At 40.9% G+C, this 244,014-nt stretch overlaps 3 protein-coding genes and 1 long non-coding RNA gene across 23 annotated transcripts; 2 read left to right on the top strand and 2 right to left on the bottom strand.

The window, feature by feature from the left end:
* Nucleotides 1–647: 647 nt before the first annotated feature.
* Nucleotides 648–31,196, bottom strand: ILDR1 (immunoglobulin like domain containing receptor 1). Of its 3 annotated transcripts, XM_077884023.1 has the most exons (8): nucleotides 31,023–31,196; nucleotides 18,851–19,021; nucleotides 17,192–17,341; nucleotides 13,758–13,877; nucleotides 13,342–13,488; nucleotides 6,453–6,584; nucleotides 5,502–6,232; nucleotides 648–1,478 (listed from the first exon to the last, which is right to left on the bottom strand). In XM_077884023.1, exons 1-8 carry the CDS (start codon nucleotides 31,075–31,077, stop codon nucleotides 1,437–1,439), a joined length of 1,548 nt encoding a protein of 515 aa, XP_077740149.1. In that variant the 5' UTR covers nucleotides 31,078–31,196; the 3' UTR covers nucleotides 648–1,436. The 3 variants fall into 3 exon arrangements, with proteins under 3 accessions (XP_077740149.1, XP_077740151.1, XP_077740150.1); XM_077884025.1 differs by lacking the exon at nucleotides 6,453–6,584; XM_077884024.1 differs by lacking the exon at nucleotides 13,758–13,877.
* On the top strand, nucleotides 21,619–112,419 carry CD86 (CD86 molecule). Of its 8 annotated transcripts, XM_077884027.1 has the most exons (11): nucleotides 21,622–21,888; nucleotides 31,909–32,005; nucleotides 36,802–36,915; nucleotides 38,357–38,414; nucleotides 82,190–82,239; nucleotides 94,488–94,823; nucleotides 97,138–97,440; nucleotides 100,115–100,261; nucleotides 108,148–108,193; nucleotides 110,696–110,796; nucleotides 112,094–112,419. In XM_077884027.1, the coding sequence occupies exons 3-10, from the start codon at nucleotides 36,855–36,857 to the stop codon at nucleotides 110,787–110,789; spliced, it is 1,095 nt and encodes a 364-aa protein (XP_077740153.1). In that variant the 5' UTR covers nucleotides 21,622–21,888; nucleotides 31,909–32,005; nucleotides 36,802–36,854; the 3' UTR covers nucleotides 110,790–110,796; nucleotides 112,094–112,419. The 8 variants fall into 8 exon arrangements, with proteins under 8 accessions (XP_077740159.1, XP_077740153.1, XP_077740152.1 ...); XM_077884026.1 differs by having other exon boundaries at nucleotides 21,623–21,888; nucleotides 110,696–112,419; XM_077884033.1 differs by lacking the exon at nucleotides 100,115–100,261 and having other exon boundaries at nucleotides 21,619–21,888; nucleotides 110,696–112,419.
* LOC144305291 (uncharacterized) lies at nucleotides 78,057–134,569 on the bottom strand. Of its 4 annotated transcripts, XR_013372342.1 has the most exons (9): nucleotides 133,991–134,569; nucleotides 132,128–132,226; nucleotides 123,209–123,275; nucleotides 110,367–110,471; nucleotides 108,471–108,662; nucleotides 106,487–106,824; nucleotides 84,347–84,608; nucleotides 81,746–81,877; nucleotides 78,987–79,168 (listed from the first exon to the last, which is right to left on the bottom strand). It is a non-coding gene; the product is annotated as an uncharacterized LOC144305291 (long non-coding RNA). The 4 variants fall into 4 exon arrangements; XR_013372343.1 differs by lacking the exons at nucleotides 106,487–106,824; nucleotides 108,471–108,662; nucleotides 110,367–110,471; ... (1 more) ...; nucleotides 132,128–132,226; nucleotides 133,991–134,569 and adding exons at nucleotides 78,057–78,769; nucleotides 96,655–96,791 and having other exon boundaries at nucleotides 79,021–79,168; XR_013372344.1 differs by lacking the exons at nucleotides 106,487–106,824; nucleotides 108,471–108,662; nucleotides 110,367–110,471; ... (1 more) ...; nucleotides 132,128–132,226; nucleotides 133,991–134,569 and adding exons at nucleotides 87,079–87,259; nucleotides 96,655–96,791.
* On the top strand, nucleotides 133,992–225,847 carry CASR (calcium sensing receptor). 8 transcript variants are annotated; one of them, XM_077884016.1, is made up of 10 exons: nucleotides 133,992–134,595; nucleotides 134,927–135,013; nucleotides 150,204–150,400; nucleotides 177,520–177,666; nucleotides 198,974–199,401; nucleotides 201,696–202,002; nucleotides 205,430–206,314; nucleotides 219,277–219,507; nucleotides 222,652–222,775; nucleotides 224,083–225,847. In XM_077884016.1, exons 5-10 carry the CDS (start codon nucleotides 199,217–199,219, stop codon nucleotides 225,576–225,578), a joined length of 3,228 nt encoding a protein of 1,075 aa, XP_077740142.1. In that variant the 5' UTR covers nucleotides 133,992–134,595; nucleotides 134,927–135,013; nucleotides 150,204–150,400; nucleotides 177,520–177,666; nucleotides 198,974–199,216; the 3' UTR covers nucleotides 225,579–225,847. The 8 variants fall into 8 exon arrangements, with proteins under 8 accessions (XP_077740142.1, XP_077740144.1, XP_077740140.1 ...); XM_077884018.1 differs by lacking the exon at nucleotides 150,204–150,400; XM_077884014.1 differs by lacking the exon at nucleotides 177,520–177,666.
* The last annotated feature ends 18,167 nt before the right edge of the window (nucleotides 225,848–244,014 follow it).

Below are 244,014 nucleotides of genomic sequence, written 5' to 3'. Positions count from 1 at the left end.
AAGCAGGCTCCATGCACCGGGAGCCCGACGTGGGATTCGATCCGGCGTCTCCAGGATCGCGCCCTGGGCCAAAGGCAGGTGCTAAACCGCTGCGCCACCCAGGGATCCCTTATGTCTTCTTTATCTGTTAAAATTTTTATTTTTGTTTCTGTTTTGTTATTTTACACCCATTTACATTATAAACATCAAGAATCCAAATGGAACCTTTGCCCAAGGCAGGCATTTAACTTATTTTCTCCAGATGTAATTAATGAGGCCAGGGGGGAAAATGTGTTAACACAACAGGATCTACACTGAGCTTAAGGCCATATACATAAAGATACTGTTGAGGAATACACATATGCCCCCCTCTTTTTAGACCATCTCCTTCCAGTCTGCTCAAACAGCATCTCTACATCAAGCACAAATGTTTTCATGAAACCGCCAAAGGGGCTGGGGGAAATGGGAGGCAGTGGTAAAGCTCACTATAGAGAGGGCATAGCGCTCTCCTCCCAGGGCTCTCTGAGTGGCAAAACCTATCTGGATGCTTCTGCTTGGGAAATCTCAACTCTGCAAGGCTGAGTGGTGCCAGGAGAAAAGTGACTCCAAACTATCCAAGTTGGCCTGCCTCTTCTCTGAGCTTTAGTAGGAAAGAAAACTCAGTTCAGTCAAGTGCACCAAAGTAAATTTTTATTTGGGGCAGAACCCTTAGGCCAGTACATTTTCTTTCTAATTTATTTACATACTGAATTGTTCCCAAGAAGCATTTAAAATGATTTGAATGGATACATAATATATATGAATATATAAATTAGATGTAGACCAAAAAAAAAAAAAAAAAAGCGAGAAGAAAACAAGGGATAGGGATAAGTTTGGTGCAAAAGTGCTTCTTAGTGATTTTCTACACTTGCATAAATAACCCATGAGGGAGCACATTGCTGGAGTATTTCCTATGCCATCTCTGACTTGATCCTTAGGAGCACTCAGAACTGGGCATGAATGCAGCAAGGTGTACTCCTAACATGGAGGTATGCTATAGAGATAGAGACAAGTTCCCATGGAAATTTCCATGGAGTATCCAATAAATTTCGGGCACCTGAAACATGTTTGGTTTCTCCTTAAAGATTCCTGAGTTCTCACTTTGAAAATGGACATGGTTGACCTGTGTAACCTACTTGAAGACTTGGGCTCCTGAGTTCCTGAGGGATCACATGCCAGTTAGGGTCCATTAGAAGACAGATACTCTAAATGTGCAGAGTGTGAACCAAGGCTAACACTATAGTCATTCATTCCTCAAACTCTTGTTTTTTTAATATTCTTCTATTTTGTTCTCTGAATCTAAGCCAAAGCTGTTCAATAAGAAGTTGCAGTGTCCCTCCCAAGTCAGCTGGAAATCTAGGTGATGCTGATGATATGCGGGAGCTGAGAAGTAGCCAAAGTAGTGCTGTGCCCGGTGACTAAATGACCACACTCCTTCCACTATGGGAGCTGTCTCTCTCCTGGGGAATAGAACACAAGAGAATCCAGTCAGCTGGGATCTTACTGTCCATGCATACAATATACAAAGTACAGTTGATTCTGGTGCAAATCCTAGGTGAGTGGTAGACGCTGGGACAGCATAACTGAATCTAAAAAAATACTTAATTCCTCATGAAGCCAGTCTCTTCCTGAGGCTTAGGTTTTCTGTTCTTTCACACCTTCCTGGAGCCTCCCTCAAACATCTTTAATTTTTGAGTTTCTTACAGTCTCATTCACTTTGCCTCCTGCTGATTTAACACCTTCAAACTTCCTTTACACTAAAAAAAAGTACCCTGTCCATTCATCAGCTCATCTCCCTACCATTTGTTAATGAAGACATAGCCCAGGTCCTCTTTTCCTATTCATAGTCTCCTGAACCATTCCTTCTCAGCCCTTTTCTAAAAGTTGAGCTTCATACCTTAGTATTTTTCTCAAGTTATTTTTCAAAGATCATTATTTATCTCTTCCTGGCCAAACTCAGTGGCTCTTCTTCAGAAGTTAATCCACTTGATCTTTTAGCTTTTTCAACTTGTTCTATCGGGACAAGGACTATGTCTACATTTCTCATATTTTCTCTAACTATGTATTTTGGAGGATCATTTCTACATAAGTTTTGAATATCTATAACTGCAGTCCATGAATGTGACTTTTTATCCTATTTGAAATGGCAAAATAAGATATATGTCCCAAAACATACTGTTCAAAATGCATCGTATATGCATCGTATATGCATATACATTCATGTTATTATTACACTTAACATGAATGTAGGTAAATATACAAAAGTGTTTCTGTTTTATCAGGAAAGTGAGTTTTAGGGGGCATGGCTTCTAATCAAAATGCTATGGGATGAATATTCTCTGATAAAATGAAAGCAATGAAAGGGCAAAAAGGGAACTTGGAGAGGGCCTGCTGAGGAAAAACCTAGACATGATCAAGGAATAGGCATTGTATTAAAATAGAATAAGTATTCTGAGTAAGAAAAATGCTTTTATTAACTCAAATCAAGAAAAATGGAAAAAAATATCTTGGGTTCTCTACATAAAGTCTGAGTTTAACTTGGAGAGGAAGGAATGCAGTAGTTTTCTCTTGTATTAGAACAGGTATATATAGACCAAGTTCGCAACAAACCAGAAATGCCTTGGGAAGCCCTTTCTCATAGGGCAGGACTGGAAAGAAAGATAATCTGAAGGAGGCCAGGAACACAGGAGCAGCACAGTCTGAAACCACAGGAGTTTAAAACTTGACATTACAGTTTCTTGTATTGCTGAGGTTGTAGCCTTTGATAGAGTGAAAAAATACCCAGGCCTACGGTCGAAGCTGCTGGAATCCTGATTCTGTAGTCAGATGGGAGATTCCTCAACATAACTCTCATTGTCTCAGAATAGTTCTTAACCTATATTGGATGGAAGCCCTTGTTCCTTGGTATCTACTTGTTAAACATTATTCTTCAGAGAGAAGGTTCCATGTTAGCCAAAAGATTTTTTGATTAATGCATACTACTCTGAGTATTTAATGAAGTATTTTAAATAAGTATTTTGTAAAAAATTATGATAAAGCTGTAACTGCTGAAAGCTTGATTGAAGAAAATAGTGATACATGTATTAGCTCCAGGAGCAAACAGGAACTTGGTTATACATAATCAAAGATTGCCATCTAGTGGCCTGATTGTATTAAAAGTTCTGAAGTTAGCTGCAATCTCCGAAGACTTCAGAGGTTAGGAAAGTGTGTGGGAAGCATCCAGCCCAGCCCCACTGGAGAAAGCAGCAAAGAGTGAGCGAGACTTTGGCCCTGGAGACTTTTGTTTCAATGAAGGCATTCAAAATTCAAACTATAAACAAAACACTCTGCCCTTCCAACCAACCAATCTTCTTAAGCCAGCTATGGCCTGGGCTGTAGTCACTCAGAATATGAGTAGACTCATATTAGAATAGTAGAATTAGAATAGTAGAATGTGATAAAGTGATAACTCTTTAGGAGATAAGCTCAGAGAAAGTCAAAACAATGAAGGCTTTCAAAAGATCTTAAGTGAAATCTTTGTATCTCATGAGCAACTTTACAATAGAAAATTTGGTTTGCTTGTGTACATCTTGATGATAAAGGAGGCCGTGATGCTTTCAGAAAATGAGGAAGAAATAAAGTTACCAGGAAGAAATATAGAAGGAAAACGTCACTGCCCCAAACGATTCTTGTTTCTTTCAAGTGAGGCAGCATGAAGGGTACTGAAAGGGTAAGGCTTGAGACTCAGAGACCTATCTATGCTCAAATTCTGGCTTCACTGCCTATTGGCCCTGTGACTTAGGGCATGATACCCATCTCACTTAGCCTCACATGTTGTTGCAAAGATTAAATGAAATAAGGTTTGGAAAAGGCTTACCCCAGTGCATGGAACATAACTGGTGCTCCTTTTACCCCTCTCTCACTTATAAGAAACCACATAACAAATAGAAGAAAATGAAGAAAAACTTCAAAGAAAACAGGGTGTGGATTTCAGGCCAAAAACTGCCTTTCAAATTACATTTTTTTTTCTGTTAAAATGAAGATAAGAGACAGTTTAGTCACTATATGACTAAATTAGCAGCAGTTGTCCAGGCTTTAACTGGTTCCGAGTTTTCTTTCAGGAGGAAATTTTCCCACTGGTAACATGGAAGAAAGAGTTGTATCTATTGTAAACTGAAGATAACAGTACAAACCTCACTGGGTGTTCTAAGGGTTAAATGGGATATGGCATAAATGTCCATAGCTAGGTACCACTTAGTAAGGATGTGACTAAGTTTCATTGTTACTGGTCTTTGCCTCTCTCCTGGGACATCTGTGAGACTATCATATAATTGCCATTATTTTAGAGCTGCCTGCAGGCCTTTGCTACCTTCCTCATGAATTACTGTCTCACCAAGACTCTTTTCTAGAAAGACTAGTACTATAACTCCCACAAGGTGCCTGTTTCTTTGCACACTCCATGCATGTGATTGGTTTTTAGACAAATCATGGAACTTGAATTTCCAAATGAGAGGCGTATCCTTGAAAATGTATGAGACACTAAAATTCTTCCTGTAACATCCTCTACTCTGGGAACTTCCCTCAGAGCCTCCTACATATCCCTTTATGTCAACAGAAGCAAAACAGAAAAGGGTTTTGGTCAAATAGAGAAACAGATTTTCATTTACGTTGGCTCTGAAGGCAGTTCATGAATATTTTTGAGCAACGGCAGCATCACTTTGCAAAGTGATACTGAGGGAATACCATCATTTGGGTGTAGCAATTATAGAATGGTTTTTAAAGTCACATCTTAAAAAAAAATTAAAGCCTAAAAGGCCTATGATCCCTCTTTGTGCCTCTTTAAGGCACAAAGCTATGACAAAGCTATGACTGGCACCCATTGGAGCCTTACCTGTTTCAGAACCCTAAAGTTTTGACCCATATTTGGGATATGAGATGTTTGGCTGTTTGGTTGCTGTGTGTGTGTGTGTGTGTGTGTGTGTGTGTGTGTGTGTTTAAATCACTTTAAGGATTCTTTCCAGGGGGTCTCATAGGACCTCATCCTCGAATACAAGGCCTCGCACACTGACCTGTAGGCCGGAGGAGGCACAAACATCCTCTGTCAGGCTGCATGTTCTACTTTGGGGTATGGAAATGGGGCTGCTAAGTCAAGTCAGGCAGCTATGACAGGAAGTAAAGCCTTAGCCACAAAGCCTGCGTTTTAAGTCTTAGCTCCACTACTCACAGATGCTGCATTATTCTGAGCCTCGCTTCTTCATCTGTGAAGTGGGGGAACCCTGCCTCACGAGACTGTGTGAGCAGGGCTGGTTTGAGCAGGACCAGGGCTGTTTCAAGCCTCAAGCACTGAGCCCTCCGCGGCCCCCTGCAGCCCCTGGGCCCCTCCTAGCTCCCCAGGCAGCCTCCTCAAGCCCAGAAGGCAGGCTCGAGGAGGAGGGGCCCTCAGGGCGGGGGTGGGGGGTGACCCGGGGCAGCTCCCTGCCCCCCGCAGGCTGCCCCAGGCTCACCGAGCGCCTCTCCACGCTCCCTCCTCTCCTGCCCTTCCTGCCCGGCAGGACATCCAGGGAGCGGTAGCTGGGCGGCTTCTCCTCGGCCCAGGTGGTGGCCTGTGAGCTGTAGGGGGTCCTCCGGCCCCGGGGCCGCCTGTCCCCCTCCTCCCCCTCCTCCTCCTCCGAGCTCCAGGAACTGAGGCCCGAAGGCGAGGGCGGGGAGTAGCTGCGGTGCCTGCGCCTCCGGGGCCGCTGAGCATCCCCCCGGGGGCCGCGGCCCAAGCCCAGGGCCTCCCAGGACGAGGGGCCGTCGCCGAGGCTGTCCCTGTCCGACCAGGGCGCGTGTGACCCGTGCGGCCTGGAGCAGGGGTGCCTTCCCCTCCGAAGCCGCTTGGGCTCCCGGCCCTGGAGCTCGCGGTGGACATCAGAGCTCACACCCCAGGGTCCAGGGGCGCCGGGGGCGGGCCACTGCTGGCGGGAGGAGCTGCTGGTCCTCCGGGACGGTGGCAGGTCTCTAATCAGGGGGGGCAGGTGGATGATTCTGCGCTCCACGACCTCAGAGCCCAGGGAGGACAGCATGCTGCAGGCTTGGCCAGAAATGGCTTTGAGGTCAGGGGGCAGAGGCTGCGCTGGGTTGAGGTTCCGCAGCTCTTTCTCCAAATACTCTAAGACACCATTGGTGACCGGAGGGTGAGCGGCGGCGGTCTGGGTCATTGGCATCTGTGGGAGGCTGGATCGCAGGGACAAATCTAAATAGAAACAAGGATAAGAACATTGCAGAACTGCTGGCCCCAAAACATGCTCCTCAGAACCAGGGCACCAAAATGCCACACTACTCTGCTTGCATCTATCCCGTCCCCATCCTCAGTCACAGATTGCCACTGTATTGGTCAAGAAGACCCCGAGGTAGCCCATGCGCCTACCCCTGCCCTCTGCCCTCTTCCGCCCCAAATCTCTGGCAAGGTTTACCTCGCTGCAGCAGCGGGTTCATTGGATAAGATGAAACCTGGGAGCTCCTGTCCGCCCCCCAGTATAGAGGTTTTTCCATCATCTGAGGGCCTAGGGCCTGAGCCTGCTTCATGTAGCGGTGACGGGCCAGGGCTGCAGGGAAAAACGAGAAATGCAGACCCTCAGCCAGGACGAGCCCCACACCTCCCACTTCACTTCTCTCTCCCCAGCAGCCTTGCTAAGAGGCCAGTTTCTAATCTATCTCACGTAGGAGTAAGAGTTTAGGGAGTAGTAGCCAATCGGCCATCTGGCAAGGAGCTGGGAAGGTGCCCCAGGAGAGTATACCTAGACCACCCGACTTCCCAGTCTTGAAAACATCGCATCATGCTGCCTTTCCTGGGTTCCCCTAAGTTGTAGGTGGATACATGGAGATTGGCGGGCACGGAATCTCGGGTCCCAGGCGAACAAGGCCTTTAGCCACAGGCCAAACGTAGAAGATGCAGACACAAATGACTCCCAGGGGGCTGTGGGTCAGGGGCTGCCAGGGAAGCTCAGGGCTTCCTGCTCACAGTGGAAAAAGGAAAAAAAAAAAAAAGCAAAAGAAAGTAGATGCTGAGGTCAATGGGCAGAATTACTGGTAAAGGAAAGCAGACTGACAAACGGTCTAGGTAGTACAGCAGCCCTGGGAGGGAGAAACTCATGGGAGGGAGGCAAGAGATGCAAAAAGGTGAAGTAGAGGGGCAGCCCGGGTGGCTCAGCAGTTTAGCTCCACTTTCAGCCCAGGGCCTGATCCTGGAGACCCGGGATCAAGTCCCAGGTCGGGCTCCCTGCATGGAGCCTGCTTCTCCCTCTGCCTGGGTCTCTGCCTCTCTCTCTGTGTGTCTCCCATGAATAAATAAATAAAATCTTTAAAAAAAAAAAAAGGAAAAAAAGGTGAAGTGGCTCCCAGTGAATCTTTTGTAATCTCTTTATCTCAGTAAGTGTTGGGATTTTCCCTAAGTAGGGGGAGTCTCTAAGGGGTGCACTGAAGGCAGGGAAGGGAGAAAGGAGATGCCATTTCCTTTCAGGGCAAAGAAAATCATATAAAAAAGCAGTACAAGGAGCCCAGAGACACGTTACTCCAGTACCCCAGGCACGGCCTCTAGTCCAAAGCACACAATCCTCTCCCCTCCCCGGCCCTCCCCTCCGCCCCTGTGAGTGCAAACTAAAAACAAAAGCATTTAGTTGGTTTTGTTCATGAATTTCTATTTTAGGATAACTGTCTCCCAAGGCCTCTGTCTATCCATGCGTGTAGGAGATGCACGTATGTGTTTCAGCACAGGAAGTGCCTGCCTCAGGCCCCCAGCTTGGCACTTTCACCTCCTCCTGGGTTCCTCAAGCCCCGCAGGCCCCCCCCCCCACCTCTCAAGCAGCGGGGCTCTGCCTGGGGCTTCCTCCTGGCACAGTAAGAAGGGCAGAAGGACAGGCGTCCCGAACCCTGCTGCAAAGGGCAGGGGGTTTGCTGAGGCCAACAGCTGGGGGCCATCTGGACCCAGGGGCTCCCGTGTGCAACAGACGTCCAGCACAACAAGAAGTGGTTGCTGCTGAGCCCTCAGAAATGTCCAGAGCTCCAGCCCTGACTGCGTACCACAGCCGAGCCTGGAGGGAATCAGATGCAAGCTTAGAGCAGCTCACCCAGCTGCCCCACCTTCCGGCCACTGGACCGCACTCCAGAGCCTCTGCAGAGGCCCCCTCCTCTCCCTCTTGCTAACGATGCCTCCCCCAGCTCCCTCCGTGTGCCACCATCAGCACACACGATGCCCAGCTTAATGTGCGTGTGCCAGTCACTTTACATAAGCTGACTACTCCTCGGGGCAATCTTTTCATGTGGGACTTCATTGAAGAAGCTGGGTGCAGAGAGGCTGACGTCCCAGTTCCAGGTCCCATAGCTGGTGATGGACAGAGGTGCCTCTCTGAAGCCCACACCTGTGCTCTTTCTGCCAAATCGCTGAGTCCCCAGACCCCCCCTTCATTTTTTTGATGAAACAAGCAAAATAAAACAAACAAAAAATCAAAACAAAAAACACCTTCCATAGTGGTACCTCCTTGCTTTATTTCTTTCCGACTCAGCCCCATACTTCAAAGCCCACTCCAGACTAGTCTCTGCCTCTGAGGCCTGGGGCGTCTGATTCTACTGGGAACAACCCTACTTACCCCTCACCCCTCTAACTGAATCCTGGCCACTTCCTCCTCCTACTCCTCCCAATTCCATGGTAGATGAAGGGAAAGTTGGGCTTACACCTTGTTCCCCAAATGACTTTTTTTAACTAATGGGACCCTCAGCACACGTAACTCTCTGGGGAACCTTCTACATTCTCCATGAGCTTTCTTGTCAAATTTTCCATACTCCAGAGATTAACCCACCTGCTCTCTTCTTAGCTGCCACACCCTTTTCCCCAGGGCCCCGCCTTTCCCTGATGTAATGGAACTGCTGAGATGGGAGTGGAAAACATAGCCTCTGAGCTTCTCCCTGGCCCTCTTGTCCCATGGGGATGTCATGGTTTTCTGCTGTTCACCTAGTGGGGAATCAGACAGGCAATAAAATGAGCGACATGGAGCAAGTAGCTAAGCCTCAAAAGACTCCTAGCACGTTATCTCTGAATCTCAGTGGAGTCAAGTCTGCCTCGATCACATTAAGGAGCTATAGTTAAAAATACAGATTCCTGGATTCCACGCCCAGAAACTCTCCTTCAGTCTACTGCAAAGCAAGCCAAAGTCGTGTTTTTAACAAGCTCCTTAACACTCGTGCAGGAAGCCCAACTGGAGTTAACTATTGAGAATTCTCAACAACCTTTTGGGAACTATGGTCCTCAGGGTCAAGTCTCCCTAAATAAGACCTCTGCGGGTCAGATGGACTTCAGCTTGAATCCCAGCCTGTACCAGCTGTGTGATTTTGAGTGGATTTCCAGAGTCTGTGGCCCCAGGCTCCTCCTCTGTGAGCTAAGGTAATACCTATTTCATTAAGTCGGTGAGGTTAAATGAAGCAATACACACGAAATGCCTCATAGAGGACCATCAAGAGACAGTGGCTCTCACTGTCATAATAAATTCTTATAATAAGTCACTTCTTTGCCTTAGATCCCAAAGGAAACAAAAGTACATATTTGGAGACCAAACCATATTTGGCATATTTATCTTCATTTCATTTCTGAGGAAAACCCAGGGCATATTCCTTAAGATGTCTCTTTCGTGACAGAAATGGCACAGCACTTCCCCCTCCTCCGGAGACCCTCACCTCTCCTTCCCTGCAGCCAGCATCATCTGTGGTGCCCAAAACTTTCCAACTGCATTTGCCTGTAACTGCTTCCTATGCCTTACCAGCCTCTTTCTACTTTTAGAGAACTCATTCTTTACCCTCTTTTGGTTGACCCATGGTCACACAGCCCTTTCACTTTTTCTCATACTACCAGTCCCCTCTAACTTGTCTGGCTAGTCATTTCAGCGATATCCTTAGGAGCTTCTTAGAATCCCACACACTTGAACTCTTAACCATTGCAGCTTTAGCTTCTGGCCCCATGCTGTCAGAGCTGACTGTACAGCCAGGCAACCAACCTCACTCAGCACACACATAGCTTCCTTTGACTGATCTACTGAGCCCACTTCCCTCCTCTAGAGCAGTTTAAACATTCCCCGCTTCTCAGGTCTTCCTCTCCCCATGAACTCTCAGCTGATGACATCATCTTAGTCAAGGAAAAGGAACCAGCCCTGGGCATGGAATGGAGGGGCCTGTGTCTAGTCCAGGGTCTGCCACTAACAGGCTGCGTGCGATTGTGCTAAAGCCTCGAGGCCTTACTTCCCTCAGCTGTGAGGGGAATGGGGAGGCAGGTAGCATAGGTCAGAGATTCCCAGTGTGGCCTGTAGTCCACCACAGGGTATACCTAGAGGTTCTGTAGGAGGATGGCCAGTAACCAATCTAGGGTTCAGTTTCAATAACTTTCATCTTTATGTTCTACTGTGGGTCATTTCCCAGGATGAAGTGAATTATCAAGGCTTGCTAAAATTTGGTGTCATTCTCCTTTTTCTCCTCACTGGTCCCCTATTAACTCATTGGAAAGTGGGACCAAGTTAGTGAGGTGGGCTGTGGTCAGAGAAGGCCAAGAAGCCCTGGATGTCATTGTTCAGCTCCCTTAGAGCTCTCTAAATTGCTCTAGAATTTTGATTTGCTGAAATCAAGACATGAGGGTATGAGATCCCTCAGCTTCCTCTCTTATACTTTGACCATCCCCCACATTTTAATGACTTCCTCTCTCTCTCTCCAGAGGTCAGGGCAGGGCGCCTTTCCTTTCTAAAGGTAGTCAGTACGCCTGATGTCCCTCCCACCTGTTCTACCTGCTTAGTGTTCATGCCACTTGATAAGGCTTTGCTTTACTCATTTCCTACTGGCTTTGGTTCTTTGCCTACAAATATGCTTGGGGTTATCCTATTCTAACCAACAGTCACGCACACCCATTTCCTCATCCAGGAGCTCTCCGTAACAACTTCTGCTCCCTCCATGCAATCTCCTCCTGTCATCAAAATTCTCAGGACAGTCTGCCGTAGTGATTCACTCTGAAAGTGACCTCATTCACTCAAGTCCAGAGATGTTTACTTGTAGCCTGCATTTCTTTATATTACTCGTTCTTCTAAAGGAACTCTAACGCTCAGGAGAAACCACTCTCCCTCAGAACCTGTTTAGCAGCATACTGAAACAGTGGACACATTCATCATTTGTGTTGGCTTTGTCCTCGGTCCTGCTTGTTTTTAGTGCTCCACTGACCTTGGGAGTGATTTTCTCATCTCTTTCTGCATATTACTACTCCAGGGATAGTGACTCCTCCATGGCCTCTCTCCCAGAGGCTCTTGAAAGGTGATGAGTTCCACAGCCCAATATCCAGTTCTCTGCTATTTTTCCTCTCTCTCTCTCTCTCTCTTTTTAAAGATTTTATTTATTTATTCATGAGAGACAGAGAGAGGCAGAGACATAGGCAGAGGGAGAAGCAGGCTCCATGCAGGAAGCCCAACGTAGGACTTGATCCCAGGTCTCCAGGATCAGGCCCTGGGCTGAAGGTGGCGCTACACCGCTGAGCCACCAGGGCTGCCCTATTTTTCTTCTCTTTAAGGAGGTCCTTGGTATCTCTGCCAAGCCTACTGTGATCTACACACAGTTTGTAGTAGCCTCTACCAAGTGAAATTCAGGCACTCATAAGTCAGATGAAAACGGATTCAACACCATGCTGCCACTGCTACTTACTAGCTGTGTGACTTCTCTGACCTTTAGTCCCCTCATCTGTTAAGTAGTGATGAAACAGCCTTCTAGGGTTGTGAGGATTCATACAGGGAAATCCATGCAAAGGGCCTATGCATAGCAGACATCCAATAAAAGTTAGTTCTCTTTTCCTGTAAAACGACAACCCAAGAATACAGGCCTGAAACCAGACACAGGCCATTGACCTTCTTAACATTGTAGATTAAGTTTTGTTTCTATCTTATAAGGCAATCCCTTCTCTTCCCTTTTAAAAAATTTCTGTTCAAATGGACCAAACTGCTAAAGAGTGATTATCTCTGAATGCTCAGATTAGTCTTTATATTTTTCTGAATTTCTCAAACTTTCTACAATGTAATACTTTATGTATATCACTGGGGGAAAAATATTATTTTCAGAATATGAAACTCCTTCCGTTTAAAGCAGTTGGTCCCACACCATCTACTTATTAAGAAAAGATTTTTAGGCACCTGGGTGGCTCAGTCCATTAAGCATCTGCCTTCAGCCCAGGCCATGATCCCAGGGTCCTGACGTGGAGCCCCATGTCAGGCTCCCTGCCCGGTGGGGAGCCTGTTTCTCCCTCTCCCCTCCTGGCTGTTCATTCTCTCACTCTCTCTCTAATAAATAAAATCTTAAAAAAAAAAAAAGAAATAAAGAAAAGGATTTTTATAGAATAATTTTCGACAAAAATGTTTAGCATTCCACAGCCAAATTTTTTAGAGCATGTCATAATTCTGTTTTAAAAGGTCAAATTTTAGTCAAAAGAAAGATTACATTAAGAGCAAGATCTTGGGGATCCCTGGATGGCTCAGTGGCTTAGCGCCTGCCTTCGGCCCAGGGCATGGTCCTGGAGTCCTGGGATCGAGTCCCACATCGGGCTCCCTGCATGGAGCCTGTCTGTGTCTCTGCCTCTCTCTCTCTCCCTGTATCTTTCATGAATAAATAAATAAAATCTTAAAAAAAAAAAAAAAAAGAGCAAGATCTTCTGCTTGCTCGCTCTCCTTCATCTAAACCTCTTTCCTTCATCTAAAAAGAGGTTCTCAAAGTGTGACCCACAGATCATCAGCATCACATCACTTGAAAACTTTTCTGGAATACAAATCCTCAGGCCTACCCAAACCAATTGAATCAGAAACTCTGGAGGCGGAGCCAGCAGCCAGCTTTTAACAAACCATAGGTAATTCGTAAGTTTAAGAACCGCTGCTTTAACACCTTTCTCCTCTATCTGTTCTTTTCAAATCACCTCTAAGGGGTGACCTCTCTCACTGCTACGTTTAAACCACTCACTCTAGCCACTCCATGTCCAAGCAAGGTGAGTGCTAGGAGCAAATACTGAAGCACAGGCATATCAGAGCCATTGAGGAAATGCCAGCAGTAGGCAGAACTATTGGAAGGTGGCCTTAGGCAGGCTATGATGTAGATGGGCAGAAATCTTCCCCCTTGGGCCTACAACTTCCTGGAACATCATATTCTGGGCTGAGGTCGAAGACCTCTGAGCCTGTGATGGGAGAAGGGCATGGAGGAGAAACTGGAAGGACCTAAGGTTTTGACCTGGTATGTGAAGTTGATCTATTTGGGACAGCAGTCTCCAGCAGCACCCGGTCGCACTGCTCATCTGTCCCCTCTTACCTTCCTCAGGGCAGCAGCAGCGGGCAGGACAGCAGGGGCAGCGGATGTAGCAGCAGCAATACTGAGGACAGCACTGGCACCAGCACACTCCAATCAGCAGAAGCAGGAGGAGGGCCCCCAGAATGATGAAGATCACTGTCAGCCAGTCTGCAGGGGAGATGCCAAGAGCAGGCTAACTAAATATGCAGGTGAATGCTTCCACGTCTCACATTCTAGAGGCCTAATAAATATAGCTCTTGACCTATAAATTAAGTTCAATTAATATACTGGGGGGAAAAAAGTTTAGCCTTGGGAAGGGATCTTCAGACGTTGGCGATCCAATGATAACCTGGGCTTGCTTGCTTCTTTTTTTTTTTCCGTATATAAAAATGTCACAGTGATGGGGTGGCTAAATAAAAAGCTCCAGCAGCACTTACGCAGGACAATAAGCTTCACCTCCTTATCTGGGTCTCCTGATGTGTCCCCTGGAGCCTCAATGGTGCAATAATACACTCCATGGTCCCACCACATCACTTCATTAATCACCAGATCTGCTCCTGCAGGAAGGGAGGGAGAAAGTGCCGAAGATTAAAGGAGGGGGCCCTGGGTTCTATGGCTTAAAGACCCAGCATTGTCCTTCCACATCCTAAGAGGGCCCCTCGTGGTTCAGAGGAAGGCCTCAATTCCCTTTTTTTGAGACTCTCCTCTTTCTCTGAACAGTATAATGATGGTAGAACTGACCATTCATTGAGCCCTCCCAGGTACCTTGAAAGGATTTTAGATATCACCTCATTTAATTCCCACCACAGCTTTCTAAGTAGGTGAGGTACACATTACGTTGCCTCCCAGGGTCTCTTCTCCCTTTCTCTCACAGTCATAGAATTTTTTGCTCATGTATGTGGCCATGCAGAATAAAGTCACTATTTCCTATCCTCTTTGAACCGTGGACATGGATGTGCAACTTCGTTCTGGTGGACAGGATGCAAGCAGAAGCGATACACGATGGCTCCCAGGAACTTTCCTACAACACTTTGGGAACATCTTGGTCCTTTTCTTCTTCATCTCTCCTTTTACTCTGTTATCTGGAAAGCAAATGTGGTGGCTGCCGTTTTCAACCATGAAGAAGGAAAAGACTTTCTTGGTGAGCTGGAGCTTGGGCCTGGTCCCCGAGGACTTAATGGAACAGAGCCCGCGCACTAGTTTTGGACTATCTACCTCCAAATTCATACATGAGAAGAAATAAATTTCTTCATTGTTAAGTCACTAATATTTTGGGCTTTTGCTTCCTCACAGTCAAACTCAATACCATCCTGATACGGTAAGTATGCTTATTAGTTGCATTTCAGATGAGGAAACCAAGACTCCAAGAGGCTAAGAAACTGGCCTAAGAACAGAGAAATAATGCATAGCAGATGTAGATTCAAATCCATGGTTCTCCACTGCAACACAGGTGCTCTTAACTGCTAAGTTCTAATGTACTTTCCAAAGTGGGTCAAAAACCCCACAGCCTGGATCCCTCACCAGCTGTGAATGGATCCCTCTGGCCCTTGAAGAGACAAGTTATGAGATGAAGTTGAATAAGCAGGGATGAAATGCCAATGTTTCAAGGATAAATGCTACTCAATGTTCGAGAAAGGAATTTCAGTTTTTCATGAGCACCAAGCACTGTGCTACCTCATTAAGATAGAAAAATGGTATGTTCAGCTTTAGTAAATGCAACAAATCTTCACTGAAGACCTCGTGTGGGTCCAACACTGAGGAAGATCTGCAGAGGCACAAGATCCATCTCTGTCTTAAAAGGGCTTCAGTCAGAGGCATCAGGGCACCTCCACATCCCTGCTATTATAGCCACAGTAAGTGCCAGGGGACATCGTCAAATTCTTTAAAAACAAAAACACACACAAAAAACCAAAACCTTAGCATTACAGACTTGTTCCTGCTTAGTTGGCAGTCCTACGTATAATTCTTCATTATCTGTTTGTCAAAAAATATTTATTGAGGAAATGAAACAAAAATGCACGGTCATGCACGACTGGAGCTAATTTCAACTTCTGTTTCCTTCTCTTTCTACGTCAATCTCTACGATTTTTTCCTACCCATGATTTTCCAAACACACTACCTTTCCCAGAAACAAACTTACCCCAGACTTGGAAAAATGGTAAAAGCGCTTTGGAGGAAATTCTCCCTCAATGTTAATGTGCATTAAAAATATGCCTCAATTTTTATTAGACATAAAGATTGTTTTAGGGATGTCACAGCAATGAGGACATTCAGACATGTTAATATTTTAAATGATCCAAGAACTGACCTGACATGGTCATCTCAAATGATGCAAACACAGGCAGAGAAGTGTCAGAAAACAAGGGCTCCAGGGAGTCATGACAAGCATGGGGGGGGAAATAAAACACAAGGGGAAAATACCGCTTTCCCATGGGAGTACGGGAGAAGCAGAGTTTGATCCAAAGGTGACTGGGAGTGGAGACAGTGGATAGTATTGCTCAAAATTAAAAAAAAAAAAAGAAAAGTGGGGATTGTCACCTGTGGGAACTTTCATTCTTCAAAAACTGTAAAGGAGACTTGCCAATTAAAAAGGCTTTAATTGGCAGACTCTGGGAAAAACAGAACCACCCTGAATCTTTGAGAATGTACCTAGAGACCAGAAAAGGACAGATGTTCCCCAAGGCCCAGAGACTAAGGGCTGGCTTGGGGAAATCAGAGATCACATGTAAAAGAGTCAGACTTAAATATTACAGCCAAGGTATTATATACAAATTTGGAAGCAAATGTTAAATTGGCTCCCTATAAATGATCTACCTTTAGTCGGTCATAGAGTATCCACTGATCTCCTCACATTATTGCTGCAGGTACCCTGATGGCCAGCCTGCTTAGTGTATTCGCCCCTCTTTTCATCCTTTTAACCAGTTAATATTTATTTAACACTACACGTGAAGCTCACCGAAACAGGCTCTGAATTCTGCGCCAATAACTTATCAGAGCAATCCTGGATGATGAGATAGGAACGTGGGGCGCTAGCCCATCCACCAGAAAGCACTCTTAGTGATGACTAAAGTTCACTGCACACTTAATATTTGCTAGGTGCTTTATGCATATCATCTCACTTGATCCTGACCACCCTCCAGGAGATGGGTAGTACTACGGCAAGTCCCACTTTGTAGAAATTGAGGCTAAAAAAAAATTGAAGGGACTTGCCCAAGTTCATATACCCTATTAGTGCAGAACGAGGACCCACACCCAAGAGTGACTGCAGCCTGGGAGCTCTAACCACCAGTCCCTGTACCAGGCACAAAGAATAAATATGCTTTACACGTAGCTCTTAGAGACCACGTTTGATATTTACTTCAGTGTACAGAGACAGAGGCCTTATGTCCATCTTTCAGATGAGGTAACAGAGGCCAGAGAAAGCGTCTGCTGCTGGTCCATGAGCTAGCAGCCGGAAGTCTTTGATTCTAACCCTAATGCTCTCTCCTCTACCAACGGGTGATGATGATCTCAAGGGGGCCATTTACCTGGAAGCCCCTTCGACATGTACAACGGGAGGGAAACTCAGGGGCCCTGAGAGCAATTTATGGCAGGGAGCAAACAAGCCTGAGCCTCACTTCAGCCAGGAAAAAGCAAAAGAAACCAACCACTCCCAGACCTTTAGCCAAAGCTGCAGGACATCTCATCCTGAGACAAACTTCCAGGGGAGTGACTTCAGACGGTGGTACAGCAATCTATGTATCTGGCACTTTCCTCAAACAAACAAATTAAATAAAAAAAAAAAGGGAAATCCCCACAATGACTCAGGCCACCAAGCCCAGTGTCTGTACCTCTTGCCACCCCCGTCCCCCGCTGCCTTCCCTGCACTCACGGTTCTGGATGGTGATCTTGCGCTGCCGGTAATCCACCCCCAGCACAGGCTCATTCTGCCCCCGCCTCTGAGCCACGATGCGAACCTCCCGCTGGCTGTCGTTGCAGTCATTGGATGGGTCCTGGCCCAGGGATAAGGCTGCCTGGTATGCTGCGGGAAAAGGACACAGCCAAGTCACACAGCATCGGGGAATCCCCACGAAGAAAGGCGCCCTTGCTATTCCCTGGAGCAGCGAAGCTTCTCATTTTTTCCTGGGCTCATGTGTCTACTGGGAATCTTGCTAAACATGAAGATTCTGATTCTGGGGGTCTGGAGTGAGAATCTGACAGTCTGCATTTCTAACAAACCTTTGAGCCCCAAGATCCAGACCCCTCTATAAGGCCCTCATGTCCAAATCCTGGCTGCATACTCCTGTCTCCGATTACCCATGCCTCATTTTTGGTGACTCCAGGTTCTGCTCCCATGGGGTTCACCCACCTGCCCTTATTTGCAGGTGGCAAATGCCTACTACCCTGGTCTCTCCTCTCTTCCCACTTTATCTGAAGAGTAACCTCCTGGAAATCATGCCTTGATTCAGAGATGTGTCTTTTGGGGACAACACCAGGTTCTGTGGGTGACTCGGACATTTAGGTATCGGGGTTCATACTGTAAGACATCAGTCAGGGCTAAAGTAGGTAAAGCTGACACCTCCCCCCTTTTTCCTCATGTCAGGAAGTTCACTTTCTTCCTGTGCAGATGGTGTCTACTCGTACTCTCAAAATTTCTACAAGGTTAACTGTCAGGGCTGACAGTGAGGATCTGGGTTCCTTTGTTCCTTGAGAGAAGCAGAGGTTGACAGCTAGAAAGAGCTTTGGTTCCAGGGAGGAGAACTGACTGAGATGTAGGGCCTGAGGGCCAGGCCTGAGCCTGGGTAGGGGAGGTTGTGCCACACTGAGAACATGTTCCCTGGGCCAAGCAAGCTCTCACTGTGATTCAGTCAGCCGCTAGGAAGGGAGTGTGGCCATCAAAGGGAGGGTGGCAGTGGGTGGTGACAAACGGCCACCCCTTGGGTCCTGGGGGCTGTCGGAGGCTTCTTGTCCACATTCTAAGGTGGTGAGGGGAAGGGAAGCAGCCTGCACCCTCCACCTCTGTGTGCGGCCCTGCAACCAGGAACACACTGGGAGGCAGGCCTTGCCCTGTGCTTTGGAGAAACTTAATGCCTGAGCTGCCCAAATCGTTTTAGAACAAGGCAGGGCACAGTTTTTTTTGATATTTTATTTATTTATTCATGAAAGACACAGAGAGAGAGAGAGGCAGAGACACAGGCAGAGTGAGAAGCAGGCTCCATGCAGGGAGCCCGACGCGGGACTCGATCCTGGGACCCCAGGATCAGCCCTGGGCCAAAGGCAGGCGCTAAACCGCTGAGCCACCTGGCCATCCCATCCCACCTGGCCATCCCATCCCATCCCTGGGTGGCCAGGGATCCCCAGGGCACAAATTTTAAAATACTATGTGACTTCAAATAAGTTACTTCGCCTGCGTGGGCTGTTTATCTAGAAGATGAGAGGACTGCATTAAGTGATCTTTGTGGCTCCCCCTCCTAAAGATGTGTGATCCTCAATAATCCCTGTGCCCCAAGGCTTCACAGAGGGACTTGGGCAGAAGCGGGAGGGCACTCACATGCGGAGTAGTAGTCAAAGATGGGGTCCTTGCAGAAGGACTTGAAGCGCCAGGTCACCACGACATCCTGGAGCTGGGCAGAGGTGGTGTAGTCACATTTGAGGACGATGGAGGCAAACAGGGTGACGTAGCGCTCCGTGTGCTGGACTGTCACCAGCAAGGACAGGCACCCTGCAGCCGAGAGCAAGAGGCAATGCTGAAGGCCGACCACGTCTCTGGGAAGTGACCTACTTCTGTTCAGGGGGTAATAAAAGCAATACATGCAAATAAGCCAGCACACTGCCCGAGCTGTTTGGGGAGCTGGCAGGCCGACTGGGGGAGATGGGGCAGAGACAGAGCAAGGATGACTTGCAAGGACCTCATGATCCCCTGGCAGCATTAACACATCCAACAAAAATGAAGAAGCTATATTAAAAGAAGGCCATATATGAACTAGAGTGAGCTTGTCAATACCCACATTTTTTTTTATGTCACTTTCTCCTTAAAATATTTCCCCACTTCCCCAAGGAAGTTCAACAGGTCTGCCTTCAGCCTTTCTCTGCTGCCTCATGTCCCTTCATGGCCCACCTCACACTCAGGGTGTCAGCCACCCTGAACTTACTCCCTTCTTTCCCATGCCGGGATCACCATCTTCTCCAGGTCTTCCCACTTGTGGACCTCTTGGCTGGAGCACTCTCCCAGCACCAGCCACCACTCCATTCCCATTTCCACTCCATTCCCATTCCCTTCTCCAGGTTAGTTACTATAGGTATGTCTTGGTGCTTCAGCTGTACCTTCACCTCCTCCAGAAGCCTTCCTTGACTGCAAATCTGGGAGAGGGGCCTCCTGTAATTTCTCAAAGTACCTCTTCCTCCCCAGGCAGCACTTTTCACATGCCTCGGTGATGGCCAGTTAACTGCAGGCTCTGAGAAGGCTGACTGAATCTGTCTCTGACTCACTGTTACAGCACAACCTCACACCGTACCTGTCACCTCCTTGGCACCCAACGCATGTTTGTTGAGTAAATAATTGAATGAGTGACCAAGAATACATTAACAGTAGAAACTGGCAGTACAGGTGGCCAACATAAGCATGAAATAAATAAAAATGATCAGATGGTGACAAATTTTACTAAGAAAGACTTGGAGAAATTGAGAATTTTTCTTTTCTCTTTTTTACAACTCCCTCTCCCTCAGCCTCCAAAGCTACAAACACATAGCTGCGGGTCTGCCTTGAAGAGGATCCAGGTGGCACAAAGTCAGGTGGGACTTTGGCATAGTCAGAGGTTCACACATAACCAACATCTTAGAATGTTCCTGTGCCAATATGGTCTCTAGGCTAAGTTATAGGGGATCTTCTCATGGTGCAGAAAAATAGTGCTCAAACATATACCACCAGGAGGACTTGTAACAGCCCAGATCACTTTCAGTATACGTTTCTGATTCACTAGGACTTGGGTGAGGCCCCAAAACTCACATTTCTAACAAGTTTGCAGTTTGATCCTACTGCTCTGGGTACCATGCTTTGAGAACCACTGGTGTAGACTAAATTAAAAACAAAACAAACAGGCTTTGGACTCAGATACAACTGGGTTCAAAAAAAAACTTCACTATTTATTTGGACATCGTACAAGTTACTTACTCTGAGTTTATTTTTTCCCAGCTATGACTGGGGATTGAAATAGTACTAACCTCATCAGATCTTTGAAAGCATGCAATGAGATAATTCACTTGTGGCAGTTGGCATGGTGCCTGGCACACATGCTGCTGTGTCAGCGTCTAAGTCTGAGTCTATTTCCCTCTTTTCCTTTATTATGAAGACCAAAAAGAAAGGGATTTGAGGTGGGGTTCTCTCCAAGGGAGTTCTCAGGCGGAACAGCCTCATTTTGACCGAGTTACTCCCACAATCACAAAAATTTAGCACCCACCCTCACCCTTTACAAAGCAGCTGGGTGGGCCTGGCTTGAGGGCCACATGATTCTGGATCCTGCCTCACCTCTGGACACAGAGGTATGATAGTAAACTGTGGCCTATGATGGGCACATGCACCTACTTTCCTCACATTCCTCCGAGAAAGACAGAGTGCTGCTCAGGATAGGACCTTGCCCCCAGAAATGACCCAAACCGTCTCCAGGGCTGGGCTGAAATAATGATGTGCCTGTGACAGACCTGCTGGAGAGAGGGTCTGCAGAAATGCGGGGGAGACCTAGGGGTGGAGGAGAAAGAACTATAAACTGGACCCTAAAACTCAGGTGGGATTAAGATTACATATGAGGGGCAGCCCGGGTGGCTCAGCGGTTTAGCACCACCTTCAGTCCAGGGCGTGATCCTGGAGACCCGGGATCGAGTCCCACGTCGGGCTCCCTGCATGGAGCCTGCTTCTCCCTCTGCCTGTGTCTCTGACTCTCTCTCTCTCTCTCTGTCTCTCATGAATAAATAAATAAAATCTTTAAAAAAAAAGATTACATATGAAAAAATAGGGCGAAGGCAGAGAAACTCATAGTTTTGAGACATACAAAAAGGGAGAGCAGAAGCCCTTATCAGGAAGGGGCTTGGAGAACTCGGAAGGAACCAATTCCTGGATTTATGGGAAACAGAAGGATAAATAAGGTGGGGCTGGTGGTAGTAACTGGAGGTGGGGAGACTGGGTGGAGTCTATAAATCTCACTGAAGCATCTACTTCTGGTTAATGGGTAATCACTGAAGACTTTTCTGTAGAATAATAGGGCAAAGTGGTTTTTTTTTTTTTTTTTTTTTTAGAAAGACTGATGACTTCCTCATCCAGCTATAAAGATCATCATTTTGAAAATGAGCCTTGAATAGTTTGGGGGGAAAATAGCTGTTGTCTCTACCAGCTATAAGATTCCTGGAATAAGGCCAATCAGAATGGAAGAGCCGGCGACAAGCACTCTCAAACCCAACATGGATTCTTCTGTAGTCTGCTTTATCATTTTTGCTCCTCCACTCTCACCACCCCCTTTGATTTTTTCCAGAACTGACCTGAAATAGACCTTGGAGCTTTCACTGAACACTGTTTTAACTGAAGAGAAGTCACTACAGGTAAGCTTTTGACAATGACAATAAGCTGTCACCACTAGCTTATTTTGCTTAGGAAATCTATGGATTAGAATAGAGATAAAAATAATTTATGATCTAAACAAAATCCTATGTTCACACAGTACTTTCAAATATTTTCTTTTACACACTAAATAGGACAAGCAGTGCCATTTCGCACACCACAGATCTGAGACTGGAAAAGATGAGAGGCTTGTCTGTGGTCATTCATTTTCTAAGGAGCTCAGAGTCAAGATTCTATCCCCGAGCAAGGCTCTTTCCACTCTATCTGGTTATTTTCTTTCTCTTTTTTTAAAGACTGATTGATTGATTGATTGATCTGAGAGAGAGAGAGAGAGAGAGAACGAATGAACATGAGAGCTGGGAGAGGCAGAGGGAGAAGCAGACTCCCCGCTGAATGAGGAGCCCAACGCGGGGCTCAACCCCGGGACTCCTGGATCCTGACCCTGAGCTGAAGGCAGACCCTCAACCGACTGAGCCACCCAGGCACCTCGACCTGGTTATTCTTTAAATAAGGGAAAATGTTTGGTACTCATGAGCCTGCAAATAATCAGAGTGTAGAGCCAGGCTACAATTGGCAGCAGTCACTCTGATCCTGTGATTAATAACCTACATGTTCTTTATTTTGCTGAATGATAATTTGACATAAATAGCAACTTATTCAAAGGGCTCAAGTTGACATTATTTGCATAGAGGTGGAACATTTGGAGGGAGGGCAAGTTTGCTGGGAGTCAGAGAAAGGAATTTGCCTGGAGCTAGGAGTTGCTCTGCGGCAGCTTGAAAGATTGCTGAACCTGACACTGAGGGAGGACAATGGAGCCAAGGGTGATCACCTTCTTCACTAAATCCTCACTCAGCTCCCCTTCCATGAATGCCTTTATTATGGCCAATACACACCTGAAGTGGCAGGACTCACCTTTACTGACGTCAGCACTGGCTTTGCTGCCAGGGACTATTCTTTCATCCTCTCTTTGATTTCACCCCTTCTGTGAATTTCAAGGCTTGAAATATGTCGGGTTCCCATGATTTTGACCATACTGAGCTTACTCACACCTTCTCCAGGGGTCTGCTAGCTCCACGGCATCCTGCTCAGCTCTCAGACCTTCACCCCTTGCCCTCCCCAAGAAGACTGGAGAAGAGTCTTCTCCAGGACCCAGGACAAAAGGTACTGAGCAACCAGCAAAGCTTTCTCCCTTTTGCTCAGCTGTTGCTCTGGGTCTCGGCATCTACTGTGCCAGGTGATGTACACACATTGTCTCTAATCCTCACAAAACCCCCGGGGTGGGAACAGTCCTACTCATACACATGGGCAAAGGTTCAGAGACTATAATAAGCCAGGCCCTCTCAGCTTCAGGATTTGGCTTTGCTGGCACCCAAACGTGACCTCTCCCAAGCAGGCAGCCTTGACTTTCAAAGTGGAAGTTTGGTGCTAGACTCAAAAAGCAGGACCTCCTCCTCCAAACTGGGAGGAGGACAGCCCATCTCAAAGTCAAAAACCTCCCATCTTTCTTGTCCTTTAGCCTTGGACTTCTCAGAAAAAACTAACTGCATTGGGCATGCGTACTACTAGGAAGGTACAGTTTTCAAGAAGAGACTAAGAATAGCAGAATCTGAGCTGAAAAGAGGAACAGATTCAAAAAAGTAGATGTCCTTTTTGGATCTGTGCTTTTTAAAATGTTTTCAAATTCCTATATATATATATTTTTTTCTATTCTGTTTTGAGGTGGGAGGAGGGGCAGAGGGAGAAAGAGAATCTTAAACAGCCTGCATGTCCAGTGTGGAGCCCGACACAGGGCTCCGTCTCACAACCCTGACACCATGACCTGACCTGAAATCAAGAGTCAGACACTTAACTGGCTGAGCCACCCAGGAGCCCCTTTCTATTCTTAAATTTCCTTCATCCTGTGGCATCTCCTTCCTCTCAGTTACCTTCTATCTGATTTCCTAAATATCTCTATCATTTTCTTTTCAAAACTTTAATTCTGGAGATCAACTTCCTAAATTCAGATTCTGTTTCTCCTTCCCCATCAACTAAAAGACCCGACAAGTTATTTCCAAACTACGATTGCCTCTTTATATGCAAAACCAAAACGATAATAATAGTTCCCTGATAGGGGCGCCTGGGGGGCTCAGTCAGTTAAGCATCTGACTCATGATTTTAACTCAGGTCTTGATCTCAGGGTCCTGGGATCCAGCCCTGCATCAGGCTTCCTGCCTGGCTGCTTGTCTCCCTCGCCCTCTGCCCCTCCTCCCACTCACACGCACTTTCTCTTTCCCTCTCTCTTTCTCAAATAAATAAATCTTTCAATGTTTGTAGCAGCAATGCCCTCAATAGCCAAAATATGGTAAGCATCTAGATGTCCGTCTGTCATTGACTGATGAATGGATAAAGAAGATGTGGGGTATATATGTATACACAATGGAGTATTACTCAGCCATCAAAATGAATGAGATCTTGCCATTTGCAATGATGTGGATAGAACTACAGGGTATTATGCTAAGCGAAATAAGTCAGAGAGATAGATACCATGGTTTCACTCATCTGTGGAATTTAAGAAACAAACAGATTGAACATAGGGGAAGGAAAAATAATATAAGATGAAAGTAGAAAGGGGGGCAAACCATAAGAGACTCTTACTTTAGGAAACAAGCTGAGGGTTGCTGGAGGGGAGTGGGGTGAGGGGAAGGGGTAACTGAGTGATGGGCATTAAGGAGGGTACTTGATGTAATGAGCACTGGGTGTTATATGCAACTGATGAATCACTAAATTTTACCCCTGAAACTAATAATACAGCAAATGTTAACTAACTTGAATTTTAAAATCAATCAGGAGGAGAAAGAGAAAAATAAATAAATAAAAAATCTTAAAAACAAACAAACAAAAACTTCCCTGATAGTGTTGTAGTGAGGATTAAATGAGATAATAAATGTTCAGGATTTAGCAAAGAGTCTGGGATATAACAGCCACAGAATAAACATTAGCTATTATTTGTATCATTTGCACTTCTAATCTTGACTACCTTGGAGATTTAAGTCAATTGAGAACATGTAAAAGCATTCTGAAAGAATTAAAATGATACACATGTAAAGTGGCATTAAAAGCCTTTAAAGTTGCGTTGCTTTGTCCCCTGGCAAACCCATTCAGTTGGTCTCCTCTGAAAGAGGGAGGGAAACCTATCCTTTAAGAGTGTAAAGGTAACTTCAGAGGAAATAGGGGAGTTCATGGGGAAGAAGGGAAAGGGAAAGGGAATCTCTGTGTCCTACCATGAAGTAGTTCCCAAGATACTGCTGCTGTGCAGAGTGGGGACTACATCTTAGAGTAAAGTCAAATGAAAACATACCAAAGATTATCTTTACTATTAAATGCTATGTGTTCCAAACATATGCATCTTATATTTCTTTATTCAGTCTGTCTTTCCTGTGTAATATCAGGTCGGGCAAGATGTTTTACAGTTTCTGGAATATTTTATCCATACAACGGAGGGATATAAGTATAAAACTTTTTTTTTCTTTCTTTTTTGTTTTTGTTTTTGTTTTTGTTTTCGTTTTTTAACAAAGAACTGTTTTCAGGGGACTGAACAGCACTTCCCCTTCTTTACACATGAAGGGCCCTGCCTGGAGCAGAGTGGCAGGCATAGGGGGAACATGGTCTTTCCAGGAAAGGGGCAGTGGCTAGTGTGAACTCCTGTTAGAACAGCTCAATTCCTGAGTGTTTTTCAAGTACCCAGGCACCTATGCTCCAGGAAGCAGGTTAACAAAAAGTACACAGGTTTAATCCTATCAGAGTTTATGTCTGAGCAAGCTATCTCCCCAAGCATATTTGCCATCAGTACTTGTTACATTTCCTTAGATAACAGTTCAAATATGAAAGAAATCAAGGGAAAGAGGGAGTGACCATGAGTGTGAACAAGAAATTAGGGATCAAGAGAATTAGGAGAAAGAGAAGTGGGCTGGGTGGGGGAGGAATTATGTCTATGTATTACATGTTTAACAAAGGTCTGATGCATGCTACTCAACAGTGGGAGGCTCAGGGTGGTGCTAAGCATGTGATTACCCTGGGAAAGAAAATGATATATAGTGAGCACTTGCTATGTTGTCAGCCATGGCATTGGGTGCTTTATTATATAGTATCTCATGCAATCTTTTATCTCAATTATATATATGAGAAAAATCCTCAGGGAGATTAAGTTAACTGGTTTAAGGCCACACAGCTAGTGTTTGCCAGCATGCCTTGTACATGGTATGCGTTAAACATTTGCTGACTAAAAGAACAGATGAATTCATACAAGACAGGCTAAACTGTTTGGAACAAATTTTAAGTGCTTTAAAAATACAGAAAATAAATAGTTAACCATTTGTAGGATGGCCAGACACACACACACACACAGGAGTACGAGAGCACGCCCATATAACTGGGGAGAAGGCTACCCAAAGTAGTGAGGCCAGACTTAGTGAGCCTTGAAATCCAAACAAAGAGCTTTAACTCACTCTTATAAACTACAGAAAACTAGTACAAGTTCTTGGAGAATTAAAGTGAAAGTGAGAAGGATGAACCCAAGTAGGTTAACCAATCATCTGGGTAGAGACTGGTTGGAATGAGACAGAGAGATAGCAGGCCTCGAGGCAAGCAGATGGTTAAGATGGTTAAAATAGGCTAGTGTGAGATTTATTATCTGGAATAGAAAAGAAGGGGCAGATCCTGGGATTAAGAAACAGAATTTGGGGGCAGCCCAGGTGGCTCAGCGGTTTAGCGCCGCCTCCAGTCCAGGGTGTGATCCCAGAGACCCGGGATCGAGTTCCATGTCGGGCTCCCTGCATGGAGCCTGCTTCTCCCTCTGCCTGTGTCTCTGCCTCTCTCGCTCTCTCTCTCTCTGTGTGTCTCTCATAAGTAAATAAATAAAATCTTAAAAAAAAAAAAAAAAGAAACAGAACTTGGTAATTAACAGGGTTTGGGAAATGAAGAAAGTATCAAAACTGCTTTCCTCTGACCCATCTCAGCCTAAGATTTACAGATTGAAAAATAGAAAAATAAAGATGAGAGAAAAATGACACATGATCTCAGTCTTCTCAATTCTTTTTTTTTAAATATTTTATTTATTTATTTATTTATTTATTTATTTATTTATTTATTCATTCATTCATAGAGACACACACACACACACAGAGAGAGAGAGAGAGAGAGAGAGGCAGAGACACAGGCAGAGGGAGAAGCAGGCTCCATGCAGGGAGCCCGATGTGGGACTCGATCCCAGGTCTCCAGGATCACACCCTGGGCCAAAGGCAGGCGCTAAACCACCAAGCCACCCAGGGATCCCCTGCTTGTGACTTTCCTGGACGCACATTTCCTTATCTGCAAAACTGATCCAGAGGGGAAGACAGACAGGAATTGGAAGTGATTTCTACTTGAGTTCAGTGGAGCCCTGGGATCCTGGGGAGCTACTTCATGGGCCCCAAGGAGGTAAAGAAAGAGCCAAGTGGGCAGCTCCCATCTGTCCCCCTCAGCCTGAGAAGCTCCACTTTCCTATCCACATTAGGGATCGAGATGCATTCAGTCTTCAGTGTGATCCCACCCTTTACCCCCACCACCGAGCGAAAATTACTGGTCTATATGCTAAGAACCATGCCCCTTAGGAATCAGCTGGCTGATTTCCCAAAGAATGATAATGCAAGCTGACAGCTGTGTGAATCTGTAAGTTAATACCAGTCTATAATCTTAAAAAAATTCACAGACGTCCAGGTGAGATGCATCCTTTTAGAATGTGGGTAGAAAACTAAAATTTCATTCCAGGGAAAAAATTTTAAGGCTGGATGGTGGTAATCAGAACTATTAACCAATAATGCAAATGGCTGCATGCAGGTACTTACTTTAGATTATCTTAATGTTTTAAGGAGCACATATCACTTGTGTGCTAAAAATTTCTTTTTAAACTTTGAAGAAGTACATAAACAAGGAAACAAAAACTCTGACAACTGATGTCCCCACAGCTCAGAGCACAGGGATTGTGGTAACTTTCCAGGACGCCCTGCCCTGAGAGGCTTCATCGGGGCCTCAGGCTACACTGACTAGCTAGCCAGTACCCAAATCTGAAGGAATTTCACTAATGGCCCACACTTTACAACTGCAGGAACTTGGATGTGAACCAGAAGCTTGGATTAGCTCTTTTTCAGAAACAGAAGAGAACAGGGTAATGAACTGAACATACTCTAGGGTTTTCCAGAGTTCATAATGCAATTTGCAGCAGATCTTGAGAAAATCAACTCACAGGATTTTTCTATTTAATATTAATTTGGAGAGTATTTTCTACTAATTTAAATGTTATCAAAATAATATATGATGTCAATTTGTTATTCTTTCATCTGACATAGCAATGGCATTGTGTGTGTCTCTGTGTGTGTATTTTTGTTTCTGTCTTATAAATCTTTTATACGTGTACACATCACAACATAAACTGTATTCCTTTGCAAAAGCTGTAGAAAAAAAGTTTGAGAAACGCTGCTTTGGTAGATACTGGAAGTGAGAGAAGCAACTTGAGTTTCAGCTTAGCCTTAGAGAATTTTAAGAAGTTTGGTCTAAAAATAAAGAGGTGGGGACAGTAGGAGGAACCCAATATTTCCTGAGTGATGACCGTTTTGTAGACACAGTGCTTAATCTTAACCCACCCAATATGAGCTGGCCTTCTGGGAGTGGGAGGGTGTGAAGGGCTCATCAGGAATTTTTCACCTGTCTTCTAGATGAAGAAAACTGAAGTAATTCCTCCAAAGTCACAGTAAGAGGCAGACTCGGAATTCCAACCTGATAGTCCATCTGACTATTAATTGCAGTTTCTTAGGGGAAGGAGGAGGGGAAATTTGTTTCTTGAAAGTTAGCTCTAAAAAATTCCTACTTGAGTCTAAATCATGACTACCATTATCACCACGGCTACCATTCATTAAGCCCTCTGTTTCAGCCACTATCTTAAGTGCCTTGAAATCTTCATTTCACTTAATCCTCACAAAAACCTTCTGAGATATGTACTTTAAATATTCCTATTTCCTGCAGGCTTTCAGCAGTTCAGTAACTTGACCAAAGTCACACAAATGTGGATACAAAGCCCAGATGCACATTCAATAGCTGAATGCAGTTTTTTTTTTTAATGTTCCCTACACATATTCTGGGGAAAATATCTAAAATAATTACTTCCTCTCAAAGCGTTGGGAGTCTGAACAGTTGAAATCTCAACTTCACACCTATGTAATAAAAGTGAGACTAGATGTTCACTTTGCACTTTTCTTGAATTCAGCATTCTCTGGTTCTAAAATGGGTCATGCGGGTAGGTTTCCAGTTAGAGAAGGCCAGGAAACACGCCAGCCTGTATCATTTTACCGCTTCAGCATCCTGGTACTAACACTGCATGGCTGGTTCCTGAACAGTTGGGACTCTACTTTCCAAAGCCCCTTGTCCGTTTAGCAATCTGCTTACTATAAGAATATACCCTTTGGTCATCATCACTGTATTTGGAAAAAATGTTCAGTGTACAATATTCGTCATACAAATTGAATAGCCTTGAAAACACTATGCTGATGATTTAAGGATTGGCCTTTATACTCTCATAAGATTTTTGTTTGTAAGGCTTCTATTCTTAGTCTATTGACCTGGATGACTGCTGGCTACAAAGTCCTATTCTGGGGATGCGGTGCTAAGGGGCGGAGGTGGTTATAGACCTCTATTTTCTTGAAAAGGCAGGTCCAGCAGCTCCAGCAAGCGCTAGCTACTGTGGAATTTGAGCTAAACACATAAGGTAAAGGAGAGAAGACTCTGAGAAGCTGGGATTTTTTCTGATTTTGCTGTTACCGCCTAAGCTGGTAACTGCTCTGGTGAAATTTCGGGCACTTCAATTTAGATGAGCTTTAGTCCATTTCCTTATGTGCCACGTGTCCACCATCTACCCTTGTCAGCTCCAGACAACCGACAGGACACGTATCCCGCAGAAATGGTGCGAGCCAGAGGACCTTAGGAATATGATTTTCCAGTTTTCTCACCCTTTTGCAATTCTCCCTCCTTTTTATTCTAAGCGTTAAGCTTAAGCTCTTGTAGCATCTTTGTCAGAATGAGATTTAGTTACGTCTGAGTGATTTTCATGTCCTATCAAGCTGGTAAAAATGAAATTCCGCCCATATCTTCCTATTACATCTTTTCCCTCAGAAAAAATACAAGACTCGCGTTGCTTTGTCACCCAACTGAGCAGACTTCCCACTAACAACTTAGAGATCAGAGGGCAGTTACCCCCAAGAGAAGGGATGGGGAATGGTAAAATGAAATAAAACAGGGCGGAACTTCCAGGGGAGCTCATACCTGTCCTGTTGGCAAGGTCACACCTACATCCTAATGGAAAAGGGCTGCCAGTCCTGCAAATTCAGTCACTCAGCTATCCTTTCCCGATTTTACTCATGCAGATGCACATGCCCGTCATATTTCCAAGAGATACAATGAGACACAAAAACCATGCTTTCCAACGCAGGCAGGTGGGAAGGCTAAGAGAAGGGAGGCGCGGCTGGGTGGCCGGGCACCTGGTAGGGGATAACCGAGAGAGGGATAAAGTCAGGGGCGTGAGCGGATACAAAGCAAGGCGAAGAGCGACACCGAACAGGACGAGCAAAGAGCCACACGGTTTGGTCCTGGAAACCAGGTGCGGAATCATTCTGCACAGGCCGTTGTGCCCAGGACGCGTCATAACCTCCCAGGAGCGAACAAACGCGTTGCTGGCACCGTATTTAAAACCTAAAAGCAAGCCTCTGATGCAAGAGCCAGGTAACTGGGAGGCCAGGTAGTGCCTCCACCTGCAGCCGGTCAGTGTCGGAGACCGAGAAGCGCCTCAAGACGGCGGGGGGGGGGGGAGCCCCGAGGCTCGAGTTCCTGCCCTCGCTGCACCTGCTGCACCTGCTGCACCTGCTGTCCGAAGGGCCCGGGCTGACGGGAGAGGAGAACAACAGGTTCCCGCGGGCAGCAGCTCGAGCCCCCCCCCCGGCCCCCCTTCCGCCCCCGGCTGTGCCAAGAGCGCCCGGGGCGCGGCCCAGGCCTCGGCGGCCCGTCTGCGGCCTTGCAGGTCCGGGCCGACCGCGGCGTCCGTGCCCAGGCTCACCTGCTGGGAGCCCGGCGACGAGCAGCAGCCAAGGTGCAGGCAGCTCCGGGCCCATGCCTGTGGCTCCTGGCCCGTCGGCTCCGGGCCCCGGGGCTCGCCCCAGCGCTGCAGCCCCCGGACGCACCACGTCCCCGGGAAGCCGCGCAGGGCGGGGGCAGGTGCGCCGCGGGCCGGCAGGTGCGCCCGGCTCAGCCCCACCCCGCGCTCCCCGCGGCCCCGCCTCCCCGCCCCGCCCCGCCCCCACCGGGGCCCGGGGCCGCCCACCTGGCCCACCTGGCCCACCTGCCGCCTCCCCGTCCTCCGCCTGCCGGGCCCTCGCCTCCCTGGAAGCCCGTCGCAGGCCGCACCCCTCCCGCCTCTTGCCAAACCATTTCTTTCCCCAGAAGTTCTTGGGGAAAGCTTGAGTTTCCCTAGCAAACGCCTCCCCCTCTTTGTAGAATTAGGGGGATACAACTTTCGGGGTTATACGTCTTATGCTATATTTCCATTCCCTCAAACATGCCTGGAAAACTTCTCCCCCCCCCCCCCCCCCCACTGAAAACACACCAATTTGAAGTTTGCACATAAGGTCTGCTCAGGTTTTCTAGAAACTAAAGATGTGCAGTATAAACTAGAGAAAGAGACTTAATTTTCCGCAAATATGAAAGTCATAGATGCTTATTACAGAAAAGTTAGAGAAATATAAAGTGATAAGAACAAATCCTGCTCCCACCACCTGCAGTTAGGCTCCCACCACCTGTTGATACATTTCTTTTTCTTAGTTTCCATCCTGTGGGAAGTGCAGCTTAGCAGCCCCTCACTGAGTCAGCCCTCCCAGGGTCAAAGATTCTGGCTCTCTTTGCACCAGGCCAACTAGGATATAATCCAATCTGTCCTTTCTTGGCAGGATCCCACAGGGAAGAGTAAAACCCAGGAAGAAGACACACCTGCCTTCAGGAACCAACCAACCAACAACATTAAGTTGGAAGATCACCTCTACACTGGTCAGTGTAAATAGCCAGTGTAATATTTTATACACCTCTCCCCGATTAGGGATTGTTCATTGTGCTCTCTCTCCTAGCCACCATCTTTTTCCTCAAGAAAAGAATTAAAAAGATGTATTAAACATCATTTCCGTTCCTGAGGAAGCTCCCGTTCTCATCACTGACCTTGGAAGTCAATATTATTCCTCTTAAGTATATCTCCTGTCCTGTTCTGCTGTGAAGGGTTCTCTTCGTTAGAGCTACTGATGTCCTCCACCTCCCTTCCTCCCAGAGGAACATTCTTGTCCTGAAACTGATTGGAGGTCAACCCAGTCCCTTCTCCCGACTTCCCCTTCTTCCGCCGAGTGTGGCCTCTGGTTCCCCAATTGGGCCACTCTACTTTAAATGTTTTTCCTGTGGCCTCTTCTCTTCAAGAATGTAGGAAGCAAATTGAGCCAGTACATGGCCAAAGGCAGGTGGTACAGTATGTTCAGGGACCTTTAGACCTTCCACAGTGGGATCTCAGCACAGCAGCAGAAGCAAGATCTAATGTGAAGAAACCCTCAACCCCCTGCAGAGACTGTGCTCCTGGGAACATTCTATGTATTTGAGTGTTTGTGACCCTGAGGGATTTGTGTGACTCCTGGATTTGTAAATTGCTCTAGACAATTTTCAGTCCCAGTCCAAAAAAGTATAAGCCCTCTCTTTCCCAAACCTACCTCCCACGCCCCTCAGCCCTTGTTTTGATACAAAGGTCATTTTTAATACTCATTGAAGCCAGCATTTTTCCATGTTTATTCCATGGCATGTTAATAAACAGTATATAGAAAAAAGAATCTGTGATCAAATTCAAGAAATTCTGGATTAAACTAAATGAAACGTTTTTGTAGCATTTCTCAAGCCCTTAGAGTGTACTATACATTTGAAATCCCTAAGGAAATAAGTCATATAGCATTTTTCAGCATTATTCAACCCCAAAGCCCTTTTTCTCACACCTATCTTAGGGCAGATGTTTCATGGAACAGATTTTGGGAAGTCCTGGAGGTCTAAAACCAACATAACTGAGGGCATACCTTGGAGGCTTCCATAGGAACAAAATATGACTTTTACAAAGGTTATCCCATGTGCAATGGAATTTTTTTCCTGGGATTACTCATTTAGTTCAACATCTACCTCCATTGCTTTTCTTGGAGTGAACACAATGATTACATATTTCTCTGCCTACTACATGGATCTGTTTTCTTTACGACTTATATTCTATACCACGCAACGTTCTAAGTGCCTTATATGCATGATCTCATTGTATTTGTACAATAACTATATAGAATAGAGACTGCTTTTCTGTTATTATCAATTCCATTTTACAGATGTGGCAGCTGAGATACAAAGAAGTAACTTGCCCAAGGTCACAAGGCTAGTAGGTGGTAGAGCCAGCTGGCTCCACACTCTCTGGGGTCAGCTATTACACCACACGCTCTCACCTTGCTAAGTCCTAATCTGAATTCACAGCTCGTTGACTCTTCCAGCTAATGCAGTTTGTTTCCACATATATCATTTAGCTCTACGTAAAGTAAAACTACATTCCACTACTGTGAGCTTTCCTGGACCAGTTCTTCTGCCAACATGTGCCATTGGTTCAAAAGAGATGTGATAAGAGTATAGACTTGGCTCAGAACAACAAACAGTTCTTTTATGCTAAACAAAGAAGTAAAAACAAAATCACTTGACCTGCTGATAGTGCCTGGGACAAAAGGGTCTTCATGTACAAAGCAACAATAGGTACCATTTATTGAACACTTATGTTGTGCTGAGCACCATTCTCAGCACTTTTGTATTAACTTCAGTAATCTCTCACCAACACTCTGAGGCAGAGATTACTACTGTCCCCATTTTACAGCTGAGGAACTTGAGGCACAAAGGTCCAGTTACTTACCCAGGCTTACCCAGCTTGTAAGCAGCAAACCTGAGATGCAAACTCAGGCAATCTGCCTTCAGAGAACACACCCTTAATTACTACCCTGGCCATACTGTGTTTCTTTGTGTTCATTCATCCAGAGTCTAACCACAAAATACAGAGCTTATGATTTCATCACTTATAATCACACTTCTAGTTAAACCTGTACATAAGTGTCTCTGAATACTGTGTCTGTATATGCATGTGCATCTCTTCTTGAGAATAGTGTGATATTTGTATGTCTGACTGTGTATTTATCAAAAGTGGAAGAAAGAAAATAAACGTGTAAGTAAAAAAACTGCTCCAAGCAGTTAAACCTACAGGGAGGCAAAAAATGGAAGTAGCTAACCTGTGCTGCAGCATCTGGAGCACACCTTACTCATTTTATATGTCTGGCATCTAGCATAGCACCTGGAATATAGGTAGTGCTCAATAAATATTGTTGAGCTCTTTATCCATAGTTTCTGGAGGAAGTGACATGTGAGCTGTGACATGTGACATGTGACGTGTAACAGAGCAATCCAAACAGAGAGACTGTGTGCAAAATCATAGCACCAGGGAATAGCATAGCTGAACTAGAAGCACCTCAGTTTTGCTAGGGCAAGGTGGGGAGTGGAGGGAAAATATGTTAGAGAGCCAGGGTAAATAAAGGGCCTTGATGACCAGCTGGAGAACTAAGACTTCAGATAGCAGGCAATGGGGGAATAGTGACAGGTTTTAAGCTGGCTGAGGCATGATCAGACTTGCATATTAGGAAAATAAACGTGACAGCAATGAAAAGAATGGTAAGGAAGAACTGAGATAATAGGTAGGGAGATCAGTTAGGAAACTGTTACTATGGTCGAGATGGAAATACTGAGGGCTCAGCTCAGTCATTGGTGTTGCGAATGAAGAGAAGACAGGTGGGCAGATACTTAGACTATAGAACTGACGAGACTGATGGTAAATTAGGTATGGGAATTGAGAGAATATAGGTTTCAAGTTACTAAGTTTGTGTGGATGGTGTTGTCATTAAATAATGCATATACGGAGAAGAGTTTTAAATCATTTCAGACATATTACATACCTGAGAGAACAGTGGAGCATCCAAATGATACTCCTGTGGATGGTTGGACACCTTTATTGAGTACAATTGGTTGAATGACACTGGTAGGAGCTGCAAGCTTGATAAGGGAGCCCTGAGTCAGTAGGGACTGGGAGACATACTCTTTGGTCACCGGCATCTGTATTTACTAGTACCATCCATTTTGAAGGTATGACTTTAAAATATATATTTGTAATAGCAGTAAATCTATAAAGTAACTAGGAATAAATCTAGCAATATATGTGAAACAGCTCTATGGAGAAAACTGCAAAAAGTTAATGAAAATAGTTTTTAAAGATGTAAATAAATGCAAAGTTGTACCATATTCATGGCTAAAAACAGTATCACTAAGGACAGTAATTTTTTCTTTTTTTTTAAAGATTTTTTATTTATTTATTCATGAGAGACACAGAGAGAGGCAGAGACACAGGCAGAGGGAGAAGCAGGCTCCCCACAGGGAGCCCGACGTGGGACTCGATCCCAGGACCCTGGGATCATGACCTGAGCCAAAGATAGACACTCTACCACTGAGCCACCCAGGTGCCCAGGACAATAATGTTTTTCAAATTGATAAATTCTAAATATTTCTAACACAAACCTGAAAAATCTCCCCAGAGCTTCTCAAGATATTCCTAAAATTAAATGAGATACAGTGGTAAATAGCCAAGATAATTTTGAAAAAAGATTAATAAGGACGAGGGGAATTTGTCTCTTTATTATTATTATTATTACTATTATTATTATTATTTAAGATTTTATTTACTTATTCATGAGAGACACAGAGAGAGAGGCAGAGACATAGGCAGAGGGAGAAGCAGGCTCCATACAGGGAGCCCGATGTGGGACTCGATCTCGGGACTCCAGGGTCACCCCCTGAGCCAAAGACAGACACTCAACTGCTGAGTCACCCAGGTGTCCCGGGAATTTGCCTCTTTAAATGTTAAAGCTATAGAACTTAAAACAATGTGGCACTGGCATAGATAGGCAAACAGACAAGTGGAATATAAGAGATTCTGGAAACAGAAACCCATATAGATGAGAACTTGATCCATAACAGGGGTGGCATGATTCAATGGGATAACCATTAACTATTCAGTAAGTGATGCTAGGACAATTAATGTTCGTTATGTTAAAAGGTAAGATATCTTTTCTTCATACTATATAAAAATTCCAAACTGATTAAAATCTAAATGTTAAAAGTAAGAATTTCAGGCTTTTAGAAGAAAATGCGATAGAATACCTACATGACATTTAAAAAAAGATCTCTTAAACAGAAAACAAAAAGAATAAGTCATTGAGGAAAGCTGATACAGAAGACAGTATTAAATTTAAAAATTCTATTAACAAAAGACAATATATACAAAACAAAAAAGCCCCCACAAACTGAGAAAGATATTTCTTGTGCATTTAAAAGGCAAATATATACATATATATCTCCAGCATATTCTTTAGAAACTCCTAAAAAATCAGTAGAGGACAACCCAATGGTAAGGAGATGAATAGTTTATTCATATAAGAGGAAGTTTGATTCACTATTAATTATACTAAAAGATGCTCAACTTTGAGCATCTACTGATGACCAATAATCAGAAATCGTAAATTTAAAACAATGCTATTTCACCTGTGACAAATTGGTTAAAATGTAAAAAGACTGAGCAAACAAGTATTGGTAAAGATGTGAGAAGTGTAAATTGGTTCAACTACCCTGGGGAACAGTTTGACAAAATTACATAGAGTTGAAGGTGCATATATCCCAGGACTTTGTGATTTCCCTTCTAGGTCTCCAATCTATAGAAATTCTCACCCTGGTACACACAGATACATGTGCAAGGATGTTGACTGTGAAACAATTTGCGCAAGACCTGGAAACAACTTTCCATCAGGGGGGAATAAGTAAGTAAAATAGGGCTTATCAGTAGAATAAGATAATATGACACTGTCACTATCAAAATGAATTAACTAAATCTATACCATAGGTGAATATTGAAAATATGATGTTATGTGAATAAAGAAGTTACAAGATACTATTTACAGTATTTTGTCAAATGTTAACACAAAAAGCAGTATTATGTAGTATTATGGAAGATTCATATGTATGTAGAACGAAGTACAAAAACCATTCCAGGGAATAGGATTCACCAATCTCAGAGTGTTGTTACTCGTGAGAGGGAAGGAGAGGTATGGGTTAGGAGGGACTTCAGTTGAATCTGTAATATTTTATTCTTTAAAAAATATCTGAAACTAACATGCTCAAAGTGTAAAATCAGTTAAATTTTATATGGTTTTCTGTATCTTTGACATATTTTGTAATTAAAAATACTTTTAGGACAAAAAAGAATGAGCACGGGGTATAGAATCAGACCACGTGTGTTTGTGCCATGACGTTTCCACTGACATCCAATGTGACTTCGAGTAAGTCACTTTTGGCCAAAAATGTTTCTATCAAATGGGAAACTGGTAAAATAATCTCTTTGGTCCTTCCCACTACTGGCATTCTGCAAAGGCGAGAAGGACCCAGATTAGGAAGATAGCAGGGTCCCTTGCTTGGCTGGACAGAGGAATGCGGAACTAATGCATCTCTAAGGGTAACCTTTCTCAGAGAATGGGCTCGACCCATTCTGAGCAGAAGTGTAGACTCCATGTTCTGCCAAAGCCATGCGTGATACCAAGGTACTTTAATTGCACTCTTCACGTAAGGCCTAAGGATCTGGTTTTTCTGATATTTTATTATAAGGGGAAAAACTAGGGACAAATAGGGGGCTGTATTCCTGAGGTTAGAGCCACAGAGAAGAGGTCCAAGTGCTCATAGCAACAAAGTCAGGCAGCCTGGAGTTTTGCTACCACCAGAGGGATTTTTTTTTTCTCTCTCTCTACTGTTTTTTCATCTTGTGGCAAGGCCCAATTTGTTGTTCAGACTCAGAACTTCTCTGAGATGATGAGCTCAGTCCATACACATCTCAGTAGATCTCAGTAGGAGTCAGAATATCCAGTTCTTTCCAGCCCACTCCAGAGAATCTGATTCAATTCGTCTATGGGGAGACCCAGGAAGCAGTATTTTTTCAAAAGTTCCCAGGTGGTTCTAATGTACAGCTAGAGTTGAGAAGCTAGTTGAAGGGTGAGCTGGATGAGAGAATGCCCCACATCTTTGTTAGTAAATAGGGCATTCCCCAGGGCAGTCCCTAAACAGAACACTTCCCAACACATTGCTTATCTCAGCTTATCTTTGATAATTCTGCTTTGCCACCACCTTGAATGACAGAATTGGAGGGTTTCTACTCCAAAGACCACGGTCCTGAGATAATGTAACTTTTCCCTTTTTCGGTTTCTTCACCAGGGGCAGCACAACATACACATGGTACCTTAACTTGGGAGCGAATCTCAGGACATTACAGGCAAGCAGCTGTTTATTTTATTTTATTTTATTTTATTTTATTTTATTTTATTTTATTTTTTTATTTTTTAAGCAGCTGTTTAAACAAATAACAGTCTCTATAAGCCTCAGTTTCTTTATTTGTAACACAAGGGTATTAGGCTAGGTCAGTGTTTTTTTTTTTTTTTTTTTTTTTTAAGATTCTATTTATTCATTCATGTGAGAGATACAAAGAGGCAGAGACTTAGGCAGAGGGAGAAGCAGGCTCCCTGTAGGGAGCCCAGTGTGGGACTCCATCCCAGGACCCCGGGATCATACCCTGAGTCGAAGGCAGATGCTCAACCACTGAGCCACCCAGGAGTCCCTAAATCAGTGGTGTTTGTACTATGTTCTGAGAAGCTCTTGCATTCAATGAAGTATCTAAGGGATTGCCACTGCCAGAGAGGTTGGTTTGAAAACTCACTGGATTAACTGATCCAGAAGGGTTTTTCCATAACCAACACTTGACAATCCAAAACTTTACAGAAATAGATTTATGCTACCACAAAAGTCTAACATAACCCATAGGCTTCGAGGCCTACTGAAGATGATATTCCAACCTGATCTAAAGCAGATATTACACACGGGCTCCTTGCAGACCAAATTCAGCACATAGACATATTTTGTTTTTGCCTGAAGAATACTTTTTTTTCTTTCTTTGGCATCTTTAAAAACTTTTCCAAATTTGAAGTATAAGACAATTCTGAAATCTTTTTTTTTTTTGACAATTCTGAAATCTACACAAATCAGAGGTATATTGCTCAATGAACTGTAACTGTAATGTAAATATATCTTTGCAACTACCACTCTGGGCAAGTTAGAGATCAGTAATGAAATGGTGATTTCAGAAGCATCTCCTCATAACCCCTCTTAATCACTCCCTCCCTTCTCCTCCCCAAAGGTAACCACCATTTTGACTTTTTATATTATAGATTGGTTTTGCCTCTGTTAACATTTATATAAAGAAAGTAAAGTAGTACACATTTTTGGAGTTTGTCTCTTTCACTCAATATTGTATTAGCAAGATTAATCTATGGTTTTGCATGTATCTGTAAGTTTGTTAATTTCTATTTAAGAATAGTATTATATTGTTAGACCATAGCACAATTTATTTATCTATTGTATTGTTGATAAGCATTTTGTTAATACTATTTGGCTATTGTGAATAATGATGTTATAAACATTGTAAATGTTTAGAGAGCCATACACTCACCCTTTTTTTGCTTCTATGACTCAGGGCAAAATTGGTCATGGGGTATGTGTAGTGATTTTAATATATGTCCCCAAATTCTCTGACCCTCCTCTCTTCATAAGAGGGGAGCTTAAATCCCTGACCCTCAAGTGTAGGCTGGACTTAGTGACTCACTTCTAATGAATAGAGAAGCAGGAGTGACGGTGTGTTCCCTCCAAGATTGGGTCAGAAAAGGCATTCCACCTTCTTCCTTGTCCAGGTTGGTGGAAGCCAGTTACAATATCATGAGGACACTAAGGCAGTCCTATAGAGAAGCCTCATGGTGAGGAACTAAGGCTTCTGGACGATAGTCATCTGAGTGAACCGTCTTGGAAGGAATTTTCTAGCTGCAGTCAAGTCTTCAGAAGTGCTAACATTTTGACTGTAAACTCATGAGAGACCCTGAGCCAAAACCCACATAGCTAAGCTACTGTCAAATTTCTGAGACACAACAAGAGATAAAATATGTTTGTTTTTTTAAACCACTAAAACAATATTGCTGTTATGCAGCAAGAGATTATCAATATAGTAAGCATATGTTCAACCTTAGGTTCTTCCAAATTTACCTACATACCACTAATGAGTGAAAGCTTTGGGGATGCCTGGGTGGCTCAGCAGTTAAGCATCTGCCTTCAGCTCAGAGTGTGATCCTGGAGTCCGGGATCGAGTCCCAGGCCCCAGTCCCATATCAGGCTCCCTCTGCTTATGTCTCTGCTCTCTCGCTCTCTCTCTCTCTCATGAATAAATAAAATCTTAAAAAAAAAAGAGAAAGCTTTAATGTTCCACATCCTTGGCTATATTTGGGATTGACAGTCTTCAATTACGGCTTTACTAGTGGGTGTGTAATGGTATTGCATTGTGGTTTAATTTGCATTTCCCTGATGACTAATGAAGTTGAGCACTTTTTTTTGTGTTTATCAGCCTTCAGTACTTTTGGATATCCTTTTTTTGTCTTTGGTAGAATCTTTTGCTTATTTTTTTCTATTCAGTTTTCTATTGCTTTCTTGATTTATAGGAGTTTCTTATTGTATTCTGGATATGATCCTTTCTGTGGTTACAGGGGTTAAAAATATCTTCTCCCAGTTTGTGACTTGCCTTTTTGCTCTCCAAATGATGTTGCTTGATGAACAGATGTTTTTATTATTTATTTTGGAGAAACATATCAATCTTTTAATATCTTTAAGATTTCAATGAATTATTTAAGAAATAAGGTCATGAAGATATTCTCCTCTGTCATCTTCTAGGAGCATTATATTTTGCTTTTTACATTTAGATCTACAATCCACATATAACTGACATATGAAGTAGGGAGTTCCATTTTTCTCTTTCTTTTTAAGTAGGCTCCTTACTCAACATGGGGCTTGAACTCATGACCCTGAGATCAAGAGTCGCATGCTCTACTGACTAAGCCAGCCAGGAACCCCCTTCTTTTTTTCTCATACAGATATCCAATTGACCAAGCCTAATTATTGAAAGTTAATTCTTGTGTTTGCTTTAGCAGCACATATACTAAAAAAGAAACTAAGAGAGAAAGGGAGGAAGGAAGAAAGGAAGAAGGAAAGAAAGAAAGAAGAAAGAAAGAAAGAAAGAAAGAAAGAAAGAAAGAAAGAAAGAAAGAAAGAGAGAAAGAAAGAAGAAAGAAAGAAAGAAAGAAATCCTTTCCCTTCTGCTCAACAATGTCAGTTTTTCTAAAAGCAAAGTGTCTATACATCTGATTCTGGACTCTCTATTTTCTTTCGTTGGTTGGTCTTTCTATTTGTTTGCCTACCGTTGTGCCAATACCACACTTTTTAAATTATTATAGCCTCATAAGAGACCTTCATATCTACTAGAGCAAGTCCTTTCATTTCATTTTCTTCTTCAAGAATGACTTGACTATTCTCAGCCCTTTGCATTTCCACACACATTTTAGAATCAACTTGTTAATTTACACAGAAATCTACTATGATCTTAACTGGGATTGCCTTATGTCAATAGATCAGTTGGGGAGGAATTGCCATTTATATATTTGTGAGCTTTCTAATTTATGAACTTAGTATATATCACTATTTGTTTTCATATTCTGCAATTTCTCTTAATATTTTTAAAAGTTTTTTAGGGTAAAAATATCATATATCTTCATGAGGCTTATTTGGAGATATTGATTTAATTTGATGGTAAATTATATCAATTTGAAAATCATTTTAAAAATTGTATTTTCTATTGTTTATGGCTGGTGTATAGACATTTGGTTGATTTTGTATATTGACCTTGTATTCAGCAAAATGATGTGTCTGGTCATTTTGGTTGAGTCCCAGAAATTGTATGAAATATATGAAGAAATATATATATTCTCTCTATACTGGTTTCACCAAGTATAGAGAGCTGTGAAGAGAGTTGTTCCCACCCTTACAACAAGAAAATGGGGAACAAAGTCCAAAACTAATAAAGATTCTTGAACTCTTAAGAAAATTGCTACCGCAGGGCAAAAATGTAACACAACATTAGGGAGAGACAAGCTCCTTTAATAGAAAAACAGAATCAGAGCATTTCATTATCTGGGTCAGATGCCTCCTGATGCCATATAAGCCAGTAACAAGAACAGCTGGAAAACTAAAATAAATTTCTAAAGGCTGAGTGTGGGCCAGTATGATATGGTGAAGCCCCGGGGGGTTAGTACTTTGTTGAAGGGTTTCCTGTGGGAACCTCACCAGGAGCTAACAAGGAAAATTGGAGAAAACTCTGAGGACATTTTCCTTACAGGGTTGGCTGGATGAGGGGGACTAGAAATTATCGCCAACACTCTGCTCGAACCCACCTATTCTATCTCGTCTGTAAAACAAAAGGCTTAATCTGCAGGGATAATGGAAACAAAAAATGTATCATTAGGGCACTAGTGGGAGCCAATTGATACTGGGGGAGGAAAACAGAATAAATGTTCCCCTTGGAGAAAGTCAAGAATAGGTTCTGGCCCGGCACGAGGTCCAGCGGAAGGCAAGAACACTAGTGAAGTTTCACAACGTCTGATGAAAACTGAAGCAATTAGAACATCAGAGAACTAGACCTTGCCCAACCCATTCAACCCCATAACCACTCTAATAAACACTGAGTAAAAATAAGAATGGAATACACCTAGGAGAGCTGCAAGGACAGATTATTTTGGGGAAGCAGTTCAAAGGGAAGACTCAAAAAAAAAAAAAAAAGCAGAAAGACAAGTGTAAGTGTAAAGCCAAGTGTAGAGTAGACAATGAGAGAAACACTGACAAACAGACCACACGAGGTATTGCTAGAGAAATTTGAAGCCTGTGAACTTAATCACTGAGTTTAACCATCGCAACACTGAACTTCCAACCCAACTCAACTCCAGACAAACAACACAAATCTCCATCACGAAGTCCTAGCAAAAGGAAAGGCAGGCTTATCTCTAAGCACAGAACATGTATACCTCAGTATCTATTATCTTGTATAACACATCTGACTTTGAACAAAAAATCATGAGGCTATCTTAGTCTGCTCAAGCTGTCATAACAAAATACTATAGACTGGGTGGTTTAAACAGCAGAAATTTATTTCTCACATTTCTGGAGGCTGAGAAGTCCAAGATCAGGGTGCCAGCCTGGCTGGGTTCTGTTAAGAATTCATTGTGGGGAGTCGCCTGAGTGGCTCAGCGGTTGAGTGTCTACCTTCGGCCCAGGGTGTGATCTTGGGGTCCCAGGATTGAGTCCCACATTGGGCTCCATGCATGGAACCTGCATTACTCTTTGCCTGTGTCTCTCATGAATAAATAAATAAAATCTTTAAAAGAAAAAAAGAATTCTTTGTGGGTTTTAGATGATTGCCTTCTCAACGTGTGCTCAGATGGTGGAGACAGAAAGAGAGCAAGCTCCCTGCTATCTCATCTTATATGAGCACTGATCCCATCATGAAATCCCCATCCTCATGACCTCATCTAAACTTAAATACCTGTCAAAGGCCTCATCTCCAAAAACCATCACAATGGGGGTGAAAGCCTCAACATATGAATTTGTGGGAGGATACAATTCAATCTACAGCAGAGGAATTCAAAATGGCAAGAAAAATCAAAATCTGAAGAGACAAAATGATCATTAAAACCAGACACAAATATGATGTATGTTGGAACTATCTTACAGGGAATTTAAAATAATTAATATGTTAAAAGATCTAATGGAAAAGGTAGACAACAGATAGGATCAGACAGATATTTCAGCAGAGAAATGTAAAGTATAAACAAAAGAATCACATGAAAATGCTAGAAATAAAAAAAAAGTAGTAATGGAGATGAAAAATGCCTTAACCAGGCCCTGATACAATAGAAGAAAAAATTATGGAACTTGACAATATAGTCATATAAACTTATCATATAAACTGATAAGCAAGAGGAAAAAACTAGAATGCAGAAAAAATAAACAGAACAGAGCAACCAAGAGCTGAAGGAAAATATCAAATGTTATATACGTGTAACTGGAATCTCAGGAGCTGAGAGAAAGTATGAGATAGAAGAAATATATGAGAATATATGAGAAAATAATGGCCGTGGATTCTCTAAAATTAGTGCCACATCTCAAATCATAGATCTAAGCTCAGAAAACACTATGAAGGGAAAATACTAAAAAAGAAAACAAAATAAAACAAAGCCCACTCCTAGACATATCGTATTTGTATTAGTTTCCTAGGGCTACCATAACAAAATATTATAGACTGGGTGGCTAAAATAACATAAAGTTATTTCTCACAGTTTTGAATGCTGCGAGTTCAAGATCAAGGGCTGGCAGGGTTAGTTTCTTCTGAGGTATCTCCTCTTGCCTTGCATATGGCCACCTGTTTGCTGTATGTTCACATGGTCTTCCCTCTGTCCATGGATATCATCCATGGTGTCTTTTTTGTGTGTCCAAACTTCCTCTTTTCATAAGGATGCCAGTGAGATCAGATTAAGGGCCCCCATAATGGCCTCGTTTTAACTGAATCACCCCTTTACCGCCCATATCTCCAAATATAGTCACATTCTGAGGTAATTGGGATTAGGACTTCAGCATTTGAATTTTGGACACAATTCAGTCTATACCAAAATCAAACTGCTGGAAACCAAAAGCAAAGAAAAAGTCTTGAAAATACTCAGAGAAAAAAAAGATTACCTACTAAAGAAAAGGTACAAGATTATAGTGGACTTTTTCTCCCAGAAGCTATGCAAGAAGCCAGTAATATGCTTTGAAATTGGAAAGTGTGATGTTTCCCTCTTTGTTTTTCTTTCTCAAGATAGCTTTGGCTAAGTTTTTGGTGGTTCCATACAAATTTTAGGATTTCAGTGAGAATTAGCATCTTTATCTTATTCCTGATCATAGGGAAAAAGGTTTCAGCTTTTTACCATTGGGCACGATGTTAGCTATGGGCTTGTCATATATGGCCTTTGTTATGTTGAGGTACATTTCTTCTGCACCAATTTGTCAAGAGTATTTTTTTTTAATCAAGAAAGGAGGTTAAATTTTGTCAAATGCTTTTTCTGCTTTGCTATTAAGATAATTATATGATATTTACTCTTCACTCTGTTAATGTGGTATATCATGTTTATTGATTTGCATATGTTGTATCATCCTCAAAACCCAGCGATAAATCCTACCCAATCATGGCGTATGGTCTTTTTAATGTACTGCTGAAGTCGGTTTGCTAGTATTTTTAAAGAATTTTTGCATCTGGGCACCTGGGTGTCTCAGTTGGTTAAGCATCTGCCTTCAGCTCATGTCATGATCCCAAGGTCCTGGATCAAGTCCCACGTCAGGCTCCCTGCTCCACAGGGAAGAGTCTGCTTCTCCCTCTACCCCTTTTCTCTATTTGTGCTCTCTCTCTTTCCCTCTCTCATACTCTCTCTCCCTCTCTCAAATAAATAAATAATAAAATTGTTTTTAGAAAATAATTTTTGCATTGATGTTCATCAGGAGTATTTGCTTATAATTTTCTTTTTTATGATAGTGCCCTTATCTAGCTTTGTAATGACAGTAAACCTGGTCTTGTAAAATGAGTTTGGAATTGTTTCCTACTCTTCAGGTTTTTGGAAGAGTTTGAGGAGGATTGGCAATATTTCTTTTTAAATGTTTGATAGAATTCACCTGTGAAACTGTCAGGTGCTGGGCATTTTCTTGGTTGTAGTTTTTGATTACTGCTTCAATCTCCTAATTCATTATCGATCTCAGATTTTCTATTCTTTGTAATTCAGTCTTGTCAGGTTATATGTTTCTAGGATTTTATCCATTTCTTCTAAGTTACCCAATTTGTTGGTGTGTAGTATTTTTGCCAATTCTATCTATTTATTCATTTTTAATTGAAGTGTAGTTGACACACAATGTTGCTTTAGTTTCAGGTGTATGACATAGTGATTTGACAAGTTTATATGTCATTCTATGCTCACCAGAAATGTAGCTCTCATCTATCACCATAGAACATTATTATAATACCATTGACTATATTCCCTAACCTGTACCTTTTATTCCTGTGACTTATTTATTCCATAACTAGAAGGCTGTATCTCCCACTCTCCTTTATCTATTTTACCCATCCCTCCACTACCGTCACCTGAGGCAACCATCAATTTGTTCTCTGTATTTATGGATCTGTTTCTGCTTTTTGTTTTTTTTTTTTTTTTTAATTTTTATTTATTTATGATAGTCACAGAGAGAGAAAGAGAGAGAGGCAGAGACATAGGCAGAGGGAGAAGCAGGCTCCATGCACCGGAAGCCCGATGTGGGATTCGATCCCGAGTCTCCAGGATCGCGCCCTGGGCCAAAGGCAGGCGCCAAACCGCTGCGCCACCCAGGGATCCCTGTTTCTGCTTTTTGTTGGTTTATTCATTTGTCTTGTTTTTTAAGATTCCACATATAAATGAAATCATATGGTATTTGTATTTCTCTGTCTGACTTATTTCACTTAGTATAACATCCTCTAGGTCCATTCATGTTGTTACAAATGCAAAGATCTCATCCCTTTTTATGGCTAAGTAATATTCCAGTGTGCATATATACTGTATTTTTTAAAAGATTTTATTTATTTATTCATGAGAGACAGAGAGAGAGAGAGAGAGAGAGAGAGGCAGAGACACAGGCAGAAGGAGAAGCAGGCTCCATGCAGGGAGCCTGATGTGGGACTCAATCCAGGGACTCCAGGATCATGCCCTGGGCCGAAGGCAGGTGCTAAACCACTGGGCCACCCAGTGGTTTAGTAATCCCCATATACTGTATTTTCTTCATCCATTCACCTATGGATTGACCCTTGGGTTGCTTCCATATCTTAGCTATTATAAATAATACTTCAATAAACATAGGAATGCATAGATCTTTTCAAATTAATGTTTTCCTTTTTTTGTGTAACTACCTGGTAGTGGAATTACTGAATTATATGGTATTTCTATTTTTAATTTTTTGAGGAACCACCATACTATTTTCCACGGTGGCTGCACCAATTTATATTCCTACCAACAGTGCACAAGGATTCATTTTTCTACACATCCCACCAACACTTAATATTTTTTGTTGTTTTGATTCTAACCATTCTAACAGGTGTAAAGTGGTATCTCAGTGTGGTTTAGATTTGCATTTCCCTGATGATTAGTAATGTTGAGGTCCTTTTCATGTGCCTGTCTTATTGGCATGTAATTGTCCATCATATTCTCTTTCTATCTTTTGTATTATTGTGGTATCAATTGTAATGTTTCTTCTTTCATTTATAATTTTATTGATTTGAATCTTTTCTTCTTGTTCTTAATCTAGTTAAAGGCTTGTCAATGTCATTTATCATTTTGAAACCAACTATTAGGGTGCCTGGGTGGTTCAGTCAGTTAAGTAGCTGCCTTCACCTCAGGTCATGATCTCAGGGTCCTGGGACTGAGCCCCACCTTGGGCTCCCAGCTCAGCAGGGAGTCTCCTTCTCCCTCTGCCCCTCCCCCTGCTCATGCTCTCTTTCTCTCTCTCTCTCTGAAATAAATAAATAAATAAAATCTTTAAAAAAATAAAACCATCTATTAGTTTTTATGGTCTTTTCATTGTCTTTCTAGTGTCTATTTCATTTACTTCTGCTTCAGTCTTTATTTTTTCCTTTCTTCTGTTGACTTTTGGGTTAGTTTGTTTTTTCTAGGTCCTAGTGGTGCAAAGTTAGATTGTTTATTTGAGATCTTACTTTTTTCTTAATGTAGGCATTTATTTCTATGAACTTCCCTTTTAGAACTGCTTTTGCTACATCCCATAAGTTTTTGTAATTTGTGTTTTCATTTTTGCTGCCTCAAGAATCTATTTTGATTTTCCTTTTGATTTCTTTGAACCATTGATCACTTCTAAGTTAGTAATTTGAGGCTTCTCTCTTATTTTCTTAATTTATTTGCTGCTGAAGTTTTGTTAATATGTTTTATTTTTCTGAAGAACCAACTTTGGAATTCATTGATTTTCTCTACTGCTTTTTTATTCTCTATTTCATTTATCTCTGTTTCAATCTTTACAATTTCCTTCCTTCTGGTATCTTTGGGTTTGGCTTGTTCTTTTTCTAGTTCCTTAAGTTGTAAAGTTAAGTTGTTGATTTAAGATTTTTTTTTATGGAGATCTTTCTTAATTTTTAAAGTAAGTGTTTACATCTATAAACTTCCACCTTAGCACTTGCTTTCACTGTGCCCTTCCTCCCCTTTCATTTTTCTCTTTTCTCCTTTTTTTGGAGCCAGGCAATCAAGACAATAGCTTCTGTATCCTTGTGCTTTCGATATTAATTCATTTCTTACTATTCTGGAACACATATTCAAGTAATTTATTTAGGAAGGTTATCTTTGTAGCAGTATTTTTGTTGTTGTTCTGTCTGCTTGATAATACATTTCTATTGATCTTCATACTTAATTGGTATATTCTCTAGGTAAAGAATGCTACCTCAAAACTCTATAGATATTGTTTTGTGGGTTTTTTTTTACAGGATTTAGTAAGAGGTTGAGCTGTTTTATCTTTCTCTGTAGACATCCTACTTTTTCATTTTGCTTTTAGCTTTCAATATCTTTGTAACTTTAAATGCTCATCATGATTTATCTGGAGGAAAATCCATTTTCTTAAAGGTTTTTTGACAATCTGAATCCTTTGAAATCGTTCAAAATGTCCTTTCAGTTCACATGTGGACATTTATTTTCTTCTGAAAATAGTTTCCACTTGATGAATTTTATGTTTCTCTCTCAAGTACATCTCTTAATTTCAGGATACTGCTTTTTCCCCCCCAGACCTCTATTTCAGGAAACTTCTCTTTGACCAATTTAATTTTTGTCTATAGTAAGAATGAAATAATAAAAGCAGTAGTTTTTGTTTGACCTCCTCGGTTGTGCAGCTCTCACAGGACTTTCCCTTGCCCCCAAAGTTCAGTGAATCCTCTATTATCTCTGTGGTGGAAATCAGTAGGAGGAGGCTACTCACTCCTAATCCACATCCATAATAAATTATACTTTTTATTGTCTTACCAAAACTGTAGGATATTCTTTATTCTATTTATAAATGCAGAGAGGTTTTTTTTTTTTTAATTATTTTATTTTCTAGGTTTTTTGAGGGAATTTCAAGAGGGGAAATTTTAGTCAGCCTCATCTTAATGTCAGGTCTGGAACTCAAGCCACCGAATTATTTTTAAAAATATATTTAGATGCAGATCAGTGAATTCAAGTGCAAGGAAAGGGTTAAATTTCTTCCACAAGTGTTGGCAAAATCTGTAGAAAAAAGAGGAACAGCCTTTATTGAAGAAAGTTACAGGATATACAGTCATTGAGAGGAAGGCTTTCACAGGCGTAGAAGGGGTTGCTCCTCCTTCCACTGTAACACAGACTAGTACAGAGACAAGAGTCATTCCCAGACATTAGCACAACAGCAGATGCAGCCAAGATGTATCTCAGATGGTGAGTGATCATTCTTATTTTTCTTTGAAAGGCAATTAAGAGTTAAGTTACCTCAGCAGCAGACTGACGGTGAGGATGGTGCTCTGTTTTCTGTCCTTTCTGTTCAAGAATGCTAATATGTTAAGGGTATAGTTATGCACAATTCAAGAGCAGGAACACCTGGGATAAAAAACAATCTATGCTGTGAAAAATCAGATGAAGTCCTAGAAGCCATTCTCCCCATCTGAGAGCAACCACTCTAGGTTGATCCTATAGCTCCAAGGCTGGGGATCTTTTAAAACATATTTCTACCAAGACACTTGACTGCCACTCAAAGTTAAGAATTATTTGAGATACCAAAAAGTTTACTGGATATTGGGGGTTTTTGAAGTGATTGATTTTGTTTTTTAAACTTTTTTTTCAAATACTTTAATGTTGCACTTGTTGATTTTAAGAATCAGAAAAAAATTATACACATCTGTATAAGCATTACAAAGGCTAGAGAGTAAATTTTGTATACACAAAAGATTGGTCAGGTTGGCCTGGGGGCAGAGGAATGAGATAGAGAAGGTAGAAGGAGAGAGGCCAAGGGAAAGGAAAAGGAAGATGAGGTGTAAGAAGAAAATGCAGAATGTAGTAAATGAGTCACAAACAGGCCATGAGAGATTCTGAGGAGAGTTAGGTGGAAGAAAGAAGTAAAGTACTAATTCAATTAGCTTCCCAGGATTGAACAAACATGATGTACATAACGTTATTCATATTATGTCACTGGATTTTAATCTTCACAATGACTCTCGGAGAGATAATCCCATTCTGTTTTATAGATAAGATCACGGTGGTTTAAAGAACCTAAATAACTTGGTAGGGTCACACTGCTCATAAGGAGTGAAGCTACAATCTTTCTTGCTGCTTTACTCTGTACCACAAGGTTTCTCGCTGCGTGGCACACCTCCATAGCTATGACTTACTAGAAGCAGTCACATCCACCCTCCTCTTAGATAGGGGCAGGCGGGATCAGTTATTATTTATTACTCTTCTTTGAAAATCTACATAACCCTCATCTATGCAGTGCTTACTGATTAGGGAAACAGCTTTGCTGATTTTATTTCAGAAGATTAGAATTTAATTTCCAAGTAAAGAGTCATTTTCCTTGCAGTAGAGTTTTGAAATATTACACATGTATGAAAAAATTCAGAATTTATCATTTTTGTGGAACTATAGAAGTGACACCATTTAATTATGTTAACATTGCCTAACATCTTTAGAAACTGGCCACTGTCTATATTGTTCTTAAGATTCACTCTTTCACAGTGCCTGAAATTTGATAATGAGCAGAAAATTTTAAAATATAAATGACCAATAAATAATGTTTAATCTCATCAGAAATAAAAGAAATGCTAATTAAAACAGTGAAATATTATTTTTCTTTATCAAAATGGCAGATTTCTTTTTAAAAAGTAGAATGTTTCTAAGGAGGGAAGAACATCTATACCCTTATTACTTGCTAATGGTAATATAATCTTTCTGGACAAAAATTTGGTGTTACAAATCAAAAGCCTTTAAAAGTGTATATGCTCTTTAACCAAGAAGTTCAACTTTTAGAAATTTCTTGTAAAGACATAATCATATATTTGTAAAATTTTAGAGACACAAATATTTTTCTTATTGTTTCTGATAGTGAAAATCTTTGCAACAACTTAAATGTCTTAAAATAGGTAATTGGTTAATTATGGAACATCCATAATGGAATATCATGAAATCATTAAAAATTCTATTGTAGAACAATTTTAATGTCTTTAGCTAAAGAAAAAAAAAAGCAGAATATACAGTGCTACTACTTTTATACATGAAACCTGTACACACACAATGTTAATCAGAAATACAGATGATTTTTATTTTCTACGTTATACTTTTGAACTTGGATTACATCTGCAGGCAGAAAAATAAAACTAGATAATTACAAAAAGGAAATCAATATTTGGCTTCTCTCAGAAAAGCAGATAACTGTCTAGTACTATGTGATAACTCATAATTTGTGGAATTCCACTTTTAGAGTTCTGGCCCTTTGTGTTTAATTTTTTCTTCTCTTGACTCCTCTTCAGAATATACTCACTAGATACTAATAGGCCTGTTTTCATAGAATGTTCTATGTGGAAAGATCAGAGCACTCACTTCCATATTTTACAGCTGTGATGCCATGGCTCTAGAGAGAGCTGCATATTGGGAGGAAGAAGAGAGCAGTGGTTAAGTGGCCATGCTTTGGAACCAGAGTGCTGATGCTGGAATCCTAGCTTCTCCTGCTTTTTGTCTGTGTGACCTTGGGCAAGTTGCTTAAAATTGATCCTCAGTTAAGAAACTGTACAATGAGGTCACAAGTCCTAAGGTGGTTGTGAGAGATAACCCATGTAAAGTGCTTAGAATCTTGCTCTGATAAGTAATCAGTAATTATCATTAGTTGTTTTACTATTAGGATTAATAGAGGGGAAGTGATTCATCCGAGATTACACAATTACTTGATGCCAGTGCTAGGACTAGAATTCAGGAAGTTTTTTTTTTTCCCAACAGAAGTGTGTAATACCCTCTGAATCTGTTAAGACAGGCTGGCCCCCAGTGATGTTGACCAGAAATAGACAGAGTCTGAGGACAAGGCCAACCACTTCCAGGGAGTGACTCTGATCACAATGAGAAGCCAAGTACTGGAAAGGAAGAGAAGCTAAGAAAGCAGAGAGTCAGTTTAGGTGCAGGGGTGAAGCCTGGATAAGAGATGGTGCAGAAGGGATGGCTCAGAGATCTGCTGAGGCTTTTACAGACCACTAGCTATGGATTTCATGAGAGGGTCAACATGGTTTAAAGACCCAAGGTCTGGGTGATTAAATAGACAGATGGGGGAACTGCAAGTATAGCTGTGAGAAGATGCCTGACAGATAGTAATAACAGAAAATGAGGTAGAAACTAGGAGGGGCCAGACCATCCAGAGCCTGGGCATCCAGCTGTGATTATCATAAAGTTGCAGCCTAAGTTTGAAGACTAATAAACAAGCAGAGATCTGATAAAGTTGCTTTAAAAGATTCTTCTGGCAGCAGAGTGCAGGACTGATTCTGGTGACAAGGAATTCGTTTAGGAAATTATTGGAATAATCCAAGGAGAGGTGTTGAGGACATGAAACCAGGGCAGTTATTGGGGATTAAGAAAGGAAAGGATACATTTAGAAGATACTTAAGCACAAGGATTGACAGGATTTGGTTTCTGAAAGATGTGGAGCTTGGAAGGAGAAATCTAAGCACACAGTGCATCCTTCATAAAATGAAGGATATAGGAAGTGGATTGGATTTGAGCCAGGGGACAGAGAGGACTAAAGGTGAGTTCATTTTTGAACATGCAGCATTTGAGATCCTGTGGAGCTGCTGGATGGTGATGCCCAAGTAGTCAAGTGAATGTACAGGTCCAAAGCTCAAAAAAGAGGTATAGACTGGAATAGATATTGGCAGTATTCAGCATCAGTACCGCTAAAAGCTGAAATTCTCATTGTGGGTATGATCACTGGGGAGAGAGGATTATGGAGTGAGAAGAAGCCAAGGATGGAACCTGGAAAACCTTGACGTTTAAGGAAGGAGATGAAGATGAAGAGTCCACAATAGACATCACAGAGGAACTAGAGAGATGGAGCAAAGCAGGAGAAAAGTGATGTCATAGAAACCAAGGGAAGAGATAGGTGCAAGCAAGAAAAGGACTTGGCCAGGGAAAGACAAACTGTTTTACCAAACTTTTACAATGAACACATGAGATACAACAGAAAACAATTAGTCTAAGGACTAAGTGTTAATGGTTGAATTGTGTCCCGCCAAAATCGATATGTTGCAATCTTAACCTCAGTACCTCAGAATGTGGCTGTCTTTGGAGATAGAATCTTTACAGTGACTCTCAAGTCAAAATGAGGTCACTAGTGGGCCCTAATCGAAGATGATAGGTGTGCTGGTGAAGAAAACTTAGAGAAACATGCATAGAGAGAGAAGACACTGTGAAGAGCCTTGGAGAAGACCATTCACAAGCCAAGGAGAGAGGCCTGGAACAGAGCCATCCCTCGCAGCCCTCAGAAGGAACAAGAGCTGCTGACACCTTCATTTAGGACTTCTGGCTTCCAGAACTGTGACACAAAAAACTTCTGTTGTTTAAGCCGCAGTTCATGGTACTTTGTTACTATAACCCTAGCAAACTAATACACTCGGTGAGTGTGCATAATATCTTGGTGAGAAAAGTGCATGCAGCCAGAGAAAAAAACTGGGCCTAAGTGTTTAGGGGAGGGAAGAAAAAGCATTATGTCACTGAAGCTAAGAGAAGGAAAATATTTCACAAAGCAGAGGGTGGTCACAGTGTCAAATTCTGCAGAAAGGTGAAGTAGGAAGATGGAAAATATCAGTCCAGAGGCCTTTGGTGACCTCTGCAGAGATCTCCCGGATGAATAGAGGGAGCAAATCATAGCGAGCTGAGAATACAGAGGCAGTACATGAAGCATTCCTGCAAACATCTGGCGATGACAGATCTCTCTGGACCTAACTCACCTCTGCTGTCCACAACAGCTACACGGAAACAACCTAGAGTCCAGTCAGCCAGACCTGGAGTTTTCCCTCCTCTAATTGCTAAACCCGGTGTGTGTGTGTGTGTGTGTGTGTGTGTGTGTGTGTGTATGTGTGTGTGCAGATAGTGTTTTTTTCCTACCAAACTGGTTTGGGGAGGTTTTCAGGGAGAAAAGAATTTCTGAGGCTATCATTTTACAAATTAGATTTTTAGAACTGACACAGGTTCCATTCTGTTTTGTAAAGCTGTAAAGAAGTTGTTATTTGAGACTTCTCAGAGATGAAGACTGTGGTGAATCTGGTGATGTAATAAAGAAGAAAACAAATGCAAGTGGAATTTTGGGGCTCACTCATAATTTAAACAGAAAAATGTAGTAGAATTAGAATAAATAAGTATTGAAGCATTTTCTTAGAAAGTTTTGAAGTCAAAATAAGTCTAAAATTTGCTTTCTGTAGTCTCAGGGATATTATCTGCCAAACAATCCAAATGTCACAGTTTTATATTATAGGAGATCAAATTAATCCACTTTGACTATACTAAAAGATCTAATAAAAATAAAAAGGAATGAATAGTTAGTTAAGTAAACCAATTAGTCAATATCAACCAGAAACTAACCATGGGATAAAACATGAAAAAATAACTACCCAAAAGATAAACCTAGATCATCATCCTCGTCTTACAACTCTTTTCAGCCAAGAGAACAATAAATTTTTATCCAGAACCTGATCATTTTAAGGAACTGTGTAGAATAGCGTAAATAGGAAGAGTGACCAACAATTATAAAATGACAAAAGCAATGGAATGTAGTTAGTAATTAAGCAATGCTTAAAAATAAATGTAAATGACAAAAAAATGGTCCTTTTCACTAGGTATTAAGGAAATGCCAATTCAAGATCCAATGAAATATTTTCATTTATCAAATTAAATAGTAAACAGACAATTCAAAAATGGGCAAAAGATATACAGAGACATTTTCTCAAAGAAGATATATACAGATGACAAGTAAGCACACGAAAGGATGTTCAACATCATTAGCTATTATGAGAATGAAAATTAAACCCACAGTGAGCTATCACTACACACCTGTTAGAATGGCTAGAAAAAATAATGCTAACATCAAATGCTTGCAGAAAGCAGACAAACTGGATCACTCATATTTTGCTGTTGGGTGTGTAAAATGGTATAGCCACTCTGGAAAACAATTTGACAGTTTCTTACAAAACTAAACATATACTTATCTTATGACCCAGCAGTTACAGTCTTGGACACTTATTTCAGAGAAATGAAAAACCTATGTTCACACGAAAACCAAAACATGAATATTCATACCAGATTTATTCATAATATTCAAAAACAGAGGGAAAAATGTCCTTCATTAAGTGAATGGTTAAACAAACTGTGGTACATATATACTGTGGAATAATATTCAGCAATAAAAGGAAAGAACTATTGATATACACAAGAACTTGGATGAATCTCCAGAGAATTAAGCTAAGTGAAAATGCCAATCCCAAAATGTTACATATCATATGATTCCATTTATATGTCATTCTTGACGTAACATAAAGACAAGAAAGCAGATCGATGGTTTAACCATGGGTCATGGAGAAAGGAGGAGGTATGTAGCTGCCTAGAGTTAGCACAAGGGAACTTTGTGGTGATGGAATATTTCCTCACCGTTACATGAATTCACGCATGTGATAAAATTGCATAGAACTACACACACACACACACACACACACACACACACACAGATGAATGCACATAAAACTGGTCAGATCTAAATAAGCTCTGTGAATTATACCAATGTCCATCTCCTGGTTTTAACTGTTGTACCACAATAATACAAGACGTTACTGTTGGGAGAAAGTGGGTGAAGGGTACACAAGACCTCCTTACACATTTTTTCTACTTTTTTTGCCTCTTAAATTATTTCAAAATAAAGCATTTAAAAATTAATTTAAAGATACAACTCAACACCCAAAAAACAAATAATCCAATTAACAAATGGGCAGATCACATGAACAGACATTTCTCCAAGGACATACAAATAACCAATAGATGCATGAAAAGATGCTCAACATCACTCTTTATCAAGGAAAGGCAAATCAAAACTACAATGAGATATCACCTCATATCTATCAGAATTGCTACAATCAAAAACACAAGAAGCAAGTTGTTAGCAAAAATGCGGAGAAAAAGGAACCTTTGTGCACTGTGTAGTGGGAATGCAAACTGGTACAGCCACTGTGGGAAACAGTATGGAGGTTCCTCAAAAAGTTAAAAATAGAACCTTTCTATGATCCAGTAATTGCACTCCTTAGGGTATTTACCTCCAAAATACAAAAACACTAATTCAAAAGGATACATACAACCTTATATTTATTGCAGCATTATTTGTAACGGAAGCAGCTGAACACAAACACACATACACAGACACAATGTAATATTACTCAACCATAAATAAGAATTAAATCTTGCCATTTGCAAGAACATGGATGGAGCTAGAGAGTAGAATGCTAAGCGAAGTAAATCAGAAAAAGACAAATACCATATAATTTCATTTTACATGAAATTGAAGAAAAACACAAATGAGTAGAGGGAAAAAAGAGAGAGAGACAAACCAAGAAACAGATTCTTTTTTTTTTTTTAAGATTTTATTTATTTATTCATGAGAGACACAGAGAGAGAGAGAGAGAGAGAGAGAGAGGCAGAGACACAGGCAGAGGGAGAAGCAGGCTCCACGCAGGGAGCCCAATGTGGGACTCAATCCTGGGACTCCAGGATCAGGCCCTGGGCCAAAGACAGGCGCTAAACCGCTGAGCCACCCAGGCATCCCACAAGGAACAGATTCTTAATTACAGAGAATAAGCTGATGGTTACAAGAGAGGAGACAGAAGGGGGGATGGGTGAAACAGGGATGGGAATTAAACAGTACACTTACACTTATCATGATGAGCACTAAGTAATGTATAGAATTGTTGAATCACTATATTGTATACTTGAACTAATAGAGCATGTATGTTAACAATACTTGAATTAAAATTAAAAACAATTTAAAAAGGCAATTTAAAGAAACCCAAAATGTTCATCTTCACTAAATATTAAAGAAATGCCAATGTAAACACCAATGAGGTATTTTTAGTTATCAATGAACAATTTATATTTTGTAGGGGTGGATATAATAATGTTAGTGAGGTGGCTCAGTTGGTTAAGTGTTGACTCTTGATTTTGGCTCAGGGCATGATCTCAGGGTCATGAGATCAAGCCCTGCATCGGGCTCCACACCTAGGATTCTCTCTCTCCCTCTGCCCTTTTCCTGTTCACTCTCTCTTTCTCTCTAAAATAATAATAATAATAATAATAATAATAATAATAATAATAAGTACAAGAAGAATGGTATTTTAGATACTATTGATTGTGGGATTATGAATGCCTATAACTTTTCTGGAAAGCAATTTGTCAACTATAAGAAGCTTAAAAATTCTTAAAAACACTCATTCTGGCCAACTGCCTATTTCTCTGTTCTTAGTAATTTTTTCAGTTCATACAGCATCTGTTCTAGGCCTTTGGCTACACATTAGAAATATGCCAGAATGAGTAACATGATTTCTGAAGGTAAATATATCAAATATGATGATTAAAAAAAATAACAGTGAAGTTTGCAAGGTTCCACAGAAGAACGAGGGTAGCTGCTTTCCATTTCTCTGTAGGCAGTATGTCTTGGATCAATGCCAGAGCTTTGAATAAGTCCAGCAGGTGTCAAATAATAAGTAGTTAATAAGTAGTTCTGTGTTTACCAGCAGCGTTACCTTGCAGAAGCTACTGGGCCCCCTGAAATTCGGTGCCTTCATCTGTAAAATGTGGTTATGAGTACTTACCAATGCCATGAGGCTTATGGGAGTTCATAGTGTATTTTGAAGTCTTGTGGAAATAAAATATTTTAGTCTTCACATTCTTTTCTTTAAACCTATTATTTTCTATATTTTAAATTGTGTTAAATTTCCTTAGCTCTGCCTTTTCTGATTCAGTTTTAGTAAATGGATTCTTATTTAAATTCAGAAGTCACGATAGTAAACCTCTAATTATAGATAAGAGAAGAACAGGCTCAATGCAGGTGAATAAGGTGAAAGCCAAGCAACAAAGCCACATAAAACATATTTTATGTAAGGTATGATGCCAAAAACGTTAAAATAAAATCCTGTCCTATAATTGGTAATTATGTATGTCTTCATGAAGCTATGAAAACCCCTGTTTTAGCCTTCTGGACTTCAAATACGTTACGCCTGCTAATGTCTGCTCTTATAAAGACTTGTTTGCTTTATTAGTCATTGTGGGTAACATATTCAAATTTGCACTTCTAAATCTAGAAGATATATAAACTACCACTTTTGTTTATTATAAAAAGGATTATTCCTCTTCTGTAATAATTTCACCTTTAAGAATATAGGTAAATACTAAGAAACATGGAAAAGATTTGTGTACAAAAATGTTTATTATAGCATTATTTAATGTAATGAAAAATAAGAATCAACCTAAATTTTTCATAGTAGGTGAATGGTTAAGTAAATTAAAAATGAAGCTGTTGATGACTTGTGTGTATCTGTGTATGTGTTGATGACTTTTTAATGACCGAAGAAGACATAAGCCTATGGAATTATAAGGAAAAGAATGCATAGAAATAACATAGCAAGCAAGTCTGTCAAAATAGTTACAGTGGTTACCTCTAGATTGATGAGATTACAGAAATAGGGCTTTTTCTTTAAAATTGCTAAATCTACAGTGAACTTATATTACTCTGCTAAGCAGGATGAAATCAAGTTAAAAAAAAGCAATTTAATGGTGAGAGACAGTGTCTAAATCAGGAGTGGCAAAGAATACCTACAGAGGCCCTCAGATAAGAGAAGTGCGATAGAGGCCTATAGTTCATTATACCCACATGGCACATGAATGGTGGAGACTTCATTACATAAGCAGATGAGCACCATGTTGAGCAATGCTGCTGGTCACCACTCTGTTGTTTTGTGTGCAGGAGTGTGGTCCAGTACAACCTAATCTAATTTTTTGAGAGAAGTAAGAAAGATAACCTTAAAAAAAAAAAAAAAAAAAAGATAGCCTTAAAGGTGAAATGTCCTGATTTTTATGTAATGCCTCAATGTCTGGAGGGTCTGGCTTGGCTCAGGCCACCAGTTTTGAACTCTGACCTCTGTTAGTACAACAGAAGTTCAGAGGAGAGTGAGATCACTGTAAATGGAGGGGTTTAAGAAGGGGCTATAGTAAAAAAAAATAAAAAAATAAAAAAAAAAGAAGGGGCTATAGTGAATCAGCGCTAGAAAAGAGGGATCTGGGACTATTTGCTTATTCACTTATTCAATAAAATTTTATTTAGTGTTGAGAAAATGAAGATCAATCAGATAAAGATCCTATTTAGCAGCTACTAAGGGAGAAGGTTTCACCATAGCTAACATTTCTTACCACATGCAGGCATTATGGCATACTATATCACATTATATATTATTTCATTTAACCCTTACAACTCCAGGAGGTAGATAATATTATTATCCCCCATTTTCCACAAGTGAAAACTAAATTTTAGAGATGTTAAATAACTCGACCAGGTCACAGAGCTGATACAGAGCCAGGATTCCAGACCGCAACCTAATTCTAGACCAAACCTCTGAACAAACATTATAAGAGCATATATTATGGGAGATCAAGGGAGAATGAGATTACTCTTAGCAGCAAGACTGATTTGTGGGTGGAAAGATTTGTGCTGAGAGACAGCTATGTTGTGTCATGGTCCAAAACAAGCTCTAGCAACCAAATGATAAAGATAAGAACTAGGAAGCAATAGGTCTGGGATAGAGGTTGAAAATTAAAAGTTGGTAGGCCAAAAATGGTACATACATAGACTGTAATCTTTAAAGATTTAAAAAAAAACCCTTAAATTATAATTAGTTACCAATACTTTAAAAATCTGGAGAATTCACATGAAATAGAATACCCGGTAACACTAGGCCCACATTCCCAACTGGTGAATCTAGAAAAGGTTGCTCAACTTCCAATGGGGTTCTCCTTTTCCTATGTGGCCTATTTTGCTCATTTATTTTCATTACCTGCCAGGACACTGCAGGCACTTGAGTCTAAAACCACTGGCTACACAGTGAGGCATCAGCAGGTGGGAAAGCATAACCAAATGGAATAAGACAGACAAGAGCTGGGAGCTGCAGAAGCTAGGGGTTTTGGAAACATGGATCCAGCAAGACACTTCCCCCAGGGTGCTGGATCCTAAGGCAGAGAGCATTTACCTCTTCCTTTCTTTTTTTTCTTTTTAAAGATTTATTTATTCATTCATGATAGACATAGAGAGAGAGAGAGAGAGGCAGAGACACAGGAGGGGGGAGAAGCAGGCTCCATGCAGGGAGCCTGATGTGGGACTCGATCCCGGGACTCCAGGATCGCTCCCTGGACCAAAGGCAGGTGCTAAATCGCTGAGCCACCCAGGGATCCCCTACCTCTTCCTTTCTGATTGGGCTGGACCTGGTCCCAAGATCTTTGCTTGGGGGCTAGAAGGAAGTGGATTAGTAAAGACAGAGGGAAGCTTGTCTGAGGGCTCAGTGGAGTAGGTGGAAACTTGAAGGACACGAAGAATTTAGACAGCAGGAAGCAGAAAAGTTAATAGGCCCATGCAGTGGCTCACCCAAGTTTCTGTTTTCAAGACAATTCTCTGGCTGGTTAAGTATTAGTTGCCAGGAAAAGAAGTCAGAAAAAAAGGAAAACAAACACAAACTCAGTTTCTTTCACACCTTTAGTTGTGTTTTCACACCTACAGGCAGAGTGATCCCTTCTTAGGTATCGATCTGAGGGTCTCATTTAGTTCTGAGGGATCTTAGGAAAAACATTTCCTTGGATTAAAGGAACTTTGGGCAAGTTATTTACTTCTCTAAGCCTATTTCTTCATCTGTTAGAAGATTTAATAGTTTCCAATTTTCAGAGGGTAAGGATTAAGTGAGTGAATGGAGGAATATGAAATACATGGCTGGAAGGAAGAAGTGATTGCTGGGATGAGCAGGGATGGGGCTGGGAACCTTACATAGGTGTTGTCCCTGAATCTTTACAATAACCATATAAATTAGGTATTATTTTCCCCATTGAAAAAAAATGAGGAAATTGAGGTTTAGAGAGGTTTGGTAACTTACTCAAGGTTGCATAATTAGTAAAAGGTAGAGTGGAGAGATTTACTTAAAAAGAGCCAAACCACACCAAAAAAGTACACTGACATCTGTGTGACATTCTAATGATAGTCATATAGCATTATCAGTGAGAAATTAAAACAGATTCAGTTCTATATCCTGCTAAAACCTTGAGATCACCAGCTGTGTGTCCCTAGGCAAGTGGCCTAACTTCCCTGAAACTCAATTTCCTCATCTGTAAAACTTTCTACATTTATTATATTAAACTAAATGTAGTGATGCACTTAAAGTACTACCTACTTATAAGTGATCGATGAACAGGTATTAAGTTTAATAATGTTTACTGGACCTGCACTAAGTATCAGGAATGCAAAAGGAATTAAACATGTTCCCTGCCCTTGTGGAAGTCAGGACAGGACATCCATATGAGCAGTGAAGTTTTAACACAAGGAGGAAACCCTTAAAATGAAAGAATAAATGATGTGACTTGGGAGGGAGAAAGATACAGATATGGTGAAAAAGGAGAGAAGGATGGCAGGCAAGGTTCAACTGTGAACTGTGGAGTCATCTGGATCTCAAAGGAGCAGAGGAGCTTTGCATATAGAAAAGTCAGGAAAGGCATGCCAGGCGGAAGGAATAGGTTGTGCAAAGGCAAAGTACACAAAAAGTCCTGAAAGGTCAAGGAGGGTCAAGGGACAGTGAAACAGTTCAAGTGGGACCAGAAGGTAGGTTATATGGGTTGACTGATGAAAGCAGAAGAGAAAAGTTGGATTCAGGCTGTGAAGGGCATTGTGTGTTTTCCTAAGAAGTATGGCCACTAGCGCATGAGGGGAAAGGGAGCAAGTCTTCAAAACAAGGAAGTTTCGTAATCAGATTGCTCTCGGTGAACAGTAATGATAGGGTAAAGGATAGTGAAAGGCAAACAGGCAGGATGCTGTTGCTGTCATCCAGACAAGAGGTGATAGAGACCCCAAAACTGGCCACCAATGAATGGGTGGCGGTGAGGAAGAGGAAGTGAAGGATGATATAAGCACAATGTGTGAAATCCAAGGTATGAAAATGGCTTGCTCCCTTATTTACCACAGTCATCCCAAAGGACCAAAACAAAGACACAGAAAACCTCTTGTAAAAATAATCTCCTTTGTTTGTATGCAAATAGGCCATGCACAGTGAAAATGGAACTCAAGTATGATGACAAATACAATATTTTGTCTCCAATACTTGAATCGCGAAGATCGGTTTACCAGTGCAGTCCCTCTTAAGAATTCCAATGTCTTCACATCAAAATTGCAGACAACCAGTGCGAGGCTTTTTTTTGAGATTTCTTTCCCTCTTAAACCAGATGTGAGGAAAGCTATTTAAGGCGGTTTTCAAAAGAGGCCACCCTTTTCTCACGTGGCTAGAGAGTAGGAAGAGTGACATCTGTTTTATTGGAAAATTTCTTCCAAGTAGCCACATGCCTATGGGGTGGTGGACCTTTAGAATCTTCCAGATAAAAGCATGTGAAGGGAACTGCAAAATTACATCTCAATGGTTCTGCACCATCAACTTCAAAATTGCAAATCCAAGTTGATAAATACATGTTGTAAGGGTTCCCAGAAGTCTCAAGTACATTGCTTTTGGTTACAGAGATCCCACGGGGAAGTGAGCCTTTGAGTGTGCTATGCCCACTCCCTTAACCCTGTTGTGAAATGGAAGCTTTAAAAACTCCAGTGGTGTTTTGTTTTGTTTTAACAAGCTTAGTCATACTGGCTGTATTCTATATGCCCCAATCTATTTTATTTTACTTTGTAGAGTACATTTTATTTATGCTCTTATATAAATATTTTGCATAAAAAGGTGCTTTCGCAGATCATGCTTCCCTAAATTTGAAATATGCTGCCATTTGCTAAAATGTGTTAGTTTTGTTATGTATTATATTCTCTCCTCAGCACAAATAGGAAAAAGCATATGGACTTAACTCTTCAAGCCACTTTTACATTTAGCATATTACCTCATTTTATTTCTTCTAACTAAGATTTAAAGGAAATGGCAAATGTCAGATGCTTTGTGAAAGAAATGACAGTTTCTCAGAATGTGTAAGTGCATACCCTTAAGCAAATGGGCCACTTTAAATTCAGAAATCACAATCTTCTGAATTTAGGTTTAATGTTCCCAGTTAACACTAAAGATTGATAAAGTGCTATGTTTGGAATCATATATTTACTTTGTTGAATTCTGAAAAGTACCATCACTGATGTTGGTAGTTTATTGGTATTTTTTTTTTTTTTTTTTTTTTATGATAGTCACAGAGAGAGAGAGAGGCAGAGACACAGGCAGAGGGAGAAGTAGGCTCCATGCACCGGGAGCCCGATGTGGGATTCGATCCCGGGTCTCCAGGATCGCGCCCTGGGCCAAAGGCAGGCGCCAAACCGCTGCGCCACCCAGGGATCCCTGGTATCAATTTTTTAAGCTTTGTATATGTTTCATTCATCTTGGAAAGATTTTACATAGTTTCGTTATTTGTTAACTAGTAATATCTTTTGGGTAAACTCTCAGAAGTCCCAAGATTCTAAGATTATATTGTAAATATTACTAGATAGCTAGGATATAGAATTATTAAAATAGAAATTAAGTATCACTTTAGTCTACCCTTCTCTGACCGAGTTTTCTACTGTGCCACCCATGACTAACGGTCATGCAGACACAACAACCATTTAAAATATGAACTGAAGGAGAACCAATATTTCTTAGAAAAGCCTATTCCCTTTTCTTAATTATGACCGATACAGATACAACCTAGTTAGAATCTATCACATGCTATTAGGAAGTTATTGCATCATTAGGACGTCCTACATAACTAAAGTTGTTGATCTTGAAAATCACTTGGTGGCAGGTCCCTCGACATTACTAATTGGTATAGGTCTCCTGCACTCACCTGCAGAATCTTGCAGAGCAGGGACCCTCTGCTTTTGTTCATCTTATATCCTAGGACCAGCCCAAGACCTACTCAATTAAGGCTGGTGAAGCATTTATTGAATGGCTGAAGGCAAATTAAAAAGTAGAAATTCCAAGTGGCGCTAATCAGTGGCTTATTATTGGAAAATGGGAAATATTGTTAAGATACAAAAGATGGGTAGAAACAAAGGTAAAGGATAAAATATGTGTATTTGTTTGTCACTAGAGCCCATAGTTATTACCAGTTCCCATGGACACCCTAGAGCGACCCCTGAAGCTGTGCCTAGTTCCTTTTATGACATGTTTGTATGCACAGCAGGCAGACACAGGGGCAGGGTTGCTCTGCAGGTGGTCTTGTTGATATACTTGTGATCTCTAGTGTCCTGGGGTTGAGTTGTGAGTCCCTCAATTCCCCAAGCTGTAGTCCTTTCTGGCTTGGCCTTGTTTCCTGATCTGTGGTCCAGTTCCCCATTGCCCCCTCAGGCGTATCTCCCAGTGCTGGGCCTGGTTCCATAGGGAGAAACAGTTGAAGTGCCTCCACCCACCACACTGTAGATACCATAATTCCAGGAGCTCCCAATTCTGCGTGTGCCACAGCACACCCCCACCCCACTCAGCCGTGTCTCCACCAGACAACTGACCATTTTCAGACCCTGGGTTTGGGATGGCTGGCTCCTTACCTGCCAGGGTTGCCATCCTTAGCCTGAGCTCTATGCCATGTTTCATCTTCCACCCTTGCCCATACTGCTAAAGTAGCGGTTCATCTAAAGGCCACATCCAGCCCAGGTACAGCAGTACTTCTTTTTCTAAAACCTGTACATCCTGACACTTGCCGTTTGACAATTTTTCCTTACCCTACCTTTTACTAGATGCTAATGTAATCTTCAGTCCAAATACATGTATACTGTTGCTGAAGTTTGGGTATGTTTTATTAAGCCACCATTCGGTTTTGAGAGATTCTTGACAGCCAAGAATCTTTTGCATTCATTTGATAGAATCTTGTAAATAACTGTTGGTGTCCTTTGCCTCTGTGTCTTCTCCTCAGAAGACGTCTAGGCAAAAGTATGTCACTAGGTCCTAGTTTCTGTGCTCAGAAGTTGATCGAATATAACTTAAGAAACAATACATGTTCCCTCTTTCTTAGCACGCATGAATGATGGGTGTGAATTTGCATCATGAGAAAGTGAATAAAATAAGACACCCCGGGCAGCAGAGACACCACCCCAGGACCAGAGAGGAGCCTGCGCTAGAGGTTGTAAGAATGAGGGTCTCTCCCTACCTTGGTGACCCTCTTATAGGATATAAATATGGAGGCTGCAAAACTTTGGCTCAGACAAAGAAAAAGACTCAACCTTCAATACTTAACCATTTAAGATTGCTTTTAAATGTACGTCAATGCTGTATCTCCCACTCAAAGAAAAAAGAAACTTACTGCGTTTCTAAGAATGTTCCTCCAGAAACATGGAACTGAAAGCTATTTTTTATTGATCTGGGCCTTAGAACACAATGGGACTTTTTAACGTACTTAAGGAACTGACATAAAAACCTATAATTCTGCACAAGAAAGATGCAGAAAATATCAAAATAAAGGGCAGAAATACTAAAGTACAGATGTTTTGCAGCAATATTTTATGCATGGTGTTTGATCACAAGTGGGCAACGTGGAGAAGTGAACCTCTGGACTGTGAAATTGATGCTAATTTTCTTACCCACTAGTGTAGAAGCTCTCTAAAATGTCATGTCATTAACTTAGCTGCTTTACCAGGAATCAGTGCATGTGGTTAGTGTGTGTGTGTGTGTGTGTGTGTGTGTGTGTGTGTGTTTAATCAATTAGGCTTCTTTTTTTTTTTTTTTAACAGTTTTAGACTTACAGAAAAATTGGGCAGATGGTACAGAGAATTCCCATATACCCTCTCCCCGGCACACAGTCGCCCCTATTATGATCGTGAGTAAGTGTGGTATATTTGCTACAATCAGAGAACCAACATTGTTCATTAAAGCTCATGCTTAACATTTAATTCCCCTCTTTGGGTTCTGCAGTTCTATGGGCTTTGACAAATTTATAACATGTATCCACCATTACAGGATCATAAGGAAAGTTTCACTGCCATGAAAATCCTGTGCTCCTCCATTCACCCCTCCTCACATTTCCTTGCAATCACTGATCTTTTTACTCAGTGGTTTTGCCTTTTCCAGAATGTCATCTAATTGGTAGCATACAGTATGTAGCCTTTTGAGGTTGACTTCTTTCATTAAACCATATGCATTTAAAGTTTGTACCTGTCTTTTCGTAGCTTGAGACCTCATCTCTATTTATCATTGAATAATATTCCATTGTATGGGTGCACCACACTTTGTCTATCTATTCATTTACTGAAGGGCACGTTAGTCGCTACCGCTGAGCCACCCAGGCGTCCCACTGAGCACCTTTTAATGTGCTTATCTACCATCTGTGTATCTTCTTTGGTAAGGTGCGTGATCAGATCTTTTGTCCGTTTTTAGACCGAGTCATTCATTTTCTTGGGTTTTTTTTTTAATTTTTTTTATTTTCTTGGGTTTTAAGAGTTCTTTATACATTTTGGATGTCAGTCCTTTATCAGGTATCTGTTTTGCAGATGCTTTTTTCCACTTTGTGGCTGTCTCTTCATTCTCTCAGCGGTCAGGGTGTTTATGCCTTCAGGAGGAAGGCTTTTAGAAATACTTTCTCTAACAGCAGTAAAAGAAAAAATTCATAGCAAATGTTTTACGCTCTCTCAACTGGTGTCAAGGATCCCTCTCTGTGGACCCAGAAGAGTTCAACTAAAAGAGAAGCGTCAGGCCCTGGGAGCGGTGGCTAGCTATCCTGCACTGTGAGAGTTTACGCAGCAGGGCTAGGAACAAGAACAGAACCTCCCTGAGCTGCATGACTTCTAAACTAAACACCGTTTAGGAACTATGCATAGGGTAGGAATTTCTGTCCGGAAATCCAAGTATGTAAAAGATAATCACTTTCCATATTTCCTTTAACTCGACCTAATCTCACCCGTGATACCCATCCTGCCAGTTGGATAGGAGATTCGATCTTGATCATACAGGGGTGCCCTTTCCTTCCTCCAGAATTCAGGAAGCTTACTTAATGCCTAGAAATGGGAGAAAGGGCTTAACGTCCCAAGTCTGTCTTGGTTGCCATTGGCAACCTCACTATCTAAACCACGGGAGTCTGTGAAGCCTGGCAGCTCCCGGCCCCCATGTCAGTGGGGGTTACCAACTGAGGCCCATGAGCCAAGCGCACTGCCTCTGTAGGCAAGAGCCATGACTCCCAAAGCTTTAGCCCCCGGGGAGCACTGAGAAGGGTGCTTGGATCCCACTGCTCCCAGGACCCAAACACCTCTGCCCTTCCTTCCTCTTGCATTTCAAAAGTGCTCTCTTTTCTCTTCTTATCTAGGACACGTGTATCATCTCTTCCATGGGCTTTCACAAAAGCCCAAAGGTGCCTTGACTTTTGTCTCTTCTGCTTTCTCTCTTGCAAACAAAACAAAACTGTGTGTCAAGAAATCTCGAAAACAAACACTAACATTTCAATAAATACAATTGCTGCTACAATTATTTGTGGAAACGATCTTGTCCTGTATTGGAACTACCACAACTTAAAATATTTAAATTTCCTCTTGACCAGTGACCACAGGAAGTCATTTATATATAGCAAACAAATACGTGGCTGGAATTGGAAAATTTGGCTGTTTGGATCTTTCCAAATGCCCACAAGTTCCTAGCTCTGCCCTTCCCTGCCCCCAGAGGAGAGCCTAACTATGTGGTCCCAGGGGAATATCTCTTGGGCAGTTCAGCAAGAACATCACAAAGGTATCTATTTCCCTGACCCAGCTACCATCTCTGGCCACTCGCTTCCTGCTGCTTTTGCTTGTAGCCTTGGCCTCATCAGATATGAGAACATCTGGGAGTGAGGCATGGAGGAAGCAGCCCCACACAGAAAGCAGCCTTCTGAGGTTACTAGTAACTTCCTCCTTACTAAGCACAAGGAACTGATCTTCATTTTGCTTAACCTCATCTTAGCATTTGATATTGTTGACCACCATCACTGCTGAACCCCATCTCTCCTTGGCCCTGATGACCCTTGGGTAAGGCCTTCTTATCAAATTTTTCAGCAGCACATGGCTTGAAAAGATGACCAATACAATGAAAGACATGTATGGGATTTAGAGTAATTTTGATTGGCTGAACACTGACACACAAATAAGATTGGACCAGGAGGTGGTGATCTGACATGACACTTGAAAAAATAAAAATCATGGTCAGCCACTCCAATACAACTGTTTATAAGCTTATTTGATCTCTGACTCATTAACAAAAGTGATCTTATCATCATCCATTCCATTTTGTGAGCCCTCTCTGCAAAGAGGTATGTTAATAAATTCAGGAAGTCAGATGCCAGTGAGAGAATCACCAGGTTGCTTTGGTTCTAGAGACCACATCATATGAGGAACAGTTGAGGACACTGATACTATTTAGCAGAGAGAAGAGATATCTGCTTTCAACTCTTTGGAGGGCTCTATGTAAAGAAGTTAAAAATGCATATACCAGTTAGTTTACTATACAGGACAGAGACAAGTAGATGGTACTTATAGGGCTGAGGAGAGAGAAGTGGGAGATGTGAGATTATTATAAAGAAGACCTTTTTCTCTTAAAACTGTCTTATCAGGTAGTGAGTTTTCCAACATAAGTGAGAAAGCAAAGACTGGATGTCCGTCTACTGAAGATAACATCAAAGGGGTCCAGCTTCACAGTGAGAGGCTGGGATGACTTCTGAGGTCCCTTAGACAACCCTGCAATGCTAATGAAGTCATGGAGTAAGGGAATTCCATGGCACCGTGTTGTCCTTTATTTCTGCTGCCAGCCTCACCCCTTATCTCTCATTAATTCAATGTTGCAGTGTATAGGATACTGCTCTAAGCAGGAGCTGAAACGAGGAGATGAGAGAAAATATGTGAAAGGGAAAACAATAAAACAGCTTTTTTAAAAAAAAACCTGATACATGTCAGGATCTGTGTGAGACACCATATATGTGTCTTCCTATCTAATCCTTACAACAAGCTTATAAGATGTTTAGCATTACTTCTGTGATGAAACTAGGGTTCAGAGAAGTTAGATGACTTCCCCAAGAACACACACGTATCAACTAGTGTTGAGTTTGAACTAGCCAGAGTTTGAACACAGGTGTCTGTGATTCCAAAGCCCTGTGTGATGTGTTATTTTTTACTCACCCTTCACTTATGGCAAGGTATATTGGCTTTTAAAATTTTTTTGTTGATATAAAGACTCCTTTTAAAATAAACTGACTCAAAAGTAAGTCAAGAGAAAAATAAGTGTATAAAAAAATTAATACAGATTTGACATAGATATGAAGTGGGACTAGTAGCTAGAGTGACTGAAATTCAGTAAATACTATTCCAATATTCCAATAGTAAGACTTTCCAATTTAGTCTATCTTAGATTTTGACTGCTGAGTACAAAGAAACAAAGGAAACTTGAAAAACGAGTGGAATGTAAATTGATTCTCCTGTGCCCTGATACAGGGGTAATTTCATGTGTTACAATAAGGAAACTAAATGGACCCTTTGAAATTAAAAAAATATATGATTGTAAAATCCAGAGGAAAACCCCAGGTGGGGCCTATCCGAATAAAGGATGAAGTTTCCAAGGTATACACACAGAATGGCTGAGAGGAAGTGAAGACCCTATGAGTCAGGGCCCGGGACCCATGCAGGAAGGCTATGGGTTCAAGAGGTCCTGGACGGAAGGTGAGGGAGTTGATGTGTTTTTGGGAAGAAAGACCATCATCCTTCCAGTGGTTAAGGATAATCTTTGTGGTCCAATAAAGGTCAAAATGAGAACTGGACGGTCTAAAAGGAAGACAGGAAAGTAATAATGAAGAGTAAGTAGCTGCATAGCATGCTCAGGGCCAGGCGATTTACATGCAAGATCCCATTTGTCTTTCAGAACAAAGCAGCAAGGACGCTGGTCACATTTCCTGAATAAGAAGACTGAGATGGGGAGATAGATGTTCAGAACTTTTTCAGGGCCCAGCAATCAAGCCAGCATTTGACCTTGGGCCACCAGTTTCAAACCCAGGCTGTGCTACTTCCCCTGCACCACAAGTCCTTGCTTGGGTGCTCCTTCTCAACCCAGACAACAAACAGCTTTTCCTTTGTTACTTTAATTTCTCCAGCCCTGCAGGGCACAGTTGGCCTCCAGGGAGTGGAGGAGGCTTGCTCAGAGGGAACTTCTCTCTTGAGTGCAAATACTGCAGGCTCAGAAGCACACAAATCTCTCCCCCTCCCCCCAACATTGAGCAGAGGGCTTTGCAGGGCCAGATTGAGTCAGAAAAGGAAGCCATACATTGGGGGCAGGATTATAGGTGTGAAGCCTGTCCCTGCTGAAGCACTAGGTTTGGAAAAATCCACTTGACATTCACACAGCTGTCACTCCTCTGCTTGTGACTTGTCCCTGGACTTGAGAGTACCACCTAGTTCTATGAACAGGAGCCAAGGTAATAGAAACATTCTAGATTAGGACAGTTAGGATTAGATTGGGAAAATGTGAAAACGGGCTGTGTATGTTAATTGGCTTCTAGCAGGATCCATGGAGGTACACTCAAAGTGAATGGTTGGTGGGGGGGTGGGGTGAGTGAGAAGAGAAATACCCAGTGTCTGGGTTCTCTGATTACAAACTGTCTCCTGCAGCCCTGCCAAGCCAGACACGGTACAGGGTACGTGGCTACCCCATCAAACACTTGTTAAACTGAGCTGAACCTTTACCTATGAGCCTCAGAGCCTGCACTCCCGGATCCCTGTCAGTCTTTGTCATATTTGTGGCTGGGCTGTCTTTGGGGAGTTTCCTCAGGGCTTTACATTCACTCACTCTCCGCCAGTGCATTCGTAGTCATTTTCATCGGTGGAAATGCCCACCTGCCATCAGAAGTTATCTGGAACCAGCCCCTGTCTGTGGTGCTATTTCTTTCTTGTCAGTTCCCCTTTCTACATTTGAGTTCTAGCCTCAGCCCTGACATTATTTCTTTCTCTACGAGGGGTGTTAGGACGTTATGGGGAGCTCACGAAGTCTCCTCTTTGTTTATTCTTAATACCCGGCTTCTGTGTTCCTCGGGAATGCCACTGGGCTTATGCACCTGGTCTCCGGGAGCTGCGGTGGATGGGCATGTGTGACAGGTACGTTCTTCGGGCGCCCGGGTGCCTGGGGGCACGGGGTTAGATGAGGCTGAGTCTGGGGCAGGTGTTCAGAGGTGGGGCTGCTGGCTGGCCAGGGAGCGGGTAAGAAGGGCTGTGGAGGACATGCACCGAACTTCTGGGCAAGCCTGAGCTTGCTTCTGAGACTGGCCGTGTCGGAGGTAGGACAATACAAAGACGTGGCTCTTCCAGCCAGATCCCTTTGTCTGCTTTGGTGACCTAAGGGACGGGACAGGCAGGAAACAGAAGGCGCCACTTACCAAACAACCCGCAGCCGCCCCTGGCCTCTGGCTGCCGGAGGCTCCAAGTAGCTCTGCTGCAGGAGAAACCATCCAAGACGCTGGCCCTGCCTGGGCCCCTCGTGCCAGTGGGAAGTTCAGACAACCCAGGCAAAAGCCACAGCCTCTGCAGCGCTCTCTGCTTTCTTATTTGGCATTTCTCTACCTGTCCCTCTTTTTTTCTCTTTTCTCCATTTCTTCCTCCCATCTAAGTGCCCCATCACACTATTGGCTCCTCTTGGCACCAGAGACCAACAGCCCATTTGAAAAGAAAGTCTTAGGTCAAAAAAGAGCCCAGGCAGTGGTTTCTCGTGTTCTGTATACCATGAACGTATTTGCATTTGCAAATAGGCTTAAAATAGTGTCTCCACTAATAGTTATTTAAGGAGAGACAGGTGAAAATAATTTTTGGCCAAGGGAACTTCCCACTCCCCTCAAATTGTAATAGCTAAGGAGATGGTCTATTCCTCTGACGTGTAACCTCAAACTTGGGACGAAGGCTCCGGACTTACATGAGTCTAATTATGTGCACAAGCTCACAGTTCTGTATTATTTTAGCTGTTTGCTGTTGCAGGTACCATGAATGCTATTTATATGAGCTATACCGTGTATAATAGAAGCTTTTATAAATGTTTGTTCACTGGTGTTTTCTAAATATATTTATTGAGGGCTTAACTATGTCCCATGTAGTGGGGTTTTAACAGGGAGCATAAAAGACATGGTCCTTGTACTCTTGAAGCTTTTAGTCTTATGGGAAAACAGTGCTAATTAAATAGTCACACTAACATGACTGTATGGCGACAGTGCTTTGAAGGCAGGGAAATGGCTCTTTGTGATTTTACTCACTGTTTAATAACTATGTCTTTGAGCTTGATATTTTGGCTACTCTATACCCCTGAATGTCAGGTGTCTCTTCCTGGTGGAGATGAGGATTGGATTTTATGGAGTTGAGGCTAAGGTGAGAGTGGAAAGAGCATAAAAGGTGAAAAGGTAACCCAAGCCAGGTTCTTTAGGAGAGAATTGAGATGTTTGAAATACCATGTTTCAAAAATGGGATAGAGGCCAGGTTTAGGTGTTTCTGGGCTAGGAGCCTAAAGCTGTGAAGAAACAGAACAAGAACAAAACATGTCTGAAGCAAGCAAGGAGGGTGGTTGGAAGGTTCCTGGGCGGTTATCCAGAGTCTAGGCAAGTGTTGACAATTCACCTTTCGTGGTCAGGCAAATAAGAGTATTTAGGGGGCAGGACAGAAGGATAGGGCCTTAGGCTGGGCACATCATTCTTTACTGGACCTTTATCCTCATCTCTAACCTTATGTAGAGCCTTGTTTCTGAACCGTAGATTGGCGTATACTCAGGGTGAGCTTTGGGAAATAGACACCATTTTGAAGAGGTATAGGGGAAAAATATGTCTTCAGCACTTTCCATCTCCCCATCAGAAGAGGAAGGTTCCCATTCACTAGTCTCCCTACTTTTTTTGAGTATGATTCCTTTCTGAGTTCCATTTCCTATTTAGATAAATTAACTTGAACTTAACTCTTAAGGGCTAAAACCAAAAAACATTGCTCCTTTCTAGTTAGCATTTGCATTTTAATAGGGGCTTTCAAAAATGCCTTAACCCAAGGAATGAGTAATTTGGGAATTCCAAGCACCCGGGGTTGAGCTGGTACACGGAATGGGGAGAGGGGACGTCCCTCAAATTGTGCCCTTGAAACACTAGCTTTCTCTCTTTGACCATGATTCTGGTTCTGAGAGAACAGGAAGGGGCCCTCTTACAGGGCCAGGATTGGCATAAATGCCTTTTAGTGAGTTCTGTGGGTCTTATTTGCGGTAGGCGGAGCCTTTGACCAGAGGTGCACAGACTCACCTGTATAACTTGGCATGATGCTTGCTCATAGGCACTTTTTTGGCAAAAAAGGAAAAAAAAAAACGGCTTCAACAACCATTGATAATTTGGAAAAGGGATGCTCCTTGTCTCAGAAAGATCCAATTCTAGATATGACTAGGAGAACTGGGGATGTGTCTCGTACACAAACTTGCTATAAGTAGACTGGAAAAACTAAATGCTCTCACCATGCTGTGCTCCTTCTTTTGGGTGAGTGAGGGGAATGGACTCCTGATTTTAATACTTAGTCACCTACAATATCAGGGAATGAATAAAAGCAGCCTTCTTCTCCTTAAGAGTCTACATAGACATTTCTTCATTGTGCATATGCATCTTTGATGCTGTTACCCTACATCTGTGTGGAAATATTCTGCTCCCAAGTGGGTGAGGGGAAGGACAGCTTATCAACGTAAGGCAGTATTACATAGGAAAAATTCTCCACAAATAGAGACCCAGGAGGATTTGCTCCAAGAAGAGATTGGAAACCAAGTTAGTCAAATGACCCAGCCTGAGCTAGAAAGAGACATAGAGGGCAGGGGAGCTCAGCAAAGCTGAAAATGGGTGACGCACATCCAGAGCCAATCATCTCCTGTGTCCACCAGACACCATGAAGTGCTCACGTTTTCATCAAGGCAGCGCTCATGCTCATGTCTTTCTTGTCATACCCACGGTCCTCATCTTGGGTCTATGAGACTTTAATATTGGCTTTCTTGATCCCCCTCACATCAGCCCTCACCTCCTTCCTCAGGCCACTGACAGGCTTATTTTCTTTAAACTTTGATTAAATATTTTTTCTGCTCCTAAACCATTAATCCCAAACTCTCAATTTTCTACCACATCAAGTACAAACTGGTCTGATATTGCAGACTCCATTAAGCTATCCTACTCCTCTTACAGAAATGAATTCCCATTATTTGGGAAAATAAGTAAGTAAAAAAGTAAAAATGCCCTGTAGCATCCACTGTGTTAATCTCTTAAACAAGAGTGACTTCTAGTACTCAGTTGTTGAATGAATGAATGAATCAATCAATTAATCAATCAATCAATCAATATCTTATTCTCATCGCCACATCCTGTTGATTATAATCCTAAATATTGCTTGAACCTCTCCACTTTCACTTCTACTACTACCACCCCAGACCAAGTGGCCATCTTCTTTCATTTACATGACTACAGTAGCCAACTGATTGGTCTTCTGGCATCTGTTCCAGCTTCCCTACTATCCATTTGCTACACAGTAGCCAAGTCATCTTTTTAAAATATCGCTCCTCTAATTTCTTCAGTGATTCATGTTGCACTCAGAATAAACACCAAAGTCTGTTGCTGACCCCTAAGATAAGCACGATCTGGCCCCTGCTGACCTCGCCAGGCTTGTGTCCCCAGTCTTGTAGTCACTTAAGCCACATCAGCCTTCCCTCATGTACCCTCTTGCCTCACTGCCTTTGCACCTGCTGTTCCTTTTGCCTAAAATCCTCCCAAGCCACTCCCTTTCCCCTTATAGCATGTATTTAATCTGTTCTGTTTACCTATTAGTGTATAACAAACTCTCCCAAACTTAGCAGCTTAAAACAATGAATATTTTACTCTGTCTTACTGTGTTGTAGGCCAGAAATCTGGGTAGGCTTTTGAGTGATTTTTCTGTTTCTCATGGCATCAACTGAAGTCATATGGTGGTTAGTATTAATCTAGTGAATGGGCTGGTCTAGAGCTGCACTGTCCAATTCAGTAGGCACTAGCCACGTGTGGCTACCACCGATCACTTGAAATGTAGCTCATATAAGAGCTAGAAGTGCAAAATACCCGCAAGATTTTGTGCAGAAACAAGAATGTAAAATTCCCATTAATAATTTTATATTGATTATATGTTGAGATTATAGTATTTTAGATATACTGAATTAATTAAACTATATCATTAAAATTAATTTTTACCTTTAAAAATTTTTTTACTGTGGCTACTTGAAATTTTCCAATTACATATGTGGTTGTATTATATTTCTGTTGGACAGTGCTGACCTAGATAGAGCAAGGGTCAGCATTTTTTTCTGTAAAAGACTAAATAGAAAACATCTTCAGCTTTTCAGGCCATATGGTTCCTACCACAGCTACTCATCTCTATGACTGTAATGGACAAGCAGCCATAGACAATAATTAAACAAACAGGTATAGCTGCATTCCAACAAAACTTTATTTGTAAAAAGTAGGTGGTGGCCAGGTTTGCTCTGCAGGCTGTAGTTTGCTGACCTCTGACTTAGAGGATCCAAGATTTTATTCCTATGTCTGGTGGGTTGGCAATAATGGCTGGAAGGCAGGACTCAGCTGGGACCGTTAGCCCAAACACATGGCCTCTTAGGCATGATAGTGTCAGGGTAGTAGGACATCTTACATGATGGCTCAGAGCCCCAGAAAAAGTATCCCAAGAAAAATAGAAGCCATAAGACTTTTTTTTTTTTTTAATTTTTATTTATTTATGATAGTCACAGAGAGAGAGAGAAAGAGAGAGAGAGAGAGAGAGGCAGAGAGAGAAGCAGGCTCCATGCACTGGGAGCCTGATGTGGGATTCGATCCCGGGTCTCCAGGATCACGCCCTGGGCCAAAGGCAGGCGCCAAACCGCTGCGCCACCCAGGGATCCCGCCATAAGACTTCTTATGATCTAGCCTCTCAAGTCCAAAACATCCTTTCTGTTGCATTCTATTGGCCAAACAAGTCTCAAAGTCCGCCCAGATTTAAGTAGAGGAGGTTAAACTTTACCTCTTCAGGAGAGGAATAGCAAAGGATATGTGTCCATATTTATCACATCATTCTTCAAATCTCAGTTTAGACTAGTCCTATAATAAGCATTCAAAGTACCATGAATCTCTCCTTTGTAGCGCTTGTCATCATTACAATTTTACACTTATTTGTGTGCTTATTTCACTCCTCCACTAAACCATAAGTAACCATGTGACGAGAAGCTGTTCCTGGCTTTGTTCATCATTATATTCTGAGCACCTAGCACAATGCCTGGCTCAATAAATATTTGTTGAATGAATGAACAATATTAGGGCACAACTTTTTAGCCATTAACTGTACTGATTTCAATCCCACATTTCTCGGTATTGCTCTCAAGCATATCATGACACTCTGTCAGAAGCCTTGTTAAAATCCAGATACATTCCATTCCCAGCAGCCTTATTATTTTGTATTTCAGAAACTTTTTTTTTTCAGAAACTTTTTAATAAAGGAAATAATACCCTATTCCTCCCCAGTACGTCAAAGGTAATGACAGCTGCTCTAACAGTATAGCTTTAGGTTCTGGTGCTGCTCTGAGAAAGAATTGACTCAGTGTGTCAAAATAGAGGCAAGCCAAGGCCCCCGGAGGCTGTAGCATCACCTCCTGCTTTGCTTAAAGCAAGGACTCTTGTATGTGTCAGGGAGTGGTATACATTGCCACCCTCCACACTGATCCTAGAACTTAAATTGTAGTTATATTTGTACACTCTGTCTTTCTTTGTAATACTGTGTGAGGGAGCAAAGCCCCTCTATATCCCCCACAACCTCCAGAACAAGCTGTCATTAACTAAATCCAGTAAATGAGCAATTCTCCTTAGACACCAGCAAATTTAGCAAACCTCTTTCTCTCAAATCCATCAATCAACCAACCAATCGATCAATCAATCAAACTTCAGAGAAAAATAAAAGAGTGGGTAGACTCAGAATCCTTTCTCTTTGCTCCCATAGCACAGCTGAACCTGGCTGGAACTTTTAAAGGAACTATACCAATGTGAAAAAGAACACAATGAGGCTGTGTGGGCTTAAACCTCAACTCTATCACTTACTACTTGCGGGCTAGGGTAAGCTCTTAACCTCTATGAGGCTCCATTTCTTCATCTACAACGTGGGGATGGATAATCCCACCTTGTTGTGAGGAACAAGAGTGTAAATAGTCATTCAGCTGACTCTAACTCACGGTCTATGATGGGCCAAGCACATACAGTAAGGAAAAGTGCCATACGGTGCGTGCTCTTCTTTGGTTTCTGTAGTGAACCTCCAGCTACCCAGAGGCTACTTGCTTTAGGTTTTTGACCAGTTTACCCACCTACAGACCTTATTGTGAACACAGCTGACAGAAATCTCTTCTCAGAGAATCCCCCCGTAAATTCTTAGGTTCTTTCCTCTCTCATTCCCCTTTTTGCTCTCTCCCTTCAAAAGCCAGGGTTTCTACTTCGCAGGCCCTCTGGAGAAAGCAATGACTTGAGGTTGTGGTTGGGAGTTCATTCCTGTGGGAGCAATGACATCTCTGCTCTTCTTCAGAGCCAACAACATTGAAGAAACTGGTTTCCTAACCCAAGTCCCCATCCTCACACGTACGCCATGGCTAGAGTTGAGAGAAATTCTTCACATGAGGAGTAAAAGATCATGTCAATCTCTAGTATTTTATCACCATATTTTATTAGGGTCTCTGACAAACAAAGTGTCCAAAGTGTTGTCCAGGACAGTGTCCAATCTTCAAATCACTGTTAGGAAAGTTTACTAGAAAGACTGTCACTGCTGGACCAGAATTTTGGGAAGGAATATAATCTCTGTCCCCAGATTCATAAAGGGTTTTGCCAGAAGTGTGTTAAGGTTTCTCTGCATAACTCCAAAGAATGACACCAGTATTAATGAGAGGAAGTTAAGGAGAGGCAGTTTCTCGCTCAGGGGAAGAGAGAATTTCCAAATAGAGAAGTTAAAATAGTATTGATTTCCTTGTCATACCCAGTGCTTCTCCCCAGTGCATGAATTATAGGGACCATTTGTCCAAGATATCTTGGGCCATACTGATTCATGTTGTAATTTGAACTAAAGGTGATTTGTTAAATTCATAGTGAAATATAATTTGATTTTGTGTCCCTGTTCAACACATCACCCCAAGGAAAACCAAATCTTTGGTTAGGTCAAGCATGCTGATTTTTGGTTTGCAAACAATGGGAGATTCCTATATTAGATGACAGTTCAGACTCAAAGGATTCCCAGTCTTCAGATTCTATGATAAACAGGATGCTGGTGGCGATTTATTATGAGGAAGTGCACAGGAATCAAACAGAAAACTCTCTTTCCAGACTCTACCACTGACTGGTGTCAGCTTTGGCCCAACAGTTAATGTTCAAGCTCCATAACCTATTGAAATCATTGGAGGGGAGAGAGAGAGTAATCAGGAGCAAATGTGAGGTTCATATACTGAACACCTACTGTGTGCTTCAGCAATTGAATATGTTTGCAACTCATTGTCACAAAGCACGACCTCTCTAAGTAGTTACTAATTAAAACTAATTTTTTGAAAATTAAAGAGCCCCTATAAATTAAGAAAAATTTGTAAAAAGCCAAAGGCTCAAAATTTAAAGTAAGTAGAAGAAATGTATGGACAGTACATGAAACAAGAAATGTTATCTCATGGGTCTCCTGGGTGGCTCAGTCAGTTGAGCATCCAGCTTTTGATTTCAGCTCAGGTCATGATCTCAGGGTTGAGAGACTGAACCTGCTTCCGGCTGCCCGCTGGGTGTCTGTCTCTCTCTCCCTCTAAAAAAAAGAAAGAAAGAAAGAAATGTTATCGCTCCTACATTTGAAAAGATGTTCAAACTCATACTAAAAGAAATTCATTTCAAAATTATAGTGAGAACCACCTCACATCCGTTAGAATGGATACCATAAGGGAAAAAGTAAATAAATAACAGGTGTTGACAAAGACGTGGAGGAATTGGAACAGCGCAATTGTGCACTCTTCATGGGAATATAAAATTATGCAGCTGCTGTGGAAAACAGTATGTCGGTTCCTCAAAAATTAAAAATAGAATTACCATATGATCCAGTAATTCCACTTCTGACTATATACCCAAAAGAAATGAAAGCAGGGCCTCAAAGAGATATTCATACTTCCATGTTCATAGCAGCATTGTGCACAACAGCCCAAAGGTGGAAGCAACTCAAATATCCATCAACAGACTAAGGGATAAACAAAATGTGGCACACACAGTGGGGATATTATTCAGCTTTAAAAATGAAGGAAATTCTGACACATACTACAACACAGATGAACCTTGAATAAATTGTGCTAAGTGGAAAAAGCAAATCGCAAAAAAAGACAAACACTGTAGGGTTCCACTCATGTGAGGTAGCTAGAGTAGTTAAATTCATGGAGACAAAAGGTGCAATGGTGGTTTCCAGGGCCTGGGTGGAGGAGAGAGTAGGGAGTTAGTGTTTAGTAAGTAAGGACTTTCAGTTTTGCAAGATGAAAGCAGTTCTGGAGATGGATGGTGGTGACGGTTGCACAACAATGTACTTAATACCACTGTACACTTAAAAAAATGAGTTAGATGGTAAATTTTATGTTATGTGTATTTTACCACAATGAAAAATAATTTTTTAAAATGACAAAGAGATGTCATTTTAAGTTTCCCTATTGGTAAAGCTCACAAGTTAGAAAACATGCTATGTTGGCAAAAACCTATGTGAAAATAAGCATGTCCGTGTTTATTGCAGGGGACCATAAACATACAATCTTCGGGGAGAACAATTTTTCAATGTCTTTGAAGGTTAGAGTTGCAATTACCCTTTGGTCCTTAGGTCAGGCCATTTCTACTTCTAGGAAGATAGCTTACTCTCACATAAGTATTTTGGCATATGATCAAGGTTTTTCATTGTAGCAGAATACTGGAAACCCTTAAATGTCCATTTATAGAGGCTGGCAAAATAAATTATTGTCATCCAATAGAAGACAATAGAATATGCAACGGTTAGAATGAAGATATCCACTACACGCTGATACAGAACAATTTCTGAGGTAGTGTCAAGGGTGCAAAATTGTGTATAAATTGCTACCATTTAAAAATCTTTTAAATAAAATGAAAAAAGAATATGGGTAGATGTTTCCATTTTGTTTTTGTCTAAAATAACTGCAAGTAGAGGCAAGAAGCTATGAACAGGTAACAGTGGGGGAAACTAGACAGCTAGCACACCGGGTTGGGAGAAAGAACTGCTTTCCACTCTTTATCACCTGTACCTTTTAAATTTAGGTATGTGCAGGTATGATCTATTCAAAACTTTTTGACTGAAGAAAGAGGGTATAGTCTAGAAGGGAAGAAACCTAACAGACACTTTTAGCCCCAAGCTCTGTGCTGAGTGCTTTGGGAGCAGAGGACAGGTGTCTAGCATAGCCCAAAGGGATCAGGAATGGCTTCTAGACAAACCACCCCCAAGGAAGAAATTTCTGCTATTGGATCACAAATAGTTGCGCATCTTCTCCTGAGCATTCGTTTGTTTTATCCTAATGAACAGATCTGTAAACTAATTCACCAATTAGGTTTTCTTTTTTTTTTTTTTTTTAAAGATTTATTTATTCAGAGAGAGCGCAAGAGAGGCAGAGACACAGGCAGAGGGAGAAGCAGGCATCATACAGAGAGCCTGATGTGGGACTTGATCCAGGGTCTCCAGGATCACACCCCGGGCTGCAAGTGGCACTAAACCGCTGCGCCACCAGGGCTGCCCTAGGTTTTCATTTTTACGTTGGCTGTTGAAAGGCTATAGGCCACACTTGTGACCTGAACCACGCAGGGTGGGCAGATTTCTAAATGCTAAGCGTTTAGCACTGGACTTGTACCAGGCTCCATTTTATATTCTTACATTTGGTTTGCTTCTTAGCTGTTTCTAATTTTGGTCATTTTCCCTTATCCTATGCTTCCCTGTAAGCCACTATAGCCTTTTTGGTCTAAGTTGGGGTAAGTGGGTGAGTCAAGAAAGAGGGAAGGAAAGAAGAGAGCATAGAAGTTAATAAGCGGTGCCTGCTGTTCTCCTTGGCTCCATCATGCTCTCAAAGTGGGGTCCTTACGCCAGCAACAGCAGCATCACCTGTGAGTTAGACACAGGTTTTACCGAGCTTATTACATCAGAATCTCTGTGGACAAGGCCCAGATAACTGCTTTAACATGATCTTCCAGAAGATTTTTACACATGGTAAAGTTTGAGAATCACAGGGAAACCAAAGGCAAGTTGATTTCTAAACGTAAATACTCTTCATTTGTCCCATCATATCCATTGTCTTGGGCAACCTAAGTAATGCCAGCTACTCCAATAACCAATCCCCCAAATTTCATAGCTTACCACAATAGAAGTTTATGTTTTCCTCACTTTAGGGTGGAAAGAACTGTTTTGTTAATTTGTTCACCAATCCAGATTCTTTTCATAGTGAGGCTTTGCCATCCTCTAGGGCCTTGCACTCCTCCTCTGGATTCTCTGCATCCAAGAAAGCAAGAGAGGAAGGAAAGAGAGAGAAGGCTTTAGTGGCAGGTCTGGAAGTAACACCAATCTTTTCTGCCTACAATTCCATTGGCCAGAACCCAAACACATGGGCCACCTAACTGCAGGTGAGGCTGGGATGTAGGGCTTATCTGTGGAGCTAGGAGGAAGAGGAAATGGCCTTGATGAACATATAGCATGATCTCCGCTACATGCCGGGGCCTAAGTGAATCCCAAACTCTATTTGTCGTATTTTGGTTTTCAGTCATTTTCTAATCAAGTTTTATCTTTTCTTTTTTTTAACTCTAGCACTATGGAACTGAATAACATTCTCTTTGTGATGACCCTCCTGCTCTATGGTAAGAACCTTTTGGCTTTGTAAAGTCCTAGAATCCTTCTATGTTTACCAATGAGTTGGCTACGACAAGCCCAGGCCTGAGACTTGGTAGGTTTTACTTATTTCTATCCACTGTAGCCTAATACCACATGCCAAAAAAAGACTTTCCTGGAGAAGAAGCAAGCATCATGCTAGAGAGCAGGTATCTCAGCTGATGGCAGGTCTAGCCTAGAGGGGATGCAACCCTCTGTACACCCTTCTCCTCTGCCATCTTACACCCGTGTGGCACTAGATGCACAAAGTAGGGTAGACTGGCCTGTCCAGCAGCACTTAGGGAGCTGGGGGGAAGGTCCCTGCTCTGACACCTCTGAGGCTTAACTTTTTAGCTCCACACACACTTCCTTCTGGTCTTCTCTGTTCCCATTCCTGGCATTCTCAGGCTTTTAGAAAACAGGTGACAGGCTTCTAAAAACCTTTCATTAGGGAACATTGGTTTCCATGTTCCCTACCTTCTCTCTCACCCTCCACAGCCTTCCCTACCAGCCCATGCCCATAGATCACAGTTGCCCCTGCTTACTGGAGGGATCAAGGAGCCCAGCCTTGCTACTCCCTACTTCAGTGACCTTCAGCTAGTTGCATCAGCTGATTCACCATGAACTGAATGAAGCTGAGGTTCAGGGTTTCTCACTTAGACAAGCTCTTTCCAAAGTCCCCTCCAAGCCCTAGACATGGTCACATGTCTTATTCTTTGATAAAATCTCCGTTAAGTATATTTTAACCACAATATTAAAACCACTATCTCTTTCCACTGTGACTTTTCTCTCCATGACATTCTCCTTCTGTTGGGTGGTACTGTAGTGGCCATGGGCATTTTGTATTTGAATTCTATATTCTCTCTCTTAAAGAGCACCCCCCTCCCCCCAAAAAAGAAGTTTTAGAAGAGTCACTCTCACAAAAACTCAGATCTTCCCTGTTTGCTGCTCCTCTCTGAGTTTCAGTTTCTTCATCTATAGCTGGGGTTGGTTGAGGTTCCTGCACACATCCTGTGACTAGGCGCCTTTGGTTTTTCCTCTCCTGCCCCTTCCTGCTGTTCATCTTCCCTGCCCTCAATACTGAGAGAGAAGACATCCCAATTTTGAGGGGGGGCAGACTGGGAGGATGAGCTAAGCTTGAGCTCGTCCACAGCAGCAGACAGGCTGCCCCTGACTAACTGGCCTGCCCATGGGTTCACCTCCTCCAGGTGGCTACACACTAGGCCCTTGGCCACTGTCCTCATGCCTGCTGTGTGTGTGGAGGGGTCAAGGCTCTAGGGAGAGATGCTCTCTCCAATTCATGCTGCCTGGGACAGGACCTTTTGCGATTTCTGTTTTCTGCTTAGCTCCTTGGAGCTTGTTGTTGAGTCCATGAATGTGAGGTCTCTAGATGTGCTAACTGACCAGTTCACTGATACAGGTCAGAACAGAAGCTTCTACTTCCCATGGCCAATGACCTGCTAACTTTAGCTCTTGGGGAAGAAGACTGTATGTGTGAGGAAGGGGATAAGACAAGGCTCTGGAGAACATTGTCCAGCAGGAAGCCCTTCCCATTCCACTCCCTATTCTATTTGCTTGACAAGTACGTAGATGTAGCACTTACTTTGTGCCAGGTACTGTTCTAAGCATTTTATAAATAAATAATAACTCATTTAAACATCACAATAACTTGCTGCTTTAGGTCTTTTTTTTTTTTTTATTGGAGTTCAATTTGCCAACATATAGCATAACACCCAGTGCTCATCCCATCAAGTGCCCCCCTCAGTGCCTGTCACCCAGTCACCCCAAACTGCCCACCTCCCCTTCCACCACCCCTAGTTCATTTCCCAGAGTTAGGAGTCTCTCATGTTCTGTCTCCCTCTCTGATATTTCCCACTCTTTCTCTCCTTTCCCCTTTATTCCCTTTCACTATTTTTTATATTCCCCAAATGAATGAGACCATATAATTTTTTGTCCTTCTCTGATTGACTTATTTCACTCGCTGCTTTAGGTCTTATTATGATTCACCATTTTATAGATGTGGAAACTAAGGCCCAGAGAGGTTAAGTAGTTTGTCTAAGATCAACATAGCTAATGAGTAGCAGGGCTTATACTCACCACACAGTATAGAATCAGTGTCTGTTCACTTAACCTTGACATTTTGCTGCTTCTCCTAACTCTTGCTCGTGAACTATTCATAAGTGGTGGTAGGATTTGTTGCTTGGAGACCCAAGCAACTTTAGTGGATGTCGCTTATTCCTCAGACAAGTTCACAAGCTCCGCACCAGCACGTCCTTCACCTTCACTGCAGCCAACACCTCATCTGCCCCTAGTGCATGGGGCACCCTTCTCATTGCAGTGACCAACCCAGCTCTTATGACTTGGAGGAAAATGAAGAAAAATGACTTAGAAACAAATTTTTACAAAAGTCTATTACCATTTTCCCCCGAACTTTCTGACTCTGCACACTGAAAGTGAGACTAAAGCTGAGAAGCCTTATCAAAACTGAGTCCAGATGTCACTTTTGCCCTTGCCTTGCCTTTGAAGTTTCAAAGTGCCCTGCCTGGATACTCTTTAGCCTCAGAAAAGAGAATTACCAATATTGAAACCATGAAAATAACCTCCCCAAATGGTAGATACTTAAGTTTTATGACATAGAAGAATAAGTGACTATCTATTTGGCAGTATAAATTTCAATACTGGGATAAGAAATGGTGATATCAGATTAGAATATCACATTGCCAATACTTTACAAGCTATTAAAAACAGCAACAATGAGAAAAACAACAAAAACAGATACCATTCTTTCTTAAAGAAAGAAAGAAAGAAAGAAAAGAATCAACTTGAATTTTATCTTTCTTCTCAAGACACATCTCTGCTTACTGGGCTGATGAGCACTGACCTGGCCATAGGCAGGCATCCAAGGGAAGAAAGGAGATGCAATTGGCCCAGTTAATCCATAGCAAAAATGCAGAGTTGAATAATTCATTTGATGGCAGAGATAAAACAGTGCAGCAAAATAATTCTGTTTTTCGTCTCCCCCATATGTTCTGTGTCCTCCCTCAGGGAAATTAGACATTCTAGTTGCTGCCCCTGCCCTTGAGGGGCTTAAGACTGAAAAGGGCAGGTGGGCCTTGCAGAATCGGACCTTACAATTTCTGCTTTGTTTATTTATAAAGCTAAAGCAATTTCTAAGTGCCACGTGCAGAGGTACCTTTACCTGTCAAGTTCTGTTTGCTGCTATCCTAGCACCTCTGGAACTCTTTAAAGACGGAGCCAGAGTAGTATTTGGAAAATCACTAGTTCACACATCACAAGGGAATTTCTTTCTGGTTTGACTTTTGATGGTGGCTCTCTTATTGTCTGGGGGTTGTCTGAGTCATAGTGCTTCCCATTTCTCTTGAACAATACCTCTGGTTCAATGAACATACCTGGGATGTAGCTGAAAATCTTTCTTCACTTTAAAATTCACATAAAATTAGCTCAACTCATTCTACATCTTATGGAAAGGTCCACTGTTTCCCCCCAGATTTTTGCAGGTTTCTAGTGGATGATTACATAGGGATTATGTTTATATGGTTACTTTTACTCCTATTTCCTGCTACTGTCGATAGTAGTCACTAAAATCACCGCCTGGAAGTGAACTTAATTCCAAAATTCCCAAAGAATTGTCATGAAGCCTAATAGTTCTCCTATTGGAGTCACTCCTTCGTGTTAAGCTACTGTTTCGGGGTCTTTTGAAATACATGTATGCTACCCAATAGGGAATATCTTACCCCCAAAATAATTAATCATTTTAGTAAAGTGCTTAGTAAGTTCCAAAGAATATGGGCTGTCAGCCATGATAATTTCATGGAAGATAGTTACTGAATAGGAAAAGTGTAGGGTTGTTTGGAAGCAAGAATGAAACTGGGAACAGAGAATTTTTCTAAGCATGGGTTTATTTTCATTTATCTTGCTTAGTACTTAGAATGCACTTTTGATCTGAGGATTCATGTCCTGATCAATTTGAAAGGGAATACAAGAGGCTTCAACAGTAGATCGATTCTTTCAGAAAGGAGCAAGAGTCTGAGAGACCATAGTTTATTTTTCCTTTGTGAGAGGTCTTAATACTATTTCCAGAATATGTATCTCTGGACTGTGGCCCCCCGGGACTGTTGAGATTTGTGGAAACAAAAACAAACATGTGTAGTTTTACTATATAGACAAAATTTTATCTCTGGAGCTGATCTATTCCACAGAGGTGACCCCCTTATATTGCCAGGCCCAGACTCAAGTTGCAGGACCTCAAAACTATGAATACATTTTTAACATCCTCTATAGGACTACTCATTCTTGGTTTCATTTTCACCTTCTTTCATTTTTTTCCTCTAACAGATGTCTCTATTAAAAAGTATTCAACTCCTTTCTCCATTTAAAAATCACTTTTCTGGTTCTTACTATAAAACAACAGACAAGAGAGTAAAAATACTTATATATAGTTATGATCACAATATATGTGCAAATCTCTGAATATGTTTTACTCAGTATTGTTTCATACACACTTTCTAAAGTTTCTAAAGGATTTTCATTTTTACGATTTTTGAAATTGCATTAATTCATTGAATTGAACATATCATTTTGCTTTCTTTTGTGTGTATGTGAGTGTGTGTGTTTTATTCAGTTAGAAGTTATGGCCCCATTGTCTTCTTTGGTTGCCAAGGAGGTTTCAATCTAATTGTCATTCTTTTGTAGGTGCTCTTTTTTTAGTTTTTTTAAAGAATGAGTTTGTAAGTTTGAAAAAATCTTTTATGCTTTATATTTAGCAGCTTTACCACAATATTTCTAGGTATGGATATATTTTCATTTACCTTGCTTGGTACTCAGAATGCACTTTTGATCTGAAGGCTCATGTCCTGCACAATTTGAATATTCACAATCTTTATCTCTTCAGCTATTGTTTATCTACCATTCCCTCCATTCTTTTCTTCAAAGGGGGTCTTATCATTGTTGAGAGAGCCCAGAACAAAAGGTTCTAGCAGTGTTAAGGACCTGGGGTAGGAGTAGGGAAGAAAGATGAGGGGACATAATGAATCATCATGAAGAAAAGCATCTTCCGGGCTCTCTTTCCTCCCTACCATGAGGAGGCCTCAGCAGAGGCACCTGAAGAAGACCTCTACTCAAGTCTTCAAACAAAAAAATCATGGAATGAAGGTGCCTGGGCTATGAATGTAAATATGTGAAATAGGCATGACTGGCCACAGATCTTGAGTTTTGATTACGACTCCTGTCAGAGACTACTGTGCATGGGCTGTGCACTATGTCTCATGTGGGGAGAATAGTTTTCCCCCATGAAGCCCAATAGGTAAAACCTTTGTTATTGCTTAGGGTCAGGGCTAAAAAAATTAACATAGGTTTTTTTTAACTAGAAGCTAGATTCCTCGGGAGACAATAACCAACCATCATGTCAGGTCATGATAAGTACTCTGATAAAAAATAAGTCAATGTAAGGAATAAAGAATGACAAGGATGCTATCTTGGTCAGAGTAATCTCCCTAGGAGGTAGCCTTTTATGAGAGACTTATATGAAGTAAAGAAATAACTATGAGATTTTATGGAGGAAGAGCCTTCTAGGTAGAGGGCTCAATATGGGAAAAGGCCTTGAGATAGAGTGTGTTTGCCTTTTGAAGGAATGATGAGGAAGCCAATGTGGTTGGAGCTGAGTAAGTGAGAGAAAGAGGTTTGAAAGGTACTGGGGACCAGATTACGTGAGACCTTTGAGACCAGGGAAGGATTTTGGATTTCGTTCTCAGTGCGATGGGAAAGGATTTAGATTTAATTTTCAGTGTAGTGGGAAGTCATCAGAGACTTCTGAATAGGAGAATTATGTCATCTGAGATATATTTTAAAGAATTATTTGGGCTTGAGGAACTAGACCTGGGGGCAAGGATGAAAGTAGGCAATTAAGAGGCAATTGCCATTATCCAATCAAGCTGTAATGGAGGCTTGGCCAAGGTTAGTATCTGCAGACCCAGTGAGAAATATTCCAATTCATGATCTATGTCTGTGGGGCAGAAGAATTGATGGAGTAGTGGTAGGAGAAGAAATGAAAGGAAAAGACAAGAAGTGGGGGTAATAAGGTGAGGCACTTGTTATTGAGAGTTTTTAGGAATGTAGAGTAGCACTTTGGTCTGGGGTCTGGTCCAAGGAGGAGATGGCTGGGGCAGAGTAGGCAACAAGACCATTGGAGGGGGAGAGGACAAGAAAGTGAGAGGCTCAGTATTATGTGTATGAGGCTGAAACCACCTAGACAGGGGCAGTGAAGGAGAAGGCAGATAAGACAGCTGCAGCAAGCCAGATACCCAGACCTTTAGTGAACAATAGTAGCCATGAGGGTTTGTGGATGCTATAGTCTGATGACTTGTACTTTGAAGGGGCTGAGGTGTTTTTTTTTTTTTAACATATAATGATGTGTTTTCCATTTTCCATTACATGATGCTTTATAAATCTTAATAGATCATATTTCATAAAACTTAGAGTATATTTTTACAATTTTACTAAGCATATACAGACATTATGCATAATATATAAATATACAGATAATTATCTATTATAGATGATTATCTAGAGTAGCATAGATATATTTATATAGGTAATAAGATAGTAAGCTTGAAATGAAAACAAAGCTAGTCTTAGCAGAAATATCATGTAGGCCATGAAAACTCCTGTAGAACCGTCCCTGCTCTACAACAGAGGATCGCTCTTGAGTTTACTATGAAAGAAAAAAAAGTACTAGATGACACTTGTTAAAGCACAGTAAAGAAGACTTTATCCAAGGGGGTTAGAGTGCTTTTGAGATAGGCATAGGGTGCTGGAAAGGGTTTTTACAATGGGGGAGAGATATTTGGCTCAACTCCAAATATAGCATGGGAGGTGGGAATTTCTAGCCAAGGAAAGAAGTGGGGCAGGGTTGGGGGTGGTCAGCGGATAGAAAATTACTAAAGGGAAACAAGGATAAGGAGGGATTCCACCCAAACCACTTTAACAGCATTCTTGCTAAGGACAGGCCAGGATCATCAGACATTACTTGGGGGATGATGGAGGATGAGGAATCTGATCAGATACTCAAGCATAATCAAATAGCAAAGTTGGGTATTCTGGTTAAACTGGGTTATAAGCAGGGTACTTGCTAAAATTGGGTTTTATAAAGGTAGATGGGCCTAGGAGTGGATCAGGAGTCTGAATTAATTTTGATTAAACAAAGAGTCTTTGTCATACTTAAAAGATAATGTCTCCAAGATCTCTGGATAAATACAAAACCCCTTTTCTCTGGTTGCTCTTTTCTTTGCTTCATACTGTCTCTTTTCCCTTCTCTTGCCCATATCAGAGTTCAGCTCTAGTTATAGTTCTACATCTCCTCAGCCACATCTGTGCAGACCCTCTCTTGGGGGTCTCTTCTACAGATGATTCAAATAAGTACTGACAGCAGCAAAGAGGGGAACCTTTCACTGAGATGAAGGACAGGAAAGCTTAGGGGAGAAAGAGAGTATCTGCTGCTATGTAAACAGCAGTATCCAGCAGACAGTTGAATGTGGATATTTGGAACCCTAGTCAAAATGATTGGCTGGAGATAAGCATCTGTGAATTATTAGCTTATATGTGGCAGTTGAATCCATGGGGATAGAGGAGAAAAATCAGAAAAGTGGAGAGTTGGGGCAGCCTGGGTGGCTTAGCAGTTTAGCACCGCCTTCAGCCCAGGGCGTGATCCTGGAGACCCGGGATTGAGTCCCATGTCAGGCTCCCTACATGGAGCCTGCTTCTCCCTCTGCCTGTGTCTCTGCCTCTCTCTCTCTCTCTCTCTGTCTTTCATGAGTAAACAAATAAAATCTTTAAAAAAAAAGTGGAGAGTTGGGAGAAGATTGAGAACAGGCAACAGAGATAATCAGCATTTAAGGAATGATCAGAGAAAACTGACAAGGAGGTCAGAAAATGGAAAAGAGAGTTTCCAGAAGGAGATAAGCCCAACACTGTGATATTCAACAGAGTGGTCAAATGACATGAGGTCTGAAAAGAGCTCTGAATTTGGCATTGGTGGAAAGTCACTGACAACCTCTGGGAAGGAAGTTTTGGCAGAGAGACAGAGGACAGAGGCTGGAGATAGAGGCAGCCACTTACTCTTTCAGGGACTTTGACTATAAAAGAAAAAGAAACTAAAAGCAATAGGAAAGAGAACTGCCGAAGTAACTGTGATGAGGAAGGGAGAGGGTAGTAAGCAGGGTAACCAGCCCATAGAACAAACTAAATGGGATGGGTCCAGATTTGTAATATCATCAAGCCTAAACAATTGAGTAATTTCATCCAGTATTGCTCAAACATTTAGTTTTAAGAATAAATATGTAGATCGAAAGTGAAGTGTTCTTAGGATGAATTCTTCACAAAGGAGCAAGTTTATTGGCAACAGAAAGAATGATTGGAAAGGTATACTATTGCTGTGCTAATATGATAGCCACTAGCCACATGTGGCTATTTATATTTTAAATAATTAAAATTTTAAAAGATTAAAAATTCACTTTCTCAGTCACACTAGCTACATATCAAGTGCTCAATGTCTACAGTGGCTGGTGACTATCATGTTGGTCAGCACAAATACAGAACATTTCCATCATTGCAGAGAGGCCTGTTGGAAAGCACTGCACTACAGCGCACTACTAAACTGGATAGAGATGAGGTCTTGATGAAGTCAAAGAACAAATATTGGTGGAGTAATAAAGAGCAAATCTTGGAGGAAGATATCTTGTGGACAGAGATGAGTACGTTGAAGTTTAAGATATTAGATGCAGAGTTCTTGGTGAAAAGTTTCAGGGTTATAGTCATGGGAGAGGAGCTGCTGAAATAGTCTGTGGATGAAGATCTTTGGAATGGAAAAGACCAAAGAACTTTGAAGCAAGGTTGTTGGTGAATTTATCCACATGCTGAAATAGTTCAAATTGATAGTAATGGTTGGCTAGAAAGAAGAACCTTACATCTACTGCCAAAAATCCTCAATGAATAAAGAAGTAATGAAAAATGATTAGTAGCTAACAGCAGTGAGAGAGGTGGGCACATCAAAATGGAAGGGATGTTGTTGCTTAAATCCCTGTGAAGTGTGCTACAACAAGCACTGACTGAGGACGAGTGGTGTCCTTTAGGTAGGGCCAGATTTCAATAAAAGCATAACCTTGGAGGCAACATTTGATGGAGAGGTTGAAGATGTAGAGGAGTTTATTACAATGGAATGAGATTTCCAGAAGGTCTAGCTTTGAAGGAAGTTTAGTAAATGAGGAAAAATTTATGAGTACAGATAACCATAGTAACATAAGAAAAAGATGGTTCTTGAAGGTATAAGACATGCATTTGGGGTAGTGGCCAGGGAAGACTGAAGTCCCAGGTATAGTCAGAGATCTCACAAAGTTAGAAGACTACAGGTTTTGTATAACATTCAAACAGTATATTGCTAAGGAACAAACTTTTCTACCTGATTAGGGAGGTGTCTAGATGGATTCTTAAATGCCTAACTCCTGACCTGATCACAGCAACCTGTTATAAATAGATCCAGGCCTTTTTTATTACCCAAGTACTGGAGATAGTAAGTATATCTCCAAGGCCAAGGAGAGAATTTCAATGTGTACCTACCCATGGAGTCCCAGTGGAACCAGTAGCTGGGCGACCTAAGATGTGGAATCATAACAGGGAGGCCTGAAACTGCTTAGGAAAAATAGACTTTGAGCTAAATCTTCCTCATATCATCAGAGAGAGAATTAGCATGTCTACCAAGTATAGCTCTGAGTGATGTCATGGAAGAAAGTGGTTGGTGAGGAACTATAGAGTATAAATTGTGAAATATTTTCAGTTCCACTCAAAATGGACCTCAGAGTGATTTCCACCCCAGAATGAGGGGAGAAGGAGGAGGGATAGATAGGAACAAATTTTTCCTATCATTACCTTCTCTGTTCTATTCTGGAGACTGCCAGCAGAGATCCCCTCTTATAGCTTCTGAAGCTGAGCTATCCTTAAAATGCAGATTCTGACTCAGAGGTGTGGTGGGGGTGGGGGTAGAGATTCCACAGTTCTGACCAGCCCCCTAGTGATGTCCTTGCCTTTAGAACAGAGACCACACTTTTGATTGGTAGGTGAGGAGTGGGGCAGTGAGAATGGGTGTAAGGAAAGCCCTTCTAATCTTTGGGAGGTGGGACCTTAGAGAGTTTAGACTGGTCTGTTCTTGGAAAGAGTGGGTGGGAAGGAGAGAATATATTGTGAGGCTCTACAGAGAAACAGTCATAAATCAAGAAGACAGAAGAAGCCAAAGGTCAAGTCATTTCCAGCCCAGAAGGCGTAATCGACCACTAAACAATAATATAACATTGACCATTAACTGGCATAATTTTCAACTATGAGTTTGGTTTCTCCCTTAGGTCATCCTCCCTATTTATATGGCAAATTAGTGATAAAGCCAGAATGAGTTTCCCCAGAGATACAGCTACTAGAAGCTTTCACAGCAGGTGGCACTCTTACGTTACCATTCAGAATTTAGCAATGAAGTAGCAGGAGCCCCAGGATTGCCTTGTAAGGCAATTGCTGAACACAGTGAATCTTCCCTAGGTTCCCCTTTCACAGTTCCAGGTAATCAGGTGAATTTTCCCACCACCCTCCGATATGTACAGGGACACATCCTGTACATTTGCCGCATTGTATACCTGCCAAGCGCTTCACAGGCTCTAATGAGCACCAATGCAATAGGCAGTGATTTGAACTTGTGTTGACTGTCACAGGTGCCTGGAGTCCTCTTCCCTTAGATTTCAAGACCACCGCCAACCCCCTTGATTATGTGTTCTCACTGGGCCACATCGTGGACAGTTCAGTTTTGCCAAGTGCATGTCACTGTTACTTGGTCCTACTCCCTCTTAGAAGAGAAACCCATTGACCAAATCAATTTAATTTCTCCTACCTCCCTCAAAGAACACCTCAAAGGAAACTCCTCTCATCTCTGTTACCAACCTACCTCCCCTTTCCCCCTTAATGTCAAAGACTCTCCACTGAAGTCTTGAATGATGAAGCTTTATTCAAAACCCACCCTAATATTCTCCCCAGGGCCGCATTTAACTTTGTATGAACTAAGAAACAGTATTTCCCACTAACCCTGCACTTCTTATTCACTACTACTTAATTTCTTGGCCAACCCTCAAGTAATTTTGTGACCCAGAATACATCCTACAAAAGCCCCGATAACTGATCCCATTTAAGGAGTTAGGTGGTACACATCTCTTCCACAAACTTCAGTATGTCCTCAGGGGTGAAAGTCTTTCTCTGAACTCTCCCAGCATGTCCTCCGGGGTTGTAAAAATTTCCAGCGGCAGTGCATACTGGGAAGAGCAAGTTTCTCATACCTGGGGTTTCCCCAATACTCCAAAAGTACATCCTCACCTTCCCATCTATGATTCATTTCCAGCATCTCATTCATGTACCTTAAATGGTCTCTGACCACCACAATCCCAAAACAACCATCATATTGGCCCAGTTCTCCTTCTGATCCCAGAAAGAGCTTAGCCAGGTCACTGAAAATAGAGGCTTTGGTTGACTGTGTCATCTTCAAACTGTTTTACATCCTTGGGCAAGCTGGCCATAGAAGCAGCATTCAAGAGGAAAGCTCTATAAGGGGAACTCTTTGAATTTCAGAGATCTTACTCAATGTGATACCCAGCATAATGAAAGGGGGATATCAAATTTGTTACCATTATCAGAAATCTTTTCACTGTAGCAGGCCAAAGAATAAGGGGATAAGGAGGCGAAGGGTGAGGTTTTGGTGATGGTGTAGAAGTAATGGATCTTGTAACAGCTACAGTGAGGAGAATCAGTATTCAAGGTATTGGAAAGTTCACAGATGGCTAATGTGTTGTCTAAGTCTGCTGGCTTTTCCCGTTCTGGGGTTTAAATTCACAGAACCGCGGTATTAGAAAAATTCTTAGAACACTTAGTCTACCCCTTCATTAAACTGATAGGGAAAGTGAGCCTGTAGTGGCTGCAGTTTGCACAAGGCCCACATTTAGCTAGCAGTGGAGTGAAGACAAAAGTCCCATTCTCCAGATGCCAGTATGTATGCACATTCCAGGGTTTAACACCTAGTTCTTCAGCATCATTACTGATAAGATAGCATCTGGGTATTGTATAAAGAGAAATGGAGTTGGTTTTTTTTTCTTCTTCCTTCTTGTTTCTCCCTCCTGTATCTCTACCTTTTCTTTTTTAGGTGCTGCTTCCATGAAGAGTCAAGCATATTTCAACAAGACTGGAGAACTGCCATGCCATTTTACAAATTCTCAAAACATAAGCCTGGATGAGTTGGTAGTGTTTTGGCAGGACCAGGATAAGCTGGTTCTGTACGAGCTATACAGAGGCAAAGAGAACCCTCAAAATGTTCATCGCAAGTATAAGGGCCGCACAAGCTTTGACAAAGACAATTGGACCCTGAGACTCCATAATATTCAGATCAAGGACAAGGGCTTGTATCAATGTTTCGTTCATCATAAAGGGCCCAAAGGACTTGTTCCCATGCACCAGATGAATTCTGACCTATCAGTGCTTGGTATGTAGTCAATGGCACATTCAGATCCTTGACCTTCTCAGATGAGACTGCAAAGAGCAGAGATATCTGGGGGGAGGCGCGGGTCGAGGAGTGGGGGGTTGGGGATGGTGCGGGTAGAGAAGGCCGGAGACAGCCATTTTGGGGAAGTCTGTTTGAAAGGAATGCAGAGTTTGATGATAGGAAACTGAAAATCCTTCGTATTTGTTATGGTTTGCTTTTGAAGGATAAGAATCTGCTTTGGGGAAAAACTAGAGCTAACTGAACAAAGTTAAAGTAGCTAAGGGAAAACCATGGGTAATTGGGCCATTATTAAGTTCACATAACTATTCAGGCTTCAGATCTCTTTTACATTCATTTTTTTCCTTTGGTCCAAGATTTCTCACCCACTAAGTCTTTGCCTAGAGCTCCTACCAAAGGTGACAGCTGATTAATTTGGGTTTTTCCTTCAGCCTCCTGGAGGTCACTTATGAGTGGTTTGCTGCCCAACCAAGAGCCCCGTAGACGGAAGGGAAATAACCCAGTGCACATAATCCTCAGACTGACAAATCAGCTCCTCTTTTTTTCCAGGCCTTGAAAAGCCTAAATACCACTACAGACTTTTTTTTATTAGAATGCAGTAAAATTAGTTATTTTTATTTTGATGCACAATTCTGTTAATTTAAAAATATGTATAGATTTATGTAACCACCACTATAAATAGGGCACAAAACATTTCCATCATCCTAAAAAAATTTCCTCACACTGTTGCTTTATAATGATACCTTCTCCGTACCCACAACCCCTGTTTTACATTCTACAGCCTTAATCTTTTTGAGAACACCACATAAATGTATGTAACCTTTAAGACTGGCTTCTTTTATTCAACATAATGCCTTTGGGATTTATCTCAGTTGTCCCATGTATCAAAAGCCTGTTCCTTGTTATTACTGAGGATCATTCTATTTTATCCACTCAACCCATGGAAAGACATTGGGATTTTTTTCAGTTTGGTGCTATTATAAATAGCTGCTGTAAACATGTACAAGTTTTTGGGTGAACATAAATTTTCATTTCCCTAAGGCAGATACCCAGGTGTGGGATTACCAGGTTCAGGTTAACTTTTGATGAAACTGTAAAAGGCAGATCAACAATGATTCTGAAACCATGAAGTAAAGCAAAGGCAAAAGTAGAAATAGAATGAGGAGCCGTCCCTTTAAGCCTTTTGTGACTCAACATAGGCTGCAGGACTTTTGGAACATTTTAGCAAGTGATAAATAAGTGTTTTCAAGGTAGGGCCAGATACCACTGAGGAACATGGTATGTTTAGGTGGGACATGATCATTTTTTTATTTTAACAATTTTATGCTTGTTTTAATGTATTAGGAAAAGCAATAACTAACTTAGCCAACCTGTGATTTCACAGATATTGCTAAGGAGGCCAAAGTAGCACCCTGACAATCCACCTTCTACAGACCACATGAAGTATAAGCAGAGTACTTAGGTAGCATGTTGATACAGCAAAACTTAGAAAGATGACATGCAAATCACTTGTTTTAGAGGCAATAAAGTAAATTATAAATTAGTATGTAGAACCTGAAAACTACCCATCAACTATAGAAGAATAACAGGGGATTTAGCTAGCAGAAGGGGCCAGTGGTCCTTGACAGACATCAAAATCTGAATGCCAGACCAAGGCGAGAGCAGCTCTGGGTTTACCAAGCTCATACATTTTCCCTGAAAATGGCTGGGTTTGGCCTTCATCTTACAGTATATGATGAAGAAAGTTTGACAGTCATTCCCAAAACCAATATTCTGAACTTCTAAACCCCAAATAACCTCACCCTCCACAAACCTGCTTGGGTTTCTAGAAGATATGGCCCAGAGCATGCCAGCACAATGAACTCTGTTGGTATCAGTCCCTTTCTGCTTCCTTAGTCTGGCAAGTTGGAACATACCCCACGAGACAGCTGGGTTCTAAAGTCAGACCGCTTCTCCGTCCCAAGACTCCACTCCTCAGAACAATGGCCTCATTGTGAATCTTTGGTGACTCAACTTCAGCCCTCCTGTCACTCAGAGAGCACCCCCTCCTCCCTGATTTGGGTAAGCAGGAAGTAAGCATGGCCCAAGCTCCATTCTTGAAAAATAAACGTGGGGTCATTATGTGGCTCTCACCATGGGCTGAGGCCCACAGTTTAGACACTGAGAGGCTCCCAAGTGCCCCCAGTAAGTTTCCAGATCAGAGCCAGATATTTACAGTTCTCTTTAGATACATTTAAATTTATACTGATTTCTTTTTTTTTTTTTTTTTTTTTTTGTATCTTTATTCTGCTTTCAGCTAACTTCAGTCAACCTGAAATAATGGTAACTTCTAATAGAACAGAAAATTCTGGCATCATAAATTTGACCTGCTCATCCATACAAGGTTACCCAGAACCCAAGGAGATGTATTTTTTGGTAAAAACCGAGAATTCAAGTACTAAGTATGATACTGTCATGAAGAAATCTCAAAATAATGTCACAGAACTGTACAACGTTTCTATCAGCTTGTCCTTCTCAGTCCCTGAAGCAAGCAATGTGAGCATCTTCTGTGTCCTGCAACTTGAGTCAATGAAGCTTCCCTCCCTACCTTATAATATAGGTAAAGCCGCTTCCCAAGACTATTTCTTTCGTCAGATATTACCCTAATGGTTGAGGAAGATCATTCAGTGTGCCCTGCTTACTAGGGAGCTTCAAACAGGGCCATTTTTGTGGTACTATTAGGAATGAACTAGATGGAGGGCTCCTCTCTTCATCTGAGTGCTATAGGGTCCTGGAGACTATGAACATAACGCTGCACTTGAGAAAGTATGCTCTTAGCCCTGAAACTGACCCAGTCTTTTGGACTACCTTTGGATAGAAGATTCACACACACACACACACACACACACACACACACACCGTCGTCGTCATCATACATACATACATATATACATACAGTACATGCTCTAAGTACAGAACTTTTCTAGATGTGAAATCTAAAATGTATAAGACATGCTCTCTGCCCTCAAGGACTTTCCAATAGAATCAGAACTCCATGATGTACACACATGGAAAACTGGATTTTTAAAAAGACTGAATTGCAATCTAAACCACATCCCACGGAAATATGCAACTAAATTTAAAAACAGGAGTGACTGAAAATCAGTTTTATAGATAGTTGGAGGTAGATAGGTTCCTTGAGGGCCAGGGAAGTCTTCCTAAAGGAAATGGGACCTTAAAACGCCATAAAAGATAACTGAACTTTAAAAGTATGGTTGAAGAGCTGACAGGTATCAGACTTGTGGTTTCCTGAACAGAAAGAAAAATTCTCAGACGCATCCAGGCTTAGAAGGTGAGAGGACCAAAATCAATTAACAGTATTTGATATGGGCACAGGTGTCAAGCAAAGACTAAGAAGCAGAAATTCTCGGGGCATGTTGACAGTGCGTAGTATAGGGTCCAGTCCAGCTGGAGGAAAGGGACAAAACTAAGCAGTGTCTGCTAATAGAAGTAGGACATTTTGAAGTCCTGGCTTTGCCCTGGAGGAAGGGCATCCATATTTGCAACCTCACTTTTGAAGAGCAATAATTGCAAGATTCTCTCCTGGAATAAAGGCATCCTGTACCCGCACGGCCACTATCACTGCTTCTTCTGATCCTGGCCCCTCTCTTCCCACACATCTGCCTTCTGCTAACCTTGGCCCCTTCTCCAATTCTGGCCGTTTGGTTTCTCTCTCCTAAGGCATCCATCCAACTTCTTGCTTCATCCCCTAACTTTGCTGCTTCCTTTCTCTTGGTGTCTCATTGTTCAAACATAACTTGGCCTATGGATGCATTCTTTTGGACAGCCCCTGGAGCCAATCCCTAGCAGTAAGCTTTACCAGCGTGTCAATCCCTTCTCTTGGTACTGATTTCCTTTTGCTAAGACATCTCTGCCTCTGAGAGCCCAGTAAGTACAGCCTGTCCTGGTTGCTCCTACTGAGAGGGCTTGGCCTAGTAGAAGCCTCTCTCCAGCTATCCCTGAGGTTCAGCACCTGTCTGGAGCCAGTAACACCAGTGACTTGCCTTGGGGCCTTCTGTCGTGGCTTCCTCTGCCATGGCTCCCACAGTCTATAATCTGGCCTTGCCATCCCTGCAGTTTCATCATGGCTCACCTTTCTGCTGTCTCTTAACTACTGCCCAAACCTTCCCAGCCACCACCATCTTCAGAAACATTTCAGCTCCAACTACCTCAGGAAGCCAGGGCCTTGGCTCTCTGTATCTTTGTTCTATGGCTTTACCAGAGATAGCATAGACCCTGAATCACGGAATATTTTTGGATGTCCAAAGGTAGCAGCAGTCTCCACGTTATCAAATATAATCCTCCTTTTACTAGGAATGCCAAACAGGCTCAGTTGGGACAAAATGGGGACAGATTCAAAAGGTGTTGAATACACCTGCAAATGCAGCAACTCCTTTTCTTAATATCCCAGGAATGGGGACATGTGTCCACAAATTGCAGCTAAACTAATAGGTCAGCTGGTACTCTTTTCCTGTAATTTGAGATTAACTATCAGAATTATTCCCATAAATGTCTATAAAATGGGCCACTCAGTTCTAAGCTTTCCCCCCCAAAAATCTGTTTTTCAACTTCCCGGAAACTTAGAAGTCCCCATGCAAGGAAGAAAGTCTTGACTTCCCAGGAGCTGATCCTAATCGTGATTCCTCCGGGCAAGAAGAGATAACAAAGATTTTCTAGTAGGTGGTACCTTGTGAAAGCCTTGCCTCTTCCACTGTGACCTCAGACAAACAAACAAGCAAAACTGGAATTAGAAGGCTGTGATATTTGTCCAAATGAGGTATGTCTGGAGCCTGATCTAGAGATGATAGTGGATGGAGAAATTATTACAGGGGAAACTTCAGGACCCCAGGCTGAGGTCATGGCCCAGGACATGGGCCGAGGAAACAGGGTGTTGCACAGATGACTACACATTCAAAGCTCCAGCATGGGTACCACACCCATAGGCAGAAAACAAGGGCCAGGTTGACTTTCTTCTTCTAGATCATGATCATTGTCATCCCAACCTCTGGGAAGGGAAGGCAGCTTAGTCCAGGCATTTGGCCAGAAGCACTGGTTTCATTCTAAGCTGTTAAGGCCCTAAGCCTGGGTCTTTCTATGGCCTCATATTGCAGATTTCAGGCTCCTCTGGCAGTAGAGCCCTGGGGAGATGCTGATTTGTAAATGAAGACAATAGTAATTATAAGCCTTTTATAATTAATTTTCCTGGCTGATTGGAAACTTATGGTCATTTCTAGATGCACATACGAAACCCACCCCTGATGGAGACCACATCCTCTGGATTGCGGCTCTGCTTGTAATGTTGGTCATTTTGTGTGGGATGGTGTTCTTTCTAACACTAAGGAAAAGGAAGAAGAAGCAGCCTGGCCCCTCTCATGAATGTGGTGAGTCAGTGCTTGTCCTCTCTGCAGATTGCCATTTCGCAGCTACCTCCTGTCAGCTGCCTTCTGAAGCTCATTGGCTGAACTCAGATTAGCAAAAAGTCAGGGAGTGGTTGGAGGAGAAGGTTTTCCCTCAAGAGTTTGGAGCCCATATAGATGGACTCAACATTGCTCTGGATTCCTAGGAGAGGCAACATTTCTAACCTAAGTTCTATAAACGTACTTCAGGTTTCCAGACAAAGCTGATTATTCCTTGCTTTAACTACCCCACTTCATGAGGTTACTGTGAAAATTCAATGAAGTAAAATTGTGACAAGACTTCTAAATGTGAATGACTGTGGACCTGGCAGTGTTCAAGTAGGGCAAGTAGGGAAGCTTGGTGGTGGGAGAGGAGGATTAGATGACCATAAGATTCACTTTCTCATCTTTAAAAGAAAGTCTAGGTTTCTCAGGAAAAAAAAAAGTGGGATGAATTGTTCCCTATTGACTTTTTAAAAATAATATTAACTTTTATTGATTACCAAGTATTACATACCCATTACCAAATATGATAAAAAAATTATCTATAGTTCTACTAGTAAGAGAGAAATGGTTATACAGACAATATTTTAGAGTATATCCTCCAGATTTTTCTGGAATATATGTTATTTTCCATAAGGAATAATATCATATGGACTGTTTTTCACAGTTTAGATAATATCACATATACTGTTTTCTAATTTATTTGTACTAAACATAGCGAGAAAAATTTCGGGGTCATTAAGTATCATCCTATAGCATTATTTTAAGAGGCTGTGAGATACTCCATTTTGTGGATACATCTTAATTTATTTAACTAACTCCACATTGTAGAACATTTTGCTTGTTACCGTTGTTTTGCTGTTGTAAACCGCACTGCACTGAGCAGCCTCCTCATTGGCTTTTGTAAAAATGGCACTGTGCTTAGTGAGGGACAAAGAGGTTCCTGATTTTATAATAATCTTATGCCTCTTTGTTCTTTGGGCTTGTTTGGGCAAAGTTGCAAGGTGAGTTTGGACTTTATCTCAGTAATGCCTGTAATAGAAGTCTGGTTGGTGCTAATAATTAAGGTAACCTTCTTACTCACTTTGGTAAAAAACACCAGATGAGTAATGCTTCTGATCAGCATCTTTTTTTAAATGTTAGTGGACTACTTTTAGGATCCACTAGAAAATAGATGGATGACATTAGCAGTTACTCATTTCATCCTACTGTATTTTAAAAACAGGCAACTGGGGAGTGATTATCCAATTTCAATAAATGAATACAAGCCTATGGTAGAGTCATATTCAAACTGCCAAAGCATGGGGTGTGCTGATATAATAATAGATTTCTGTGATATAAAAGTGTAAAATTTAGAGCACAGGGCGAGATGTACAGATATATCATGTTTATCAAAGCTTTGACTTTTCAAGGTGAGAATTTTGAGTCTTTTAATCTCATTGCCATTTAGAATTAGCTAAATGTGCAGAAGCAGCCTTCAGCCTGGAAATAAGCTGTTTTCTAAATTTGCTTTCATACGGGATGATTAGCTTATAAATGAAACAAAGAACAAGAGATGGAGAAAAAGGGAGTAAAAATGTTTCTTCCCCCAAGAGGCAATCAGAAAAATTCAGGGGACTAGATAAAAGAGTTAAAGAGGATACGTGTATACACATGGAAGAAGCTGAAAGGGAGTTCAAGAAGCTGTGTGTATGCATATGAAATGGTCATATTGAGCTATGAGGGGTAAAAGAGAATATAGTAAGAGAGTATAGCACATATATGACCTCCTCCCCCCAAGAATGTGATAAAGAATATTATTGCTAGGAAAGGTTTGGTAGACAGTCACCTGTGCTAGTGAGTTTGGTCAAAGAGAAGAGTCTTGATATCACTGGAGGAGGAAGATATACCAAGTAACTATGTCATGTAGACATGTTTGTAAATTTGGGTTCTGCAATTCAGCAGTGTCTGTACTTGCTTTGTGGAGACTTTTGGCATTGTCTATGTGATAGACTGAATAGTGCCCTCCGGTAAGATGTCCATCTCCTATTTACGGAACCTATGATAAATGATCTCACATGGCAAAAGGGACTTTGCATATGTACTTAAGGTACTGTCTTCAAAATGATGGGATTATCCTGGATTACCCTGATGGGCCCAATCTAATCACATGAGTCAGAGAACATTTCCCAGGCTGGGTTAGAGAGATAAAATGGAAGGAGAGATCCAAATCTTGAGACAGGGTTAACTCACCATCTCTAGCTTTGAAGATGGAGGAAGGGGCCATGAGACAAGGAATGTGAGGGGTCTCTAGAATCTGCAACTGGCCCTCAGCTGAGAGCCGGCTAGGAAATGGGGATCTCAGTCATACAACCACAAGGAACTAGATTCTGCTGACAAACAGACATGGAAGCAGTCATGACCCATCCACAGAGACACAAGCTTACTGACACCAATTGGAATGCCTCCAAACATGGATCTTCCTCCTAGTCCAATATTAATTAGTTTCTCAGCTTCAAACTAACTACCTTGGCATTGAAAGTCTTTTCCAGTGTGTGTTCGGTAATTATAGTTTTCCTATACCCCAACCATCCACATTTACTCTGTTAAGGCTGTTAAATGAATAAAAGGGAAATGCCACAGTTATTCTAACTGGTTTCTAATCTCTCTTCTCTTTCTTGATTTGTCAAATAGGGCAGATTAGGCATGAGAAATTGTAACCTTGAATTAACAGTCTTTTCCCAATCAGAAGTTACCCTATCAGCTTACCCATCAGGGAGAGAGACTAAAATAGCTCCTCCTGAAGTTGTACTTCCTCATTTAGGTCTTCTGTGACTGAAATCTGTATATAATAGAGCCCTAGCAACTAACAGTTTTTACAGTTTGTCGCCCTCCACCAAACCTGAGTGAGTCTCTGCTCTTTCAGGAATGATTTCTTAAAGGGCAAGTATCTTTTCTGAAATAAATAATTTTAACCACAATTTAGACAGAAACCTTCCCAGGATGTAAAAACTGAAAGTTGATGATATCATCACACCTGGCCTTCAAAATGCTAAATTTGTAATCAAATCCACAAGTTTAGAATCTGCCTTTTTATTGTCTGCTTTCATTTTAAAATAGAAACTTTTTTTTTTTTAAATGGTGATGATTTTGTCATGGGGATGAAAGGACAACATAAATATTCTATGTTGGTCTACAGACATCTGAAATACTATATTCAGTTATAAATAAACATTAAAAAAAAACTTTGAAAAAGTAGAACCTAATCAGATTTATAAAGTGTCTAGAAGCTTAGTCAAATTAGTTCAAGTAACTGAGAATGCTTAGCCAGAAATGAAGTGCTGGGGAGGAGAAAAGTGTTCCCTTCAAATAGCTGAAGAGCTGCCATACGGTACAAAGATCGCATTTAACTGTGGCTCCAAAGGGCATCTCAATGCATGAAGATTATATGAGAAGATGTAAGGAAATAAGACTGAGTTTTGCAACAGTTAAGGCTCTTTAAAAATTATATAGAAGACATAAATTTCTTCCTCCTATGAAGGATTAACTGCTACAGGAATTTCCTTCCTACTGTAAACAACTAGAAATCAGATAAAAATATGAAACAACTGTTTTCAGACATTGGACAATAAGCTATAGAGAACTAGTCCCTGAAAGAAGGGAAAAGATGAGATAAGCCCTATGATTGCCCCCAACTTACTGCCTGGAGTCAGTTTCCAAGTTGCTCTAAAAGTAGGGGAGCCCTGATACTAAAACTGGAAAAAGACATTACAAGAAAAGGACACTACACATATATTTTGTGAAAATAGATGGCAAAATCCTTTAAAAAATTACCAACTTGAGATCCCTGGGTGGCACAGCGGTTTAGCGCCTGCCTTTGGCCTAGGGCGCGATCCTGGAGACCCGGGATCGAATCCCACGTCAGGCTTCCGGTGCATGGAGCCTGCTTCTCCCTCTGCCTATGTCTCTGCCTCTCTCTCTCTCTGTGTGACTATTATAAATAAAAAAAAAAAAATTACCAACTACCATCTAGCAATCTATTAAAAGTATGATACATCACGATCAAGTGGGGTTTATTCTGGGAATATGAGATAGGTTCAATATACAGAAATCAAACAATAAAATTCACATTATTGACCATCCAAAGAGAAAAAACATGTAATCATGTCAGTGGATACAAAAAGGTATTTGGCAAAATTGATACTCATAATTTTAAAAAGAAAGAAAAATTCTCATAAAAATAGGAATATAGAGGAACTTCCTCAATCTGACAAAGGACATATACCAAAATCCTTCAGTAAGCATCATATTTAATGATAAAAGACAGACCGCTTTCCCCATAAGATCAGGAAAGAGGCAAGGCTATCACTCTCACTATATTTCTTCATCATTGTACTGAAGGTCCTAGCCAGGTTTCCAGTCTAGGAAAAAAAAATAAAATGCCTACATATTGGAAGGCAAGAAGTAAAATGTCTTTTTCTTCACAGATAATGTGACCGTGTTTGTAGAAAAGCCAAAGGCATCCATGAAAAGCTATTAGAACTAATTGCATGTAGCTAAGTCTCCAGATACAAGGTCAATACACAAAGTCAAAATCAGTTATTTTTCTATATACTCACAACAAACAATTTGGACACTGAAAAAAATTTAAATACCATTTATAGCAGCATCAAATAATATTAAAAGCTAGGGAGTAAGTTTTTAAAAACAAATATAAGACCTATATACTAAAAACTAAAAGACATGTCTACTGACAGAAGTTAAAGTAGACCTAAATAAATGGAGAAATAAGCTATGTTCATGGATCAGAAGAGTAGATAATAAGATATCACGTGGCACCTGGGTGGCTCAGTCAGTTAAGCGTCTGCCTTTGGCTCAGGTCATGATCTCGGGGTCCTGGGATGGAGCTCCATGTCAGGCTCCCTGCTAAGTGAGGAGTTCTTCTCCCTCTCCCTTTGCCCCTCCTCCCTGCTCCTGCTCGCGCTCTCTCTCTCAAATAAATAAATAAAATCTTTTAAAAAAGAAGACATCAATTCAGCCCAAACTGATCTATGAATTCAATGACATACCAATTAAGAATCCTGTCAGGCTTTTCATTGTACATTAAAAAGCTAATTCTAAAAGTTATGTGGAAATGCAAAAGACATACAATTGCCAAACAATTCTGAAAACAAGATCAAACACAGATGACTTATACTACCTAATTTCAAGATTTACTGTATAGCTATAGTCATCAAGACAGTGTGATATTGGTGAAAGCACAGACATACCAACCAAAGGAACAAGATGGATAATCAAAAAGTAAACTCACATGGTCAACTGATTTGGACAAAGGAGCCAAGGTAATTCCATGCAGAAAAGGGTAGTCTTTTCAACAATGGTTTTGGGACAATTAGATATCCACATGGAAAAATATAAACCTCAACACACAAAAAATAACTTGAAATGGATGATAGACCTAAAAATAAGAGCTAAAATTAAAAGACTTAAAAAAAATTGGAGAAAATCTTTGTGATCTTAGGCTAGGCCGATCTTAGAGAGGACACAGTAAACACAAAGCATATCATAAAAAGTAAAAATTGATAAAGTGTACTTCATCAAAATGAGAAACCTTTGTCCTTCAACTTTGTTTTAAAAAATAAAATTCAAGCCACAGGCTGGGGGGAAATGTTTGCAAAATACATATCTCAAAAGGACACGTATCCATAACATACGATTATATATTACTACCCAGTAAAGAAGATAATCCATTTAACAAAAGGCTGGGAGCAAAAGACTTGAACACATACTTCGTAGAAGAAAGTACACAAATGGCCAATAAGCACAGTCACACAGTCACAACATCATTAGTCATTAGGGAAATACAAGTTAAAGCTATAATAAGATACATACCCACCAACATGACTAAAATTAAAAGGATTGGTAAATATCAAGTACTGGAGAAGTTGTGAACAACTGAAACTCTCATGCAGTGTCACACAACCCAGCAGTCTGAGATATTTGCCCATGAGAAATAAAAACGTATGTCCTCACAAAGACACACACACAACTGTCTATAGCAGCTTTCTTCATAGTACTGAAAGCCGGGCATCCTAAATTTTCATCAGTTGGTGAATGGATAAACAAATGGAAATATGTTCATACAACAAAATACTGCTGACCTATAGAAAGGAACGGACTGCTAGTAATAAGCAACAACATGGATTTATTTCAAAAGCAGTATACTACCTCGATACTGTTCTCCAGAGGGCTTGTGTTCCCACCGACAGCATAGGAGGGCTCCCCTTTCTCTGCATCCTCAACATCTGTCATTTCCTGTGTTGTTAATTTTCACCATTCTGACAGGTATGAGGTGGCATCTCATTGTGGTTTTGATTTGTATTTCCGTGATGTTGAGTGACGTTGAAAATTTCTTCACGTGTCTGTTGGCCATTTGCATATCTTTTTTGGGGAAATGTCTATTCATGTCCTCTACCCATTTCATGACTGGATTGTTTGTTGTTTTGGGTGTTGAGTTTGATAAGTTCTTTATAGATCTTGGCTACTAGTCCTTTGGAGATACCAGCCTAGAAGAGGACAGTCAATCAAAGTGATTTTCTTTGTAAATATCAAATCTAGAATTGCCTTAGGATATCAAATATCAAATATAAAATTAATAACTGTGTTTTCCTTTGAAGAATATAACAGGAAATTGTGCATTTTCTGAGCATTTCGTCTAAATTTGTAGTATAGTTGTATCATGTTTTGTGTTTCCAATAAGTTTTAAAATTATATAAATATAAAAACTTATATTATATAAATATATAATATTTAGAATTTTCTAAAACAGTTCATTAAAGTATCTCTATGGTGAAAAAAAAAACCAAAACAGTATGCTAGGAGAAAGATACCAGGACCAAAAAGACCACATGACCACACATTTATGATTATTTAGAATTATAAAATTTTTTAAAAAGCAAAATTATTGTCACATCAACCAGATCAGTAGTTATCAGGGGATGGGATAGGAGAAATATACTGACTGAAAAGGGGAAAGGGGGCACTTTTGAGTCTTATATAAATATTCTATATCTTGGCTATGGTGGTAGTTACATGAGTGTATACATTTGCTAAGCTCACCAAAATCTATACAGAAAATTATTGGATTTTATTGCACATTAAATTATGCTTCCATAAAGCTGATTTTTTTAAAACATACACACATGTGTCCATCCCTGATCCAATGGCAGCAAGTGTTCAAAACCATCAAGGGTGTTTTTTTATTCCCTAAAGTCTTCCATGGACACCCAGGTTAACAACTCTGCTACAAGGCTCTGTGTGGGGCAAAAGCACTATCAGAACAGTCAGCCTAAAGGAATTTAAACCCTAAATTGTGCCAGTGGTAAGCCCATACCAGTGACCACTCAGGCTATGGAAGGTCTAACCAGTTAGAGATTTCCCGCTCGGGCCCATCTATGCCACACTGTATCATGTTGGTAGTGCCGCTAATTCACCCATTTAGATTTCAACATCGTCAAGATTTCCTTTTCTTTCTCATTTTAAACCTTACTTTCAGAAAGAGATCGAAAACTTTTCAAATCACTAAATGATTGCTAAGACTGTGTTACCCCTCCCAGCAGTATTTTTATTTCAGTAAAGAATAGAGCTATAAGTGAAAAACCTATTTCCAACATTAGAAATTAAGATGCAGTGAATAAAGGAAGGCATTTGCTTTTTGGATGCAAAAAACTCCTCAGTCCCCCTGAAACTGCATCAAGTAACCATCTATTCCACATATAAGGCCACAACGACTACTTTCTGAGTCCTAGGGCTTTGGATTCTCTTCAAACTTTCCCTCTTTTACTATCTATAGGCAATACATTTTCTGAAGTTGTTTTGCTCTCTTTCAGAAACCAACAAAGTGGAGAGAAAAGAAAGTGAGCAGACCAAGGAAAGGTGAGTCCTGACCTTACAACATTGCTGATAGAGGTATCATCTCCAAAGGATCTATAACTTAACCATCAGTTAAGTCTGAGGCATGCTGAGACCTCAGCAGACATGAACTAATGGAGAGGGAGACAAAAGTGAGACCAGTTAGGATCTGGAAGGAAATGTTCTAGTTATAAATGGGTGACAGGAGGTCCAATGCACAATGCTCAAGGGGTGTGGCAAGCTCAGTCAAGGTAAAGCAAAAAATTAATACCAAGGTGTGCATGGGTTGTGTATTACTCACCATGGTAACCTCAGCACCTATCATGGTGCCTGGACTAGTGGGAATCCTACAATCGTGGAATGAATAGATAAGTGAGGAGTGACAATGTGTTTCTTTAGCTTCAGTGTCTTTGCACCTGCTATGCCCCCTTCTTGGAATCTTCTTCTGCCACTTTTTTGCCTCATTCTTCAGATCTTGGTTCAAGCTGAACTTCTAAAAAAAGAAAACAAAAACCAAAAAACCACCTTTCTTAAACTACATTATGTTAGCCTGTTATCGTGTCACTTGGATCCCTATGCTTTTTCTTCATAACACCAGGTAATACTTACATTTTTGTGTAATTACACTATTAAACTCTATGAACTATACCAAACTTTATAGAGGGTAGGGATCATGTCAGTTAAGCTTAACATTGCTGCCGGCACCTACCACAGTGCCTGGCGCATAGTACATGCTCAATAAATTTTTTCCTACTGTGAAGTTGTAGCAGCAGGTATTTTTTGATCCATAGAAAGTAGCCTTTTTATAACACTAACAATTTTCTGTTGTTATAATTTTCATGGCATCTACTGACTTAGGACTTATTCATAAAATGTACACTGTAGTGGTCTGATAAATATATAACCTGTTAAAAAAGAGTTTCAAGGCAACCCGCTGGCGCAGTGGTTTAGGGCCGCCTTCGGCCCAGGGCCTGATCCTGGAGACCCAGGATCGAGTCCCACATTGGGCTCCCTGCATGGAGCCTGCTTCTCCTTCCGCCTGTGTCTCTGCCTCTTTCTCTCTCTCTGTGTCTCTCATGAATAAATAAATAAAATCTTTTTTTTTTTTTAAAGAGTTTCATGGAAACATAAATGCTATTCATTGGGGGCTTAGCTTCTGTTACATTTGCTTTCAGTTGAGCAGTATTATAAGTTGTTTGGTTTTTATTTATTTTTTCATGTATTTGCTTACTTTCTAGATTCTTTACCTAATCAAATCCAATTAAGCAACCCTAAATATGTCAAGGGGAAATGTGTATATCCTCTCCTTTATATTCTCTTTTGTCCACATACTACAGGCTAGAGAAGACAAAATGTGGTGAGGTGTTTGGTTTTTTTTTTTTTTTCAAGATTTTATTTATTTATCCATGAGACACACACACAGAGAGGAACAGACACAGGCAGAGGGAGAAGCAGGCTCCACGCAGGGAGCCTGACATGGGACCCAATCCCAGGTCTCCAGGATCCTACCCTGGGCTGAAGGCGGCGCTAAACCGCTGAGCCACCCAGGCTGCCCTTTTTTCTTTTTTCTTTTTTCAAGAGTTCAGGTTTTCAGTTGTTTTTACAGTTTATTCAAACTAAGAACAAAAACAGTTCATCCATTCTTTCACCCCTCCTACTCCTCCCCTCCTACTTCTGGCAACCACCAATCTCCTCTCTGTGTCTATGAGGTAGGGTTTTTTTTATTATTTATTTTTAGATTCCACATACAGGAGAGATCACATGGCATTTGTCTCTCTCTGACTTATTTCCCTTATAATGCTTTCAAGGTCCACCCATGCTGTTACAAATGGTGAAATCTCACGTATTTTATGGCTGAATCATATTCCATTATATGTATATACCACAAATTTTTTATCTATTCATCTATCAATGGACACTTAGGTGGTTTCCATATCTTGGCTATTGTAATAAATAGGTGTGGCAAGAATGAATGTGTGCATGAAAGAATACATTAAGATTCCAGGTGATCAGTCCTTTCACAACGTGATAAAATCAGATTATCTGTACCTCCATCCTCCCTGAGGACCAGGGCTCTCAAGAATATCCAGGCTCTGGCCACAGAGTCATGGGGTCAGGCAATCCTAAATCTAAAGCCTGGTCACAAAGATACAGTCATAACCCCCGGGTCAACAGCCCCAGAGTTCCCAGCATTTACCTGAATACACAAGCTGCTGTGAATGTAGGAATCCAGGATGTTGAGCCCGGGTGCTGAGACCTTGCCTGCCCTCTTAGACTCAGTTCAGATATGATCCAGAAGAGCCTGCAGAGAGAAGGCAGCAATCAACATATGGCAGGGGCAGGAAGAGACAACGATAAAGGGTAGTTAAGTGAAGGAAACAGCACATCTCCACCTCTCTCTTCAACGGTTTCTCCTTGTTGCCTATTGCAATGGCCCCTATATTCTCCTCTACCTCTGAAATCTAGAAAAAGAAAGTGGCTCGATTGTAAAATCTCACCCAATTACCCTTCTTTTTATTTTTCCAGAGTACGGTACCATGAAACGGAAAGATCTGATGAAGCCCAGTGTGTTAACATTTCGAAGACAGCTTCAGGCGACAACAGTACTACACAGTTTTAATTAAAGAGTAAAGTCCATCCATTGTTTATATGCCTTCCCTTTCAAATTTTGGCTTACCTTTTTCTCGTCCATTAATATTATTATTGCCACTAATAATAAGAGGCTTTCCAGGGCTCCCTCTAAATGAGAGAGCCTCCCTATAATGCCAGTTCTGCTCCCTACACCAGGAGCAGATTTTAACTTCTTCTTTTCATCTCAGAGCACACTTGTGGGCCATGCTCACCTGACTGGCTCCTGGCTCAGGAATAATGTTTAAGACTAACACCTCCTGTTTCAGATTCAGCCTTCTTTTCTTAATTTTATACATTGTGTTTTATGTAGAACTCCCAATTACTGGACTAATGGCTTTTATCTATGCTTAATTCTAAGATAGTGCCTCATTCCATCTTGTATATTTGTGACTACCTCTGCAGTCTGGGTGGGAGTTTTGTATGTTATGGCTTTATAGTGTTGCTTTAATATTTTGAGACATAAAGAGATGTGTACTATAATAATGTAATTACTATGCCCTGAGAAAATTCTACCCACTGCTGAGGAGCTCTTGCTCCTCTGTGAGGGTCAGTACGAAAATGGTGGCTTGGTGTGCTGACAACAATGAGCAGACCAACTCAAAATTTGGAAGATTAGGAATGATGGAGATAGAACCAGCTCTGAGTCCTGGAGCCACTTCTATCTGGGCTGCTGCTAATCTGAGGAGGATCCACCTGCCTAACAAGCTATGGATAAGCCTTAGCAGGGAGCTCTTTGTAAAGCAGGAAAGCACTATGCACTGTGAACCCTACTTCTCTTGAAAAAAATGGCTGAGATGATGGCTCAGGGCAACTGTTCAAGAGCCAACTGAGAGATCACAATACTTAAAAGAGAAAAAAGAAAAAAGAAAAAAAAAAAAAAAAAAAGGAAAGCTCTTGACAGACCGAGTTGTGCATGGATGTCCTATCTGTCCAGTCCTCCAGCAAGCCCTGGGACAAGAAACGGGTGAACCGTCTGTCCAAAAAGATGTAAGACAGACAGCATCTTCCCTGGTAGTTGGTGAGAAGTTTGGATAATACTTAAGTTACTATGATGTTTCATCTGGCTGGAGGCAGAGTTGGGGCAGGGAGAGCTATCACCTTGATAATGGGATAAATGGAAGGAGGTTTAGGACTCTCAATTTAGGACTGAAAGAGAAAAAGCTAGAGTGCAATTAGGAAGACCCACATGCAAGTCATCCAGTGGTGAGGGTGCTAGGAAGGGATCAGCTGGCTCAGAGCAGGGCTCACAGATTTGTGTCTGAGGACTATCTATATGGTCATTCTCAACCATAGGAAAACTGGGTACATCAGAGGACCATGCTAGCCCAGGAGAAATGAGTTAAGTGACCCTGGCTCTAAGACATCATCACTAATGGATGGAGCAGCCTCAGTCCAAACCAAGAGAGAGAACTTTGGGAGGCCCGATCCACAGAAATATTTCTTCTTATTCTACACAAAGAAACCTAGAAGATTGTAGACAGCTGTGCTAACCGGGCTTGCCTTGTAAGATTTCCATTTATGTGTTCTTCCCTGCCTCTGCCGTCATTGGGCTCTAAGCATCTTGTTGGTTCCTAACATGGTTTATACAGTGAGCTCTTAATAAATTCTTCTTAAATTGATTTAAAGGTCTCCATTTTCTGCTTCTACTTCAACAGTACTGCTCAACCCATGTTACTTCCTCTGTCTTCCTGATATACTTCCTCCCTCTTCATGTCTCCATGGAAGCCTCATTCTCCAGTCACCCTCGCTAGAAGCCTTTGACTTACCCCAAACCCCTGCTCTTCCCTTTTCCTTTAACTATTATATAAGAGAGGAGGGTCTCATATGATTTTAAATGTTTATTTCAGTTATGAGACATACAAAAGTCAAGCCAAGGAAGTTCTTTCTGAGGACAACTGGGAAATTTGGAGTTAGAAAAGGAATATTTGCTTTTCAGTTTGTGACTTTTTAAATTATGTGCTCATGTACACATTAAACAAAAGCCCAATGTTAAATATTCCTTAAAATACCTTGATTACAAAATAAATGCATATAACTGTATTGTATATTTTTAACTTGCTGAGAGTAAATCTTAAAAGTTCTCATCACAAGAAAAGTTTGGACCTAGGTGTGGTGATGGATGTTAGCAAAACTTACTGTGCTGATCGTTTCACAATATACACATGTATCAAATTATTATGTCCTTCACCTAAAATTAGTACAATGTTATATGCCAATTACACCTCAATTAAAAATAAATAAATGCATATATATGCACTAACATATATTGCTTTATGTAGTATATATATATATATAGATGCCATATATATGTATGTATACTACATATACATATATATACATATATATATATATATATATATATATATATATATATATATATGGCATCTGAGGAGACCCAGGGAAATTCTGAAAAAAGAAAACTCTAGGCTCTGTGAGGGCAACAGTGTGTCTAATTTCTTCACCAAGGAAGCCTGGACACCCAAGAGTACCTCAAAGCTATTTGTTCAAAGACTGAATGAAACTTTAACATGCCCTCTGGTGAAAATATTCCCCCTTTATATATTAAATTCTCTAGATTTTCTATGTTCCAAATCTGGGGAAAGAAAAGCCAAGGAGCATCTGGGTGGCTCCGTGGGTTGAGCATCCAACTCTTGGTTTCCACTCAGGTCATGATCTCAGAGTCATGGGATCAAGCCCCATGTTGGGCTCCACACTCCTCGAGGAGTCTGCCTGAGATTCTCTCCCTCTCCCTCTGCCCTTCCCACTCATGCTCTCTTTCTCTCTCTCAAATAAATAAATATTTTAAAAAATAGAAAAGAAAAGCCAAAAGGCTCTCAAAAGAGGTCATGAAGTATACTAACAATACTAGTTAACAATCCTGGTACTTACCTTGTACCAGGGACTCTTCTAAACTGTTAAACTCATTATTCCATTATTCTCCACAATGACCCTGTGATGTAGGTATTGGGATATCATGACCATTTTGTTGATGAGGAAACCTAGACATGGACAGGTCAAAGCAATTAACCCAAGGTCACTAACTTAGTAAGTGACAGAGCTGGAGAAAATTTTGCAAAGCATCATTCTTTCTACCCCTTTGTTTTCCAGCCATAGAAGGGACAACATTTTAGCCGGTTGCAGGTTGAGTGCCTGTATTACATCCTACACTCCCTCAGCCCTCTGAGGTGGTGCCTGCAGAGAATGCATCACTGAGTTTTCCAGAAGCCATTCTATCATCTCATAAGTCCAGAAGCTGTGGATGATAAGGCACATGATATGACCCACGGAAATGAGTTTTTGGTCAGAGGGAAAGTGAACTACAACTACTGCCTCCAACTCCTCCCCCTCCATCCCTACCACTTATTCTTTTGCAATCAACCTTCCTTCCTCTGCCATTCTGAAGCCAGTTTCATCCACTCAGTGTTCTCAAATTTGGTAACCTGAGCTAGAAAGCAAAGACTCATCTCTGACTGCTGTCCTCCTACCTTCAGTACCCACTGTCATCCCACCTTCCTGCCACATTTAATTATCACAAGACCAAGCAAAAATTCTTCTGACTTCAGCAACCACTCTTTCTCTTCTCATTCAGATCCTTATTTCCTCAATCCAAGAGTGTGACCATCACTACCCAACTGATCCCAGTCTACTGTCTCTTTTAACCTGCATTCTGTCCAAAACATCAAAAGGAACAAAGAGATAAATAGTGAAAAAAGGATTTCCTCACATTCCTTTTCCCTAGCCTCTTGGAGGCAACTATGATCTTCAGATTCTTATGTATCTTTCCATAGACATACTACGCCTGTGTGTGTGTACATATACATATGTAAAAATAATGTACATAAATATACACATACACACAAATGTGTGTGTACATATTTTCCCCTTATTCAGGTAGATTTGGTTGTATTCTACACCCGAGCAACTAAACAGCCTAAACATAAGACTGCTAAGATGATTAAGAAAGACATCAGCCTTCCATATAATCCTTCATATTAAAAACAAGTGAGATTCCATTGGCTTTCACCATGCCTGCCTGTTCACTCCATAAGAAAAAATATTGAGAGATATAGAATCCTGCACTATCCTTAAACACAGTTTATTTTTATTTTATTTTTTTTAAAGATTTTATTTATTTATTCATGACACACACACACAGAGAAAGAGAGAGAGAGAAAGGCAGAGACACAGGCAGAGGAAGAAGCAGGCCCCATGCAGGGAGCCCGACGTGGGACTCAATCCCAGGTTTCCAAGATCACATCCCAGGCCGAAGGCAGGAGCTAAACTGCTGAGCCACCCAGGGATCCCCAGTTTGTTTTTTTTTAATAGAGGAGGTTTGCAAACAAGGGATTGGGTATGGGGGAAGGGGCAGAGGAAGAGAGAGAATCTCAAGTAAGCTCCACACTAAGCACAGGAGCCCAAATGGGGCTCAATTTCATGACCCTGAGATCGTGACCTGAGCTGAAACCAAGAGTCAGATGCTTAATCAACTGCAACAACAGTCACCCTGAACTGGATCTCCCATTTCCTGTGTATCGTTTTTGTCTTTCTTGATTTACTCCCTCATTTTGTTGTTACATATATATCAGTAGCTTTCTGAGGAAGGATATATGGGAAATTAATGAGATATTGTGTATCTGAAATGTCTTTATCCTACTCTCTCAATTAATCATTTGGCTTAATATGGAATTTTGGATTAAAAATTATTTCCATTGTCTCTAATTTCAGTATTGTTCCTGAGAAAGCTATAGAAATTCTGACTCCAAATCTTTTTATGTGGAAGCATTTAAGATCTTCTATGTCCAGTGTTCTTAAATTCTGTAATGAAACACAGGTTCATGTACTGTGATTTACACTAAGATGGCCTTTTGTGTCTGAAAATGCATATCCTTCACTCTAGGGAAATTTTCCTGAACTATTTCATTGATTGTTTTTTCCCCTCAATTTCACTCATCTCTCATTCTAGGATATGGATTCCTGTGTTGGATCTCGTAGACTGATCTTCTCATTTTCTTATCTTTCTCTCCTCTTTCCCATCTTTTTGCCTTTTTTCTATATCTTAAAGATTTCCTGAAGTTTATCTTTCAGACTTTCTGTTGTATTCTGCTATCATATTTTAATTTTTCAAGTGCTCTTTTTTGTTCTCTGAATGTTTCTTTCTGCAAGGAGTCTGTTCTTCATTGTTGCAATATCATCTCTTGACTCTCTGAAGATGTTGATAGATTGTTTAAGTCTTATTTTCCCTCCCTTATCTCTATGTCTTTCAAGATGTTTCTTTCTGTTTGTTTCCTTTGGTCTATATTATCCGTGTTGGAGGATTCCTCAGATGTCTGATGAAACTTGATTGTCTGTTCATGATTAAGAGTAAGAAATTAAAAATTAGTTTTGAGGACCCAAGTCTTTGGATGAGCTTGTTAATCTTAGCATTACAGTAAAGGGATCTAGGTGGGCCTTTGGTAGCAAACCGTATTTAGATCTTTCTTCTTCTGCTGGTAGTTTTCTAGTATCTTGCTTGGAAGGGGAAAGTCTGGCAATCAGCACTTTAGGAGCCAAGTGAGAGAAAAGAGATCTGTGTGTGTGTGTGCATGTGTGTGTACGTATGTGCGTGTACATGTGATAGTGGTGGGGTCTCTGCAGGCTTTATTCAGTATGAATAAATGTACTTAATCTATATGTTTTCAATATGGCAACTGCATCTTCGAATGTGTGAGAGGTTTCCCAACTGAAACATTTTCTGCTTTACCCTCTCCAGAGAACAGACCCTAGACTTTTGCCAGGGTGGGAGAGGGAAGTTGCCCAGTAGTGTGGAGTGGGAAAGAAGAGCTCAGCTCTAACTTACTATCAAACAACTTTTACCCAGTCTTCCTTATTTGGGTCCTTATTTTTTCCCCCAACCTTCACCCTCAATTGGTTCTCAGGCCTGCCAGTTCCTGAGGCTTTTGATGATTCTGGAGTATAAACTGGATTGTTTTTTGGGTTTCTGCACCAACAGGTAAGACGTGGCTATCCTGCCTTGAGTTACCACGTATCCATCTACTTTTCATATCCCAAACTGCAGTCTCCTTTCTTATTCTTGTGCTGTTACATTTTTCCATTTAAATTAAAAAATAATTTTTCTTTAGTTTTAGTGGAATCTCAGAAGGTAATGGAATTAAATATGTGTATTAAATTAAATAAATTAAATTAAATTAAATAATTAAATAAGTATATGTAGATGTAGATGTAGATTAATACCATTGTACTTAGAACTTCACTATTCTAGGACTCTACCACTGAGTGCCTTCAGTTTAACATCCAAAGTCATTAACAATGTGACTTGAAACTAACGCAACTGTTTACCAATCTTATTTTTCCCTCTTCTCATCATATCAGAAAATCATAATACTGCCACATTTAGCTACTAAAATAATTTCTGAAATATAACCTGTATTATCCAGTTTGCTTCCATTTATGCTATTGTATATCTCTGCAATATTTCTCCCCATATTTCTCTGTTTACTGAACCCTTGTTTATTAGTAAAGCGTGGCTCAAATACCACTACCTCTGTTGGGCCACATACCTAACCACTCCCCAGGCTGTGTAGTGACACCATATATTTGGATCACAGAATACCCCTTCCAGCAATAATTCATTCCTAATCTAAAACTTTCCTTCCCAAAAAAAAAAAAAATAAAATAAAATAAAATAAAATAAAATAAAAATAAAAAAATAAAAAATAAAATAAAACTTTCCTTCCCTACCAACCATCATGATTCTGGCCATTGGCCAACATACAGAGGAGCTCCAGGTTTCACAGGGAAACTTCAAGCCACTAAATAAGCCAGTGTTATTTTGTGATACAGCACCTTAGTCCTAAACCACTTGGTCTAGGTAGTTTCATTCTCTACATGCCAACTTCTCCCAACTGTCCTAGCTTTGCCAGTTGCCTCCTGTCCTAATCAATTGCCTCCTGTCCTTCCATACCACTCAGACCTGACAATCATCTCCTTCCCCAAGGTTAAAACCTTAGTTTCCCACTCTAAATATGGCTTAGATCCACTCCCTAGAAAAGCTGCCTCTGGCCACCCAAGATAATCATCCCTTGACCCATCTCAGCCTTCTGAGACCATTATTTCAGAGCAGTCACACCAGACCAGGTCTTCCCAGCCAACAGGAAGCAGGATTACAGTCACATGGTCCTACACAGGAGGTAAAGGTGTGCCCTATATCTACTCCTTAATTTTAGTAGACATCCTCATTAACTTAAGTAAAACCTCTCATTTCATGGAATCATAGGGCTTAAAAGAACTCAAACAGTCCTCAGCCCTCATGGGAGGTAGAAGCTGGATACCACAGGAATTGAGAAGCAGGATCTGGAGAGATGTAGAAACAGAAAATGAAGACTCGTTCAGAGATGGGTAGGCAAAGTTAAAGTAGCATAAAAAAGGAAAACTGTTTAAAGGAACATTTCTGAACCTTGCTATGCTTTAAGTTTGCCAGCACGTAGCAAAACATTTCTAATTATGTGAGCAATTATTTTTGGTGGTTCCTTATATATTTGCTAAGAAAATATTTATCTGCAAACGGTGTGTTCACAAGCATTAAGGATAAAAGGCAGAGATAATGAATGAAACAGAAAAAAGATCAGAATCAGTAGTTTTCACATCTTATGAAAAAGCACATAAAATTTCCCACTTCTGCAATTATTTCCTATTAACCTATACTTTTGATTACAGCAATTAATAAATTATCTTTAATGAATGAAGAATGGGGAATACATCTTAGTTTTTTAGGGCTCTACACCTGTAAAGTATAAATCAGAATCACAGAGTTGAGGGAAATATAGATGCTGTGTCTTGGGTCAAGGCTGTCTACTAATGATGTTTTTAGAAAAAAAATAAGTACCCGTGCCTTCTTCATCCTGGCACCATTTGCACTGTTCCCTATTTGCATATACACAAGAACAGTATAGTGTTTTTTATAAACAAGTGCAACATGACAAAGATTAGAGTGCTCATTACTTTTAAATGTTTTATTGTGAAAAGAAGCCCTTAAAAATATATGTGAAGTTATTTCAGAAAGTAGCTCTCCACCTTGGCAGGAGTGCCAGCTTACTCCTATCCATTGCATGAGGCAAAGTGGCTTCTTTTCCCATGATCTGATTTTATAGCACTGTTCCTGAGATGACACACTGTGAACTCATAAGTTTCCAAAATATAGAGAGTATAAAGTAATAAGTCACTGAAGTGTCTTAACAGTCTATTAGACATAGAAGAAATATAGAAAGCATCCAGTGGAGCCCTTCCCCTCTTGCCAGAGCAGAGAAGTGAGGGAGTAACCAAACAAAGAAAGCCAGCACCAGAACTCCTGATCTTTCAGGAGTTCCTGATCTTCAGGTCAGTGCTTTCCACCTTGTAGTGTCCTTCCTCTATGCTTCCTGTTAGCTGGAAACGCTGGAGAATGGGTGTCGACAGATTATAATGCAGCAAGAGCACGGACTTTGGGGTCAGATAGACCTGGCACTGCTATAGTTGGCATGTGACCTTGAGCAACTTACTCTCTCTGATTCTAGGTTTTCTTATATGTAAAATAGAGTTAATAATACCTACCTACTTCATAATATCAAGTGCAATCCAAAAGATGAGGATTATGCATTTGAGAGGAGAGAGAAAGAGAAAGAGGAGGAGGAGGGGAGGGGAGGAGATCCAGCAAACAAGCAATTGTGTAGCTTGTGGCAGTAGGATGGGTTGGGGGATGGTAAGTGAGCATTAATAGTCGCAGGATGGGAACAGGAAGCCATCATGGAGTAACAGTGATGCGTGTGGATTCTTTCATATAACACTCAGCCCAGAAGTCCCTCCACACCCTGCTGAAAGCCAGAAATGCTCCTATAATTCCTCCTACAACAGCTTCACTTAAAGAAGTCCCTCTCTCAGCATCTCAACCCAGGGACTGATATGACCCATTCAATCACCTTACATGCATGGGACCTTTCTATACTTACTACTGAAGCCAAAGTCATCTTTTTAAGGCCTTTATCTTTGTCAAGATTTTTTTCAGACTCAAGAATACCTACTTCTCTGTCAAAGTGACAGAAAGTTCTGCCCTTACTAAATATAACATGAAATTCTCTGCAGTCAGGCTGAGAGAGAAAGGGGGTCTCTCAATGGCCAGGGGAGCCCAGTCCAGATGTTGGAAGACCTCTGCCTTAGAGGGCAATCATACAGAAAATGATTTTGGAGGGTAAGAGTGTACAAATTGGAGGCAGGAAAACCACTTAGAAAACTGGCATAATTAGCCCCTACAAGTTTGGCATTACTAAGTTGCTGAATTAGAAAAGCCTCCTTATATTTCCAGGCTGGATCCTGGTGCCTGAGCTCAATCAGATCAGGGGCAGGGCTAAGTAGATTCCACTATAGAGGCAAATCCAAATGATGAGGAAAGAAAGTTAAGGGAGCTGCTTTAGGAGAGATGGACCACAGGAGTTCTCTGCACTCAATTAGAATGGGATGAAAGAAATCCTAAACTATGTTGGAAAGGTGAGATGATTCAGGTATAGCTACCAGACTAAAAATAGCATAAATCCATCTTCTTTGAATAAACCCATGATTATATGATCAATTACTCATATACAAAGGAGGCAAGAATATGCACTGACAAAAAAGATAGTCTCTTTAACAAATGGTTTTGGGAAAACTGGACAGCTACATGCAAAAGATTGAAACTGGACCATTTTCTTATACCACACACAAAAACAAGCTCAAAATGGATTAAGGACCTAAATGTGACACCTAAAACCATAAAAATTCTAGAAAAGAGCACAGGCAATAATTTTTTGGACATCAGCTGTAGCCAACATTTTTCTAGATATGTTTCTTGAGGGAAGGGAAACAAAAGCAAAATTAAACTATTGGGACTACATCAAAATAAAAAGCTTCTGCACAGTGAGGGGAATAATCATCAAAATTAAAAGACTAACTATGGAATGGGAGAAGAAGATATTTGCAAATGACATATGTGATAAAGTGTTAGTATCAAAACTTACAAAATTCAATGCCAAAGAAACAAATAATCCAATTTAAAAATGGGCAGAAGAGTGTTGGCTGGGTGGCTCAGTTAGTTAAGCATCTGACTCTTGATTTCAGCTCAGGCTATGATCTCAAGGTCATGAGATTGAGCCCCACATCAGGCTCTGCACTCAGGGTGGAGCCTGCTTGAGATTTTCTCTCTTTCTCCCTCTGCCCCTCCCTCCACTCTCTGTCTCTCAAATAAATAAAAATAAATAAATCTTTTTTTTTGTAAATGGGCAGAAGATATGAACAAATACTTCTCCAAGGAAGACATACAGATGGCCAATAGCCACATGAAAAGATGCTCAACATTACTCATCATCAGGGAAATGCAAATCAAAACCACAGTAAGATATCAACTCACACTGTCAGAATGGCTAAAATCCAAAACACAAAAAACAACAAATTAGTGAGGATGTAGAGAGAAAAGAACACTCATGCACTGTTGGTAGGAATGTAAACTGGTACAGTCACCCTGAGAAATAGTATGGAAGTTCGACAAAAAATTAAAAATAAATCTACCATATGATCCAGTAGTTCCACTACTGAGTACTTACCCAAAGAAAACAAAAACACTAATTCAAAAAGATGCATGCATTACTTATTGCAGCATTATTTACAATAGCCAAATTTTGGAAGCAGCCCAAATGTCCATTAATAGATGAATGGATAAAGAAGAGGTAAGATACATTTATGTATATATTTGTGAGGGAATATTATCCAGCCATAAAAAAGAATGAAATCTCATTCACAACAACATGGATGGAGCTAGAGAGGATAACGCTAAGCGAAATAGGCCAGTTAGAGAAAGACAAATACATGATTTCACTCATATGTGAAATTTAAGAAACAAAAGAACAAAGGAAAAAGAGAGCAAGAATCCAAAAAGCAAACCCTTAACTATAGAGAACAGATGGTTACCAGAGCAGAGGGAGAGAAGATGTGAAATAAGTGAAGGAGATTAAGAGTACGCATATCGTGATGAGCACTGAATAATATATTGAAGCGTTGAATCACTATATTGTACACCTGAAACTGATATAACACGTATGTTAACTACACTAGAATTAAAATTTAAAGAAGGGAAAAATAACTAGATTCTTTAATAAAATGAAAACATTAAGTAGTCAATAATAAAACTGTTATCTTTCAACCAGTCAATCACAGTCCTTGATATAGTCATCAAGATGAAAAGATCCTCTTCTATATCATAAATCCAGTATGGGCGTAGGGCAAAGGTAATTTCAGAAATGAGACGTGAAAGACACAGAGCAGGAAGCAGAGGCTCTTTGCTTCCAGAGCACTGGCTACCAAATCATTAAAACTCTTGGGATCAAAACAACAACAACAACAACAACAACAACAACAACAACAACCACAACAAAAAATCTCTTGGGACCCCTGGATGGCTCAGCGGTTTAGTGCCTGCCTTCAGCCCAGGGCGTGGTCCTGGAGTCCAGGATCGAGTCCCACATCAGGCTCCCTATGTGCAACCTGCTTCTCCCTCTGCCTATGTGTCTCTGCCTCTCTCTGTCTCTCATGAATAAATAAATAAAATCTTTAAAAAAATAAAATAAAACTCTTTAAGTTCATATTTGCAACCCACAGCATATATCTGAAGGTTCTTATTAGAACGTGCCAGGGTAGTGTTGCCATGCTAACTGGCAACAACTAGTTACATGCTGTTTTCACCAGTCCACCTGCCACTTTTTAACTGCACACATCAAGTATTTGCCCTCAGGCTTCAGGCCTCACAACCTCTGTAGAACAGTTGAGCTGTATCCATTGATGAGAAAACATAATTAAAAAAAAAAAAAAAAAAGCCATTCCAAACAATCAAAAAATAGTGGGGTTTTTTTGTTTTGTTTTAGTTTTTGTTTTTTTGCTGATTTACTTTTTCCTCTAGTTTTAAATTTATTCGTTGAACGCTCTTAGAGTCATAGTCTCAGGGTTTGAGACTCATTATCAATTTAGAAAGGAAAAAAATGTTTTTTTTTTATGTTAAATTCTATTCCTGTGTCCAAACCAGGTAGGCAGATTAACATATGTGAATGTCCTTAGGGTTTAAAGAGTCTTGATGGAAAAAAAGTATTGTAGCAAGACTTAAAGAAACAAGGTGAATGTAAGCAACTGAGTAATTGCTTATATTCAGAACTTACTACAAGTATGGGTAAGTTACAAAAGAATATGTTGCATCAGGGTCTTAAGCATTGGTTTGATCAAATCTTCCCAAACCTATGTAAGGAAAGGGTGCTGCATCATTGTTGTCATCATCATCGTTGTCATTATCATCATCATCATCGCTATTTATTGAGCATACCACATGTCAGGCACTCTGTTAAATGGCTTATTTTATATTACCTTGGGAAGAAGGAAGAAACGCTGTATCATCTTGCAGAAGTTTAAGATCCTGTTGAGAAGGGAGAACCTAAAGGAAAGCATAATGAAATAGGGTAGTAATCAGAATTTAGAGAAGGGGGACAAAGCATGAGAGCAGCAATGAACAAGTATTTTCCTGTACTGGGGCAGGATGGGGAGGTGCAGTCCTACATTAAGAGTCAGGTATAAGTGATCATGTAGACAGAACTGGCAAAGAAACTGGTAATACTAGGAAATAATTCGTAAAGAAAGAATTCAGTTATGAATAGTCAGGAATCATGGAACTATCGCCAAAAGGGTAAGTAGATTTTGAGGACACCGGAGTATCTCTCCTGCAACTTCTTGTTTGATTCAATGTTTAACCTGAAGATGGAGCCAGTCCTAAGAGAGCAGATGCAAGAGATCAATAGATCATGGTGATATCATGCAGACCTGTTTCTAGCCAAACTTTTGGTTATGTAAGCCAATAGTTTTTCTCTCTCCCTCTTCTTCTCTCCTCCCATTCTTTTTGATTCAAGTTGGTTTCATTCCTTGAGTCAGACTTTCTATTCTTGATTGATACATCACAGAATGAAAAGTCTTGCTCCAGCTGAGTCTAAAGGTAGGATCAATATCCTCCTCTCTGTTTCATTTTGGCTTGTATTTTCTTTGCATGTTGACCTCCTCTCCTAGTACAGGCAGATTTCTTCAAAACAGCTAGGAAAGATAGTTGCAAGAAGTTCCAGCTTATGTTGTCTGGACAATCTTTTTTGTTAGCTTCAGCAGAAATAATCTTGAGAGGATGCTGATTAGGTTTGTTTGGGTCATAAATTCATCCCTGAACCAATCACCATAACTAGGGATTTCTGACTTTATTAAACAGGTCCAAGTATTGCTCTCACTTCTCCCTCCCAAAAATCCCAGGGGAATGGAGTCAACTCAAACTCAAAAACGACAAGATGTTGTATGGGGAAAAGTGGTATAATGAATGTTGGCGCCCAAACCCAGGTCCCATTTATCTGGCTAATGCACACATCCCCCTGGGTGCTGTGAGTGTTGACGCTAAACAACCCATAGCTGCCTTCTGATTCTGAAAATTGCCCTTGGCCAAATAGGAACTTCCTCCCCTAATTTTATCTTTAAAATCTGATTTTGTTCATTATGATTTTTTATTCATTTTGATTTACTTAAAATATTGCATTAAAATAGTATTCATCTTGACTACTGAATTTTCATCCCCTTCAAATTTTACCCTGCTCCCCTCACCCTAGCCCTGGCCCTGGCTAAGAAGCTAGCCACCAGCCCCCCATCATTCCCTCTGGGGACAGACCTCAGTCAATGATTAACTGATGTAGGGGTACAAAAGGTCAGCCCCATTGCCTCAAGACAGGGCTAACTCCGCCACAGCAGGAGCTTCCCCTGGATTTAGATCCTGCAGTTAGTCTCTAGCTAGGACCGCAGTCTTGCTGGGTTTTATTCCTGCCCAATCCTTCCTTCCTCAGTCTCTTTTTTATGAGAGCATTCCCAGCAAGTTAATGGATAAGATTCCCTGTCTTCAGAGAACCCTACCTAAAATAGTTGGTACCAGGAAGGGTTCTAGAAAGTAGACACTAAAGGTGAGTTTCTGAAATTCAACGACTCATCAGCTGGATAACAATGAGAACTAGCTTGGATGCTGCGGAAGTAGATTAAAAAAATTTGAGTAGACTCAAAAAATTCCTAATCTCAGACTGCATATGAGATATTTACATGACAATTTGTTAGGGGGAAGGAGACCAGCACCAATATTTTTAGAAGCTCCTAGGTGATTTCAACACGCTGACGAGTTTAGGAACTACTATCTCGGGCAATTGAGGGGTATGGGAGCAATAGTGACTTTAAAAAAGGACTGTGGAATCGGACAGCTCTTGGTAATCACTACTGATTCTTTGCAGAGAGTAAAATCACAGGCTCAAGTTTATTAATGAACAATTTTAAACAATGGAAGAGTCAGAGTATCTCCTTGACAACATTTAAGGAGATACTCATTTCCTACAGCAGGAGGGGAGGCATGACTGAAGACTAGGCTGAGGATTTATCGAGAACCTTGAATTGCCTGAACCCTCTAGGTCTGCACAAGTGACCAACTCTCCCTTGTTGAAAGATACAGCCCCCCTGCTGCTTAAAGGTTATAAAGAGATCTCAATGAGGCAGTGCGTTACAAGGAGGGTTGCCAGATAAGGTGCAAGATGCCCAGTTGAATTTGATAAACAATGAATACTCTTTCAGTATCCCAGTTCCCTGTATCTTGTACTTCCATTTGCTACAGCTGGCAACCCTAATTTTTTTAAAGGTTTCTTTACTTGTTCTGAGGCGAGGGGAGGAGCAGAGGGTGAGAATCATTAAACAGGCTCTAGCCCAAGAGCCCAATGCAGGGATCAATCTCACCACCCATGAGGTCATGAACTGGGCCAAAACCAAGAGTCAGACCTTTAATGGACTGAGTCACCTAGGTGCCTGGTTTTTAAGGCAACCCTTTTTTTTTTAAGGCAATTCTTGCCTTGATCTGCCCTCACCTCCATCTGGCCAATGGACACATACATCATTAATATCAAGTCTAAGCAAAACCTGACTGGGAAGTCTGAGGCTTGCTAAAGGAACAGAGAAAAATTATACCAAAAGAGCTGAAGGACCTGACTGCCATGTACTGTCAAGAAATGGGAAAGTATTCCTGGGAATGAGTCCCGGGGATGCTGGATCAAGGGAGGAAGAATGAAAATCTAGATAGAGGATTTAAAACCTGGTTGTAAAAGGGTCCTGGGTTGTGACACTTCCAATATATTATGGAAATGGCACTTGAAGATTGGAAAAAAACGTAGCCCATTATAATCGAAGTAGAAATGCCAGAACTGTGATGGCAAACTGGGGCAGAAAGGCTCAGAAGGCTTAGAGAAGTTGAAATGCTAGAATGAGGCTGCTACATAAACCTGGAAAACATATCACTTTCTATTGATCAAGAGGGTCTGGAAGACACGTCATGAACCAAGGCAGTAAAAAATATGCTGGTGAGAGGGGACATATGCATTGTTGAAAATCCAGTAATATTCGTTCTCCATAGATGAGGACTGACAGATGCTGTTAGGGAGTGGGCTTTACAATATGGGGGTGACAGGACCCTGGCATACTATAGGGCAGGAGCAGCACTTAAACATCAGAGGTAATGGGCATAAATAATGTGATGGGCAGCAAATTTGGAACAGCAGCCAGGGGACCTCAGTGATCCCTAGAGATGGCTCATAGAAATGGTACCCCTAGTCACAAGGAGATGGACCCACCCTCGGAGGTCCTGTCTAACATATGTAACCAAAAAGGATCAAGAACAGGGATGCCTGGGTGGCTCAGCAGTTGAGCCCCTGCCTTCTGCCCAGGGTGTGATCCTGGAGTCCAGGATCGAGTCCTGCATTGGGCTCCCTGCATGGAGCCTGCTTCTCTCTCTGCCTCTCTCTCTCTCTCTCTCTCTGTCTCTCATGAATAAATAAATAAAATCTTTTTTTTTAAAAAGGATCAAGAACAGATAGGAAAACTGAGGTCACAAGCCCACCATCCCCCTACACCTGAAGATAATCTTTATCTTTGTGATAAAACTTTTCTGTTTTGATTTACTGTTTTGCAGCCTACGTGTGGACCCTAAACAATATAATTTCATTTCCCCCAGTTTCCAACTTTTATGTAAATAAAACGATACTATGGTTTTTTATGTGTGACTAATTTCCTTCACTCTATATTATGTTTGTGAGATTTATATATACTATGTGTGTGTTCCATGTTATGAATAACATGAATAATAATAATAATTATTGAATAATAATGAATAATAACATATGAATATTTTATGCAAGGTCTCCTTCATGAGACATGCAACCAGGGCAGTCTGGTTCATATGGGGTCCCGCACTCAGAAGGACCTGTTCTTGGTTTAATAATTTTATCTTTGAATTTTAATTTTGTAAGAGAAGTCTGATGGAACAATGCAGCATGTGCTGCAGGCTTGAAGCCTTCATTCAAGAATGATCCTGCCTCCTACCATCTTTCTGGAATAGATTTTCAGCTAACTACTCCCCACCCCAGTCATCCCAGGCTTCCTGATCCTAGCTCCATGTAGCAATGGCTAACCTCCCATTGGAGGTCTGGACAAGGGCACAGAGAGGGTCGGGATTGTGTATTACAGTATTTGGGGAGGAGTATGGTGACAACTGTCCCTGTCCTAGACTAAGAATACCATGGTGAAGTCATAGGTGACTTGATGGGGATGAACTTCTCATCCACCGTGTCCAGGCATGAAGTTGCAATACATTGTGGGTTAGAAGGGGAGATGACTGTCTCAACTTTGGGGGCCAGGTCTGGAAGCTGATGTGAAGAGTAACCCAGCAGTTGGTGGGTTTCATGCCTGCACCAGTATGGAGTCATGAGATGGTGTCTCCAAGTGCCTGGAAGGATCTGCACTTGCCCCATGAGTGTCTCTGAACCCACGAGAGCGTAATCATAAACACCACGACATGTAGAGAAAAACCACAAAAGAAAGGAAAAAGCTTTATTCTTGCTTTTTGAAGGTGTGCGTGTTTTCATTTGGCATTAGGCCTGACAAATAATGTGGGCCGCCCTGATGCTATAGCTTGTTTGTCCATTACTATTAAATCAATTTGCTGTATTATGAAGTGTCCATTTATTCAGTTTTTATCTTGGATTGTCTACCTTTTTCTTTTTGATTCATGGGAATTCTTGATATATTTTGATTACTAGTGAGGTTTTTCTATCAGTTTTATTTATTTATTTATTTATTTATTTATTTATTTATTTATTTAATTTATGATAGTCACACAGAGAGAGAGAGAGAGGCAGAAACATAGGCAGAGGGAGAAGCAGGCTCCATGCACCGGGAGCCCGACGTGGGATTAGATCCCGGGTCTCCAGAATCGTGCCCTGGGTCAAAGGTAGGCGCCAAACCGCTGCGCCACCCAGGGATCCCTATCAGTTTTACATAATTATCCTCTCCTATCCCATAGCTTGTCTTTTCATTCTTTTTATTATATCTTCTGATTAATAGAAGCTCATCATTTTAATGTAGTCAAAAGCATCAGTCTTTTCCTTTATGATCAGTGCTTTTTTGTATCTTGTTTAAGAAATCAGTCCCTACCTGCAAAGTCATGAAGTTATTCTCTTCCTGTATTATCACCTAAAATATTTTTGTCTTTTCCTTTCACATGTAAGTACTGTCTACAATTTATTTTTGTGTATGGTATGAAGTAGATGTCCCAAATAGGTTTTTTTTCAATTTGGATACCCTATATTCCCAGTACTGTTTACTAAAAAATCCACCCTTTCTCCACTGCTCTGATATACTACCTCTGTCATAAGCCACTTGTCCAGACATGCAAGGATCTGTTTTGGAGCCCTCTGTTTTACTCATTTATCTATTTTCCATCCTTACACTGATACTCCCACACTGTCTGGTTAGGGCTTACCAAGAAGTCATAAACTGAAGTCTGGTAAACCAGTTCTTCCACTTTGTTTCTTGACTATTTTTAGCCATTAGCACTTTCATATGTATTTTAGAATTTGCTTACCAAGTTCCACAAAAGATCTTTCTGAATTTTTTAAAAAGATTTTATTTATGTATTCATGAGAGACACAGAGAGAGAGAGAGAGAGGCAGAGACATAGGCAGAGGAAACTTGGTCCCAGGACCCCAGGATCACGACCTGAACCAAAGGCATCTGCTCAACCCCTGAGCCACCCAGGTATCATGATCTTTTTGAATTTTGACTGTTACTACACTATGAATCAAATTGTCAAGAATGGGCATCTTCTGGATGCCTGGGTGGCTCAGCGATTAAGCACCTGCCTTCAGCTCAGGACGTGATCCTGGAGTCCTGGGATCGAATCCCACGTCAGGCTCCCTGCCTGTGTCTCTGCCTCTCTCTCTCTCTCTCTCTCTGTTTCTCATGAATAAATAAATAAAGTCTTAAAAAAAAAAAGAATGGGCATCTTCACAAAATCGTGTTTTCCATGCTATGAATATGGGAATACTCTCCAGTCATTTATGTCTTCTTTGAAGTCTTTCAATAAAATAAATAAATAAAATGCTAAAATCTTCTCCATGGTAGCCATGCTCACTTGCTCATCTTTTGATAGACATGACCCTTGGCACTTAATGTAATATTATTAGTTTTATTTCATGTCCATTGAACTGCTGCTGTTATCTAGAACTACAATTTATTTTTGTACATTGATTTTATATTCAGAATACTTCCTAAATGCTCTAATTCTACTAATTTATCCATAGATTCTTTCAGGTTTTCTACTTACACAGTCATGCCATCTGAGACTAGTGGTAGTTTTATTCCCTTTCTAATCTTCATATCATCTATTTCTTTCCTTGCCTTACTGTATTTCCAGGATTTTCAGTACAATGCTGATTAGAAGTCATAGTAGGCATTGCTTTATTCTTGATCTCAAAGGAGATGCTTTCCAATGTTTCACCATTAGAACGTCTGCGGTAGGTTTTTGTACATATTCATTATGAGATTAAATATCTTTTTATTTCCAGTTTAATTGATTTTAATACTATTATTATAAATGGATAGTTAATGTTATCAAAAGGTTTTCTGTATCTTTGGGGACAATAATTTTTCTACATTATTCCATTAATGTAGTAAATTAAATTAATTGTATTTCTAAAGTTATTCAACTTTATGTTTCTGAGGTAAATGCAATTTGGTTTTAATCCTTTTTATACATGACTAGATTTGGCTTGTCAAATATTTGGCTTCAGATTTTTGTACCCATTTTCAGGAGATGTCTGATAATTTTCCTCTCCTGTCCAGTTTTCTGGTCCTAGTCCAGTTTTGGTATCAAAGTATATTAGTTTCCAATAATGAGTTAGAGAAATGCTACTCCTTCTCTGTTTTCTAAAGGAGTTTGTCTCATACTAGAATTATTATTATTTTTTTGAGATTTATTTATTTATTTACTCATGAGAGACAGAGAGAGAGAGGCAGAGACACAGGCAGAGGGAGAAGCAGGCTCCATGCAGGGAGCCCGATGCAGGGCTAGATCCCAGATCCCAGGATCACGTCCTGAGCAGGAGGCAGACGCTCAACCGCTAAGCCACCCAGGTGTCCCTAGAATTATTTCTATATCTAATGTTTGACAGACCTTGCTGGTAAAGTGATCTGTGCCAGGAGTTCTCTTAACAAGGAGATTTTTGGCTACTGATTCAATTTCTTTAGTAGTATAGCACTATTCAAATTTGCCTTTTCTCTTTGACTCAGTTTTGTTTGTTGTATTTTTCTGGGAATTTGTCCACTCTATCTAACTTTTCAAATTTATTGACATAAAATTGTTTATACAATCTTCTTGGTATCATATTAATGAGTGCAAGATCTGTTGCGATGACTCCTTTGTCGTTCCTAACATTAGTTATTTATACCTTTATTTTCCCTTGCTCTTCCCCCCTTTCTTCCAATTTTATTAGTCTTTCCAATAAACTACCTTTTGGATTTGCTGATCCTTTCTATTTTATACTGTTTCCTACTTGATTCATTTCTGCTCTTATATTTGTTATTTCTTTCCTTCTGTTTTCTTTTGGCTTATTTTATCATGTTATTTCTAACTTCTTGAAATAGATGATTTATCCATTGATCTTCAGGGTCTTTCCTTTCTGATCTACTTACTTAAGGCTATAAATTTCATCTAAAACTTGCTTTAATTATATAAAATAGTAGGTTATGCAGCATTTACATTATTACATTCAGTTCAAATATTTTCTCTCCTTTCTTGCCTTCTCTTAGATAAAGTATTTTCCAGTATTCTAGTTTTATCTTCTGCTATGTGTGAAATTAAATGTTTTGTTTCCATTGTTTTAAAGATTACTACAGAAATAACTACAGAAATATCAAAGTGTACAATTAATCAGTATCTCCTCTTGGACAATATAAGGCCCAAATACACTTTTAATACAATTTAAACCCCTTCCCAATTTTAAACCCCTTCCAACTTACATATTAAATTTAAACCCCTTCCAACTTACATATGATTTTTGACATGTGCTTTAATCATAGCTTTTCTTTTAATATCACAAGGCATCATTACTGTTTTATATAGTCAATTTAACTACATATTTACTACTTTAACTGTTCTTTATTTCTTCACAAACTGTAGGCCTTCCATCTAAGGATCCCGCTAGGATCACTTCAGTCTATATAAGATATATGCATTAGATCTTTTAGTGAGAGTCTGCTGTTAAAAAACTGTTTTGTTTATTAACCCTTACTCTTGAGATATAAAATTCTATGTTGGCAATTTTTTTTTTTGATGATACCATCTCACTGTCTTCTAACTTTCCTTGTTATATTGAGAAGTCAATTGACTTCTATATATATCACTCCTTTGAAAGCAGTCTGTCTTTTTTTTTTTTCATTCTGGGTTCTTTTAAAAGCTCCTTGTCTTTGGAATTCTGAAGGTTCAATATGATGTGTCTAGGTATGTTGCTTTTTATTTATGTTGCTTGGGTTTCATTAAACTTCTTAAATTGCTGTATTGAGATTTCTGTTTTCATTTCCAATAAATTTTGATCCATTATCTCTTCATATATTGTTTCTCCAAATTTCTCTTTCTTCTACTACAGTTCTGATTAATTGAGTTAGGTCTTCCCATACTATCCTCCTTGCCTCTTAACTTTTAATCTATACTCTCCAGTTTATTTTTTCTCTAGCCATTTTTTCTACCCTATCTTGTAATTCACTAACTATATTTTTACCTATTTCTAATTTGTTGTTAAACATTTCTACATTGCATCTACTATGAGATCCAATTCCTGTTCCTTCTCAGAATAGAATGGCTGTTATTTCATTTATTCATTTATTCAATTAATATTGAGTACTTACTATGTCTCAGGCATGGTGGATGAATAAATTTTGGATATACAGTAGATTCACTACTTTATTCAAAGCAGGCAAGACCCCTGCCCTCATGAAGCTCATAATCTAGAGGAAAGAACATACATTTAAGAGGTAATTAAATATGCACACTCCTTTCAGTAGTAAATATGATGAAAGAGAAAAACAAAAATCTGGGAGAGAGAATGGGTGTTGGAGCATCCACTGTGCCTCGTTTACCTCCATGAAAGCTCACATCATGGTTTATTGTAATTGTCTGATACCCATGGCTATTATTCCTTGGCTACCAACTTGTCTTTTGTCTTACACTATTCCTCTCTGAGCCATCATCCCTAATAGGGATAGACCCAAATTTGACTCTGCTTCCCTTTCTCCTGGCCACCCTGCTGACTTAGCATGGCATGAGTCACACTTGCTCTGAGAAACAAAGTTCTGAGAAAACTGAGCCAATGAAGAGGTGACAGAAAAATAAAACACCTAGCGTAAGGGATTTGGAGCATGTAGGGGTGGAAAAATCACTCTGGAGTTGTCAGATGAACCTGATCCAGATAAAATACTCTGTGCTTAGATGAGCAAACAGATAGTGAAGTAAATAGAAGTACATTTTGAGTACTGTTGGAAACAGTGGCACATAAGCACCTCCTGTGCCTTGAGAAAAGCCCTCACAGTAATAAGAGATCTCATGACAAAACCAAACCTAAATATTTGGACTGTGAAAAAACAGAAGACGAACATGCAGTCAATGAATCCACATTTTTCCCTAACACCAGAGTCTGGAAAATAAGCCATTATATCCTCAGGGTTTCAAGATCTTAAAAGAAGTCCTAAAATGGCAGGAAAGGGCCTCCCAGTGCTTCCTTAAACTGAGAGCAATTACCATCAAATCTCTGCCTCAGCAGCTGCATGGTCTTTGGAAGATTGCTTAATCTTACTCACTTTGAGCTCAATTCCTCATCACAAAATATGAATAATAATCGGTCTTCTGGGGGGGTTAATACTTAATATATGATAGGCATCATATTTTTATATGTAATTTTTTGAGCACCCAGCTCAGTGCTGAGCACATAGTAGATGCTCAATAAATGTTTTATTGTTCGATTAGCTGTACTTTTATTATTGGGACTTCTCTCAAACAGTGAGGATGCATCTCTAAGATAAATGAGCAGGTGGTCTTTGCAGCCCCATAGAGGCTTTCAGAGGCCTGGTGATTGGTCTGCAAAGAGTAACACGGGGCCATTCCAAGACGCATTCACTCAGTTAAGCCCCCGAAGCATGGGAAGGAAAAGATTTTCTCCATTCACCTGGGCCAAGTGCCTTGCTGGACCTATTTATTTTCCACCTCCCTAGGTAGACATGGTCACAGAAACAGAGCAATGTGTATATTCTTTGTTTAAATAAATAAATACGGGATCCCTGGGTGGCACAGCGGTTTGGCACCTGCCTTTGGCCCAGGGCATGATCCTGGAGACCCGGGATCGAATCCCACGTCGGGCTCCCGGTGCATGGAGCCTGCTTCTCCCTCTGCCTATGTCTCTGCCTCTCTCTCTCTCTCTCTGTGACTATCATAAATATATTTAAAAAAAATTTTTTTTAAATTAAATAAATAAATAAATAAATACACCTGGTAATGCTTATAAACATTCGTAGTCGAGCTGAACTAAAAGGAAAACTCAGCTCGACTACTGAAGCTCAACATATCAGCAAGCAGTTAATTAGACATGAGCTGCCGGCAAGAGCAGTGATAAACAGGTTACACATTAGAAGCCTGGAGGCACTGGCTTTGAAGGGGGGGGCACGTAAGGCACGTAAACTCCTAAGCCCCGCCCCTGGCAGCATCTTATAAATACGCACTTCCGCCTGTTTCCTCCTCTCTCGTTTTCGCCGCCATCTTGGTGGTGTGCCGTTGCCTGTTCCTCGCCGTGCCTTCCCACAAGATTTTCAGAATCAAGCGATTCCTGGCCGAGAAACAAAAGCAGAATCGTCCCACTCCCCAGTGGATTCGGATGAAAACTGGTAATAAAATCAGGCACAACTTCAAGAGGAGGCGCTGGAGGAGAACCGAGCTGGGCCTGTGAGAAGGCGTCGCACGTCGCAAGATGGCCGCCAACCGGCCCACATATCTAAGCTGCGTGGGGATCGCAGGTTCCTGTCCTGTCAGCACGGAAACGTCCTTCCTGCCTGGCCATAGACAAGTCTTACTAAGGAAATTATTTTCTTGGTTACTATGCTTCTATACCCGTTCGTTGGTTCAGTAATGTAGACCTTTCAGCTGAAAAAAAAAGACAAAAAAAAAAAAAAAAAAAAAAAAGGACTGGGGGCAGCATCCGGACTTTGTGGCTTTCAACATCCAGCATCTTCAACATCTGGGCCTTGTGACTTCCAAGACTCCAGTGCTGACGCACCAAGGGCCGCCAGTGCAGCACATGAACTGCATCCCTCTGCATCTCTGCCACAAGGTAACCCATAGACTCATCATAATGCATTTGCACCGTGATTTCAACCCCTACCCCCCCCCCGGGGCCCGGGGGGGGGTGCGGGGGGGAAGGCTGGCATGACTGCTCAGGTACAAACTTTGTAGGGTCAAAAACTCTCCCAACTTGTGAGAGGGTACTTTTCAGATGATCCGAAGCAGCCTTCGTTAGAGACCACCCTCCATGACCCGAGACCTAGTTCGCTCATAAAAGGAAGAGGTGCCTGTAGCCTCCACACACCTGGGGGGTCCCCCCACTATCCCTTCTTGACAGTGTCCTGTCCTCAAATAAACTGTGTTTACTGCTTTCCTTCTAGCTGGCTTTATTCAAGCATGGATCCTCATCAGGAATCCAAGAAGCGAGACCCCCATTCACACTGCGTGGACTCTCCTTCCAGGGACAGGTGCATGGCATTAGCTTTACCCAGCAGACCACTGGCTCGCTCCCAGGCCCCGTACCTCTCTTTCCTGGCCAGAGTCCTGTCCCACACCCTGCCTGTCTTTAGTCAACTCCTAGGTTTTAACTTCCCCCGCAGAGCAGCAAAAACCATCTTTTTTTTTTTAATTTGTTTTTATTGGAGTTCAATTTGCCAACATACAGCATAACACCCAGTGCTCATCCCGCCAAGTGCCCTCCTCAGAGCCCATCACCCAGTCACCCCAACCCCCCACCCAACTCCCCTTCCACCACCCCTTGTTCATTTCCCAGAGTTGGGTGTCTTTCATGTTTTGTCACCATCACTGATATTTTCATTTTCTCTCCTTTCCCCTTTATTCCCTTTCACTGATTTTTATATTCCCCAAATGAATGAGACCATATAATGTTTGCCCTTTTCCGATTGACTTATTTCACTCAGCATAATACCCTCCAGTTCCATCCACGTCGAAGCAAATGGTGGCTATTTGTCATTTCTAATGGTTGAGGAATATTCCATTGTATACATACACCACATCTTCTTTATCCATTCATCTCTCGATGGAGACCAAGGCTCCTTCCACAGTTTGGCTACTGTGGACATTGCTGCTATAAACATCGGGGTGCAGGTGTCCCGGCGAGAAACCACCTTCTTTACTCCGCCATCTGCTTCACTTCCATAGCTACGAAATGCCAAATCATGAACTGTCAGAGGTTAGGGTAGGGAGCTTCCTGCAAGGACACCACTTCGGGCTGCTTCCCTGAGCATTTAATGGAAACTTCAGCTCTATAGGAAACTATTGCTGGGGCCCTGGTACCTGGGGGTACAAGGAGACTCCCTCTGAACTTGGTCCCAAACCAGTCTGTGACACAGAATAAGAAGGGATTCTCAGGGAAGGAGGAAGGCATTCTGCAGGGCTCCCCACCTGAAAGGGGAAAGTTCACCTTAGAAATTTTGATGGAAAATTTGATGGACCTAATCAATAAATCATCTAAAATTCAAAGAGATTTTGCTCTTACCACAAAGAAAAAAACAGGGTCAGAATTTTTCTTCTCCAAAGAACCTGAGCCACTCTTTAGAAAGGAAGTTTGATATTTATAATTATGGATTTCTTGTGATCATCTGGCAATAATTTTGTAAATCAAGAATAGAGACAGAATTAAATACTCAGATATGAGTTTGATACATCATAGTTAAGGTCAGTCCTGTGACAGTAAAATAGTTAATCTTGGGTGCACAGCTGTGGGGTAAAACAGGAAAAAAAATAGTTTATTTCCTGAAAGCTAAAGACTAGGCTCTCTCTCTAATCCCAGACCACATTATCTTGATAAATAAGGAAGTTGTGCTTATTAACAGGAGCTTAATAAGATTCCATCCCCCTTGAAATATCCTGAAGACATTGGTGGCTTTCCTTTCTAGCGACAAAGTGTGGTAAGCAACCCCGAGTCATTTCCTGCCCTGTCCTTGACTCCCTGCAGCAGCCTGTGGACATGGCTGACCAGGGCGCAGAGCCATGATTCATCTATCTTCCAGCATATGGATGTGAGGGCAGCGCCATCTCACAGGAAAGCACAATCTTGTTTTATATTGTTTAATATAAAGCACAAGCTGTCCCTATTCTGAGGCTGGAGAATTTGATTTCCTTTCTTGTCTGTGGAAATGGGCTCCGTATCTGACCCTATTTAGCCACAGAATGTTAACAGTAACTTGGGCCATGGCAGAGAGCGGTACTAACCCTTCTCACTGAACTGGAACCCAGCCTCGGAATACAGAGGTCTTGGCAGCCCCACCAGCCAGAGTAGACGTGTGTGATTAAAACTACCATATGTTTCCTCAGTCCAACAAATCATACTATTTTTTTTTCCCTAGGAGAGGAAAACACATCACTATTTCAGTGGTTGGCACTGGAATCCTACTGAGAGGAGGGAAAAACTAGTTCTAGCAACTAGTCTAGAATGCACATTCTTCTGAAGCTCTTTTCCAGTGCTACTTTCAGATTCCTCTCGGAGCTCCCTAACTTCTCAGTCGGAATCTTTTTTTTTTTTTTTTTTATTTATTTATTTACGATAGTCACACTCAGAGAGAGAGAGAGAGGCAGAGACACAGGCAGAGAGAGAAGCAGGCTCCATGCACCGGGAACCCGACGTGGGATTCGATCCCGGGTCTCCAGGATCGCGCCCTGAGCCAAAGGCAGGCGCCAAACCGCTGCGCCACCCAGGGATCCCTTTTTTTTTTTTTTTTTTTTTTTTAATAATTCTCAGTCGGAATCTAATATAGGCCACCACTCTAGATTCCTGCAGCCTTGAGGAATGAGGAAGGGTGGTGCCTATGTGAAATGAAGCACGGGGGAGAGAGGACCCCAGATACTGAAAGAAATGGTAGAAGCCAGGAAAGAGTAGAGAGGCAGGCTGCAGGGTGGACAAACTCAGAGGCGGACACGAGAATCCTGCAGACAAGGGGGCAGGGAATGGGGAAGCAGGTGGATGAGGGTAAGGGCCTGCGGGGGCTTTCCAAATAGACATTTATTTGTGTAACATATCTGTGGTGATAATTCACATATAATCTAGTACCCGGACTTTTTGGCAAAATATAATCTCAGAAGTACGTTCTATGTTAATAGTACATTATCTTCATAAATATCATTTCCAATGGTGTCAAATATCATTATGTATACAGTTTTTTACCATAGGATAATTCCCTCATGGTACATTATCAGCAATGGAATTTACCAGGTCAAATGGTAGGATATTTTTGAACTTTTGATAGATATTGATATAGTTTTTATGCCCATCAATACTGATGGGGATCCCAATTTCTCTGCACAAGATAAGCTCTCTATTTAGTTCCATTTATTTCCTGGAGGGAGATGTTTTTTGACTGACAGTTATTTTTAGAGGCTACATTCTTAAAGATAAAAAAGCTAAGTCAAAAAGTACACATATTTGAACTTTTGGAAGATAATGTCAATTGCCTTCCATATAGGTAATACCATTTAAACTCCCAACTATAATGTTCATTCAGCAAACATGTATGAAAATATTCATTCCTCCCATCGTTGGAGACCATGGGTACTATAAAACTCTTCTGGTCAATCTGGTGGTCAAAAATACCATATCACCTTAGTTTATATTTTCACAACTGCTAAAGAGGCTATCTTTTCATATTATTAGCTACTTGTGTTTCTTTCATCTGTGATTGCCTGTTCACATACCTCGCCCATTATTCTATTAAGTTATTCATATTTTGCTTATTGATTTGCAGAAGTCCTCTAAATATTACCAAAATAACATTGTCTGATATGTATATATTGCAAATATTTCCTGTCTCTTTGTCTTTAATGCTTCTGTTATATAGAAATTTTTAATTTTCCTATATAGTCAGATCCATCTGTCTCTTTTGGCACCTGTGTTTTCATCTACCTTAGGAGGGTCTTACTCTCCTATGATTATTAAAATACTCTTATTTTTATTCTAATAATTTTTTAAATTAAAGTAAACTGTATGGAATTTTGTTTTGTGTATGTTGTGAAGTGTGATTTTATTTTTCTAAAATAGATGAGCAGTTGTCATTTATCACAAACTAAATCCATAGTCTTGGATTGAGTTTTACATTCTCTAATTATTAACTTCATAACAATTTTTATTCTACTGGAAGAAAATAATTCCTTGATATCTTTCCTATTTCAAAATTTTGTTGGTTATTCCTGTGTATTTACGTTTTCGAATGAACTTTAGAATCATCTAGAAAAGGATTACTTTTTAAAAATAGCAATTAATTTTCATTGAGATTACTCTAAATTTATATGATAATTTGGGGACAAATAATATACCTTGGTAATATACCCTGGTAATAATATTAAATCTTTCTATGCATAAGATGGCATCACTCTCCATTTATTTATTTATTGTACTATTTTTCTATTCTATTTTTATTGATATCTTCAGATTTTTCATTTTGTCTTATTTTTAGTAACTTTATTAAGATACAAGTCACATGCCATAAAGTTCACCTTTTTAAAATTGTATAATTAGTGGTATTTAGTATAGTAACAGAGTTGTGCACTGATCACCATTGTCTAGTTCCAGAAGATTTTTATCTCCCCTAATAGAATCTCCATATCTATTAATAGACACTCCTCATTCCTTTCTTCCACCTAGCCCCTGGAAACTATTAATTTACCTTCTAGCTTACAGATTTGCCTATCCTGGATGTTTCATATAAGTTGAATTCTACAACTGAATGGCCATTTGGCCTGGCTCTTTTCGCTTAGTATCATGATTTCAATGTTGTAGAAAGTTATCAGAACTGAACTCCTTTTTATGCCAAATAAACTCCATTAATTGGAGATACCATATGTCATTTATCCATACTGGAGTTGTTTCTACTTTTGGCTATTAGATTAATGCTGTTATGAGTACTTGTATATAAGTTTTTGGTGGACATGTTTTCAATTCTCTTGGGTATATGCTTATATACCATATATACATATGTTTTCAATTCTCTTGGGTATCAGGTTGAGGAATTCTCTTCTATTCCTAGTTTGTTCAGTGTTTCTATCTTAATGAAAGGGTGTTGGATTTTGTCAAATGCTTTTTCTGCATCTGTTGAGCATGTAGTATTTGTTGTTTATTTTAATAATACAGTTATAATAATTTTCGGATGCTAAACCTATCTTATATGACTAGGATAAATCCAACTGTTCATGGTATATAATCCTTTGTATATGTTGCTGGATTGGTTTGCTAGTATTTTGTTGAAGATTATGTTTCTATATTCATAAGGGATATTGATCTATAGTTTTCCTGTGATGTCTTTGAATGCTTTTGGTATTAGAGTAATAGTAGCTTCATATAACGAGTTGAAAAGTGTTTCCTCCTCCTGTATGTTTGGAAGAGTCTGTGAAGAATTTATATTAATTCTTCTTTAAATGTTTGGTATATTTAATCTGTGAAGCCATTTGGGCCCAGACCTTTCCCTGTAGGAATTTTTTTGATTTCTAGCTCAATCTCTTTACTTATTATGGGTCTATTCTAATTTCCTATGTCTTCCTGAGTCATTCTTTAGTTTTTGTCTTTCTAGTAATATCCATTTAATCTAGATTTCATAATTGTTGACATATAATTTTTCATAATATTCTCTTATAGTGCTTTTTATTTCTGTAAAGTTGGTAGTTATGCTACCTCTTACATTCCTTACTTTAGTAATCTGTGTTTTCTTTCTTTTCTATTTAATCTAGCTAAAGATTTGTTAATTTCGTTGATCTTTTCAAAGAATCAATTTTTTGTTTAATTGATTTTATTAGTTCTCTATTCTCTATTTCACATGTTTCACATGTTTCTACTCTAGTCCTTTTTTCCTTCCTTCTGCTTGTTATATGTTTAGTTTTCCTGTCTTTTTCTGTTTGTTTCTTATGATGGAAGGCTAGATTATTGATTTAAGATCTTTCTTTCTTTTCTATATAGATGTTTATAGCTATAAATTTCCCTCTAAGCACTGCTTTACCTGCATTCTATATGTTTGGTATGTTGTTCATCTCAAAAAATTTCTAATATACCTTGTAATTTCTCCTTTGACATATTTGTTATTTAAGACTGTTTAATTTCCACACAGTTGTAAATTCTCAAATTTCTTCACGTAATTAATTTCTAATTTCATTCCATTGTGTCCAGAAAACATATTTGATATTATTCCAATCCTTTTAAATTAATTGAGGCTTATTTTATGTCTTTACATATGGTCTATCTTAGTCTATGCAGGCTGTTCTAACAAAATGCCATAAACTTAGTGACATATAAATAACAGAAACTTATTCTTACAGTTCTGGAGGCTGGTAAGTCCAAGATCAAGGCTCTAGTAGATTAAATGCTAGTGAGGACCCACTTTCTTTTTTTTTTTTTTTTTTTTAATTTTTATTTATTTATGATAGTCACACACACAGAGAGAGAGAGAGAGAGGCAGAGGCACACACAGGCAGAGGGAGAAGCAGGCTCCATGCACCGGGAGCCCGATGTGGGATTCGATCCCGGGTCTCCAGGATCGCGCCCTGGGCCAAAGGCAGGCGCCAAACCGCTGCGCCACCCAGGGATCCCCCCCACTTTCTTTTTATAGACCCACTTTTCTTTTTTCTGTGTCATCACATAGGGGGAAGGAGGCAAGGGAGCTCTCTGGGCCTCTTTCATGAGGACACTAAACCCATTTATAAGGTCAGAGCCCTAATCACCTGTCAAAAGCCCCATTTCCAAATACTATCACATTGGAGTTTAGGTTGCAACAGATGAATTTGGAGGAGACATAAACATTCAGTCTATAGCATATATATATATTTTTGATTTTATTTATTTAGGGCAGCCCGGGTGGCACCGTGGTTTAGTGCCATCTTTGGCCCAGGGCATGATCCTGGAGACCTGGGATCAAGTCCCACATAGGGCTCCCTTCAGGAGCCTGTTTCTCCCTCTGCCTGTGTCTCTGCCTCTTTCTCTCTCTGTGTGTGTCTCTCATGAATAAATAAATAAATAAATCTTAAAAAGAGAAAAAATTTTATTTATTTGAGAGAGAGCGACAGTGAGAGAGATCACAGAGGGAGAGGAAGAAGGAGAAGCAGACTCACTGCAGCAGGGAGCCTGATGCGGGGCTTGATCTCAGGACCCCAAGATCATGACCTGAGCCAAAGGCAGATGCTTAACTGACTGAGCCACCCAGGTCCCCATTGTAGCATATTCTATCCTGAAGAATGTTCTGTGTGTTCTTAAAAGAATATGCATTCTGCTATTTTAGGGTAGAATGCTCTACAGATGTCTGTTTAGGTCTAATTGGTTTATACTATTGTTCAAGATTTCTATTCCTTGTTGATTTTCCTCCTAGTTGTTCTATTGTTGAATCTATATTTGTCCATTCATTCATTTTTTTTGTATTTTATTTGTTCATGAAAGACACAGAAAGACACAGAGAGAGAAAGAGAGACATAGGCAGAGGGAGAAACATGCTCTCTGCAGGGAGCTCGAATCAGACTAGATCCCAGGACCCTGGGATCACAACCTGAGCCAAAGGCAGACGCTCAACCACTGAGCCACCCAGGTGCTCTGTCCTTTCATTCTTTTAATTTTTTTCTTCATGGATCTTGCAGCTGTCTTGGTATGTACATGTATGCTTATAATTCTTATGTCTTTCTGATGGATTAAACCTTTTATCACTAAAAAAAAAAATAGTACTACTTTATCCCTAGTAATAATTTTTGTCTTAAGGTGTACTTTGTCTAATAGTAACAGAGCTGCTCCAGTTCTCTTTTGGATTCTATTTACATGGTATATCTTTTTTCCATTATTTATTTTAACCTACTTGTATCTCCAAATCTAAAGTATGTCTCTTGTCAACAAACTGATGGTTGCCAGAGAGGAGGGATGTTGAGGGGTTGGTTAAAATGAGGGAGAGGGAGAAATAGGCCTTCTGTTATAGAAGGAGCAAGTCATGGAAATAAAAGAGCATAAGGAATACAGTCAATGATATTATAATAGCAATATAACAGGACAAATTACCATTTTGTGGTGAACATAGCACAATATATAAATTGTCAAATCACTAAGTTGTACACCTGAAACTAATGTAACATTGTGAGTCAACTACACTCAAATAATAATTTAAAAAAACCAGAAAAAAAGTTTATCACACCATATAGATATTTTTATCCTTTTTGTCAATTTCTGCCTTTTGACTGAAATGTTTAATCCCTTTACAGTTAATTAAATTACTGCAAAGATAGGAATTATGCCTGCATTTTTGCTGTTTTATGTGTATCTTAGGTCTCTTCATTCCTCTATTCCTCCGTTACTGCCTTCTTTTGGATGAAAATGATGTTTTCTAGCCTACCATCTTAATTACCTTTTTGCTTCTTTTACTATATATATTTTTTATTTTCTTAATGATTGTTCTGGAGATTGCAATTAACGTCTTAAAACAATCTAATTCAGATTAATACAACTTAATTTCAATAGTGTAAAAACCTTTACTCCAGTATAGATCCTTCTCTTCCTCCTCTTACATCTTTAGACATATAAGTTCAGAACACAACATTATAATTGATTTATGCATTTGTTTACAGATTAGATAGGAGAAAAAAGAGTTACAAACAAAAAATACACTTATATCCTCTCTTTATCTGTAATTATTATTTTTTAAAATTTATCTGTATTACCTTTACTTGTGCTTTTTATTTCTTCATGTGGATTTGAGTTACTGTCTAGCATTCTTTCAGCTGAACTTAAAGGATTATACTTAGTATTTTTTTCAAGTTTTTATTTAAATTCTAGTTAGTTGACATAGTTTAATATGAGTTTCAGGTGTAGAATTTAGTGATTCAACATATTTACAACACCCGGTGCTCATCACAACATACACTTAATATTTCTTGTAGGGCAGCTCTCTCATTTTTTGTTATCTGGGAAAACCATAATTTCTCCTTTGGCTTTGAAGTATAATTTTGCTGAATATAAAATTCTTGGTTGACAATTTTCTTTCTGTACTTGAGTATGTCAATCCTCTGCCTTCTGACCTCTATAGTTTCTAAGAATTCTATCAGCTGTTGATCTTATTGAGGACCCCTTGTATGTGAGGAGTTGGTTTTCTCTAGCTGTTCTCTTTCTCTCTACTGAGGTATAATGGACATATATCATTATATTAGTTTCAGCTATACAACACAATGTCAGTTAAGATGAACTGAATAGACCTGAATTTTTTCAAAAAATATATGCAGATAGCCAACAGGGATATGAAAAGGTGCTCAATATCACTAATCCTCAGGGAAATACATTTCAAACCCACAATGAGATACCACCTCCCACTTATTAAAATGGCTAGTACCAAAAAGACAGGAGGTGTAAGAACCATTGGTGAGGATATAGAGAAAAGGGCACTTCCCAAGTGCACCCACTATGGAAAACAGAATGGAGTTTCCTCAAAATATTAAAAATAGAACTACCATGTAATCCAGTAATTCCATTTCTGGATATGTATCTAAAGAAAATGAAATTGCTATCTCAAAAGGTATCTACACCCTCACTGTTGTCAGTGCAACATTATTTATGTAGCAAAGATATGGAAAAAACCTAAGTGTGCTGATTCACAGAACCCATACAAATGAAGGGTCCTGACATTTAAACTTTATTAGCTTCATGGTACAACTACTTCTGGCAAAAGTTCTGCACTGATGTTAAAATAATGGAACTTTATTTCAAAAATACAGGCTGGTGATATTGTTTGACCACAATCTTATTTTGGTCATCACTATTGTGACAGAGCAAAAAAATAAAATAAAATAAAATAAATAAAAAATGAGCCAACTCAGCTACCCAGGCTTCCCAGCTAAATAATATTCTAAATTCACAATAGGCATCAGCCATATGAGCCTGGGAGCCCAGATTGAAAGAGAACGTTGGTAAACCAGAGCTCACAATGAGGAAAGAAGACAATATGATGAGAGAGTCTGTAAAACCTGCCTTTGAGGAATAGCTAAAGGAAATGAAGCACTTGGTTTTGAGAAGGGAATAATCGAAGAGCCAGCATGTACAAGAAGGACACTTATTCTGTATTGTTCTAGAGGAACAAAGTATGAATTGCAAGATTTCAGTTCAATATAAGTCGACTCAACGAATATTCATGGCACTTATTATACTCCAGGAATTGTTTGAGGCACTGAAAATAAATCAGTGATCAAAGTGAACAAAATCTCTATTCTCAGAGTTTACATTTTGTAGGAGAGATAGACAATAACACATAAATATGTCAGGTGATGAGATGCTGATGTATCCTAAGAAGAGAAATATAGCAAGGTATCTGTAACAATTAAGAATGAAATTTTAAAGTGTTGCCAAATACAACTGTATCGGGACTCCAGGACCATGCCCTGGGCCAACGGCAGGCGCTAAACCGCTGAGCCACCCAGGGATTAAAAAAAAAAAAAAAAAAAAAAAAAAAAAGCATCAAGGGGTGCCCAGGTGGCTCAGTAGGTTAGGCAGCCAACTCTTGCTTTTGATTCAGGTCATGATCTCAGGGTCCTGGGATCAAGCCCCACATAGGGCTCCAGGCTTAGCGGGAGTCTGCTAGAGGATTTTCTCTCTCTCCTTCTGCCCCTCTGCCCACTGGCGCGCTCTCTCTCTCTCTCTCAAAAATAAATAAATAAATAAATAAATAAATAAATAAATAAATAAATCCTTTTGTAAAAGCATCAGGTACCTATGAATTAATCTAAGAAAATACGTGCAAGACTTATACACAGACAACTACAAGTTATTAGTGCGAGAAATTAAAGAAGAGTTAAATAAGTTGGAGAATATGTCATGTGTGTAGATTGCAAGTCTATGAGATGTCAATTTTCTCCAAAATTGATCTATAAATTCAATGTAATTTCAGTAAAAAATCTAGAGGGGTGTGTGTGCATGTGTTCGTTGGCAAGCAGGTTCTAAAACTGTATATGGAAATGCAAACGGCCAATAGCAGCTCACATGATCTTAGAGAGGAATGAAGTTAGAGAACTTACTGTCCCAGATTTCAAAATTTACTATAAAGCCACAATAAAAAAAAAAAAAGACAGTTTGGTATCTTGGCAAAAGAATAGGAAAATACATAATGGGACACAATAGAGTGTCCAGAAACAGACCCACACATAGTTGGGTATTTTATGACAAAGATAACATAAAGAACAGGAGGGAAATGTTGATCTTTTCAATAATGGTGCCAAGTCAGTTGGATATTCATTGGAAAAAAATGAAAGTTGATCATAGAAAAATCAATTCTAGGAAGATCATAGATCTTAAAGTACAAGGAAAATAAGGGTTCCAGAAGACAACATTGGAGAATATATTCATAACCTGGTATAAGCAGAGCTTTCCTCAGCAGGAGCAAACACACTAACCATAAAGAAGACTACATTAAAAATAAGAACTGTTCATGAAAAGGCACTATTAAGAGAGTGAAAAGGCAAACCACAGAATTGGAAAAGACGTTTTTAATATCGATAATTGACAAAGAATCTAGAATATAAAAGGCATGCATGTGTTTAGCACTGGCAGATATTGCCAAAGAACTTTCTGAAGTGGTCATACTAATTTTTATTTCTACCAGTAATAAATGAGAGTTCTTATTTATTTTATTAACCCGATAATTCTCTGATATATTGCCCAACAGAAATGCAAGCACATGTACACCAAAAAACATTCATGGCAGCATTATTCATAATAGCTCAAAATCGGAAGCAACTCAAATACCCATCAAGTGAAATGGATCAAGAGATTGTGATACAACCATGCAGGAGAATATTCTACAGCAATGAAAAAGAACAAACTCCTGCACAATATACTTGAATCTCACAAGTTATTGAGTGAAAAAGATTAGATATAAAATAGTATTTACTGAATAATTCCATTAATATAAATATAAATTATGGTGTTATAAGTCAGGACAATGATTACTTTCTAGGGGTTTTACAGAATAGAAAAAGGTACAAGTGCTGATCAAGTTGTACATAAGGTACAAGTGCTGATCAAGTTGTACATATTTCTAAATATGTGTTCTGCTTCAATAAAATTTGTTAATTAAAACAAAAAAAAATGATTAGGCCCCATCTGAGTTTCTTAGCTCATTTTAAGAAGGATCAGGGTAAAAAGAGGACATGGGCTAGGGATGAGAGTGTGAGAACACCCTCGAGCAATGAGACAGGCAACTAGTGACCCAGAAGGAAAAACAGCCAATAAGAAATTCATGGCAGGGGGAATCCCTCGGTGGCTCAGCTGTTTAGCACCTGCCTTTGACCCAGGGTGTGATCCTGGAGTCCCAGGATCAAGTCCCATCATCATCATCATCATCATCATCGGGCTCCCTGCAATGGAGCCTGCTTCACCCTCTGCCTGTGTCTGTCTGTCTGTCTGTCTCTCTCTCTCTCTCTCTCTGTCTCTCGTGACTAGATAAGTAAAATTAAAAAAAAAAAAGGAAAGAAAATTTTATTTATATTTTAATAAATTAATTTTTTATTGGTGTTCAATTTACCAACATACAGAATAACACCCAGTGCTCATCCTGTCAAGTGCCCCCCTCAGTGCCCGTCACCCATTCACCCCCACCCCCCACCCACCTCCCCTTCCACCACCCCTAGTTCGTTTCCCCGAGTTAGGAGTCTTTATGTTTTGTCTCCCTTTCTGATATTTCCCACACATTTCTTCTCCCTTCCCCTATATTCCCTTTCACTATTATTCATATTCCCCAAATGAATGAGAACATACACTGTTTGTCCTTCTATGATTGACTTACTTCACTCAGCATAATAGGAAAGAAATTCATGGCAGCTGGATTTCTGTGTGTTTGTAAAGAGAGTATTATATGTTTATTTTTAAGTTATTTTCTGTGCGGTGATTTGCTCTAACTTCTCTGACCCCCATTGTCTCCCCTCCCAACTTTATTGCTCTCAAGCCATAAATAAATTTTCCAACACCCTTAATAAAAGGTAAAGCAGGATAAAGAAATAGTGATGATGTGGGGTGAAAGAGAGGCTATGCTTGGGGGGGATAGGAATCCCAGAGGAATGCATCTCTGAAAAGGTAACACTTGAACAGAGAGCAAAAAGAGTGTTCCAGACTGGGAACTGGGAAAAGTAAATGGAAGTCTCTCAGGCAGGGTCTTCTGAGCACATGGAAAGCCCAACAAGGAAACCAGTGTGTATGGGAGCCAAGAAGGATTATAGGAGATGAGATCAGAGACACAGCCAGATGATGCTGGACTTTATGGGCCATGAATTTGACTGGATTTTAGTCTAGTGAGATAGGAAGCCATTACAGACAGGGTTTTAAACAAAGAAATGACATCATCCAAGTTGTTTCAAATGTATCATTCCAGTTGCTATGGGAAGAATAGATTGCAGAGAGGCAAGGGTGGATGCAGGAAATATTAGGTTTTCTAAGAGATGCTGGCTTGGATGAAACTGGTAGTGCTGGAGGTGGAGAAAAGAGGTTTGATTCTGGCTGTATTTTGAAATTAAAGCCAGCATGACTTGCAGATGGATTGGGTTTGGAATGTGAGGGAAAGAGAGGCCTTTCAGGGATGCTTTAGGAAAGAAGTCTCTAACCTAAAGAGCTGTCTGTTGAATGACCTTCCCCAAATGCAGTTGTAGGCAGTTACTCATTCCATCTGACTGCTCTTTTCCTTCTAGCTTACCTGTCATATAAGATCCTGAGGTGAATCTGCCCTTGGAGGCCATAGACCCCAGTGACCTCTAAATTATTACATGTGCCAAATATTCTGGAGCTTTAAGGCAGTCACATCATGAACCTGTACATCATGAATTTTTAGCCCATGCAGTTGCAAAATAAATTTCCTACACCAAGGTAACTTTTTAACTGCTGTGTACCTTTTCCACCACACATGCATTTTTATATTTGCCAAAATGGGTTAAAATGAACAGCAGGTGCAGTCCCTTTGGAGACCACGCAAGCCTGAGGCTGGGAGATGCTGATATTTGAAAGAAGGAAGAGCAGCCTTGTCCACCTGGCCATTGGAGTTGGTTATGAATACACACTACACCAGAAGAAAGTCTAATTAAAGAGCAAATAATTGAATTGTAAACAAACATTTTCAAATCCCCCAAAATGTATCTCTTTCAAAGCAATTACCTTGAGAGTGCTGTTGCTCAAAGCTTACTTGGAACCCTTCTTTGGGATTTGTCCTCAAGGGGAATTAATGTAACTTACCTCAAAATGCAGTGTCTCCAGTGGTCAGGTCCCTCAGAAGCTCTGCTGTCAAGAATCTCAGATTCTCCTGGTTGGAGGCAGCTTCAAAGCTCATGTAGCCTATCTAGTGTTTGAGTTCGCAAGCCACCACCAGTGACAAGCAGGCATCAAACCTCTTCTTCAACCCCTAGAGGGACGCGAATGTGGTGAACACCCCCATGGGAGCCCTTTCAAATCTTCCCACACAGTTCTGATGGTCAGAAGGCTCCTATTCATTTTTTAAAAGATTTTATTTATTCATGAGAGACACACACAGAGAGGCAGAGACACAGGCAGAGGGAGAAGCAGGCTCCTTGCAGGGAGCCCGATGCGGAACTCGATCCCAGGACCCTGGGATCACGCTCTGGGCCGAAGGCAGACGCTCAACTGCTGAGCCACCCAGGTGTCCCAATTCCTGTTCATTTTGAACTGAAACCTGCCCCACCATCCCATCCAACCACTGGTCATACGGAGTGTGAGGCGGTATTTCCCAAATGTCAGGCCTTCGTGTACCACCTTCATTTTGCCATTTCTACCATGTCCAAATATCAGTGGTCTTCCTCATTCTTTAATATCTTTCCTTGAAGTTACCCAATTTTCTTATGTATATAGATTTACCTTAAATGAAAACTACAGCACCTTCTAAGTGGAAAACCTGTATCAGTTAGAAATTAACAGAGTAAAGAATAATATCAGAAGGAAGAGAAAGTGATGATATTAAATTCTACTTAGGAACTGTTGCCTAGCAAAGGCGCTGACTGAGCCCGAGGCAAGCTTTCTCTTTGTTAAAAAACAGATTAGCAAGTGTTAGAGGGGTGTAAAGACAAAGAATCACAAAAATGATAGTTCTTCCTAGACATAATCCATAGAATTAAGAGAACTTTCCAGTTCTCACCACGTGATCCACTGTTTCCTAACGTCATCAACCGTATACCACTCAAGACCATCTACTGCACCTGGAGGGGAGGGTGCACACACTTAGACTCCCCGGCAAAGTGGTCAAACACCTTGGCTGTGGTCAAACTAATCACATTCCAGGTCATGCTTCTGTCACCTAACTGCTGTAAGCTTCAGTTTCTTCATCTTAAAATGTAATAATAGCTCTTCAGAGTGACACTTTCTTAATTAAAGACATTTGAACATTATGCCCAGGTACAAGTTGATCATTGAAGAGTATTCATTCAGCCTCGGGCTGCAGTGTCATTCAGTTCGGTGGGGGGTGGGGGGGATTAATTCAGTCTTGGGCGCTGACTAGGTTGTGCTCAGAAGCCAACCACAATCTTTAAGGCATTTTGGCAAGTACTGCCACCGAGCCAAATCCCCCGCCGGGAGCCTGTATTGCCGGGCATTCGCGTCTGCGGGAGGACTGGCATCTATTCTTATTAACTAGATTCTCTTCTTCGCTTTATCCTGGTGCTTGAACATTTGTTCAGCTCCCCTTATGCTGCATTTGAGGGGAAGTAAATCCGTGGGCAGAGCTGGGCTATGATGAGGATGTATCCGAGAGTCTGCAGATGTGAGTCGGTGCTCCTGTGAAGCAAGAAAATGGAAACTTTTTGCTGAGTATCCACGACGTATCAGGCGCTTTTCCGAAATATTTAATTACGTTTAAGACTAAGAATCTCTCAAGGTAAGTGTTATTTCCGTTTTACAGATCTGGAAGTTGTTAAGCTTAATAACTATGCAACTTTTTACTCTTTTGGCTTAATGTTACTTTGCAAACCCTTGCATTACTTCATATTTTCCTTTTTTTTTTTTTTTTAATTTTAAGGATAAATACTCCCTCTTGTTCTAAAAACATTGTCAGGCACTCCTGCCTCGATGTCTTTCATTTTGAGAATTGTGTAATACTCTCATTAAGTTATCCTCCCATAATTTATTTAACCAATTTCCCATTGACAGTTTGGCTTTGTTTGCTTTTACCGTTTTTTTCTTTACTAGCATTATTTTACGTAAATAATAATAATTATTATATTATTCTATTATTAATTATTATATTAATTTATTATTATTATTATTATTATTATTATTATTTTGCTATGAACATCTGCACATGAATATTTTGTCCTGGAAATATCCCCAAGAATGAAATTACTGCATCAAAGGGATCGTTTTTGTGGTTCTTCATAGAGATTAGCAACCTGTCCACCCAAAGGAGTACGTGTTGCTTGAGGACAAAAAAAAAACAAACCCGGTTTTCTACAAAAGAAAATTAATTTTCCCCTTATTCAAAAAAAAAAAATATATATATATATATATATTCGAGCGCCTGCTAGGTGGCGGGCGCCCTGCCAGGGGCTGGGGACTGGAATGAGCAAGGCCTGGGTCCCGCGTCCCGAGGGCAGGGTGGCGGGTACAGGAAACGAGCGCGGCAGGTGCCTGCCTCCGGCCGGGAGCTCGCGAGCCGCGGGCGCGGGGACGCGGACAGACGCCCGCAGGGAGCCGGTCTCCAGCCCCAGAAGGTCTCCGGGCGCCGGCAGCGCTGGACTTGGTCTTGCAGAATGAGTAAGAGCTTGGGCACGGGCTTTTGGATTTCTTGTAGGGCTTTTTACCCAAAAAAAAAAAAAAAAAAAAGTTTCCCACTCCGGGCACAGAGCAGGTTGGTGGAGTTGTCCTAAGAGCGCTCTCCTGTTCCAGGGAGGAGGATGGGGGAGGGCGGGGGGCGCTCCCCGGCTGCAGGAGCGGGGTCCGGGGTCCGGGGACCCCCCGCGGTCCCGGGACACCTGCCGCATCGCGCGGCTCCACCCGGCATCGCGCGGCTCCACCCGGCCCGGGGCTCCGAGGTCGCAGGGCGGGCGGCCGGGGGGCTCCGCGCTCCGCAGGGGCGGGGGGCGGGCGGGGGCGGAGCTCCGAGGGGCTGCGGGGGCTGCCGGACCGACCGCCGCGCCTCCCCGACGCCGCGACCTTGGGGCCCCGCTGGCGTCGCGAGCTGGGCGGGCAGCGCAGCCTCGTGCACCTCCGCGGCGGGCCCGGGAGCCCGGCCGGGGCGGCAGGTAGGACCCAGGTCGCGGCGGGGCGGCGGGGGCAGCACCTGCCACCCGGGGGGGGGGGGGCGCGGGCCCGCGGGGGCGACCCGGGCCGCGGGGCTCCCTCCCCGCCGTGCTTTCTAGTGAGTCCGCCGCACGTGCGCCCGAGGCCCCGCGGCCAGCCCCGAGCTCCGGGCTCCCGGGCTCCCGGGCTCCCGGCCCGCAGGCGCCTCGAGGTCACCGCGGCGGCGGCACCGGGCTTGGCGGCAGGCCTGGGAGGAGCTCGGGGCTCCAGACCCGTGGGGTCTTTTATTATTTTTAAAAATGTCATTTCAACAGGTAACACGTGCCTATGGTTTTTTTAAATCAAATAGTGCAAAAGTTTATCCTCTACAATGTCTATACTAGCATTTGTCTATGTATATCTTTTTTTTGCTCACGTCCTTTCTTACTCTTGCTCTGTCCCCTCCTTTTGATTCTTTTTTTAAAAATTGCATTTATTTATTCATGATAGACACACACACACACACACACACACACACACAGAGGCAGAGGCTCCCTACAAGGAGCCTGACATGGGACTTGATCCCAGGACTCCAGGATCAATCATGCCCTGGGCTGAAGGCAGACACTTAAACCACTGAGCCACCCAGGCTGCCCTCCTTTTGATTCTTTACCCCACCTCCTGCCTAATGAAAGTACCAGAAGAAAGTGACATCACTGCCACTGCCCACATCCCATAGTCTCCAGCGTTCCCCACTGGCGCCACCCGGCTGTCTTCAAAGTCTTTCCCTGGGGTGGCCCTTGGGATAGGGAGCCCACGACAGAGAGGGACACTTCATTCAACTTTCCTGAACCCTCCCAGCATTAGGGAAGAGTCTATGCTGAGTGCTATGCTATGTTCTTTTCCTTAAACTAGACTCTCCAAGTGTGATGTAAGTAGAGTCTGGAACTGAGGAGAATTAATGAAGGGTATTTCCTAAAAGTACTAGATTTCCAGGAATTAACACCTCACTAGTTCCTATTCCTGAAACTAGAACTTCGCCAATTACACCTTTTCATTCACCTTCTCCACCCAGGACCTGCAGAGTGACAGGCAAAGGATGCTTCCTCTGTAAGAACCTCAAAAGATGGATGATCTATAGTTGTGAAGGGGCTCAGGGATATAGCTTTGTGGCAGACAACAGGGGAGGAGGATGTAGAAGAAGGTTAGAGAGGAAGAGAAGTAGAAAGGGAGGAACAGGCCAAGATTCTTGAGTGGAGAAGAATCCTGGAACACAAGGCCCTGTCATTTAGGAATAATCTCCAGGTAATTATGCTAAAATATCACACATGTGGCTTAACTTCTTGCTAACAATCAGCACAGTCATTTCAGTTCCAAGGGTTTTACTATTCCAGGCCAAAATATATTGAGAAATGGAAAAAAAAAAATCAGCAAGAAACCTCATTTTTATCTATATGATAAAATAGAAGTATTTTTAAATTATTTGTTATGAGCTAATAGGTTTTATAAGAGTTATGTAGAATGTTTAAAATAACCTAGTAGGGGGCGCCTGGGTGGCACAGTTGGTTAAGCATCCGACTCTTGGTTTCAACTCAAGTCGTGATCTCAGGGTACTGGGATAGAGCCCCTTGTTGGGCTCTGTGTGCAGTGCAGAGTCTGCTTAAGATTCTCTCTCCCTCTCTCTCTCCCCCTGCAACCCCCACCCTCTCTCTCTCTCTCTCTAAAATAAATAAATAAATCTTTAAAAATAAATGAATTAATTAATGAATAGGTACTCTAAGTCACTACATTTCTTTTATTTTGTTCTTTTTTTTTCATGGTGCATGACCTAGACCTGGATCCCACACATGTCAGAAAGTTCAGGTTGGTTAGAAGCTGCCACTTGTAAGAAGTCTTTTTGAATGGAGGTTAGGAGGGGAGTAGGTTAGAAAATAAAGACTGATCCTTGTGGGAGGGTGGGGAAACAATGAGGAGGAATAAATTGAGTACCAGCTTGAGTCTCATAAGGAATCAGGTATAATTCTTAAGAAAACATGGCAATGAGTAAGAAGTGAAGGAATCATTCATTCATTCATTCATTCATTCATGCATGCATGTTTGTAGAGTGCCTGGCTATGTGTTAGTCACAGGGAGGAATATGGTGAATAAGACAAGGAAGATCTCTAATCTTCTGGAGCTCATAGATGCTTTAGGGAGGCAACTGTTAGTAAAAAAAAAAAAAATGTAAGTATTGAATATTTAATTACAAACTAAAATAAGCTCCCTAGAGGAAAGAAAGTTCTTTGAGGGTGTATACAGACTATACTGCCAGACAAAGGCAGGCTTTCGCAAGGAGGTTTTCCTTGAGCTGAGATTCAAGAGTAGGTGGAAATATTGAAGATATAGATGGTTTTGAGATAGGACCAGAATGTATCAGCCAGAGATTGCATTTGGCTGCTAGTAATCAAGAAGTCTGGCTGCCATGTAGTGTTTGCATACGGCACGTATACACATGTAGAATTGACATTTCTGGAATTTGGGGAAAGGATTGATTGCGATACTTGCTATCACAGTATCTGTGTTGTCTTGAGTTGGTCATGGTTTTCCATTGCTGTTATTCTTGCTTTTAAATTAAATGTTTAATTTCATTCTTGTCAGTTCATTTTACTGTGCATAATACAATATGTGCATTGTGGCTCAAATATGAATCATCCACGTTCCCATTGCTAAGGTAGATACGTATGTAACTACCATACCAAATTTGGCTTGCACAGTGATGACTCATTGTTATCACTTTCTCAGGACTTTCTTAGGTGAAAAGAAGTGTGGCAGGCAGACTACAGTATCTTCTCGCCACTCCTACCCACTGCTCTAGTTGATAGAATGTCAAAACATTTAGTTACTCTAAAGCTGCATGTACCTCTTCGGAATTTCACATTCAGTCCTTTAGGAAAGAAAAAAATTACAAATTGATGCTCTAAGTAAAAGTAATATAAATCTCACAATGTATTGGCATGAGGTGTTCTGTCCAAGCAACATACTTCATGTGCAAACAAATATTTCCATTCGTTCAACAATATTTCTATATGCCCAGCACTGTGCTAGATACTATGGATAAAATGGATTAGTAAGACATGGTCCCAGCATTTAAGAAATTCATAGAAGTCTAAGAGGGAGGGACTCATACTTATCCATATAAGGATAGGAAAGTGTTGTGGTTGCCTTAATAACAGCTTAGTTAGGGTACAGTGATACACAGAGAGCAGAGTGGTCAATTCTACCAAGGAGAGGAGGGGTTGAGGAAAGATTCATGGAGGAGTTAACACTTGAGATGAATCTTGAAAGATGAGACATTCCACAAGACAAATGAAGGGAAGAGGGCATTGTAGAAGAAGGGATTTGTGTACAAAACAAACGTGTGAAACAGCATGTCAAGGTCCAGGACACACAAAGCAGCTCAAAGAGCTGAAGCACAAGCAGGGAAAAGAAGCTCATGAAGACGTGAGGCTGGCATGGTAAGCAGGCCAGATCACAAAGAATCTGCATGCCATCACATGGATAGCTTGATGGTTTTAAAATATGCACTGTGAAGGCATACAGATCCAAGTTTGAGTCATGGCTCTGCCACTTTCTAGCTGTGGGGCCTTGGTGGTTGTACCTCCCTTATTGGGTTCCTGCAACAACTGAGGTTAAGTCATGTAGTACCCAGCACAGATTATGCATCTATTTCTTACTGACTTTTTTTTTTCATAATTTATCCTAATGCAAAGGAAGCCACTATAAGGTTTTAAGTAAAGTGACTTAATGAGCATTTTGACTAGACCATAGTCATTCTGGCTGCATATGGATGCTGAGTTAAAGGGGGGTAAGTTTGGAACCGAGAAACCACTTACAGAAATTACAACCCTTCAGATGGCAATGATATCCTGAACCCTGATGGCCGTGGCAGTGGCCATGGAGAAAAGGAACCAAAGCTTGAGGTGTCTGCAAGGTACACGCTACAAAACTCACTCATTACTTGTGGGGAGTGGGACTCTGGTCTGTCATTTTTGGGTTCTGTCATCTAAGTGATTTTAGGATAAACGAAAGGAAGCCAGGTATCAAGCAAGGCCTAGGGATCTGGTGTCTAGGAAGTGCTTCTGTCCAGAGGACTTAATGATGGGAACCTGGAAAAAAAAAAAAAAACTGTCTTTGTAATGGAGAAGACAACTTCTGTGTTACAACATAAAATAGTAGCAGGAAGGCTTAGTTGATCCATAACAAACAAAAGCAATTATCTCTTTCTCTGTCTCTCTCATCTCTGGGAGCCTTTGAGTTCAAGGTGAGTGACCATTAGACTTCATCCATTTGCCACTGTCATGAAGTGGCACATACAACACTCACTCATGCCTGGTTGTTTTGCTTTTACTCTTACCTGACACTCGTCTGATGAAATTTTTTCTCCTTTTTTCTCAAATTCCCTCTCACAATTCACTATGCACAGGCTGGGGTGCCTCTACTAAAGCTAGTGAGGAACGGAGGGTTGAGGTGGTCCCTATTTTATAGCGCAGTGTAGTTTTGGTAACCACATCATCCGTTCATAAGATGGAAAATAATCCAGATGTGTGTGGTAGTGTGTGCTGAAAAGTGCTGGGAACTTTGTGTCCGTTTCCCCCAAATGTGGACCCTAGGAAATGCTGACTGAATGTTGGATTCAGTTGCTTGAACAACTGTGTAATTACTTGAAGCCACAGAAATGAACAGACATTATAATTAGGCAGAGCCAATGAGTGAGGGGGGAAAGTGTAAAATGGGGAAAAATAAGGTCCGCCTCTGCCCTAGACAGTCTAGAGTTTGGATAAAAGTGGACTTTCCGTCTCTGTGACTTTGGGTGAGATATCTTACCTCTCTGAAGCTCGGTTTTTACTGGTGGATATTCCTTTGGATATCTGCAAAACTGAGGTAATGTCTCCTTCCAAGGGTGGTTGTGAAGTTTAAATGAACTGTATATGGAGAGCGCTGAACACAATGCCGGGCATATGGTGGCTGCTTAACTGGTCCGCATCCTTTGGCTCAGCCTATGTTGGAGATCTTTCCTTACACTGATATAACAGGAAGAATGAAGATTTCTTAGGTTAAGTAACCTGAATTAATTGGCTTTTATGTGTTTCTCATCTATAATTGATTTTTTTCCCTGGGAACTGGGGTGGAAACCTGTTTTCCTCCACTCTCTGGGAACGCTTATCAGTACGATGGGGGCAAAGGTAATGTGACACCTGCAGGGAGAAAACTAATTTTAGCTATTCTTTCAACAAGTCTTTCACATACATACGAGCAAAATCACTAACAGTAAGAAAATGAAGTGATTTGACTTCTTTCTCCCATGTTTTTTGTTGGTGGAGTTCCTAACAAGCATGTTTCTTATTTATTTGCTGTTTTTCAAGTAGAAAGAGAGAAGCAGGATCAAAAATACTGTTACTATTTCCTTCCACCCCCAACAAGCTGTTTGTCCTTAGGAAAAAAAGTTGTTTTTTTTCCTCTTAATAGAAGTTAATGGTTGAAAAATACCATCATATCCTCCATTTAGTCCTTCTAAAGATTCTATAATTTGACATAAGCCTTTACTTGTAGTCCAACAAGCATTGGTTGGGCTCCAGCTGCATGTCAGGCATTAAGTTAGCACTGCACACTCAGACAGGCTAGCCTTGATACCCAGATCTCCAGTCTGGTAGTCCTTGTGGAAGAGGGTGGGTAGAGAGAGGAGGGGATGTGCCACCTGTTCAGAGAGAGCCAGTGAGAGCAGAACCATCAGACCAAGGCTCTCTGCCACAGCTTCAGACCCCTAGTCCATCAGATCACGCGCTCCTTCAGGTCAGGATCCTAGCTCCTCCTTCCTACACCCCAAGACCCTACCCAAGGGGGCCCTTTTGTGCTGTTTGTCAATGGAGAGATCAAGAGATAAAGGTACTGAGGAGGCCATGGCCTTCTCTTTCTGTCTTCTTAAAACCAAAAATATTTTAAACAAAATTTCACCCTACAATTATCTGGTTTTCACCCTCATCTTTTGAGGGGCAGCACAGCCTCGTGGTTAAAAGTCTGGGCTTTGGAGTTACACTGCCCAGGCCTGTGTCCCAGCTCTACAGTTTCCTAGTTGTGTGACCTCGGGTGAGTTATTTAACATCTCTGTGCTCCAGTTTGCTTATCTATAAACTGGGATTATTAATATTACATACGTCATCAGGGTTTTTTATTAAGTTATAATTGACATACATTTTATTGGTTTCAGGTATATAACATAATGATTTGATATTTCTATCTATTGCAGAATGATCACAATAAGTCTAGTTAACATCCAGCACCATAAAGAGTTACATTTTTTTTTCTTGTGATGAGAACTAAGATCTACTCTCTTAGCAACTTCTAAATACACACTACAGTCACCATGCTATTCATTACATCCCCATGACTTATTTTATAACTGGAAGTTTGTACCTTTTGACCCCTTTCACCCACTTCACCCACCTCATTTTGCCCACTCGGTTGTTAAAAGACTTTAAGGGCAGCCCTGGTGGCGCAGCGGTCTGGCGCTGCCTGCAGCCTGAGGTGTGATCCTGGAGACCCGGGATCGGGCTCCCTGTGTGGAGCCTGCTTCTCCCTCTGCCTGTGTCTCTGCCTCTCTCTCTCTGTGTCTATGAATAAGTAAATAAAATCTTAAAAAAAAAAATAAAAGACTTTAAAAATCTGGTACACATTGTTCGACCTCATCCAACACAGACAGAAAGTCGTATTCAGTGTTGAAACCCCAGAGTCCAGCTGGGTGCCTAGTACATTGGAGGAGCTGAATGAATGAATGAATCTCCATATGTAGACAGCTATAGCAGTGGAGATAAAAGCACTTTCCTCATATCAACTCATATGATCCTCAGAACATCTCAGGAGAGATAAATAAGGGAGATGAGCAAGATGGATATCATCATCTCCATCTTACAAATGAGAAAACCGTGAAAACAGGACTAGAGATGAGAGAGTGAATTTATGCTCCTGAGTGCATTTATTTCTAGCCCTCGACTCTTGCCACTATCTGGCTGTCTCTCGATCTTATGCAGGTTTCATGGAACCCAAAGGATATCTAATAGCAAAAGTGAACACACGTAGCTCTTTTAGCTTTCTGAAGAAATGAACTCCTTACTGTAAATATACTCCATCAAATTGTAACTTCAAGTTAAACTTGAAGTTTGGAAAGTTTCTTTCTGGGGGGAAAGCAGAGGATTTTTTTAGGGGAATGAGGAAATTCTTTTTAAGGGTGAAAGTAGCAGAGAATCATGAAGGAAAATATTGATAGATTTTATTACATAAACATTTAAAATACTATGTATAAAAGTCATAACTAAATTAAAAGGAAAATAAACTAAAACAAATTGTACCAAATATGCCAAAAGGTTAAAAGTTTCAGTATCTAAAGAGCACATAGAATTTAATAGGAAGAACGTTAAAAATGTGGTTTCCAAAAAGTGGGCAAGGGGCACCTGGGTGGCTCAGTGGTTGAGCGTCTGCCTTTGGCTGTGGTTGGTGAACATATACAAATGTTTTAACTTTACTCGAATAAAAGAAATAAGAATTTTTAAAAATGGTATACTAGTTTATTTTTTTTTTTTACTAGTTTGTTTATTAAGAATACTAAGACTTTAAAGATAATGTGGGTAGAGTGGAACGAAATGGCTACCCTCATAACACGTTATTTGGAAACCAACTGTCTTAAAATTGTTTGTGGCCCTTGACCAAGGTTTTCAGTTTCTGGGACTCTAGCCTAAAGAAATTATCAGTAATATGGTTAGAGTCTTATATCTGAGGATGTTCTTCACAGTGTTTATTTATGAAAATGAAATGCTAGAACCTGTGTGTCCAATAGTAAGGGAGTGGTTATATCAATTATGGTGGGGGTGGGGGAGCAGCATAATCTAGCAGCTAAAAGCATGGATTCTGGAGTCTCACCACCTGGGTTCAAATCCTGACTCTGCCACATATTAGCATGTAATCTTGAAAACCTCCCCAATCCTTACTTTTCTCATCTATACAAAGGGAATGACAAGAGTACCTACCACCTAGGCTTATTTTGTGGCTTAAATGAATCATTCACAATTCCAAAATCCTCAAAGCCCTAAAAATCTAATGATTTTTTATGACTTTATTACCAACAAAACATAATTGAACTGACATAACCTTATCCCACTTACTATACACATATTCTTTGACTATCATCAATCTTAATCCTTTTCTATCGTTTTACTCTCCATGCAGAATCTCTAAGGTTCTCTTTTTAAATTAATAACCTTCATGCACTTGTGAAAAGATTAACTTGAAGGCCAAAGCTAACTGGATGCAGGTGTATCTACTTTGAGCCAATTTCTTGGCCAAGAAAATGTTTCCAATTCCTCCAGCCCAGGAGGGGGGAAACTTTTTTTCAAACTTTAAGGTTGGGGATATTCTTAACATGTAGATTGCTGAGCTCCACCCCCAGAAATTCTGATTAAGTAGTTCTGGGGTAGAACCAAATGTCTGTAAATCTTACCAGCTCCCAGGGTGATGCTGGGGATACTGATCCATGGACCACACCTTAGGTAGCCCTGCTTAGATCCATTCCCTCTTTAATTTTTATCAACCCTTACATTGTACCTTTCTGATATGAACATTTTCATTTCTGGAAATCTTCAACTTGTTTTTTTATGTCATCATTCTTTTATCCTCTCCTTCCCATGCTATGATTTTATTTCCAGAAGTAGTAATATAAAATTTTCTATCACTCTCTAAGCACTTATGATGCTCCAGTAACTGTGTTAGTGCTTTGTTCATATTATTTGTTTCATCCTTTCAACAATCCTTATTTTAGAAATGAGAAAATTAAGGTCCTAGGACTCCTAGCAAGTGGGAGGATCAAGTCCTCTTGGCCCCAAAGCCCAAGCTTTTCCCATTTTACTGTCCTGTCCATCGTGGTTCATGTCTCCAGCCAACATGACTTCTCATTCCTGCTTCAGCTGCCTAGATCCTGCCAAGTCCCCAATCTAGAACCCCCTCTCTCCTTATCATTATCCAGATCCCATTCAGGCCTATGCCAGAAAGCTTCCCCAGCTACACGCATCCACAGCCAACACCCCACCACATCTGCCGTTCTTACCTGGCCATTTATCATACGTGTTTACATTTTCACATTAAGGGATTTCATCTTCCTAACTGAATTTGAAACCTGTGAAAGCAGGGCCCATCTCATGCATCTCTGGGTCTCCCTTTGGAATAGCCATGATGGGGACTGGTTGCTTCCCTTACCCACATCCCCGTTCCTGCTCTTCTCCTGTCCTAAGGATTACCCCTATCTCTACCTTGTCCCTTCCTATTTTGGTGAAATCAAGCCACATCAACAAGAAGTGGAAAAACAGTCCAACAGTAACCCTTCTTATCACCTCCCCTGCATGACAGCTGTGGGTGGTTTGCTAGTGTTTGCCCTGAGTTCTGCAGGATCATGAGAAGGAACTTTCCTCTGAGACCCTGTATTTGGCAGAGAAGCACTAGCAATACCCTGCAAACCTTGGTTCTCCTTGAGATGTTCCAGATACCCTTCCTCCCCTTCCATATTAACTCAAATTCCTTTTCCATTATTTTACTTCCCAGTTTCATTCTTCACCCCTCATTGAATGTCTTCATTCAAGTATGTGAGGAGTTCTCAACTGCCCACTCCCAGTTTGTACCTCTGTGGAGCTACTTTCCCACGTTGTGAAATCTATTAGGGCCAGTACGATGGGACCCATTCATTTGGTCTGTACACTTTGGTTATTCCCTTCTCCCCGCCTTCCCTCCCTCCTTCCATTCTGCCTTCCTCCTTCTTTTTGAGGTCCCTGTTCCTGCTATTGCTTGAGTGGTGTTATGAACCCACTATGACGGCTTACACATCTCAGGCTTAAAAATCTTCCTTTTGCAATCTTCCCCAAACTTGTCATTATCTCCTTGTAAGGGGCCTGCAGAGCAGCTGGGCCTCATAGCAAAAGGGTGAAACTTCCCATGGTGCTTTCATTTCCTCCCGGTCCATTAGTAGAAAGTGCTAGCTGTGTTTGTGTTACAGCCTCATGCAGCTATGCTGCTAACATACACCACTAGGACACGATTTTAGATTCCATTAGTTTTCTTGTTCAGAAGGTTTTTTTCTGACTCACATTTATGTGCCAGTTTTGTGGGGGCCCTGATGCTTTTCTTTAGTATCTCCTGTACCTGAATTCCTTCTCTTTGGTGCCTCCTTCCATGTGCTATTCTTGGTAGCTTTCAATATGAAACCCTAAGAAAAAAAATTCTAAGGAATACCATTTACTGTTTCTTTAGTGTTTATCATGTAGTAGATGCTGTGCTAAGCATTTTTATATACCTTGCTTAGTTTAATCCTATCAGAAACTTTAATTAGGCATTACCCCAATACAACGGAGACACTGAGGTTTAGTGAGTTTAAGTGATTTGCCTGACGTCTCATGGCCAGTAAATGGAGCAGCCTACAGTCAAGCCCCGGGTCACATTATTTCAAAGCCCAGAGTCAAAATTTAGGTTCTGGGAGACTTGTTCTATTCTCCAAAAAATGTGATGATTTTACCAAACGCTCTCTCATGTACTGCCATGACAGTATAAATGAAAACACTCTTATCGGAAGGCAATTTGGCAAAACATATTATAAGCTTTTAAAATGTTCCTACCCTTTAATCTAACAATTCCAATGCCTGGATTTATGCTAAGGAAAGAATCATTAATATGTGCAAAGATTTAACCCTTAAGGAAGTTTAGGGAGGCAATATTCATAATATGAAAAATTTGAAATAGGTTCCACATCCAACAGAAGGAAATTAAGTATGATACATAGAGGTAACGATTATAAATTATTTGGAAAAAGAATATTCGGTGGCATAGAAATGTGTCCATGATATAATAACTACTATAGGATTTCAGATCACATCCAGTTTTGTAAAAACGGATACAACAAAATAGATTCAAAGGGAAATGATACAGAGCTAGAGACACAGATATGTAGTATATATTCAAAAAATGCAAAGAAGCTCTCCGATTAATGGGGTGGAATTAAGACTAATATTTATTTTCTTCTTTTAACATTTTGTGTACTTCTTAAATTGACATTGAAGGTTTTTAAAACTTATTTTTCTTCTTTAATTGGAAAAATGTCTGTGTGTTGTTTGAAGTCTTTGGAACTCCATCTTGGTCATTTCTTCTGTGGATACTTTCATGCTAAAGACATCTTGGATGTCCTTTTTGCCCACCCACTGCTGGGCTCAACTGGAAAGCTGATCATGTGTGTTGGAAATGTTGGCATGACACCAAGCTCATGTGTGGTATTTTGTACATTGTGGTTGAGGAAGCATACTTAGAGCTTGTTTGATCCAAATCCTTTTCCTGGTCTAACCTAACTAAACATCCTCTCCTCCTCCTTCTGCTATCTGGTTCTGTGAACACTGGCAACCATTATTTTTCCTCTAGAACAGCAGTCAGCCACCTTTCCTTACCTTCACTCACACTGTGAAGAAAATTTCACACTTTTTTGTTACAAGGTCTTTGACCGCTGTTCATATTTACCAGTGCTCTTTTTATAATTTCCTCCACAAACAACCTTTATTACAGATACTTGAGTTCCATCTTCTCAGCTTCTTTAATAACTTTTTTTTTCTCAATGCAGGTTTTCATTCATTTTTTTCCTTTGCCTCAGTGCACTTTGGTTTCCTGACCAGGTTATATCCCGACTGCTTCATGCCGATGACTCACGTACATCCACCACACCTCTCTACTCATCACATTGCCTTCCCTTCTTTCAGGTCTCAGGGTGTCTTTGGAAAGCACCTCCCATTCTTTATTTCTGCTCTCCTCACTTTGATCATCTCTCTGCTGGCTTCCTTCATTGACCCCTTTGCAGTCCCCACTTCTGCTTCTAGAGAGTCCACCTGTCTGTCTTTCATCTATTTATACACTCCATTCGGCTGATAATCCTTGCCCTTATCATTTCAGCCTTTGATTTGGACCTTCTCTGAAGTGTTTTTTCAGATATTTTTAAAGCAAGTTCCACCACTCAGGTTCCTGAAGAGGATGTGGAGCTTTCTGACTCATGCCTTTTTCTTCAGAGCATAATCAATTGTAGAAGGAATAGTTTAATTTTAGAAAATAAAATACTAAAACAAAACATCAATTAGCCTTCCCTCTATTTTAAAAAATGTATATATTGGTTTTTAAAAAAGCAAGTAGGGATCCCTGGGTGGTGCAGCGGTTTGGCGCCTGCCTTTGGCCCAGGGCGCGATCCTGGAGACCCGAGATTGAATCCCACGTCAGGCTCCAGGTGCATGGAGCCTGCTTCTCCCTCTGCCTGTGTCCCTGCTTCTCTCTATGTGTGTGTGACTATCATAAATAAATAAAAATTTTAAAAAATAAAATAAAAATAAAAAAAGCAAGTAATCTTTGAAAAGACCAAATTACCCTTGACCAAAAAAACAAAGAAAAAAAAGCTCATGACACAGTATTTCCACCTCTAAGAATGAGTCCTAAGGAGATAATTGGACAAGTGTTTTTTTTTTTTCTTTTTTTTGGACAAGTGTTAAAGAAGTATTTGAAGATAGGTTAATTGAAATGTTGTTTGTAATAGAAATAAATAAATAAATAAATATCTTAAAAGCCCAGCAGGATATGATTGGTTATGTAAATTTTGACTCAGTTATACCATTAATCACTATGAAGTGATTAAATATGATTGTTATGTATTAATAGAAACAACTAGATTTGTCAAATGAAAAAATACTGGGTGAAATCCCATTTTTGTAAAATTATACATGTATGTGTAAATATATAGTCACCAAAAAGAGGTCTCTGGTGATGGCTTTTTGGGGTGATTTTTAGTTTTCTGTTTCTTTTGATGTCTTCTTTATACTTTCCTACATTACTTATATATTTTACAGTTAGGAAATACTGTTTTTAAACAAAAAAAAATTAGTTTCTTTTCTTAGTAGATGATATAACTAACTTCAATTTTTGATTCTTCCTTTTATATTTTCCTAACATTTTACAATGCAAATATCAAACATGGCTTGACTTATTATGAAATATGTCATTCATACTAGAGATAATATAATATACATGTATGGTTAAAGAATAATAATAAAATAGATATCTATGTACCCATAATCAGCTTAAGAAAATTAATTCTTTGGAACCCCTCTTTGCCTCTAATCAAGCCCATCCTGTTCCTTCCTCCAAAGAGGTAACTATTCCCAAATTTGTATTTCACATTCCTTTACCTTATAGTTTTATGAAATATGTATATGTTCAAGTTGATTATGCTACATCTTGTGTTACTTTAATCCACACTGGTTCCTATGTAATGAATGAGTAAATAAGGGAATTGTGTCAATATACACAAAAGTCACATCATTTAATAATATTTTTCTCACACATAAATATTCTGTACTACTATGGAGCAGTAGCTAACTGCAGAGGACACTCACAAGGTTGAATGCAGCAAGCTGTGAATTTCTCTGTTCACAAAACCTATTCACCCCAAGTTCTTCTCTTGGCTCATTTTATCCTCATACTCTGGGAAGGGCTTGTACCTATCTAGGAAGTGCTTATTATACAGTTCTTCCTGACTTTCAGGCTTAGGATCTTTGTGCTAAGGCAGCTTCCTCAACCTTCCTTCAGCCTTCTTCTAAGAAGCTGTTTTCTGGGGTGCCAGGGTGGCTCAGTTGGCTAAGTGTCTGCCTTTGGCTCAGGGCATGATCTCCTGGTCTTGGGATGGAGCGCCACTTCGGGCTCCCTGCTCAGAGGAGCCTGCTTCTCCCTTTCTCTCTCCCTCTGCCTCTCTGGCTGCTTGTGCTACAGCTCTTCTCTCTTAAATAAATAAATAAAATCTTTTTAAAAAGCTATCTTCGGGGGCAGCCTTGGTGGCTCAGTGGTTTAGCACCACCTTCAGCCCAAGGTGTGATCCTGGAGACCCGGGATCAAGTCCCACATCAGGCTCCCTCCATGGAGCCTGCTTCTCCCTCTGCCTGTGTCTCTGCCTCTCTCTGTATCCCTCTGTGTCTCTCATGAATAAATAAATAAAATCTTTAAAAAAAAAAAAGCTATCTTCATCTTTTCTATAAGATCAATTCTAATATTTCTAGACATATTTATTTATTAAGAATGCATATGTCTTATAATCATCCTAATGTTTTATTAGTATTTTTATTGGTTTTATTAATATTCTGTTTACAAAGTTATCTAGAATGTTTTCTATTTTTCCTATAGGAAAATAGTCCATAATCTCTGTTACTGTAAATGCATGGTTTTACAGAATGAGTATTTTTTAAATACATACATTACATTATACCAGAGACACCTGTATCCCTAAACCATATTGTTTAATTTGCATTGTTTTGAATTTTGTTCAAATAGAATCATACTGTTTGCATACTTCAGTGTGCATTTCTAAAAATACTGCATTTGTGAGAGTAATCCATGTTAATGACTAGAGCCATGGTTCATCCACTTTCACTGCTGTGTAGAATTTCATTCTATGAGTGTGCCAAAGTTTATCTATCCTGTCGATCAGCATTTGGTATTTGGAGTTGTCTGGTGTTACTTTTTAAATGTTGTTATAAACAGTGTTGTACGTGACTCCTTGGCAGACACGCAAGAGTCTCTAGGGCATTCTACCTAGGGGTCAAATCGCTAGGTGCTAGGTTTAGGGTATGCACATCTCCATGTTTACTAGACAATGTGAAATAGATTTCCAAAGTGATTTTACCAATTTAAACTTCCACGATCAGTATATGACAGTTCTCATTTATCTACATCCTTGCCAACAGTTGTTACCAAATTGTAATTTGATTACTGATGTGTGTTTCTTTCCTTGTCTATTCATATTTTTTTCCCCTCTAAAATGCCTTTTCATGTCTTTTGCCCATGACTTTTCCCATCGGGAGGCTTCTATTTCTCCTTCAATAGGAATGCTGTATATTCTGAATGGCACTTCTTTTTCAGTTACGTTGCTGCAACTATCCTCTTCCTGTTTGCAGCCTGTATTTTTCACTTTATAGGATCTTTTTTATGAATAGCTCTTAGTTTAATGTAGTTGAATTTGTCATCTTTTCTTGTATCTTAAACATCTTAAACTTATTTAAGAAACCTTTTCATTCTTGGGGTTATAAGCCATTCTACATTTTCTTCTAATTGTGTGTGTGTGTGTGTGTCTGTGTGAACCACAAACCTTTTTTTTAATGGAAAATGGAACACCTTGTTAATGGAAATCCTGTCTTAAAATGGCAGAGAACACATTTATTTAAAGAAAAAAGTGAATTCACATTGTATTGAGCTGCAACATGGTGGCGGGATTTGATTTTGTTTCTTAAAAGATTCCACAAGTTCAGTGTACCTCTTGAGAGTCAACAGTTCATCTGCCTACCTGGAAAATCAGAGTGAGTGGGGTTTAGTAGTGGCAAATGAAGTGGGGGTACAGGTGCGGGTAGGAGCAGGGGCGGGAGTGTGAGACTCTGCTTCCCTAAGTCCTTTGCCTATTACATTTAAGTCTTGAAGCCATTTGCAGTCCATTTTTTTTAACTTTCTTTTTTTATTTTTATTTATTTATTATTTATGATAGTCACAGAGAGAGAGAGAGAGAGAGAGAGAGAGAGAGAGAGAGGCAGAGACATAGGCAGAGGGAGAAGCAGGCTCCATGCAGGGAGCCCGACGTGGGACTTGATCCCGGGTCTCCAGGATTGCGCCCTGGGCCAAAGGCAGGCGCTAAACCGCTGCGCCACCCAGGGATCCCTGCAGTCAATTTTTGTGTATAATTGATTACACGTCCAAATTCACTTTTCCCACATGGTTAACCAGTTGTCTCAATGTCGTTTAGGTATAGTCCACTCTTTATCCCACTGATATAAAACCATCTCAATTATGCAAGGTTCTGTATTCTCTGTTCTATACTAATTATTTTCTCTGCCATTATCAACTATTTCAATTATTCCAGCATAATATTTTTTTGGCAGCTAGTAGGGTGAGCCCCCCCTCCCACTTTCTTATTCTTTGGGATTACTGAATATTCTAGGCCTTTGTTCATCCATACAAATTATAGAAGCAATTTGTCAAGGTGTGTGGATGCAACACACAAATCTGTTGAGATTTTTATTAGAATTGTAGTGAATTATAGATCAATTTGGGGAGAACTTACATGGTAACAATATTGAGTCTTCCATGAACGCAGTAGAGATCTCAATTTATTTAGATTTTCTTCAATATCTTTCAATAATGTGAAATTTTCTCCAAAAAGTTCTTGCACATCTTTAGTTCATTATGTTCTTGAGAAACTTACTATTTTCTATTATAAATAGTATTTGTTGGGATGCCTGGGTGGCTGCCCAGGTTTAGCGCCTGCCTTCAGCCCAGGGCGTGATCCTGGAGTCCTAGAATCGAGTCCCCACATCGGGCTCCCTGTGTGGAACCTGCTTCTCCCTCTGCCTGTGTCTCTGACTCTCTCTCTCTGTGTCTCTCATGAATAAATAGAATCTTTTTTAAAAAATAGTATTTATTTACAAAGTATATATTTCTGTTATTGATGATTAATAGAAATGCAATTGGCTTTTATCTACCATATAACTGGCAACTTTGCTAAATTCTCTTATGAATTCTAGTTATATATATGTAGATTCTAAGATTGTCATGTTATCTATAATTAATGACAATTTTATTTTTCTAAACCTTACACTTTTGATTCCTTCCTATTATATTACTAAATTGTCTAAAACCTCTGAGAAGTGTTCAAGAGAAATGATGATCGGGCATCCTTGGCTCGTTCCTGATTTTGAAAGGAGGGCTTTTAACATTTTCATCATTACATAAAGTGTTTGGCACCTCTAGCATGGAGAAGCCTTGTATATTGGAGCACACTTTTCTCATACTTGATTGGGAAGAGCTCAAGTTTAGCCCTGGAGTAAAAGACAAAATCCTATGCCGTAGATCTAGATTATTTAGGCTAATGTAGTACAGGAAGAGGATTTTCTTTGTGGCCACTAGAATTTGACATTGGGGTTTGGGGCCAAAGCCCCAGCAAATATTCTCAGCACAATTTTCCTCTGATACGTTGAGGGCAGGATTTGAGTAGTTCTGGGTCCCAGCCAAACCACTTCCTAATACAGTGGGTGGGTATCAGAATCACAAATTGGTGGGCCCTACCTCAGAGCTTATGACTCAGCAGGCATGGGGTGGGCCTCAGAATTTGCATTTCTAAGAAGTTCTCAGGTGATGCTGATGCTGCAAGTCATAGAACCACACTTAGAAAAATACTGTGCTAGGGGCCCCTGAGTGGCTCAGTTGGTTAAGCATCCAGCTCTCAATCTCAGCTCATTTCTTGGTCTCTGTCTCAGCACATACCTTGTGATCTCAGGGTTGTGAGTTCAAGCCCATGCTGGGCATGGAGCCTATGTAAAAACAAAAACAAAAACAAAACACTGTCCTAATACCATCTCTTTAAAACATCCCAACAGTATCAATCAAGAGACAAGGAAACAAAATTATTAAAATGCCTGAGAAGGAAGGAGGGACACTGCAACCACGATTACCACCTGGACTCCATGACTAGAGGATGATAGATGGCCACTCCAAACATGGGAGCAATGAAAGAAGAGGGAAACACAGGAGGAAATGGGAGATTTGGGACAGAACAATGAAAAGAATTCCTGAGAAAGTATGAAGGAGACCACAAATAAGCAAATAAATCAAGTGGGGCTCTTTATTCAGTTTGCACCCAACAAAGGACATAGAAGGGAAGGATGACAGTGAGACCCCCTTTGGGAGGGGCAGTGACAAGATGGCCATTTAAGCAACAATTCCTTGCTAAGATCTGTTCTATAAAGAGATGGGCCTCTGCCAAGTAAGATACTAAATGCTGGATAAATCAGAAACCCAAAAAAAAAAAAAAAAATCAGAAACCCAAGCCCCAGGAAGTAACAGACTTAATGCAAGTTTCCTATTAAACACATAAAGTGGATTTATTCTTAAAGTAGATATGAAAAGGGAAGGTACTACAAACAGACAAGCCTTAAAGTCATGTTCATCACCTCAGGAACTGAAGTCCCTGCCATAGATGCTTTTACTTGGGTTCAGGGACAATGAAGTGGCAGGAGTGGGACAGGGAGAGTTGGAGGAAGTTGGATTCATTGCCCTACTGGAGGGAAAGCAGTACCAGAGATGCCAGGGAGAGCCAAAGACTAACCCTGCACATAGGACTGGAATCATACCAGGCTTTTGATCCTGGATTTTTACTCTACAGTATAAATAAGCAAGTGATAAAAGACAGGAAGGGTGTAAGTTCTCCATTCCCCTTCTCTACCGGCTGCCAGCCAACTTCCTGTCAAGGGTTAGCTGGCTCTCTGGGCCATCATGTCTTAAAGCTGTCTCTCTGGCTTTGATGATTAGTGTACAACACCTCATAGCTGGAAGGAACCACAGAGGTGGTCCTCACCTGCTGGCCAGGAGTGACTAACCAAAGGTCAACCTCGGTAATTGCATTCATTTACTTTATTTTACATATTTGTCTTTAGGATTGTTTAATTCAGTTTATTTACGTGTAAAAACATATAAATCAGTATCTCCATATTTGCCCTATAAAATCTGAAAAGCTTGCCTTGGATATATGTAGTATGTTGCCTTTAGGTAAACTCAAGTAGTTTCATATGTATAAGTGCATAGAAACCATTGAGAATTATATCCCTGTGAGGGATTTTGCTCCCAAATTAGCTACAAACAATTTTTTTTAAATATTTTATTTATTTATGACAGATACAGAGAGAGAGAGAGAGAGAGGCAGAGACACAGGCAGAGGGAGAAGCAGGCTCCATGCACCGGGAGCCCGATGTGGGATTCGATCCCGGGTCTCCAGGATCATGCCCTGGGCCAAAGGCAGGCACCAAACCGCTGCGCCACCCAGGGATCCCGCTACAAACAATTTTTAAGCAAGTTGCTTCAATGTTCTGGGATTCACTCCTCTTGTGAGGCTAGAAGTAAAAGACTTTAAGTTCCAAGAAGTCTCTCCACGGGATCCCTGGGTGGCACAGCGGTTTGGCGCCTGCCTTTGGCCCAGGGCGCGATCCTGGAGACCCGGGATCGAATCCCATATCAGGCTCCCGGTGCATGGAGCCTGCTTCTCCCTCTGCCTATGTCTCTGCCTCTCTCTCTCTCTGTGACTATCATAAGTAAATAAATAAAAATAAAAAATAAATAAAAAATAAAAAGTTCCAAGAAGGAAAGGTGTGGTATAAATTCAAGATAATTCTTAAAAGTGTAGATTCTTCTAGTGGGACATGAAGATCCTCTGTCCACACTCACCCATAGTCAGATGTCCCCTCTGCTTCCCCCATCCTTGTTCCTCCAGCCTCTTCCTGAACACTTTTATACCCTCACTTGGGGAGGCATATATTTCCATTGTTTTCTCATGCTATTGAAAACCTACTAGGTTTGTACCTCATTACACAGTTTTGATACTTAGAAAATTCTTTCTTACATCACCCAAAAATCTGTCTCCCTGGAATTTCTGCCTGTCTGTCCAGTCCTGTTCTTGGTACCCACCAAGAAAAAAAAAAACCTAAGACCTCTTTCAGCATCCTGAGGACTCTAATCATGTCCTAAGAGTTCTTTTCTCCCAACAAACTATCAGGGTTAGTTCCACAATTTTTTCTTCCTCACGGCTTCAATCTTTCTTTCTTTCTTTCTTCCTTCCTTTCTTTCTTTCTTTCTTTCTTTCTTTCTTTCTTTCTTTCTTTCTTTCAGATTTTATTCGTTAAGTTTATTTGAGAGAAAGAGAGCACGATGTAGGGGCAGGGGGAGCAGAGGAAGAGGGACAAGCAGACTCCCTGCTGAGTACAGAACCCTACAACGTGGGGTTCCATCTCATGACCCTGAGATCATGACCTGAGCCAAAACCAGGAGTCAGATGCTTAACCAGCTGAGCCAACCAGATGCCCCATGACTTCATTTTCAAGCTTTCATTGTCCTGTTTACCTTCTCTGGACTTAAGCTAGCTTGTCTGGATCCCCTTCTCTAAGATTGAAATATACATACCTGGACACCGTGTGACATAGGAAGTCTAGGCCAAGGCTGAGTACGATGGGGTTCTTTGTCCTCCTGGTCCTTGTTAACAACCCACTGCTTTAGTGGTCACCTGACCCTGTGACTCATATATTGCCTATAGGCATTATAGACCCCTTCCATTTTTTTTCTTACTATTTGAGTGTAGTTGCTAAGCCAATATCAAAAACACCTATCTAAATTACTCAACACTCATTTTTTTATCTGCCAATTCGACAACCATAGCAAAGAGAGGTCAAAGATAATTTAAGATGACTTGCACAGCTGGTCCCTGCCTATTTCGGCTGTGGTTTCTAAGAGACGCAAGCCCTCCACTTGAAGATATCTTTCTCATTTCTTCCATGTGCTCGTTCTCTTGCCCAAATTCTGCCCGTTGCCCTGGGCCTATGTCAAGGAACTGTCTACCCACACTTGGCTCCTCAACACTTGACCGTGTGTTATCCCCTCTTCTAGAAAACTCCAAGGTGACTTTTGAAATTACTTGCATTTTTGTTGTTGTCATATACTATTTCCTTATCCCTTTGTCCCTCTGATCTTTCATTTGCCAGATCCTTTCATTTACTCTTTTAGGTTTGTTGATTCTACTTTATGACTCTGCTCTCATTTTTTTCTACCTACAGCATCCACTTGAAGAGCCTTTAAAGAGTCTTTTTTTTTTTTTTTTTTTTTTAAAAAAAAGAGCCTTTAATGGAGAATATCCATCTTGCTCATTAAAGTCTTTGATTTGTGCTGGCTTCTAAAAAAAGCTGTCTTCAGAACCTCTCTAAAAATATGCTACAATAGCTTTATAATATCTTAAAAGGGGATATAGACAAGCAGTTTTAGAGATGGAAGAGAATCAAGTTCTCCAACTGTATGATTCAGACAAGAGGATGCAGATGCAACTTTACTTTCTCTTAGATCAGAATGTTTAAAAACCCCAGAGAGATAGTGGACTAGGCGGGAGGGGTGAGATTGGGCTGGGAACCTCAGGATCATTGAATGACACATGCTGAACACATCTGAGTCCCAACTCTGGCCCAACAGAGAAAGATGTACTACTATTCAGGTACATTCAGTTGTCATTCACTCTGTACTTGGATTATACAGGAACACTTTACAGTCTAGACTCTAATGGTGAGAATTTAGCCAAATAAAATCTCTCTTGGCTGCTAAGGAGTCCTTGGAATGAAAGCATCAAAGAAAAGACTATGTCCCCTAACTGGGCACACGGCAACAGGGCAGTAAGGCCAATTCCTTGTTTGAAAGCACCTATAATGCAGTATTTTTTCAATGACTGGTCTAGGGGTCACACAAAAGCCCATGATAAATGACTTGCTTTTCTTCAGAGTCATTTATTAACCTCAGGAGTGTGGAATGCATCACCAAGAAACTAATCTTTGCCGCTGAAAGGACATAAACCAGAGTTTTCTGGACCACTAAGGGGGAGGGTAGAAGGAAAGGAGGAAGTAAGTTTATCCTTGCCTTTGCAATTCTCACAAATATGGCTGCCTCACCATTCTGAATAACAGGCGGACAGAGAGTCTTTGCCCACACATATGAGAGAGTTGAACCATTCTATGATTGTAGCCCCCTGCCTCCAGGAGTGAACCAAAGACACAATTGGACAGTTGGGCTGTGAATGAAGCATAAAATGACTTAATTTATTTTAAATCAACACACTGGTATGTGCACAGCTAAATGTGCACAGCTCGTTTAAGTAAAGCTCATCTCCTTTTAAGTAAAGCTCTTTGAAGGGCTTTCCACTTATCAAATGATGCTTCTGTTGCTCAAAAGATTTTGGGGGAGATGGATGCCAGAAAACACACATGCACACAAATGACAATCATCTATCTACAAGTCGGAATTAGCTGTTAAAATTGTGCCATATTTCCTTCCAACATTTTTATTTAAGAACTCTGTTTCTGGTGTGTCTCTCATTAAAGCAAAACATGGCTTATTATAGAGATTTCAAGTAATGCAGAAAAGGACAAAAATTAAAAGGCTTTTTAAACACCTAAAAGTCCATCATTAATATTTGGTGATATTACTCCAGGAAGTTCTCCCATATCCCATTCTTTTGAATATCATCAGTTTTGACAAAGTTTCCATCTTTGAGGAAGGATTTGATCTTTGGAAATAGGTCAAAGTTACCAGGAGCCAGCTAAGTCTGGTGAACAAGGTAATGATTAAGCTGAGTGACAAGATTTTGGTGCCAAGTCAGGTGTAATTGGTTTTCTTGGACAGCTCAGAAACTGGCTCTAGGAGAGGCACCCATGTCAGAAGTGCTCTGAACTCCAACAAGAGCTACCCTCCGAGGGGCTGTCTCTGAAGGACGTGTACATGGGGTGGCAGAAACTTTGGAAAACATAACGTCTGGAACTGCTCCAGGGCTGTGTCCCTTGAACACTGTGGGCCTCAGTCAGGTCCTTACCCTTGAGGAGCCTCTCTGTTTGCTCATCTTTAATGGGATGTTCGTAATGTCCACTTTCCATGAGCAGTTATGAGAATCTAATTCGGTCATGGACATGAAAGCACTTTTGTAAACCATCAAGCCCTACACAAATGTAAGGCACTATTATTTAAGTATATTTGTCAAATTAATCTTGTTTCTTGATGGGCACACCTCCTACAGACACAGCCTCCATGGGCGGCCACATAATCGAAGCATAAGTGCATAGAACTGTTCTCTCCCCTTTTAGTTTCCCTGGGCTGCAGGTTTATCCCTTCAAGGCTGCCTTGCCCTTGACCTCATGATCATTTTATTTGATTTTTCCAGCCCCTGAGCATGGGCAAGGGAAATCAGAAAAGAACTGGTGGGACATTGTTTGAATCACCACCTCTGGCATTTCTAGCTTTCAGTAGCCTGGGGGGAAAGGGGTGGTAAATGATCTCAATCGGGGGTGTCTGTTTTGGAATTTTTAAAGGATCTGGTCCATTTATCTTTTACCTGTGTTTTTGACATTATCTTTCACAGACCAAGGGAATCTGAGAACAGTTAGGAGTATTAAAAAGGGCAAGAAAGATTATAGTTATTTTATCTACAAAAAAGGGAATAATAACTGTACCATCCTAATAGGTGGTTGGGGGAACTAAATTCTCGGCACTATTTATGTAGCCAGTAGAGTCAAGCACATAAAAAGTACTCAGTAAATGTTAGCTAGTATTCTTGGTGCTATTATTAACACAAAGATTGAAATTCATACACTCTAGAAGTTATAAAGATGTCAGTGTACATGCTATTGGTGACCTATGGCACATGAAAGAGGACCTCATCAATAATGAGCTAGTGTTACTCATATATAGATTTAATTTCACCATTTTGAATTGTTTTTTAATTTATCTTTTATCCATTCAACATGTGTTTATTGAATATTTACTATATATAAGGTGCAATGATGGGAAAGTATAATTCTATGAGGTCAGGTAGCTGAGTGGACCCCATCTTGTGTGGATGAAGGGGGAGTGGACAAGAAGGATTCAGGGAGTTTTCTTCAGTAAATGAAATGTGAGCTTAGATCAAAATAATGAACAGGACTAATGTAGCAAAGAATGGGGAGGAACAGATTCCCAGTGAAGGAACAGATGCAAAGGCATTAAGGCTGGAAGGAACAGGGAGGGCATGGTCACATCTGCAGTAGTGAGAATAATAGGTTGTACAGCAGAAAATGAGGTTGGGGACTGGAAAGGGTTAAACCAAGCAGGGTCTTGCAGATCACTATAAGGATTGTGCTGTTGACCTTCACAGCAAAGGAAGCCACTGAAGTAATTCAGGCAAGAACATGAAATGACTAGATTTCTGTATATAAAGGTCACTCCCACTGCAAGGAGAAGAATGGATTGGAGGGGAGCCCAACTGAAGCAGGGATGCAATGGGAGAAGCCATCACAGCAGGTCACATGAGGATTAATTGTAGCTTGAGCTACGGTGGTAGTGGTGGAGCTGGGAAAGAAGTGAAAATACTTAAGTGGCAAAGTCTAAAGGATCTCATGATGAACTGGATATAGAAGGTAGGAAAGGAAGGGGTATGAATAATCTACTCGTTCATTCATCATAAATATTTATTGGGCTCCTACCAAATTTCAGACACTGCTAAGTACTGAGGATGCAGTTGTGGACAAGACGGACAGGTCCTCGCCTCGAAGGGTTTACAATCTAGATTTGGTGCTAGAGAGTTGATAACAAGCAAACAGATAAACAATCACCTTTGCGTTTGCAAATTACAACTACATGCTGCAGAGTGTGTGATTACAGATATAAGCGCTATGATGAAAAAGCACACAGGGATATCAGACAGCTGGGGTGAGGGCAACTTTTGACAGGGTAGTCAGGAAAGACCTTCCAATGGAAGTGACATTTAAGGTCAGACCTCAAGGATGAGGAGACAGCCAGGAGGAAAGCATTCCAGGTAGAGGGAACAGTGAGGCCAACGAGCTCAGTGTGTTCCAGGAACAGGCAAGAGACTAGGGTGATTAAAAATAACGAACAAGGGACGCCTGGGTGGCTCAGCAGTTGAGCGTCTGCCTTTGGCTCAGGGCGTGATCCCGGGATCTGGGATCAAGTCCCGCATCGGGCTCCCTGCATGGAGCCTGCTTCTCCCTCTGCCTCTCATGAATAAATAGATAAAATCTTTTAAAAAATAATAATAAAGGGGAGTCATACAAAATGGGGCTACAGAAGCAGATCATTGTCAGTTTTTTTTATTAAGATTGTATTTATTTATTCATGAGAGACACAGAGAGAGAGAGGCAGAGACACAGGCAGAGGGAGAAGCAGGCTCCATGGAGGGAGCCCGATGCAGGACTCAGTCCCAGGACCCCAGGATCACGCCCTAGATCTGCAACCGCTGAGCTGCCCAGGCGTCCCCATTGTCAGTGTTTAAAAGATTAACTGCTACGTGAAAAATGGGGACAATTGGATTATTTTAGGCAAGAGCAAAAGCAGAGAGATCAGATGGGAGCCCGTCATTCAGGTGATAAAAAATGATGGCTTGGACTAGGGGTGTGAACTAAGAAGTAGACAGATATGAGGTGGACAGATGCATTTTGTAGATAAACCCAACTAGATTCACTTAAGATCCAAATGGCCCCTAAAGCAGCGGTGGCTTGATTCAGCTGCAGAGGTTGTCAGGATGGTGTAACCTACTTACAGAAACAGGATCTATAGTTCGTCTCCTGAGTCCGGGCAAGGGTGGGGCTGCATTTGTTCAAGCTCCAGAAGAGCAGGCTGTTGGCACCAGGGAGACCCAGGCTGGATCAGGGATCAGAGACCAAAGCTGGCACCACAGTAACCCGGCTCAGGGTTCACCAAGGCTAAGATCACCAAAGTCACCACAGCCCAAAGAGAAGGGGAAGTCTGTTGAGCTAGGTCTCATGCCTTCCCGGAGCCAGAAGTGAAAACTGGTTCAACACCTGGGTCAGGGCGGGACCACCCATGAAGGTTGGAGTGGCAAAGCCACCCGTTTAAGATTAGAGGGATGAAGAGGTACCATCTATGACATCAGGTCGATGAGACATTAGTGGATGATTCAGACATGTGAGCTCTGTTGTAGATTATCAAGTACTATGGTCTCAATGTTGTTTAGCTTCTTGTGATTTTGATGAGAGGACTTCTGCCTCATAGACTTAGTTTGACCTAGAGTGTGTATAAGTCAGCCTTTTGGGAGCCTCACTAGGAACATACTTGCCTTCCCGATCCCAGATCCCATTCTCTGTTTCGCTGCCATCTCAGCAACATTGTGCACATAAGGCAAGATACTCAGAATTCTGTGGCAAGTTTCAGCTCGGTGCTGCCCTAACTGCTATGTCTGCACGTACCTATGTATAGACACACGTTGTATCAACCACGGTGAGTATGTGTGGTGGCCGGGGCATGGGTAATGGGCGTGGGTAATGGCTACGTCGAGGTGCATTAACCTGCAGGGCAACAAGCATCTCCATGCTTGCTATGAAGTTAAAGAATAAGCAAAACTAATCTAGAGCGATGGAAGTCAAATAGAACTTGGGGGTGTAATGGGAGAAGGCACGAGGGAGTCTTCTGGTGTGTTGGAAGTGTTCTATGTCTTGATCCGGATGGTGTTTATATGGATGTTGTACATTTGTAGAAACCCATCAAGCTGTAGCTTTACGACTTGTGAACTGTATTACATGTAAGTGATGCCTTAATAAAAACGTTTTTATTAAAGAGAGAAATAGAAGAGATACCTGGACCCAAGGCAGACAAGACAATAGAAGGGTGGCCCCTTCTGGTATCAAGCACAGGGAGCAGCAGTGTGTCTCTTCCCAGAGCTTGTTTGCATCCGACCAGTCCTTCCTGCCCTGCTTCCAGTCTCAATCCCCAGCCAATGCTAACGCTACCCAGCAACATGTAGAAAGGTTGGCAATTCATGACAAGAAGCCAGGTCCAGTGAAGTGTCACATAGTACTGATTATTTCCAACCACTGGGAATTCAGTGCGACACAGACTGAAAATTTCTAGAGAAATACAGAGTGGCATCCCTGTTAGTCATCCATCGGTATCCCTAATGGACATGGTTAAATACAAATAAATAGAGTCTAAAACACCAAGGATTTACAGCACTATGAGCTTGAGATCAGAAGAGAAAAAATAAGAATAAGAAAATTACCAGAATGAAATTATATTTGTCTTGCTTTCAACTTTATTTACTGTGTCCTTTTCTTGGAGATTCTGCAGTGCACATTGGACTTTTATTTTTTTTAATAAATTTATTTTTTATTGGTGTTCATTTTGCCAACATATAGAATAACACCCAGTGCTCATCCCATCAAGTGCCCCCATCAGCACATTGGACTTTTAAAGGCACTGATAAGTCCTACAGTCAACAGACATGTTTACTTTTATCTCACACAGTGTTTCCTTATATATTTGATCAAGAACACTTTCAGAAATTGTACTGTAAGGCTAGCATTTATGTTTTTTTTTCACCTCATTTTCTTCTTTTAAGAATTATTAAGGCTCACTTCCAACTGCCATCTTGGGGCTAAAGTCTCTCGTATTCCAGCCCCAGCCTCTCCCTACCCCAGTTTTAGGGCATTTCTACCCATAGCAAATTTTCACCTAGAGGGTCCACATGGAGAAGAATTGGGATCTAACAGGGGTTCAGAGGGAACTCTGAATACATTAACCTTTCATTCAATAAATATGAAGAACGAACCCAGGGGGCATGGAAGAGGCTCTATTTGTGCAGTTTTTATTAAGCCACCTTGAGAACTGAACCCTGAACTCAATGAATCTTAATGAACAACCTGGCAAATATAAAACACCTTTGACTCACCTCTGTCGTCTTTGTCATTTAACTCCCACCACCTACCACTTCCTCTTAGAACCACGAGGCTAGCACATTTTCCACACAAACACCTGAATCCACAGCTATTCGACCCCCCGCCCCTTCCTGCCACAGGCACATGAACTGAGAGTCCTACCAGAAAGGGAGAACTGGGCTGGCCTCTTCCTTCCAGGACCTAAGTGGGGTTGGGCTTTCTCTGAGATGGCCACTAAAGACAGCATCACTATTCCAGAACAGATTCTACAGAGTGAGGTAATGGAGACCCTTGGAAGGACCCATGCCCCGCTGGGGGGAAAGACAATTCACCTTGTCTTGAGCCTTGATTTTCCCATCTGCTAAGTAATTCCAAATCCCCCACCAGCTCTAGTAGCCCACGTGCCCAGGGTGTGTGCGTAGAGTGCCTGGCAGCTTGCCCACACCACTTGCCCAGGAGACTCAGGAAGCCTAGAGGACGTCTGCTGAGCACATTACTGTATCATTTCTTAAATAAACAAAAATGAAAACTGTTCTTCTATCAGCATCTACATGACTCTCCGGCCAGGGCAGTGTGGCTGCCTCAAAGGACCACGTCCCTCCTGAAATGTACACACCTATGAGGGACCCCAGCAGTCTGAGGAAGGCGTGGACTAGACTGGTCCAGTGGAAGAACACTGGATCAGGAATCTGAAATCTGTTTCCAGCTGAGGCTTGGCCAGTTCCCAGCTGTGATCGTGGGCAAATCACTTAACCCCCTTCCGTCCAGATGCTCTTGTTGTTGCTGTGGTTGGTCGCTGTTTGTGCATTTGTTTTCAGCATTATGGGCCTAACACTAGGAATCCCTTCCCTGTCTAGCTCACGAAGATGTTAATAATGCTCCATCTTTCCTTTCTAGGTCTACTCATATTTTTTAAACCAGTTGGTTTCACTGGACATGCTGTTCTGTAAATTTGTTTTTTAATTTACTTAACAGCATCTGATGAGTACTGTCCTATGTCTTTAGGTGGTTTCGCTGCCTGGTTTTAAGGACTGCACAGTCTTCTGAGATTGTACCATCTTGGCCTGCCAGTCCCCGCTTGTTAGATTTGGAGTTCCATTTTTGCTATTAGAAATAAACAGTGTTGCCAGGTGCAGAGAAAAGGAAAGAACCTGGGCTTTTCAGATCGAGATCGCACCTCCTGTGTGCTACTGCCGCAGCCTCATCTGTCTCTGGCTGGAATTGAGACCCTGAACACAGGAAGGACTGAAGGACTGGGCACTTAGAAGAGAGGAAGAGGCTCAGGACAGCAGGGCAGGAGCTGTATGCGTCTGTTCCTTGGGAATCGATGGACCAGACACTTCTATGTCTGTTAGAACAACAACCTGTGAGATACAGGCTGTCCCCGCTATACTTGCCGTAGCCAGGGTGAACTGGATCTGCACCCATGGCCTCCCTGTTAAGAGGGGATCAGAACTCCCGCTGTGTCACCTGCTCCTGTGCCTTCACCCACTCTACCCCCCAGCTGGTATCCTCCCTTCCCTCCCCCGTCTACACGTTCCATCCCCCAATGCCTTCGGGTACATCCCTCAGATACCCACTGACTTATCTTACCCGGGAATTCTCAATCACATATTTAGCATTTTATTATAAATGATCTCTCAGATTCCTTGGGTAACCACAGTTGATTTATACAGCCTTGCCTACGTGCAATAAAGTGCCTACAAGATAGAAAAACTCACGTTTTTCTGAAAGAATTGCTAGAATTTAATAACCCCACGATGCTGTGAAGGTAATCTATGCCGAATGTTTATTGTAAAAATTTAAAATACACGCTTTAAGTCTGCTAAACATTCTTTGCCAGCCTCTATATTTCTGTCTCCCAGCTCCACCCCACCCTCAAAATCAGGACACATACTAGAAGCAAAATGTCCTACTTTCCTCCTGGAGTGTGCTTATGGGGTTTATTTGCATTTCTGTTAAGGTGAGTGTATATTTAATAACAACTGTAGGGCGCCTGGGTGGTTGAACATCTGCCTTTAGCTCAGGTCGTGATCTCGGGGTCCTGGGTTCGAGTTCCACATCTGGGCCCCCCCCCCCCAGGGTGGGGGGGAGCCTGCTCCTCCCTCTGCCTATGTCTCCGCCTTTCTGTGTCTCTCATGAATCAATAAATAAAATCTTTAAAAAAAAAAAACTGTGGCAGCGGACAGGGCTCACAGGTGCCTCCACTAAGCAGTTGAGAACTAAAATGAGGGAGTGAAAAAAATAAAAGGGAGTGAGCTAAAAGACCTCAGCTATCCTTCACAAATTCAGAATTCTGTATCGTTCGGACATGATATTGTAATGTTCCAGTGCGATGGCTCTTTCCTTCACTTTCTTTTGTAAAAAGTTTGCACACTGAAAATGAAAAATGAGGAGCCTTCCTTCCATTCCTTCCGCGGATGAGCTCTACGAAGGGAGAGGACGCACATTCGCCTTCTACCGCGGGGAGCGCTGCTGGAGTCTGGCCCTGTGCCCTGGGCGAGCGGCTTCCCCTCCCCGTGCCTCAGTTTCCCCGTTTGTAAATGGGAAATTTGGCCTAAACTTGGAGATGCTCGCCTGGGTTTTACTGGACTCCGAGGATGTGCTCATGTCGCGCAGATGGGTCCCTGGTCCCAAGTTACCGGTCACTCGTGCGGGGGCCTTCGGCCCTGGCGCCCCCGGCGGCCGATCGCACGGGTCGGGCCCCTCCCGCCGCGGGGCCTCTCGCCAGCCCCACGCCCCGCGGGTCACGACGGGCGCTCCCGGCTGCTGACGCCGCGGCCGCGCTGGCTGCAAATCGATCCGCGATCTTTCTGCTCCAGCACCGCCGGCCCCGGGCCGATGCGGGCGCAACGACGGCGGAGCTGCGCGGAGCGACCCGCGGGGCTGCTGACGGCGGAGAAAGCGGCCGCGGTCCGCGCCCCGGGCCTCCCCGCCCCCCCCGCGCCCCGGGCGGTCGCTGAGCCCCGGGCTGGGGACCAGCTCGAGGCCCCGCCCACCGCCGAGGCCCCGCCCCGCCGAGGCCCCGCCCACCGCCGAGGCCCCGCCCTACAGGACGGCCCACCCGGGCCGCCGAGCCTCCAGCCTCGTGCAGAGGAGAGGCCCAGCCTTCCCGCCGGCGGCTGCTCCCCAGGGGGCGTGACCAGAACCGGGGTCTCCCGACCCCTCCAGCCCTCGCCCTCCACCAGGGTTTTGCAGCCCGAGGCCTTCCTCCTGGTTCCTTCACACACGTGCTCCCGCCTTGTTGCGTTGACCTATGAGACCGACGCACGAAAGATCAGAGACCCGCACCGCGGAAACCTGAAACCCGCCTGTCCCCGCGGAATCTGCAGCCGACCTCCTTGCCTGCTCCGCTTGCCATCAGCTCCGACTTCAGGCAGCTTGCGCAGAGCCATCCTCTGGCCTGTGGTCACCCTGGGGGACACCAGGAAACGTGCTGATCGGGCTCCCACTGTAGGAGTGTCACGCAGCAGGCATCCGCCCCGTGGACAGGATGCTAACTGCATCTCTGATCCAGCGGGCTTGCCGCCCCAGCCCTGGCTCCTCATCGGGCACTTGCCCTTTGAAGGCAGCCGGGCTGTGGCCGAGCTACACAGGTGTATTCTGGGACCGGAGAGAAGCAGCAGAGTGAGCTCTCTGCGCAATCCAAGGAAGAGGGGAGACGTGAAGGGCATTGCTATCCTCAGGTTAAGAACTAACATTTAGCGTATCCTGTGTGCCGGGCTCTACGGTAAATTCTTACAAGGTTATTTTAACGTGATCCTTACAGCGACCCCACCATCCTTATCCCTGTTATAGATGAGGAAACAAAAGCTCAGAAAGGATACAACTTGCCCCGTGTCACCAACTAGTAATTGTCAAAGCAGAGATTTGCGCCTGTCACGTTCAATCAGAGCCTGTGCCTTCAGCTGCTGATGCCCTGCTGTCTCTCGCTGGAATGAACATTTTGATGTGAAGGGAAAGGATAGTAGATGAGGAATGAGGACATTTGGCTTCCATCCTTGCTCTGCCTCTCCACAGAGGTAACAGAAGTACCTCTCACAGAGGGAAAAACCTCAAATCACACAACCTCGTTTTGTGATTATAGGAAATACCTGAAACACACAGAATTACGTACAGGTGTGCATTTTTCTGGGCCCAGCAGCCATAGTTTTCATCAACACTTCAGAGAGAGCCATATACCTAAGCTGTGCGAACTATCTCATCTTTATAGCCTTTTTCATGGCAAACAGCCTACTCTACACGGTCTTCCAACATTTTAAATAATGATGCAATAGCAGCTTCAGAGTCTGGTTCAGGGACGTGAAGGGCTCCTGGCTGCATGCTGCCCTTTCCAGCACACCCGCATGTCCAGATAGTGATCACAGGAAGGACGACATGGGATGGGATCATCAAATTCATCCTCCACCTACTTGCAACACCTCAGCATTTTTGCTTTAGCCTGTTGTATTCTTTACTTGCAACCAGACTCTAAGTTTATATAGAGGCACCAGAAAAAGATTTTTAGAATCCTTTTTTTTTTTTAATTGTACTATAAAAAGAATTCTAGTGGTTAGAATGTCCTCCAGGCTTGGAGTAAAGTGTCCATTCATTATTGAGCATCTGCTATGTCCAGAGCATATAGCAATGAAAGACCAGATCCCTGACTGCCTGGAGATTCGGAGGGACTCCAGGGAAATGCTAGGAAGGGGCAAAGAGCAATAGGGAAGAGTGAGGCCTGGAGAGTCACGAGGGGCTTCCTTGAGAGGTGACGGGATTTGAGCCAACCTGAAGGATGCGTAGGAATGAATTAAGCAAGATGTGCAGGTCAGAGGGCTGGAAGAGCATTCTAAGTAGAGGAAACAGCTTGTGGGGAGGGCCTGAAACAACAAAGAACCTGGCCCATTGGAGGAAATGAAGGGCCTGGCAGACTGGAGCCCAGGAGGAGGGAGAGTGTTATAGGCCCTCCCTACACCTACAATGAGGCTGCTGACGGAGGTGGGGCCGGCGTGTGTACGGCCCCTGGAGTCAAGAAACAAGGGTCCCAGAACCAGCTACGCGATGCTGTGTGTGTGACACAGTAATACCTGGCTGTGTGATGTTGGCAAGGCAGCAATATCGCTGACCTTCTGTCGCCTTAACTTAAACATGCAAGGTTTGAACTAGATGGTTTCTATAGTCCTTTCTGGCTCTGCTATCCTGTGATTTTTGACTCTAAGGAAAGTGAAAAAAGAGTGTGTCAGTGGGAATAACTGGTCAGCAAGAAAGAGAAAAATAGTTCCTAATACTCGGGTGCTGGGTGGTACTATCAGTGGGGCCTCGATATTTTCTTGCTGAACATATGCAATTTCATAGAATATCATCATCCCACAAAGACAGAAATAAGAGCACTCCACAATCATGCCTACGCACAGATTTGAAAAATAATAACATTATCCAAACCACAAAAACAACCAAACATCACCCTATCCTGGCTCAGATGAGTATGGCATCTTTACCAATTACAGCTTCCACCTCACTCTAGTCCTCTTTCCCTTTAGACAAGGGTCACTAAGATGCCCGATCACAGAATGACTCTGGCTTCCGGACAGTATCCAAAGCCCTGCTTCCTTAAACCCTCCCTAAATTCCCCTCACACAAGCCTCAGCCCTGTAGTTCTTTCTACCACTCTCTCTGGGATGACCCACAATTCTACTTCTCTGCAACAGGTAACAAACCAAACTTGTGCAACCACAGGGCTGGTCCTCCCAAAGGACCAGGACAAGGACCAGCCATAACAAGCAGTGCCTCTCACATTCTGCACCTCGGTGGCTCCTTTCTCTCTGTTCTGGTGGTGCTTGGCTGGAGGGCATTGACATAAGTCCCTCCTCTTCTGATGTTCTCTAATCTCATATCAGGAGACCTACTCTGAGCCTCAGGGTGTTAGAAAGTGGTGCTATAAAGTGGAGGAGAAGAAAATGAGAGAAATGCAAGAGGACAACTTCACAAGGGAATCTGCATCCATCAGCAATAAGGGAGCAGAATTAAAGCAGTCTCCAGAGCAATATTTTCTTCCCTTACTTGAAGTGCTGGGCTTTCTCCTTTCAGGCCTTCATCCCCCGCCCAGATCACACATGGGCTACATGGGAGTTAGTGGTATTTCTGTTTCCCAAATAAACCACACCAATCATATTTTCCCTTAAGGTCATTTTCACAGGAAGGTAGCTGGTTCCCAGGGAATTGACTCATTTGGCAGTATCAGAGGGGGTAAAAAAAATTGTTGCTGGTGATTCAGATTCTTAACTTGGACTTCCCATCTTTAGCTATAGTTTTTTGCACTTGGTGGTGGTGGGGGGGGAGTCCCCACACAACCCACTCCACTTTCTTCATGTGAGAAAATGGCAAGCAAGCCCCCTGATGCCTCCTGAGTCAGATGGCAACCAAGGAGAAGTGACCTATTTCTCTGGCCACAAAACAGCCTGTTGGACTCATTGCTCTAACTGAAAAGGCTAATGGAATCATCTCCTTTTAACTTGGAGGAACCACTGTGCACACCAGGCACATAACTATTTCTGAAGCTGTCAGCATATACAGTCATAGCAAAGATAGAGTTTTCTCCGCGTTCAGTTTAATTCAGGGATCAACAAACTTTCTGTGTAAAGGTAGGCTTTGTGGACCAACGTCTGTTGTTAACTACTCAAACGTGCCCTTGTAGCACAAAACCAACCTTAACTAATGCGCAAGTGAATACGCATGCCTGTATTTCAATAAAATTTTTACAAAAATAAGTCAGCCAAATCTGGCCATAGTTTGACCCCTCATCTAATATAATCGGCACATAGGTCTAGCTAAATAGAAAGAGGAATAATAACCTTTACCATTACTTTTTAAGAAGCTCATTTCTCATCAGAGAAGTTGGGAGAAGTCTTAAAAACCAGTTTGGAAACTTCTGCAAGATAAAGCAAAAAAAAAGGGGGGGGGGGGAGAGAAGGGAGAAGAAAATCAAAATAAAATAGTATTTCATTTCAAAAGAGGAAAGGAGGAATCAAAGTGGAAAGAGCTCTTTGTAAGGCCTCTGTGACCTCCTCTTACCCAAACCAGGTCTTTGGGAGCCTCTCACATGCTCAGAAGCAGGCAGAGAGACACTGAGAGCACACTGGATCCACAGATTGCGGAATGTTCAGGACCACTCCAGCTCCTGAAAGGGAGGCCTTCCTGAGCCCCCAGAAGGGCTGCCAGAGAGAGAAGAGAAAAAGGGGTACTGGACAGAGGGGGTTTGTGAAAGTGACTTCTAATGGTCACATATATACAGAATCCTGGGCCTTCCTATCTGGAGCTAATCCACTGGTCCTGAGGAATATATATCCATTTGGCAAATTTGAAAGAGGAACTTAGTAATGAAAGATTTAATTTTAAAAGTAGAGCTCCCAAGATGCTGCCAAAGGCAGAAGAGAATGATAACCAGATAGGTGAATCCCCCAGCTGGGAAGAAGGCGAGAAGTGGCCTATCTGTGGTTAATGGCCATTTTTCTCTAGTTCACAAATCATGCACACTTTTTATAGTTTCAGAAAGTTACCCCAGCTACAGAGCAATGATTTCTGAACTATGTTTCCTGGAACACTGCTGTCGTAAGAGGTTAAAGATTATTGCATGAGAAAAATTTCAGAGAAACGAAAAGAATAAATTGATATTGACAGGAAACCATTGTGTATGTGCTCCAATGCATTTTTGCTTTGCGAGGTTATGCTTGGGGGGGGGGAGCTATAGTGTTGGGGGAAAAAGTTCATCTTGAAATTATTCTTAGGAAAAAAAAATTACTCTTAGGAACTAGATTTTTCAGAGCTAAGAATAGACTACTAGCCTTTGCCAATGCAGATAAAAAAGGATTGTTAAGATAGTCTAGCAGCAATTCCCAAACTTGAGGATACGTTAGATACAGGGCTTGTTAAAACCAGATTGCTGGACTCCAGCCACCCCTAGAGTATCTAACTCAGCAGGTCAGGGTGGGATGCAGGAATTTATATTTCTAACAAGTTCCCAGGTGTTGATGTTGCTCTTGGTGATAGACCAGGAACTTGACTTTAAGACCCACTGCCCTACACCCAGCCCAGTGCCTGAGAGATATAAAACTATTCAATAGCATTACATTTCTGCTTGAGATTTACCATATTGCAAGAAATCAGTTGGATGGGTTTCCACCATGTGTAAAGGTATGTTGGATAATCCAGCTTCAAAGTCAGGCTCATGGAAACCAACATGGATTTATTTGGGGAAGATTTACCATTCTTTGAGACAGTCTTCCTCCAGAATGGCTGCAAGTGCCCAGTGGAGAGTCTTCTCATAGGGGCAACTGAACATAGCCTCTTTCAGGACTTATTTTTTAAATGATAATTCATGGTTCTCCAACAAGTACAAAGTTGGAGAGGCCAACAAGTACATTTCTTGTCAGAGGGACATGGTCCTTCAAACATGGGAACAAAATTCAAAATGAATTTAACAGGGGGTGATAGTTCTTCAGAAATAAAATTCAGTTTGAACAAATGCAATGTGATATATCTGGAGTTTTTTTTTTTTTTTAATAGAAATACAGGTTTTGAAAGGACTGTGAAAGCAAGTGTTATATTAGAAAAATAAGGAGAACCTAGGTGACCAGAATGTTGATGTGAGTCAGCCAAATTACAGTGTGTGGACAAAAGGCAACAAATATGCCCTGAGATCTGTCACAAAGGCACCAGGACACAATGCCTCTCAACCTCAGGTCGGTCTCAAGCATGGTCCCATTTTTGTTAGTGTACTCTAAAAAATGACATGAAGAAGTTAGAAAAAGTTCACGGGATATTAACATTTATCTCTAGAAAAATATGAAATTGTCCTTAAGCAGAAAGGTTTGGAAGAAATTTGGGTTGTTAAGCCTGGAAAAAAAGGAAGGCAATTCTATTGTACCTTTCAATGAATTAAGAGTTTACTGCTTCTGGTCTTTTGCTGCAGTGAAAAAGGAAGCAAAAGGAAATGGCCCTGATTTTTAAAATATATGTGATTTTGGTTAACTTTAAAGAAAAATATTCTTTAAAATAGGATGGTGGAGGTATGTCATTTTTGGCCTTGGATCTTGCAAGAAACTAAGAACAGTCAGGCATTTCATAGAACTCTTTTGTGTTGCCTGCACAGACCTGGAGCAAACCTGAAGGAAAGAATTGCCATTGCCATAGCATTGAAACAGCCCGACTACCCATCAGTGGGAAGATGCATGAATAAATTATGTAGTCACACAGTGGGCTATTATACGGCAGTCAAAATAATGAACTGTAGTAACATAAAAATATAGATAAATCTTATTAATATAATATTAAGTGAAAAAAGTAAGTCTCAGAAGATTACGTGTAGCATGATGCCCCTTTATAATGTTTAAAACAACTTTAAAAAATTTTAATGCTTCTTAGGAATACAGGTAAATACAACATAACCATATAAAAGGAAAACAAGAAATTCAGTGGAAATTCTCATATACTGCTGATGGGAAGATAAACTGGTTACAACCGTTTGAAAAACTTTTTTGGGGATCCCTAGGTGGCTCAGCCGTTTAGAGCCTGCCTTTGGCCTAGGGCGTGATCCTGGAGTCCCAGGATCGAGTCCCACATCAGGCTCTCTGCAGAGAGCCTGCTTCTCCCTCTGCCTGTGTCTCTGACTCTCTGTGTCTCTCATGAATAAATAAATATTTTAAAAAAAAGTATATATAGTATGACTAGATAGTAAAATCATTTTGCAATGTTTTTCCTTCATGTTTAATGTTTATGTCCAATTTATGTCTATTTACAGGGCCATCCTTTTAAATAACATTTTATGGTCATGTCTTTACTGATTTAAAAAATCATACATTTTTTTTAAGTTTCAAAACCAAAACACAAAACAGGGAAGAAACCTATATTCTATCACTGAGAACAAATCACTCAACATTTTGATGTGTATCTTCCCAGTCTTTATTACGATTTAAGGAGAATTTTTAAAGCAGGGTTTGGAGGGGGTGGAGAGGAAAACAGAGATGATGAACATATGGTTCAGGATGATGGTTTCTTTGGTGGGAGAGATAGGAGCACAGAATGCAAGAGGGGAACCTACAGGTAGGGTACTACTAATGTTCTCTAGGATGCTTATTCGTTATTAAAAATAACTTCGAAATAAAGAAAGTGAATGTGGTCAAAAGGTACAAACTTCTAGTTACAAAATAAGTCATCAGATGTAATGTACAACATGGGGACTCTATAGTTAATAATATGTATTGTATATTTGAAAGTTGTTAAAAGAGTTGATTTTACAAGTTCTCATCACAAGAAAACAAATTTATAACCATGTATGGTGATGGATCTAAACTTATTGTGGTGATCATTTCACAATACATACAAATATCAACCATTTCATTGTGCATCTGAAACTAATATGATGTTAGATGTCAATCTATCTCAATAAAAAAGTAAAAATATCTTCAGACAATGCAAGAGAATCAGTGAACAATGGAAGTAATTTAAATAATAAAAGAACTCAGTAAAACATCAGCAGATATAATTAGCATACAAAAATCAATAGCTTTCATAAACACAAATAATAATCAGCTAGAGGACATAATGGTAAAGAAAGCCTCAATAATAGCAACAAAAGTAATTAAATACTTAGGAAAAAAACTTAACAACATACAAAACCAATGAGAGAAAACACTCTTCAAAGACATGAAATTAGACTTGAAACAAAAGGAAAGGCATCCTTGAAGTACTTGAATAAGACAACACCATAAAGATATCAATATAACACAATCCCAATAAAAATATCTACAAGCTTGTTTTATGGAGCTGGACAAGTTGATGCCAAAGTTATAAGGAAAAACAATTATGTAAGAATAGCCTGGAACACACAAAGAAATAAAAACTCTAAAAGTAGACTAGTCCTACCAGGTACTAACCTATACTAGGAGTCCCCATAATTAAAACAGGGTGCTACTGAGGCACGTGCATGGCTTGGTTGGTTAAGAGTCCAAATCTTGATCTCAGCTTCAGTCTTGATCTCAGGGTCGTGAGTTCAAGCCCCTTGTTGTAGCCCAGCATGAAGCCTACGTAAAAAAAATTACAAAACACAAAAACAGGGTGCTACTGCCACTGCCATAAAAATACCACTGCCATAAAAATAGCTGTACAGACAAGAATAGAATAGATAAAGGTGGCATCCTAAACCACAGAAGCAAAGATGGGCTATTTAATTCATTATTTTAAGATAAGCTTTTTGATAAATGTTGCTGGCACAACTAGGCAGCCACTTGAAAACAAAGTAAAATCAGATCCATATCTCATACCATACACAAAAATAAACTGTTTACACTGACCAGGAAACTAAAAGTAAAATAAAAAAAGAAAATAAGTTAATAGAGTGGAAAGAAATACAGTGAGCTCCTCATAAACTCAGTGTAGGGAAAAGTTTTCTAACATTAACTCAAAATCCAGGGGCAATAAGGGAAATAATTCATAAATCTGACTACATAAAAATTTTTTTTTAAGTTGCATGGTAAAATAAAATCAAAGAACCACCAAATTAAAGAAAAAAAAAAAAAGAACCACCAAATTAGATGAAGATATTTGTAGCATATATCACAGTTTAAGGGCTAATATACATAATATATGAAGAACTCGTAAAATTTGAAGAGAAAAAGTGCAAAACTTTGCTAGGATAATGGGAAAGATACATGAAGAGAAAAAAATTTAATAAATAAAAGATAAATAACTTAATAAGTAAAAATAGGGCAGGCAGCGACCAATGGTGAGGATGTATCACCAACCAAGGATTCTGATTAATCCAACTCTGTGCACCTAAGGGCCAGTTAAAACTCCAGGAATTCCCATAATAGGTTTTATGCTGAAAATGAAAGTAAGTTTAGTCTCCTATAAACCTAAAATGCTCCTACTAAGACACACTGACAAATTGGGGGGGTGAGGGGGTGGGAGGGGGAAGAAAATGATTTCCCTTCCCTTTCATTGCTGAATCTCACAGTTTGTTTCCATGACTTCAGAATTCCAGGGCCTACACACCTGATAAAAATGGCCACCATGATCCAAACATTGTTGTGTCAAAAGGTTTCAGTGTGAACTAGTTCTGCTTCTCAGGTGCCTTCTACCTCTACAATTCTATATTTTCGATTAATGACCTGGTCTCCCCAAACAATCCATTTAAATCTACCCATTCAGTTACTGAGGCAAGAATGGCTTTCCCAGGCCCCTTCCTCCTAACTGCAGAGGGAGTTTTATCTGGGGACACTTCTTACTCCCCACAGCAAAACCCCAGAGAGGTGTTTGGTTTTGTGTTTCTATCCCTAGCATTGCTTATAAAAATGAAAGATTTAATAGGATGACGAAACAGGGGAGAAATAAGCATAGGAAGAAAAAGAGATACACTAAGTAATGTTAGAACACACACATGCACTTTGGTTTCTATATTATCTAGAGCTGGGCCTCAAATTTGGTTTCAGCTTCCTACCAGTCAGAGCGGAGAAGGAAACAGAGGAAAGAGAAATTCACAATGTCCCTAAAACAATTGGGGCCAGTTTTTCCAAAGACCAGCATTTCCATTTGCTTAGAGCTGGGTCCCAGCAGTGTGTCTCAACAGACTGCTTCTAACCAGCCCGTGAGAACCAAGGGTTCAATAGCAAGGATTTTTGCAAGTTGGTAGCTTGAAATCTGCCATAGTGGGAATATTCGGCAAACACTACAAAGCAGGCCATTTTTTCTTTCCTTATTTTTTTTCCCTTTTCTCTTTCTCTATTTTATTTTTGCCTCCAGAGAGCCCGGTTACCAGTACACCACTGCATGTTCCAAAGGTCCTTCCAGGGGAACACTACTCTAGGCCAGAGTTGCTGCAAGTGGCAGGGAGGAAAGCTTGGTGTAGAAGCTTTCTGAGTCCCACGCAAACATCCTGCAGGAGAGGGGAGCAGAACATAGATGCCCAAGATCAGAGAATGAACGCAGTCTGCGTCAGCATCAGCTACCCCCACCTCCTCAGTCCTTCCTTCTTTCCAATCCTACCCTTTGGGATTTCATTCCTGGGATTACAAGAAACGCTATGCCCAGTGGGGGACGGACATACCTCCCCATTCAAAAATGCATCCAGAGAGACTTGGGGAGGCTTCGGTGAAGGACTTAATGCTTTCCACGAGGTTAACCCTCCCAAGCCTGTGTTTCACAGCATTTGTTAGCAAGAGTCCCATGCGGAAATAAATTTGGGGATGAGTGGGTTATAGTGACCATCAATGCAGGACTTCTCAGAGACTTTGGGAGGCAAATGTACATCAATTCCCAAACTTATTTTACCCGAGGAGACTGTAGTAGCACATCTTGGGACCCCAGACTGAAAAACACCACCCTGGCTAATCAGGGCTCCTTACAGTATGGAAAGGTAATACCAAGACATTATTCTACAGAATTAATTTTTCATGTAGCCCTTGAAGCTCTGGCATTTTTCTTTATAAAAACAGGAGCTGCGTCTCTTTGCTTTTCACCTGAACCATTTCATTAAGTCCATAGGTGTCGGGACGCCTGGGTGGCTCAGCAGTTGAGCGTCTGCCTTTGGCTCAGGGCATGATCCCAGGGTCCCGGGATCGAGTCCCACATCCGGCTTCCTGCGTGGAGCCTGCTTCTCCCTCTGCCTGTGTCTCTGATGAATAAATAAATAAAACCTTAAAAAAAAAAAAAAGTCCATAGGTGTCCACACATCCATCAGCAGAGCTTACATAAGGCATGAAGGGAATCATTTCAGGACAAGAAATTTCTTAATTCGTGGCCTATGTCCCCAGGAACTTGCTCCATCCTGTTGTGGAAGCCAGGCAATGTTCAAGCCCAAAGCCAGCACACATTTCAACCCATAAGGTTCTGTGGCAGAGAGGGGTGCCTGGGCAGCTCAGCGGTTGAGCGTCTGCCTTGGACTCAGGGTGTGATCCCTGGTCCTGGGATCCATTGAGTCCCATATGGAGCTCCCCCGTGGGGAGCTGCTTCTCCCTCTGCCTTTGTCTCTGCCTCTCTCCCTAAATAAAATCTTTAAATAAAAGAAAAAAGATTCTACAGCAGAGAATGAGCATTTCTCCTCATTTTTCAACCCTGAAATTTTCACCTTCCCTCAATCCTCATTCTACTTCTTTCTTCTCTTTTTTTTCCTTCTTGAGGTAGCTTCACAAACTCCTAAGATGGTTTATTGTGATGTGGGGAGCCCATGTATATGTTCATTCACGTAATCATTTATGGAGCCCCCCCCTGGGTTCTGGGCCAAGAACCAGGCCACGGGACAGACCAGGCCATGTTGTCAAGGAGCTCATGGTAAACAGGAATGAATGTTCATTTCCTCTCCTACTTACCTCCTTTATTTGCCTTGTGTTGGCTCTTTCTCCCCATTTTGCTTGACTCCCCCTGCTGCTCCTCCCCACTCTCGTTCATCTTTTCTCCTCCCTTCCTTGATAGCTTTTTCCAATGCCTAACAGGAACCCAGCTCAGCTGGTTTTTATCACGCTCCTGTCCTTGCATTTTTCCGACTCAATTAAGCCATTACCAGGGCTAAATGAGGCATGGACTCTCCAAAAGTCACACCTGTTGTCAGGGAGATGGAGGGTAAAAACTGTGCAGCTGGCGGGGGGAACAGCAGGCAGGGCTGGAGGGAGGCAGCCGAGTGTGACTCTGGAGTTTGTGTTCCCCCAGTGCTGAAAGAGAGCCCTCATTTTAAAGCAAGATGTCCCTTGCTTTAACACAGAAGGAATGAAGTCTGACACAGAACTGGGAATGGTCACATTAATGATGGCAGATAAGATGTCCTTAATTCTTGAGCAAATGCACACCAGGTGTGCATAAAAACCCACATTGTGGATGTGTCCTCAGCAAGAGGTAAAGAAAGCTGTAACCAGAGCCAGGTACACGGATTTTGTGATTATTGGTTGAACTTTCTCAGGTTTTTCCCTAGTCACCCTCATTAAAATATACACATTTCACCTTTCTGCCACGGTGGCTTCAGGCCTTATTGTTAGTTGTCTTTATGATCAGTATGACAAAAGAGGACAAAGATTATAGTATAATAAATCACAGACAAATCAATGTACTCACTCTATGTAGATAGATGATTTCTACTGGAAATCAATTTTGGTTTCATAACCGCCTTTTTTCTAGGCAACCTAGAATTTTTATTTCTGCAGCCTACGGATCAAGAAATTGCAGTTTTTGAGCTTGCCATGCCTCGTATTTACTGAGTGTTTTGGTTTTTGGTTTTTGGTTTTTGTTGGGTCTTTGTTTTTGTTTTTTAACTGAGTGGTCCTATGTTCAGAAGATCTATGCTTCAGTTTTCTCTAGTTGAAATGTAGGTAAAATCATTCTTCTCTAGAGTTACACAATTTCTGGAAATGTTAAAGCCAAGGGGCAAGAGCCAGGGTGGTTTTTACTTTGATGGAAATTGAAATGTGGCAATGTTGCCTTCTAATCTCGCCCTTCTATCCTCTGGTAATTCACCCTCGACTCTGGAACATTTGGGACAAATGCAAGTTCAGCAGATATTGAGCGCCTTTCAGTACCAGGTTCCATGTTCAGTGCTGGGAATGCAACTTTAATCAGGATGAAGACCCTCCCCTCAGGAACCTTTGGTCTTGTGGGATGACCCCTTTTCTGTTTTCTCCTACAGTTGCCCAAAAAAGCCCCTGGTTTTTACTGGTCATGCTTCATTCATTCATTCAGCAGATACTTGTGGAGCACATACTAAGTTCTAGGCATTGTGCTGGGTGCCAAGCTACAGTGATGAGAAGAGACAAGCCATACCCTCAGGAAGCTTCTGGTCCCCACTTTGTTGGGGGGTTTTTATACAGACATAATTATTTTTTTCCTTCCTGTTTTAGGTACAAATATATTGCTTGTTTTTCTTTTATTTAAATTCATTTTGCCAGCATATAGTATAACACCCAGTGCTCATCACATCATGTGGTCCCCACTTTGAATTAATTCTCCTGGCAGTATTTCCTCCTGTACTCTCTCAACACCTACTTCATGCCTCCTTCTAGCACTTGCATCATTCTACTTAGAATACATATCTCTGTCTCCTTTTAAACCATGAGCATCTTGGAGGCAGCAATCTCAACTTTCTCTCCTGGGTACCTTGCACTCCCTAGTGTCTAACACATATGGGGAGCTCAATGAATGTTTTTGGATGAACAAATGATTGCAGATGAATTTGCAAATTAATTAACCTATGGAGCCATAGACCAGTCTGCCCTGACCTGCCATCCCACATCTCTTGGATTAGGAAGGAACTCAGTGATCGGTCATCTGTTAGTACTAAAACACTCCTCATGATTTCAAGGGCTTTCTAAACATAAAACCAGCTGGTACACGGGTCATTTCTTCTTCCAAATATATCTGCCATTGAGATAAAGAACAAATACTAGCTTTAGCTTGTGTTTACAATACTTTTTTGCAGGAGGACAAACATGATTATATATGATTTAAATGAAATGAACTTATAGTAAGGAAAACAAATGAGTTTACTTGTGACTTTTGGATAGATACTTGATATAGCTACAGTAAGACGAAATATAATAATGACTTAAACTGCTAGAAGCTTTTTTATCTTTCGTGTAAGAGCCCAGAAACAGTCTGATACGGAGGTTCTGCTCCATGAAATCATCAGGTCATGGTACCATCATTCCCTAAGATATGGTGCAGGGTTCAAGATGGGCTCCACCTGCCACATATACCTCCATGCAGCAGAATGAAGGTAGAGGGATGAAGGGACAAAGGATAAACACTAACTCTTAAGCAGTTTCTTGGAGGCTGTCACAGGCACTTCAGCTTACATCCCATTGACCACACATGATTATAAAGGAAGTTGGGGTGGAGGCTTTCATTTTGGATAACCACATGCCCAGCTAAAAATGATTTTAGTGTGGCATACAAGGAATACAGACATGAGGGATACGATCAGATGTCTCTACTGCAGATACTGCAACTGAAGTGTTAGTGATTATTCAAGAACTTTTGTATTCTCATTACTGCAAGCTGAGGTCACATTGATGAACTCCAATTGTTAATCCACTGTGCTATGATCACACTTGGTACTGCCCTGATAGTCCTTATCAATGACAGCATGAGTGAGGTAGAAGGAAAAGAAAGCTTTTGCAATAAGGAAACAGGGAGGCAGTGGGAGTCTGGGTAAGGCGGTGGCAACAGCAATCAAAAGGAGAAGGCAGGGTGGAGAGAGATGGTAGATTCAGCAGGACAAAGTGATTGGATATTGGAGGAAAGAGAGAGAGAGGATCGAGAATGATTCAGCTTTAAAGCAAATTAGGCCCTCGTAATTGGGCTAAAAAGGGTGGTTTGGAGACTGCATTAAACTGGTGGAGTTAACTGCTGCAAATTGACCTGAAATCTCTCCTTGATCTATTACTTCTTGCCATGAATTTTCTCTTGAATGGACTAATGAAGTTAATAAACTTCTCCAAGTAGTTAATCTTTGACAGGAAAAATTTAACAGGTCTTAGTGACCTACCTTAACCAGTCATAATGTTCCCTCTCCTAATTCAGTACCCTACTCGGGACTTCTTAAAATTCTGAGTTCTTGAGGCATTCTTAATTCAAGTGCCAGAATTTCTCACTTGAGTAAGCTGAATATATGGAGAATCTATTCCCCACCTGGAAAGTGGAGTTGGTACTGCAGTTGTGAAATTTAAAAAAACACTGGATGTATAAAGGACCTGACACAACAAATGCTAAATGCCTGGTTCAATAATATGCAGGGAACATGTACTTATTAAATGTGTGAATGAATGCATGACCAAGATCCAAGAAATGAAACCAAAAATCTAAATGCAGAACTAGAGTCAGAGAACTACTCCAGGGTAGTTCTGGATGGATCATGGATGTTCAGACCTGAGGTCATGAATGGTCAGACATTATTAGAGACAATTCCATGAATGTTGAGTGTCTGTGGGGGTACTCCTTCCACGTGGGTCCCAGTATCCTCTGCTAGAATGATTGTTGGAGAAGGTGGGGTTCCTACAGGGCAAGAAACAGCATGTAACAATGATTAAGGGTTTGGGCTCTGGAATCAGACATTTATGCATATAATCATAATAAAATATGAAAAATCTCCCAACAGGAGAACTCCAAGATCCAAGATGTAAAAGATTATAATAGGTGGACCTGCCTAGTCTGAGGGTCCAGGGAAGGCCTCCTTGAAGAGTCCTGCAAGTTACTCACTGCACAATGAGGGATTAGTATGGGTGGAAATCCAAACTGTGCCTCACTCCCAAGCTGGATGCCTTAGTGCAGGGCTCTGTCTGGCCCATAGGAGTTCTTTTCTCCATTCACACAGAAGCCCCAGTTTGCCAAGCTATACCCACAGTCATGAGCATCTAAAAACTGAAAGATAAGTAGATGTGTTTCAAGCAAAGTTTGGGCCAGAGGGACCAAGGAGGGAGAAAAGCATGTGTGTGGTCTGGGATTTTACAAAGGCCTGGTGTACTTGAGGAACTGGTGGAATTTTGGTATAACTGGAGTGTGAAGTTCAAAGAGAAGACCACCAAGAGTAAAGTTGGATTGTGGCTAGCATTTTCTGGGAGTTTACTAGTTACACTATGTTAAGATCTCTCCATGCATTATTTTATTGAGATCACAGAAAAATGACTTTACCTAAGTCATATGTTAGAAAACAGTGAGACTATGATTTAAAGCCAGGTTTAACATCAGAGCCTGTGCTCCAAACCAGGTGTTTCATGGCATCCTAAGATTTGCAAAGATAGACTGCAAAGGGATAAAACTGAGGACAGGAATGCCTATTAGGCAATAGTTGCAGAAATCCAGATATGAAATGCTGGCAGACTTAAGATGGCCTCAGAAAAGGAAAGGAGAAGATGGATTCTAGAAATTTAGGAAGCAGAGTCTACCGGACTTGGTGATTGTTTGAATATGAAAGGCAATGATAGGAAGAGAGAGGAGTCTAGGATAACTCCTTATTTTGTGTCTTTGTAAATGGTACTTCATTTGCTGACATTAAAAAACAAGGAAGTAGCAACAAGTTTGGCAGGAAGGTGAGTTTAGAGCTTGTCAAGTTGGAAGCACGTGTGGGACATCCAGGTGGAGATGGCCAGATGACAGTTCAGTGCTGGCCCTGAACCTTAGGAGAAGCTGTATGGTTACCCAACATTTGACCTTGACCCAGAGAATGGGTGAGAGGGTGTAGAGTGAGAAGAACAAAGATTTCCCACTAGGATAATTGTGCTAAAGCAGAAGGACTTTTCCTTAGATCCAGCTGTTGAAACTTTTAAACATAATCTGACCTTTGATTTATCTGCATCCTTTATAAGAACTATTCCTCAAAGGTTTATAGAGTGTCATATTATAAACTGAAGCCAGAGATCTGTGATAAGAAGGTACAAAAAAGGGACGAATATAGATTAGGTGGCCTTTTTTGACATTTTTGATTGATTTAAAGCCAGATTTAAACTTAAATATGACTCATTCTGTATTTCTGTAAGAACATAAGTGCTGAATAAAATGTCATTTATATTATAATAATGCAAGGAACTGCTTCTACTAAGAAAATTCTGTGCATTATTCACACAGAAGAATGAATGGATTAAAATCCAACAACAGCATCAGTAGAGGCCTTAGCTTACCAATGACCTCTTTAAAATGTGGCCTCACGACTGAACACAGTCCTTCTCCAATATGGGCAAGTAAAGTTTTCTGTATCTTATATGAAGTGCTATAAAAATGAGACTCTAAGTCATGGCTTCCCCTCTTGCTACTCCTCAGCCTCTCTAAATGGAAATTCTAAGCCATGTCAGTTGCATGCAGTCATCATAACAAGATGGGACTTAGGCTTAGCTGAATTCATTCATTTTGTCTCTCTTTTCTTTTAGAAAGCATCACAGACACTCTTTCCACAATGTGGCTTCTAAAGACTCAAGGACCACCCACCTTACTAGTCTACGATGGCAAAGGCAAAAATGGATATTCAAACATCACAGCTTCCATTCTGTTATTAATCATTCTGTAGACATGTGCCCCCACTATAGGAAGTGAACTGCACTAAGGGGGAAAGTTCCAGCAACCCCCAAACCACCAGCACTCTTGTCTCTCCCCCTAAGAGAGAAGGCATCACTATGGCATTTCACAGCTGCTCTTTGATCCTCTTGGCAATCACCTGGTGCACTTCTGCCTATGGGCCTGACCAACGAGCCCAGAAGAAAGGGGACATTATCCTTGGGGGGCTCTTTCCTATTCATTTTGGAGTAGCAGCCAAAGATCAAGATCTAAAGTCAAGGCCGGAGTCTGTGGAATGTATCAGGTAAGGAAAGGACCCAAGTCATAGGGTCTCTTGTCTTCTGGTGGTTGTAGAAAAACTCTACCAAACCCAAAGTAATTTATTCAAAGTTGGTTCTCTCTCAAAAAAAAAAAAAAAAAATTGGTTCTCTCTTTTCAAAAATGGTGATTGGTAGTCATGCTGAAATTATTCTACTCCTCTTTTTAAAAGAAATTTTTCAAAAAGTAAAATGTCAAAGATACTGAGTAGAAGAATCCATGGCCTATTGGGAGTATGTGTCTGGTCACATGGTAACTGAATCATCATTGTTCACCTGGCAGCGGTGTTGCCTAATGAAAGACTAAGTACCTAGAAGGAAATTTGTTTTAGGTCTTGCAAATCTGAGTAGTAAAATCTCCCATTTACCTTAAGTGCTCTGATGGTCAGTAATGCCTGAGTGTTGGCTGCCTCACTCTCATTTTTTCCAAAAAAAAAGGATTTTAGGGTCGAAAGAAACCTCAGTGGTTGGCATAACCCATGCACCTTCAAAATGCAACCCACAATATTTTGGAGGTCCGTCTTCTAAAAGGCCAAAATCCTCCTACCCAAAACAGAATACACCTAACACCAATGGAGAAAACACAGAATTAATCTAAGTCTCTCACTGAACTCTCTCTTCAGCCATTGGAAGACAGCTAACATGTCCCATTGAATCACTTATTTTCCAGGCCTGAGTCTTGGTTTTCTGAACAATTACTTCATGACATGATTTCCAGACACTTCACCATTCTCATCGCCCTTCATCTAATGCTCCCTAATTTATCACGACTCTCCTAGAATATGGCATCTAGAATTAGGCACAATTCCATCAAACAAGATCTGACTTCTGCAGAGTAGAATGGACCATGTATCACCTCCTTTCACAAAGATATCAGAGACCATGACTGTACCCCAAGTCTTTACCCAACTTCTAAGAGAAAATACCACTTTCTCTCTGAGACTTGCAACATTCGGAAGGGATCCGGCACTTTTTCTGCTCTTCTTGATTGCTGGAAAATGAAAATGAAAACTAATTGCTCCAACAAAACGATTTCCGTTCATGTTCGAATTTGGAAAATTAGATAACATTTTTACATTTTTCTCATGAATACAGAAAACTAAGTACAGAATTTCAGTTAGGCTAATTATATCCCCTCACACATCCCATGTGGACAGGTGCCCTACTGAACAGAATTGCACATGTGCTACGTATATTCCTAAGATCAAGCAAGAAGCCCCAAAATACTATAATTTTAAGTTATGTTAAAGAAAGATAGTAAAATCAGATAAGTATTTTATGTAAAGAAATATTCTATAACCTCTCTTAACTTTTCAGGCTTAAAACAAATAGCTAAACAAAAAAGTGATGGATAAAGAAAATGACTAAGAGAAAACACATTAAAAGTTAAAAACCTACACAATAGAGTGGAGTATAGCAAATTGTATTCCTTACCTCCTGTCATTGAGTTCAAGTAACCTACCACATAAAGAAAAAGCCTGTGGAGTTATTACATTTCCCCCTTTGGGGACTGACACACTGATTCAACACACTTACCTAGTCCTCGCTCTGAGCCAGATCCTGGGAGAGTGAAAACTAAGTCACTAACCCTACTTCTCTTTGTTTAATCTGCTTGATATTTATTTAAAATAATGTTCTTTGAAAAGCAATGCACGCTCATTTTTTATAACAGATTATATAAATAAACCAAAAGCCCATTTATAAAACCCATCACTCCACCACCCCGAAATAACCACCAAAAACAGCCTTCCTACAAATGTTCATTAGTTTACAAAGATGAGATCTATCACTTCCCTTTCCCCTTTGACCTCTAGTCATGTCATAATCTAAATTTGTGACTCTGCAAATCTGAAGTTACTTCTAGGCTCCCACCTATTAAAAATCCTAATCTTCTTTATATTTTCCCTAATCCTTTTTTTAAAATCTCTGTATTATTTTTAATACTTCATATCAGCAACTTCAAACTCTTTGCTGGATGAAACAGATACAAATTATTCATTCTATTCTAATAACAACCTTTGTGCTATCATTGCTCCTTCTATGTAAGGCACCAGGCTGAGAATTTTGCATAATTATCTCAGGTTCACAGCCACCATATGAGGTAAGCATTGTCCCCATGTTACAATGCTTGACCATTGTCCCCATTATCTGAGTCTCAAAGAACACACCACGAAACCAAAGAGTAACAGAGCCATGATTCAAACCCAGCCTTGCTCAGTCCCCATCCTCAAGCGATTGATGAGAAAGCTTCCCATTTCCTTCCATTTCTTCTTTCTTCCAGGTACAATTTCCGCGGGTTTCGTTGGTTACAAGCAATGATATTTGCCATCGAGGAAATAAACAGCAGCCCAGCCCTTCTTCCCAACATGACACTGGGATACAGAATATTTGACACTTGCAACACCGTTTCTAAAGCCTTGGAGGCCACTCTGAGTTTTGTGGCACAGAATAAAATTGATTCTCTGAACCTTGACGAGTTCTGCAACTGCTCAGAGCATATCCCCTCTACTATCGCTGTGGTGGGAGCAACTGGCTCGGGCATCTCCACGGCTGTGGCAAACCTGCTGGGCCTCTTCTACATCCCCCAGGTACACAGGTCTTCTTAGATGGGGCAGCAGTGTAAACAGGAATCAGGACATAAGGACTGCCATGCCCAGTGTCCCTACAGCTTGCTGTTTTCCTACCTCTGGCTTTACATTAGCATAAAAGACCTTTAAATTAGTCAGGGCACTGTATCATGACCATTTGGGATTTCTGAGACTCCAGCATCAACCATGTCAACTAAACCTTCACAACTCTTCCAAAATTCTTTTAAGTATACTGTATATAGAACTTTGTCTTTTTTATCAAAGTGTTCAGTCATTTACTTTCCACTCCCTTCCTTTATTTAATAAATGGCCGTCCTTCTGACTTTACTAAAAGGAATGAAACCATATGATGTAAACCCCACCTTTCAACTCAAAATATCTGTCCCTAGTCCTATTCCCTTAAAAGTCTGCCTGTCTATCTTCTGGTTGAAAGTTTAGCTCAGGGGGAAGCGGAGTATACTTTCTCACAGAACAGGAACTTAATCATTGTCTTGCATGTTCTAGAAATGGAAAAAATTCTGTTTCATTCAACAAATATTTATAGAGCATATATGAATCAATAGTGTCCATCCTGCAGGAATTCAACCCAGGTGAGGAGATGTCTCAAATACTAGTAAACAGTTCACTGAAACAAGTGTTTTGATGAACATTTGTTCAAAGTTGCATATTTTTCCCCTATGAAGTAAAGCTTTTTTCATGTTAATATTCATAGATATATGACATCATTTTTATAATAGTGAAAAATTGGAAACAACCTAAATGTCCATTGAGGGGAGAATCGGCTCAATTTTGAACATCCTTTATATCAATTTTTAAATTATAAATCACAATTGAATTTATCTTTTTCAGTGTCTAATATTTCAAATTTGTAGGAGCACCTTTGAGAAATTCACATTTATATGTTGGGAGTCTCCATTTCCTTGGTGGTAGACATTATCGTTTTATATGCACGTGGCAACTAAAAAAGTCTTGTCATCATTTCCCGAATCTTTACTTCAGGGAATTAAAGGTATTTCCCATGGGGAAGCCCTGGCTCTATAACTTTTATGCAAGATGATCTAACAATGCCCCTATCAGTAAATGTGTTGGGCAATATGCAAATATGCATCTTATGAATTTGGCATATTGTACAGTATTTTTTTTAAATACACTGTTAAAGTAAGTTGTTGTAGCCAAGAGGCACAAGATATAATTGCCACCAAGTAAATAAAGAACCAAAAGTAAAGGTTTTGATTCTTTGTGGTTTGGATGAAAGACAAGGTTAAGCTAAATTCGAATTATAAAAGTGTTGTGAAGGCTATAATAATTCTCAGTCAAAACATTGTTGAGTGTATCTACAGCAGTGGTTCTCTGCTGTGACTGCAAGTTGGAATCACACGGGGAGCTTTAAAAATACTGATGTTTGGGTCTCTTACCCCGGAGATCCTGGTGTTTTGTTTGGTTTTTCATTTGTTTTTATTTAAGTTCGATTTGCCAACATATAGTATAACACCAGTGCTCATCTCATCTAGTGCCCTCCTTGGTGCCGGACACCCAGTCACCCCATCCCCACCCCCCCACCCCCTCCCACCTCCCCTACCACAACCCTTTGTTTGTTTCCCAGAGTTAGGAGTCTCTCATGGTTTGTCTTCCTCTCTAATTTTTCCCACTCAGTTCCCCTCCTTCCCCTTATAATCCCTTTCATTATTTTTTATATTCCCCATATGAGTGAAACGGAGATCCTGTTTTCATTGATATGAGATGCAGTCTGGGTGGCAGTTTTGAAAGCTCCCAAGGTAATCCTAATATGCAGCAGAGTTGGCAGCCACTGCTGTGCAGGGTAGGGGCAAGGCCCAGGGGTATTTCTTATGCCACTCATGCCATCAAGTGGACAGAATAAGCAGCCCAGCAGGACAGTTGTGGTTAGAAGTTTTCTGAATCATTCATAAAATTCTTCCCTCTTACAATAACAAAAGTTTTGTGTATTTTTAAGGGTTTTTTGTTTTGTTCTGCTTTGTTTGTTGGTTGGGAGGACAGATAATGAGGTAGTATTTATCCCCATGTTTCTAGTTGTTTTTTTTTTAACTGGACAACTATTATAAATGCATTTTAAGAGAAACATATCCATAGTAGATATATATGTGTGTAACTTTAATCCTTTAAAAATGCTTTCAGCCCATTTTTCCAAAGAAGTAGTAAGCAATAATGGATGAATTTACAAAATGCCCAAGTAGGTTTTTCATTTGCAAAAATATGATTCAGAAGCCTGTTGTCTGGGTCTGCAAATAGAGCTCTGTTAAAACAATAACATTTCAACAAATTACTTAATCAACTACCTACACCTCATGAACTCTCATAACAGCAAGGGGCTTATTCTGATAAAAGAAAAAAGTCAATTTCATATTGTAACTTTCAAAATCAAAGCTTTTATCAGAAAAATCATGCTCTTTAGCAAAGTTGGCCTAGAGGTGGTAGAAAGGGAAGGGCAGAGGGAGAGGAAGGGGGAGAGAGAGAATGTGAAGCAGGCACCATGCTCAGCACAGAGCCAAATGCAGGGCTTGATCTCACAACCCTGATATCATGACCTGAACCGAAATCCAGATTCAGGCACTCAACTGACTGAGCCACCCTGGTGCCCTGGCCCTGATCTTTCATACACCAATGTCTTTCATGTTTTTGATGTAGAAACTATTCATTGATAAGAAGGAATACATTGGAAAATTCATTTTAAAACGCTGAACATAGAAAACTAATTGTTTTAACTGGTGAGAAATATTAAAAATACATCCCCCCCCCAATTTTTTCAACTGTGTTTCCTTTAAAATCTGTCTAGAAAACTGGAAAACAAGAACTATTAAACGCTGTTTCATTACCAAGAGAGGGAATAAATGGAAACTGGAAGAGAGAAACTAGGCAAAAATAGGAAAGAGGACCCTTCAGGCTTCTCTGAAGAACCTTTGGTTTATAACCCATAGGGAACCTGATTCCTTCCAGAAGTGAGTCATGGACAAAGTGTTCGTCATAGTATAGGGGAAGCTAAAACATTTAGGTTAGAACGTGAACCTAACGGGAAAAAGATGTGTCCATAGATATAACCAATGAGGCAGCACAGGGGAAGTTGGGAACAACTATGGAACAGTGTATAAGGCTCTCCTTGAAAGAACAAGTAGATTCTACTATTGTTGGGTTGACTTTACAGCCAGACCCATTTCTGAAGGTTGTACTGTGAAGAATCACCCACTGAGAACTAGAACGTTCCCTCAAAGACTGACAGATGTTGAGTGCTCACACTGGAGAGGAACAGGTTCTGGCTGTCTTCACCCTTTCATCCCATCTGCAGTGAACAGCATGTTTTGATAAATTAAATTAATGAATGCTCAAAAAACCACGTCCACACAGCCTCACTCACTGGAATCTCACTCACTCATTCATCCTGTGTTCTTTCCAGGTCAGCTATGCCTCCTCCAGCAGACTCCTCAGCAATAAGAATCAGTTCAAGTCCTTCCTCCGTACCATCCCCAATGATGAACACCAGGCCACTGCCATGGCAGACATTATTGAGTATTTCCGCTGGAACTGGGTGGGCACCATTGCAGCTGATGATGACTACGGCCGGCCAGGGATTGAGAAGTTCCGAGAGGAAGCAGAGGAGAGGGACATCTGCATCGACTTCAGTGAACTCATCTCCCAGTACTCTGATGAGGAAGAGATTCAGCAAGTGGTAGAGGTGATCCAGAATTCCACAGCCAAAGTCATTGTTGTTTTCTCCAGTGGCCCAGACCTTGAACCCCTCATCAAGGAGATCGTCCGGCGAAATATCACAGGAAGGATTTGGCTGGCCAGTGAGGCCTGGGCCAGCTCTTCCTTGATTGCCATGCCCGAGTACTTCCATGTGGTTGGAGGTACCATTGGATTCGCTTTGAAGGCTGGGCAGATCCCAGGTTTCCGGGAATTCCTGCAGAAAGTCCATCCCAGAAAGTCTGTCCACAACGGTTTTGCCAAGGAGTTTTGGGAAGAAACATTTAACTGCCACCTCCAAGAAGGTGCTAAAGGGCCTTTATCCATGGACACTTTCCTGAGAGGCCACGAAGAAGGTGGTGGCAGGATAAGCAACAGCTCCACTGCCTTCCGACCTCTTTGCACAGGAGATGAGAACATCAGTAGTGTGGAGACCCCTTATATGGATTATACACACTTACGGATATCCTACAATGTCTACTTAGCAGTCTATTCCATTGCTCATGCCCTGCAAGATATATATACGTGCTTACCTGGGAGAGGGCTCTTCACCAACGGTTCCTGTGCTGATATTAAGAAGGTTGAGGCTTGGCAGGTACATCCTTCACTTAGATGGCAGTTCACTGTGTATTAAGGCAGAGTTGGGTGGATCCGGGCAAGACAGATAAAGTGGTTATCTCAAAAAGGCAATAGCTAAATGGTGTTGCTATATGTAGCTTTGGATTCAGATTGCCTTTTCAAATATCTGAGCATCTGACTCAGATATTTGATAAATTGATAGTCATTTAATTTGATTATCTGTTTAAACCCTTGGCTCAACTGTTCTTTAATCCAGTGGTTTAGAATACCTAGAGTATGACCCCAAAAGGTTTTTAAATATCCTGGAACAGATTTAATACTGTGTGGAGTATTTTTACAATGTTTAAATTACAGATATTGTTCCCTTATAACAAATATTTGTTGAGCACCCACTATATTCCATACACTGAGGGGCATACAACAAGAGTTCTTGTGTTTAGCCACTACTTTTACCATATCATTATTCACCCAATAAGCCAACTAATCTTAGGACACAAGCAAATCAAGGGCACAGGAAAAAAATTCTTCTTAAAAAGATTTGATATTGGATATTTCAAAAAGAAACACTGAAGTGTTTATCATAGAAAATAATTAGATGAAGGTGGAGTTCCTACACTCATTTTATAGTAGTCTTGTTTTGTATTTTTGAATTGAATTACATGTAAAAGAGACATCATAATCTTTTCATTTCATAGAACTTCTGAAGATAAAAGTCTGACCTGACTTAAATCCTACATAACTGTTCATGTCTTGCATAGTACCTTGATTTTTTTCAACGAAACCTTGTTCTACACTCTTTTTTATTTTCCTCAGTTCCAGACTGACCTATCAGGAGTGCATGTTCATTAGGGGGAGGGGATGGGGACGTTCCTGAATATGAGTTGAATGACCCAGCCTCCAGCTTCAGCTCTTGCATTTACTAGCTATATCATCTTTGGCAAGCTACTGCTTGAAGTCAGTCTCTTCATCTATAAAGTGGACCTAATATCTAGCCTACTTTCAACCCAAGATTCTTTTGAAGATGGAATGTGATGACATACATGAGAGCAATTTATAAATTCTCAAGCTCTAAATAGATGATTGTTACGGCAGTATTTCAGTATGCCTCTAAGCAATCATTTCAATTAAAAATGATAACTACAACAACTGTGTATGTAGAAGCCAGCTACCACAGACCCTTGGGAAAGGATAGCAAGAAACAAAGAATGTACAGTCTATGTTGTTAGTCATTTTAGAGACTCCCATGGGATCGAGAGTGACTGTCTAGGGTGGCAAAATGTGCCAGTGCCACAAGTACTTCTTAGCCCTTTGTGTGGGGAAAATCTCACTCAGGTGTCACTGTTGACTAAAGTTTCTCACCTCCATGAGATACTTAAAGTTTCCTTACTTGCAATGTACCACCCCCTTCCTACACCCTGGCAAAAATAAAAAAAGAGGAGTTCTAATGACAATTAAAAACAAAAAAGACTTCAGGAGCCATGATGATAAGGAATGGCGTTTTTAAAAGGAGGAATAAAAGGACAATCTTTCAGTAAATACTGTTGTCTTTCCTCCTTTCCCTTCCACATCCCTCGAAAGGAAGACTCCAGCCAGCTCTTGAAAAGCCTATAGGACCAGGGTGAGGTTGAAAGGGAAAGAGGCTTCCAGTGTGTAATTTGACAATTTTGTTCTTCAGTAGCTCCTCTCCAGACAAGGAGGTAAGATCCAGTGGGTCAAGACCAAAGCTTGGCATATGGGAAAAAAGCTGCAAGAAGGAGGCTATAGTTAAGACTGGGACTTTTAGTTCCATATAGTAGAAAACCCAAACCAAATTGGCTTAAACAGAAGAAACTAGTGTTACTAGTAGCTCATAATGCTGAAAGTCATAGAAGTATTCCATACAAGTAGATGCTATCATCTCCATCTCTGTTCCTTATCCCTGAGGGTTTGCAGTTTTAAGCCTCTACAGTAGCTTCAGGCTCATAAAATCTTTACTGTTGGGCTCTTACCTCCCAGAATCTTTTAACAAAGTCCCAGAAATCACATTGATTGACCAGTCCAGGATTACATATCCATCCTTGAAGCTAGGAGTGGAATCCTTTCAAACTATATAGACTAAGAGTAAGAGAGGGAGTGGATCCCTAAAGGGAAATCAGGATGCCATTACCAAAAGAAGCGAAAAAAAAGAAAGAACCAAAGCAGCAGAAACGAACATCCACCACACAGACACCTCAGCTGACCCTAGTATAGGTTAGGGTGTGCCCTCCTGGCTCACACACAGTCTGGCACAATTCATCCAGGAGAGGAGACAGATAGGAAAATAGGGTTGAAGCTCTAGGGAGGAATAACATGTGGTCATTGGCCAAAATGCCCCATGTACTTGCTGTAAGTCTCCTTTAAGCCTCAGGAACCCAGGCAGTTTGGTGGGCATTCTGGAATTTAAGATATTGGACATGTCTCTCTCAGGAACTGGACCGACAATTATTCATTCTCATTATGAAGACCTACATGGAACCTTATCACCCATAAAGTATATATAATCTAATCCAAGTATCTCAGCCTGGAATTTGACCCCCACCTTCTCTCAATTCTCTTATAAGCCAACCTGCCTGGCACCTCTCCACAAAGCATCTGTGAGGTTTTGGCATAGCATTTTTGTTTAGATCATATCCCACACCTGAAAGGCCATCATTTTTGTCACCTGTATCCACTGTCCGCCATGAAGTTTTAACTTTCTCAAAACCCACTTTCTCCTAGAGCTCTTTTCAAGTCATACTCCCACACACATTTTTATGACCACTCTTTCTTCCTCATTTTTGCTATTTAATACCCAACTTAAGCTTCCATAACTCTTCAGTTGGCTGAAATAGATTTTTATTAATTAAGCTTCTGGTTTAATTGGGTCAATCACAAGTTTTTTTTCTTCTGTTGACTTTTGCTCGCCCTAAAATGTGTCAATCCATTCATATGCCTTAAAGGTATCACTAACAGATACTTTATGAGCACGCAACACACAATTCCCTTCTGACCACCCTGGAGACCCCAAGTCCTTCTCCACTGCTCCTCAACTCTCTCTTCACTCTGATTTCTCCACTGTACTGTTCAGCACTGTGTTCAGAACATCTGACATGTGAGTATGTGTAGAATAAACGAAAGAAAGAATAGAAATCTAGTTGATTTGACCTGACAACTGGAGTCCTTGCAGAGAAGTGTTCAACCCAACAACCCATCCTTGGACCAATCACTCTGGCCCAGGTACACTAGGCTCTGATTATATAAGCCTGTGTTACATGCAACAATCAGATTTGTATGGAACATCATGTGAACAAGTAAGTACAGAACCACCTTCTTCCTTTTCTCAGGATGATTGTGCATAAGGCATGCTTCCTACTTTCCCCCACAGTACACCAACCACTCACTAGTCAAAACATAGGTATGCATCACGACAGAACCATGGTGATAACTGTAGTCAAATGCAATTGATCTTTCCAGGAATTGCCAGTACTATTGGGATTTGGAGAGGGGGGGAATTAGGGTGAAAACCAAAAGAGATGGAAGGTAGATAAGAAAATATTGCTGAGGTTAAAGAAAGGAATTGGTCCTGGATCTTCCCAACACTCTTAGTACAGGAAGTGGGCAAGAAACAATAGTCTCCTTATGTGTGTAAACCATCCCTCATTCACCCCTGTGTAGATGAGGTGCTTTGTACATCCCATCCCATTTTCCCTCTGGGCTGTGATGCCATGTGTAAGATCTGGAGATCCTAGACAACAGTTGGGGGGGGGGAGTGGTTTCTAGTCTCTGGTCTTTGGTTTATTTCAATTAACCATTAGAGTATGTGCTGAGAGGTGGTTCCCACTTATCCTTAAAATGAGCAACAACAGTTTGACTTTAAAATCCTTTGGAGGAAGTACCCTAAAAGGCCACAAGATGGAAATATTACCACATAAAAGATAGTATGTGACCATCTCAGTTGTGCATTTGTAAGTACTTGTCACTCTCTTACTATGTTTTTCTCAGTGTTGAGTTTTCTTTATGAAAAGAAAACTTTATGAGCCTGTCAGTTTCTTTGTCCGTATATCATCTTCTATGTTTAAGTCTTTCCATTAGCTGTTTTCCCTCTTCTTCACTTTCACTTATTCTTACTTTCCTCATATTTCTCCCCAAGTAAAACAATTTAGAAGTATATTTTACTGGATTGTAATCTGAAGTAAAAATTTTATATTTTTTAATGGCACTTTTAGACCCTTCTTTTAAAATTTCAAAAGAAGAGTTTTCTCGGGGATCCCCGGGTGGCTCAGTGGTTTGGCACCTGCCTTCGGCCCAGGGTGTGATCCTGGAGTCCCAGACTCAGGTCCCATGTCGGGCTTCCTGCATGGAGCCTGCTTCTCCCTCTGCCTGTGTCTCTGCCTCTTTCTCTCTCTGTGTGTCTTTCATGAATAAATAAATTTAAAAAAATATATTTTTAAAAGAAGAGTTTTCTCTCTGGGGGAAATACCTAAATTATTTTGTAATGTATGTTGTTCTTTGGTGGTCAATGATTATCAATTTAAAGATTCCCTATCATTGCTTTTATGGATGAAATAGTTTCCAACTCAAACTTCCCTGTTATGCAAGGTATTAATGTAGAAAATTAGGTGTTCAAATGCAAAACTTGAAAGTCAACATGCCGAAAGAAACATTAAAGCTATCTATAACTTAGAGATATGATTATTAATGGACAAGGCACAAATTTTGACTAGGAAAATTCAGGACTCATGATCTTATTTATACACCTGCTGTAAGGATGAAACCCTGTAATACTATGCAGGTTAAGATTTGAAGTAAGGACAAAAACAAAAGATATCATCTGTCCTTGAAGGATGGGCAGGATTTTTGGAAAGGGTTTATGCCTTGGAGAAAATGTCAAATGCAAAGGCAAATACCCAGTAACATAAGTAAATCCCCAAAACATCATGCTGAGCAGACTAAAAAAAAAAAAAAAAAAAAAAAAAGTCATACTCCTCTATTATTATACTTATATGATATCTTTTCTCTAAAAATAGAAAGAAAACAGATCCAGAGTGGCCTAGGGCTCCAAGTCGAGGTGGGGACTAACTTAGAAGGGACATCTGGGAATCTTTTGATAGTTGTGGTGGTTACACAGGCATATTTGCCAAAACTCAGAAATATACTCTTAATATAGGCATATTTTATCCTATGTAAACTATACTTCAATATAGTTGATTAAAAATGTAAAACAATGAAAAGTCCCTGGAGTGGGAAAGTTTAGGCCATGCATGGAGACAGATGTTGTTCAGTATAAACCACTTTTCCAATTAAGACCCTTTGTGTTGCCACAAGCATTAGACATGTCTCCACAATCCCATTCTAAAAATAAACCCATCTTCTCAACCTAATTTTTACACTAACCTGTTGCAACTAGCAATAGACAATGTAATAGATAGACTATCTAGTCTGACTCCTACATCTGAATCGATAATATATAGTATAACGGTTGACAGTTTGGGCCCTACAGTCAAACTAACTAGATCTAAAACCCAATTGCTGCTAAATAGCTGTATGACCTTGGATGGTAACTTAATGTGCCTCTGTCTCACTTTCCTCACCTGAAAAATGGAGATCATGAAATGTGTAAGTTCATTTTATAAAGATGACATTATTAAAATGTATAAAGTGCTTAGGATACTTCCTATCCATAACAAGTGTTCAGTAAAATATTAGTCTTGAGTATTTTTCTTTTGTAGGTAAGGAAAGTAAGACCCAAAGACCCAAAGAAGCCAAAATGATTTGCCAAAGTCACATGTCTAGCCAGTAAGAAAGAAAGCCCACATCTGCCCCAGGGAGTCTGTTGCCTTGATAATACCAAGATTACTGTTTAAAAAAAAAAAAAAAAAAAAAAAAGGCTGCATATCCGTTGTCCCTCTGGGCACATGCTTTCCAGCTCTTAAGTGGCTGTTGGGTCAGCCAGTGGTTTCATAGTGAAGACAGTGGTCCGTTGCCTTAAGTCTGAGTGATCACCAGAGGAACCAACTGTCCTGAAACTGATTCGTGTACAGACACAAAGACAAAGTATGGTGTGCAAAGAAGTAAGAGTAGACACGACTGACTAAATTCGAGTATACCAAACATCTCTCTGTCCATCTTGAATATAATTGTATCTCTTGCCACTAAAAAAGTGCCTGTTTGGCCCACATTGGGTGCTTAATAAGTACTTGTTGAATGAACAAATAAAGAAAGAGAATGAGACAATGCTCCCTGAGGGAAGACAGGGGTTAAGTGGATAACAACAAAACAGTACAGAGACATAGGCACAGATAAGAGGAGGTGAGTGGTCTGAAAAAAAGCAGAAAATGCTCATGCAAAAAAAAAAAAAAAAAAAAACTACAATAATTCTGACTTCATAAATTTGGGCTGAAACTTACCTCTTCATTACCAATGTGATAAATGATGGGGGAAAATACCACTTCAGTATTTTAAGAATTTTAAGAGTATGAAAGAAAAGAATATAAATAGGATTACTGAGACAGGAAGATACAGAAATCATTAAATTTTATTTTCATTTTTAATTGACACAGGCTTCCTAAGAATCTTATCAGGAACAGTCTTTTAGCCTAATTTATACTGATCGATATCCCTAAAAGGAGAAAGGAAACTTTTTTAAAAAAAATCTATTTTGGCATTTATTTATTTTTAAAAAGGGAAAGAGGCTGGTCCCTTCTGCAATTATTTTGAATTAATTTATTTCAACCAATTGAATAATTCTGGTTTTCTCTCTACTAAGGGACTGTCAGTCCCATATCTCAGATATTGGCTGCTCCCTTCATCTTCTGGCATATTCCGTGGTCAATCATATATGCAACAGTTGTTTGGGGGAAATTACCCTTTTCTTCAGAACACTCCTAGCTATTATACCAACATTACTACATTATGGTGATTCCAACTTTCTTTTTCCACAGAAAGTGTGGTAGAAGTTTTATAATCCATTTTTTCCATGTCTTGAATGTTTACTCAGAAATAAATGTATGCCGGTAACCAAAAACATGATGTGCAAAACATAACTAGCTGCAACTTTCTAAAAAGACCACAAAGGACTTATTCCCCCCAGAAAAAAAAATAAGGCTTTTTTTCCTTTATGAAGAGGTTAACAATTTTATTCTCTGAAAACTATAATTTGTCTAATATGACTTCCCTACTGCTCTTAAGTAACATCTTTTAGCACATTTTAAAGCAAATTCTAATCTTTCCCTGTCCACTTGTGTGCCATTTTTTGTTTACCTGTTTAAATCTGGAATGTTTTTCTTTTTAATTCAGAATATAGGAATTTAAGTTACAGTTTTATCTCAAAGGAGATAAAGGAGATATTGTGTTGGCCCTTAATCCTGTAGTATAATTTTAAGTATTTTGATTTTAAAGATAGGTTTAAGTTACAACTGACTATAGAAAACCCTTAATTTTTATGGTCTTCAAAGAAGCTTTTCAAAAAGTAAATCCTAAGTCTTTTCATCTTATCTGAAAGTTCTCTTGTTTGTTTGCTTGTTTATTTGTTTTTGTGCACAGAACTTAGAACTTTATTTCTTCAGTCTGAATCAGCTGAATTCAGCCCTACTGGCTAGAACCTCCATTCTGTAGCTACAGTGAATAGCCACAGTGAGAATGGACTTTTTTTTTTAAATATTTTTAAAGATTTTATTTATTTGAGAGAAAGCACAAAAGAAGCGGGGAGGGGCAGTGGGAGAGGGAGAGAGGGACGAATAGACTCCCCACTGAGCCAGGAGCCCAATTTGGCACTCAATCTCACAACCCAAGATCATGACCTGAGCTGAAATCGAGAGTCAGATACTTAACCAACTGAGCCACCCAGGTGCTCCAAGAATGGACATTCTTGTCTTGATCCCGATCTTAGGGGAAAAACATTCGGTCTCTCACCATTTAACTGTAGGTTTTTCACAGATGCCATTTGCAGGATTCAGAAAGTTCCTTTTTACTCCTAGATTATGGACTTTTTATCAGGAATGGAGATTGGATGTTATCAACTACTTTTTCTGTATTTATTGAGATGATCATATGGTTTCCCTTTGGTGGTATGTTAATTTAGTTGAATGTTAAACCAACCTTGGATTCCTACGATAAACTCTACTTGGTCACAGTGTATTTTCCTTTTTGCAGATAGCTAACATTTGGTTAAGAAATTTTGCTTCTGTGTTCATGAGCGATATCGATTGTTTTCTTTTCTAGTAGTATCTTTGTCTGGTTTTGGTATCTGAGTAATACTGGCTTCAAAGAATGAGTTGCAAGTATTATCTCCTTTTCAATGTTCTAAAAGAGTTTGTGTGGAATTGGTATTCCTTCTTCCTTAAATATGTGGCAGAATTTATCAGTGAAGCCAGCTTGGGCCAGTTTTCTTGGTGGAAAAAATTCTTAACTGTAAATTCAGCTTCTTTAATACTCACAGGGCTGGGGTGCCTGGGTGGCTCCGACAGTTAAGCAACCAACTCTTGATTTTGGCTCAGGTCATGATCTCAGGGTCGTGAGATCAAGCCCTGTGCCAGTCTCATACTGAGTGTGGAGCCTGCTTGAGCTCACTTTCTCTCTCTCTTTCTCTCTCTCTCTCTGACCCCCCCCACCAAGCTCTCCACATAGACATGAAGACTTGCTCTCTCTCTTAAAAAAAAAAAAATACTTACAGGGCTATTTCCAGTTACCTCTGAAGACAGCTTTCACATTTTGTGTCTTTCAAAGACTGTGTCTAAGTTGTCAAATTTATTGGCATAAATTTGTTTAGAATATTGTTTGCTAAATTATTTATAATATTCTCAGACTCTCCTTTTAATGTCTGCTAGATCTTTAGTGATGTCACTTTTCTCATTCCTTTTTTGGAAATATGTATCTTCTCCTTTTTTTCTAATCAATCTGGGTAGAGACCCACTGATTTTATTGATCTTCCCAAAGAACCAGCTGTTGTTTTAGTGATTTTCTCTCTATTTTTCTGTTGTCTATTTCATTGATTTTTGTTCTGATCTTTATTATTTCCTTTATCCTGCTTTATTTGAATTTAATTTGCTCTCCAAATTCTAATTTCTTTTTTTTTCAAATTCTAATTTCTTAACTTGTAAAGTGGGGTCATTGATTTGAGACCTTTCTTCTCTTTCAGTTTAGTAATTTTAGTATTACAAATTTCCCTCTAAATATTGCTTTCACTGTATCCCCTACATTTTTATATGCTATGTTTTCATTTTCATTTATACAAAACACATTCTAACTTTCATTTTCATTAATTCTTTAATCTGTAGGTTATTTAGAAGTGTGTTACTGGTTTCCAAGTATCTGCAGATTTTCCAAATATCTTTCTGTTATTCATTTTTAATTTAAATCTTCTGGAGTCAAAAAACATACTTTGCTTTTATTTTTAATATTTTTACATTTACGAAAATGTGTTTATGATTTAAAATGTGGTTATCTTCATAGATATTCTACATGCCCTTGAAAGGAATGTATTCTACTGCTATCGGGTTGAGTGTTTTCTATAAATATCAATTAGGTCAAGTATATTGATGAAGTATCATTCAAGTCTTTTAAATCTTTTTTGATTTTTCTAACTACTTGCTCTTTTATCTAATACAGAAACCATATTGACCTTATTTTTCTTATTTATCCTCAGACTGGTGAAAACCTCATCACAGTTTGACATTACCTGACAAATGCGCCAATATTACTTTAATCCCCACATATTAACCAAACATTCAACAGACATAGTTTGAGTATCCATTAAAATTCAGGCTCTCTACAAATCATTGAGAATAAAGGGATAAATCTTCTTTAGAGAAAATTTGTCTAATAAATCCTGGGTATAAAATTTCTAGCCACAAAGATTCTGGGTGCTCCCTTTTCTGGATAAGATCTTTGTACTGCTCTCACCTTCTGCCTATCCTTATCTCCCTATCCCATTTGAGGCTAGAATTGCTATGTCTCATTAGTAAATTCTTAACACCAAGTATGTTCAAAGTTACCTTTCTGTCAAGATCTCTACCTGCTGCTAAATATCAGCTCCACCAATGGAGTCATATTTGGATATTTGAAGCCCCTTTCCATACCTCCTTTTCATAACAGCTTTATTGAGCTATAATTCACATACCAGACAGTTCACCTATGAAAGTGGTTTTTAATATATTTGCAGAGTTGTGCAACCACAACCAAATCAATTTAGAACATATCACCTCATCAAAAGGAAATTTCAAACCCTTTAGCTCCCTACCTCTACATCCCCCCATTACTAAATAACCACAAATCTACTTTCTGTCTCCATATATTTGGATATTCCTGAACATTTCATATAAATGGAATCATAAAATATGCGTTCTGTGTGACTGATTTCTTCCACCAAGCACGTTTTCAGTTTCTTCCATGCTGTAGCATGTATTAGTAGCTCATTCCTTTTTATGGCTGAATACTATTCATTATATGGATATAACATTTTATTTATCCATTAATCCAATTGATGGACATTTAGCTTGTTTCCACTTTTTGATTATCATGAATAATGCTAAATGAACACTCATGTTCAAGTTTTTGTGTGGACATATATTTTTTCTTGGGATAACACATAAGACTAGAATTGCTGGGTCAAGTGGTAACTCTATGTTTAACTTTTTGACAAAGTATAAGACTGTTATCCAAAGTGTCTGTACCATTTTACATCCCCACCAACAGTATACGAAGGATTCTGATTTCTCTACATTCTCATCAAAGCCATTATTATCTAATCTGGTGCCTTTTAATATGAAATCTAGCCTCTTTGCCTTTGCTCCTCTTTACCTACCTACTTTATTTCCCCTTGTTCTCTGGCACATACATAAATTTTTAAAAGCTGTTTCCTTTAAAGCCCCATAACACTTCATGTTTATTCCTAATTTGGTCTTTGTCCATGCTATTCCCACTGTTTTTAACATCATCCTTACTTCTGTCCTTTGCCAATCCAAATTTCTACCATCCTTCAAGCCTACATTGACATTTTCAGCCATTTTTAATTTCCATCTCTCCGAAATTTAGCTGTATTTATAGCTGATACCCCATAAATTAGCCTTTAAGTATATTTTATCTCACATAGCTCGCTATTTCATCCAATACTTATGTCTTAATCCTTATCTAACTTATTTTTAAACTCCATGAGGACTATAATATTATGCCTTATACTACTGCAGCCTAATTCAGAACACACAGTGAAAAGTCTATAAATACTTACTTGTTGATTGATTCTAACAACATACAAATCTCACCTTGTATTTACTTTAGTTCTTTAATAGAAACTTTAAGAAAATGGTTTTTTGATCATCTCCTTCTTCATTCAAATTAAGATTATGGTAGAAATCTCCATCCCATGCCAATAGCAGTGCAAGAGGATTATAGCCAATGGTGATCTTCGAGTCCCTTTTCTGTCCAATCTGACCAATGTAGAAGATAACCATTTAATTATAAATTAATTATTATAAAATTATAAAATTAAATTATTTATTATAAAATTATTTATTATAAAATTATAAAATTAAATTATAAATTTAATTATAAAATGATTGTCCCTGTTCCCTTCCCTATCCACCCACTGCTGCCTGGAGCGTTTCACTCAGAGAACCTATAGACAGAAAAAAGGAGAAAGGGAGCTTGATACCTGGCATAGGAACTAAACCTGAATAAAAAGAAAGTAAATTTCTGCTAAATTCTCTAGCTTTATTGCTATATATGCTTTTATTTATTTGTGTGTGTGTGTTTTATATATTTTTTATTGGAGTTCAATTTGGCAACATATAGCATAACACCCAGTGCATTTAAAATTATTCTTCAAATAAGAATGATGCTTTTTCAAAAATATGTTTAATGAGGAAATATTACTGACATATACTTGCGATGGACACTCTAAACTATTTATATTGGACGCAGGATGATACAGTAGGAAAAGCTCATGTTTCAGTCATAGCTCAAGAACTTCCTAGCTTATAACTGGCAAATAAGTATCCTTATAAGTAGGAAACAAGCATCCCTACGTTCATAGGCTGGACCGTGTCTTAATCGCTCTTGGTGGCTCAGTGATCCCTGGCATGTCCCTGGCTGAGCGTCCAGGGCCTCCTCCTGACCCACATCGGGGGCACACAGGAAGCAAAGCCAGGAGCCTAATGATGCTGCAGCAGAGCATAGCCGTTAAGAGCGCAGGCTGTGTACCACTTGCTAACTGTGTGACCCTAAACAAGATACTTCCACATGTATGCCTCATCTTCCCCATCAATAAAATAGGAATGATAGTACTATTTGTTGTGAGGATTAGATAATAAATATAAAGTATTTAGCATTTGTTCCTAAAATGTAGTAAAATGACTAATAAGGTTTAATCATTATTATCATTTCTTTTTTGTACAAGAGGTATGTGGCATACAAACCCTGTAAAAATTAAGGGACTGGCCAGACTATTACAATAGTGATGGTGAGGGCTCCACCCACAGGCTTCTTTCTTCCTTCCACCCACCTCCGCTGTGATCTTTGGCAACAAGACACTTCCACAGAGGCAGTAGCATAAAGACGGTGCAGATCATAAGAGCACTTCATGCCTCCAATCCTTCCCCAAAACCCATCTCAGAAAACACCACAAACGGCTCTAGCTTATAAACCCTGCCCCTCTTGGGGCACCACCAGTTGATGGTATACCTGCAGAAGACTTGATTTGTCCAGGGGCCATGGTGAGATGTACCCATTTTACTTTCCTGACTTCAAGAAAGTGTTTCTTACCCCAGTTGCCATCTGAATACTAAGTAAAGCCCGTGGCTTACCAGGGCTACTGCTAACACATGCAAGCACCTTAGTGTAAGCTAGAAAAAGGTACCTCTTCCTAAAAGTTATGTTCCTTCCACTCCATTAGAATAAGATAGTTTACTGTCCTTGTGCAGTACACAACATATTTAACCATACATGGCAGCCCTGTGGCTTATACTCAGAGTCTCTGTTCCTCTTTAGGTCTTGAAGCACCTACGGCACCTAAACTTTACCAACAATATGGGGGAGCAAGTGACTTTCGATGAATGTGGTGACCTGATGGGGAACTATTCCATCATCAACTGGCACCTCTCTCCAGAGGATGGCTCCATAGTGTTTAAGGAAGTCGGATATTACAATGTCTATGCCAAGAAAGGAGAAAGACTCTTCATCAATGAGGAGAAAATCCTGTGGAGTGGGTTCTCCAGGGAGGTATGTGCTGTCCATCAGAACAACAGATGCCTCCACCATGGGCAGGAAGTTGTGCTGAGCTTTGGGAGGGCCTTGGGCTTCACCATTGGACTTGAGAAATGATGAGTCCACTTCCCTCAACTCACTAACTCTGCACTGCCAAGGTTCTCTGGGAAATCCATCAGTGTTTAGGGTACAGAAGAGAAGCCTCAGAATGTGAGCCCCATCCTTACTATATTGAAAGACGTTTTATTCTTTGCAAATCTGACTCTAGCTAAATGGCTAACAATTTCCTGCACTAAAACTTCCCCCAACCAGAACAAAATACTTAAGCAAACATAAACATCATTCAAGGCAGGACCTGGACAATTCATACAGAGGTAGTTCCCTGTCATCCAAATAGCTCAGAGCAGACCTATAATTCAAAAGGACAATTTCCTAGAAGATCAAATGGTTTGGTAACTTGAGAAATATGAAATCTGTGAGAGTATTGTATTCTGTGGTTGGGAGTGCTAGTGTGTACTGTCCTTCACTATTTCTTTTCCTTTCTTTCCCTCCCCGGGGTCCCAAGAAACTTAGAAACCAATAGGTGCAATACTGCCATTTCTATCCCTCTTTCATTAGAAGATAATGCTAATCATCTTCTATTCAAGTTAAAAAAAAAAAAAAAAAAACTCCCTGCCAAACCAGTTATTTCTTTTCTGGTATAGCAAAGAAATTATTTTATTGTTTTCCATGTATTTAACTTTTTAAGATGGCTCCAAATCAAGCAGGTAGCTGGGGAGAGAAGAGAAGAGTCTTATTAAAGAGACAGTTTGGAAAGAGTATGAGCCCTTCCATGTTATCTGACATAATCATAAGGAATGAGACAGAAGTAGAGTTTCTGAAATGGTGAAACAGCCAATTGGACAAACCTGTCAAAAAATAACCACTTAGGGATCTGGTGGCAATCAACCAAAAGCAAACAAAAAGTGAAATGTCTTTTTGAGAAAAACTAATGAAATTTGGGTAAGAAAGGCCTGTGGCATTTTAACTTGGGACGGCTCCCGAATTATTCCTAAGAATGTGGTTGCTGTTTCTTTAGTTTTCTATGTGGACAGTCATATTATCTGCAAATAACAACAGTTTTATTGAGTTCTTTCCAATATTTATACCCTTATTTTTTGTCTCATTCTACTAGCTCTGAATTCCACAATGTTTGATAATAGTGGTGATAATGAGCATTCTTGTTTTAAAGGAAATGCTTTTAATATTTTCTTATATAGAATGATGTTTACCTACGAATGTTTTATATTATCCTTTACAAGTTAAAGATATTTTTTCCTAACTCCTTTTTCGGTTAAGTGTTTAATCATGAGTTTGTACTGAATTTCATCAAATGCTTTTTCTTCACTGATGATCATATTTTTCTGTATTAATGTATTAATGCAGTCGATGACATTTTATAGATTTTTTAAAATAGATTTTCTAATGCTAAACTTGTTCCTGGCATAAACCCAACATGATCATGGTATATATTGTTTCTTATGTCCTTTGAGTTTGTTTGTTAATTGTTTTAGTATTTTTTTCATCTTTTTGCAAGTAGTAAAAAATAGTTATACTCTTTCCAGGTCCTTTCAGATTCCTTATACTTTGTATACACCTCCAAGACTTCTGCACAGTTTTGCTTCCAATAACGAGAACCCATGGCTCTTTTTCAGGAGACTACCAGCAGACTAATGGAACCCACTTTGCCCACAGGGGCAGAGAGCAGAAGAGCCTAGGAATCTGCATTTCCCTAAGATGACCCTTAACAATGAGGGATGTGGAAGTATGAAAGCCCTGGCTCCCTTTCCTTCAGGTCAGGATAGCTCTGAGGAATAAATTACAGGCCAGAGTTCTCCTGTGGGATCAAGCAAAAGCTATTCTCAGAGGGTCTTTGCTCCAGATCACACCACACCCTTGCCATCTTCTCTTCTGGATCTGACTTGCTCCGATCTCCTCTTGGTTCCCTTGAGAGAACTTTCTTTATAAAACCACTTGTACACAGATCCTCAACTCAGGCTTCCTTCTGAAGACGACTTAGAGTAGTGAGATGGGCCTGTACTTTTTTTTTTCTTTTTCATACTGCTCTTGTCTGGTTTTGGAACCAGGGTTATGCTGGCCTTATAAGAATGAGTTGGAGGGTGTTCCTTTTTTTTCTTCTTCTTTTAAACCTCTGATAGAATTCAGATAAAATTAGATTCATCTGTTGCTTGAAAGATTAATGTTATCTGCTTGTGGTAAACACAGAATAGTGGTCATCTCAGGCATGAATACGTGGTCGGGGAGGAAGCAAGGGGTGGGGAAAGCGTACAGTTAGGTATAAGTTATTGTTCTGGTCCAGGTTTTGTTTTGGGTGGTAATCACTAACAGTGAGTAAAAGTGATTGAAACATAGACAAATAATCATGGGGGAAAAACAAGGATTATGATTAATCAACTTCCAAGCACCTGAAGTCCACTGAGGAAATTAATTAATTAATTAATTAAAATCTCTGTTATCTGAAATTAATGTAGCTATTGCAGATTTCTTTTGAGTAGTAATTGCCTGACCTATCTTTCTGATCCATTTGCTTTTGACCCCTCAATGTCTGCCCTGCCTGCCTTGCTGAATGGCTGCAGGGATCTCAGAAGTCACCCTATAAAGCCTAAAGCAGGAATTGCAATTCACTGCAAAGCTCAAAGTCTCGTTTTCAAACATATTTCTCCTCATCTCAGCATCTCCCCTTGTAATTGTCCTTCTGTGTGTAGGTCCATGTCCCTGTATCTTTTAGTTTGTCTTAAATCTCTGTTTCCCTGGAAAGTAAACAGATAAATAGGCATCGCATTCTGGGACTTGGAGGGAACGGAATGGGGGATTATTTAAGGAAGATTTTGGTTGCAACAATGAATATTCCCAGAATCCTGTGAATGTGTATGTGTGTGTGTGTGTGTGCATGCACATGTGTGGGCACTTGCTCGTGACATCTCTCCCTTTCATAGATAACAGGAACAAGGATCTCTGGAGCTGCCTCTCTCTGGAATGGCCTGAAAGTCCGTTGTGCTGGTCCTTGAGCACAAACTCCTGCCCTGTACTTGGTGTCAGAGTTGCTGTAAAACTGATCCCGTAGCTGCAGCCCCTCATTTTCTGCTCTCGGTTCTCTAGATGCCATTTTCCAACTGCAGCCGAGACTGCCTGGCAGGGACCAGGAAAGGAATCATTGAGGGGGAGCCTACCTGCTGCTTTGAGTGTGTGGAGTGCCCCGACGGGGAGTACAGTGATGAAACAGGTAAGGGAACATGACCTCATGGACACCACGCAAGGCTTGTCCACTTTAGGGGCTCTGGGGTCAGCAAAGTCCCTGGAAGGGCTAGGCTGAGAAGGTACCTTGCACAATTTCTCATTTAACCAGGTATGTCTGAGAGTCACACTGGGCAGGGCACTGAGGGAGACAGAAAAGAAATATTAGATGTCTTGTAATACTATAAAAGCTTAGACATCTTTCTTTTATTTTGATACCATTCTCCGATATTGTATTCCTTTCCTGAACAGACCAAGTAGCCCTGAACAGACCAAGTTCTGTCTGCTAGACTGCAGAGTTAATAGGTCTGCTGGGTGCCTAGCATCGTATTACTGTCTTTCTTATGCTTTTCCTGTGCCTCAGTTTCTTCACCTATAAAGTGGGAATAATAAACCTATTTTATAGAGTTTGGGGAATTAAATGACTTAATATTGGTATAGCACATGGTAAGTTCTAGATGAATGTTAAATAAAAACCTTACCTGACATATTGGAGGCACTCTGTAAATATTAACTATAATTGTTACTATTGCTAGTATCTCACTTCATTCTCACCACAATGGGATTATTGGCTTCCATTACACAGATGATTGAAACTGAGGCTCAGAGAGGTTAAGGAGCTGACCGAAGTCACACAGCTAGTAAATGGCCAAGCCAGGCTAGCCATCCAAATATCTGACTAAAAGCCCATGCTCCTTTCACTCCCCAAAACTGCATGCTTTTTGGGACAAAGCAGAGACTCGATACATGTCCATTGACCGAATGAGTCAGCAGCCTCCCTCACTGGAAAGCCATGGATGGGGAAGTAAGGAAGGCAGAGGTCATTTGTGTGGGATAGTCCGCCTTGATCTAAGAGGAAGTCTGCTCTGACATGTCCACAAAGGCCATCCCTACATCCAAAATGAGTCAGGCTGAGTGTGAATCACTATGGAAAGTTGATGAGCTATGCTAGAACCCTGCTGTGTAGGCAGCCACCTGTCCAGCACGATTGATCATCCTCTGCTATAAACCATCAGCAAGTAGTGTCAAAGGAAACATGTAGCACCACCCCAACCATTTGCAAAGGAAAAAAAAATAACAGAACTATTAAAAATACATGGAATTAAATAAATATATTATTAAACATAAATCAGAATTCAATGTGTTTCTAATGTAAAAATCACAAATTATTTCATCAACAAAGACAGTTTAAAGTGGCTGCATCCAATAACCTGTATACCGTTGCCACCATATTCACACACACAAATTAGAGTCTGTGCCCCACAGTGACTAACTGTTCCCTGGAATAATTTACAGATGCAAGTGCCTGTGACAAGTGCCCCGATGACTTCTGGTCCAATGAAAACCACACTTCGTGCATTGCCAAAGAGATTGAGTTTCTGTCCTGGACAGAGCCCTTTGGGATTGCACTCACCCTCTTTGCTGTGCTGGGCATTTTCCTGACAGCTTTCGTGCTGGGGGTCTTCATCAAGTTCCGTAACACGCCCATCGTCAAGGCCACCAACCGAGAGCTCTCGTACCTCCTCCTCTTCTCCTTGCTGTGCTGCTTCTCCAGCTCCCTGTTCTTCATTGGCGAGCCCCAGGACTGGACCTGCCGCCTGCGCCAGCCGGCCTTTGGCATCAGCTTCGTGCTCTGCATATCATGCATCCTGGTGAAAACCAACCGTGTCCTCCTGGTGTTTGAGGCCAAGATCCCCACAAGCTTCCACCGCAAGTGGTGGGGGCTCAACCTGCAGTTCCTGCTGGTCTTCCTCTGCACCTTCATGCAGATTGTCATCTGTGTGATCTGGCTCTACACGGCGCCTCCCTCCAGCTACCGCAACCATGAGCTGGAGGACGAGATCATCTTCATCACATGCCACGAGGGCTCCCTGATGGCCCTGGGCTTCCTGATTGGCTACACCTGCCTGCTGGCTGCCATCTGCTTCTTCTTTGCCTTCAAGTCCCGGAAGCTGCCGGAGAACTTCAACGAGGCCAAGTTCATCACCTTCAGCATGCTCATCTTCTTCATCGTCTGGATCTCCTTCATTCCAGCCTACGCCAGCACCTACGGCAAGTTTGTCTCTGCCGTGGAAGTGATTGCCATCCTGGCCGCCAGCTTTGGCCTGCTGGCCTGCATCTTCTTCAACAAGGTGTACATCATCCTCTTCAAGCCGTCCCGCAACACCATCGAGGAGGTGCGCTGCAGCACCGCGGCTCACGCTTTCAAGGTCGCGGCCCGGGCCACGCTGCGCCGCAGCAACGTCTCCCGCAAGCGGTCCGGCAGCCTGGGGGGCTCCACGGGCTCCACGCCCTCCTCCTCCATCAGCAGCAAGAGCAACAGTGAAGACCCCTTCCCGCAGCCCGAGAGGCAGAAGCAGCAGCAGCCCCTGGCCCTGACCCAGCGGGAGCAGCAGCCGCCGCAGCCCTTGACCTTGCCGCCGCAGCCGCAGCCCAGGTGCAAGCAGAAGGTCATCTTCGGCAGTGGCACCGTCACCTTCTCGCTGAGCTTTGACGAGCCGCAGAAGAGCGCCGCGGCCCCCCGCAATTCCACGCTGCAGCACTCCCTGGAGGCCCAGCGGAGCCCCGAGCCCCCCGCCAGACCCCAGGCGTTACTGCCGCCGCAGGGCGGAGACACAGACGCGGAGCTGCCGGCCCAGGAGCCGGGCCTGCAGGGCCCCGGGGGTGCGGACCGCCGCCCGGAGATGCGAGACCCCGAAGAGCTGTCCCCAGCCCTGGTGGTGTCCAGCTCACAAAGCTTTGTCATCAGCGGCGGAGGCAGCACGGTCACGGAAAACATACTGCATTCGTAAAAGGGAAGCAGGTGGCCAGTCCAGGGAGGATCCGGAGCGGTTTCCTGGGGTCATGTTCTCTGACAGGGATGAGGAATTGCCCCAGACTCCCTTCTTCTGAGGAAGGGGGGAATTAGACACACCAAACACCTCACTCTTGGTTGCACTGTTTTAAATAACAATGAATTGACTAAAGTTCCCTTTAAAATTTAAAAGAGAAGGAAGAAGAAGAAAAGAAGAAGAAGAAGAAGAAGAAGAAGAAGAAGAAGAAGAGAAGAAGAAGAAGAGAAGAAAGAAAGAAAGAAAAAGAAAAAAAGAAGAGAAGAAAGAAAAAGAAGTAGAAGAAAAAGAAGAAAGAGAAAAGAAAAAGAAGAAGAAAGAAAGAAAAGAAAAAGAAGAAAGAAGAAGAAGAAAGAAGAAAGAAGAAGAAGAAGAAGAAAGAAGAAGAAGAAGAAGAAAAGAAGAAGAGAAGAAAGAAAGAAAGAAAGAAAGAAAGAAAGAAAGAAAGAAAAAAAAGAAGAGAAGAAAAAGAAGTAGAAGAAAAAGAAGAAGAAAGAGAAAAGAAAAAGAAGAAAGAAGAAGAAGAAGAAAGAAGAAGAAGAAGAAGAAGAAGAAGAAGAAGAAGAAGAAGAAGAAGAAGAAAGAAGAAGAGGAGGCGCCGCCATGTGACTCTGCGGTTGGATATATCAGAGTATGAGATCACCATAACCAGATTTTCCATTCGTGTCCCTGCCCTGTTCTCTTCCTCTGTTCCATCCCGCCCATAGCCCAGAGGTGAAACCAAGGCTGTGTGCCACCCACCGATTCCCTCCTCCTTTTCGTAACACCAAAATGACTGCTCTGAACATTGCCGAAAGCCTGGCCCAGAGACCAAAGTGTGCCGAGTGACAAAGCATCAGACTGGCCACCACTAGGTTGAAGAGTCTGAGAGACAGAACGTCCGCAGTGCTGCCCAGCACCTTGACAATGGGAAGAACTTCAAATGTTCGAAGCCGTAAGGCGAACATGTCCCCTCCTATTTATGAAAACCACAAGATACTTGGTCTCCTACTTGCTGCTGCTATCATGTGACATCTAGAAGGTTAGCATCCCTCCTGTACCAACGCATTTGGTCAAGAATGTAATAATTATGCCATGTTTAGATTCCAGGATCACAAGAATCACCTCAAATTGTTGGGAAGGGACTGCATGAATCCAATGAGCTGTATCTGTAATTAATATCGCTATATGTAGTTTTATCTTTAAGAAAGTGCTTCTGTTATAATAGTTCATGGACAATATAAACTGGAAAAAAATGTCACAGTCTGGTTAATATAAGGCAGTATTATTGAGCTCCTTGCCCGCCCTTGCCCACCCCACCACCCTCACCTCCATGAGCCAAGCCCAGGTGAGTTCCAGGGATCCGGAAGTTGCCCCCCGTCCCTGCCCCCAGGTTCTTCTGAAGCCAGATCCCCACCTGACCCTGTGGAGAATAAGCTCCCAATCATTAGCCCCTACCAATCGCTGGGGTAGGAAAGTATGATTCCAAGGGAGCTCTCACAGGACCCCAGCCTGGCATCGCCCCACTGCCCTCACCAAATGCCACACCTGTAGTCCCTCCAGCGGTGGGAGTCTGCCCATGGAGGTTAAAGTGGTTGAATGGCGTACTTCTGAGCATTCAGGCTCTGGAGCCAGAGAGACCCGGGTTCCAGCCAGTCTCTAACAAGGTGGGTGACCACAGGCCGGGAACCTTAGCATTGATTGCTAAGCCCCAGCTTGTTTGTCTCTAAGAGGTAATAATCACTCTTTCCCCTCAGAGCGCTTATGTGAATTAAACAAGACGATGTATGTAGAGTACTTTAGCGTGGTGCCTAGCACATAGAAAACAATAAATATTAGTTAATATTATTACTGATATTGCCATTTTTTTTCACTTGCTTAGAATATAAAACAAAGCTTCCGTGTTTGCCATTCAGATTTTAACGATAAGCCCACTGATGACAAAAACTTGCTTCATAATAACCCCAAGAACTCTGGGACCCGGTTCAAGAGGTCAGTCCCAGTAAGGCTGGCTCTTGGTGACAAAGCCAAAAAGTCAATCAGACCCCCGGAGTCCCCATGCTCTGCTTCTATGGTTCCAGCACCAAGGAAAGAATGTCACCAGTCTGGCAATAATTTCTCGTGTCACTCTAAATGCCGCTCTTAAGCAAAGTCAAAATATAGCAATTAAATCTGTGTGAGGCCTCAACTTTCCAGCTCTTGATGACTTCTTCCTCTGACCACTTTCTTCCAAAGAGCTGCCTCCCCTTCCGTGATTTTTTTTTTTAAGCAATTTGTTGACGTGATTGTTGTTAATCTGGAGGAAGAGGCATTCAAGGACACCTAAGGTTGCTAATTAGCTGGGTACGTTACTGCGAGACACAGAGGAGGCCTCACACAGGAAGTCACTGGTAAGGCCTCCGCTCCTCAAGCCAAGAAGGGTACCAGCCGCGGGCCCTGCCTGCTGCTCTTGCCCTGGTCATGCCTCTGAGCAAGGCTCAGAGCTGAATGAAGAATTATATTTAACATTTTACTTCACCTTAAAACAAAAAAAAAAAAAAAGAAAAAAGAAAAGAATTGGAAGTTGAAAAGTTTGACAGCTTGGTTTTTATGTGTCAAAATAGCCACGTAGCAAGACAGTTACTTTGCTGTGTACCATGTTACACGCTCGCTCGTCCTTCAACATGCAGCTCACCCAGTTGCTGATCCAGAGGAGGCTCCTCAAGGAAAACATGCAACATTACACTAAGCCCCATTTCGCCAAGTGCTTACAAATAAAGTAGCATTTCCCAATATTCTTGTCAGAACGGTGGGCTCAACATCATTGCCCTCATCTACATGTTGCAGGCACAACTCTCAGACAAAATCAGGGGTGTAATACACGAACTTTATTTTTCTGTAACCACCTAGTTTCTATCTCAAATTCCCATTCAGCCTAGTGACAGAAAATTCATCTTCATTAAATTGGGGTTTTCCCAGTAACTTCAGAGTTTTCTGAACTGATTCAGATTTCTGGGGGTCAGCTCAGAGGTTTCTTCCCTCCCCCTCTTCCATGAGGACTTTTAGTGAAAACGGAGGTGACGTTCCTCAAATATCAACAACCCCTACTCTCGTCTCTGAGAACATCCTTATCCGGCCCTCAGTAACTTTTATGCCTCCACACTGGCACCCTCTGAGGCTTCGCATCCCCACATGGTCTCCAATCATGGGATCCACAGTGATTTTCAGTGCTACATTTTCAGTGATTTTCACAGCTGCATTGCTTTGTCCCAACTGCTAGGCTCTTCCCAGGCCTGCCATCTTTCTCATGAGTGGAGGACACTGGGGCCTGGAAATTGCTGGAACAGGCCCCTCCCTCCCTCCTGGCCTCCACCTCATTGCTGCCTCCCCATGCTGGTATGGAGAGTTCACGGAGACTAGGTTTCACAGGCGCCAGAGGGAAAACAGAGCACCAATCTGCATAGACATTTGTTGAGGGCTGAGTAACAGTCCCCCAAAGATGCCCGCATCCTAATCTCCAGAACCTATGATGATAAATTATGTGGCAAGAGTGAATTAAGGTTGCGGATGGGATTAAGGGATTAATTAGCTGATGTTGACAGGGAGGATTATTTTGAACTATCCAGTTGGGCCTAAGGTAATCACCAGCTCCTGGAAAGTGGAAGAGGAAGAAGGCAGAGAATCAGTGTCAGAATATTGTGATGTGAGAAAGGCTCCACAGATCATTGCTGCTTTTGCATATGGAAGGGAACCAGGAGCCAAGAGACACAGGCAGCTTCTAGAAGCCAGAGGAGGCAAGAAAACCAATTCTCCCCACAACTTCCAGAAGGAACCAGCTCTATCAAAACTTTGATTTTAGCCCACTGAGAGCTTTTTTGGAGCATTGGTCTCCAGAACTCTAATAAATTTATGTTGTTTTAAGCCACTGAGTTTATGGTACTGTTTCAGAAAAAATGGGAAACTAATACATTTTTACTATCTTCCCTTTGAGGAGCTTTTTCAGCTCAGGGACAGGCCAGCCCCTTTCTCAGAGATCCATCTGCTCTTACTCTACTGCTCTCGCCACCAACTAGCTCTGTCTCTCTCCTCCCAAAAGAAAGTTCTGACCTATATTCTATTCCTTCAAATCTATTTGGGGAAGTATAAACTTTGTGTTCTTAGTCTTTCTGGGTTTCAGTTTTAGATAACAGCCATTTGCTCTCAATCTATTATCTGTTAGTAGCAGAAATCTAAAAAAAAAAAAAAAAAAACACAAGCTTCAACAAATGAGGGTTTATTTTCTTTCTTGTGTAAGATAGTCAGGAGGTTTTTATTTTTAAGATTTTTAGAATCCAATGGCAATGGGAAACTGTTTATCTTTCTTTTGAAAATAAAAATGAATTATATAGTTATGAAGGATTTTCACCCAAATGAAAAAGTTTGCCAGAAAATTTTAAGAATTTACATTAGAACTTTACAGGTAACGAAAAGCATGTAACATTATCATTCTGAAAGTCCCTGTGATCACTAAAGGTTGTCTAACTGCATTAGTTTCAATTCTGGGGAAATCAGGGTTCCCTCCATTTTTCTCCTTAAAGGTCCACTTATCGGCAGCGTAATTTCTCCTTCGGGCCCGGCTAAAGTCATAAAAGCTGTGGGCTAGCCCTGCACGGAGCCAGTTTTCCTCTGCTGTCTCCTGCATTTGAACACATCTGGGCTAGCAGAGCAACAGAACGTTAGGGAGGGGAGCTGATTAACCCCTGCTCTGAGCCTGGATGGTCACTTCAGGCGTCCACTGGAGACAAAGGTGTATCTTGAAGGTGGTGGAATTGGGGTAGGTGGAAGAAAGTTGTTGTAATGAGATCATCGGTGTCCAGGAAACCCTGGCTTTCCTGTCCTGGATCATGGGGAAATTCTAGCAGTTGAGTGAGAACTTTGCTATCATGCAAGGAGTGAGGTGGGGGTCAGGGATACAACAAGTATAGGGGAGGATGAGTCATGGGAACAAAGGTGCGTTCCAAAGACAGGGAGAAGAGTTTTAGCCTTGAGGGGAGCTGCTCAGCGAGTGTGTAAGAAGTAGAGACCTACTAGAAGAAGCCAAGTGGGGGCAAGAGACTGTGCAGAACCAGCATGAAGGTGTATTTAGGGACTAGCAGGACAACTGTGACCCGGGCATCAAGTCGACAAGGAGGACCACCTCCTCTGCTTGGAATGACCACCACATCTGTCCCCTCCCTGAATCATGCACAAGAATGGGGGGAGTTTGGAGTAGAGGTAGGCCTACCTGTTTATGCCAAAAGCTGGATTAGAGGAAGTGGGTGGGGAAGCCATAGAAATTATCACCAGCTGTTCCCTCTGAAATTGGGGCACTAGCTATGTGAATAACTAGCTAGAGCAGGAGGCTAGAAACCATAAAACAATTAACCCTAGGACAGAGTTCCCAACACTTGAAGTGCAAATGTTTGTGGGTGTAATGGAAATAGGTAAGAGATCAAAGCCCAAGAATAACCCTCAGGGTCAGTACAGGACTTGATCCCTGACTAAAGTGTCAGGCGATGTTTTTGGAAGAATGTGTTGCTCTTCTTCACATCAACCCAAAGATGTGGTTATTGCTCAAAACCTCCCAATTTTCTTTAAATGTTTTATTTCTATCTGACCTGTGAAAAATTCCAATAATAGACATTGCTGCTTGGTGGTGGACTAATCATTTTTACCTCCTTAGAATTATCTATAGTTCCCAAATTTTGTACATTAAGCACAAAATTATATCAGAAAAATTAAGAAAAGAATTTTGAATTGCCATGAGTGAAGTTTTAAACAGACAAGCAAACTATATTAGTTGGGAATCACCCAGTTAGGTCAGTTGCCACTCCTTTAAAGTTTTGCTAGAGCTATAACGGGTTCCAGGAATCTTAGGGTCTATTTTTTACTGTTAGTCATGAATAACAGATAAACTGTATGTCCTTAGGTGAGGTAGTTAGTGTCCAAACTCATTTGTCTCCGTTTCTGATGTAAAGAGGTACATATTACCTGCCATAATTGGTTATTTGGCAAATAAAATAACGGATGTAAAAGTATCCTCCTTCGAGAGTATGGGGAAGATATAGAAAATCATTAAAACCACAGATCAGGGCAGCCCGGGTGGCTCAGCAGTTTAGTGCCTGCCTATGAATAAATAAATTAATTTAAAAAATAAATAACTAAAACCACAGATGACTAAAAGTTTGGAGGTTTTGCTTTTAGAATCTCAAGAAGTATCATAGAATTCAATAATTCTATCCAGTTTCCTATTTGAAGACCAAAAAATTCATTCTAGCTGGTTTAAACAACAGATTTGTTATAGGGTGTTGAGATGCATATAAATATATGATAACCCAAGCCAGGATGCTACAATCAGGAACAAGGCAGCTAGGAGAAATATCCAATCCCTCCCTGGGGTTCTTCTGGCAGAAACTTCACTACTTCCCCTGCCTTCCATTTACACCCATGGCACAGGGAACTGAACACAAGACCCTTCACTGTAACTGGAGGAACCAAACCCTTCTGCCACTGTGCTAGGCCCCATTCACACCAACCTTCCAGGCCTCCCACTGGCTGCGTGCAACCCCAAGCTGCAAGGGAGTGTGGTAATGTGGCTTTTGCTGTTCAGCCTCTACGGTATAGGGAGACGTGGTAGAAAGAGGTCCGGGGTGGGGGGTGGGGAGGAATCACGGAATAGGGATCCCTGGGTGGCTCAGAGGTTTGGCGCCTGCCTTCGGCCCAGGGCATGATCCTGGATTCCCCAGATGGAGTCTCCTACAGGGAGCCTGCTTCTCCCTCTGCCTGTGTCTCTGCCTCTCTCTCTCTCTCTCTCTCTCTCTCTGTCTCTCTCTCTCTCTCTGTGTGTCTCTCATTAATAAATAAATAAAATCTTAAAAAAAAAAAAAAGAGGTCACAGTGGATGATGGACAAGCCAATCTGCAGTACACAATGCCCACAATCAAAACATTTTAAAGATCAAACACAGAATGAAAAACACATTCTCCTAACAAAAGGTAAGAAAAGTAGAATTCCCTTTCATCTTAACAGCTGTAATAGATAAGAAAGTACCATCCTGAAAACAGAGCTGCCATTAGAGCCTGCAAGAGATAAGAGAGAGCACACAGGAGCAGGGACTTCAGGCAGTGAAACTGGAGGGGATGGGATGATGGGAATTATGTGCCTGATTATAAGCCCATTAGTACTACTTGGTTTTTTAAATGACAGGCATATTTTGTGTGTATCTGTGTCTGTTCAATAGCCTGGAGAAAAATACATGATCATTAAATAATGATTGTGTCTGAGTGTTAGAATCGTGAGTGATTTTATTTTCTGTTTAATATTTATCTGAGTTTTCCCCGTAATTTCTTTCCAAGGGCATGGTTTATAGTAAAACAAGAAAAAAACTGTTCTTGGATTATCAGATGTGATAATGGTCATGTCTTATGGTCATATTTTTTGTTTGGTTGGATGGGGTGTTTTCATTTTTGTTTTTTTAGTTTTTATTTAGAAATAATTTCAGGGGATCCCTGGGTGGCGCAGCGGTTTGGCGCCTGCCTTTGGCCCAGGGACCGATCCTGGAGACCCGGGATCAAATCCCACGTCGGGCTCCTGGTGCATGGAGCCTGCTTCTCCCTCTGCCTGTGTCTCTGCCTCTCTCTCTCTCTCCTCTCTGTGCATTCTCATAAATAAATAAATAAAATCTTTAAAAAAAAAAAAGAAATAATTTCAAACTTATAGAAAATTTGTAAAAATAAGTCATACAAAGACCACATATATCCCTTCTACCCAAATTCGCTGACGGTCAACATTTTATTCTATTGGCTTTGCCATATGCACTGTGATCATCTAATAAGATGTGATGTAGAGTGAAGTATTTATGAGTGAAATCATATGATGTCTGGGATTTGCTTTAAAATGTTACAATGTGGGATCCCTGGGTGGCGCAGCGGTTTAGCGCCTGCCTTTGGCCCAGGGCGCGATCCTGGAGACCCGGGATCGAATCCCACGTCGGGCTCCCGGTGCATGGAGCCTGCTTCTCCCTCTGCCTGTGTCTCTGCCTCTCTCTCTCTCTCTCTCTCTCTGTGACTATCATAAATAAAATTAAAAAAATAAAAAATAAAAAATAAAAAAAAATGTTACAATGTGTTGGGGCGCCGGGGTGGTGCAGTCCGTTAAGCATCTGACTCTTGGATTCGGCTCAGGTTGTGATCTCAGGGGTCATTAGATCAAGCCCCTGCACAGGGCTCGGCACTCAGCACAAAGTCTGCTCAAAACTCTCTCTCTTCCCGTCCTCCTCTGCCCACCCGCCCCCCATACTCGTGCGTGCTCTGTCTCTCCAAAGCAAATAAATAAATCTTTAAAAATAAATAAATAAAATAAAATATCACAATGCGGGGGGAAAATAAGTATATAGGGAGATAAGAAAAGAAAGAGCAACAGAAAGTTAATGGTTGGTGAAGCAGATAATGAGTACATGGGGCTCCATATTTCTACTCCTTCTATTTTTGTAAGTTTTTTAAATTTTCCATAATAGAAAATGTTTAAAAATTAGCCAAGAAAATAAGAAAGAATTGATCAGCTAAAAAAAAAAAAAAATCACACAATAGAATTTCGGTGATTTGACTGGCCCCAAGTTGTCATAAAAGAAGTCAGTCCATCAAACACTCAAACAAAGAGAACCTGAAAGTCTGCCAAGCAGCCAAAATTTTAGTAAAAAGCAAAAATATTTAAATAAAATTCAGACCTTTACAACAAAGTTCAAAAAGTAATTCCTTAAAGCATATCAGCAAGGCCTTCTTGGATGTTGGCCAATCCCCTGGATCTTCTGAGGTCCTCTCTTAGATACACTAACTTCAGGCTGGTTCATTTTCTGGATTGTCCTTTGGCAAAAAGTTTAAAAGTCTTTTAAGAGATCCTTCTCAGCCTCTGTGCCAGTAATTTCTCTTTTATGTATACATTCCCAAGGAAATAATCCAACAGGAAACAGTGAATTAGCAGCAACATGTTCCAGCTACGTGAGAACCCACCTGAGCCACATGCCCGAAGCCTGCACCCAAGAGAGCACTCACACACGGCTGATGTTCTGTGGTACAAACAGGAAAGAATCCAGATGCCCCACATCCAGGCCATGGTTAAGGAAATTATACTATAATCCCATTGCAGGAGGGCCCATGAACAACAGCTATGACAAGCGTGTGCACTATATCAAGACATGTCATCAAGTTTAGAAGTAACGTTAAGGGGGAGAGCAGGACACAGAATACTGCACAGAATAATACAAATGAAGTTTCATTGAAAAGGAAGAAGAGAAAATACAGGAAAGGAAAATATTGTCTGTTTGCTTCTTTCTTTTGCAATGTTATAAAATATCGTTGAAATAAGGGAGGGTGGAAGAGAGGGAAGGAGGAACAGACAAAGAAACAGCCTTCTCTGTGGTATTTTAGCTACGATGTAAGGGCTAATAAAGCCAAGACTATAGTGGACAGTAGGTTAGAAGAAATCACTTATGGGCTCTTGAGCTAAATCCATCATTTTGGATAAGATATGGAGAGTGTTAATCCATTTCCCTATACCCTGGCCAATATTACGTGACCTTAAATGAGGTAGAAGGTTGGGGCGCCTGCCTGGCTAGGTCAGTTAAGCATCAGACTCTTGATTTTGGCTCAGGTCATGATCTCAGGGTTGTGGGGTTGAGCCCTGAGTGGAGCCTGGGATGGAGCCTCAAGGAGTCTGCTGGGGATTCTCTTTCTCCTGCACCTCCTGCTTATGTCCTCTCTCTCTAAAGACAAATAAATAAATCTTTAAAAAGAAAAGAAAAGAAAAGAAAAAAACTTAAAAAATAAGGTGGAAGGTAAAACATTCAAAGAATAATTTGAATAATTTTAAAACACACTTCCTTTGTTATACAGGTGTGGTAAGTAAACTTTAACCAAAATATAAAACAAATAGAGTATTATTAGTGTCCCCCAATCTCTTTTGACCTTTCCCCTCTCCCCTAGCCTACTAAGGCACCAGACATCTATGTCCTAAACTTTCACAACTGCAATAATCATATTAAAAAAAGCAAACTCGGGGATCCCTGGGTGGCGCAGCGGTTTGGCGCCTGCCTTTGGCCCAGGGCGCGATCCTGGAGACCCGGGATCGAATCCCACGTCAGGCTCCCGGTGCATGGGGCCTGCTTCTCCCTCTGCCTGTGTCTCTGCCTCTCTCTCTCTCTCTCTCTCTCTCTCTTGTGACTATCATAAATAAATAAAAATTAAAAAATATAAAAAATAAAAAAGCAAACTCATGGGATATAATCCTAAAGGAACTTTATTTTTGTTTCCCTTCCACCTAAATCTGTTCCATGGGGTTAGTTCTCTTTTCCCTAAGTAAAAACTTAGGTACGATTTTTCTGGTAACTGTTAAGTGATAACGAGTTCCTAATCAGTAATTCAAATATCTGGTTTCTTGTTACAAACTCTTGGTTTAATTTAGTCCCCCTCCCTTTCCCTCAGCTCAGGCCTCCTGTCGAAGAGGGGAGGCATTAGTCAGGAAAGGGGCTATGGTCAGCCATTTCTCTATTTTTCACACAGGTGCTATGCCCTCTCCTCCCTACACATCTGGCTAAACTCCTCACGGGGCACAGAGGGAAAGAAAAAGGAAACTGGGCCTGAAAGTCCCCATACTGACTGGTACCAGCAGGTGCTTACAGATTACTCTTGCTCATGAGTATTTCCATGTGTTCCTTTGAGACCCCCTCCATTGCTGGGGACCTATTTCCAGCAGGTTCCTTAATGTGGGTGATGCACATTCTGCAGTATCTCTACTTTCTCTGTTTGCTCATGCAGGAGGCCCGCTTAGTCAGGGTCTAAGAACACGCTGAAGAATAAGCTCCAAGTTCCCATCGCCCTGAGGTTCCCACCCAAGTAGCAATGGCCACTGGGCAGGGCAAATAACATAATGTGGATACACAAAAACACTAGTTTACTCCCCCTGACACAACCACTTTCATGGGACTTTCAACATAGCTGAGGTTCCCGAGATGTTCTTGAGCTCACAGGTTTATATAATCACTGTTATTTGGAATCCAAGACCATGTCCTCAAAATCACTTCCTTGGTTTACTGCACAAACCCCTCCCAAACTTCTTCCAGATATTTCTCAAGGTGGAGGTTGTGGATTTTCCCATTATAATATCATTAACTTGCAGAGTAGCCCTCATAATCAGGGCACCCAAAAGTAGAGATTTTAACTTAAATTGAAGCCTCTGGTTCAACTCCAGATATTTTCTCAGCTCGACAAACTGTTGTCTACCCAAGATTCTATAGTTTCTTCCTTCTTATTTTGCCTTCCTGCCCCCAAAATCCACGACCTTAAAACATTGCACTCTACTAACTAAAAACCTTATCATTTTCCTTTCCCTAGATTTCCCTACCTGACCAATAATATCCAACAATTTTTATTTGCCATTTCAGAAAAACCCCATTAACATTAGTGGGACAGATTTTATTGCATTTAATGAGGCATCAATTTGTCTCGTTTTTCTTAAGTCTGAGAAAAATATTTGAGCCAGAAACAAAACTTCTATTGTATTAGCAGTTATAAAAATTATCATAACAAGAGGTCAGCACCCAGAAGGCCCTGTGGATGCTAAGTGGCCCTAGACCACACACCAGAACTTCACCTCTTGGTCAAGTATTAAGTCTTGACACAACATGAGCCTGGATGTCAATAGCATCAGTTCTGACTTGAACAGATAACCCAGAAGGAGGTATGTGTGACCCACCTACATTTATGGATTTGTTCACCATAACTGGAAGTGACAGGAGAAGAAACCTAGAATTTAAGAGGTTGAGTCGAAGTGAATTACAAGATTGGAGCCATTTAGATGCTTCAATTATAGTCAAGGAAAACACTTACTTCCTTATCAAAATAAAACTAGCAAATGAAACTATCTGACTTCAGTTATACCAGAGTTCATCAAAGGGCCACCTTTTACTGAATTCCAATGCAAAATAGACATATAAGTTTGCAGGGTATTGAAAAGATTCTTGAGAGTAACTTATAAATCCTTGTTGAGTCACCTCCTATCATAGGCAGCAGAGTGGTCCCAAACAATGTTTTCAACCTACACCCTGGAACCTCTGAATGTTATGTACATGGCAAGAACGAATTAGGCTATATGGAACTAAGATTCTGATTAGCTGAAATAGGAAGAATATCCTAGATTATGTTCAGGTGGGCCCAGTGTAATCACAGTAGTTTTTTAAGTGGAAGAGGGAAGCAGGAAAGTCATGGTTAGGGTCAGAGAGAGACCTAAAGATGTTACACTGCTGACTTTGAAGATTAAGGAAGTGGCCATAAGCCAAGGCATCGCCTAGAGAAGCTGGAAAAAGTGAGGAACAAAGTTTCCCTTAGTCTTCAGAAAGGAATACAGCCCTGCTGCCAACACCTTGATTTTAACCAAGACCCTTTTGGACTTCTGATCTCCAGAACTATAACAAATCTGCACCCTTTTAAGCCACCATATTTGTGGCAACTTGTAACAGCAGCAATAGAAATCTATTATACCCTTCCTAATGTGTCGGTTGGGGTGGGCTTTCCTGCTCTGGCACTCTCTGGTTGCAAGTCTTCCAGAACTATAAAAGAGGGAGTAAAAACATTTGGTGGCTTCAAACCACTGCAACTTCTGAAACTTTCACATGATAATAAGGAATTGATTGTCATCAAATTAATTTGACTATATACTCTTAGAGTCAAGTGACACTATAAGGAGAAGTCAGACAAATCCAAAATATTGGACATTCTATAAGACAACCATACTGGTCTCTTCAAAAAGTCAGTACCATGGGATGCCTGGGTGGCTCAGTGGTTAAGTGTCTGCCTTTGGCTCAGGGCGTGATCCTGGAGTCCCAGGATCGAGTCCCACATCGGGCTCCCTGCATGGAGCCTGCTTCTCCCTCTTCCTGTGTCTCTGCCTCTCTCTTTCTGTGTCTCTCATGAATAAATAAATAAAGTCTTTGAAAAAAAAAGTACCATTATTTTTAAAAATTTTTTAACCTTTCTAGATTATAATATTCTGAATAGTAACCAAAAGTAATGTGTTAAATTTAAACGAGGAAAGTTGGGGTAATGTAAATATAGACTGGTTATAAGATAAAATTAAGGAAGTATTAATTTTCTTAGGGGTGGGGCACCTGGGTGGTTCAGAAGGTTAAGCATCTGCCTTTGGCTCTGGTTATGATCCCAGGGTCCTGGGATGGAGCCCCGCATCAGGCTCCCTGCTCGGTGGGGAGTCTGCTTCTCCCTCTTCCTCTGTGCTCTGTCTCCCTCTCTAGATCTCTCTCAAATAAATAAATTAAATCTTTTTAAAATTTTTTATTAGGAGTAATAATACAGTTATGTAAGAGAATGTCCTCATTTTAGGGGACATGCCTCTACTCTTCAGGGATAAATAGTCACAGTATCTGCAATTTTAAAGTGTTTCACCAAAAATATATATATTTAAATATGTGGAAAATACTAATTATTTGAGTACTGGTGTAGGGGTATTTATTGCACTATTTTTTTAATGTTTAGAAACTTTGTAATAAAAAGCAGGGAATTTATTTTCTAGAACCATTTATACATGGAATTTATTTTCTAGAACCATTTATACATGTTTGTTGAACTATTGCTCAGAAATTTTACATTTTGGTTTAAAATGCCCTTTGTGTACAGAACTTTCTAAAATCATTTGTATGAACTCAGAGTTGTGGCTAGGATATGGCAAGATAAGTACTATTATATGTGAAGTAGTTTAAATGAGTTTCCAGTTAGAAAGCTGATGGGAAAAAAGTGATGTCATTCTGTGAATCAGTGGAAAATTACTGCTCTCTGATTGAAGAAAGTAACCTGGTGGAATGGGGATTTTTGGTCTCAGCAAGTCAGAGATTTTCATTTCTTGGTTTTGCCAATAGAAGGGATAAAAATGAAACTCTGAAAATAAGAAATGGAAACTTATGGACAAGTAAAAAAAAAAAAAAAAAAAAAAAGACAGACACAAAAATTATTCCCTAAACCCCAACATCCTAGAACCAGTAGCAGAGGGAAACTGCAATAAATTTGTGTTATCCAATTTAACTGACGTCTCAGAACTGTGCCAGCCATTTCCCATTGACATATTACTCTAAAACGACATCAGAGGGGATTAAAAAATATTCTAGTCAGTCTAGAGATAAGAACAGAATTAGTTAGCAATATAATGAAAAAGACTTCTATGTACTTTGCCTTTTAGACTTTTTTTTTTGACTGATCAACATTTCCTTTTTTTAAAAAAAGATTTTATTTATTTATTCATGAGAGACACAGAGAGAGGCAGAGACACAAGTAGAGGGAGAAGCAGGCTCCATGCAGGGAGCTTGACATGCGATTCAATCCCAAGACCCCGGAATCATGCGGCCCGTGGAAGGCAGACGCTCAACCGCTGAGCCCCCCCCCCCGCCCCCCCCCCCCGCCCCAGGCATCCCTGATCAATATTTCCTATTTGTATTAAAGCATACTTAAAGCTTCTATTAAAATACTTAATAAAGTTGTTTTATTTGAAAAACATACAGCTAAAATCTACAATGAAAGCTGAGAATAGCTATTAGAAATGACAAATACCCACCATTTGCTTCAACGTGGATGGAACTGGAGGCTATTATGCTGAGTGAAGTAAGTCAGTCGGAGAAGGACAAACATTATATGTTCTCATTCATTTGGGGAATATAAATAATAGTGAAAGGGAATATAAGGGAAGGGAGAAGAAATGTGTGGGAAATATCAGAAAGGGAGACAGAACGTAAAGACTGCTAACTCTGGGAAACGAACTAGGGGTGGTGGAAGGGGAGGAGGGCGGGGGGTGGGAGTGAATGGGTGACGGGCACTGGGGGTTATTCTGTATGTTAGTAAATTGAACACCAATAAAAAATTAAAAAAAAAAAAAAAAGAAAGCTGAGAATAAAATTAGAATTTGAGCTTGTGGATAACATAACCAAGATATCTTCTGCCACCTAGTGGATAATAACTGAATTACAGGAAAAGCCTGAAATGAGTAGGTAGGGGAGATTATCAATCAATCTCTAGTTTAAAGTACAGAAAATCCTAAATTTTCTATTCCAGAATCTCGGTTTCTTATATTGATGCACAAAAAATGTAACCTTTCCCATTATGGTTACAAAATACACCTAGTTTATTGCACATTCTGAACACAACGGGCTACGTACTCAAATAGTTTTACTTTTCTCCCATCCCTCACTGTCTTTGCTGAATCTTTTTTTCCCATCCCTTAACAACATTTTGGGCAAAATCTATGTCTTTCCAGATACTTTTATTTATTAAATATCCTAGTATTAGTAAAATTTGAATTTAAGATCCAATTTGATGATGACACCTTCTCCTCATCCCATCAACAGGCCAATTTTGGCTTGAGAGACTCACAGTGAGAAATGGCTATGGTCTATTCTTTCACTCCTACCCCTTTCCCTCTTCTTGGGCTGAAAGGTAAAAAGGAACAACTATCTCTAACTTATCTGGCCACTCTTATCACCTCTCTTGCCTGTCTTTACTTATCTGGCTAGACTGATTGTCAATGTCCAATACATGGGTACTACATACCAATAGCATATACAGCCATCAGCTGTCCTCAAAGATAGGTCATTGTCTTTACCCCTGCCTAAGTAGAGAGGAGTCTAAAATTTAAAACAGAGCTGGTGGTTCACTCAAGTTCATACCCCCCGTAGAGTGAGCCTGAGTTCCCTGGTCTCCCAACTTGTTGGTACCAGTGCCCTTCCCTTTCTAAGTAGTTTTTGTGGAAAGTTAAATCTGACTACAGGGGCACCCTAGGTGACTCAGTCAGTAAAGCATCTGACTCTAGATTTTGGCTCAGGTCATGATCTCAAGGTCTTGAAATCAAGCCCCTTGTCAGGTTCCACACTCAACAGTCTGCTTGGGATTCTCTCTCTCCCACTCCTTCTACTCCTCCACCGCCCCCCCCCCCCCGTTGACTCTAAATAAATAAATAAATAAATAAATAAATTTTTTTTAAAAAAAATCTGACTACATGAGTAAAGATAACAGGCAAGATATAATAATGTTACTTTAAATACCCATAGATTATTACTTAGCCTTGATATTTAAAAAACAAACCTAAACACCATTAGCTTAAACAATATAAGGGACATTAATTCAATAATGTATATCATTAAAGTATGTCAGTAATGAACCAATATATCATTTTAGAAGGATTAAGAATGAAAACATAAAGGCTCATAGCTCTAATTACCAATCCCCACTAACTTGATCCTTTCTAAGAATCCTTAGAAAAATGGTTGATGCCAGGTTTGTAGCAGAAAATATACAAGATGAATCTATAACATTTTTGTGCCAAAAAAAGCAAAGAAGCTATCAAAGACTATTGAAATTCTATTTTAAAGATATAAGAGCCAATTCAAAGGGGCTCCCATGTTATGGGACAACATAAGCACCAATAAGACAGTGACTATAATTGACTGAAACATTTCAAATATATAAAAATGCATGCTTCATAATAATACCCTTCCAATCCACCTCTTCCAAGAAAGTGTTAGAAAAAAAATTTTTACTACAGGAAGTTTCCACAGCATCAAATTATGATAACTGTTAACTGATAAATTAAGTGAAAGAATCAACAGTTAGCTTGACTTTCCCTATATGAACTAACTGAATTTTAAGGTAAGCTAATAATTGATGATGAAAAATTCTTCTTTATAGAAAAATTTAGTTATTAATATATGCTATTTAATAATCCATTATATAATAGTGTAAGTGTATAAATATGTCAAACTAATTAAACTGTATGCTTAAAATATACATATTTTATTATCCACCAATTATACCTTAATAAAGCTATCAAAAAATAAACAAAACCACAACAACCAAAAATAGCAAAAGGAGTGAAAAGGAAAATCATTGTTTTGCTACATCTAATAAAATAATAGGTCAAGGATACAACATCAGTGGATACTAAATCTATTACACGAAAGGCTGACAGTCAAGGACAATGGAGGATCAGGCTTACTCACCTAAACCCAGTGAATAATTATCTGTATCACTGAAGTGGAACAACATTACATGTTTCATGATCTATCACAATGAGAAGTATGTAGCATCCCCATGAATATTACTGCATAAAACATTACACCTAAATCTAATCAAGCCTGAGGTGTAACTAGCAATTTACAGAAAACATGGAATATAAAAAAAAAGGTTAAATGACAATATGAGGAAGCAAGCAGCCAAATCCAAGATATGTAACAACATGAGATAAATGATCTAGTTTCTTCAATAAATCAGTGGAAAAACAGATGCGTACTATTTAAAAAGAGATTTAAGATAATCACAATGTAATAAAACTAGACATTAATGCCAAAACCAAAACCAAAAAGGCAATTCCACCTTGAGGTTAAGAAGCCTTCTGTTAATCATAGCAGAAAAAGAAATTAAGAAACAAACCCATTTACAATTGTACCAAAAATAATAAAATACTTAGGAATAAACTTAATCAAGGAAGTGAAAGACCTGTGCTCTGAAAATCATAAAACACTGATGAAGGAAAATGAAGATGGACACAAACAAATGGAAAGATAGACCATGCTCGCTAATTGGAAGAACCAATATTGTTTAAATGTCCATACTACCTAAAGCAATCTACAGATTTAATGCAACAATTTTTAACAGAACTAGAACAAAAAATAATAAAATTTGTATAGAACCACAAAAGACCCCAGACAGCCAAAGCAATCTTGAGAAAGAAGAACAATCCTGAATGTATCACAATCCCAGATCTCAAGATGTACTACAAAGCTGTAATGACCAAAACATTATGGTACTGGCACAACAGGTCAATAGAACAATCAATAAAACAGAACAGAGAGCCCAGAAATAAACCCACATCATGGTCAATATATCTATGACAAATGGGGCAAGGCTATATATACGATAGGGAAAAGATGGTCTCTTCAACAAATGGTGCTAGTAAAACTGAATAGCTACATGCAAAAGAATGAAACTGGACTACTTTCTTATACCATACACAAAAATACACTAAAAATGAATTAAATACCTAGATGCAAGACCTGAAGCCATAAAATGTTCAGAAGAAAACACAGGCAGTCATTTCTTTGACATTGGCCATAGAAACATTTTTCTAATTATGTCTCGTTGGGCAAAGGAAACAAAAGCAAAATTGGAACTACACAAAATAAAAAGCTTTTGCACAGCAAAGTAACCATAAGAAAACAAAATGGGAGAAGATACTTGCAAATGTTAAATCTGATAAAGGAGAAGAGAACATGAATAAACACTTCCCCAAAGAAGACATACAGATGGCCAACAGCCACATGAAAAGGTGCTCAGCATCACTTATCATCAGGGAAATGCAAATCAAAATCACAGTGAGA

The sequence above is a fragment of the Canis aureus genome, chromosome 35 (genome assembly GCF_053574225.1).
Source record: "Canis aureus isolate CA01 chromosome 35, VMU_Caureus_v.1.0, whole genome shotgun sequence".
NCBI lineage: Eukaryota > Metazoa > Chordata > Mammalia > Carnivora > Canidae > Canis > Canis aureus.
Note: the sequence above shows the minus strand (reverse complement) of the source record. Positions and strands in the feature narration are given on the sequence as shown.

Excerpts from the sequence above, each read along its gene's own strand:
- ILDR1 (XM_077884023.1), bottom strand. The coding sequence starts at position 31,077 with ATGGGCCCGGAGCTGCCTGCACCTTGGCTGCTGCTCGTCGCCGGGCTC. Across the intron at positions 13,878-17,191 it reads CAAGATCACCATCCAGAACC|GAGCAGATCTGGTGATTAAT; the intron begins GTGAGTGCAGGG and ends CCCTTCCTGCAG. Across the intron at positions 6,233-6,452 it reads GAACCCGCTGCTGCAGCGAG|ATTTGTCCCTGCGATCCAGC; the intron begins GTAAACCTTGCC and ends GTTTCTATTTAG.
- CD86 (XM_077884027.1), top strand. The coding sequence starts at position 36,855 with ATGTTGACTGTGAAACAATTTGCGCAAGACCTGGAAACAACTTTCCAT. Across the intron at positions 94,824-97,137 it reads TTCTGACCTATCAGTGCTTG|CTAACTTCAGTCAACCTGAA; the intron begins GTATGTAGTCAA and ends TTCTGCTTTCAG. Across the intron at positions 97,441-100,114 it reads CTCCCTACCTTATAATATAG|ATGCACATACGAAACCCACC; the intron begins GTAAAGCCGCTT and ends GGTCATTTCTAG.
- CASR (XM_077884022.1), top strand. The coding sequence starts at position 199,217 with ATGGCATTTCACAGCTGCTCTTTGATCCTCTTGGCAATCACCTGGTGC. Across the intron at positions 206,315-219,276 it reads AGAAGGTTGAGGCTTGGCAG|GTCTTGAAGCACCTACGGCA; the intron begins GTACATCCTTCA and ends GTTCCTCTTTAG. Across the intron at positions 219,508-222,651 it reads GGAGTGGGTTCTCCAGGGAG|ATGCCATTTTCCAACTGCAG; the intron begins GTATGTGCTGTC and ends TCGGTTCTCTAG.